General features: G+C 36.4%; 1 protein-coding gene across 9 annotated transcripts; it reads right to left on the reverse strand.

Annotated features, from left to right (window-relative positions):
* Window positions 1-6,338: 6,338 nt before the first annotated feature.
* Window positions 6,339-227,299, reverse strand: MPDZ (multiple PDZ domain crumbs cell polarity complex component). 9 transcript variants are annotated; one of them, XM_043979442.1, is made up of 50 exons: window positions 227,081-227,299; window positions 194,066-194,138; window positions 190,474-190,640; window positions 165,896-166,105; window positions 165,189-165,328; window positions 164,138-164,354; window positions 158,578-158,706; window positions 153,290-153,499; window positions 149,294-149,408; window positions 148,332-148,420; window positions 141,132-141,333; window positions 138,543-138,632; window positions 131,774-131,877; window positions 130,211-130,357; window positions 128,415-128,579; window positions 126,936-127,124; window positions 123,837-124,046; window positions 120,388-120,504; window positions 114,733-114,894; window positions 101,109-101,390; window positions 100,574-100,697; window positions 82,472-82,670; window positions 79,163-79,204; window positions 73,477-73,581; window positions 70,396-70,491; window positions 68,006-68,183; window positions 65,276-65,386; window positions 64,619-64,702; window positions 59,125-59,223; window positions 58,247-58,318; window positions 54,201-54,363; window positions 52,959-53,155; window positions 51,997-52,088; window positions 51,647-51,737; window positions 49,717-49,797; window positions 39,976-40,068; window positions 39,784-39,858; window positions 39,079-39,253; window positions 36,837-36,982; window positions 35,692-35,775; window positions 35,358-35,551; window positions 30,460-30,607; window positions 26,945-27,046; window positions 22,443-22,533; window positions 19,562-19,605; window positions 17,435-17,557; window positions 14,924-15,028; window positions 13,966-14,078; window positions 12,398-12,521; window positions 6,339-7,835 (listed from the first exon to the last, which is right to left on the reverse strand). In XM_043979442.1, exons 2-50 carry the CDS (start codon window positions 194,079-194,081, stop codon window positions 7,689-7,691), a joined length of 6,459 nt encoding a protein of 2,152 aa, XP_043835377.1. In that variant the 5' UTR covers window positions 194,082-194,138; window positions 227,081-227,299; the 3' UTR covers window positions 6,339-7,688. The 9 variants fall into 9 exon arrangements, with proteins under 9 accessions (XP_043835377.1, XP_043835376.1, XP_043835384.1 ...); XM_043979441.1 differs by having other exon boundaries at window positions 26,945-27,031; window positions 126,891-127,124; XM_043979449.1 differs by lacking the exons at window positions 58,247-58,318; window positions 64,619-64,702 and having other exon boundaries at window positions 26,945-27,031; window positions 227,081-227,298.
* Window positions 227,300-267,904: the final 40,605 nt, after the last annotated feature.

Genomic DNA, 267,904 nt, shown 5'->3' on the forward strand with positions numbered 1-267,904 from the left:
AGTAGACAGAGTGCTCCACTTGTAATCAAAAGACCTGAGAGTGATGTTCTAACATCTCTGTGCAAATCAATGCACCTCCATGCCCTTCAGATTCCTAATTTGTCAAAGGGACATATTTATAGTGCCTACCTCATGGAGTGACTTTGAGGAAAGCTCTATAAAAACCTGAAAGTGTCATCAAAGTATAAATGATTACATATTGTGAGAAAATAATGAGGTTCTATGAGACCCAGAGAGCCTCATCAGACCTTTCTTAAGGCCAGTCCAGAGTCAGGAAATTTCAAAGGAAACGTGATTGGACCTTGGACTGTGAATAGGGATTAAAACCACACTTACCTGAAGGCTTTTTCCCCTCTGAGGGCTCCATACTCTAACATCAGCACTCACTGGGCCAAACCACCCTCAAATCCAGTAAACCAATAGGTTTGAAGGATACTAGCCAATTAGCTTTGAGCAATGTGTAAGGGTGGGCTCTCCTCTGGCCAGCAGGAAGCTTACAATGTCACATGCTCTCTTGGCCCTGGAACTTGGAAGGGGAGACGCAGCCCACTATGGCTCCTCACTATCTCTCCTTCTTAATTTTCTGAGCCATGTACTCTCTTTACTAATATTTAATATGATTTAATAAATGCTTAATGCCCCCAAACTGCTGCAGTAGACTCTAATAGGATGATCCCATATAATTTTAATCGCCACAATATCACATGATATTGTAGCCTTGCCTTTGCATTCTCAGTGCCTACCACATGCAATAAGAGGCATTTGATAAATGCTTATTAAGAAAGGAATTTAAGACACCCTTGAAGGACCAATCTGTGTCAATTGATACAGATTTTTTTTTTATATCCGTAAGGCAAAGAAAACAGAGATAGTGTGATGAAATTATTTTGCATGCTGTGACTGGTCATTCTTCATATCAAGGTTAAGTGTTTAAGAAATTCTTGTTAAATCAACTGGGAGAGGAGCAGCTAGGTGGCGCAGTGGATAGAGCACCGGCCCTGGAGTCTGGAGTACCTGAGTTCAAATGCAGCCTCAGACACTTAACACTTACTTGCTGTGTGACCCTGGGCAAGTCACTTAACCCCAATTTCCTCACTAAAAACCAACCAAACAAAAAAACCCCCCAAATCAACTGGGAGAACATAGATGATAAGATAATGACTATCTTTGGTACCTATCTTCTAGGGCATTTGCTTAATTTTGTATGGAAATCTTGCTGTTGTCCTTACACTAGGCATTATCTTATTGTATATGATTCCCTTATTCTTTCATAAGATCTACCTTTTTCTTCCTTCTTCTGGGTACTGTATCTGACTCATTCCTAAAGCTTACTTTTGGCAAAGGTCCTTAAAGCCATTTTTAAGTACACAAAGGTGAAGACCTTAAACCTTTAAGCTCTTAAACAAAGGAGCGGAAACAGCACTCAGACTAATAAACATTCATGGAGTTCTGAATGTGGAATGCTATGAGGTGAGTGTGGGTGTGAAACCAAGTCATCACATATCAATCAACAATGAGAAGAACCAGAAAGAAGGCACACCTGAAGTTCAAGGTAACAGCGTTTGCATCTAAAAATGTTGGGGGAGGAGGAAAGGGAGGTAAGAAGTTCATGAAGTGAGATTGTGTATGTCACACCCTTCACAAAGAAGTTCAAAGTTATGTAGACAAGTTAGAGCTGCCTCTGAGTGTCTGCCTTAGGCAGTGTCTTGACAGTAGTAACTTTGGAAACTTTCAAGTGGTACCTACGGTGAGGCAATTCCAAGGTCATTCATTCTAAAAATAATAACACATTTCTATGGTGATTTATGTCCTCCAAAGCACTTATTACTTCAGTCCCTTGAGAGAGGTAATGAAAATATTATACCCATGATGAACCAGGTTTACAAAGGTTAAGTGACTCAATGATGGTCACACAGCTAGGAAATATTGGAGTGGGGATTCCAACATAGCCCCATTCCTTCCAAACCTAAGTGTTCTTTCATTCCGCCTCCTTTAGTTCCTTTCCTGTCCAGCCTTCCTTATCATGGCCTGCCAATACAATATTTGATTCTGAAGCAAATAGCAGGCTGCCTGAGTGTTGCACTGGCATTCTCAAATATGGATAGAACCAGAGGAAGTCAACACAATATTGGAGAGATCCATTGTGGAAAATTTATAAAAATCAGACAAGAATTCCATAGGTTTTGATGTGTTGCCATCTGTAACCATGAAGGTAAAGTTGAGAAGTTGATAAGACACTGATGAAATCGTGGATCCATCAAAAAATACAGATCTTCTGATGATGACAGATATCCAAGGAAATATCTTTTCTAATTTACTTTGAAATGGCATTACGTGAAAAGGAATTTTTTTGAAAATCACTATATTCAGAGGCAAAACCAGGTCATCTATATATCTACAGAAATGCATTTTATGAAATGGGGAAACTAAAGTTCAGCAGGACTCCTATAGCTTGTCAAAGGTCACAGAGCATATTAGTGCAGGGTTGAAAGTGAACACAGCTCTCCCAACTCCTAGACTCTTCCTACTACCCTACTGCCTCTAGCTTTAAGTGAAATTCTTTTCACAGCAATCAAGCTTTCCTGTTGAGTGATTAAGAGCTCAACAACTAGGTCCTTTTTTGAAAAAAAAAAGTAAAGTTAAATATTACTTCCAAGTAAACAAAGTTGAAGTGCATCTTTGCAAGAAAATCAGATGCATTCTAGGATGACTGAGCTAGTCACACGCTGTCAGTGACTTGAAAAAGCAGACCCCAGGCCTGTTGAAAGCAGGTGGGGATAGTTTTGACATTCCCACACCTAGGAAAAGAATGATCTGTTTACTCTCACCTCCCTTCAGGCAGCCTTTCAACATCTCAATGCAATCTGACTGAAATCTGAAGAGCAGCACTAAATCACTCTATGGAATTTTGTGGACCCTCAACCTAGCAGAGAATGTCAGGCAATTACCTGTAGGCATCAATATACTACCATAAGTCATTTAGGTGTCAAGGTGTGTGTGTATGTGGGGGGGGAAGGGGATTCCTTCTGCCCCTTTGGGATCTTCAGTCTATCAAATTCTCATCTTTTTCAGAGGCCCCTTTCTCATTCTTCCCCCTACTTGCCTCATGTCTGTGATCTTTCCCATCCTTTTATTAAATACAGTCTTAATTTCTCTGTCACTATTACTATTATATTTCAGTCCTTCTTCAGTTGAATTTCTTAGGGTTTTAAAAAAAATACGATGTTGTAGCTATTCATCTTCTTTTGTAGTTATCAGCAGCTCCAACACCAACACTCATTGAATCACATTTATTTCAGATTTGGGAACAACCCCAGAGGTCATCGAGTGGAATCTGTTATGGGGAAAATGGGTGGGAGTTTGGGGTAGGGGTTCTTAGGAATTCCTCTTTAAAGAATTATACCCTCTTACACACAAATCCAATTAGAATAAAATAATAGTTTATTTAGGCACTAGGGAAAGGAAACCAAGAAAGAAATCCTTGGACTTCTCTTGGGGAGAAGGCAGAGCACAGAGGCATGGCTCTCTGAGATAGCTTTCTCCTCAAGCAGTAGACAGGGAAATCCTTTTATAGAAGACTGATGGAAGTGATCATCTGAATGTGGAAAGTTCCCTTATTGGGGGAGAACCATTCTCCACTCGTGGTGGCTGGGGGAAGTTGGGTGAGAGATGGCTCTGATCTCGCAAGCCATCTCTGTCCTCATGCCACAAAGGCAGCAGTCACTCCTAATCTTATCTCCCGGAAGGGTTGGGGAGACTGGAATGAAGGGTGGTGGTCTGGGAGCTAGCTCAGTCCCAGTCCTATGCCACTTATCTCTTTAGGCATGTCTGTCCTTTGGTTTAGTTCCTCAAGGAGAAGGATTTTGATTTACCCCAAAAAACTTCTGAGACACTCCAGCCCATAACAAATCCATTTATAGATTCCCATCTACAAATCTTCAAGAAGCAGGCATACAGTCTTTAGCTGAAGACTTCCAATGATGACCAACCCATAACCTTCTCAGGCAGCCGATTGATTTCACCAAAGAACAATTCTAATTGTTAGGACATTTTTTCTTGACATCAAGCCAAAATTTATCTTTTTTGTTACTTCTACCCATAGCTTTTTGTTCTGCCTTTTGGAGTGAAATGGAACCTTTCCCCAGACACTCCTTCAGATATTCCGAAGGCAGCTATCAAATGTCTACTCAAGGATCTCCCAGATTCTTCAAGGAATCCTCACATGGCATAAACCTTTCAAGACCATTCACCATCTTTGTTGCCCTCTTCTGGATGCTTTCTAGTTTATAGATCATCTCTCCAAAATGTTAACTCTGCACAAAATTTAATATGATCTGGATGTTTAAGAAATAATCAAGCTTTTCCTTCTCCAACCAAATTTTCCCAACTTTCTCCCTTTGCTTCTGCTTTATTTCTGTTCTCATTCCCAATTTTTACTTGGTCAATTCACACATAAGAGAAATCTTATAAACATTTTCAATCAAAGTGGAATTCTGTCCTCTACAGTAAACACTGTAGAATGGAATAAGTACCTGAGTGGGTTTTCCTTTTCCTTCACCTCCCAGTGTAATAGTTCTGAAAAATCACTGTTAACTCCCTTTCTCTAGAGAAAGTGTAGATCAAATGTCTGTAGCCTGGGGTTAATTGGTGCTCCAATAATAGAGATGAAGAATCTCTAGCTTTTACTGAGCTTGAATTGCTAGTCTGAAGCCCCTTTCTCCTCTGTATGTTTGGAAAGGGAAGTGAAGGTAGAGAAAGAAGGGGAGGGGAGTCACCGTAGAGGATGGGTTTTACAGGTCATGCTGCTCTCTGGTGGGACTTCTAAAAGTGTGAGACAAAGTACTTTGTGGCTGACTCACTCTCAGTCTTCCAAGTTCAGTTGCAGTGCAGCCAGAAGAAAGGGAGAAAGCTGGGTGGGGGAAAGGCTGTGGGAAGAGGAGCTTCTTGAGGTCGACCAATTTGAAGAAGCCCATCAGGACTAGGGTGTAATCTCTATATATATGATAGTGGTTGAGTTAGTTCCCCCTTCCTCTTTTTTTGGTTTAAGATTAAGAATGTAGGGGCAGCTAGGTGGCACAGTGGATAGAGCACGGGCCCTGGAGTCAGGAGGACCTGAGTTCAAATACAGTCTCAGACACTTGACACTTACTAGCTGAGTGACCCTGGGCAAGTCACTTAACCCCAACTGTCTCACAAAAAAAACAAAAACAACAACAAAAAAAGAATGTATAGTAGTGCTTCTCCACAAAAATTCTTCCTGTTCCCCACTACTTGAACAAAGATGAAAGAATAAATAGAACACAGGAAAGGATAGAGGGGATTAACATTTTAGATTCTACCACAGTGGGAATAAAACAGCAAGTTAGTAATTTCACTTTAATAACTGCATTCTGTCTATTTATTCAATGAGGTTTTTGGAGATATGCTGAGAAGAAAAGCAAAATTTAGGCTCCAAAGGGATGGGAGTGCACAGGCCAAAAGAGGTATGAGTTATTCTGGTGAATTAATCTATGACACAAGATAGCAAGTGATGCCCAGAGGCACTAAATAAAGACCAAGGAGACACTAGAAGGTTATCTGTTGATGCTCAGGGGGTGGGACTAGCAGATGCATTTGGATAAGCTGACCACAAGTTTACAAGTGTTACAAAAATAATATCCCAAGACACATTCTCTTGTGGAGAAATATCATCCATGTGGGACCCAAACTGTGGTAGGGGTTGGGGTAGGGAGCATACATGTGTTTCGGTACAGAATGGGGCTTCCATGTGACTGTTGAGCTGCTGGTGGGGTCATTGAGAAACTCAGTAAGACAAAAGACTGCAGATGTTGCCCTTTGCTGGGTACCTAAAACCACATTTCTTTGTTATGAGACTGTTTGGAGAGGGTTGCAATGGGTAAGTTTTGTTCATTAGTTTGTATAAACATATGAATTATTAATAATTTGTACAGAGGGTATACCCACTCCAGATTCCTGAGAAGCATTAAAAAAACAAATGCTATGTTTCCACTTCATTAGTTTTTCTGGTGTGCATATGCATGGGCACGTGTGTGTGTGTGTGTGTGTGTGTGTGTGTGTGTGTGTGTGTGTGTGTGTGTGTGTGTACATCCACAGCACTCTTCTCTCCCTAAAACGTTCTCTACCTTTCTTCACTCCATCAGGACTCCATTACAGCCCTATTTTTGAGTCATTAATGGAAGTGAACAATGTTGAGTTTTCCATAATAATGATATCCTAGGATTTGTGGATTATAACGAAAGACATCATGTGTCCAATTAGACATGATAAAAACATAATTTAAAATCTTAAATCTTAAACAACAGAATGAAAAAGGCATCTTCCCATTAAAACAAAACATACATCTGTTTCTTTATTTGTACACCAGTGAGACAGCCTCATATTTATTCACTTCAGTTCTGCATTTGCACAAGAATGCAGTAATAAAATATCTGTACACTACTTCTGTTACAAATATAGATAATATTTAAAGTGACTTTACATATTCTAATGTAGGAGTTTCACGCTCTAAAATGGGAAAGAACACATGATAATGCCTCACCAGTTGTCTCAATAAACAGTCCCATCTGTTTTCCTTGGTCTGAGGCTATTGTACTATAAGATGTTAATAGGAAGTAATGAAATGAAGTTATGTTAATCCCCTTAATTTTTCTATGAATTTACTAATGGCTTATCACCAAAATAATTACTAACACACTGTTGTTTTCAGACATTAAAATTAATACTAATTGTTAAGCCAATCACCCAGATCATTAACACATTTTTAGTGTTGCCTTGGTAGTTAAAACTAGCACTTGAAATATTTCAGGTTTTCTATATGCCACTCCATTTTTAGCCTGGCTGCTTCCTGCAGAAAAATATATATTGCAGAGTAGTGGAAGCAAATGCCTACAGCAATGGGAATCTATCCTAGAATAGGTCATTAGTGAACAGGAAAATTCCTAAGAGCTGTAAAACATTTTTTCTTCAAAAACATTTAGAGATGCTGTTTTATATCCTGACTGTCCCCAACCTAAGTTTAGAAAGCCTGATTCAGCAGTAATGGATAGAGGGCAAAGAGAAATCCTCATCCAAATTGTGCAATACTTAAGCTAAGGGCATTACTGAAAAAATTCATTGCAGCTTTGCACACCAGAGAACAATTTGTATATGTGTTTGCAGTAGGAGATGGAATGTTTGCCAGATCAGACACAACTTTTTAAAAACCTACATTTCCTTTTTTACCCTGAATTCTACCAACACTTACCCCTCAAAAAGTCCATATATTTTTATGTCTCTAGGAACTATTTTACCACATAATATTTCTGCTTTATCCTTTACAAAATTTCATATATCTTTGCAGAGACACTATGGGGTTACTTACATATTTCCTCCTTGGGGATTAAAAACAATAACTAGGGGGTGAAAAGGGGAATAACAGGGGATAATGGCCAAGTAAACATATTCAATACTAGGTCCACAAAGACACCACAGGAATTGACTATATGACAAATATTTTTAAAATGAGGAAAAAGTGTATCATTGAATGTCACTGTCCTCTGGCACAACTGGAGAGTTAAGTAAAGATGAGGTGGAAAAAAAGTAACAGAAAAAAACCAAAACTATTCTCTTTACTAAGTAGAAGGAATATTCAACGTGGTGTTCTGATGACCCAACTAGGACAGCTCAGGTCAGGAGAGAATGGTCAGAGTGACAGTGCCTTTTGTCCTCTTCAGGATGGCAACTGCTTCCTCATGGGTCACCCCTTCCAAGCTCTGCCCATTGACAGCAATTATCTGATCACCCCTTTTCAAACGCCCATCTTCAGCGGCAGCTCCCTGCAATGACAAAGAGGGTTATTTGTCTCCAGAAAACCCTGCCTTTCCACTATTGGACTCCTAAGGAAGTTCAAAGGCCCAATCTATGTCAATAAATTTGTACTAGCACACTTTATGATAGTAAAAGAACCAAAAACTAAATGGATGTTCATGGATTCCATAATGGCTGAATACTATTATGGAATGGGAAATGAATACGAGTAATCCATAGAAACGGGAAGATTTGTATAGACTGATACAAAATGAAATAAGCAGAAACCAAAGGTTAATCAACACAATGACAAACAATGTAAATGAAAAGATCACTATAAAGAACTGGAACTCTAAATAAAGGAAAAACCACTGATAGTCCTAAAGACTAGAGAATGAAACATAACTACCTTCTTAAGATAGTAAGGGAGAGAAACTACTTGGGGCAGAATAGTGCATACACCACGAGATGCTATCAAGTGTTTTAGATAATTACATTTTGTTAAAAGGTGAGGTCAGTCAGGAGAGAGGAGGGGTTTGTGTATACTGAAAGTTGCTTTCCCTCAAGATTGTGATGAAAAGACATCATGTATTAAACCAAAAACCATTGCATTGCCTTGTAGTTGCACAACAGTGAAGACCTAAACCAGGGTGTAACTTTATTACATTATATCCACATTATTCTCACTGGACCATGGACACTTGATCTGATAGTGATATATGTGCTAATAGAAGGGGAAAAACCCCTTTACTTTAGATTAAAGCTGAGATATCAATGTGAGCTAAAACTTAGTGGTTTTACTATGGGATAGAGAGAACATCTGGTCCAATCTCCATTTAACAGATCAGGAACCTGAGGCCCTGGGAAATGGAGTGATTTGCCCAAGGTTACGCGGTCATACAGATATTACAAAGACTTAAACTGAAGGAAGCCTTCCAGCTCCAAGTCCAATGCTCCTTCCACTTTACCTTATAATACCTTAGCATGACTCTTCATAGAAATTCACAGGAATTCCTTTTGATAAAAATGAACACCACTGTAGGATAAGAGGCTGACAATTCTACAGCTGGAAGGGACCTCAGAGGCCATTTAGTCTGGTCCATTCATTTTACAAATGAGAAAACTGTGGGGCAGGGTGGTTTACCCTGAATAAAGGATTAATCATGGGGCACCTAGGTGGCACAGTAGATAGAGCACCGGCCCTGGAGTCAGGAGGACCTGAGTTCAAATCCAGCCTCAGACACTTAACACTTACTAGCTGAGTGACCCTGGGCAAGTCATTTAACCCCAATTGCCTCACTTTAAAAAAAAAAAAAGATTAATCATACCAAGATTCCACAACCTGTATCAGAATCTACAAAAAGGATAGAAAGAATTGGGTAGGAGACTTTTAGCAATGCTAAAGCAAAAATTCTTTCCTGTCTAACCCTGTCTTTACTGCAAACTTCTGAATAAACATAAAGCAATAAGAAGCTCACTTTTGTGGAAAGTTAGCTAAGAAAGACTGGGCAGAAATCTTAACTCTAAATTTAGAGCTGATTTCAAGTCTTTGGGTGGTTTTGAACTGACCTTGAGTCACCACTTCCCTGGAGTCTATAGGTGACTATGTGTAGTGGAAAGACTTGTGCCCTTGATGGTATTCAGGAGTTCAGGAAGAAGGGAGGGGGTTTGGGGGTGGGGAAATAGTGAGTTAAGTTTTGGACAAGTTGAATTAAAGAGCCTATTGAGGCATGTTCATGGTAAGAGCTGTGCAACTGTGAACAAGATCTTTAAAAACCTAGAAAACTTATGATTAAACCATAATTTAAAAACACTTTAATGTATACTCTAGCCACCTTGTCTTAAATAAATCTTGCCTAAGCTAAAGAAACACACTGAATTTTTTTCATCTATAACTATATGGTTTGTATTTTTGGAGGAAGGGATAGATAGCTTAAATATATTTGGATAATTACACCTGAAGCTAGCATGCTTTCAGGTAGGGAACGTGAAGTCAGTGAAAACAATGGTGATTTCTAACACAACAGAAATTAACTTCCATATGCATGCAGGCACTGCAGCATACTCTTTGGAAATCTCATGTTAAATTTTGTTAACAGATCTGACATCAGCCTCCTGGGCTGTAAGGTTGTGGAATTCTAATTTGTTTTTTTCTATATAGGAAATTCTGTCCAGGTGTCTGTCAAAAAAATATTTTCCCCATAGATTGGGTGGTTTATTCTCCAAACACTGAGACCTTGGGCTTTAGCCTTTTATCCTTTCCTTCCTTCTCATGACCCTTTCCACTAGTGGATCATTAAGACAGTACACATTCAATTGAATGGTTAGAGGGTATGATATCAGGGCATTCTGAGACACAAAAATGAAAATATTTTAATAGTTTCACTTCCTATTTCTATTCACACTTATGTCTATTCCTAGTCCATGCTTAGTGGTCTTATTTGTTTCTTAGGCTTACCAGACACTGTAATAACAATAATAGAATACAGCACAAGAATCTTTCAAGAATCAGATATGCTTTAAGCCAAAGGACAACAGAGAAACACTTTGTAGTGGTCAGGGGGCATATAAAGGGGGGCACATGACTACAACATAGTAATGTAAAGGACATTATCAAGGAAATATATGATCATAAAAGGAGTTGAAAGTCCGTTATGTATCAAGATGGAGAGAGGAAGGATGGACAATCCAAAAGCAATTAGTACCCATAGATCATTTTTTTAAAGGCATAGGATTGGTGCTCTTTATGTGAACTTGTTTGTTTCTTTTTAAAAAAAGGGGGGTTTTGATAACTATATTTCAATATAATTCATTTCTTTTATAATGCTATATTTTTTATTTTATGTATTAAAAAAACATTGCTCTGAAAAGGGGTCTGTAAGTTTCAGACTGCCAAAGGTATCCCTCAAAAAACAAAACAAAACAAATCAAAAGCTCCTGACTTCGAGGAGGGACTGTAATATACATTGGGGAGTTTCTGTATGGAGAGAATGCAGACAAGATTCAAGATTTGTACAGTCTAAGAAAGTATGGATATGTTGTGATTTGCACTGATGGAAGGACTACTCCCATTATGATATCACAAGTCCCCTGACATTTATAAGTAAAAAGTCCAAAGATCCATTGGGTAAGAAGCCTTAAAAATGCATTATTACTAATTGCAACTGTAGCCACTCATTCTATGATGTGGCTTCTACATGGGAAGGTTCTATGATGGGAATGTTATAAACAAAGGCATGAGAAAGTGTATGGTGTGTATTTCAGACTGCCAGTGAAAGTGATAAAATGTAGCAGAAAGAGTGCAGGGAGTGGGGGGATCAGAAATGAAGAGTGATGGGGTCTAGTCCAAGGTCTATCAGTAACTATGACCTTGGACAAGCCACGACTGCTTGCTGTGCTTCAGTTTTCTCCACTTTAAAATAAGGAAGTTGGTCCAGATGTCCTCCGAGGTTCTTTGCAGGGACTAAAATTCTAATTTGATATTTTATTCTATGAACTTGGAACTGGAAGCCTCCCTCATTTTAGTGCAGGCAGGATTCTTGATTCTCAAAAACTATTTTAATAAAGCATGAACTATGGAAGGTCCTACCAAACTGGTTTGGCAAGAGATTGTGTATCTCTCATACAGGGACCAGCTTAGATAAGTTTGAAGAAAAACATCATCAAGGGTTGGATGTCTGGTGATGAAATTAGGTTAGGGTTGGTTTTTGGTGTTGTTTTTGTCACAGAAACTCACTGAAACTGTCTACTGAAGAAAAGATAGAATACAAATTGGGATTACTGAAGAGAGAACTCATAGCAATGAAATAATGGGCCTCATTGAGTACAACAATGATATGATGATGACAAAAATATTTTTATGTTTCAGGGTTTAGCTTATTAATGCTATTTTGTTATTTATTTTCAATAACTTAGGACAGAACCTGGCCTATAGTAAAAACTTACTGTGTGTTGACTGATTGCCTGAAAGGATAGGGTATCCTTATAATAGCAGACATTTATATAGCACTTACTATGTGACAGACACTATGTATGCTAAGTGCTTCACAATTATTATCTCATTTTATTCTAATAACAAACTAAGGAGAAAGGGGCTATTTATAGAGCCAGGAAATATCTGGCCCCAAATTTGAACTCAAGTCTTCCTGACTCCAGGCCTGAAGCTCTATGACAGTTTTTTTTCTGGGGTTTACCTGTGTATAATAAAATATTTAAACTACTAAAGCTGAAAACTTTAATAAGACTTTAATGACTTCTTTTAGACTTGAAGGATACCATGTACAATTATGTTCTGTTTTCAATGATAAAAGGAGAGGTCCCAATGAGTGAATGAATTTTAATGACATTTCTATAGAGTATTTCCATAGCATTATATGCAATTTCAATTTAGGCTCATTTCCCTTTAAATGTAACTAGGCATCAAATTGGACAAAAATATTTAACAGCTCGTTCCTATAGGGAGTTCCCAAAGAAAATGATCAACTGCTGGCCATTTGGCATTTACCTCAGGCCATAAACTAATAAGCCAGCTGCTGACCACTAATAATGAATGTTTAGGGGAGAAGGAGACGGTTAAAATGTGTATTCTTACCTTTGCAAATACTGTCTTAACATAAATGGGTAAGTCTCCATGAGGGCTGCCATATCCTCCCACTATACTGAAGCCCAGACCATCTGGTCCTCGGTCTAGAGTAATACTCTTATATTGAGGAGGGCTAAAGTAGAGGGAGAAAAAAAAGGGATTTTTAGTATGTGGGTGTGGATTTGATATATATGGAATCATCTGACAAGAAAGTTAGTTAGTCTGCCCATTGCTGGCAGCAGGTATATTATGAGTTGTTTTTAACTTGCTAATGTTTGCTATGCTAGAAATTCTAAATTTGCATAATCTAATGAAATCCCACTTAACACCTTAAATCTATTACTCATCTACAGTTCCCTTATACACTAAGATATTCACAGCATGTTCTCACTCAGCCCAGAAGTTTATTTGTTCTCTACTTTAGAGAGAGAGTACTGCAATTTAGTGGACTATTCAAGTAATGTGATTTATATGAGCATCCTACTGTGCAGAGACAAGAACTGAGCATAAAAGAAAATAAAGGCCACAATAGCATCGAGTCACTTACAAACACACCTCATTTATTTGTGCCATCATTTATTGTGTGGTTCCAGGCTTTTGCATTCATGAAAAAGGAGATTATGTAATTGTCAATTTCAGGGCTTACTTCTAATAGGCTAGAGGACAAAGACACAATTTGATAGGTCATGTAGTGGTCCAGACCTCACCAGCTTTGTCTAGCCCACCAAGCCAGGCCTGATGTGAGTGAATATGAGATGGAATGCTCCATGTGGAGATGGTCTTAATCCATTCTGCACTGATAAAGGGATAGGGGCGTGACCTACAATTTCACTAATGTAGGAAATTCCCAGGGGCAGCTAGATGGCACAGTGGATAGAGCACAGGATCTGGAGTCAGGAAGACTCATCTTGAGTCCTAATCTGGCCTCATATAACTAGCTATGTGACCCTGTACAAGTCACTTAGCCCTGTTTGCCTTAGTTTCCTCATCTGTAAAATGAGCTGGAGAATGAAATGGCAAACCACTCTAGTATATTTGCTAAGAAAACCCCAAATGGGGTCACAAATAGTTGGATGTGACTGAAAACCATTAATCAACAAGAATAAAGAAGTTCCCCGTTAAAGAAATCCCTTCAATCTTCAGCACTTTCTCTGCAATTTAGTCTTAGAGAGTTGCCTAGAGAACTGAAAGTTTAAGTGACTTGTCCAGGATCACACAGTATAGATGGGTCAAAGGGAAAATTTGAACCAAGATCTTCCTAGTTCACAGGCCAGCTGTCTATCCACCACACCACACTTAAGCTACAGTATATAGTTTTTCATTCCAGTATACTTTTTAACAAGGCAGAAGAATTTATGGAACTTTGGCCCACTTTATTATGATTATTTTTCATCTATACATCAGTGTTGCAGGGAATTGGGATGGTTACGGTATTAAGAGCAGAGAATGAGTGGTTGGTATTATAGGAAATAAGAGTTAAGCCATCCTTGCTTCTTTCTCAATTACTCTTCACAACTCCCTGCTTCAAGTGCTGAATACCCATAAATTTTACATCAAACAAAAATATATGAGCTCACCCCAAATCATCCTGAAAAATACTGTTTGATGTCAAGCCTGTAAAGGAAAGACTAGAGCCGGCTGGTTCCTGTTGTGAGCTGGTGACAACACTAACATCTCCTCCAGCAACCACCTGTATGCAAAAGAGAGGCACAAAAAGACTCCCTGAGATCATGTGACTGATCCTGATCTGAACATTGATCTTTTTTGTCAATATATTTTTAAAAAAGTCATAAAATTAAAGAGAATTTCCTATGGGGCAGAGGATCCTCAAAATATTATTATACTTTTTGAAATTAAATTTTATTTTTTCAATTTATGAGAATTTACATTCTCTGCCTTCCTCCCTTACCCCAACTGAAAAAGAATGAAAAACAAACCCCTTGCAACTAATACATATAGTCCAGCAAAAGAAATTCCCATATTGGTCATGTCAAAAAAAAAAGTCTCAGTCTATAAACAGAGACCATCACCTCTTCCTGAGAGGTGGATGGCACCTTTCATCTTGAGTCCTCTGAAATCATGCTTAGTCACTGCTTGATCAGAGTTGTTAAGTTTTCAAGGTTTGTCTCTACAATTTTGTTGTTATTGTTATATACAATGTTTCTACAAATTCAAAGGTCCTTTTATTTTACTTAAATGACATCTTGTAATTCCTCTTTAGAATATTCTTTGGAAATCTTGGCCTGTCACTCATTCAGAAGCCTAATAATAATCAAAAGTAGTCTTTTAATTTTTTCCTCAAAAGTATACAATATGATATTTATCATGCAAGAGGAAAAAATGTTGAAGTAACTCTTTAGTTCTTGACTAGAACCCTTAAATTTATACATTTAAGAAGGAAATGATAAACGTGAAAATAACAGCATTAAGGGTTTAATAGTTTCGGGGGTTTTGTTTTTGTTTTGTTTTAACATCTAAGTTCACTTGTCCTCAAGTTACCTACATCCTGAAAAGCTCTTTAAAGAAAACTCTTACCTGTACTTCAATGGAGCCAGAAGCATTTTTCAGTAAGCTTACTGCTTGGGAATGAGTCATACCCTCAGTTGAAGTTCCACTGATACTCACAATCCTATCCCCAACCTTGGCAAGGGGAAATAGAAAACAAACCATTATTACAACAACTAAGACAGCATGGGTATTCCAGAAAATTCAGGTATCTGGACCTTAGAGGTCCTAAGACTAATTTTTTCTCTACTTCATTATAAATCATAATTCCCCATTAGCAAATTTTAAAAAATACTAGAAGTTGGGAGGCATAAAGAAGCAACTAGGAAAGAGGTATCTGATGAGTAAGAATTTTGAATTTTTAAAAAAGTCTTCCCTTCCGGGAAGAAGGACTTCCTTAACAACAGAAATCATAGAACAAGGACTGTGAGTGCTGAAAGGGACCTCGGGGATATTTTTGTCTATCCTCTTTCTAGATATTTATGATATTTTATAACATTACTTACAAAGTAGAGTTTTGGGGAAAATTTTTATTTAATATTTGAGATGTAACTCATTACATGTGCACAATTAATTTTTTATTGTTCTAAGGCATTTAATGAAAAATTAACAAAGCAGGCTTTCTAATACAGCACTCTGTATTGGAAGAAAGCAGCTTGCATTGAGATCTCACATTATTCTCCCTTATCATTCATTATTCTAGCCAAACAGGCTAACTCACATGTACAAGACCATTTATTTCTCATCTCCATTCCTTTACAATGACTGTCCACTGCTCCTGCAATGTTCTCATTTCTCAATTCTTAGAACCTCTAGCAACCTTCAAGCCTTATCTCAAGTCTAAGTTCCCTTAAGAAGCTTTTGTGGTTTCCTCCAGTTGCAAGTTCTCTCTGACTTTTGAAGTTATTCTGTATTTATTTTTAATATAATTCCGTATTTGCTTATCTGCGTACATATTTTTCCTTGGTAGTAGAATGTGTATTCCTGGTAACTGGCACACAGTTAGTGCATAATAAATGCATATAGAATTTAATTGCTTTAAATTGATACAGTTGGTGAATTTGAAGGCTGTTTCTTTCTTCATCCTTAATAGTGTATTCATCTAAAGAGTCTGCATTGTTATCTGGGATGCACATAAGATTTTAGAGGCAGGATTTGTCAGGCTGAACCCCTTGGGACCTGCATTTCAGTCCAAGCTAGGACATAGTTTCAATATAATTGGAACATCCCTATAGAATACTTTTTATTATGTGGACCCATTTGTGGCAGCTAACTGTTGGCAGCTTTTCACAGAGGCATATTGTTAGAGCCTGGATAATTTCATACATAATCTACCTTTAAGAAAAAAAAAAGATACAATTTTTAGCCTGCATATCGGTCAAAATGAACAAGAGATCTCACAAACAGAAAGCAATTCATAGATGATTCACTGAGGCCTATTAGAGTCAATAGGTCAACAGGTATTCAAAATAAATTATAATGTTGTGATATTACAATGATCTTGATTAAAAATCATAATTTTAAACAAATTGTATCCAATTATTACTTAAATAATTTGGGAGGCCAAAGAGGCTTTCAAACCAACTATATGTTTAAAGTACCACTTACTTGTTGCTTAAAAAATCATTATAATTTAATTCACTTCAACTCAAAATAAAATGTAGCACTTAGTGTGCTACATTTCATCCTGCTATAGTTTTAATAAAACAAAAAATGATAGAAATATATAGAGACCACTGCCTGCTTCTTGTTTGCAAATTTGGAATTATCAAATACTTTTCTTCTTTCATTACAAGAATTCTACTTTTTTTTTAAACCAAAAATGCCCCTGCCTGTAAAGAATTAATTGTTATTTGAGGTTTTTATGCCTCGGTGTGCACTGGCCTGGGGCTCTGCAAACCTCATGGTGCTCTACCCACTGGTTGTAGCCATTGCCATGACGCTGGTACCTCACGTCATCACCACTCGCTGATGCCTACATGGGCCTGGCAAAATTATAATGATTGGAAGCCTAGTGAGGGTAGCCATGTGACTGTCAGAGCGGCCAGACAATTGGTTGGGGGCTGTGTGGGGTTTTGGAAAATAGGGAAAAGTCACCATTCTAACTGGAAGCTGGAAGGTGACAGGAGCTCTGCTGTGTATTCTCAGCTGATTCCTAGGCAGTGGTATTTCTTCAGGTTTTATAATTTCCCTTTCCCCATTTTATTTCCTTTCCCTTGATCCTACTGATCGTGTGTGTGTGTGTGTGTGTGTGTGTGTGTGTGTGCGCTTTTAAAGTTCGTTCTTGTTAAAATAAATCCTGTTCTGTTTTGAGGGAGGCTGCCGGTCTCCTTGCTTGCCCCAATATTGTGATAAGCCGCTTAGCTAACACTCCCCAATTAAAAATTGGTCCCCACATGCCCTAACTTTGATAAGTATGATTGGTTCAGTATTGGAGTTGCAGAGGTTTGGATTTGCAATGCAGCAATGATGGTCTGAGAGAAATTTTGCACCAAATTCTCCCACTAGAAGTATGTCTGATGACTTATACAGTTAAATTACTCTGAGTTTCTGGGTCTGTGCAGCTACTCCATTCGGATGCATCATGGCAATGAATATTGGGACATCACCAAGTGGACTGCCTACGCCTCCAGCAATGCTGATTCCCAGTGAGTCAGCAGGACCCTGCCAAGAGAAGAAAAATAAAATTTTCATTTAAAAAATCATGCTTCATTTGAATTCTGCTGCATAATATTTCATAAGTGTATTCCTATCTTATGGTAAGGCATGAGGAGTAGAGAGCCAGAATTAAGATATTTATATCATCTTTATATCTGGTAGAAGCCATGATCTGTTTATTGATATTATTATTGTTGTTGTTGTTACTATTGATAACTACTAATGTTTACTTTAAGAACAGCAAAGTAATTTACAAATACTATCTCATTTTTATCCTCCCAACAACCTTGGGAAGTAGGTAGATTAGACTGTTTTGTTCCATAAAATCCTCATCCCTGGAATCAAAGAAATGCTGGGACCATAAGATTCCTGTGCAGAGAGGAGCAAGACACTTCATCCTGGTCCTTAAAATGTCAGTAAGTTAAAGGGGTGCCACAGAAGGTAAGAAAAAAAGATAAAATTGCAGGTTCCTAAACTAATGGACCATAGGAAGAATATAGTACCTGGATGAAAAACTAGGTTCAAATGCGCTATGGCAGAATAACAGAAAGGTTCTGAGTTCCATTTAGAATTCACACAGTTTGTAGCACTCAGTTTCATATATGCATGCATGTTTTATACCCATCTGCCTCTGAGCTTCCTTTAAATGAACTGCAGCTGGCCTACAACAGCATTATTTACTCTCTAAGAATGGTCCTATCAAGTAGGGGAAATTAATAAAAATTAAACATTTAATATACTCAGGTTTTCATAAGCAAATTAGGAGAGCTGTGTAACAGTTTATCTGTCATATCTATGGATAAGGAAAGAATTTAAGACCAAACAATACAGAGAGAATTACAAAACATAAAATGGATCATTTTGAGTTTATAAAATGAAAAAGGGTTTGTAGAAACAAAACCAATGCAACTAAAATTAAAAGGGAAATAGGAAACTGGGGGAAATTTTTACACCAGGAATCTCTGATAAAGGTCTCATTTTTCAAATATTTAGAGAAGTGAGTCAAATTTATAGGAATACAAATCAGTCCCCAATTGATAAATGGTCAAAGGATATCAACAGTCAGTCGGTTTTCAGATGAAGTGATCAAAGCTATCTATAGCCATATGAGAAAAAAAGCTTTAAATCACTACTGATTGGAGAAATGTAAATTAAAACAGTTCTGAAATACTACCTCACATCTATTAGATTGGCTAATAGGTCAGAAAAGGAAAATGGCCAATGTTGGAGGAGATATAGGAAAATTGAGACACTAATGTACTGTTGAAGGGGTTATAAACTGACCTAACCATTCTGGAGAGTAATTTAGAACTATGCACAAAAGACCATATAGCTGTGCATAGCCTATGATCCAGCAATACCACGAATAAATAGGTCTGTATCCCTAAGATTTTTTTTAAAAGAAAAAAAACTCATTTGTACAAAATGATGGCTAAGAATTATAAATTTATTGGATGCCCATCAACTGCAGAATGGCTGAATAAGTTGTGGTATATGGTTGTGATGAAATATTATTGTGCTATAACAAATTACAAGCAAACTGGCTCAAAGACGGAATAACATATACACTCAATTAGGTATAGAAATCTGTCTTACCCTACAGGAAAATTGGAAGGGAAGAGAATAAAAGAAGGGGGTGGTGATAGAAGGGAGAGAAGAGTGGAGGAAGAAGATTCGATTTTTGCAAACAAAATGAAATGTGTGGACTTAACAATTTTGTAAAGCACAAATTAAAAGTTTCTCTTATATATATCTTATCACTGAAAACAAAAAGGCCTTTACACTTATATTGACTGTGAATGGGTATTTTACAATATTTAATAGTTACTTTCCACAGGGAATTTTGCAATCTCTGCTTTCTACTTCTGCACCATAAAACCAGGCCATATTGCACTAAACAAACATGTTTTCCCCACTGGGTATCTTAAAATGGCAAGACAGCTATCCAGAAAATGGATCTCCCCATGTCTCTCGAATGAATAGTTTATATGGCTTTCTGGTCCAATTTACCTTTTTTATTTCAACTGTTCTTAATCCTTGTATTTCCAAAGCCACTGTAAAATGAAAAATGATGAGATAAAGTTATTACAGCGATAATGTCAATAAAATTGGCTAGCCCAGTCAAATAAAGTACAAATAGTGCCTGACATGGGGTGGGTTCCCACTTATTTGTTTGGAAAGACTACTCCTAAACCACTACCTGCTATCAATCCACCCTTTTTTATATACTTTTCTATTTTAAAAGTTAGAACTAACCTTACACTCCCCCTACTTTCTTTATTCTCACTTTATATGCTGACTAACTATATAATCCACTCTGAATGAGTCAAGAGAAAAATTCAGTCTCTTTACAAAGCCATAAATGCATAGCCTCAGGGATTATAGTTATGACTTCATATAAAACAATCTAAGGATCCAAGTATTTTACTTTTGTTAATATTAAACATGTTTTAAGCTGAATAATTCACTAAAGTCCAACTCTAATGCCTTTTGGGGCACAGAAATAGACCTAGGTTTTTGGGTGCTGTGAGGTTAACAGTCTTAGATAATCCCATCCTTTCAATAACAGAGTATTTGAATATAGACCCAAGAACATATTAAGCATTTATCAGGTGAGGAACAATCTGGTTAAGTCACCAGAGTTTTGGCCACTAGGTGTTATATTTTTCAACAATTAATGAAATACAGAAAAGTTGCAATTTGAGCCAGTAGAAGTACCTATACAAGTGAAATCCTGGACCCCTGAAGTATTGAAAAAATGAAAACTGAGACCACCATATGGTTCATTTCACAAATTTGGGCAAGCCTCAACCAATACACATGGCCAAAATTCCTCTGATGCAATTTTCACATAATTTACACATGAGAAGGAAAGCATGAGTTCTCAGTTTAAAAATAAAGTAATTATGGAAAAATCAGTGTTTACTGTGAGAGCACCTGATACACACACACACACACACACACACACACACACACACACACACACACACACACACACATATATATGTAGGATTTACTTAATGTGCATAGATAAAGAGTATTTTAAAATGCCAAACTGCTTAATAAGAAAATAGAATCCCAATTTAATAACAGTAATGATAACAATACAAGAAAAGCAAGAAAAAGCATTGCAGTGCAAGAAAACTGGGCTTAGAGTCAAGAAAATCTGAATTCAAATTCCAATTCTGACACTTACTAACAGGGTGACTCTAGGCAAGCCTCTTAATTTCTATGTTCCTAAAGTAACTCCCTAGGATTTAACTATTTAAATCAAAGCCTATTTCCATTTACTAAATTCATACACCATCCAAGTCCATCTTATTCAATCCTATTTGTGCATTAATAATAAGCCATAACCCTTGGCTAGAATAACTCTCTCTTCCATTTCCATCTATTAAAGTTCCTTTCTTCAAGGCCCCACTCAGATGCCTCTTCTGTAAAGCCTTTCTTGATCATTCCATTTCTGTCTTCACTACATATTCCTTCACATACACACACACACACACACACACACACACACACACACACACCACACACACACCCCTGGGTGAATGTCTTACCCAGGTTTAAAACCTAAGGGTCATCATATAATTGTCATTCTATCTTAACCCCCATATCAGATCAGTTGCCAAGTCCTATGGATTCTACATTCACATTTACAGCATATGGCCCTGTCTCTTCTGACACTACAATTGCCCTGGTGAAGGGTGCCATCACCTCATGTCCAGACTGCTGCAATAAGCCTTCAGGTTGGTCTCCCTGCCTTAAGTCTTGCCCCTTGCCAATACATCTTCCATTGAGCTACCAATTTAATAGTCTTAAATTGCAGATCTGACCATTTCACCCTGGTATTCAACAAACTTCAATGGCTCCCTATTGCCAAAAGGATCAAACATAAAATCCTTTTTGATTTTTTTTTTGTTTTTTTTGTTCTTGTTTTTTTAGTGAAGCAATTGGGGTTAATTGACTTGCCCAGGGTCACACAGCTAGTAAGTGTTAAGTATCTGACGCCGCATTTGAACTCGGGTACTGCTGACTCCAGGGCCGGTGCTCTATCCATTGCGCCACCTAGTTGCCCCTCCTTTTCGATTTTTAAAACACTTCATAACCTGACCCTTCCTAACTTTTCAATATTCTTACACCTTACTCCCCTCCCCATATTCCACCCCTTGTACTCTTCAATCCAGTAACACTGGCATCCTTTCTGTTCCTCAACCAAGACACCCCATCTTGTAATTATATATGCTCTGTATCATAGTTACTTATGTGCTTTCCTCTATCAAGGTGACTGTAAGATCCTTGAGAACATATGGGTCACATACATATGTCTTTGTATATTTAGAAAATGAAAAGTTGACAAAGTGCAATCTTCACAACAATCCTGTGAGCAGATAGTCCAAATACTACTGTCTCCAATTTATCAGTTTATAGATGAGTAAACTGATGATGTTCAGGGAGTTGACTTGACTTACCCAAGGTCCCACATCTAAGAAACATCAGAACCAGGATTTAAAACCAGTTGCCTGATCAGCACTTTACCCACTAGAACCCTAGATCTTTACTTTTAAAGTACAGACTCCAATGGACATAACTTCAGGATACAGTTTCAGAACAGAATAGAACACATAGAAACTTTCCACATTAAGATACTTTAGGGCAGCTAGGTGGCACAGTGGATAAGACATCAGTCCTGGAATCAGGAGTACCTGAGTTCAAATCCAGCCTCAGACACTTGGCACTAGCTGTGTGACCCTGGGCAAGTCACTTAACCTTCATTGCCCCACACAAAAGAAAAGAAAAAGATGCTTTAGAGGAAAATACTGTAGTTCATCTAGTGGAAGAAAATTCCCCTTTAATACACAATTTAATTCAAATATGAAGTTAATCTTACAAGCATTCTTCTTTGAAACACCATCAAATGCCTCTGATGTGTTGGATCCAGAAAGAGGGAAAGTGAAGGATGACAGGCTTCCTTCACTCATCTAGAAAAAAAAAATAAGATCTTAGTTATTCTTTCTAGTTTAGAAAGTAGAAATAAGAAGATTCCTTAATGCTAAAATCCATTTCTTTGGTTTCTTTCCATGTAAAATTAAAAAAAAATAAGGATCACACTGATAATGTGCTGTTTTGAAAGTGGACTATGCCTTTTCTTATGCCATTTCATTTCTGTTGACATTTTTGTTGACTTTATTTGCCAAATTACAAAGCTTATAGATCTAAGGTAAATCAGGGATAATTTCAACAAGGCTTTGAGAGATTTTAAAGACATTATTCTTATCAAAGTGGGAAAATTACATTTTAAGTTATGATACTTTTGGGTGATGAAGTCATTATTAAAGGTGTATGCCCAAAGATTTTCTGTTTTCACTCATTATCAGCCAGGAGGGGCATGTCAAAATACATAAGTTTGCTAAATAAATAAACAGACACAAATATATTGGCTACTCTGTGCAAGGGATCACTGTAAAAGCCATTAAAGTATAAGATCATTCACTTGGATATCGCCATTTAAACTTGAGAGGGGAAGTTAATATCAGAGGAAAACAAGTCCAAATTAAGATAGCCCTGAGAGCCTGAGATATTGACGAGATGGAAAGAAAACCTATTTTCCATGTATTGGGTTTAAAAAAAAGGATTGGATCTGTTCTCTTAGATATGTAAGGATAGGGCCAACAGTCTGATGTAAGAGAGGCAGATTTCAACACAACACAAAGGAAAACCTTCCCAATAATTGAACCAAAGACAAATGATTAAAAAAAAAAGAATTGGGTGATACCTCTGGCAAAGTGAGCTTTTTAGAAATTGGAGGTGTTTGGGGTGAGGCTGGGTCACCTCTTTTTTCCAAGGAAGTTGTTGATGGGATTCATGATTTAGATAGAAATCAAACCAGAGCTCTGAGTCCTTTTCAAAGGGTATGATACTATAATTCTATGAGTTTAAGGATGGCAAAGGCAGGCGGATTCATTTAGAAAACAAAAGTCAATCTTACCAATAAAATTTGAGGGAAAATTGATTTTATACATGAATACAAGCAAAGACCTGAGAATAATATTGAGCTAGTTACAAATTCCATCTAGACTTCAGCATTGTTTTGTTCTCATCATTGTCACTTCCTCTAGTTCCGGGATTATGTACTTTTTTACGTACAAACTTTTAAAAATTTATGTACATACTTTTTTTATTATTATTAAGTGAGGCAATTGGGGTTAAGTGACTTGCCCAGGGTCATACAGCTAGTAAGTGTCAAGTGTTTGAGGCTGGATTTGAACTCAGGTCCTCTTGAATCCAGGGCCGGTGCTCTATCCAACTGCGCCACCTAGCTGCCCCTGTACATACTTTTAAGAGGATTGGAAGCAAAGGATGAAAAGATGTTAGGTGAGGGGCTATGGGTACGGAATAATCCATTTACTGACAATATTGATGAACTACTTTTTGTTCTTTGTTTTTGTTATAAGGGATAGCTTAAGGGCAGGGAAGGTTGGATGACTGATGAAAAACAAACAAAAAAGAACAATAACAATTTTTAAAAAGAAAATGATAAATGGAAACCCTGGTGAAATGGTATTTAGTCTCTAGAAAAAAAAAGAAATTTTAACCATCTTGAAATACTGGATGAAGATTCAGCCTGTGATTTTATTAGTATAAGAAATTCCCAGGTGAAGAACTCCCTCTACTAGTGCAAGTTGCCATCTTTTATGCCATTTACAGCCTCAGACTTGCCCAAGGGTAAACAGCCAGAAGGTGTCAGAGGCAGTTTTTGAGCCCTAATCATTTTGGCTTCAAGACATGATCTCTATCCATGTCACTAAACTGCCTCTATTAACTTCTTGATCTTAAAGTATATAATGGGATAATGTATGTGTGATGATCTATGTGTTGTTCATTTACACAAAGGAAATGAACTTAAATTAGAGGAGGAGGAAATTAAACTGGATTATTAAGAATTTTCTGCTTTAAGGCTACTAACATTAGAATGTACAATCAGGGAAGATTTTAAAGTAATAGTAGCTAGGTTTCTTTCCAAGATAGTTTTGGTGGACTCCTACTTACAAAGACAACAGATTTTTGCAAGGATATTTAAATTTTCCTAGTGTTATAAGCCCACGTTTCAAAGGGAAAGGGAGGTGTTTTCCAGAAAACAAAAACAAAAAAACAATTCATATTAGATAATCATTTCTTCTTTCACATATTTCATTTTTTTTTTGTTGTCTCCACTAGGGCTCAGTGACAGGGATAACTATAAACTAGCTAACTAGTTTCCACATACAAACACATCCCAGTGGTTCCCTACTACCACTAGATTAAAATATGAACCCCTTAGCCTTACATTTAAGTCTGCCAAATCCATCTCCAGCCAACCTTTTCAGCTTTATTTCACAGCATTTCAGCCAAACAAGATTATAAGCTCTTCCTCAATTTCATCCTCCCTTCTCCCTCTTCCATACATTTGAATAAGCCATATTCCACATGTATAACATGCCCTTTCCTCACCTCCTTTTGAAATATTTTCCTTCATTTAAGACCCAGCTCAAGTAGTATCTCATTCATGCTGCCTTTCCCACCCTCTTCCAGGTACCATGATCCCTCTACTTAAATATTTGGCCTGGATTTGCCTTTCCTCCTTCCTTCTACCTTGGATCATACTAACTTGTATGTACATTCTATCTTTCTTTAATTATACTACAAACAACTTGAAATTTTTGTTTTAATTTTGTTACTTTATTATCATCTAGCACAATCATGTTTTTATGAAGTAGCTATGCAACAAATGATTGACGAATTGAATTGCCTGATGACTTGGGAAGTTGCAAATATCAAAGATGAATCTTGGTTTCTGTAGTTTTCACTTTAACTACAGGTGTTAAGCCTCACTACAATTCACATCAATTTCAAATACAAACGAAGATGGCCCCTGAGTTTGCTGTGGTAAGGTTTTCCAGAGATAGAGGCTTTTCTCAGTAATAATAAGAAAATGTCGCTAGTCAGCGATTGAAGCAGCTGTTTAATAACTAGAGTATTTATAACTTGCCCTGACCACAGGCATGCATGCACAGACTGAAACTTTTAAATCTTCATTAGGATAGGTATGAGTAAAAATTTTCTAAATGTAACTATTATAGTAATTTCATTGTTAAAAATTTTATTTTTCAAACAATATTATGGCAAATGAGGATGCAAACTGAGTTTAGTCAGTAATTTAGACAAATAACCTGTGTTTTATTAACACAGTTCTTAAATAGAAATGAAAATTTCTTGAGAAAATTCAGTTTTTTAATCTCAAGTAAAAACTTTCATAACTCTGACCCAGTTTACTAAAGTTATTGAACTTATCTTAACTGAAGGGAAAAATTAAAATCAATCTTCTACTGTGTGCATGTGTATGTGTACACATACGTACACATACATACATGTATACAAAGTGCACATAACATATAACACATATACATGCATACAGACATTTATGGAGTTAAGGCTGGGGACAGGGAGATTCTAACACTAACACCACTGGCATCAATTTTCAACATGCTCTTAGATCTTCTCTTTTTAGGTTAAGAACTATTTTGAGTGGGTATATCTTTTAGAAGAAAATACTGTGTAAGTTAATGTGGGAAATTAAAAAAAAAAACTCCTCAAAAATGTTTCCCAAAGCAGTTACTCCTCAATAAGGCAACAGCTGAACCAGCAGTCATACAAGAATATAATGGAAGATTATTGCACTGTAAGAAATGATGAATATGAAGAATTCAGATAAGAATGGGCAGATTTATATCAACTGATACAAATTGAAATAAACAGAAAAAGGAAAACAATGTAAAGAAATACTATAGCAAGGAAAATACCAAGAATGGCAACAAATAAAAACAAACTGTGTATTTTAATGATTGAGTGTGACCCGGAAGAGAATATTTACCGCCCCCTGCCCCCTGCTGAAATGGGGTATAGAATACTTGACTCCGTTGATGTGTTGCTTAGCTTTACTGAACTGATCTCCTCCTTCCCTCCACACCCCCTCATTTTTTCCTTGCTTTCTTCCTTCCTTTCGTCATTTCTTTCTATCTTCCTATTCTTTATCAGATGGGATGGCTCTTTGGGGAGGAGGGTAGGGAGAGATCTATGTATAAATGAAGGTGATGTAAAAGCAAAAGCTGTCAATATGTGTTTTTTTTTTTTACAAAAGCTAAAAATAGTTTTGGCTATAAGGTAATAAACTGATTTAAATCCAGCCTCCTTGCCTCAAAGAAAAAAAAATAAAGTTTCCATATTCTTCACTTGCCCTTCCCTAATGACCATTTGATTTAGGGCTATGTGACCCTAATGGTCTTACAACACATTTAATTTATTTGTGGTATAGGGAGACAGAATTCTGCTCTTTGGAATGTCACAATTACCAACCTGGCTACTTTGGGATGTCCTCCTCTCTGAATGGAATGGACCTGTTTTGATTCTTCCAACTTCCAGTCTTACTGTACCTAGAGAACACTGAAGAACAGAACACTGAAGAATTGTTAATTTTTATTGAAGCATTCCATAAAATGCTACTTTCAGATTGTATGCTACTTTATGTTTCCACAGGCTGATTTTTTGAAAAGGTTGCTCCTTTTAGAATACCTTGAAAGCAATTAGCTCATTGGGCAATAGAGCAGACATAGATTGTATCTATCAAGGCAAAGGGAATGGAGAGTTGGGTAATTATCTGGTGAAACTCATTGATCTAGACAGACAATATAAATTGAATTAAATAACTGTGTGTTTTTTTAATCCACCTTTCTTCCCCCTCAACAGCAAAGTTATTCAGATAATTGCCCTAATTCTCCATTTCATTTCACCTGAATAGTACAGTCACAAAAGGCTGCCTCATGGGTACAAAAACATAAACAGAAATTTTGGCTTAAAAGGCCATATTGTTAAAAGCAAAAGTAAAGCATTATAGATAAGAAATAATTTATCTTTCAGATAAGAAATACTGTAATGGACCAGAAAAAATAATTCATATAGTCCAGTATTTCACCTTTGACTATGAAGTCAATGCCTATTTTGCAGACATGTATAATAACTGCTACTTAAAACTTCACCTTCAAAAGACTTGAAGAAGGGGAATATGGGATATGACTACAATTTCTAGAACCAATGGACCAAAAGAGGATAACAATTATGTCAGAAAAGCTTATAACATTTGTGGTGTTTTCTAAAAAGTTAGACAAATGTATCAATAATTTTTATCACAAATATAATCTCATGCTAGATTCCTATCTTGCCTACAAACATGACAAAGAAATTATTTTGGAAAACTATTTATACTGCTGAGTGGCAATATTGTTACTAGTCATACCTGGTTTGTTTTTGTTTAATATGGGCAATAAGTCACACAAGCAACAACTTGAATCACAGTAAAAGATTGAAGATGAAGGTAGTATTTGGGACCATGTGACTAAATCTGGGAGATTCTCTTCCATTCAAAATAGGGCTAGTTCATTCTGGTTCCCCTGGTCTGTCTCAACACACAGTTTCAAACCTCAAAAAAATCTGACATAGAATGAAAAGTATGTAGTCTCACTCCTAAAGCTTAAAGAGAAGGCAAACAACTACCACAGAGACCAGGGCTCATAGGAAAGTTACTCTATGGAATGTGTGAGACCATAATATGTAGAGAATAGCACAAAACATAGACTGGATTTAGGCCTAGTTGTTCAGGCTAGAGAATAAACATACTTTAAATTATCTTCCTTTCTCTCTATTGCCTCTACTTGAGGCAGCTGGTAGGGCTGTGGACAGAATTCTGGGGCTGGAGTGCAGGAGACCTGAGTTCAAATAAGACCTTAAACACTAGTCATGTGACTCTGGGCAAGTCATTTAACCTCTGCCTCAATTTGCTCTATTTTTTAAAAATTAATTAATTAATTTTTGCGGGGCAATGGGGGTTAAGTGACTTGCCCAGGGTCACACAGCTAGTAAGTGTCAAGTGTCTGAGGCTGGATTTGAACTCAGGAACTCCTGAATCCAGGGTTGGTGCTTTATCTACTGGGCCACCTAGCTGCTCCCAATTTGCTCTATTGTAAAAAAAAAAAAAAAAAGGAATAATAATAGCACCTCAGGATCAGGATCAAACAAGGTAATATTTGTAAAAGTGTTAAGCACATAGTAGATGATATATAAAAGCTTATTCCTTTCCTTTCCTCCCTCTTCCATTAGTCTAAGTGGGAGGCACCATTTCTTCATTCTCTCTTCCTTCACAGGCAACAAGCTAAATTAATATATTTGTGTTTTTATTTATCTTCCATCCTTGAAGAAAGAAGCAATGCCATTGAACCAACCAGGAAGGTTGACTCTCTTGCTCTGCTGGTTTCTCATTCTTCATTCCTTCTTCCTCACTTCTCTACCAGCATAGGGAGATAGTACAGATGACTGGTAGGTTTAGGAAGGCAGGAGACTTCAAGGAGTATCCCAGCTTCTCTTTAAGGTTGGGCATGCTTACAGCCAGCTCATAAAAGCAGAAAGACCTTTACTGTGATCCCTTGGAAGCTGGCTCTAATCACGCTGCCCCTAGAGAACGCTATAATGCTTAGAAAAGGAGAAAGGCAACAGGGCAGCCTCACTGCAGCATAGCACTATGGCAACAGGACTTGGTGGCTGCTAGATATTTTCTCCTCTATTTTGGAACATGTTTCTCCAATGCTAAAAAAAAAAAAGGATTGTTCCTATAGGTTTCCCTTAATCCTTATGCTTCCGTCCTTAGATTATCTTTATCTGTTACATATCTTGCTTGACATTGTTGCTTACATGTGTGGTGCCCCCCCCACACTATACTGCAAACTTCTGAAAGATGGGACTGTTTTTGCCTTTTTCTGTATGCCCAACACTTATTGCTATATCCCGCATGTAGCACAGACTTAAATGCTTGTTGGCCTCACTTGACACTTGTAGGCTACACTGCTAGGGTGAATGAGGTTAGGGGAACAAAGAATTTCAAATGACTCAGTTGTGATGATTAAATCCAAAGGTCCCAAAATGGAAGGATTTTTTGAGCCTTTCCTTCTTCCTTAGGGCATGATGAAAGTGGAGTTTAAGAGATTCTACGTGGCCATGGCTGAGAGACCCTTATAATCTATAAAGTTTCTCTATCTCTTTCTCTCTTTTATTAATTCTACCTCTTCTGTAGTGACCAGGTGATTGGGCCAAGAGTCAGTTAAGTAGAATGGGATATTATAAAAAGTTTGCTATTCATAATCTAACCTCATTGTCTTTGTATAAATCTGCATGTATTTAAATTTTGGAGTTTGATTTTTAAAAATAAAGAGATTTCCCCATCCATTCAGTATATCATCTTGATAAATCTGTAAGTCTGTTTTAAGAAAAAATTCCCCTGAAAGAATTAGCATTCATTTTAGCTCTGTATCTTCTAAAAATAGCACCTGCTTTTCAAAGAGCTATGTGTCTATGTACGCGTATGTGTGCATATGTGTGCGTGCATGTGTGTGTGTGTGTGTGTGTGTGTGTGTGTGTGTGTGTGTGTGTGTGTGTGTGTGTTAGTGGTGGTGTGTTTACCAAGGTAGATTAGTCTATTGAAAATGTTCTATTGCCAGTCATCTAAGCTGTAGAAAGGAAGATTGGCCCTTGGCCAAACTCTCCCCCTCCAAGAAGTTTCTTTAACAGATCTTGAGGAGGAAGATTTTATTTACATCATTAACAGTCCATTTATAATACTTCCTATTACCCAATAAAATGTATACCAACATTATAGATAATTGCACCTAATATTACCATTTAAAAACTATCAGTGAATTAAAGGATCTTGTTTATTAAAGTGTGATGGGATCAGTAATTGTTAATTGCCACAGCTCAATTTTAAGTTATTTGCTTTTCCCACGGTACTATGCAGCAATATTATTATTAACTTTAAAAATTATTACCTTTAGCAATGCCGCAACAGCTTCCTGAGTGGCATTACGAACATCCTCCCCATTCACCATTAATATCTGGTCTCCTTGCATCAATCTTCCATCCATATCTGCAATTCCTCCTTTCACAATGTCTGACACAAATACTCCAGTATCATTTCTGCAAATGCAATTTTTATTTTCAATCATTTCATTTTTATTAAATTCCTACAAGGAAAAAAATGAAACATGGCATACCTGCAAGGCATTTTTTTTTCCCTTGGGGATAAAATATGGGGGGTGGGATGGGTAGATTCAACATACAGACCAAGAAATTAATACAAAAGATTTTGAGCAAGGAGAGAAGACTAACAACTGAGGGAATTAGGAAAGGCCTCTGTGGGAGGATAGCAACTATGATATCATTTTTTCCTAGCTACAATGCAATGGTTATATAATGAATGAAGCTTCACTTCAACAAATGACATTTTTATTGCTTACAGCTAAAGTTAGTTCTAGTACTGTGATTTTAGGATATAATTATAGTTAAGACTGATCTTGAGGAAGCATTGTTAATATTAAAATAGACTTAAGGAATATTTTAAACTAATCAATAACAGGATCTCATATGAAGAGCTAGAAGGAACCTTCAAGATCATGTAGTCCAGCACCTCATTCATTTTACAGATGAGTAACTGAGTACTCGCTAGGTCGTTCTAGGCTGTACAGGGAATGACAGAGACAAGATTCAATCCTGGTCCCTTCCACTCCAAAACTCATGTTTTGTTTTGCTTTTTTCTCATTGTTCCATTCTGCCTCTTAATCTATATGTAAATATTTATTAAGATCAAATGCATGGTACCCATCTTCTCAATAATGAAAAAAACTCAAGATATTTAAAATTAGTTGGGCTAACTTTATTGTTTGGAAAATTTAATTTATCTATAACACAAAATACAAGTCTGAAGTTAAGCATCACATCACTTCCATTTTGGGGTTTTAATCACTAGTCTAGTTGATTTGGAGACAGCTAAGTAGCTCAGTAGATAGAGTGCTGAGCCTGGAGTCAGGAAGACCTCAGTTTAAATCTGACCTAAGATGCTCACTAGCTGTGCTACCCTGGACAAGACACTTAAACTCTGTTTGCTTTAATCCACTGGAGAAGGGAATGACAAACCACTAGTATCTTTGTCAAGAAAATTCTGTATAGAGTCACAAAGAATTGGACATGACTAAACAATAACACAGTTGATGTACACATAGAAAACTCCTACTAAACCAGCTTGGCCCCTCACAATCGCTATTTTTCCCATAAGGAATAGGAATAAAATTATAAATCCCTGTATGTGAATGTTTTTATACTCAAACATATCAGTATTTATTAGTTATTATGTGAGTAGGATATAATGTAAAGACCAGTACCTAGGTCCTGTGCTTTAGCCTTAGATCTATCACTAACTCACTTTTGTTGGAGAAACCAGGTCTTTTCTAGTGTTAAGGGCTAAAATTCTAGCTAGTCTGTCTAAAATATTTAATGAGTGGTCGCCAATAAATTATAAGCTTTAGCAAGAGTTAGACTTTTAAGCATTTATTAAGGAGAATAAGAATTTGGTAAAGAGAAAGGCCTAGATTCCTATCTATTAAAGGGAGAGCACATTTCTAGCTCCGCTCTCCACCTGAGTCCAGAGGAAAGAGCCCCAGTCTCCTCCTTCCTCCTCCCACTAGTCCGCGTCACTTCCTGATACCAAAGAAAAGACTCCTGGTCTTGCCCTCAAAGACCTTCGCTTCATGGGCAGAACTCTTCTACTGTAAGTATCCAGCAGGTGGCGTTATTCCAATCGTTACACTAGGTCTCACTTTCCTTGTAAAATGCGTCGAGGTGGAGTAAAAGAACAGTATAGAGAAGGATGTACTTGCTAAAAAGTCAAAGGATGCAAGCCAAATCCTGACTCTGTTAGCTTACTGTGGCCTTCAGTAAATCATTTTATCTCTCTAAGCCTCAGTTTTCTCACCTGCAAACTAAGGGATTTGGACTAGATGGATTCTGATTCCTTCAATAAAAATAGCATATGATGATAATAATGTGTCCTGTAGGAAACTGAAATAATAGTTTGGTGGTACAATGAAAAGAGTACCTAACCTGGAGTCGGGAAGATCTAAGTTCAAATCTAGCCTCTAACCCTAATTAGCTATGTGACCCTGGGCAAGTGACTTAACCTCTGTTTGTCTCAGTTTCCTCATCTGTAAAACCTCGAAGGGTTGAGAGGATCAAATGGCCTAATAACTGTACTTAGCACTGTGCCTGGCACACAGTAACTGCTATGTATATGTTGGCTATTATTAACCATTATTAATCAGTATGGGATATAACATTATCACTAAAATAATCATCACTGACCCACTTGAGTCAGTATGGTACAACAAAACTGGAATCCATTAGAATAAGTGGAAACTCTTAGATAATGGGGATTGGTTTTTTTTTTTTTAAATCCTTACTGCCTAGCACAGTGCCTGGCAAATAGTAGGCATTTAATAAATGCTAACTGAAAGACTGCATGAATTCTGTCAAAGGACTCAGATTCAAATGCTAGCAATGCCACTTTCTACCTGGGTCCTAGTTTGCTCATCTGTGAAATGAAGGGGCCTAGACTTAAAATGACTGTTAAGGTTCTTTTTGTTCCTCATTAAAACTAACTCTAAGGTAAGATCATTCACAAGTGAATCCATTAGGAAACTTTGTGATGAACATGCAGATGTGTTTCACTCGTTTTGGCTGGTTTTACAAGTATTGGGGCTGCAATATAAAAAAAGAAATCAGAAAGTCTCTTTGGGATCACAAGGATCTGAGGTCTGGAGGAAAGGCCAGAGGGTTAAGAATTTAAGAGCCAGGATAGACACCCTATAACCCCTGAAAGGGCAAGCTATCAACTGGAAAGCTTTTCTTCCGTCTTCTCTGATGGAAAATGGGAAGACAATATCTACTCAGCAGGGCTTTTCGATTTTTCTCCTTCAGATTAATTAAGCATTTCATGAAAATGAACTGCCCAGGAAAGGCAATTTAATTTTACAAATGCTCATTACCTTACAGGGAACCTGTGTAAAAAAAAAAAAAAGCCCTGGTTAATTATGACCAAGGGGAGCAACACAGGAGACTGGAGGAATTATGAGGTGGTCAAGGGAAGTTGTTAGCATTCCTTCCTTGGAGGACAATAAAGCGAGCAACGAGTAACCATCCCGGTCATAGCTTGAGTTCTAGTTCCTCTTCCAAGCAGAGAGCTGAACTGGACAAATTCTCAAGGTCCTATCCAAAAATATTGATTTCACCATTGATAAAGCATTGTAGCAAATAGATATTTGCCTAATGCACACATATTTTTACTGAGGTGGAATACATGAGTGAATGTTAATTTCATTTTATTGAACTATCTGGCTGCCTCTTATGGATAAAATGGGCTTTTAAAAGATCTGGGAAAAGGCAGATTTTGTAACCTCTCTCACCTCATTGAATTAATGCAAAATATTTTAGAATATTTAAAAGGAACCTTTAAGTTGCTAGACCAAAGTGGTTAAAGAACAAAGTAACAACCTATTAACTAGGCGGCACAGGGATAGAGTGCCAGGCCTAGAGTCAGGAAGACCTATGTTCAAATCTGGTCTCAGATACCAGCTGTGTGAGCCTGGACAAGTCATGTAACCCTGTTTGCCTCTATAAAGTCAGCTGGAGAAGGAAATGGCAAACAATTCTATTATCTTTTCTAAGAAAACCTCAGATGGGGTCACAAAGAGTCAGACACAACTGAAATGACAGAACAACAAAAAACTTAGCCCATTATCGATTTCCATTAGCATTTATGTCAATTATAACAGAAAAATATAATTATAACATGAGTTGCTTAGAGGTTTCCAAATTCTGTTTGGTCATACTCTGGGATCTTGCAGGAATCCACTAGGAAACTGTGGAGTATTTTTAAAGTTGTTTTACACTTCTGACAATTGTGAAATTTTGTTTGAAATGTACATTTGATGGATTGTATATTATTTTTTAATCTAATTCCCTTTCCTTTCAACTTCAAAGTACACTGTCATTTTAGAAAAGTACTTTATAATCTTTAAAGTACCATACAAAATGAGTGTTTTACTATCATTATTTAAGTATTGGCACATTTGTCAATTAATACATTCAGTGACTCTATCTAGTAGGAAACAAACAGTATAAGCTCTACCATCAATTTCAGTCAGTGAACATTTCTTAAGGGCCTGATATGTGCAATAAATAAAAATTTACATTTATATAGTGCTTTAAAGTTTTCAATGTTTTCCTTTCCTTTTTTTTTTTTTTGCAGGGTAATGAGGGTTAAGTGACTTGTCCAGGGTCACACAAGCTAGTAAGTGTCAAGTGCCTGAAGCCAGATTTGAACTCAGGTCCTCCTGAATCCAGGGCCAGTGTTTTATCTACTGTACCACCTGGCTGCCCCTCAATATGTTTTCCTTAAAACAACTATACAAGGTTGATGGGTGCAAGTATTATTGTCATCCTCATTTGTAAAATGAGGAAACTGAGGGAAATTGTCAAATGCTTTGCTAAAGCTTACACAATAAAAGTCAGAACTGGGTTTCAAACCCAGGTTTCCTTTAATTCTAAGTCTCCCACTACTATTTCCTACCTTACTATTTTAATATTTGTATCTTTACTTTTCATATTTATTATTTCAGAATCCCACAAAGTATATAGAACATAAATGTTGCTTTCATCAATTTGCTTTTTATATTTTATCAGAATGTCATAACTTATTCCAAGTTTTGTGATTCTCTGCAATAACAGTATGTTTTAAATTGATTCTATGAAATATATATTTGCACAAGTCCATGAATGTTCTTAGATTTTGACTGAAAGCCTCCCTGATGTAGAGAACAAATTTGCTTTTTCATACCTTTTCCCAACAATACTCAATCCAAGCCCTTTTCCAGGCTTCTTTTGCAGCTCTACATTGAACATATCATACATGTCCTCCTCTTTATACTGGGCTTCATCTCTGTAGATAGTCAGACGCACTTTCTGAGGCGTCTGCCTCAGTACGTTGATGGCTTCATCATGAGTAGCATTCCTGAGGTCAATCCCATTCACCTGAACCAGAATCAGACGGGGACTGTGAGAAGCTGGGCTAGTGAAAAAGAAGTAAAAACCAAGCCAAACCAAAACCAAACCACTTACTTTTTCATAAGCAAGAAAGTCTAACATGAATTCTCTAAATTCTAAATCCGTACCTCTAAAATCTGATCCCCAGCCCAAAGTCTTCCATCTTTACATGCAGCTCCTTCCTCATAAACTTCATGGATAATAATAGCGCCCTGTGGAGTGAGGAGACAACTGTTGTTTTCTGTGTTACACCCGCTCCAGTAGAGAAAAAAGACACAGCCTAAATTCGTTGAGTTGCATGGGCTGAAGTATTACTGAATAAGATAAAAACATGTATGTGAGAGCACAACTTTTACAAAATAATATACAAATTATTGTGACACAGTGAATGGGGTGGTCAATTTATGAGTCAGAAGACTTGGGTTCACATCCCAGCTGAAAACTTCTTATCTGTGTAACCACTCCCAAATCACTTCCCCTTTCTGTACCTTGGGTCCTTCACCTATAAAATAGGAATCATAACAGCTGTATAGCATTTCTTACAAGAATGTCATGATGAAACTGCTTTGCATAAAAAACAAATAAACAAACAACAACAACTACAAACCACGCCTATATACAAGTATTTGTTATTAATTGAATGTACAAATTCAAAACATACTTTTCAAACTGAACCCATTAAGGCACAACAGACATCTCTGGGGCTCAAAAAATATTTAAGATTAATTTACAGCTATCTAAACTTTAAAAAAAATCCTCATAGACTATATCTATGTTACCTCAAAGGTTATGAATATGGAAAATTTAAATGAGTTGTGAATGACAAGAAACCTTACTAATTCAAATTTTTTTTAAATGAGCAAATGAAGCCACTGTCTAATCCAGAGAAGAGTAGATGCTCTATTACTCCTTAAGTAGTGATAAAATGATATGGATCATAGATTTAAAGTGGGAAGCAAGGGTGCACTTGGGCTTGTTCATACCAGATCATGAAAGCTAACTGTTAAATTTTCAGTATGAAGAAATCACAGATCCAGTCTTTATCTCTTTATCATCTATAGCCTATGTCAACTCTGTGAATAAGGCACTACACCATATAGGTATTCTTTATCCACACTCTGCAGAGGAAGAAATGGAGGCTCATAAATGTTAAATGATTTTTTCACAGTTATATAGTGAGTATTTGAACCCAGGTCCTTCTGACTCGAGGTCCTATACTCTATCTACTCTTCATGACTCTTATCCTGAGGTATTTATCACCTTAAGTGCTCACCAGCAAAGTATCTGCTCCTCCAACAATGCTCAATCCAAGCCCAGTTCGTCCTTTGGAAATGTCAATTGTTGTTTCACAGCCAGGGATAATTGGACAGGTTGCTGGGTCAGAAGGGAAAGTAGCTGGGGTGGAGGACCTGCTTGTGCCTTAAAAGAGAGAAGATAAGCTTGACTCTGCCTAGAGGAACAGAAACTGAGTTAAAGTTGGAAGGATCCACAGACATGTTTGGTCCCTGGCAAAACCTCCCTCCAAGTTATGTGATGCATTGTCCATTAAATAAAAAGAGTTGAATAATCTCAAACTGAAGGGCAAAAAAAACACCTTCGGAAATCTTTGGTTCAAGATGCCACCATTATTTTTACTTTCTTTCTCTTCAATACTATTAATATACCTCTATGGTATAATGATTACTTGTCTATAGCATTTTCAGGATTACAAAGTACTTTTCTAACTGAATATTCCCTAGGAAATAAGTGCAGCATTAATAACATCATTTTAAAGGTGAGAAGGCAGAGGCCCTCAAAGGAAGCACTACACCACATGAGCTGGTGATCTTGGGCACTGAATCTCTCCAGACATCAAGTTTCCTCATTTACAACATGAGGGGTTGGATGACATGACCTCAAAGAATTGTTCTTGTTCCAAATCTATGCTAGTAGTATTCAAAATCATTTGCACAAAATCACACTAAGCCATGTCAAGAGTAGGGACTTGAAGCCAGGTCCGCTTTCCTTAGACCTGGTGATTGATTTAATAAGGTATTAAGAGAAAGTCTCAAAATCATAATGATTCTTCCCCTTTATGTTCAACATGTAGATTAAAATCACATATTTAATTTTATAACATTCTTCATTTAATGTTACCCAAGAACTGGTTTAAAGAAAGCAGAGCAATAATAGCTTAAGTTTGAGATAAAATGTTCTCTTTTTAGGAATTACAGGGAGATAGGCTATTTCCTTGGTTCTAAAATGGTAAAAACAGGTGTAAAGCATTTTCTTGCCTTATGCTATTTTTACATGTATAATTTCAAATTATTTGGGGACTGTTATTCTGGGAACAGCAGAAAACTTAGTGAAAGGGGAAATTTTCTAGAAAATGTTCAAACATTTTAATGAATTGGCAAATGTTCTCTATATAAAGTATTTCTTTCATCAGATACATACTATTTTGCTTTGAGATACTGTTTTGAACTATTTTTTGAATGTTTTGAACTACTGTTTCCCTAAAAAGCATTCCAAAAAATGTGAATGTTTCAGGTTTTTTTATGCCAAAACAGATGAATCCTTTGGGGTTGTTAACATAACCAAATGGCTTTCCTACATTTCACAGTCAAGAACATAAAACAGTTTTTTAAAGTTAAGATGGTACAAATGCTTTAAAATGTGTTTCTGCATGAATGAGAGGTTTTTCTACAAGAAAAAGTTTTCCTAAATAGATGCACCAACATGTGAAGTAATATTAGTAACCTATGTTTACTGCACTTTAATACAAAGCACTTCTCTCAAAACCACATTTGCCTAATCTCAGTTGTGTAGCACAAATATTATTATCCCCATTTCACAGGTAAGAAAATTGAGGCTGAAAAACTAAGTAATCTTGAATTAGGTAGGCTATTTAGTATCTTATTGGAGATTCAAACCCATGCCTCTTAATTGCAAGTCCATCACTTTTTCTACTATGCCAAGGTGTCCTCATGATGCACAGGTCATGGGATCTTGGTATAATTTAGACCATGCTATAAAAGAGACTTCCTGGCATTTTCATTAAACCCCCATAACATATTCTACCAACATAGACCTTTGTTTTATACCATATTCCACAATACTATTGGTCATGACATAATAATATTCTGATACGAAATGGTATTATCTGAAGCATAAGGGAACAAAATGATCCTGGTTTTCTACCCTGTGGATAAGAGAACTAGCTAGGCTCGCACAGACTATATGAGATTTTCTTTCCCTAATAGAGAGAAAAACATGTACAGGCCACCCAACATTTTCCTTTGAGATCACATTCCCAAAGGGAGTGAAACAAGTCTATGTAGGAACCCCTTCATTACCTACAATGCGAAGGACATCCAATACAAAAATTTTGAATAGGGGTTGTCACTCACAGCATGCTTTTAGAAGCACTTGGTAGGCTACTGGCTTCTTTACAGTAGTTATCTGATTGCATTTGGATTCCTATATACATACAGACTCTAATATCTGAAATTTGAGGCTTGCAGTCCTAGCCTTACTTCTGATAGGTTCCGGTTCTGGAGATCCAGAAGGGGGCATCACTGGAGCTTGTGAGATGTTCTTTTTGTCTGCAATGGATGCACTGAGGGTTGACTGGACAGGCTGGACTTCTGGATCCTCTGCATTAATAGTAAGTTTCACTGTGTTCTTTGCAGTCTTCAAAAGATTTATAAACTGGTTAAATAAAACAAAATTAATGAGTAAATTATTAAGCTAATGGAATCAGGACATTGATATCCCCAGAGGCTTATGCTTTCTAGTACTTTGAGAAGAAATAAATATATTTAACATCCAATTTCCTCATCTAAAATGTAAATATTGAACTAGATGATTTCCAAGATTCCTTTTAAGCTCTAAATATCCAGAGTCCCTCTATGAGACTACGTGTATCTGGGAACAATCAGATCTGTGAATATATTAATAAAAATGTTACTTTGGTTAAGACTGAGAGAGGATCTTATTAGGATCCAAGGAAGTTTAATTATTTTCAAGGAAAAGTAAGTCATTCGCTCAATCAGTGACTAACACACACATACTATACATAAATACACATATACATGGAATATCACACATGTACATATACTTATAATTATACATTCACACATACCAATCACACATATATATTCATTAGTACACAAGCAGACATACACACTCATGTACCTGTTGATAATCATTTTATAAGTCTCCTAATTTCATAAAGGTACCTTTTCCACAGGATAGCCTACAACAACTTCATCATCTACTGCCAAGATCTGATCTCCAACTTTGATACGTCCATCCTAGGAAGAAAGAGGAAAGTTTCTGATACTTTTTTTTTTTTCTTGGGAACAATATTCTACCTCTTCCACACACATCCACTACACTCTCCAACAGCCAGGATGCTAGGAAAATCTCACCTTTGCTGCTACTCCATGATCAGTTAGACTCTTTATGACAACTCCATTAAGGGTATCTTCTTCACTGATGGCAATGCCTAAACCCCCTTGATCCTAGAGAAATAAAGACCAGAGAACTCAGGAAATTTTAAACAAGGAATTTTAATTTCCCCAAAAAGAAATGTATGCAAATGTAATTTCTTCTGCTTGCCATATTCAACCCTTGATAACAGAGAAGTATTTGAAAACTTATTTAAAGCCCATTGTTTAAAGAATTTATGATCTTTACTCTTCCCTTAAGGCTTTACAATTTCCTTCTTAAAATATGATGCATGTTCCACCTAACCCCCCTTTGCAATTGAAGGAGAAATATCTAGTTAAGTTTAAGTAAAGACTCAGCTACCCAAAGACCAGCTGGGCCAATATGAAAGAGGTTTATTTCCAATTGGTTGTACACTGGGTGGTGGGTTTATTTGGGGGCCACAGAAAATAATATCCTAAATCATGGAGGTGTTGTGCTGTACATAAGTGGAAGAAACATCTACAATGATGAAATCATGTATTCTTACAAAGCACTGAAACAAGTATGTTAAGCAGCTAATAAATATGCATTTTTTTCAATCTAACCAATACTATGTCTATAGAACTTGGAAATGCTATCTGAGACATATGCCTGATCTTCCTGTGTCTCTGGTATGCCTTTTAGAAAATACAACCTTTTATTTCACTACTCTCCTTCCCTGTCCTATTCTTTTCTTTCTGGTCTTTCCCCTTGAAATAAGAGCTGATCCAAATGCAGTCATTAATCTTTTCTTCCCCATGCTAGCAAGAGCTTAGTATCCAGAGCCTGTTTCCATGGATACTTGAGTTTTGAGATTGCAGGGCAGGGGTGTCCCAAACTCTCAAGCATAAAAAGTCTCACTGAAAATCTGCCCAAGCCTGAGAGTTGAACTTCTTTTATGTATAGTCTTCACATTTTCTTTTATCAGAACCAAATGCTTAATAATATCAGCCTGTGATTCTCTTTACTATTAGGTTTAACAACATTAAAATAGTTTTTTTGGAGTCTATCTCCATCTGACCAAAGCCAACAATACTTTTCTTTGTAATTTCTGCCCAGAAAACAGACAAAAAAATAAAAGGAAAGAATTGAGACTGTTTTCTTTGCTGATTTGGAAAATAAAATTCTATTAAACATCCAAAAAAAAAGAAAAAGAAAGAAAAAAGAAAATGTATGCACATCCTTCCATGCTTCTTTGCAGAGGTGACAGGCAATGGGTGTGGAAAGTTGCACACACTTGGTTGATATGCTGGTTAGTTTTGCTGAATTGTTTTCTTTTGCCTCTCTTTATTCTCTAATGATAAAGGTTGACTCTCTGGGAAGCAGAGGTCATATTTGAAAAAGAAAGTGATGTAAAAGCAAAAAGATACTAATAAAAATCTTTTTAAAGTATATATTGATTCTTTCCCTACTTTTGAAGAAAAATTCTTCTTCAAAAATGGCAAAGGAGTGCCTGACTCTCCTGTGAGAATTATTACATTTATTCATTTTCTAAGATTGATTGTTTATTCCTTAACTGATTGTTATTGGCTATTGATTCATAAGATCTCAGAAGTGGAATGATCTTGGGATCAGAGACTTAGAGCTGGAAGGAAAATTAGAGATCATTGAATTTAATCCCTTTATTTCAAAGATGAGACTTAAAGAAATTAAATTACTTTCCTGGAGGCACAAAGATAGCAAGTCTCTGAGGTGGAATTCAAACTCATGTCTTCATGACCATAAGCCCAATACTTCATTCTCTGTGCCTGAGCTTCTTGAACTGTGGGCTGCAATCCTATATGGGGTCATGTAACTAAATATGGGGGTTATGAAAAATTTGACAACAATAAAAGGTTATATATACCTATATACTGGGGGGTCACATAAAAATTTCTTGGGCAAAAAAGGGTCACAAATGGAAAAAGTTTAAGAAGCCCTGCTCTATGCAATACTGCCTCTCCGCTAAGAATTCACCTAGTCCAATCTGCATCTGAGAAAAAATCCTTACCTAACTCTAAACATAACATCCCCTACTCCACGTAGATGCTAACACCAAGATGCCAATGAGCACTCAAGACCCAACAGAAGTAAGACATATCGGTCCCTTCTCCTTCAGTCATGCCAGACCCTATTGAACAAGTGCTGGATTCTCTCTTCTGGTTTAATTCTAACCTCTCACACCCTAGTTCAACCCACCTCTTCCTGAAGTAAACAAAATCCTGACTCCACTGTAGCCCTCTCACTGGCCCCACTCTTTTCTGTAGTCATTGTTCAGGTACCATATCTCCTTCCTTTTCAATTGCACTGCTGTCCTCCAGATCCCTAGATATTGCTATCTGATCTGCTACTGAACCTAAGGTCTTCTGGCTTATCACCCTAAGGATGATGTAGCCTTTATAAGTATACTGAATCTGAAACTCTTTATGTGTGTTATGTCCCCTATAATTAGGATATCTTGAGAGTTGGGACCATGTAAGATGGTCAATTTATATGCCCAACATGAAGCATAATGCTTGACACAGTATAAGCACTTAAAAATTCTTTACAATCCCATCCTCTTCTGTCTACAACATCCATGAAAAACTATCATAGAGTCTATAATAAAGGATCTTAGTTTATAGGGAACCCAGTCATGGATAACCCATTTCACTTTTGGACAGCTAACATTGTAAGTTATTCTAGATACTGAGCCATGTCCACCTGTCTTCGATTTCCACCACTGTTCATGGTTATGCTCTTCAGAGCCTCGCAAAACAAATCGCAGCTCTCTTTCTTCTACATAACAATCTTTCAGACATAGGAAAACAACTATCCAGCTTCCCTAAGTTTTCTCTTCTCTAGGCTAAACATCACCAGTTTCTACCAAAAAATGTTCCTATTGGTCATGGTTTCAATTCGCGTCATTCTGATCCCATTCCTATAGATACACTTTGTCAATGTGCCTCTTTAAAATGAGGCACCTAGAATTAAAGTCAACATTCTATATTCTATATTATTCTCTGACCAGCAAAGAGTAAAGGAGCCAGTCTTCCTGGTTCTTCACATTATGCTTTTATTTTAATGAAGCTTGAAAGCTTTTTCCACTGCCATGTCACATTGTTGATTTATACTAAGCTGTAGTCCATTAAGCTTCTCAAGTCCTTCCTTACCACATGTACTTTTATCTAACTACATCTTCCCAATTTTCTATTTGCATAATTGGTTCCTGAACTCAAGGAAAGGATTTGACATATATCCTATGAAGCTGCTCATAATTAGATTTGGTCTATAATTCTCACCCATGGAGATGTTTTGGGGATTCTGTCATGTAACATAGTAGTTTCATGTCATACATACATTTCATAAACATACCACTTATGCCTGTAACCAAGTCATTAATTTAAAATGTTGACCAGAAAAGGCCAAAAGATGAGGCAACCCATAAGAGATATACTATCAGGTTAAAATTCATTCATTAATTTTTTGTTGAGTCTTTCAACCAGTTCCTAAGGTATCTAACTATACAAGAAACATTCCAGCCCATATCTATTCATCTTGTCCATGAGGATGACATAGAGACTTTGCCATATTCCTTGTTAAAACTCAATTATAATATTATGACATGCATATGACCTACCAGGTTAATAATGCTGTTTAAAAAAAAGAAAATGAGATTAATCTTCCATAATCTGTTTTCAATAAATGTATGATTGCTAATAGTGATCACTCTACATATTTGTAAACTACCTTAGTACTTATAAAACTTAGAACTTGTAAACTACATTCATATCAGGAAGTGGTACTTCAGAATAAGTAACTAATAATTTCTCCTAGGCAGCTAGGTGGCTCAGCGAATAGAGCAATCGGTCTAGAGTCAGGAAGACTTCATTTCAAATCGAGCCTCAGATACATACTAGCTGTGTGACCTTGGGCAAGCTATTTAATTGCTTTTTTCCTCAGTTTCCTCAACTGTATTGGGATAATAATAACACCTTCCTCACAGGATTGTTCTAAGGAGCAAATGAGATGATATTTGTAAAGTGCTTAGCACTATGCCTGACACACAGTAGGTGTTATGTAAAAGTTAGTATTTTTTTCTTTCTTTTTTTTTTTTTTAGTGAGGCAATTGGGGTTAAGTGACTTGCCCAGGGTCACAAAGCTAGTCTGAGGCTGGATTTGAACTCAGATACTCCTGACTCCAGGGCTGGTGCTCTATCCACTGCACCACCTAGCTACCCCTAAAAGTTAGTATTGCTGTTGTTGGTTTTACATTTTTCCATTTCTATTGGGCACAATAAGCGAACCACCCAGAGTTCTGAAGAAAAGAGAATCTGCTCTCTATTGCTTATAGAGAAAAACTCTCATTTTCCCAATTTAGAGAGTTAATAACTAGTTAAATTATTTTCTAGGAGTCAGAAGAACAGACTACCTAATTCTCACCTTAGGGAAAAAAAAATAGGAAGGTAAATTTGCTTAAGACACTACCTAACAAAAACTAAAGTCAAATAGGTTTCTTATTTTCCACACCACTGTCCTTTTCTATTTGAACAAATAATAGTGAATAAATGTAAATATGTTCACATATTGTCAGCAAAACTAAGCATGAAATTATCAAGGTCCGTCATTTCTAGGCAAAAGACTGAAAATGTATGTGTTTGGTGGGGGGAGGGGGGTGGTTAGTATTAAGAAAGAGAAAGGAATCCTGAATCACAATGAAGTCATCTTCACTCTCCTTATCCCTTAAACCTCATAAATCTCTTACACATCCTATCATATATAAGTATTGTTTCCAGCTCCTCAAAAAAATTTTTGTACCTTGCCCCTCCTTTCTACTTTCACTGCCACCAACATAGTTTGTGCCTAGACCTAATGATATCCTTCCTGCCTCCAATCTATTCTTTCTTCCTTATGTGCTGCCATCATCATGTCACTTCTCTTCTCAAAAACTTTCAGTTTCTCACAACTTACCTAGCCCTGATATTCAAGGCTTTCCACAACTGGATTTGACATCCGTCCAACCTCATCATTCCTTTATATAATCTTTATTCCCGGTAAACTAAATTACTTTCTGTCCTGCCTTATCTTATTTTCATAACTTTGCCTATACTATTTCCAACGCTTGGATACTCTCTCACATCTATCTGTTAAAGTTCCTCTATTACTTCAAGGGTCAATTCAGAGAACAAGAAGCCTTCTCTACTGACCCCCCGCCCCCAACCCCATAGCTAAATGTGGTCTATCAGATTCTTCTGATTTTTAAGAGTGCCCTGTCCAGTTCTCAGCTTTCCCCAATCACAAGCTACCTAGTATCATAGTTATTTGTGTAAGTTTCTTAAAGATAAGGCAAACACTACGTCTCTTTTCATCTTTGTATCCCCAGTGCCTAGGTTAAAGTTTTGTAGAAATACAGCAGGCACTTAGTCAAGGCATATTAAAAACTACATTTTTAGGTTTTCTAGATATATTAAGAAATAATAATTCTCTCAAAAGGCATTTCTAGACTTTTGAGAAAAGTCTCTTAGAAAGGTAGTTGGGAAGCAAGAAGTAGGGCTCAAAAGACCTTTTTGTAGGCAACTAGATTAAGGGTAGGGTGCCAAACCACATAAGAAAGAATAACTCTCCTCTTTCTTCTATCTTTGCTTTTTCTATCCCTAAAGTGATTTGGTTATTGATTCATCTGAAGGGAAATCTCTTCCTTATTAGTTCACCTAAGGAGATTCAAAGACTAGCATGCTTTCTTTCATGGGATAGTTAGTGGCTCAGTGGATAGAGAACTGGGTTGGGAATCAGTAAGACTCATCTTCCTAAGTTCAAATATGGCCTCAAAGATTAGCTGTGTGACCCTGGACAAGTCATTTAATCCTGCTTGCTTCAATTTCTCATCTGTAAAATGAGCTGGAGAAGGAAAGGACTATATCAGAATAAATAAGAAATAATTAACAGAGGAGAGGCCCTAGAAATAAGAAGGATTTTGGAAAGGTTTCCACATGCTGAGGGGTTTTTTGTTGTTGTTGTTGTTTTTGCTGGAGAAGGAAACAACAACCATTTCAAGTAGGGCAAACTGAAACTAATGAACAACAACAACCAAAAACACCCAATCTTTTCAGTTCAGAAAGGATTAAGATATGAACCAAAAGGAAAAAGTTCCTTTGTTTAACTCTAGGAGTTAATCAGTCATTCATTAAGCTTTTTTTTTTAACCTGAAACTAAAAATCTATTATGACAACTTGCTATTCCTTTTAAATAATAAAGTTATCATGTAACCTTTTTTTCCCTTTTTTTCTTCCCTCTCATCTACCTGCCCTAGAGATGTCTACCATTAGTACAAATATGTGTACGTTTCTAAGTAAGTATGTATGTATGTGTGTATGTGTGTATGTGTGTATAGAAAAACATAGATAGACTTGTGAGAAATAATGAAGAACAAAATGAGCTCTAGAACCAAGAGAACATCGTATATAGTAACAACAATATTGTTTTAAGAATGACTTTGAATGACTAACTCATACTAAGAACTAACTATGTATCAATTACAGTACTAAGCCAGGGAGTGGTGGGGCGAGTTAACAAAGAGTCAAAAGACAGTCCCTGTCTTCAAGGAGCTCAGTCTAACAGGGGAGAACAAAAAGCAAACAAATATGCACAAACAAGCTATATACAGGATAAATAGGAAATAATTAACAGAGGGATGACCCTAGAATTAAGAGAGATTTAGAAAAGCTTTTTTAGAAGGTGGAATTTTAGCTGGGTAGCTAATTTAGCCAGTAGGTGAGGATAAGGGGGGATAGTATTCCAGGCATGAGGATGATCCAGAGAAAATGCTCGGGGGTGAGAGACGGAATGTCTTGCTCATGGAAGAACAAGGAGGCCAGGGTTACTGATTAAAATATTACATAGGGGAGGGGAGTGTAAGGTGTAGGAAGACTGGGGATGTAGAGTCTAGGAGTTAGGTTATGAAGGGCTTTGAATGCCAAACAGAAGATTTTGTGCTTGACTCTAGAGGTAATAGGGAATCATTGGAGTTTACTGAATATGGGGTAGTCATGCTCAGACCAGCACTTTGGGAAAATTACTTTGGTGGCTAATTGGAAAATGGACTGGGGTAGGGAAAGATTTCTGTCAGGCAGACTCCCCCCCACCCCCACCCCCAGCAGCTTATTGCAATAGTTCTGTTCTTGTGAATTAATAAGGGTCTACACCAAGGTGCTGGCAGTATCAGAGGAGAGAAGGGGGTGGTGTATTTGAGAGATTATACAAAGGAGAAACTGACAGGCTTTGGCAAAAGGATGAGCGGGTTTGGGGGAACAGTTAAGCTTTGGACATGTTGAGTATAAGGTATCTACTCTACATCCAGTTATGGATGTCTGAAAGGCAGTGGGAGATGAGAGACTAGAGATCAACAGAGAGGTTAGGGCAGGAAAGGTTGATCAGAGAAACATAAGCATAGAGATGATCATTAAATCCATAGGAGTTGATGAGATCACCAAGTGAGGTAGTATAGAGAGAGAAGAGAAGAGGACTCAGGATAGAGCCCTGTGGGACACCCATGGTTAATGGGTATGATTTGGATGAGGATCCAGAAAGGATTTGACGAGCAGTCAGATAAGTAAGAAAAGGACCAGGAGATAACGGTGAACCAAAGCGTTAAAGAGAAGGGCATATCAAGGAGAAGAGGGTATCAGTGTTAAAGGCTGCAGAAAAGTCAAGGAGAATGAGGACTGAGAAAAGGTAACTGGATCTGGCAATAAGATCACTCATAACTTTGGAGAGAGCAGTTTTAACAGAATGTTGAAGTCAGAAACCAGATTGTAGGGGTTTAAGAAGGGAATGAGACATGTATAACCCATATCAAATTGCTAACTATCTCAGGAAGGGAAGAAGAGAGGGATGGAAAGAATCTGGAACTCAAAATAAAAAAAACAAATGTTTAAAAATTGTTTTTTACATGAAATTGGGGAAAGAGAAAATATTATTTAAAAAAGAGAGAGGGGAGAGGAAGTAGAGGCATCTAATTCCAGGAGTTTTACCAGAAAGGGCAGAAAAGATAAAGGATGTTAATAGTTATTGGGTTTGGAAGGACCAAGGATGTTTTGGGGATTTTTGTTTTTGTTTTTGTTCTTTTGAGGCTGGGGAAAACTTGAACATGTTTATAAGTAGTTGAGAAGGAGCCAGTAGATGGAAAAAGATTGAAGAGAAGTGATAGAATGGGAAAGTCAGAGGGGGCAATATGTTATAGAACTTGAGAGGGAATGGGATCACTTTTGTCCTAGTATGAAGGCAGAAGTTGAGGAGAGAAAGATTGTATGTACTCCAGGTACTGAACTCCTTGAGAAAGAAAGTGGGGTGTCCTGGTAATTTTTTTTTGTCCAATATTGTAATAAATGTTACCTGGAAGCCTGGGGCAGACTCATGTCAGAAGGAATGGAAGACCATTCCAGTTTGAATATATCTCTTTCCAAGCTAGAAATGGCTTGGATATAGATTAATGATGAGTCATATTATTTCTGGCATGCTAGTTAGTGTCCAAACACAGAATGCAGTATTAGTATTACTTTTCTTTGAGAACTTTATATTTGTTAAAGTAAACAGATGGAGAAGATGTTAGTCTTATCTACTTAATGTGGAAGGCATAAAAATCTGAAAAATTGGAGGGTCTAAATTACTCAGAATGGCAGTCTATAGAAATTAATAATTCCCCACTTCACTTCTGTCAGGGTGGATACCAGTGAGTAGCAAGAACAGATCTGTGGAAAAAAACCAAGTCTATGACAGATCACTCCAAAAAAATACAAAGCAAACATGTAAGGAGGTAAAGCTAAGATGTCTAAGTTTAAGGTTTTTTATGCTATAAAACAATGAGCAAAGAAGATAGGGATATATATGTACACAAAGTTGTTCTTGTCTTTGGGGCAGAATCAGAAATGAGAAACTCAGTAATAATCTGTTGACTGTTATTTGGCTGAAATATTTGTCTGAGGAACTGGAAAAGGAAAATTCTATGCGCTTCAATGAGCTGGTACTTTTCAATAGTGCAGGATGTGCTAATAATAATTCTGACTAAAACATATGATTTACATGCTAATAATATCTGATATTTTTTAAATATTTAAATACCAAATTGAAAAAAGCTAGTCTGAGGGATTCCCTGTTTTTAAAAAGATTTAAGTTTCTAGATATCTTCCCTTCATAAGAATATATTACTTTTATATAGAATTTAGAGTTATAAAATAATATATACACATATACATACACACATATACACACACACATACACACATACATACACAGGGGTGTGCTGGAGACACTTCTAATTACCTGGAAGAAAGGACTGTTATATTTTCAGTTAGCATTTATACCTCAGTAAGTGTCAATCTCAGTAAATCAGGGATTGATGTATTGTTTTGTTGATTGTCTAGACTTAAGAAGTGTTAATAATGCAGATTAAACTTAAATGTGTGCCATACATACACAGACTTATCTATGTTTTCTTGTCTCCTCTATTGGGCTTTAAATTCCATATAAGTAGGGATTATTCTATTTAATATATGTTTTGCCAGCACCTAAGTCAATGCCTGGAACATTATAGGTCCTTAATAGAAGCTTGATTATATGTATTGGGACTCCTTTTTGGTGGCCACTAATAAATGCTTTCTCAATAAAGTCATTTCTCTTTTAAGCTATTACTTAGAAATTGTTTTGGAAAGACAAATAAACTTCATGGCTGTTTAAAGTAGATTTACCTTTGGAAGTTCCAGATGACGAACATTTTTAAAAGAACTGAAGTCTATCGCTGTAACAGAACTGGTAATACTCAATTCAGCCTGTAGGAGAAAAACATAAATTCAAGTATATTTTCAAACAAATAGATCCATTTTAATCAAAACCATTCAATGGAGTATTTATTATTATCATTATTTAGCACTTAATGAAATTTCTAAACATATTATCTTCCAATAAGAGCTACATTTTTATATATTAACTTCAAAGTTAAATTATTTTCCAAGGTTGCCTAGAATTTCTATGATGAAACTGTATAGAAAGTCTATAAAGAACAGTTTCTTAACACACCTCTCTTTATATAATACATATATATATGTGTGTGTGTATACACACACATGTGCGTGCACGCACATATATAAAATACATTTTAAACCCTATTTTGAGACAGCTATAACACAAAGTTAAAAATCCCTGTTTTAAAAATTCATATGCCCTAAAAGAGCAGTCCCTGCCTCAGCATCCATCAACCATTTATTTACAATTTTCTCCTCTAAATGAAATATTATCATTTAAATGTCAGTTTGAAAATTGTAGACATGCTTCATTATTTTCTATAGTAATAATAATTCTCATTAATAAAGTGCTTTTTCACACTAACATTATTTGTTTGTATCTATACTATTTTGTACCTATGTTATAGTTAGAAACATTTGTACACTTTAAACCATAATAGATACAAATAATATATTACATCATGTTATACAGTGTTATGATAAAATTATAGCAATTTGTATATAACTTCCCCCTCCTAGACTATTAGCTCTATGATGGCAAGTCAATCTCCAGCACCTAAAGCAATTTTTTTTTATATTTAAAACTTTTTTTTGAATCAAATAGAAATGAATTGAGGACTGTGGATGGCAAAAATTGGCTCAATAGTACATTCTGGTATAACAAATAAAAGGATTCTTTAATTCACTTTAACAGTTGCATGAACCAAAGTTTATGGATTAATTTAGAGAATTTTGAATAAAATATTTTGAATTAATACCAAAATTTGTAGTGCAGCGGTGTGCATATTATGTAGGCAAGCAATTTGGTATCATTTTGTGACAGCGATTACATGTATATGCATATGTGTGTGTGTTTCTGCTACCCCCAGGATGATCCAGAACTTCTGACTGATCAAACAAAACTGAATTCAGCTGATTTTCCCAACTTAACTTAGTTTTCTGTCAGCTGTCTGCTACATTTTGCACCACACACGTTTCATTGCTTTCTTGCTGTGTTTTAATTCTGCAGCATTTAAGAAACATGCAAGACCTTTAGTTCTCACAAAGTATCTCTCAATGATGGAAACCCAAGGAATATAATTAAGGCTAGACTTGGAAAAACTGACAGTAAATGGTGCATTTAGGATGATAAAAACTGTTGTTTCATGATTAAAAATTAGTCATTGTAACAGCTAACACATATGTAATCCTTTAAAGTTTGCGAAGTACTTTGCAGTTTTTATCTTCACATTCCTCCTGGGAAGTAGGTGGTATTAATATCCCATTTTACAGATGAGGAAACTGAGGCAGAGTACTCTCTGTGACTTGTCCAGGGTCACACAAATAAATAGTACGAATATGAGGCCCAATCTGAACTCAGGTCTTCCTGACTCCAGACTCCAGTGTTTTATCCATTGTGCCACCTGGATGCCTCATGCATTAAGAATTAAAGAACACATGGCACATGCCTGAAAATTCGATGCTAAATCATGAAAACCAAGTCACTCAAGCAAAAGAAGACATATTACATATTAAAAGATATTTAAATATATAAAACATTAAGGTACTATATCAATTAACTTGATTATTTTATTCTGTCCATATTAATTTAAGCACCACTATACAGAGCACTTAATAAAATCCTTTCACAAAGAAATAAAATGTATAACTAAGATACCTCCTGATTCTGAAGAGCCTCTATGGTAGAAGGTAAACCTTCCAGTCCTTTACCAGGACAAACAGCCATCTGATTCACTGCATCTTTGTTTCTAAAAAAAAAAAACAAAACCACAAAGTATAATCATACTAAATGTAATTTAAATAATAAATTCACCTATGGTAACGGGTGGCAGCCAAGCCCTGCAATCCAAATCTGGGATATTAATTTTTAAAATTTACATTTTGTTTTTCATCCATGCTTTGAACACAGTAGACATCTAATTTGTATTTGTAGAATAAACAGAAAAAAATTTACAGTCGACTTGCTAGCTTAAGCATTTGGAAAACAAGTAGGAAAATGAGGCTTACCTGATAAAAATGATTTTAACTTTTGATGGGGCACATTTAATTATTGATGAGGCATTCTGATGACTTCTTCCATATAAAATCTGTCCATTTATCTGTATAAAACAAATACAGACTGACCTTGAAATTTAGATTTCTTTAATTCATAAAATACCACCTAACAAAAGTATAATGTGTTGTCACTTCTGATCATTCTGATGAAATAAGTGTGTTAACATTACACACACACACACACACCAATCTCTGGGGATATAAATAAAAAATCATTTCCCTCTCTCCCTCTCTGTTTCTCCTTCTGTATCTCTGTCTGTCTTCTCCCATAACACACACACACACACACACACACACCCCACACACACACACAGAGTTTAATGACCATGCAGTGTCTAAGATTAGTCACCATGTGCTCTAGTAGTCTAAGGCATCTGTCAGGCAAGCAGGAAGTCACTGGAGCTTGCCGTCTTCTATTAGCTCCAGTCACTTGCGATCTGGCTCTCTCATCAATTAACAGGCTACTCAAATTATTCAGAGGATCTTCCTGCTGTGACTGCTGCCAGTTTCCCAGTACCAAACAGGAATCTCAGTGGTCAGAGTCCCAAATGAGTCTCTGTTTGACTCATGGGCAATAGAAGTTCTAGCATGTGCTTATGTCTTATACTATAATTTATAGTGCTTTATTTTTACAAAGTGCCTTCCTTACCACTTGTCTTGTGAGATTTGTAATGTAGGTATTATAATTTTCATTTTATAGATTAGCAAATAAGAATTCTGAGAGGTTAGGTGACTTACCTATGGTCATTTAGGTAAGGTCAACCCGACCTTCAATCATCAATGATACCCTATTTCTTTTTTTACACTACAATGACAGAAATGAAGTACTGCTGCATTGCACATTGGTAATTCTATCTTTCGCTAGAATTTTCTTGTCTTCAGAGACATTGGGTAGTACGTAACAGGAAACTCACCTCTAGAAGTTCATCTCCAATCTGCAGTCGCCCATCTTTCCCAGCTGCACCATTTGGGTCGATTCCAACTATAAAGACACTCATTCTTGATCGATCTTTGTTTCCAGCAAGACTCAGGCCCAAACCAGTTCGACCTTTTTCCAATTCAATCATGAAGAGTTCACCTGATAGGGTTCCATAGCGCTGAAGGATATTTTCTATATAAAATAGAAAGAGAGCAGGTTTCAGGAGCTAATTATATCTAAGAATTTTGGCCATAATTACTTAGTTTCAACCTCCAAATGCCATTGACTACTTTGTATCATATACTTTATACTATTTGTTCTGTTTCCTATGTCATTTTTTGAAAGAAACAAATATTTTTTTAAAAAAAGGAAAAAAACAATGCTCTCGTTTGTAACAACTTTGGCAAAATTTTGCCTTTTGGAATGACTAATTTCCTTAGAAGATAACATTTTTTTGAGCTACAAAGTAATTTGGATATAATTTATATCAAAATCTTTACTATGCAAATAAGTCAACTGACACATAGGAATATTAACTTGATTTGCTCAAGGTATTGGAACTAGTTAGTGGTGGAACCAGGGATAAAACCCAAGTTGCTTGAATTATCTACAGGGAAGCTTACCTGGTGATAAATTTTGCCTTTCCCTGAGGAAAGACTGCTTTTGTGCTAGTGTACTTCTCATGAACACAGCAAAATAAATATTACTGAGGTTGTAATCCTGAAAACATGATTGTAAATAGGAGTAGCTCTTGGAATTCCCTTTTATCAATAAATAAAGTAAAAATGAAATTTGTGAGATTCTCACATTTCTAAAAGTGAAAAAAGGATTTAGCTTTCAGGTCCAGTTTCCTGTTCATTCAGGCTATCTCTATTTTGAGTTCAAAAGACCACAAGGATTAGACTATCTACTAATTATATATGCATACCAACTATAATTAATTACAAACAATTTAATCATCAAAGAGCTCATTTATTCTTACTTTCATGGAAGTGTCTTTGTAGTAAACACTATAAATGGGAAAGTCTGTATAAAGAGGATTTTAAAAAGAAAGAAAAACATGATTTGTTGCCTCAGAAATGTGTGTTTTATTCAAGCAAAACCATGAGTAATTTTTTTTTCAGATTATTCAGTTTAGGGAAACTAAACAGTCGTTCACCTGGACCCAAACCTTGACTAATCTATCTCTGTTTTAACAACACAACTTTCTAAACACCACCCCAACGGAACAACTTACTCCAGCTGTAGCCAAATTCATCTTCTTTGTCTCCATCTTCTGAGACTTTGCTGGAACATGACTCTTCAGCATCACTGCTCATTCCAGAAAATGTTGAAGGAGGGGGCAGAGACAAGCTGGGGAATGAAGTCTTTTCAGGCTCTGAATCCAACTGACTGGATGCCTGTGGAGAACAAGAAGAATGCAGTAAATATGTGCAGTCTAAGAACCAGAAAACTTCACAGAATGAAAAAAAAAAGTAGGAAACAAGAACAGCTACGACTTTAATGTTTCAAACAATATAGTAGTAAGATCGTATGAAAGATGTAGGGGAGGGAAGTGATTGCATTCGATCACATGTATGCAATGATAGACAAGATTCAGTTAAAGTCTAAACCTACTTAACACAGAAAATATTCAAAGCCCAATTTAACATACTGTTCTGTGTTATTTTTAAAGTCAAGAATCATTCAATTTGAAGACTGAAATGACTATCATAGGAAATCAGCAAAAACTTCCCTTTTTAAAAATCCCTCATTCAAATTTTTTCATAAATATGTAGATGGAGTAGGTGAGGCTTGAGGGGGGTTTGGCAGGCTCTTCCAAGAAATTAAAAGGAAGCTAACTGAGACATCCTACTTTGAGACAGTTGCTCAACTGAAATGTATACAAAATATACACCTTAGATTTATACTGAATTTTTGCATGCATTTTTCATATACCCTTCTTGTGAAGGAAATGAGCTTTGAACTCAGAATTCTCAACTCTGTGAATGAGAGGGCATACATAAAGCACTCTGCAAACTAATATATACATGCATATATAATATTGTTATATATTATGTATAATATATAATAATGGTGCGTGTGTGTATATATATGTGTGTATGTATGTATGTGTGTGTGTGTATATATATATATACATATATATATATATTTACATGTACTATCATTATTATTATTATGTCCTGATTCCTCTTTGTGGAATCCGAGAATCTTAGAATAAGATGGGACCTTGGAAGGTCATCTAGTTTAATCAATCAGGTTACAGACCTATTTTTGCATGGAAATTCATAGTATTAGAAAAATGAATCTACACTGGTACCTTCAGAGGAAGGGCAAATATGAAAGTATTTGCTCTAACTATAAATAGATGCAAAGGGATTTATATACATACACATATATGTGTGTACATATGCATATATATAAATATGTTAATATATAACTTTGGATACATGTATGTATGTGTATGTATAGTTATCCAGCAGACAAGCAATCACTAAAGCATTATTAAAGTAAGCAAAATGTGTGGGTACACATACATACCTACATCTATCTATCTATAGATATAGATATAGATATATAGATATAGATATATAGATATAGATATATGCCACATTTTAATACTGACTTCCAAAGAGTGGAAAGAACCCCAGAAATGCAAGTACCATGAGCTTTCAGCTAAAGTTCTGCCTTGCTCATGAAGCCTTCCCTAGTGTCTCTAAAATTACACTGATCATTTTCCCTTTTCTTCCTCCTATTATACTATGTCTATATTTCATCTCTCTTCATTCTTATATGCATATATGTATATACACATATGTCTTATTTGTATATATGTGTATATATATGTATGTGCACATGTATGTGTATACATATGTAAATATATGTACAGACACATATACAGACACACACATATGTATATATGCCTAGGCAGGGACTAAAATTTATTTCTTTAGTAACCAACTTCTTGTAGTTTCTGGCTATATAATATTAGGTACATACAGGTACTTACTGATTTTTGATCAGTTCTTCAAAAAAAAAAAATAGAGACATGATAGAACAGTGATAACAACTTGAACTGGGATTTCATTAATATAGGGACTTCCTGCATAAGGAAACTCCCTCTATGAAGGCAAACCAAAACCTTCTCTGCAATTTAGTCTTAGAGAACTTCCCTAGTGACATGGTGTCAAAGTTGGGGGTCACTAAACTATACAAAAGAATTCTTGTGCGCTGCATATTGACTTAGAAAACCATATATCAATATTGTATGTTGTATTCTTTTTATTTATTTTGTTAACTATTTCCAATTATTTTTTAATCCAATTTGGTTGGCACTCAGGAAAGGTGGGCCCACATGAAGCCAGTCACTGTGTTTGAACTCACTGGCTTAGAGCAGTGAAATTAAGTGACTTGGTCTGGGTCACACAGGCCTGTATATAATTCTCAATCAGGACTTAAATCCAAGTCTTCCTGGCTAGAAGGATAGCTCTCTATCTACTATACTAAATTGTCTTTCATGACAGTATGTTAAAAGAAAAACTATATTGAGGAATTATATATTTCATAGCTCATAGGATCAAAAATCTAGAAATAGAAGGGGATTTAGAGGTAATCTATCTTCACATTTTAGAGATGAAGAAACTGATATCCAGAAAGAGGTTAAGTGATTTGCCTTAGATTACACAAGTAGTATTTCAAAGTGATCCAGGATTTGAACTCAGTTCCAGGATTCCAAAGTTCAATGCTCCAACTTTCAGTCCTTTTTTTCAGGATACCATGAACATGATCCAGAAAAGGACATCAGAATTTCAAAGTATCAAGGGGTTATTACTATGCATATTAACTGCCCCGTCAAAACAAAGAAGTGCTGATGACATGATGGTTTTGATTAACAAAGATTGCTGGATAACAAAGCTTGCTATATAATGATTTTTTTTTCTATTAACAAAATTTGTTTAACCAGCCTGCATAATGGTATAAAAAATGAAGCTTTTGCAATCATAAAAAAACATGAAGCTGTTCCAAACCTCACTCAGGATGAGCTTTGTATTAATTTCACATGGCTCATTTGATTCAGTCAAGTTTTATTAATAATAAATTGTAGAAATTTCTCTGAAATTTTTCAGTTATAAAAAAGGGATGGCAATTTCTTTTTTTTAATGGTAAGTAGAAATGATGGAAAAGTAAGAATTAGGAAAATTTTACCAAATGAAACAATGAGCAAACTTAAGACATAAGCTTCCTAAAACCCTAAGAGAATTTTGGCAAATCTAGAAATGCAGATTGTGTGGCTCCCAACCAAATTCTGGTATGAAATCTTTCCTCCGCCATCTTGGCTCTGCCCCCTCTGGTATAAAATCTTGTATCAATGAATTCTGTTTAGGCTAGAATGTAGTTAGCAAAGTTCTTTGCCTGGCATTCTAGGTTCTTCCCCCTGGCATTCTTGCTTCACTCTCCCTCATGCAATATCTGTTACAGCTAAAAATAGACCATATTTTCACTTACCCTCTACCCAACAACCAAGCTTTTAAAACATTTGTGTCTTAGCTCACAATATGTCTTATATGTGGAATTCCCCTTCCTCTATCCATGTGGAATTCCTAACAATCCTTTCAAGGCCTATTCATGACAACTCCATCAAATCTCATCCCTCATCCCTAGGTCAGAAATTACTTTTCTACCTTGAACTTGACTTTGCTTTACAACTCTGATACATTGCAGTGTGATGTTTATTTTAATTACTTCTTTGTGTATCTTATGTCCCACAGAGTCTATGCCTTATCTAAACTTCCTATATCCCCTGGTGACTATGACAACTGTCTGAGCATAGCAGCAACTTAATGTGTATTTGCTGAACGGTATCTTCCTTTAAGACTCCAGACTGTTAAAAATACTCCTTGAACTAAAGTAAAATGTCTCAAATAAGTAAACTTAAATGTTGCTTTAGCAAAACTCATGAACTCTTTAAGAATACTCCTGTTCCCCACTGGAAGACTGAATGGAGTTTAACCATTTCATTAATGGTTAAACTGACACACTGACCAATTAAGTGTATATAATTAGCTCATTGTTGGCACTTTACACATTCCTTGATGGCAATGATAATCCCTTAACATGCATAATGTATAGTTTTCCAGACAGAAGGGAAGATAGAAAAACATAAGATATTCTGAAAATGTTACATGCCATGTAAATACACATACATGAATCACAAATACCAATCACAGCACACTAAGTGCAACATACACAATTATTCATGTAAAATTACACATGGAGACGAACCTTAAATGGTGTGGGAGCAAAAGGGTTAGTTGGGGAACAACGGAAGGTAACTCTACCTGGATTCTGTATTCCCTACAGTAATAGAAAATAATATTCCACATATTATGGATTATTATAATCAACTTAGATTATGCACATTCCTATAGCATATACTCCCTTGTACTTTAAAGATGGATAAAAATCTGCTATAGTTCATGAAAAGCTTCCTCACAGACATGAATGGCAAATTCAATCCTTTTCATAATCAAATTCCAGCATACAGTTTTTTATTAAAATGCCTGCTAAATTTTTCTAGAATTTTACCAGAAATTTTTCCAGAAATTTACCAGAATAATAATTTTCATATAAAGTCTACAGAAGAAAGACTGGGTATGTTTTTTCTTGGTCGAGACATTTGTCATCAGAACATTTTATGAATATAAACAGATTCACATATCCACTATTACATAAGAAGGGCACATGTAGACACATTATTCTGTTACTACTCTGAACAAATCTGTGAATGCTGTAGTTTTAAAACTTTTGTAATTAGTGCAAAGTTTTCATAAATAACTGTTTTCATAAACCAAATAGAAAAAATGATTCATTTACAAACAACATTAATATAAAAAACCCAAAATGGCACAATAAAGACAGACACTTAAAAATCACCCTTGCTGTTCAAAAGGGCCATTGAATTTCAGTTGCAAAAATGAACTAGATCTAGTAAAAGGTATTTATAGAAAATTTGCTTAATAGAATATTTTCATGCCTACTAATAACAAGATTTTTTTTTCACACATCAAATTTGGTACTATAATTTAAGAACACACTAAAGCAATAACAAAGCACAAAGATCTTTTAGAAAGAGCAATTGCAAGCCAATGGCATTATCCAACCTTGTCAGTGTTGAGCTGCAGAGAATCAGCAAAGGGGTTAGTGCTGCTGAAACTGTACTTAGTATGAAGGTTGTACGGCAGGGAAGGCAAGGGGGGTTTCTAAAAGGAAACAGAAGAGGACCTATGAAGAAAAGCAGTTCTCAAATATAACTTCAGAGCTAAAATGGAACATATTCTGTTATGTCATATATGTGTGTAATTATATTTAGCTTATACATTTAGCTATTAATATAATTAGAATACATAATTAGTCTGAAATTTAGTGTTTTACCTAAAAACTAAATAATTGAGGTTCCTTTCAAAATGTCAAGAAATGAAAATGAGTTCAATATAGGTCAAAGCCCGCTCATAAATTTAAATGTGGGAACTGATTTGTCTGATGACCCTACCCCGAAAGAATGCCTTTGTATTAGTCACTGTTATTGCATGGACAAATACATAAACACACAAACATATATGTTGACCTACAGATACCTCCCCCTATATTTTAAAGTATTTTATTGAATACACTTGTTTCCTCATTTATTTCAGAAAATAGAAATAATTTTATATTTTACTGTGTATGCATATATTCAAATATAAAACAAAACATTATAGTGTGCTAGTTGAAAAATCTCCACAGCTATGCCCTCTTTTCTGTTTTACATTGTACTATTATTACTTTTATTAGCTGTTAAAGTTACTTCTGATTATTTTATGCTTAAAAACTAAAGCAAAAGGTAAAGAAAACAAATAGCTAAAGAAATAAATTTTGTCAATTTCTGCTTTCCTCTTCTTTTTGCTGTGGATGGAGGGGATGAGAAACAAGGAAGTTGGAGGTGAAAGCCAAAGAAGGAGAAGATGGGACACAGGGGAATTGATTTGAAAAAAACTTCCCTGAAAGGAAGTGAAAGACCTCAGGAATATGGTATAAAAGCTCCTTGTAGAGTCTCTATTTTTTAACTTGTCTATAATGATCTATGAACCAATATTTCTAGAGATTAACAAATTGAAGGGAACAATGATTGCCCACTATAATCCAGCATTTCTATAATTTTCTGCTTTGTTTTGTTTTGTTTGGGGGGAGGTATTTCCTTAGTGTTAGAATGCCCCCACCCCTACTTTTCAAATTCTCTTATTCTTTTATTTCATGTATCTTCTAAGAGAATAATTGCATACACTTAATTGCATATATTTAGGCTCCAGTTAAATGATTTTGATATTTCTCCCCATAAAAGCCTTGTTGGCAGGCATCGAGTGTAGGCTGTGGTAAAGTCATGTGCCACAGCACTGCACTCTGGCATGATTGTATTCTAGTGAAACATTCAGACACAAATTTCTAGTAAAGCTTATGCCAGTCTTCCTCTCTGCTGTTCTCTTAGTGTCTTCCTATAAAAGGAGGAGATAGACAAAAAAATGGGCAGACTGATGCTTTTGCTCCTCTCAGATTCTACTAGGCTTTTCAATAAGTTTTCAACTTAAATTCTTCATTTTATCGAGTGGAAAGCATTGGATTTAGGGCTCATTGAAGACAGAGATTGTCACTTTTCAGCTTTGTATTACTGTCATCTAGTACAGTGCCTTGTATGTGTTGTGTTATTCGATAATACTTGTTACATTAAAATACCATTGTTAGGGGGCAGCTAGGTAGCGCAGTGGATAAAGCACTGGCCCTGGATTCAGGAAGACCTGAGTTCAAATCCCATCTCAGGCACTTGACACTTACAAGCTGTGTGACCCTGGGCAAGTCACTTAACCTTCATTGCCCCGTGCAAAAAACAAAACAAAACAAAACAAAAAACCCATGCTTAATGTGATAATTTGAAAAAAGTGATAAGGGAGAGGTGGAAAAAACATCCCAGGTCCAATGGTTTAATCCTTTGTAGGGAAGAAGGCAGTAAGTATTCTTTTAACATTTTAGCGAAAGGAAATGTTGAGGTGGTTCCCAATGTTTTGTTGTTGTTCTTGGACAAATTCCTTCCAATAACAATAATAACAACAATGAAAATGTGTTGTGAACCCCCAAAGCAATTTAACATACTACTTACAATATCATACAATTATTTACTGAATAAGACACCATTAAGGAATTGCTACTTGGAATTCCTCAGAATATTGTCACAAACCCCCAAGGGGTTCATGAACCAATAAATGGGAATGACTGCTTTGAAGGAACAGATGAGAGGTAATATGTTACAGTAACAAGAATGCTGGACCTGGATTAGAGAGAGAATTGGATTGGAATCCCACTTCTAGCACTTCTTAGGAGACTATGGGCAAGTTCCTTACCCCACAGAGCCTTGATTTCCTTAACTGTAAAACGGGTGCAGTAATACCTATAGATTATCTACCTCAAAGGGCCATTGTGAAGATTAAAAGACATGTAACATATGATATATATATCAGTCTAGACCATAACTTTTTTTGTGTGTGTGAGGCAATTGGGGTTAAGTGACTTGCCCAGGGTCACACAGCTAGTAAGTGTTAAGTGTCTGAGGCTGGATTTGAACTCGGGTCCTCGTGACTCCAGGGCCGGTGCTCTATCCACTGTGCCACCTAGCTGCCCCCTAGACCATAACTTCTTAAACTATGGGTCACAAGCCCATACTGGGTTACATAACTGAATGTGGGGGTTGTGAAAAATTTGGCAACAGTAAAAGGTTTTTAAATATGTTTATATGTATGTAGTATATATGATGTATGTATGTATGTATGTATGTATAAAGGGCTCACAAGTGGAAAAAGTTTATGAAGCCCTTGTCTAGACCTATTGTTTCATTTGTTTAAGGAACTCCTGATATAGAAACTTCCTCCACTGATGTAAACAGTCAAATCATCTGTAAGAGAGCTGCCTGGGGTAGTAAGAAGGGAAATGATCTGGCCATAACTGCATATGCCTGTACTCTACATCACCCTGATTTTCCTACGAATCTTCACTTTGCCCATGTAATATTATGGAAACCTTCAGAAATCATAAAAATCCAGGAAATGGCTATGTTTATCACTAATCAAATTTCTTAAATTACTTTTTATTTGTAGGTTATTTGGGATTGGAACTTGGCCCTGACATTAGAGTATAAGAGAACAGTATGCACACAGATGGAATGGTAGATCATCTAAAAACTCTTATCATTATTACCCAAAGATTTACAGAAAAGGAACAGAATTCATATTGAACAATCAATGACTGCCATTTATGCTTATATCCTCAAGGGCCATTGAAAGCAAGATGGAAGATTATTAGCTGGAAAAAAATGATTGGGTTGCAATAGAGGAAAGAAGAAGAGAGAAATTTGGCTCTTTTTGCACTGACTGAACCCACTTCAAATGGGAGACTGGTTCAGTATACTCACTAGTCCGTTATGCACCATTCTGTTGTGTGTAAGGCTGTAAAATAGAGATAAAGACCCTGCCAGATTCACCCGGAAGCATGACTTTTAGGATGATTTACAAGCAAACTTATCTTATACCTATAACAGGCAGGTACTTACTGTGGAAAAACATGTGCTAGTGAAACTCAAGTACATTCTCCCATAGAGTTATTAGGAAAAGGAATATAAATAATAGGAAGAAGAAATGTAAAAAAAAAAAAAAAGGTAAACTTCACTATAAACACACCATAAATTCTGATTAAATCAATTTGGGTGACAGCTATCTTCAAAGCTTGCAAGAGTATGATGCACTGAGGACCAAGTAGGTACCCCTAAGATGTCAAGACCAAAGAGAAATAGTACATCATGTAAAGTGGGTCACATATGGAGGGTTTACCCAAAAACATAGTCAAAAATATCATTAGAAGGTGTGGAAGGCTTTTGTTCAGCTGAAGAGAGAGGAGGATATCTTTCATCTGTGGTAGAGAGATGTCTGTTCTTAAAACATTAAGAAGTTATGATTGGCACTGAGAAAAATGTTTATGAAGCTCTAATGGTAATTCTGTGAATTACTAATCAGCAGTTTATCTTATTGTCTCAAATGTAGAAGTTGGGAACTAAAAAAAAAGCTTTAACATCACTTAAACTAGCTTTGCCAATGTTATCTTGCTGTATCTATGTTTAACACAACAAATGGAAGCATGAATGTATCAAGATTTATAATTATTTAAACAAGCTGAAAAGTATTTATATGGAATGCATTATGATGCTACCCTACCATTTGGTAGATTTTCTCAATTGAACAGATACTTATTATCTAACAATAAACAACTGGATAATTATGAATTGCAGATGTGAAGATAGCTACTTAGAGTTGGAACTACTAAATTAATTTCTCACAGTCAACCCACCCCAGAGCTACACCTGTCCTGACAACAAAAGAAAGAATTAGTAAGAGAAATCTAGGATTTTGTTTGTCACTTAGGCCTCTGAATATTAACAATTTAGTTTTCCTGATCACGTTGCACAACGTATTTTGGGGGGTTTCTTTATGAAGCTAACCAATAAGCCCAATGTTCAGGAAATGCCAGAGAAAGTGCTCAAATCCCTTTTTATCACATAATTAGATTGGAACAATTTTGCAATTTAAGTGCCTTGATAAAGATACTTAAAATAAACTTATTTTAAAGTGTGTATGATGTTCCTGAGAGAAATGACTATTCTTTCTTATATTAATAACCAATTAATATAAAGGGAAGGTGTATTCAGTTTTTTTTTTTTCCTTTTCCACTGCCTCCTTCAAAGTCCAGACTCTCCAAGGCATCTGTGACCTTGCCCAAAGAATTCACCCCAACAGAACCATCTTATCTAGGTGGAATTCTTATCTGACCATGGTTCACAGTTCATTGACCGGGTAGAGGATAGATCCCTTTATCTAGATCGCCTGAGGCAGGGGTGTTCTAGGTGTAGAAATAGCTTCTTTTTTTTTTTTTTTTGTAATCACATGCAGTTCTTTATTGTACATTGTTTTAGAAAATAAAACCAAGGGTTTGTGGACATGGGTGGTGGGAGAGTGGGTAGTCAACATTAATATTAAGACAAACAAGGAATGGAGAAGTATATACATGGTAACAATTTAAAAGTAAATTATATATATCCTTCAAAGTCATAGAAATAGCTTCTTTGTCCAAGAGTGACATGATTAAAGTTACTGTCCCCAGCCTCTCATTAAAATAAATCCACCTCTCATTGTAATATTCAGAGTTGATTTCTGTCCATTCAGGAACACCCCCTCTTCCAAGAGTGTATCAGCTTTGAGTGGCCTCCATGATTCATATTTGGTTTATAAGATAAAACCAAATGACCATCATTTTATTAATTATCTGCTAGCTATAATTAATAAAATTGATGATTAATTACCCAGAAATTATTTCTCTCATACTTTTCAATATGTCACATCCTTAACTGAAGCCAGCTATGAGAAAATTTCACAAAGAAATTAAACCTAAAATAAACATGTGCTATCATAAACTGCTGGCCTAATGCTCACTCTTAGTACTCATTATAAAGTTTATAATGCTTAAAGATAGCATTTCTGTCCCCCAAACAACTCATTAAAAATTTTTTTTTTTAAATCACTTTACCTGAGATGACTGATGATAAAATGGGTTAGTAGGTTTCTGCCCAGAGAGAGCAGATGCTGATGAAGGGCTAGACACAGACTCTGGCTGGGAAACAAAAGTTATGAAACCACTAGTAAATAGACATGCACTTTACACAGAATCCATAACGAGGAAGTTTAGTTTTAAGTGGTGCACACAGATACAGAAAGGCTCATTCACATGTGATCATAAGTTTTGATTAGCACAGAAGTTTGTTTAGAGAATAGATTTATGAAAGTACAGTGTTCTCTATTGCTTGTTAAGATATTATCTTTGGTAATCACTGAATGTTCCATTTATATTCCAACTATACTGCATTTCCCTTTAATGTGTTTTCCCTGAATCCTTTGTGACCATAATAGATTCACAAAAAAGACTGAATTAAACCTTTAGGGCCACACCAATACAACTTGTTGATAGGCTTTTTCAATAGGACTTTTCAAGGTTCTATAAATCAAATTAGAGATGATTTCCACATGGATTCTGCATTGAAAATTTTAAAAACAAAAACTTGGAACAAGTTTCTTGGAGATTTCAAAAATCGCTATCTTTGTGTTTGCATAGACAACTGGATTCTTCATTATACTCTAAATCAAATAGGATTTTCATATGCTTCCTCTCCACTTTGCAGATGCTTACCCTCGTTCTGTTTATAATGCTCTGTACCATAAAAAGTACAGGGTTGCCTGCTTTCCGTATGGCTTCCACAGCTTGTTCATGGCTTGCATCTCTGAGATCCATTCCATCCACCTGCAATGGAAGGCCTCAGCTTAACATTATAAGAAGCTAACGTGAAATGGAGCGATTTGTAGGTCTCAGGAATGAGAATCATTTACCGGGAGGGCATCAGGAATATCTGTTCAAAGCTTTGAAAGAATTTTTGTATTTTGGCAAATTCTAAAGTCAGCTTTGGTGAGAATGTGGCTGGATCCGTGTATTTGCCATAAGAACATTCAGGACTTCCAATAAACCTGATTGACAAAAAAGGAACTGAGAATTTTTTTATTTTTCTTAGTATTGCTAAGTTGTTTTTTAAATAATGAACAGATTAGTATCATTTAAGAAATGATGCAAAGAAATTCAACAGTTATATAAATTTTGTTGTGAAAATCTTTTAAATTATTTCTTTCTTTGCCACATAAAGATGGCTAAATATACTACTTCCTGTGGAGTAATGAAGATTATTTCCACTTCTTTTTCCAGTCATTCTCTTTTTCTTATTCAATGTATAGTTCTTCTGATAAAGGAAAACCTATTCTGGTGCCCAGGAATACTCAATATTATATATTAAGGTTAGTTTTGCAAAAAGAGGTTTTTTACAATAGACATGATAGGTGCTGGAAGCCAAGGAAGGTGCTTATTTGTTAGTAATTTTTACACAAATAGCCTTAAAATAAAAGTTAAAGTTATGTTTTGTCTAATATAATGTCTTGTCTGAATCATAACCAAATGACAGAAAACAGAGAAAGGAAAAAGAAAGTCCAAAGGCCAAATGCTAATCCTGGTGGGAAAATAAAGAGAATTGTAATCATGGTTTTATCATTTCCAGTTATTACAGTTGTGGTATATACTAATTCCAAATAGCAAAGTCAAGATCAACAGGGGCAATTCTGGAAAGAAAAAATATGAGCTATATGCATAGAATATCTGTCATTAGAATGTGAATCATCTCCATTTACACTAGAAAATCTCTGCTAGTAAAATGGTCTGATTACTTAATTATGCATCTTTCAGTGAACATTAACAAGCCTTTAACCTTCTTATAGAACTCCCATTCTTTTTGGGGGGGGGCGGGGCAATTGGGGTTAAGTGACTTGCCCAGGGTCACACAGCTAGTAAGTGTTAAGTGTCTGAGGCCGCATTTGAACTCAGGTCCTCTTGAATCCAGGGCCAGTGCTCTATCCACTGCGCCACCTAGCTGCCCCAAACTTCCACTCTTAATAGATCAGGATTTCTTAATAGAGATATGCCACTGACTGTCACCTTTAAGCCTATGAACATACCTTATTCTCTAACTGAAAGGGGCTAATGTGATTCCCTGTTTAATGGAAAATGTCCATTCAGACAATATTGTGCAAAAATGGAGGACTTCTCACCTCTGAGGGAGAAGTTTTCAATACACTGTCCTTCCAGATTGGGTCAGGGAGCTTTACTATAAAGGACACATGGAAGAACTTGTTTTGTGATAGTGTAAGACTCCTATGACTTTTTTGAAAGGTTATCAATAGGCTTTCTAATAACAGGTAGGTGACTATGAGTTATGGAGAAGGGAAGTATCATCAAAGAGAAAAGCCCATCATTCTCCAATCTTTATGATCACAAAATTTAAAAAGAAAAGGGAGTTATTTATCCTTTCTTCCAGATAGAGGATCACAGAATTAGTGCCTTACATAAGGTCAAACAACCAGGATGTTTGGAAATGGGTCTGACTCTGAGGTTGATTTTCTATCAATCACAGTAGCCTGCCTATCTCAACTTAGGGTTTTAAGAGTTTGCTTTAGTACTGAGAGGTCATATATTTGCCCAGGATCATGCAGTCATTATATGTCATAGATATAACTTGAATTTGGGTTGTCCTGACATTGATGTTACCCGATTTTCTCGCTTTGGGATAATTTAAGTTTATTTCTATATGTACAATACACTTATTTATTAAAGGTAATGTGACAGTGGATAGAATTATGGACTTGGAGTCAGAAAGATACACATACAATATCTTGCCACTAACCCTTATTATCCAAGTGACTGGAGACAAGTCATACTAACCTCTCAGTTCTTAAAGCAACTCTGTAGGGCTTATGGAGTAAGTAAAAGGCTCTTAGACCAGTTCTTACTCTGGGAGTTGTCCATACTGACAAAATCACACATTTAAGTATGCACATTTATATATTTTTAAAACAGAGAAACGTATGCATATGTTAAGTTGAAACTTTTGGCAACTATGTAAAACATGGATGATGGAAAATTTTTCTTCTGGGGTACAAGAGGAATTAAAGATGTCATAGGAATGATCCACTAAGAAAAGCAAAAAAATAATCAAATTAACCTGCAAGAGAAAAGTGATAATAAAATGTTCCATGCTTTATACAAAAAAGTTTGTCAATTCAAAATCAACTAATTTATAGTTTTGTTTGTAAAGAACTTTGTAAGAAAAATCACTATTTTTTTCCTACAGAAAGTGCATGAATGGGTCGCCCATGAATAAAAACATTGTCATCAAACGTGTATATACATTTTTTAAGGTATAGAGGAAATTTTCTCATTGACTCAGAGTGGCCTCCACTATAATGCTTGAAAAATAGTGAATATTCTTTTTCCTTAGAAAACAAAATAAAACCTTCAGTGCAGGAAAAGGACATTATAGGATACCTCTACTATTCTATCTCCAGTTTTTAAGGTTCCATTTTTGCCAGCTGGACTATCTTCTAGAACATGCTTGATGAAGATTCCCCTCATTACTTCACCATTGCTTAGGCGACTTCCCATTCCACGTCCACCAACAATGCTGATGCCCAGGGATTTGTTTGGTTCTCTCCACAGTTCAACCCTACCAAAAACAAAAACAAGCAAAGTTTTTGTATTCATGTTAGTTTTGCAATAGTCATTTGTCCAATTTCTTGAAACAACCATTTATATGTATTGAGTGGGAAAAAAATTATATTTTTCTTTCTTTTCCTAAATATTTATTCTCTATGTCTGGCAAATATTCTGAACTTGTTTACAAAGATTTGCAAATGTATACAAAGAACATATTTGTTTCCACTAAAGTTTTACCCTAGTACCACAGTGGAGTATGGCAGGGAGCCCTGGTTTCTCAAAAGTTATATCGGCAAAGCATAATTTTGAGCAGTTCCTAACAGGTCAAAAAGACTTTGAATGTAGATTTGGTAAAGAGTTGTATGTCTTTCATCCAAGAACCAGCCCAGTGAAGTCAGCAGAATCTCATTATGAGGTTAATGTTGAGGGAGACAAAGTTCTCAACCAAAGCAGCTAGCTCTCTAAGGTGTAGAAAGTCAATGGCTGTATTTATAAAAGGAATATCGATATCTATCAGTACAACACTGTTTGCACTCCATTTTTTTTAGCATGTCTTCCAGTTCTTTCCTCCCAAATCCCATCTCCCAAGTTTTGTTCATTAGAGTACCCCTGTTGAAGCCAAGAAATAAAGCTATCATGAGTAAAGTAAACATTATTTCACACATTACCAAGAATAGGTTTTTAATCAGCATAATATAACAACTAAATCTTTCAGTTAACATATTTATTCAGGAGATATAACCTAACCAGGCCTAGTTACAAAAGGACTACACTTGGAATTAGAACAACCTGAGTTCATTTAAGTTCTGCCTTGGACACATACTGAACTCAATATATTTTCCCCAAATTCTCCCTTCTTTCTAATTTCCATATTACTTTTGAGGGTACCACCAGCCCATCAACTACCCAGACTCACAAACTAGCTGTCATCCTTGACTCTTCCACTCTTTCTAACCCCCAATATCCTATCTGTTGTTAAGACCTGTCAATTTTACTTGGTAGCATCTCTCACATACACTCCCTTCTCTCCTCTGACACTGTCACCACTCTAGTGCAGGCCCTCATTACTCCACAACTGGACTATTGCAATAGCCTGTGGACCCATCTGCTTGTTTCAAGTCTCCACTCCACTCTTAGCTAGCAAAGTGATTTTCCTTTTTTTTTTCCAGAGTGATTTTCTTAAAGCATAAGTCTAATCATGTCTACTCTACTCAATAAACTCCAAAGGCTTGCTATTATCTTGGGGATCAAATATGAAATCTTCTATTTGGCATTGTGTTTCATAACCTAGCCTCCCGTCCTATTTCATTCTGCTTATACTTTACTACCCCCACATAATCTGTCATCCAGTGACACTAGCCTCCTTGTGGTTTCTTGAATAAGATTCTCCATATTGAGACTCTAAGCATTTTCACTTGTCCTCCATGCCTGGAAAATTCTTCCTCTTCATCCCCACTTCCTGGCTCCATTCAAATCCCAGCTAAAACCCCACCTTTTATTAGAACCTTGTGCCAATCCTCCTTAATCTTAATGCCTTCCTTCTGTACATAGTTGTGTTTGTATGTCCCCCCCCCTCTTATATTATGAACTCCTCAATGGAAGGGACTGTCTTTTGCTTTTTAGGTGGGGATACCTAGTGCTTAGAGTAGTGCCTGGAACATAGTAGGTAGGTGCATAATGAATGTTTATTTATTGATGACTCAATCTTTATTAGGACTATTTGTTTTTTATCTCTTATTGACTCTATAAAGACAGGTACTAGGTATTGTTTAAACTTAGGGGTTCCTCCAGTACCAAGCACAGTGCTCTACCAGGCCTATAATACTACATATATATATATATATGAGTGTGTGTGTGTACATACACACATGCACACACATACATACACGGAAAGAGACAGAGAGAGAGGAAGATGAATGAATAAAAGAATAACTACATCTTTGTGGCACATTGTTACATATTTAATGTGCTTTTCTATACAAAGTTGTGTCAGCTAAACCACTGGACATCATAGTATGTGTATGAGAAAACACCATCACATTTGAATCTGAAATAACACAAGGGAACCACCCTCCCTCCCTCCCTCCCTTCCTTCCTTTCCTTCCTTCTGAAATGAGGGCATTTTCTATTGTGAAGAAACCTAACAGGCATGATATCCAGATGCTAGAATATACACCCCAAGATCCCTACAAAGACTTTTCTCAACCAGAAACAATACTCACCTCCTTGGCTGACTCCAGTTACTACTGTAGGCTGCATTCTGAAGCTCACTCTCTTCTCCTTCTCCTTCCTCACGTTCTGGGAGTTCTGGAATTTCTCTGTGAAAGAGCAACGCACCGAGTACTTTAAAATACTTGTAAAAACACCCACAGTCTTCTTACCACTGCCGCATTTGTTTTGGTGTGAGCATAAAGCCTAGAGAACAACTGTTTGTTTTAGCACCATGAAGCTCCTACTCACTAAACTCCTCTGCTACATGACTGCAGTCAAAAGCAAGAGATGATGATAAAAAGAATTTGCCATTAGCTTGGTCAAAAGATACAGAATAAATCTCTAAAACCATAGTTCTTATTCTAGGTCTGAACATTTGTTCATTGGCTTTAAAATTTTTTTAATAACTGTATTTCAATAAATTCAGTTGCTTTTATTCTGTGTAAAATTTTTATTCTGAAAAAGGGTCCAGGGGGCAGCTAGGTGGCACAGTGGATAAAGCACTGGCCCTGGATTCAGGAGGACCAGAGTTCAAATCCGACCTCAGACATTTGATACTTACTAGCTATGTTTCCCTGGGCAAGTCACTTTAACCCTCACTGCCTCGCAAAAAAAAGGGTGTGTGTGTGTGGGGGGGGGTCCATAGCTTTCACTACAGCAAAGGCATTCATTATGCAACAAAAGTTAAAAACCCCTGGCTCTAAGAAGAAAAAAAATGTGGATCCTACAAAAATTTGTTTCTCTCCTACTGCAATAGGAAAATATCACCTGTGTTTTAAAGGAAAAATGATTTAATTCCTTCATTTATTTGGCAAATATTTACTTATGGCTTACTTAGAAAAAAGCACAGTACTTGGTACTCTGGGAGGTAGGTACAGAAAAATATGCAAAGCATGCTTCCTGTCTTCGAGGAGCTTACCATCTTTAAATGAATAGTTTTAAGCTAATCTTACCCATGGGTTGGTTTGATCAACAAAAGCTTTTTTGGGGGGAAAAACCCAAGAGATTTAAAAGCAAGTGTTTTTCCTTTAACTATAAGAGAAAAAAAAAAAGACGCTTATGGCACAGCTGTGGCCCATCTGGAATTACCAGACACATGCTACACTTCCTTACATAGGAAATTTATTAGAAGACAGGCTGTGTTTGGATTTCCCCCCTTTCTATATCTGCTGCAATTGTGCTTTTACCAAATGCTGACTATATAACAAAACATATCTGGATCTCTGATCGGCAGCAAGTAGAATAGATATCAGCAAGGGAACACTTTTTTTTTTTCCTAAAGAGAAAACATAGCCTATGTAATTTTAAAATTACACTTAAAGCCTACTGAAATGCAGTATGCCAGAGGATTGTTTACAGTAGCTGGAAATCTGCTGAAAAAAACAGTACAGACTCAAACTGGACCCATTTCTGTAGGTGCACTGAGCTTTCCCATACTCTGATGCTCAACTGGGACAATGCAGAGAAGCTGCAGCAATAAGATGCTCTCATGGAAATAACACTGGACTGAATATCAGAAAATTCAGCTCTACCATACAGTACTGGTCAATTAGGCAAGTCACTTAGAGTCTCTTCATCTATAAAAAGAACAGGTCAGACAGGAGTTATTAATTTGGGGTCTGTATTAAATGATATATATTTTGATAACTATATTTCCACATGAGAGGATTCCTTTATAAGCCTCTCTATTTTACTCAAGGCATTTAAAGATTTCTCCAGACTACCTATGAGGTCTATAACACAAAAAAGTTAAAAATAATCTCTGGTCTGTGTGGTTTTAAGTACCTCTCAAACTCTTTTATTCTTTGAGTCTATAAAGGGACATAATCAGAATCAATCATTTAAATAACTAGTTATACTCAAATAGTACACAACTATATCTTAAGATTTTTATAAAGAAAACAAAAGTAGCCAGTGCTATGAAATATAGAAGAAAAAAAAAGTTTTACAAAAGCAAAAAGTTGCCTAAACTATTCTGGAATGTTAATCTTTCAAATAGTATGTATTTGGGTTTTCTTTTTGTTTAACAGAGAGTACTGCAAAGTTTCAGTGTAATAATTTATTTCCAGATTTGGAATTTGGGAAATAGTTGTAGAAGTGTTTTTGATTCTTTTAGATGTCTCATAACATGAAATTTTTTTGTATGCTAAAGTATAAAGAAAATTTAAACAAGATTATTTTCAATTTGAAAATTCTGCATAGTTCAAATTGATCTGTTAAAGTTGGTATTTTTCTAAAAATATTATTTAATAAAAAGAATTATTCCCAGACATAAAAAAAGAAATAGTATATTAAATAGGAGCCTCATCAAGCATTCTATTTTACTAGGAGATGATTATGTTATGGAACAATACATTATCTTTTTATTTCTGGCATTCTTTGGATTCATACTATATTTTCCATGTTTTTCTATGTTTGCTAGAATAAACATTTTTCTAAATATTGAGATCCTTGAAAAGAATGATCCTAATGCTGCTTGGAGGCCTCTAGTCAATAAGATTGTGCAAGTTTTATTGTTCAGTTGTTTCCAACTCTTCATGGCTCTGTTTAGGATTTTCTTGGCAAAGATACTGGAGTGGTTTGCCATTTCCTTCTCTAGCTCATTTTACCGATGAAGAAACAGAGGCAAATAAGATTAAGTGACTTGCCCAGGGCCACAAGAGCTTGTCAGTGTCAGAAGCTGTATTTGAATTCAGGTAGATAAGTCTTCCGGACTCCAGGCCTAGTATTTTTTTCACTGTGCTGCCTAGCTGCCCATCCAAAAGTTTCCAGAGCTTGAATAACCTTTGAGACTACAGAAGCAAATTTTAGAATAGCTGTTCACATTTGGGAAATATGAAGGAGCTCATGCTTTTTCTGTCCCTTAGACATAGCTGAGCTCCAGAACTTGAATGCTAGCTGAGAACAGCTCAGCACAGATATGAGCGGAAATCAACATGTTCTATCCCTCCCTGCCTCTTCTTTCCAGTCCATGATTCCTCCTCACAATCCTATTTTTGCTATTTTATAAACAAAAAGTTGAGCTCAACCATAGTCTTTCAGTTTTAACAGACTCTTTTTGGTGCATTTACTAGAAGGAGTATTTCAGTTACCTGGCAGTATAAGATGAAAACATATCGAGTGACATTGCTTCCTCAGATTGGTGTCCTAAATTTACTCTGTACTCTTCCAAAAGTTCTGCAGGCACATAGGTAACCCTAGAGAATAAGAGATTACATTAAAGTAAAGAGATATATCAAAAATTAGCAGAATGGTGAGGGAAAAATAAGAAAACCCCCCAAAAGGGCAAAAGTACAATGTTACTCTTTATTAGTCATGTTCTTAGAAAAGTTAGCCATCCTTCTGAGCACATTATGCTAAAAAAGTGAAATATACTAAAACAAACCAAATTAGGAAGTTAAACAAAGCCTCTGAAAACCTGTGTTACTTGTAATTGAACATTTTTTTTTAAAAGGCTGTTCCCTCATGTCTTAAGTGTGTCTTTCCTCATTCCTGCCTATTAGAAACTATTCCTTGATCTCTCCTAGTAAGTCTTTATTGAGTAATTTCGCCCTCCTCAAAATTACCTACTGCATTTTGTCTGGATCTTCTCTTGTTTATATGACATTCTACACTGTATGAGAGAGGGAGAGAGAGGGAGAGAGAGGGAGAGAGAGGGAGAGAGAGAGAGAGAGAGAGAGAGAGAGAGAGAGAGAGAGAGAGAGAGAGAGAGAGAAATGTAATTTATGTAATATAAATGTAGTGGATTATACTCCAGTTAGACTGCAAACTAATGGAAAGCACTTATCATTATTATTATTTCATCTTTGGTATCTCCAGTATGGAGCAGAACTGGTACATACAAGTACTTTAAAAAAAATGTGTGTTGAACAGAACTGAATTGGTAGCATGGGCACATGAAATAGCATCCCAGAAAAAGCTACTTACTGTCATGGCTTCCAAGAGGAGGCAATTGCCAACCTTATAAAATTTGGCTTGGGTTCTCATCATTCAATGCTAAATGATTTATCCAATAACCTCTTAGCTGACAAATATGATGGGCTTTTATCATTCCTTATATTTCTTAATATTTTGTCATCAGTTGACAAGGTTGACCACTCACTACTCCCAGTTTTCTCCTTATTTGTGATTTGATTTTACTGCTCTCTCTTAGTTTTCCTATCTGTCTGACTATACCTCAGTTTCCTTTCATGACTTACCATCCATATCATATAGTGGTTATACTCCAGTGCTCTTTCCTTGGCCTCCTTGTATTCTCGTTCAACACTCTATAATTTGGTAACCTCATCAGCTCCCAAGGATTTAATGATTATCTGTGCAAATGCCTCCCAGATCTATACAGACATCCCTAGACTTTCTCTTAAGCTATAGTCTTTCATCACCAACCATCCACTGAACACTTTTAGTTGGATATCCTATAGATATCTCAAATTCATCAATCCAAAGGAGCATTCATTTTCTTTTCTCCAAAATTCACTATTCTCCCAAACATCTTTATTTCTATCAATGGTGTCACCTAAATTTGTATCCACAGAATGCTCCCTGACCTCACTTTTCCTCATACCACATATCTAATCAGTCCCCAAATCTTACTGTTTTTACCTTTACGACATTTCTGCAGCATATCCCCTTCTCTCCATTGCTACATCCACCACCCTAGTTCAAGTCCTCAAAACTTCCCATCTGGACTATGTCCTCCTAATTTAGTCTTTCTGTCTCATCTTGCCCTTCTCTATCCATCTTCTACACAGACACCAAAGTGATTTTCCTAAAGTACAGGTCTGACCATTTTATTCCCTTTTCAAAAATTTTTGTTTATTTTATTTTCAATTTATGAAACAAAACAAGCATTTCCATTACAGAGTATAATTAAAAAGATGATTGCACATGAAACTGCAAATCTTTCTTAATAAATTCCAGTGATTCTCTATAAGATCAAATATCAACTTCTCTGTTTGACATTTAAAGCCATTCCCAATCGGCCCCAACCTCCATTTCTCTTTGTTTTTTTGTTTTGTTTTTTTGTTTTTTGCGGGGCAGTGGGGGTTAAGTGACTTGCCCAGGGTCACACAGCTAGTAAGTGTCAAGTGTCTGAGGCAGGATTTGAACTCAGGTACTCCTGAATCCAGGGCCAGTGCTCTATCCACTGCACCACCTAGCTGCCCCCCCAACCTCCATTTCTAGCCTTTATCACCTATTACTCTCCTTCATTGTACCTTAAGTTCTAGTTCAACTGTCCTTACTGTTTCAAATAGCCCTCTCCATTTCTTTTGCATAGCCTCTCTGACATACCTCAAATGTCCTTTCAATTTCATATAATCCTTAGAATAATTCAAGACTGGGGCAGCTAGGTGGCTCAGTGGATAAAGCACAGGCTCTAGATTCAGGAGGACCTGAGTTCAAATCCAACCTCAGACACTTGACATTTACTAGCTGTGTGACCCTGAGAAAGTCACTTAACCCTCATTGCCCCACCAAAAAAAAAAAAAAAAAAAAGAATAATTCAAGACTTTGCTCTAGCACCACTTTCTACCAAGAGGCCTTTCTTGATCTACCCAATTGCTAGTGTCTTCCTGGCCTAAAATAACATATCTAATTTGTATATAGCTATCTATACTTATGTCATATTTCTGATTGGATATAAGCTCCTTAAGGGCAGGGCTTACTTCACCTGTGTTTCTGTATCCCCAGCACTTAGCACAATGCATAGCACAGGGGAGATGCTTCATAAATGACTGTTGATTGGATGCCATTTAGGTAGCATTAGTACTTATCTTGTGTTGTAGGGACATAAACAATCAAATCTTTCCATTGAAAGTTCAAAGGAAACCATAATAGTTGTACTTGATTAATAATTGTTGAAATTTATAGAGGCTCCCAAATGATAATAAGGCTTATGATGATTTCTTAGTATTACAGATACGAAATGCCATGTAAAGCATCAAACTCCTCTGAACTTCTCCAGGTTCCAGGATACATTAAATTTAGCAGCTCACTGCACTGGCCTTGCCTATCCAGGGCTACTTTAACTACTTTTAGATATCAAAACTAGTCCCTTCAATTAGCAAGTACTATAAAGAACCCCATAAAAGCCCTCATCAAGTGGTGAGCCTCAAACTCTGAAACATGACATCAAATTGTTTAAATTTTATCAAACATATCTTTCTCCTTCACAAGCTTCCTCTAATGATATTTAGAAAAAGTTAACTTGCCATTTAAAATACAAGCATTCATTTGTTCATTCACTAAATGCTCCTAGAGTAACTACTGTACTGTGCTAGATATTGTCTCCAGTTGCTGTGTGGATTGCTCAGTATCCCACTGTGGGCAAAGTATTTGGCTTTTGCCCCATTAGGCTACTTAGTGCACCATACTTTGGTCTCCCCAGTTGGAACTTGAGCTACAGATCAATGAGTAATGGGGCAAGTTAAATATATTAAATGAGATCAAGTCTGTGTATTCATGTAACTAAAGTGTACTTATGGATCAACAACTGCATAATATAGAGATTATAAATAATGTGAAAAATACCTACAAAATCAACAGGAGAGTGATATTTACATGAAAATTCAGTATTTTCTGGCAGGACTGAGGATTATCTTTTTATGCTACATAAAATGAAAACCACATTAGTGACATTATTTATCAGTTGAAGAAGTTACACAGTTTTATGTGGGGGACTCTATTCCCTTTCACCCTTCAATGCCCATTACTAGGTCCTGTTAATTAGCATTCTATCTAAAAGCACTAATGTACTATGTAGGCATGCTCTTACACTAAGATACATCAACCCTATGGAACCACTTACTTTGAATATAATTTTGCTAGGTGACATACATTAGCCAATGAAGGAGGAAACAGAATTTATTAGATTTATCTTCAACCTGGAATTCAGGAGACCTAAAATTTCTGGACCCACATTTGATAACTGTTTAACCTTGGGCATGGCAATAAATTGTTTTATGGTGCTTTAAGAAGGTATGCCATATGTGAGACAAATTAACACAAGGAGAGAGCAGTATACTCATGAGGTCTGAATATGTAGCCCAACAAGTGTAAATATAAGGCCAGCGTATGTTAGTACCAAAGTATACTCAGGTTGATAAAATGCAAGGGACTAAGATGAATGGGGTTGTCATTATAGAGGTAGGGATTGAAGTAGGGAAGTAAAGGTACAATAGGGAAGAAAAGGGGGAATGCTGGATTATTTCTCTACCTCAACCTAACTTCTTATAGTTTTAGTCTTTTATGGAGGTTCAGGATCCCATACTTCAATGACCTGTCTGTGTGTACTTGGGCTGTGTTTTCTTTTGCTCTGCCTGACTAGCAAGGCCATTATAATATTAAACTCTACATTCATCTAATCTTCAAAATAGTAATGAAGAGATAGGCATTTGCCTTGTAAAGATGTTTTATGAAGCAATAAGGAAGCACTAGAACTCTTCAGAAGAAATATTAAAAATATGAATTGTAAGCCCCATGAAGGCAAAGTCTGTTTAGTTTACCACCATCTCCCCAAAAATCTTGCACACTATATTGCATATTCCCCACCCCATCAAACCCCTACCCTCTCGTCCAACCTTTGGTGGGGGAAAGAGGACAGGCGGTTCAGACAAGTGATTGCATAAGTTTTAGGAACTCCCAATAAGAAAATGTTAATTTGTAACTTAGGGTCTAAGAGATCTACCTAGGTCCTCAAGAGTTTAGGTGATTTACCCATAGCCACATGGCTAGTAGATCAGAGGCAGTCTCTACCCCTCATTCCATCATATTGCCTCTCATGGTTTTTGTGTTAAATAAACAAGTAAGTGAATAAGTGAATGCCAGGAGAGTTCTCGATGCTAAATATGGGGGAAAGGAATACTTTAACTAAAGGCCTAAAGAGTCTATATGACATAGGTGACAGTTCCAAAAATGTTGTCAATTATAGTAAAGAAATCGTCAAGAAAAAACTAGGAAAGTAATGAGGAAAGAATATGAGAACCCAACGGAGAGAAAACACCACCCACTCAAACATTTTCAATTTATATATGAGATGGTAAGGGTCCATACAAGTGTTGTATAAAGAACATTTGTTCTAGATCCTTTCCTCATTTTCCTCCTTTGACCAATAAAAGCTCTCTACAGATGCCTACCAGACGGAAACACAAGAGGAAAAAGATAGTTTCATAAGTAGTTATGCAAGTAAAGAGAGGAGAACCACCAACACCAACATCCCATAACATAAGGGTGCACTCAGTGCACCATACAGTCACACAAAACAACCTCTAAACCACCAGAGAAAACTGAAACTGTGTTATATACCACATATGAAACACACTGAAGACAACTTATTTGATGGCCAGTGTTAAAATATATATACACTTAAAAATAAACTAATCTTCAGTTATACACGAAGGGGCAGGGAAAAAAAAACAACGATACCACCACACCAGTAACAACATTAGTGCCGTAGAAAATGTGACATGGAGATTAATCCAGATACTGTGCTAGAACTCTTGGGCAGGATTAGCCTCTTAGAAACAAGCTTGAAAGCTCAACATTTAGAAAATACAGTTTTTCAAATGGCTAAGAATCATCAATCTGAAAATGCAGCAACCATTTTCCAGCTCTGCTGGAATTTATGCTTAAATTTGAATGAGTAAAAAAGCTGAAATGTATATGCTGAATCTATATCTGGATGCATCCCTGCTTTTGGATGTTATAAAAGCATGAAATGGTTTCACAGACAAATTGCAACATATAGCAATAATGAGCTTTTGAATCGCCAATACTCACACATAAAAGGGGGCCTGATCATCAGCAGGTGCTGGAGAAGATCTAGAATGTGAAGCATACGATGCAGCATCTTTTTACAATGGTGTTAACAAATGTCAGTGTCTTGTGCTGAATGTGAGATGCATACATATGTAGTTAAAAGTGTGTGCTCCTGTTCCTCCCCCCGTCTTTCTACCTCCCTCCCATCTACACCTCCCCCGGAAAGCATCTGCTCTTTACTGGTGTCTATAGCAGTGATTATTAACAAGCATGGAAAAATGTAACTGCAATCAATCTTTTATTCCTTGATCAGGAATTCATCCCACACTTTAGGTTAAGGCAGGTGAATTCTGATTCAGCTCAGTAATTATCTGGCAGATGTTACTAGCAGCTGCTGCTAAGCACAAAACCTTGGCTATTATTACAGAAATATAAGGGCTCCTGGCAAGGTGGAGTGAGAAGTGAAACAGAATGCATGCTGGTGATTCTACACATCTGGTTTTCCCCTGAAAATAATGAAACCTGGAACTTAAACTGGCTGTTCTTGAACTCTCAAGACTCAAATTCTATACACACATACACACATGCACACACACACACACGTACACACAGACACACACACACACATGGTTTGCCATGTATTGTGACTTTCAAGAATACCCAAGCATTTTCTCAATAAACATAGCATTTCCTAAAACCAATCAACTTTATATTTCATTTTGAGGAGTGCATTTTTTCTTTCAGATCTCCTCTAAACAAGTTATCCATAATCCAAAAAAAATATCCCACCCTCCTCCTCAAATTTTTTTCCTCCGTCATAGAAGAAAGCTAGTCTCAGCTCTCAACAGAGGTTGAAACCTTAAACCAAAGTTGAAAACTCAGTGGTCCAGAGGTAAGGCTTCTGCTGCTGTGTGGTAGAATACAAGGGATCTATGTTCCCTTTGGCAGGATCAAATGGGATCCAAAGGAAATCAGGCCCTGGCTTAATGCAAGGCATGAATGTCTCCTCTTCCCAACAATTGTGATAGCTGATTAAAGTGGTTGAATGTTGGCTTTTTAATTTTTTTTTTTTTTGCTTAGCATCCATTTTAGTGTGGGCTATAAATCTATATATCCTTCCTGCGGTATATTCTTCGCCCAGTGAGCGAAACTTTACAAGCCATCTGAAATAATACTTGGTGGTAATGTTTGTATGCTTTCTCCTGTAAGATGAACACATTTGTTCCTTATTTTGGCACTTACTTGCCAGACTCCTCCCTAGGTACTCCCAATTGTCAGAATAAAGCTATCTTTGACATGAAATTAACAAATTCTGGTGAGGAACTGAAGCAAGAGGCAACAGGGAAGACCAACAGTTTCAGTTGTGGAGAAGGGATGGAATTCACCTCAATGCTTTTAAATTGCCAGTAGGAGATGACTAAGGCATGTCTTATTCCAAATGATAGTCCCAATGGCCCTATTCACACAAAAGTTCATGAATACTGCAAAGTACTAGAACACTAAGGATAGCAGGTACTGAGCTCCAATTCAGGCACCTCAGGAAAAGGGAAAGTGATCTGTATTAGATCCAATGACAAAAAACTTAAAAGTCATAATACAGCAAAAGAAGAGAGTCTATCATAAAATTATCTATATATCATGCCACAAATAAATTATACAAATTAATATTTTCCAATAAGCAGCTTTTATCCCTTCAGGTCCCATTTATCAATTGAAGAAAAATAAGCGATAGCTTTAAAAACACTTGAAAAGATTATTTTTTTCATTAGTGCATATTTAGATAACATTTATAATTTCACTTGTACTTAAATTGTGGGTAAGATTATTAAAGTTACATGACCTGATTTTTAAATTAAGGATTAATTAATTCATGCAAATATTGAAAGACCATTAATAAAATTGGGGAAAGGGACTGGGTTGTATAATAATAATACCTCTTTTGTATATAACCAGCAAAGTCAACCAGAAAAAAATGTCATAAGATATATTTCTGCTTTTTATTGAAAGGAGAATGAAAACCAGATTGCAATTGTGGCTTTTCTTTATGAAAATTCAACATACTTTCTTTGTAGGAGAACCAGTAATATAAAATGCATGTCAGTAAAATAATGTGCAGTGCACAAAACCAGTTACACAAAGTAATCCTAACTCCAGTTCCAGATGAACATCATGCTTGGGTGCTTATGAACATCAGATCTGGCACTATTATATTCCCTGTACTGGAATGGAAAATGTTCTCAGTTTCTAGGATCACAGGATTCTCAGCTATAAGGATGAGGAATAACCAAGATCTAGAAAAAGGTGACTTGAAAGAGGTAGTAAGGAAAAGAAATGGGATTCATATTCAGATCCTTTGACTCCATGGCCCGTTGTTTATCACAACTAAACAAGGCTACCTTCAATGAAAGAAAACAAACTATTGCCCTTAGAAATTGTGACTCTAAAACAATAAGGCTGATTTTGTATGTGGCTTAATGAATCATGCTCAGTATTTAGAGATACATCCTTGACAGGTTTAGTGAAGCAAAAAATGTTAACATTTTGTCATCCCCTAAGAGCAGTTATTGTTTCGGAATACAGATCCAGAGCTAGAAAGTACATCCTCACTTATCTAATCTAACCCCTTTATTTTACAGAGAAGGAAAGTAAGGCATGGAAATTTTTTGTTTGCTTCATTCTGTTTAACATGACCTACCTTAGTCACACAGGAAATGGCATAGCCAATACATGATCAGGTCCCTGGACAAAGGTAGACTAGAGAACCTACATTGAGGGATAGGGAGATTCTTCCAGGCCTATTTTGGAGACTTTCTGGTCAAGCTGTTTAGCTCTGAAACTTCTTTCTGTATTCTACAAACCATGGGTGTCCTAATCCTCAGTCCAGTTTTTCCTCTTAGTGGGCCTCTCACTTCTGGAACTTCTGAGGACCAAGAGTGTCACCAACCCCTCCAAGGGCTTTCACAGTGACAGGCTTAGAGGCAAAAGGCTCATAAACAACATATCCCCAAGCTATAGCTAACATTAAAGGAAAAACAGCAGTAGCAAGAGAGAGCAATAATACAAGGAATGGGATAATTGACAAGGATTTTTTAATGTTTTTCTTTGTTACATGGGGTGATTAAGGAGAAATGACTGTAAAAATATGACAAGACATTTAATGTATACAACTTATTAAGTTGTTAATGTGCAATATTATATTGATTTGAAAGATCTATAATTCAAAGAAAATTGAAAAGTGCACATTTTAATCATTTTTAAATCTCATTTTTCAGGTCCTACCAGCCTTAGTGTTTTTAATTTTCTCAAAACTATTTTCCAACTATTACTTACTTTATGTCAGGTCCAATGAGAGAATGTCTCCTTAACATGGCTCTTGCCTGGGCGCTAGTTAGATTGGTGGTAGATTCTTCATTAATGGATAAGATACAATCCCCCACACCAATCCGGCCATCACGACTAATAGCTCCACCATGGATGATACTTCGAACGATCATTCCTAAGCCATCTTTGTTGGAACTTACCGTCATCCCTATGAAGAAACAGAAAGAAAGAATTTTGTTGTATACATAAGTTTTCAATATTTCTTAGTTAAATGGGGACTACAGATGACAGAACAAACTGGCTTTTGTTAGGTTATTTAAAGCCAATTGGGAGAAAAAAAAGTCACCCAACTACCAGGGGAAGGAATTAATTTAATTTTTTTGAAAATTAAATTACTTTTAAATTAATTTAATTCCAAATTAAATTTATTCTAATTTAATTTTAAGTGAAGTTTACTGAAGATAAAATGTTCAATATTCACAATTTAAAAAAACTAAATGGGTCTGTATCACAGAATGGATCAGTTAATGAAACATGCAGTCCTCTTACTATCAAATCAAGAAGATAACACTATTCAAACAACATCCCTTAGGTTGTTTTTCTGGCTATGCTGAGAAATTTTCACTGATCCAACTATACTATGACCAAAAGCAGTTATCCAAGTTCAGTTGCAGTGATAGCTCCTATAGCAAGCATTTCTAACTGGTTGACAAGAGTTCTCTCATAACTCAAATATCTGGTATTTACTTCTCTCTTTTTATTTTGAATCCTACCAGTGGAATACCACAAATTTCTCAAAGGCAAAGGCTGCTTCTGTTTTTGTCTTAGCATACCTCTCATCTAATACAGTGTTTTACATATAGAAGTTGCTTAATAAATGACTGAATTTGATCGAATTGAAATGTGCAACACAGAGCTAATTGAGCTTATAGATTCAATGATAACTCACATGCATGTAACCATTCAAGATTTACAACACACTTTCTCAAAATAACACAGATGCATCCATCAGTAATGTATTTCCATTTTACAAAAAAAAAAAAAAAGGAAAGGAAAGGAAAGAAAAGGGAAAAGAAAAGAAGAAACCAACACTTGAAAGGGTTACCGTGACTGGCCCAAGGTCATTCTACCAAAATTTGGGAGAACCAGACTTCAAACCTGAGTGTCCAGCACTCTTTCTCAACTCTAGTATATACAACTGCTCTCCTAACTAGATAAGAGATCCATGGCTAGAGCCATGCAAAAGGCCAAAGCCAGCTGACCTACATAGGTTTTGGACTAGAGATAGCAATAAATCAATGAACAATTTATTAAGCACTTGTTTTATACCAGGCATCCTGCTAAATTCTGGAGATACAATATAGCCCAAGACAGTCCCTTTGCTCACTGGGCTTATGATATAATGGGGAAGACAACATGCAAATAAGTGGGTACATGTAAGACACATACCAATTAGAAGGAAGGTAACCATATTGGGGAAGCCTCTATCAGCTGAGGGAAGCAGGAAAGGCCTCCTTGCTATAAACATTGTGGGATTTGGGGAGGGGGGACGGGGGATGTTTTGTTTTGATGAGTCTTGAAAGAAGCTAGGGATTCCATGTGGAGGAGAGGAGAGGGAGCACACTAGGCATGGTGCAGTGTAGTGACATTCCATGCAAGGAAGAGAAAGAGAGCCCAGTAAGTTGGATTCTAGAGTATGTGGTGGGGAGGAAAGATAGGAGGTTGGAAAGAACTTTGAAGGGAAAACAAAGGAATTTATATTTGATCCTACAGGTAACAAGGAGCCACTGGAGTTTACTGAGTAGGCTCAATGACATGGTCAGACCCATGCTTCAGGAAAATAGCTCTAACAGCTAGATGGAAGATGGACTGGAGATGGGGGGAGAGAGGCTGGAGGTTGGGACATTAATGATAAACCCAGCCAACTCAGACCCAGCATGTCTGAGTTATCCTAAGCAAGCATCTGGAATTCAGTTTCTATGACATTTTCAAACCCTGGCTCTAACTTAGCTGCTCACGAGGCTGTTGCGACACGGCAGCCCTACGCATGATGGTCAATCTTTGTTTTATCTAAGCCTTAATTCTCTTCCTCACTCCAGGCCATTCCACAGATGACTGCCAAAGTAATTTTTCTTAAAAACAGATCTGACCCTGTGACTCTTCCTAATTTTCCAACTCTAGTAACTCCCTATTGCCTCTCAGATAAATATTTAAACTCCTCTGTTGAGTTGTTAAAAATCCTACACTTTCTGGCTCCAGCATATCCTTCTAGCTTTAATAGATGTCACTCCCACTCTAACAATCTCTGATCCAGCCAAACTGGTCTCTCTATTCCTCACACATGATAGTCTACATCCCACCTCCATGCCTTTGTGCTGGCTATTCCCCATGCCCAGGATGTTCTCCCTTCTCATCTCTCCCTCCTCCCTTCCCTGGCTTCCTACAAGTCCTAGCTAAAATCCCACCTTCTCTGAGAAGCCTTTCCTAATCCACCTTAATTCTGGTACCTTCCATCTATTAACTATTTCCAATTTATCCTATAAATATCTTGTTTGTACATAGTTGTTTGCATGTTGCCTGCCCCATTAGAATGTGAGGGCTTTGAAACCAGGGACTGTCATTTGCTTTATTTGTATCATCAGTGCTTAGAAAAGTGCCTGGTACCTAGTAGGTGCTTAATAACAGATTTACTGACTAAATGGAAAAAAATCTCTTTCATTAACCCCTAATCCCTTCCATCTACCATCAGATTTTTTCAAAAGCATAGTCTGTACTAATTACCTGGACTTCTTCACCATTGAATCCTTCATAACTTGCCTTTCACTATTTCTCTGGATCTCCTCTGTTGAAGGTGACATCCATTCAATGACCTTTTCTCCCCATTCCTCCTGTGTAGGTACCCAGGCTCAAAATCTCTGTAAACTTTTGACCCCTATACAGTATATCTTTCTTTCTCTATTCTCACCAGCACAGAATAACCATTAAGTCACTAAGATCTGTTGATAATCTCTGGAATTTTTCTCAAACACAAATGTTCATTAATATTTAGGTTCTTATTATTTTTCTTAGACTATTGCAACACCTTTCTAACTAATCTCTAGATTACAGTCTCTATACCTTTCTTTCCCTTCTAAATCATAATGAATTTGACTGCTGGGAAATTTTAATTTCATGAAAACACTGCTCTCATTAAAAGTACTTTGCACATAGTAGGTATTTGATAAATAGCTGTTAAATTAATGAATGATTTCATTATCCTTCCTCAAAACATTTAATGACTGCTCAGTCAAATAAAATCTAAATTCTTTAGCTTGGCTTTTAGTGTCTTATACACAATAGCCCAATTTACCAATTGGCCTTATCTCACATTTCCCAAACAGACCTGACATTTTTCAGATTTTGTGCCTTTGTTCATGCCATTCTCTCTGACTAGAATTCCCTCTCTTTCTCCTATTCCCACCCCAACTTTGCCCTATGTTTATGGAAATAATACCTTTTCTTCAGAGATCAGCTAAAACTTCACCATGAAATATTCCTATACATAATAATAGTAACTAATATTTATATAGAGCTAACCATGTACTAGACACTATGCTAAGCTCTTTTTAAGTATTATCTCATTTGATCTTCAACAACCCTGGAAGGTAAGTGCTACTATTATCCTCATCTTTATAGATGATGAAACAGGCAGAGGTTAGTTAAGTGACTTGTGAGGGCCACCTAGCCAGTGTCTGAAATTAGATTTGAACTCAGATCTTTCTGATTCCAGGTTCAGCACTCCATCAACTGTGCCACCCAGCTGTTCTTAACCATCCACAAGTGATTTCCTTCATCTTATTCATCCATGCCACTCTCCCATAGTCTTGTATAGTGCCAGTAGAATAAATGAACAATGAACAGAAATAGATAAATTCAACAAAATTACTGCCATCAACAAACACAGGGTCAGCACAAACTTTTTCTAAAATTATTTAGCTTAAAATACTAATGAACCTTTTTTTTACAATTTAGAACTGTGATTTCAGAATTGAGGGGGAACCCTTGATGTGAAAATTCACTCCACTGATGCAGATTTGATGCAGATGAGCAACTTGTCTGAAATTTACAGTCTTGGACAATGACACAGGGCAATGGCAAATTAGAGGCTTTGCCACATTATCACATAGCTACCATGTATCAAGAATAGGTCTCAAACCCAGGTCTTTCTGTCTCTAGGGCTGGCTCATTATAATCCTATCTATTGTTCATTTCAAATGAGAGTTGGAAAGTAAAAAGGGGTGGGGGAGAGAATAAACAAATAGCCAAACAAGATATAGGAATATCTTGAAACATTGTTTCCTAATTGAAGCAATTTCTCTATAGTGAAAGAATTTAAATAGGATATATATCAAACATGTACATTTCTTTGACCATTTTACTTGCAATAATTTTGTAACTATTTGCTTTTCAGAAAAGCATGATTTTTTTTACAAAAGAAACCAATTATATCAAAATACAGTTATAAAAATATATTTTTTTAAAGTTCATAAGGGGCAGCTAGATGGAGCAGTGGATAGAGCACCGGCCCTGGATTCAGGAGTACCTGGGTTCAAATCCGGCCTCAGACACTAGATACTTACTAGCTGTGTGACCCTGGGCAAGTCACTTAACCCCCATTGCCTCACTAAAAAAAAAAAAAAAAAAAAGTTCATGAGACTCAGGTTTAGAGGTCCTGGGATAGATTATCTCTAAAGTATCTGCCAGCTTTGACATCCTATGTTCTCCCTTCCAGCTCAGTCATACTAACATTCTCTGTCCTAAGGCCCCTTTCAGCTGTAATACTATACATATTCTAAGTTCATATAACCCATAACTCTGAATTTGTAGGAATCATATTCAATCAGGGATGGGCTAAGAAGTATCACTCTAAAACTTCTCTTATTGAATCATACTTTTACCCAGGATCTTCCCTGGGAAGAGATGTCTAATTCTCTATAGAAAAGATAAAAAGGTCCTTAGTTACAATGCAAGCATTTAGGCTAACACAATATCAAAGAAAGGACAGTTTTTATCTAATGCAAGATACGTCACAAAACAGAAAAGACTCATACAAAGCCTGTGAGAAGGAGTCAACTGGGGTCATTAGAGAGTTGACTCTTTTTTTCTCTGGAATGTACATTCTGCATAATTCACAGAACTAATGGAGATCAAGGCCTGGGTTTGTTTCTCCATGTAATGACTCTATACCATGCTACTCATCAGCTCCATTTCCTGCTTGGTTTGTGAACTTCCTCTCCTTGGTCTCTAAACATGGCATTGTCTGGGAACCCCTCCTCTTCTCTTCAGGAGAGTTGATCTGGAATTTCAGGTACAGTCCAGGAAACCTTCCTTTTAGATTCTCCAGGTGTATCTAGGAGGCCTGGTCCTGAAATTTCTTCATTTGTCCAGAAACTCATTGCTATTCTACTGCTGCTGGCTCAAATTCCTTCAGCTCCTGGACTGACTGAGGAATTCCGCTATACTATCTGTTATTGTCTCCAGTCACTGCTGTCTCTGGGCCCCTGTGACTCCCTGGAAGGTCTCAGTGTCTTCAACATTTGCTTTCATATTAGAAAAGCATGATTTCTAATTAGTTTTTTTTCTAAATAACTGGGAAATGCTCTAAACGGAGCATGCCACTCAGGCTTTGTCTGTTATTATAAAGAGACTACTGTCATTCTCATGAGGTTCTAGTTAATCAAACTATTAAGGAGGACAAAGCCCTGGAAATATCACACACCTCTTAGAGAAGCAGTGTATAGAAATCACTACAACAGGATTCAGGAGACTTCACTTCCTGTTTTGGCTCTACCATTTATTAGCTGACTGACCTTCAGTTGAGTTCCTTAGCTTCTCTGGGCCTCAGTTTCCTCACTTGTAAAATGACAGAATACAGCCAGATGATCTTAGTGGTCCCTTCTTGAACATCCTACGAATGTTGTCTTTATTTGCAGCATGCATTTCCACAGTTCCGAATCACTTTTCTTCCTTCCTTCCTTCCCCTTCCTTCCCCTTCCTTCCCCTTCCTTCCCCTTCCTTCCCCTTCCTTTTCCTTCCTTTTCCTTCCTTTTCCTTCCTTCTCCTTCCTTCTCCTTCCTTCTCCTTCCTTCTCCTTCCTTCTCCTTCCTTCTCCTTCCTTCTCCTTCCTTCTCCTTCCTTCTCCTTCCTTCTCCTTCCTTCTCCTTCCTTCTCCTTCCTTCCTTCCTTTTTTCCTTCCTTCTCCTTCCTTCCTTTTCCTTCCTTCTCCTTCCTTCCTTCCTTCCTTCCTTCCTTCCTTCCTTCCTTCCTTCCTTCCTTCCTTCCTTCCTTCCTTCCTTCCTTCCTTCCTTCCTTCCTTCCTTCCTTCCTTCCTTCCATGAGGGTTAAGAGTCACACAACTAGTAAGTGTCAAGTGTTTCAGGCTGGATTGGAACTCGGGTCTTCCTGAATCCAAGGCTGGTTCTTTATCCACTGTGCCACCTAGCTGCCCCTCCAATCACTTTTCAATTCCCTGAAATTGTGCTTCCGACTCTACTACTCATCTGAAACTGTTTTCTCCAAGATGGAGAATGATCTCATAACTGGCTAAATCCAATGGCTCTTCCTCCCCCGTCACCCCGCTCCACCAGAGTCCTCATCATTTTTTACCTGTCTACAACTTTTGATACTGTTGACCATTCCCTTTTCTTGCACAATCTTTTCCTTTGGTTTCTGGGACACTACTTTATCTTGCTTTTCCTCCTACCTGTCTAATTACTCCTTCTTAGGCTCCAAGCTATCATCCTCTTTCCATACAATAATTACAGTCATCCCTCATGGTTCTGTCCTGAGCTGTCTTCTCCTTTCTCTGCACTCTTTTCTTTGGGGAGCTAATCAGTTCCCATGGTTTAAGTGATCATTTTCTTTGCAGATGACTTCAAAGCCTATACCCAGGCCCTAATCTCTCTCCTGAACTTCATTCCTATATAACCAACTGATTGCTGGAATTCTCCACTTGGATGTCTTCAAAGCACCTCAAACATAATTCCAAAGAATAACTCAATGTATTTTCCCCAAACCCATTCCATTTTTGAACTTTCTCATTTCTATTCATAGCAACCCCATCTTTCCAGTCACCCAGGTTGTCAGTCTTAAGACCAAAATGACTTTAGCCATTCTCCCTCCAATCTTCATCTGGTTTCTAGTCTTACTGATCCTGCTTCTACATCAATCATATACAACTCCTTTTCACTACACAGAAAACCTCAATCCTACTTCAGGTCCCTATTTCTCACCTGTACTCTAACGCCTCTCCTAATTGGTTTTCCTGATATTATTCTCTTTCCTTTCCAATCCATCTTTCACAGAGATGCCAAAAGGATATTCCTAAATCATGGAACAGACCATGTTACTCTCCATTCTATTTTTTTTGGGGGGAGGGGTGTTCAGGGCAATGAGGGTTAAGTGACTTGCCCAAGGTCACACAGTTAAGTAAGCATCAAGTGTCTGAGGCTGGATTTGAACCCAGGTCCTCCTGAATTCAGGGCCAGTGCTTTATCCACTGCACCACCTAGCTGTCCCCCATATTACTCTCCAAATCCCAAGGCCTGCACCAATTGCACCTCAAAAATCACCAACAGATCCCTATTCTAATACACAGTCCTCAGCCTAGCATATGAAGCATTCTACAATATGACTCCCACTTACCTTTCCAGTATTACTTCATATCATTCCCTGTAAGGAATCCTCCATTGTAGTCAAATTGCTACCTGTTCCCCACAGATAACATTCTATATCCTGCCTGTACCAGGGGTTCTCCACCTCCAGCCCTTTCTCTTCACCTATGCCTCATTGAATACCTAGCTTCCTTCAGAGTACAGTTCACCTTTGGTATAAAGCCATTTCTTTCATCTTCCCAGTTATCAGCCCTGTCTTCATCTTCATCCTTTTTTATTTATTTGTATATGTGCATGTTGTACCTGCCATCCAAATGTAAGACCACTGAGGGCAGATACTATTTAGTTTTATCCTTACATCTGTAGCAGCTAGCACAAAGTATCATATATAGTAGGTACTTAATAAATATTTGTTGAATTACTGAATTTTGATTGAATTTAATAAACTAATGGCTAACATAACAGAAAAAATGAAAATGAAAATTTCAAGTGGTGGGCACCTCAAAAACAAACTATAGTTTAGTCATGGATGAATAAGGAGTGAAAAGAGTTTATTCTTAGCAGGAAAAATAAAACATCACCTTTTTCTTTGATATTTAACAATAAAACTACTGATGTTTCAAAGGCTTCCCCTACATTAAGAAAAGCAATGACATTTTTACCTTTTACTGTTTTCCAAGTGCTTAATCATCTTGGTATAGATTATTTAATCAAAAGTGAAAGCTAACAATGTCATGGTTTGGGTTTAAAGTGCTACTTCAAGTCACAGTTGATGACATTAAAAGGAACACAATGCCAAATCTAAAATGAATTTGTTGGCACAGCTGCGGCTTTCAACAGTATTAAACCTTACCTGATTTAGCTTTTACTTAAAATTAAAAGCAGCTAAGCTCTGTGTGCAAAGTTGTGGTCATATTAGTGAAACAGTCTCAAAATTGAAAGAGTTCTAATGAAAAAAGGAAAAATATATTAAAACACAAAACAAAATGACTTGTTGCTGCTGGAGGCTAACACTCCTGAAGTGGGCATGACCAAAGGTGATTGATGAAGGCCCTAGCAGAGAGTCAGGCAAACAGTAGATAGCTCAGTTAGAACTCATTCATCTTGTCACTGCCAGATTATCTGCTCCATGTGGTGTGCCCCTTTTCCCAATCTTCAGATTGCTTCCCTCCTGCCCCATCACAATAAAGCAAATACTACTGCCACAAGAAAATCCCTGGTAAATACACACAGAAGAACCACTGCATGTCTTCTCAAGTCAAGAGGTATTGCAAGTCAACAAGGAGAACTTGAAAAGGAAAAAAAGAATACAAGTAAGGGAAGGGCCATCACCATGATATCAACTTTTCTTTCAATGTCACTGCCCCTTTTAATGCTGATAATTTAGACGATTTCAATGATTTCTCACCACCAAAGCCCCTCCCTCCCCTTAAATGGGCTGTATGTGCTGCCCACCCTAAATAGGCATAGATACACAAGTATCTCTTCCTGAAGCATGACTTCACTTTCAGGACACCAAAGATGTTTCTACTCTCTTGTGATGATTGTAACTTCCAAGTGAAGTCTTTACATTTACTATGCATAAAATGAAAATTAAATAAGGTGACATTCAAGTTCTTATGAATGGGACTTTATGTTTTAGGAGACCCATGAAGGCCAATGCTCTGATCCAGGCATTAAGATGAATATAATTGTTAATTGTGGTTCTGTTGTAAAAAAAATTATTATTTTTATTCATTAGCATAAATGAGATGCTATGCTTTAAATTCAGGTCTGAATATAACAAAGTAGGGACTGAGTAGGTCTCTTATGACATACAGAAAGCCTTCTTTGAGATGGCAAAAGGAGAGAAATGCCAAATGCTGGAGGGGCTTCAGAAAAATAGGCACACTGCTGGCAGAGCTGTGAATTGGTCCAATCTTTCTGGAGAGCAATTGAGAACAGTGTTCCACAAGTTACTAATGTATGTACATCTGGTCCTGCTATAACACTAATAAGGGAAAAGGAACTATAATTGATATACACACATATAGATAAAATATGTGTAGGTAGGTATTTGTTTATAGCAGCTATCTTCATAAAAACCAAAAATTAGGACCTAAGGGGCTGCCCTCCTATTGGGAAATGCCTAAACAAATTGTTGTAATAAAAGATTATTATTCCATTTTTTAAATGACTGAATAGAAAATTTCAGAGGAAACTGGGAAAATCTTTATGAACTGCTTCAGAGAGAAATGAGCAGAACTAGAACAAGATATATGATGACAACATAATAGAAAAAAAAATTTTGAAAAACTTTAGGGTGTTAACAAATACAATAACAAATCATGATTCCAAGGGACAGAATATAAAACATGTCACCCATTGCCTACCAAAGAGGTGATGAATTTAAAATGCATAATAAGAATGAGATATACATTTCTGGACATATATTTATAATGAGTTTTCTCTTTTTTTTTGGTTGTTCAATTGGGAGATGGTATTTGTAGTGGGGAGAGATAATTTAAAAAATGAAACAAAAATACATTTTTAAAAGAAGAAATGCCCTCTTTGCACTATGAAAGGATGCTTCATAGATATATGACGTAAGAAATTGAAACATCATCATTTGCTAATAGAAATGAATACTATTTATGAAAGCTAAATAGTTTATTTAAATTGCCTAATTTGGATTATCTAATACAGAGGATCTAGAAATCCAGGATTCATTGGTTTTTTTAAACAATTTGATAACTGTATTTAAATATATTTTGTTTCCTTTGTAATTCTGTGTATTTTATTTTTATTAATTTACATTAATCTGAGAAGAGGTCCATAATGTAAGAGAATCAATTATTTTGTAAATTATAATTACATGGAAAACACTGGCTTGCATTTAGTTTTTAGTGATGAACTACGTCCTTAACATTCCTAAAATAAAATCTGAAACTTTTAGGGAAATATTTTCTTTAAAAATGACCACTTTTATCCAAAAGATGTTTAGAAGCTTAAATTCAAATGTTTATAGATCTAGATCTTGAAGAGGCCTTAAAAGGTCATTTATACTAACTCCCTCATTTTTACAGATGAGAAAAATAAGTCACAGAAAGTTGAAATAATTTGTTTACGCTCACACAAGAAGTAAATGGCAAAGCTAGGGTTTGAACACCCAGGTCCTCTGACTCCAAGTCCAGCGTGTTTTCCACTATACCTTGCTACCTCTGTGTATTTGAAAATGAAGTTGTTAATTCCTATTAGAAAGCATTTTATAATGGGAAGTATAAGGTTGTACCTTGTTACAAAAAAGTTTAGTTTTAGAATGGTTCAGAGGCCCAAGTATTCTGGGCTCTTCCCTTTCATCAATTCAAATAGGTAAATGTTGCTGAGGGAAAATTTTGCATTATGTTTGAGTTATTTAAACAATGCCCTTCCCAAATACTTGACATATTTAAAGTACTTACCTATAAATTCATTCATTTGACAAGCAATAATTAAGCACCTACTTTTGCCCAGCACAGTGCTATGACACAGGCACTATTAAAACATTTATTCAATAAAGTGCTTTATGAAGACAAGAGCCAATGATTTGGTGGTTTCCAAGAAAAGATACTCAGTAAATGTTCCTTGAATTAAATTGCTTACTTTCCCTTGTGCAATCCCCATACTGCAAAGGAGGATAACCCTCCCCCTGGTCCCAGTTTTGGGGTATAATCATTGATTCAGCAGCCTGCAAAATTTTACACAAGTACACAAAATGCCACAGAGTTGGCATTCCCATACCCTACACACCCTCTACCATGTATTCCACATCCTCCACAGGTTACAATGTGGGAACAAGAACACAGAAATAAGCTTGATTCCCACAAAGATAAGACTGAGGTACACATGAATTCACAGGGTTACTTGAGTCTGGGTTGGATTTTATAAGAGGAAAATAAATAAAGGCTGGATTCTTTTAGCCACAAATATTGTGCTTAGAGATATTTTGATGCAATGAACTTAATGCAACAGATTTTCACAACACATTTTAAGGAAAAATTCCATGGCAACTTAATTTTCTCAGTATAGGTCATTGTCTCTTATTTCACAATTAAATGTACAAAGTTTCATTTAATATAAATTAGGGAACATAGGTGAGAGATACTATGTTTTATTTCCTCTGATAAAATATGTGGTCCCTGAACATGTTTAATAAATGGTTGACTAAATTCTTAGGCTTCTAGATCTCTTTTGAACATCTAAGGACTTTAACACCAACTATTTCTTTTCTTCCTTTTTTTAGTTTTAATTTTAAGTTTTTTGTTTTTGCAGGGCAATGAGGGTTAAGTGACTTGCCCAAGGTCACACAGCTAGTTAGTGTCAAGTGTCTGAGGTTGGGTTTGAACTCAGGTCCTCCTGAATCCAGGGCTAGTGCTTTATCCACTGCGCCACCTAGCTGCCCCCTACACCAGCTATTTCTAATACACACTATTCTCTACCCATGACTTATCCTCTAGGCAATAGGCATAACTCCCTATTGCCTACTGAATAAATCTAACTTCTTAATCAAACATTTGAAGCTTTCTACCAATTAGCCATCACTATTTACCAACCTTCTTTCTCAGCACTTTTTTATGAAAAATTTCTACTCCAAGAAAAGTTTCATTTCATACTGTTCAAATCAATAAATATTAAGTACTGACTATCTGAAAGAAGCTTGGGTATAAAATTTAAAACAACAGCAACAATAATTCTTTACCCCAAAGAACTTGTTGGGGGTATAAAATAATAATAATTCCTTCCCCTAAAGAAGTTGTTCATAAGGGAACAAAACATATTCACAGATAAAAATATGCAGGGTACTTTGAAGAAGAGAAAGGTTACTAACAACTAAGATCAGGCTCTCTAGAGGACATGTCACTTTAGCTGAGCAAAAAACAACATTACAGAATTTTTAAGGTGGAGTTGAGGAGAAACCATCCAAGTTCATGAACTGTGGAAGTTCACTGAGGTGGAGAGTAGAATGTGAGTTCAGGGGAAAAAAAAAGCTAGTAACAAAGATACCTGTTGAGCTTGAACACAGAATGATGAATGACAGTTATATGAAATAAATCTGATAGTATTGGTGAGGAGACATTTTTGAGAGCCTTTAATGTAAGACTGGAAACACTGTATGTAATTCTAGAAGCAAGAAAGAACTGATGAGTAGAACAACATAGAACAATGCCTTAGGAAAATCATTTTTGCAGATGTTTGGACAATGGATTGAAAATTGAAGAGACTGAAAGAAGGGGACCAATTAGGAGGCTATGTAAATAGTCTAGCCAAGGGGTGATAAGAGCCTGAACTAGAATGCTGGTTCTGTGAACAAAGAGAAAACAGTGACACAAAAGGTACCTGTTGTCTAGACTAAGACATAGCTGGTTTAAGAGCCTGTTGAGTTACGAAAAGTTTGTATTTGCATTACCCATACCTAGCATAGTGCCTGGGGGCATATTAGTAGCTTAATAAATATCTCTGATTGATTGAACGATCCAATTGTCAATAGGTTCTTCTAATGTGATGTTTTCAGTTTTGCTTTAATTCATCTATGATCTAAATACAGACACAGAGAGCTGATTCTGATTTGATTCCTCTATTAGTAACAAACCATGTCCTGTTTGTTAAGATATATTCAGCCAAAATTTATGACTTTTTTAAAGCTCTTCCAACATGGCAGAACGTGTAATGACTTTTACCCTACTGGCATAGCCTTCAAAAACCCAGGGTCACTAGCAGCATTAAAATAGGATTTCACAGGACACACAGTAGACTCAATAAATTTTCATTCATTTTAACTGAAATCTAATATGTATGCTTTTCCCTAAATATATAATATTCATTCCCATCTCTATGACTTTGCATAGATGATTTTTCTTATTGTCTCCCCTTCTCTCCACTTGGCGCTTGTACTTTCTAACTATTGCCAATGATCTTTGGAAGATAATGGGGGGCAGCTAGGTGGCGCAGTGGATAAAGCACCAGTCCTGGATTCAGGAGGTCCTGAGTTCAAATCCGACCTCAAACACTTGACACTTACTAGCTGTGTGACCCTGGGCAAATCATTTAACCTTCATTGCCCTGCAAAAACAAACAAACAAACAAACAAACAAAAAAGACACACAGAGAAAGAAAGATAATGGAAGGCAAGACAAGTATTGTAAAATGGAGAAAAAGCATAGGTTCCAATTTTTTTAAAAAGGCAACTTAAATAGAATCTGTAAACTATAAGCCAGAAATCATGACTTCTACTTCTGGAAAAAATTCTAGCTTTTATTTATACAGAGATGGCTAATGAATATCTAGAAAAGGAAGCAGTGATCACAAAGAAAATTTAGGAATTTTGTTCCTGTTCAGTTGTTTCAGCTATGCCTGTTTCTTTATGACTCCATTTGGGGTCTTCTTGGCAAAAATGCTGAATGGTTTGCCATTTCCTTCTCCAACACACTTTACAGATGAGAAAACTGAGGCAGATAGGGTTAAGTGACTTGCTCAGGATCACACAGCTAATAAGTACCTGAGGCTGGATTTGAACTCAGGAAGATGTCTTGCTGACTCCACTATGCCACCTAGCTGCAATATATCTATATATGACCTTTTCTTTAGGAATAGGTCATATCAAAATGTTATGGTATATGATTATGATGGCTTATTATTGTGCCATAAGAAATGATGAGGAGAATGGTTTCAGAAAAACCTGGAAGACTTATGTGAACTGATACAAAATGAAGTGAGCAGAATCAGAAGAACATTGTACACAGTAACAACAGTATTGTAAGGATGATCAACTGTTAAAGACTTAGCTACTCTGATCAAGACAGTGATCCAAGACAATTCCAAAGGACCCATGATGAAAAATGCTCTCCACCTCCAGAGAAAGAACTGATTAACTGTGAGTATAAGTTGAAACATTTTTAACTGTCTTTATTTTTTTTGGTATTTTTATGTGTTTTCTTTTGCAACATGACTAATATGCAAATATGATTTACAGGACTTCACATGTATAATTGATATCCTATTGATTGCCTTCTTAAGGAGTAAAGGAAGGGGGAGAAGGAGAAAATTTAGTACTCAAAATTTTAAAAACTGAATGTTAAATTTTTCACATGTAATTGGGAACTATTTAATGAAATAAACAGAAATATATATTTTTTAAAGTAATGGGTCATATAAGTTTAAAATTTTATTTCCTCTTTGGGCAGAATTACTAGACTGGTTGAGCTAGGGAATATAATAGACATATTGCAACTAAATTTCGGCAAAGTATTTGACAAAGTCTTTAATCTTATTTTAATAGATACAGCTATGTAGGCTAAATAGTACAGTTAAATGTACTTGGACCTGATTGAATGTCCAAATCCAAAGAAATGTCAATAATGGTTTGATGTTATGTTGAAAGATAAGACTGGCACCATTTAATATTTTTATCAAGGAAGGACTTGAATATATATATATATATATGTATATATACACGATATATCTATCTATCTATCTATATATATATATATCATGCTTGTCAAACCTGAAGATGACAAGAAACTGAAGACAGCTGACATTCTGGATTACAAGGTTAGGAGTCAAAAAGTCCTTGAGATATTAGAACATTGTGTAGAACTGACTACACAATTTAATGAGATTTAATAGTGATAAATGTATTATCACTTGGATTAAAAAATCAACTTCACTAGTAGAAGGCAAACATGAAGAATTTGTAGGCAGCAGTTTATCTGAAAATGATATAGGAGCATTGGCAAATAAATGAGTCAGTATTGTAACATGGTGGTAAAGAAAGATCTCAGGAACTTAGGTTACATTAGGAGCAGCATAGTGCCCAAGATCAGTGAAGTGACAGTCCTGTTCTACTCTGCCTTGATTAGTGCCGGGTACTGTATTTTAAGAAGGTCATTGATAAATAAACTGGAGAACATGCAGAGGAGTACAATCAGGATGGCAAAAGGCATCAAATTTCTACCATATGCAAAATGATTTAAGGAAATAGGGAAGGGAGAATAGTCTGAAGAAGAGAATACTTAGGAAATACATGAAAAAGGTCTTCAATTATTTGACACAATAGCGTATGATTGTGGAATTATATTGCTTCTGCTTAGCTAACCAGGGAAAAATTAGGAGCAATGGATAGAAAGATCAGGGGCAAATTCAGACTTGATATAGGGGAAACAAACATCTTAACAGTGAGAAGCTCTGCCAAAGTGGAATGGGCTACCTTAGTGGGGAAAGTTCTTTTTGAGCGGAGACTTATTTCCAGCAAAAGCTGAACAGCCATTTGTTGGGTAGCTTCCAGACAGAATTCTTGTTTAGGTAGAGGTTGAACTGGCAAGCCACAGAGGTTTCTTAAAATATAGAGTTTCAGTGATTTTTGATCTAGGTTTTCTTCAAAACATAGCTCAAAATTACTTCTCCATGAATTTTATACAATTGGCCTTCCTTCCCCAACCATTTACTTCTGCATCCTTATTCATATTTTCATTTCACACTATATAATGGGTACTTTGTTATATGATAATCCATTCAAATGTTTATCATTTCATTTTGAGCTCTGTGTGTGTGTTTGTGTGAGTGAGAGAGTGAGAGAGAGAGAGAGAGAGAGAGAGAGAGAGAGAGAGAGAGAGAAGGAGAGAGAAACAGACAGACACAGAGACAGAGAGCACAAAGGTCATATCTTCTTTTGTAAACCCCCATGGCACCTAATACAGTGCACTGAACATGATACATAATCAGTAAATTCTTTTGATTGATATAAATATCAGAAACAGATGCTAAAATGTAAGATAAGGCAGACAGTCTCAAAGGTTTGTTCAGACTAAGTGATTATAATGTGATCTATTTAGCTTCAAAGCACAACTTAAATTCTGGCACACAGAAGAGAAAGGTCCTACTTTCGGGAGGCTGATCTAAAAAATAAATAAAAGAGTGGATTTTGAGGGTGTCATGGGGGTTTAAACCCTAAAACAGTCTGCACGATAAGGAAACTGATCATGAGAAAAGTACACATGTGAATTCTAAATGTATCAGTGGCAAAAAAAAATTTAACACAATTGCATATTTATTCCATCATTAAGGAACAAGGGAAGATTTGAAACTACCCATCTTACAAACCTGCCATCACTAGAGCAGAGTATAAAGCAAGATATATTTTGAGACTTGAAGTAATTCTCAATGTTCATACTTAGCATCATATCATACTAGTAGTTCACATTTGTAGAGTGATATTTTAGTACATGATATATAGCTTGCTTCAGAGCTTCAGTTAGGGATCCTGTTTTTAAGAACTCTGCCCCCAAAATGAGGCAGGAAACTTTCATGAAAGGACTATTTGGGACTTGGTAGCTTAACCAATATCTCAAAACCCAACCCAGTCAGTCCTGTACCATGTCTCCCTCCCTAAGAAAACTAAAATTTACTAGGTAATTGTATCCCGTCCTTTACATATGCCTATTGGAAACCCTTGCATGAATGCTCTCAAAGGGTCAAGAAGGAGAAAAGGACAAAAACATCTTAGGTTGCCTAAAAATAAAGGGCTTCAGAAGACTTGAGAGTCACTTTTTAACACTAGCTCATGCTGAGCTACCCCATGGTCTGGCAGCCATTCATACTTCTAACTCTGGGCTCTTCATTCTTCACCTTTCTTGCTACCCTTTAACACCACCAAATCCACTCTCTCTGATTATACTGTTACTGCTTGAGCTCTCTTTTCTGTAAGAAGCTGGTTTATGAAGGAAAAGAAGAACAAAGAGAAAAATTGGATCATATTCCTTATTTTAACCATTACCTTCTTTTGCCAAATGAAAGTATTCTTTGTATGAATCCTTTTACTCTTTACCTCAATTTGAAGGATTGGTATGCTTACATATTGTAGCAAGTTATAATGCCTTATGGATAGTGATGGAATGCAAAGTGACCAGGTAATTGATATTTGATTTTGCCTGTAGAATATCCAGTTGCCATTTTAAATGCTATTTCAATAAATAAAATAAGTTAAATATTAAGAAGGACTCTTCTACCAAGCAATTTACATACAACTGGAAACATTTAAGGAAACTAATAATTTAGTTTCCTAAGTAATCTGGAACTCTAAATTACTAACTTCATTTTCTATAAATTCCATTACTGATATAATTTTTACTTGCATAAAAATGAATACCTTTAAATAATTAAGAGAAATATGCACAATTACTACTATTAAATAAAGTCTTCGAACAATATAGTTAATCATCTAGGGAGAAAATATAAACATGAATGAAACAGTTTGACCAGGATTTATACAGAAAAAGTACTAATCATCCATTTTCCAAGTTTTAGAAAAGAAATTGTACACCTTTCTGTGAGCCTAACAGTACTGGCAGAAATCCATAAAATGCAAGCAAAGAAAACTTTGCCTAAGATTCACTGTGCACATATAAAACACATACACACATAGACATAGAGAATGACTAGCACTTACCTAGGCTAGAATTGCCTTTTGCTATAATAATAGTCTTCTCAAATGACTCTTTGGATATATTGTGGAATGTAGCACATTCATCAGAGGAATCCAGGGAATCTTTTGCCATTATGGATTCTGGTTTCTGGCCAGAAGAAAAACAAGGCATGTGAAAACAAAAAGAGAACTTGGAAATATAATTTAAGCATCAGTGAGGCTCTCCAATTTGTTCAAGCTAAATTCACCAAGACTAACTAAAATAGGCTATTTTCTAAAACTTGGTGAGTCAGTAAAGTGATACTTAATCTGTAAAGACTACTGGATTTAGAGTCAGAGAATCTAATTCAAATCTCGCCCCTACTCTTTGTTGTAGATCACTTACTTTTACTAGGCTTCAGTTTCTGTCTGCATTTGTAAAATGAGAGAGATAGACTACAGCATCTATTTATCTCTAAGTGTATGATCCCATAACCCTGGGTATGCAAAATTAAAAAAAAAAAAGCTTAGTAACCCCTCCCCCCTACTACAACATAAAATTTGCAGCAAAGGCCTTTACTTGTCTAGAAGAATCAGGGAGCATAAACGAAGCAAGATGTGCACTGGATAATACTTCATTTGCTAGTTGAGATTCAGTCCATATCTCTGCATTTTCACATTCAGATAGGTTCCCAAAAGCTGATGCAGGCAGGAGATCTGTGCTGGTAAAGCTAGAAGGTTCCATTCTCAAATCCACTGATGATATATTTTCATTTTGTCTTTGAATCAGATCCTTATTATACAGATCTTCATTGGACATTTGAAAATCAAGTAGCAGATCTGAAGAATTTTCACCACTATCCTAATTGAAATTAAAAAAAAAAAACAAGAACCATGACCATAAATCAATTGTTTACATCAGCTCTGTAGTAGAGTATGATTTTAAAAACTACAATTTTGAAATAATTAGACTGAGGTAATATGACACAATCATTAAGTATGCAAAAAGTATCACCTAACATGCAGTCCCTCTTTGAAGCCTTCTGATAATCAAACACTATTCTTTTCTGAAACTCTTCTGAATACTATATTTTTTGAAAAGCATATGTTCTAGAGAGTGGATCTTATATCATGTGCTATTTGAAAGACCACCTAAATACTAGTACTCTTCTGGAACAATCCTCAATATATAGAACCTCAGGGTATCTATACAGTTTTACCCAAGGATAAAATTATTCTATAGGGAGCATTCCATGAGGTTTTTTTTTTAAAGAAAAGTAGCTAATTTATATTCCTAAATATCATTGCATTAATATATTTAAATATGGAAAATAAATCAATATGATGGTGACATTAGCTTCCTGAAGGCAATAATTCTTTAATTTTTGTCTTAGCAATTTTGGGATCTAGTCTAGTACCCTATACATATTAGGTGTTTAATATGTTTCTTGAGTAGAATTGAATTAAACACAGTACATTTTAACTGACTGAGACTTCCCTAAGTCAGAGAAAGAAAGAATTAGTTTGTCAAAATCTTTTTCAGGTCTAATGGGGAAAAAAGCATTGGCCAGTGAGTCAGGAAATCTGGATTCTATTTCTGGAACTGCTTTGAACTAGTTTTGTGACCCTAGGCAAATCCATAACCTAATATTATAAGACCTCAAACTAGATAATCTTTAAGGTCTCTTCCATTCTTACATGTATGTATGTATATGCATTCTGATATGAATAATACATGTGTGCGATTCCATGATCTTTGATGGGAGGAAAACATTGCATCTTTACTTCGACACAATTAATTTCCTTTGTAATCTTATTTTTTTCATTTATGCATTTAAAAACAGTATTCTAGGAAAGGGTCAAGATTTATGCCATACCACGCCATGCCAGAGGGGTCCATGACACAAATCAGGTTAAGAACTCCTAACAAAGGCTATTAATAACTTCCGGATAGTTTGAGATCCCGTATTAGCTCTTGACTTAAATCTTCTTCATTCAATTAAAAATGGCCCCAATACAAGAAATGATAAAAAGTATAAAAAGTACAAAGTATAAAACAGGGATTATCTGGAGGAATGTGACTGGTCTCAAACTCAAAGCCTTTAGAAACTTTAGAAACTCCACATAATCACTGGTCTCCTTTCTGTTCTTTGCACACCTGTCACCTTCCAACTCGAATATTCCTCTATCGCTGGAAAGCTCTCCCTCTTACCTCCACCTCTTGGCTTTTTTCAAGTCTCAACTTTCTGTAAAAATACTTCTCCATACCTCAATATCCCTGAGATTAAGTCCAGTTAATCCTGTGTACATCTTGCTTCTACATAGTAGTTTAGATGTTGTCCCCACATTAAACTATGAGCTTTTTGAGAACAGGGACTATTTTTTGTCTTTCTTTGTATCACCAGTAGCATAGTATAGACACTGAGTAAATGCTTACTGACAAATTGACTGACTGGAGACAGAGGCAGGGTGATACAGTGGATAGAAGGCAAGATTTGGAAGAAATGGGTTCAAATCTTGCCTCAGACCATGTCACCATGGACAGATCACTCTGAGTCCTCATTTATAAAATGGAGGTAATAGTTTAACACCTACAGGATCCATTTTACTGGACTATCTTGATGATAAGATCAAGTAAGATGATATATATAAAGCACTTTCAACATTTTAAAGCTCTATGCGAATATCATTTGGTTACTCGTTTTGACATCTGCTAGCTCAATTAAATTTGGGTTTCAATTTCATCCTCTGTAAAAAGGAGATGATAATATTTGTACAAGTGCCCTCACATGGTTTTGTGAGGTATTTTTATAAGTAAATCATAGTGTTAATATGTAAATGCTAGCCAACTATTGCTATAGTTCTCTAACTCCTAAAGCTCTTATGAACTATTATATAAATCATGGAGGAAAAGAATAAATGATATTGTAATACACGATGAAATTCTTATAAAATAACTTTAATTACTTTAAATTATTTAATTTTACATCTGTGATAAAAAATAGACTTATTAAAGCTAATTGACTTAACATAGCTAATACCACTGAGTGACTTTCAAATTATGTAAAAGTCATTTAAAAACATACCCTCAAAAAGAAAGACACTAAAATTTGTAGTCAGAAAAACATTAAAGAAAGCCCTACCCAGGCTGACTTTACTCTAGATCACATGCTTCCAAGGCATGATCAGGAAAGAGTTAATATACAGAGAAAAGAAAAAGCTAGTCAACACAGCAGACAACACACGCCTACTTCAGAAATGTTCAGGCTGCTCAAATGCCAAATCAGTTTTATTTTTGAGTCTTATGAGCTAAAAGAAAGACAATTTTTATAAGAGCTTCAAAAATAACCCTACAATCCTCTAACACAAATTGATCTCTAAATTAATTTCTTTCAAAAATCTGTGTTTATGTGTATGCTCAAGTGAGACATTCTTATATTCCCCCAAATGGGTAAAGTAGAATAAAAAGAAATAGAAATGTTCAACGAATGCCCCCTAAATTCTCTACATTTTAAAAGTGGTATACGTAAATTATGACTACCCCAAAACATAACTTAATAGTGCTCCCTGAGTACTGGTGACTAGGTCCAATCCTCCCCTCCCCACGATTACCTACCTCAAAACAACAACAAATTGGTCAACTGTAAATGTTTTTCAGTGAAAATAAAACAGGAGAAATAAGTTGAATACTCGTGAGGAAAAACAATTTTCTTGGGGAAAACTAATAGAAATACTAAAAAAAGAAAAAGAACTAATAGAATAAATAAATACAATATAATAAAGGAGGAGAAGAAATAACCAGAAGAAAAAAAGATTTCTGCAACAAGAGGACCCACAGAAGGAAGAATAGAATCATTACCCTAAATCTTTAAACTCAAGAAGAGACATATAAGATGATCTTCCATGTATTATTATGAAAATAAGATCAATCAAAGAAGAATACAAGAAAAATAGTGTAACAGTTTAAAAACAGTGGAAATCTATGGCCTGGAAATGCATAGGTGAAACACTACTATTCAGGGATAGCAGAATAACAGGCAAAAACAAACAAACAGTATAACTGCAAAGACTTTAGTTTTCCTCAAAATATAACAATGAAGGTAAAATACAGGGTTTAGAAAGACAATCTGAGAATTATTGGTCTTCAAAAAAAAATCCAAAACCATATTCCAGGAAATCATGTAATACATTTTCAGGGTATTTTTGGAAACAGACAGCAGAGTACAAATTGATAGAATCTAGAGGATCTTAATAGAGAGAATCTAGAGGATCTTAAGTTTAGCTCACTTAGAAATGTAGCTGCCAAAAAAAAAAATCAGAGTTTCAATATAAAACTAAAATCTTGCTACCAGCCTGAAGGAATCAATTCACATATCAAGAAGCAGCAAGGCAAATCACACAATATTATAAAGCAAGGATAAAAAGCTCATTTCAACAGATATTTATTAAGCATCTACTATATACAAGGCCCTGTGCTGGGTAATATGGGAAATGAGGGATCAAAGACAAACACTGTCTACCTTCCAAGATTTTTCATTCTACTGGAAAGATAAAATATGTACAAGGTAAATATGACATAATTTTAAGGGAGAAAAAGCACTAACAACATTTAAGGGGTGTCATCTGAGCTAAGCCTTAAAGAAAGGTAGGCATTTTAACAAGCAGAGTTGAAGTGAGAAGGTATTCTAGACATGTAGAAAGTAATGCTAAATTTGGAGAAAAACTATTAGAAAATTGGTTAGAATATAACATATTGTGATTGAGAGAAACATGAAATTTGCATGGGGAGCTATGTGGGCATCATATTTTGATGGAGTTTAAATGTCAGGCTAAAGAACTTTTATTTTATCTTATTTGCAACCAAGTACCAAAGAAGATTACTGAGCAGGGCAATGACATGATTAGATCTCTATCTCAGAAATATTAATTTGGCAGTTGTGTGAAGAATAGTGAACAAGAAGAACAAGAATATTGGAAGCATGAAAACTAAGTAGACCAGAGTAAGAGGTAATAAGGAAGGAAGGAAATGAGCATTTATTTAGTACCTTAGGCCTTGTGCTAAGTACTTTATACACATTTTACAGTTGAAGAAATTGAGCTGAGAAGAGGGTAAGTGACTTGATCAAAGTCACAAGGCTAGTAAGTGTCTAAGGCCAAATTTTAACCCGGATATTCCTGATGAGGCACAGAGCTTGAACCACTGTACTGACTAGCTGCCTCAATGGAAAAAGGAATAGTTTCATGATACCTGGTGGAAGTAAAATCAACAAGAGTTGGCACTTGCTTGTGAATGAGAGTGTAAGAGAGGGAAAAGTCAAGAATCATTCCAATGATGGGAAGCTGCATGAGTGGAGCATGGTGATGCCCTGTTTTGGAAGAGAAGTGGATTTAGAGGGGAGTATAATGAGTTGCACTTTGTACAGATGTTTGGGGTTTGAAATACAGAAGAGACATCCAGGTATAAATACCCAGTGAGCAGCTGGCAATATGGGCATGTAGTTCAAGGGAAAAATAAAGACTGGGTAATAAATTTTGATTTTATCTGAACCTTTGCTAATGAAATAATAAAAATATTGAATGTGGATGCATCAAATTGTATAGTAACCAAGTACTCAAAGGAGTAGGTAACAGAAATGTCAAAAGATCTGAGTCGTAAAGCATTAATTCATGGGATCACAGAATCATTTTTAAAGTTGCAAGGGACCTCTGAGTTCATCCATTCCAACCTTATTTTACAGATGAGAAAATGGAACCTGAATTGGTTCAATGGAATGTCCAGGGGTGCCTATTATCTGGAGGTGGGGGCACATTCCCCTTTCAGAGCTTAGTAAATCTAACATAAACATAAGAAAGAGAAAATTAGAGACCCAAACGGAAAGCTGGAAAAACTAGATTTGACAGAACTATGAAGATTACTGGAAGGAGATTATTTATACAGACTATAACTATTTCTCAGACCAAAAATATCAAATATCAAAAAATAATGAACCAAAATAAAAATAATTAACATAACCTAAGAAAGACTGATTGAAAAAGTCATAAATGAACTCCCATTGAAAAAATTTTCAGAATCAGATATATTTAGAAATGAATTTTATCATATTTTAATAGAGAATTATCTTACAGGTGAGTCACTGAAACTTGTGGAACTATCAAACTTTCTTTTAAAATTCTTGAGACAAGATAGATACCATACTGCCTTTCTTCCAGGTTGGGTCACATAGAAGATAAAGTGCTAGAATTGGACTTAAATGGACCTGAGCTCAATTTTGTCTCAGATCCGTACAAACTGTGTAACCCTGGGCAAGTGACTTAATCTCTCTCAGTAAAATGGGGTTTATACTATCATTTTCCTCATAGGGTGGTTGTGAAGATCATATGAGAAAATATATGTAAATTGCTTTGCTAACCTTAAAGCATCATATGAATTTTAACTATTATTGTTAACATCTAATATACTTCACAATACTTCTTTTGCACTTTTTGTTGAATAGTTTTGCTATTATGAGTAAACACAGCTGTTCCAACTTTCTATTTTTAATTTCTCCTCTTCTATTATATTTCCTCCAATTTTAATGAGCTATAGTATAGAACTATCCTATGCATTTATTCCTTTTCCATAGACTAGACTGTCTGAATTAAAGAATGACTTTTTTACCTTTGCAAATTAGTGGTGGTATAACTGATATATAAACATTAATTTCCATTATTATGATGACAATATAAATAAATTTGGGAAGGTAGATAAAGACAGGAATGTTAGTTCTTTATTAGAGGAAGAGCATAGTATAGCAGAAAAATAATGAAAATGGAATAAAAAAACTATCTTGTAATCCTAACTCCTACTAATTAACAGTGACCTGGGGTACATCTCTGAGTAATTTCAAGAGTTTAAAAAATGACTGATATTCTCAAACATTATTATACTGTATCTTCCTTTCAAATTTATCACTCATACACAATGAGAATGAAAGTCTCAATATTAGGAAATATCTTAAAGTTCATGGAAAAGTAATCAATTCTAATTTTGGACATTTTGAATTTGATGTCCCATAGACATCGCAAATTCAACATTTCCCAAACTAAGGTCATTACCTTTCCCTCAAAACCTTCCTCTTTTCCAAACCTTTCTATTATGGAGGGCATCACCATTCTCCCAGGCATCAAGGCTCATAACTTTGGCATCATCCTTGACTACTCACTTGTGCACATCCCTAACATATCTGAGTTTTATCCTTTATTTTTATTTTATTTTATTTTTTTGAGGGGCAATGGGGATTAAGTGACTTGCTCAGCGTCACACAGCTAGTAAGTGTCAAGTGTCTGAGGCTGGATTTGAACTCAGGTCTTCCTGAATCCACGGTTGGTGCTTTATCTACTGCGCCACCTAGCTGCCCCCAGTTTTATCTTTTATACCTTCACAACCACTCTCTTGTATATCCCCTTATCTCCACTCGTAAGGCCGCTACCCTGGTACAGGCTTGAACTATTTCAACAGCATTATTTTTAGTCTCCCTGCCTCAAGTCTCTCCCCACTCCAGTCTATGATGCATTCAGCTACCAAAGAGATATCCCTAAACTGTAGGTCTGACCATGTCATTCCCCTACTATTTGACTTTTAATTTTTTTGACTTCACGATCTGGCTCTTTCCTATTTTTCTAGTTCTCCAACACTTTACACCTTACCTACTCTATGATCCAGGGACAATAGGCTTCTTGCTGAACTACCCACAAGGTGACATTCCCTATGATCTCTGAATTAGGAAAGATTAAAAAATGTTTAACATTTAGTTGAAATCTAGGATAAATGAGGTGGTGAAAACAGAACAACATATTGCTCTCAATAAGCTCAAGTAATCAGGCCCAGAATAACATCCTATGGTAGTAAAACAAGGAAACAACCCCAACTCTGCCATATCCAATGTCGAAGCTCCACTATTTCCTCCTTTACCCTAGTCATTGAAGATGTGGCCTATATCTTCAACAAGGACAAATCTACAAAATGTTTCATCCTATTCTTCCTATTGAATGTTATCCAAACTACTATCCCCACAATCTACATTCTCTCCCTTTTTAATAGTTCTCCTCTGCTGTCTACAAATATGCTTGTCTCCCCCATCTTTTTTTTTATGAGATATTTTATTTTTTCCGTTACATGTAAAGATAGTTCTCAACTTTTGTTTATACATGCTTTACAATTTCAGATTTTTCTCCCTCCCTCCCCTCCCTCCCCCCTCCCCTAGACAGCAGGTAATCTGATATAGGTTATATCTATATATCTCTATACATAAACATATAGATATATATATATATACACACAATAACATTAATCCTATTTCTGCATTAATCCTGTTACAAGAGAAAGAATCAGAGCAGTGGTGCAAAACCTCAAAATAGAAAAAAAAAACAACAGCACCCAAAACAAAAGAAATAATATGGTTCAATCAGCATCTATACTCCACAGTTCTTTCTTTCTTTTTTTTTCTTGGATTTGGAGATCCTCTTCTCTCATGAGTTCCCTGGAACTCTTCTGTACCATTGCATTGGTGAGAAGAATATAGTCCATCACAGTAGGTCAACACTCAATGTTGATGATACTGTGTACAGTGTTCTTCTGGTTCTGCTCATCTCACTCATCATCAGCTCACGTAAGACCCTCTAGGTTTCTCTGAACTCTTCCTGCTCATCATTTCTTACAGCACAATAGTATTCCATTGTATTCATATACCACAACTTGTCCAGCCATTCCCCAATTGATGGGCACTCCCTCAACTTCCAATTCCTTGCTACCACGTAAAGAGCCACTATAAATATTTTTGTACATGTGGGTCCCTTTCCCCCTTCCATGATTTCTTTGGGCAAAAGACCTAAAAGTTGTCTCCCCCATCTTTAAAAGACCCTCACCAGATTCCTCTATTCCTGAAATAGTTCTTTTTACCTCTCCCTCCTTTCTCAGGTAAACTTATTGAAAAGGCCTTCTGCACTCAGCACCCCTACTTCCTCTCCTCTCACTCCTCTAAACTGTCTGTTATCTGGCTTCTGCCCTAATAATTCCATTGAAAATGCTCTCTCCAAATCTACCAAGAAGTAAATAGCCTTTTCTTCAATACTCATGTTTTGATTCTCTGAAACATTTGACATTATTCATCACTCTCTACTCCTGAGTTCTGGGACAATGTATGTGCTTGCTTGATTTTCCTCCTAAAGATCTAAAACTTTCTTCCCGGTCTCCTTGGAGTTTTCATAATGTATGTCCTGCCCACAAACAGGATCTGCCTTCTCCCTCTTCGATTTTCTTTCTATACTCTGTCACTAGGTATCCTCTTCAGCTCCTATGGGCTCAATTACCATTTCTATGTTGATAACTCTAAGATCTACTTAGTTCCTTTCCTGAGCTGTAGTATTCCTTCAAGAACTGCCTAGTTGACTGCTCCTGAGCTCTGATATTCCTTCAAGAACATTAGAACAGGATGTTCCATAGAGATTTCAAACTCATCAGGACAAAAACAGAACTCATTGTGTTTTACCCCAAATCCATCCCTCTTCTAAATTTCCCCAACTCTATTGGGAGCACCGCCTTCTAGTCTCCCACATTTATAACCTTAGTGTCAAACACTCATCACTCTCACACACTCTATACATCCAATCAGTTACCAAATATTTTGTTATTTTTATTGCTACTTCTCTTGAATACTTCACCTTTTTCTCCAAACACATATCTATCACCCTAGTTCAGTCCTCCATCACCTCTTACCTGGATTATTCTAATAGCCAACTCTTTGGTCTCCCTGTCTGAAACCTGACTGATTAAGCACTGTCAGCAAACTCTAAAAATTATGGAGAGAAAGAGAGAGACAGAGACAGAGAGACAGAGACAGAAGGAAGGGAGGAAAGAGCATGCAAAGGACTCAAAAAGGAGCACATGTTCTAATTATTTTAAGTGGGTAAAGCCTTTAACTATAAGTCAATGAGCATGACTGAACCATGACAAAATTCTAGAATATAGGGGCATCTAGGTGGCACAGTGGATAGAGCACCAGCCCTGGAGTCAGGAGTACCTGGGTTCAAATCTGGCCTCAGACACTTAACACTTATTAGCTGTGTGACCCTGGGCAAGTCACTTAACCCCAATTGCCTCACTAAAAAAATTCTAGAATATTTTATTTAAGTTATAATTTTTGAATTCAGAGAAAATAAACTAAGTGATCATTAAGAACCTGCCTCAAAAGTAGGTCATAACATATTACTACTATTTGAGGTTTTTATGGGGTTATTAGACAGATTAGGAGAATTCCATAAGCATATCCAGATTTTAGCAAGGTTTTTGAGAATCTCTCATCTTACCCTTAAAGATAAAAAAGGGAGTGGTAGATGGATTCATCTAGTAAAAAAATAATTATTTAAGACAATAACAATTTGGACAGATGTTTAGGGGAGTGATCCAGTGTGTTATTCAACATTGTTATAAAAAATTTGGATGAATACAAAGATAAGATCTTTATTAAATCTGTAAATGATGTTGAAATAATAAGATAAAAGTATGAGGGATAGCTAACACAATGAACTATCGTATCATGATTCAAAAAGGTCTTGAGATGCTAGATTACGGGATGAATATAATGAGATGAAAACTATTAGGGATAAAGTTCTACTCGATAAAAAACAAATGTCTAAGTACAAGATGGGGAAATCATGACTAGACAATTTATGTTAAAAACATGTAAAGTTTTGAGCAGACAGACTGATATGAGAAAAGTGACATGGTACCCAATAAAATCTTAGGTATCAACAAAAGCATTTTGTTTAAATGGAAGGAAGTTGTTACTCATCCTTCATTTTCGAAGAGGATGAAGGACATTATGGGGAGATGCCTTGCCTCACATGTGAATTTGATTTAAGACCCACTCTCTCTTTGGGAGTCACCGAGGTCCAATGGCAAAACAAAAGTCAAGATGACTGGTTATGGTCTGGGATGCAGTGGATGACCTTGGTGTCTTTGATGTGTGACCCAGCTCTAAGTGCTCCACAGAGCCTGCTTCAGCTGCCTTCAAGGACACTGGGACAAATTGTACTCCTCTGCCCATTCTGCGGGGGAAAGGCTTGGGCTACACATCCACCTAACTCACCAATATGTTTAATGTCTATCAGTTGCCCGCAGCCTGGTTTAACCTGTCTGCTGCGATTTCCATGAGTGTGGTCATCACCCGTGCTACCACTTCTAGGAACCACAGGTGAGACTTCGGTCACAGGTAGACATTAAAGATGGATGAGGAGCCCTGAAAAAGGCTCAGGAAGCCCTCTCAGAAGAGATGGAAGTCCTGCCTGAACACCCCTACAGTCTTTAAGTGCTCTATCACAGTCAGATTATATTTAAAGTATTCTGTAGAATACTTTATAATGGCCTACTGAAAAAAATCTACAGGAAATACAAAAAAGTATAATCAAAATGTTGAAGAAACTGGAGACCATTCCATACAAAGGTTGTTTGAAGGAGATAAGCATTTTTTGCCTATACAAGGGAAGACTTAGGGAGAACATCATAATACTCTTCAAATATCTAAAGGGCTATAGGATATCAAACAGAATAAGAATTGATCTTGGCATAGGAAGGCAAAACTCAATGCAATATTTGAAAGTTGCAGAATGGCAAATTTAGATACAATATTAAAAAAAAAAGTCCTTAATGAGACTTCATAGCACCTTTTGCAGGAGCAAAGAACTGAAAACAAAGTACATAGATGCCCACTGACTGACAACAAATAGCTAAACACACTGTGATACATTGATGTCATAGAACATTACTAAATCATAAGAAATTATGAATTTGAAGAATACAGAAAAATATGGGAAGCTTTATGTATATTGTTGCAAAGTTAAGTAAGTAGAACTAGGGAAGTAATATATAGAACATGAAAACAGCAACGGAAATGGAAAGATCAATAAATAAAAACAAAATGAAATAATGGTCATGGTTGGCCCTAAAGTAGAGAGGAAAAAATGCCACTCCCTCACTTCTTTGCAGGGATGGGAGACTACAGTTACAGGACACTGAATGTCAACTGTGTGTTAAACTCAAATGATATTGGCTAGGTTTCCTAAACGGGTTTTTCCCCCATCTCTGCATTTCTTTTTTTTTTATTTATTGTTACAAAGGATGACTCTCCTGTGAAGAGTAGAGGAAGAATGTTTCTAAATGAAGATGATATAAAAACAAAATATAGCAATAACTTAAAAAAAACAACCAAAAATAGAAGGGGAAGGTTTCGGCGATAGTGACCTTCTCTGCCATCCACTGGAGAACTTCAAAATAGAGACTAAACAGTCACTTATTAGTGATGCTATTGAAGTGATTACTCCTTAAATTAAATGACCTTTGAATTCCTTCACAACTATGATACCTTCTTATCTATGATCAAAAAGTTAGGGATATTTTTCCATTTATAAAAACAAATTTTAGCCCAAACCCAAATATAATACAATTGCAAAGATCACTATGGTTCATGAACTGTTCTAGTCTCAAGAAATAATTAAATTGAATACTGGCAGAAATTTCTCATTGTGTTTTTAAATAGTCTCATTAATATATTCTTTGCTGTTTTCTTATTTACTTATTTCAGCTGATAGGCAAGCTTGCCAAATTCCATTGCAACAAAGGAGTAAACTGCTCAGAAAGAGAAGGAAAAAAGAGGGAGAGAGATGAAAACAGAAGACTTTGGTAAGCCAATATGTTGTACTACATACTGCCAGCATGTCCTGTAAAATATATGCTTCTCAGTATGCAGATAGTGTAATCCCTTTAAGTAACAATTACTAAGTTAAACAATGCAATCTGTCCCACTGGCATGAAGAAGTGTGTTGTGTTGTGGATTAGGAGATTCCATTAGGAGATGAACTCAGATTCAAGCCCTAAGGCCAGTAAAGGCTGAACCTATTCCAGGAAGGAAACAACCAGACAGACAGTCTCAGGTGTGGTGATACAGGAGCAGCTGCTCCATTCAAGATGAGACCTTGCAAACCAATCCAAGGAAATTGCCCAGCATCATTTGCAATGATAACAGGTGCAGCCTGAACATGGGGGAAAAATCTTTGGGAAGGTTCTGGCCAAAAATTAATGAACAACTAAAAAGGAAAAATGTTGATACCCACACAAAATCTATGCCCCAATTTATATACACATATAAATACTCACATATGCACACCAAAGAGAATATCAATGAGCTATTTTGTGAGGGTCTATATAATATTTTAAAGTCTTACTTTCTTGGTATTTTAATAACATACTCAGAGACTTATATTTCCATATAGCATCATCAGATTTAGTTTAGAGGGACCAACCTCAGAGTTAAACAAGCCTAGTTCTTTCATGTTGTATAAGAAGATATTGAGGAACAGGCAGATCAAATGATTTGCCTAGAGACAAAAATGTTACTGCAGAACTAGGGATCAAGATTCAGCCCTTTGGTTTGAAATCTATTGCTTTTCCCATTATTATACTACCTTCCATGGTGTGTAATGTTATCAATTAAACTCAACAAATAATGACTGTTTGCTGAATTGAGTCAGAAGAAAAAAGATTCAGGGTCTACAATGCCATCTGCCTACACAGGGCCAATTAGGTAAATAAGGTCTTTGTTCTTGCTTTCCACCTTGCCTATAGATTCAAAACCATTTCATTTTTGAAACTCACTGGAGTCTAAAGGTCAAACAACTGTAACCATCATTTTTCCTGAAAAACATTTTGATTGACTACATGTCATACCACACATGGTATGGCATACTACACGAATATAAAAATACAAGAAATGTATTTAGTACTTGTTAAGAAATCAATTTTACAGCCATTTATTTGTGAAATGAGTGTTCCATTATGTCTTCAGAAGTATGGAAAGGCAAATGGAATTTTTCAAATTGTCTTCCAATATTTTATCCTTCTGGGTTGTGAAAAAAAATCATAGCTTTGAACCCTTGTGTGCCTGTCACACTGTCTCACAGATATTAGATATAAACAGTGTGTTACTGATCTGAGAGGTATCCAATCAACGCTCCCTAATGAAATTGTGCTTTAATCTGATAATGAAGCCATGAGCAGATGGAACTGCAGAAACAGAAAGCCTCTATGTTGAATTCAGCAGCCAGACATAAACACTGACCTTCAGATAATTATAATAAAGGTTTTCCCCATCAATAAAAGTGCATTTTTTTACCTTAGGAGGAGATGATGGAATAGAGAGGCTATAGTTCAGGCCACTGCTGCAGGCGCTGCCATGGAGAGCTAACACTGAGGCTTGGAAGGCGTCCTCATCCTCAGGAGAGTACTGAGACTCGAAGGTGGATTCATCTGCTAAGTCTGCCTCATTTGCGTCCACCTAGCAATAAATATAATTGCATCAGTCTGAATATCTGTCTTATCACATATGTTCCCAACATTTGCCAGCTCAAGGCTAAAATGCATCCTGTTACTATTCTCATTTTTCATCTTTGTTATGCACAGAATCTCTGATACATCAAGGATTGGCTAATGCAACAGAACAGGAAAAAGCTGGCAACCAGGAGTAGAGGGTGCTGACATTAAGTGTCACAACTGTATGACTTCATTCCATTAATAACAGAGCCAATGCATTCTTTTTTCCACTAACAACAATTAGCGAAAGGCTTGGATGCCACTTCTAAGTTTGAAGTAGTCGTATAAATTAAGCATAATTTGTTTTACAATTCATATTTTTTTAAAAGCACCATCACCTCCTGAGATTATAATGAAATATAAATTGAGTCTCATTTTTAAAACCTTTAGTCTTAATAATTTGCAGAATTGTATTAAAGCAACAATTTTCAAAGCTGTTAAAAAGCACATTTTAAAATAGACTGGAGTCTAGAAACCATTACATGATCAGGATGGTGATCAAATTTGGTGTCTCTAAGAACCCACAGAGGGGATTAATGCTAACACCACAATACCATGCCTTGAATATAGTTCCTAATCCAGGCATAGTAAAGCAAGATTATGGAGGAAGGACAGGGAATAGAAAGCAAGGGGTAAGAACTCTCCACATGGTAGAGGAACTCTCCACTTTCCAACTGCAGCTCTGCTTGGTTTGAACTCCAAGGTACAAGATGTCCCCACACTGGGTACCCCCTGATAGCTACTCCTTTCCAGCTTCCTTTTATATGTTATTTTCCCCATTAGATTGTAAGTTCTTTGAGGGCAGGGACTTGTCTGTATCCCCAGTGCTTAGCACAGTCCCTGACACATAATAGGTACTTTATAAATGTTTATTGAATTACAATGAATGAGACTATGATGAATGAGAGAGAGAATTAACTTTTCTGTGGTTGGGGGAAGGAGAAAAGTTAGTTGGTGATGATGCTGAGAAGCGATGAGGAATGAAAGAAGGGACCCTAGTCCAGCCCCCTTATTTTTCCATGTGAGGAAATTACAATGAGGAAGTTCATAGCAGTTGTTATAAATGAACTTAGAGGAATAATTAACAAGGTCATTTGCTAGTAGTGAGGACGTCACAGATATGATGGGGAGCACAGCTTGTAACAAGCTTCCCCCTCAAACCTCATAAAGTATTTCACAAGATCCTAATCCACTTAACGTTAGATATTGTTGTTATCTGTATTGGCAACTTATATCCCTGTTAGCGTGAGCTCCTTGAAGGTCAGGGCTATTATACATATGTGTGTATGTATATATAATTATATATAAAATCCCCCCCCCATTTCCTATCATGATGCTCTTCACAGAGTAGGTCTATAACAAATGATGCCATTACCATAGGTCAGAAATGGCTACCTAACATTTCACACGCATAGTGTGAGGTAGAGTTTATTTAGTGAAAAAACTATTGCTGCTCCCAGGGAACAAAGAACCTGAAGTCCCTAGGAATATTATTTCAGAATTTTTCAGTATTTCATTCACAAACATACCATAGGATTTCAGAAGAAGCCGAGTGCATTGTTTTAAAAGTATATTTGGTTATCTCTTTCAAACTCTACTTATATTTCACATTTGCTTTGGTGGTGCTGATAGGGTAGCACTTTTTCCTCTGCTAAGGAAATCTTGAATTTCTACATACAAACAGGCCTGGCCTGATTCCATGTAATTGGTTCCAAGAAAACACATTAGGTGAAACAACATTACAGAGAATTATGTTGTTATTTAGTTAAGTTAGTTCCATAGGAAAGAGCAGAGATGTAAGTTTTTGTTTCTGTTTTTTTTTTGTCAGGGGGGGGGGGGAAGAGAAGCATTGTGAATGGAATAGTTTAGTTACAAGTACACAGTAAGCTAGGAGTATCCTAGGAGGATGAAACTAAGAACGTTATAGGCAGGATATGTGATGTTTCCATGGGATTTGTTTATGTAGGGACAGGAACTGGACCCATGATTTCATTGGTATAGAGAATTCCAGAGGAAGAAAACTTCCCTTCTCAATGCTAGTCAACACCTCCTCTACAACCTTTAGTCTCAAAGAATTTCCTATAGCAGTAAAAAGTTAAATAACTAGTCCAAGATCACATTGAATGTATATGTCAAAGGCAGGAATTAAAGTCAGGTCTTTTGGGGCTCAAGTCAACTCTCTATATCCTATGCAATACTACTTCTTATTTTAATGGTGTTATTGGAGCATAATAGTGGCAGAAGGAAGATGATTTACTGTATGCCTGTTATTTCTTCCTGAAAATCTGCTGTTTTAGATACGATATTTCATTCAATTACATAAATATTTATTGTGTCTCTATGTGTAAGGCACTATGTTGGCTGCCTAACACAAGTCCCATAGGAAGCAGTCCTCAGCGTTTATTCTACTGAGGTGACATAACACATATACAGATAATGCAAGTATGAGTTTAGTAACAAATGGAAAAAAAAAACAAGGGAAAGAGAAATATAATCTAGGAAAATTTAAGGAAGTTGTCAGAACCGAAAATTGCGAGGTTTGAGGAAGGCATCAAGAAGAGTGTGGCTAAGTCTTGAGGAGAGGAAAGGATTCTGAAAGGCTGAGATAAGAAGGGAGCACTTTTCAACCGGTAGGGCCATTTGCAGAACTAGGTGGTCATGTGAAATGTAACAAAATGTTTTAGGAATATCTTGTAATCTATCTTGGCTAGAATGCATAGCAGCACAGGAGAACGGTATGAAATCAGGCAGGAAGGCTATATGGGAGTCAGAGTGGGGATTCACCTTAAGTAGCAGAAGTTTATATTTTATCACAGAAATAATAAAGATCCATTGAAGGTAAGTTAGGGGCAAGTCACTCCAGATTATAATGGAATGAGTATATAGTTATCTTTGGGTAAAAATGCTTGAAAAATAAAGTCACTTTCTGTTGAAGTCAACTAATTTTTAAAGTTTGCAAAGATCAATAAATTTATAAATGGATTTATTGAAATAAGAAAATATATATCATAAGTACCCAATAGATGGTAGGGTATACACATAATAGATGTCTTTTGAATTGGATTAAACTGAAGCTACCACAGGTATATGAATACCAAACTGCTTATGAAAAACCATTTTAAAGGTTACTTAAATATTACCATGGTATAATTTATTCTTGAGAAATTCCCCTGGTCCATAATAATTTCTATACTTAGAACATTTTCCTTCTTATTTCCTTTTAACGTTTTTAGGGATGCAGAACCAGGAACAAAGAATTTAGGAACATCCATTTCCCACCCCCTGTCTATCTTCCAAGGTCCAATCCTGGGTTCTCTCTTCCTTCTATGTTCTCTTCCTTAGTGAGTTCATCAGCTCCTATGGGTTAATGACCATATATACCCCAATACCTCTTCTGAACTCATGCAGTATCACCAAATGCCTCCTGAACATCTCTGCCTGTGTTTTCCAAAATCATCTCAAATTCTACATGTTCAAATTATCTTCTCCCCTAAATTTTCACCTCTTCCAAGATTCTTTTTTTCTATTGCAGACACTAGCATACTGCTAATCAAGCAGGTATAATCAATCCTTGACTGTTTCTTTTCCCTTAATCTCTCTTAATTTAGCCAGTCAATTGCCAAACCTTTTTTATTCTAACTCCATAATACTGATCTAATCTATCCCCTTCTCTCTGCTTAAACACCTCCTCCTCAAGATCAGGCTTTCATTGTCTCTCCTCTACCGTATTTTAATAGCCTTCTACTTGGTTTCCCCAATTTTTCTCTTCTCCAATTCATCCTTATCAAAAGCATCATCCGAATGTAGAGATCTATGTTGCTCTTCCACTCGAAAATATTTACAACAGAGGTAACCTTTTTCTATGTGTCAAGGACACCTTTAGCATTCTGGGAACACCTATAGGCCCATTCTAAAAATAAATTAAATGGGAAAAAATAAAATATAAAGGATTACAGAGAAAACCAATTACATTGAAACACAGTTGTTCATTTTTTTTTAGCAAGTTCATGGACCTTAGGTTAAAATTCCTGACTCAGAGACTTCCCAAGGTCTCTGTAATTAAATACAAACTCTTCAGTCTCAGCATTACATTTAAAGTCATCCACAGTCTGACAACAAAGTACCACCTTTCAAGAATGATCCCAGATTCCACCTCTTTAAGTACTCTATATTCTAGCCAAGCTGAACTATTCAAGGGAATTCCAATATTCCCTGAATACAACTTTCCACTTTCTATCTTTCACACAATCATTTCTCTTAAAATGAGCATTAGCACAGATACATATAGCTGAAGAATCTAGGACTATATTTATTTATGCTCTTACTTAAAGCAAGAAATGTAGATGGCCAACAGTTTGTTAGAAAAATATGAAGTATTTAATGTATTCGAAAGTTGATACCAAAAATATGTCTATCACATATGAATGGTTTAAAAAAAAGATATTCAACCACAATACAGTACAAGACATTGGACCAAATCTCCATAAGTTTAGAAAATGTATGCCAAAAATTTAGGCAGGAAGACAATCTTGGGCCTTAGTGCTAAGAGTACTGTCAAATTTATCTATTTATTATCTTTATACATATCCTTTCTCCAAGGTCATAACAAACAGCAAGTCTTCTACCTTAATTTTTTGGGGGGTAGGGGCAGGGCAATGAGGGTTAAGTGACTTGCCCAGGATCACACAGCTAGTAAGTGTCAAGTGTCTGAGGCCAGATATGAACTCAGGTCCTCCTGAACCCAGGGCCAGTGCTTTATCCACTACTCCATCTAGCTGCCTCCTACCTTAATTTTTAAACCAAAGCATCAAAACTTACTTTGGTAACTATGCAAAGCATTAAATTTACTGCCCCCCCCCATACCTTTTTTGGCAGTCTCCTTGTCAATAATAAAAAATAGAGCCAAATATATATGATTTGAGCATGTCATATCACATGATAAATAACTTGTTCTTCTCTTATGATAGAGTTTTAGTGATTAATATATACTGAATTGTAAATATCATGACACCAATAAGAAAATATAGGGAGTGGCCCTTTAAGGAAACTGACAGTGATACATAAAGGAAAAAGAAAAGAAGAAATTTAAAGAAAATCAAATTAGGAAAATTTGACAGTGAAGTGAGTTACATTATAACTTAATGTTATTAATTACATTTCCCCCCTCAAATTTCAGCAAATTAATTTTCCACATCTCACACATACGTATACATACAAACATGTACACACTTATGTATTATATATATGTATACATATACATATATATTTTCCTACTTCATCTTTGAGAACTTTATGGCAGGGGTAGGATGAATTGGCCAAGCTTCAAGTTTTTTTAAATCAAGTTAGCAAAGAATCAGTAATAAGCCTATTACACTAATCTATTACTATGCTCAGCAAAGCAATCATTTAAGCCAAGAAAGGACTCCAAAAGAAGGCTTGGTAAACTTGGGGCACTGACCAGAGCTACCTCAGCATGGAAGAGGGCTACATCAGTCGGCCCCTCCTCCTCAAATGAGTATGCTGTGTAGAAAAAGGGATCTTCCTTAGCAGAAACATAACCTTCTTCTGGTGAAAGCTGCAGAAAGAATGAAGCTCAGAGTTGGATGAATAGTCATTGAAAAGAACATGCAAAGAGAGATATGTTGGGGAGATTTTCCTTTTGAAAAAAATAAATAAATTTTCTTTTTATACTTATGACTTTGACAAACATCAACAAATATAAACATTCTCATATACAAATAACATAAAAGATGATTACATATGGGAAAAGCTATATTATTTCTTAGGTTTTTTTAGTATAAGTTAAATTTAATGTAGTAATTTCACCAGTCTTGGTTGTCTATGGCCCCTTCTAAACTTTGCTCTGCTTTCTTCTATGTCTGAGAGACTTCATTTTTCTTTTCTTCTTTTTTAAAAGTCACTATCACTATTCCCTTTCATCCTCAGAATTCTCCCTTCTCAAAACAAATATTCACCCCCATTCTGACTTCTAGCAAAGAAGAATACTCAAGAAAAAACAAATCAACACCTTGGCTATATCTGAAAACCTCTCATTCTGTACACCCAGTGTTTACAGAGATTCTGAACAACAGAAGGAAAAAAAAAACCCAAGTTTAGAAAGAAATTATTCAATAAATAATTAGAAATAATGAATTTTATAAATGTCATCTTTCACTTGTTATTTAATGAATTTATGATCACAGATTATTCACCTCTAACATAATACAACATTCTTATTTTATCAGTTTTTAAATTTTAATTCCCCCATAAGTGATTATCTTTTAAAAGTTATATGAAATTAATTTAGTCACCAATTTTATCTATTAACCCATCTGAATAAAGAAACAATAATTATTAAAATGGAAAAAACAATTTTTATGAAATAAGATACTTCAGCACAGTGCAGAAGAACTTTAGAAATCATGAAATAAGTCTGTTAAGCACAGTGCTTTGCACACAGTAGGTTTACCAGAAATGTTTGTTGAACTGATAGTTTTTTTCCTTTCATTATTCAAGAAGGTTAACAAAATGTCATTTATTTGACTTGATTGTGTTGCCATAAGAGACAACAGATTGGGCCAACCTGGGAAATATAATTTAACTTCTCGTAGTAATAATAATGGTTTGCATTTATATAGCACTTTAAGGTTTTCAAAGTGGTTTTACACATATTATTTTATTTGAGCTTCAAAACCACCCTGTGAGGCAGATGCTATTATTATCCTCTTTTTACACATTAGAAAACTGAGGTACAAAGAGGTTTAATGACTTGCTCAAAGTTACATTGCTAGTAAGTGTCTGAATGGGATCCGAGGCTGCCTCCAAATCTTACCAGCTATCCCATTATAGTAATGCTTGCCTCTTTCTATCCCTTAGTAATTCTCTAAGACTGTAAGTTACCAGAGGAGTTTTCGATCTGCATTGTGTCAGGTGCAATTTCCATTTCTGGTTTTCTTACTACAATAATACCACAGATCCACACCAAACACACTCACTCTCTCTCTCTCTCTCTCTCTCTCTCTCTCTCTCACACTCACACACACACACACACACACACACACACACAGCTGTGTGTCCTATCAACTCTCTTTAATTTAAAATGTGTGTGTGTGTGTGTGTGTATATATATATGTATATACACACACACACACACACCCCAATATTACTAAAATAAAAGGCTTAATTCTAGTGTACCTTGGTTATTGTTGGTAGGGAAAACTGACAAAATTAATTTTTGTCAGTCACAGGAATATTGGAATCAATTTTCTAAATAAATACCTCAGTGATTTCTTTGGAACATTTTTGCTGTACCATAATTAACTAATAACCTGTTCATAAGCAACTTCTGAATAATATGCATTATCTGCCACCTAAGGGGCAGTTTTATAAGTATCCCTTTATTAATACAGCAGCATCTCTGTTTATAGATAGTTGTTTATCCTTTATACTTTATAATTATAATGTTTTATTAATTATTCTATTTAAATGACACAGCAGCATTATGAAGAAATAGATAAAAAGCTGGCACAGAGCCATGAAGACTTAAGTTCAAGTTCTACGTTTGGTAAACACTTCCTGTGTGTCCTTCACAAGCCATACTGCCCCTCAAAACAGGAGCAACTCTCCAAGACCGTGGGTTGCAAAGAAGGTGCCAGTACACATTAGTAGGAGGAGTTTCCTCTTTTGACATTTTCCTATATCAATGAAATCATCACAGGTCTAGCGCCTATCTTCTATTAAGTGTGTGTATATATATGTATGTATATATAAATTCTACATATAGGAATATTCTCTTTCCTCTTACATGCAGAACACATTGGAGGTATACCTCACTGTAGGCAAATATAAAATTTAAATATTGCTTATTTTTCAAAAAAAGTAAAATTTGAGGGTTCAAATTCATCTTACTAGACAACTTTATACTTTATAAAACAATTCTTTAAATTAGCAACCTCTTTTTCTTTCACTACTTTAAAGATTCATTATTTCACTGGTCCCTACACATGTATATATAGATGCCTGGGTTATAGATGCCTGGGTACACACACACACACACACACACACACACACACACACACACACACACACACACCACCACCACCACCACCACCACCACCACCAAATCACCACGACGATGCAAATTGCAAACTTTCCACCTTCTCTGTAACAATCTTTCTTATGATGAGCCTATTTGACATTAACTTCCCCAGAATATTTTAAATATGGTTCGATTTTCAAAACCAAAATACACATATAACTTTGCAGGAAGATGTCTAATGAAAAAAAGTGTGGCATATTCACTTTTTTTTCTTTTTTGGCGGGGCAATGAGGGTTAAGTGACTTCCCCAAGGTCATACAGCTAGTGTCAAGTGTCTGAGCTGGATTTGAACTCAGGTCCTCCTGAATGCAGGGCCAGTGCTCTATCCACTGCACCACCTAGCTGCCCTGACATATTCACTTTTCAAGCATAGTAGCAACCACACCATTCAGTTGAGTCAAGGACCACTAGGTGATAGGCATTTCTGTCACTGGAAATGAAGCAGATCCCAAGAACTCTGGGGAAGATTATTAATATTTTTTCTGGGATTCACTATAGTGTTCCCCAACATTAGTTTGTACTAATTAGTATACACTAATCATTAGTCAGAAGATTTATTTAGGGGTTTCTATTAGTACCTATCATTAGCAAATTTTTATGTATGTTTTTATACACACACACACATACATATATATATATATAAAATACTCACGAGTGGGTGAGTTTTTGTCTGTTATTGATGGAAATTATTATATAAATTGTTGCACATAAAGGATAAATTTTCATTGTTCAAGATAACATCTTAACATCCAAGTGGCCCATTTCCACTGGAAAAGAGACAACAAAATCAAGATAACCAAAACTCTTACAGGGAGAGGTTTAGTAACTCCAATTCTCACGGTTCCTGAGGGTGCTCCTTTCAGGGCTTGCACTGCTTCTTCAAGACTGCCATTTTCCAAGTTAACATCATTGACAAACATAAGCCGGTCCCCGGGAAGGAGTCTTCCATCCTGTTCGGCAACACCACCAGGCACTAATGAGCGAATTACAATGACTGTGCGAGCAGGGTCAACTGGATCCTGATGCAAACAGAAAAAAACAATGAGGAAGATGAAGAAAATAGTTTCTTTAGGAAAACCCCAAATTTTAAGTAATAATATCTAGGTAATTATTATAAATATTTCACATTTAAAATAAAAAAACATTAATTAATATATGCTTTACTATATGGAATAAAGTTACTATAACTGTGCTGCAAATTATTCTTGGCTCTTTCTTAGACCGTATGCCTTATATTTACATGTTACTCAAAGGATCTCTGATTTCCTCCTAAATAGGAAAGGTCCTCATAGGATCATAAATGTATAACTAAATAGGACATTGGAGGTTATTATATCCAATTCTTTTATCTTACAGATGAAGAGACAGAATACTGATAAGGGTAAGTAAATTGCCCAAGATCACAAAAATTATAGAAATCAGAGGCAGGACTGGAATTCAGGTCTTCCTGAATCCAAAACCCAGTGCTATATCCACTATGTTACCTGGATGCCCAACTAACAGACTGAAACTTCATTATCTTCTCCTGGTTTCTCTGGCTTTCTTCCAGACTCTGCTTAAATCACACCATCTGCTAGAGGCCTTTTCCAGTCCCTTCTATTGTCACTGTGTTCTCTTTGAGATTACCTTCCTTTATGTGCATATATTACATATGCATTTTTTGGTTGTTGCCTCCCTTATTAGAATGTGGGACCCTGGAGTGCAGGGACTGTGTTTTTACTTTTCTTTGTATCCCAGAACTTAGCACATAGTTGCCATTTAATAAATGCTTATGGATTGACTTGATAAGATTCAGGGAACTGCTTGCATCATATATTGATTAGCAAAGTGACTTGCTAGGGGTCAAAGTGCAAGTAAGTGTCTGAGGCAAAAACATGAAACCAATTCTTTCAGAATTCAAGTTCAGCACTCTATCCATTAGACTATCTCCCCTTGAACATAACAAAGGTTAAATAATAAGTGTTTGCAACAAACAAGAAATAAGAACAGCAAGGCTATACTAATATCATTTGTGTTAGGTCATAGGAACACATACATATTATTATATAAACAGCACAGTAAAATCAAAATATCTAAAATACCCAAAGGCTGTACAACTTCCCTATACCTCACGCTGCTGAGGTATCAATTGTAGGAAAGAAACAATGTGCCCATGGAAGAAGTCTGGTGGAATTCAGAGCTAAGTGATCAGGGATGGATTAGCAAAGTGAGAACAGAAAGGTCTGGTAGGTGCAAGTAGGGAATAAATTAAATATGTCCAAGTAAGTGGAATGGGATTAGCTAGGTCAGAGAAGGGTGGAGAAGGCCTAAGGTCAATAATCAAAGAGGGAGGCACAGAGGGAACAAGAGAAAAAGCAGCATGGAATCCAGGTATATTTGGACCACAAGTGATCTGTGAATCACAGAAGTGGCAGATTACTTTGTTCCAAAGAGGATAAATTTTCATTTTAAATTCTGTGACAATTAGCAAAGCAAATGCTCTAATATGCACATTAGAACTGTTGAATTCAGCTAAAAATGAAAGTCTTCCATCCATGGGAAACAGACATACAAAAGAACTGTTTTCCTTCTCCCCATCCCAGGAAAATAGCATGAGGCAGAGAACTCTGGGGAATAAGCAAAAACTCTGACCACCTTGAAAATATTTATTAGATGCTCAAACTGAAATGCAGTCCAAAAGACACACAACTTCAGTGATTTCTAGATCTGAGAACTGATGAACTTCTCCTCTGCTCTTAGACTGAGGTACACTAGGCCATATGTTTTATCAGAAGAGCTGCTTTGCCTAGGATGATACTTTAAACCCATCACTACAACTACTAAGTGAAAGTAATAATTCAGTTTTGTTTTGTTTTTTGCAGGGCAATGAGGGTTAAATGACTTGCCCAGATTAACACAGCTAGTAAGTGTCAAGTGTCTGAGGCCAAATTTGAACTCAGGTCCTCCTGAATCCAGGGCCAGTGCTTTATCCACTACGCCACCTAGCTGCCCCCAATAATTTGGTTTTGGGGGGGGGGTTTGTTTGTTTTTTTCAGTTTTGTTTTTAAAAGTATTTGCATATCTAAAGCTGAAAAAGAAAGGTGAAAAGAAACCACAAAATAATAACTAGCAATGCACTGACAGTGTAAACTCTTGCTGGAAGCAGGACTTAGAAAGTAGGCAGCATCAAAGGACCTTGCATCTTATATGACTTTATAGTGCCATCTAAGCTGGCTTTGTTGTTTGGCATTAATTAATAAATAGCTACAGTTGCAGTCTATCAGATAGACTTTCCCATTCAGGCAATTTAATTGAAGAATACAAGAAATAGCTCATATGATACTCGACCATTTTAAAGTACATTCAGAGATACACTCAAATTTATGAAACTAACAATACATATATATCTATGTGGATGCAGATATATAGATATGTTATACCAAGTGCCAAACATGTAACTCATGCAGAAAAAAGACTAAATAATAGATTAATAGTTCAATTTTCAAATACAAACATAGACTGGAGCACAGTACAGAGAACTCAAAATTTTACATAAATTAATTTAAGTGCACTCTACAAAATACATATTGATAAAGTAAATATAATTTCTGATAATCCTATAAATACAAACTATATTCTTCCCTCATTTTATCAAGAGTTAAATAATAAAATAAATGCTTATTATGTTAATGTGCTCTCTCACCTGTTTAAGAAAAATTCTTTTACAAAACAATATTACTAGTGAATAATAATAATAATAATAATACTATTTGGAAATATTCACAGAAAGAAAACAAAACTGCTGCTGTCTATAGAACATTACGAAATAATATAATTTTAGCTTTTCTTTGCTCTCAAAGGTATAATTTGATCATGGAAATTACCTTCAAAAAAAGCAGACTGATTCTGTTGAAATGAGTATATGTTACCTGATAGTCTAATATGCTAAAACCAAGTCCTACGCTCCCCTTTTCCAGCTCAATATGTTGAATGTTGGTTTCCCACATTGCCAAAGATGATCCTTGCACCTCTTCTGTACTCTGACCCACATCAGTCATGTCGAAAGCAGTATCCTCTGTCTCTGATGAGCCAATGAATTCACCGAGGTCTACATGAGGCTGGAAGAAAAGAACAGAAGGCTCTTATTTCAGAAACACAAGATCAAGAGATATATTGTACCCAAAGGAAAAGGAAAAATCCAAGTCTTAGGAGATAGAAAAAATACCTCAAGGAAAAATCACCAATGGGTCAACTAATATTTTGAATCATGAGGGCAATTAATAAAATATCATTCAACATTTTTTAGAGGAATAGAAATTTGAACTATTAAGTATTAAAGATATAAAGAGTTCAATGACATTTTACGGCACAAGTATGAAATAATTTGGGAGAAATTGGATTGTTACATAAGACAAAAAGTATATAGAAATTAATATTTATATATTATTTTGTATTTGGGGGCATCATTTTACCAAATACAGAGTAAAATGATGTTTTTTTAATTAATAATATTAGTTCAGTATTTCAGTACTATTATGGATCTATGATCTCTTTGAAGTGGCTATTATTCCTTCCTTTGGTTAACATATCCATACATAGCAATCCTATGTGATTCTTGTCTATATTCTCCCTTAGAGACTCTACAAAGAATTGACCTAAAGTGCAAGAAGCCTTCCTCTACGTGGATGCCACTGCAGTTCTCAAATAAAGAATCACAGCTATAAAGTTGAATTGGATGTTAGCCATTATCTAGTCAAACCACCTCATTTTACTGATGAGGAAACTGAGAATTGGAGAGATTAATTGGCTTCTCCATGCTCACACAGGTAAGTGACAAAATCTAGTCCTCTGACCAGTAGCAAACTGACCCTTTATTTTCAAAATGTTTAATGCAACTTCAGTATTACTGCATAGATAAAAGAAATGATCTTCTGTTCCTTTTTGATGGAACACTCTTCAAAATTTTCTATATAATCTCAATAGGATGAGTATCTAAGATACGTTCTTTCCTGTTGGATACTATTTGGAGGAGGAGCAAATTTGACATATATCAACTTTAAAAATTGCTTCAGCTACTCCTCCAAAGAATAGATGGTCTCTATTTTCTTTCATTTTTTTCTAATGGAGTAGAATGTATATAAAGGAAAATAGCATAATGCATAATATATAAATTTGTTAATATAATAATGGCTTGAGTTCATTTTTTATATTTTAAAGATATAAATTCTGTAGTATAAGATATATTATGGGGACAGAACTCACATGCATATATAACAAACTAGTCAAAACCCAAACCACACAATCAAGAATTCAATTCAAAAAACATTTATTAAGTGTTTACTATGTGCCCTGTTAGACTTTGATTCATGTGAAGTAGCTATTAGCCAAACGAGAGTAAGTAGGAATACCTTTTCTGTTAAATGGATATCAGAAAGATTCAACCTATCCAACTCATCCTGGTTAATGGGTAAAGCAAGTGGACGACAGCAAACCATTGTCACTTGTATAGGAAGCTCTTTTAAAATATTCACCACGTCTTTGTGATTTTCACCAAGCAAAGTTATTCCATTCACCTGTTGTAATGGAGAAAAAAAGATATATAGATATAGATATAGATATAGATATAGATATAGATATAGATATAGATATAGATATAGATATAGATATAGATATAGATATAGATATAGATATAGATATAGATATGTCACAATGACCCATGGAAAAACATGTTTTAACATCAAATAAAGTATATTATTTCACAAATTAAGCATTACTCCTGATTTTACATATATACCCTATATCAGATTGCTTGCTATCTTGGGGAGGGAGGGAAAAAATTTTTGGAATTCAAAATCTTACAAAAGAGAATGTTGAAAACCATCTTTATATATAATTGATAAAATACTATTAAGAAACAAATAAATCAAGTGTTACTTTCTTTTTTTTTTTTTTTAGTGAGGCAACTGGGGTTAAGTGACTTGCCCAGGGTCACAGAGGTAGTAAGTGTTAAGTGTCTGAGGCTGGATTTGAACTCAGGTACTCCTGATTCCAGGGCTGGTGCTCTATCCACTATGCCATCTAGCTGCCCCCAAGTGTTACTTTCTTGTATCTTATATACAGCATATACACAAATGATTTCATATTTGTCCAAGATCTATAATGATTAGAAATGGTCCACAACTGTTTTCCACCTCTCAGCTAGAGCTTAGGTTACTTTGGTCAAGGAGTGGTACACTGCAGTCTAATTCTAATTCAGACATAAAAGAGTGTTAGGAGATTCTTTGGTTGATTTAAACTTCTGACAGTTCACCTGTCATCACAGTACAAAAAGTCAAAGGAAAAAACTATATTATACAATCATCAACTCTTAACCTCCACTTTATCCCCATTTCTTCTGCCAGATTAAGAATCTCAGAACCAAAATGAGAAATATAGATATTATCACAAGATTTGATGTTGAAAGGAATCTTAGCAATCATTTGGTCCAGTCCCCTCATTGCACTTATAAAAAAATTGAGGCTCAGAGGGCTGAAATTATTTACCCAAGGTCAGGTACACAACAGTTAGTGAAAAGACTACACAGATACTCTCTAAATTAAATTATGTTTATGAAGGAAAGGCAAAGGTTGGGAGGTAGAAAGAAAAGGGGACTTAGGGATGGAAGGCCAATAAAGAATAGAGGCAGAAAAAGTTTATTAAATTTTCTTGAACATAAAATGTTGGGACTTAGTTCAGAATATGAGTATATACATGATCTAGATTTTTTTGTAAGCTTAGGGTTTTTGTACTTTGGTCCTTAATGTGCTCTTTAAGGTAATACCTAAGTCTTGAAGAATCAGAAATTTTGAGAATCTCAGAGTTGGAAGGAATCCTAAAGTTCATCCTGGAGATAATTAAGTGGCACAATGGATAGGACACTAGACTCGGACTCAAGGAAAACCTGTTTCAGACAGAAAATTCTGTCTCAGACGATGACTAATAATATGCAATACTGGGCAAATCAATTAACCTTTCTCAGTATGTTCCTAAGGATCAGTATGTTGTAAAGATCAAATAAAATGATATTTGTATAGCATTCTAAAAATCATCATACTGATGATGATGATGATTACTCTGTTCAATACATATCTGAAAAGGAATTCTTTACTGCTTTTTTTTTTTTCAGAAACTTACTTAAAGGAAAGAAACAGAAACAATTTCTTACTTCCAGTAGCTCATCACCACTGAAGAGTTTCCCACTGTGTCCAACAGGCCCTTCAGGCAGAACAGATCTGATGAAATGATGTCCCACAGTTGCTTCTAAGCTTATTCCCAACCCACTGCTCTCACTGAACTTGTTCATGTGGGCAACCTAAAAGAATGGAAATCATATATAATTTTATTTCGCCATTATAAATAACTGCGATATAAAAGCAAAAGGTATAAACTGAATTTTTCACATAACTGATTAATGAATAATAAAATTATATACACACACACACACATATCTGTGTGTGTGTGTGCGTGTGTGTGTGTGTGTGTGTGTGTGTGTGTGTGTGTGTGTAGAGGATAGAGGGAGGGAGGGAAAGAAACAGACTGACCGACAGAGAGTCATCAGAATGCTGCAGAAATTGTAACGTTCCTATTGGAAAGATTACTGATGTCCATAAATTTCTAGAATTAACCTTAGTTCTAAGTTTCAATATCAGTGGCAGTCAAGAGTAGCCAAGTTTCTCGAATTAAATATGGAAGAGCCCAATTCACAGCATCCATTCTTCATTACAGGGAGATTCCCTTCTTACTAGAGATATACTTTTTTAATTAACAAAAGTTAATGCATTTTAAAATTCTTTCCCTAGTGACACATAATCAGAAATTAAAGCACTACTTATAAAGCTCAAGGACTCTACAACAGGAAGAGACCTTAGAGAGCAATGAGTCCAATAACCTTATTTTACAGATGAGGAAAATGAGACTCAAGAAGTCAAGTAGACTGAACAAGTTTGTACCAATTAGAAATTGAGGTCTAATAATGCCAAATCCAATGTTCTTTCCACTGAATCCCACTACCTTAATAGGGCTTGTTTTTGTCTCTATAACTACTATGAGAGTCTCAGAGAAAGAACTTGAAAGTGCTTTGTAATTATGTGCCATATAATTAGGGTTGTGTTTGCCATTACGATCCATTTTCTCTATAATCCATAGGAATTCAGACCCTACCAAGAGTATCATCTTACCCAACACCTGATTGTTCTTGCCAAACCCTGAGGATGGTACAGTTATGCAAAGGCAAATTTAAAAAAAAAAATCTTCATGTCACTATGGCATAGGAAGAGTAAGAAAAAGTAATTCATGGTTCTAACCATTTATTTTTGGAACATGCCCTTTATACTAATCAAAGTTTGGAAAGTTGATGAATTATGTGAATTTAGAAACTTCAGCTTTAGATTCACTACATCCTTACTTTGTACTCTCCATTTATTTTATTTTCTCGTTTTTAATCAGCCTTTTTAAAAAGAAATTGACTCCAGAGCTCAGATCAGCACTACAACGTTGTCTTCCCCAAAGGCCAGACATTTACCGTTGGACTGGGACCAAATTAAAAAGGATAATAATGGATTATTATTGTTAATATAAAAAATTCCATATTGCTTAAATAATTCTTCAGCCCTTTGCATTTTTATGTGAAACTGCAATATTAGATATCTATTAGAACAGTAAGTATAATAGTAAAATTTACCAGATTACTCAAAAATAATACTAAAATCAGAATATAAAGTTAACATACCACAATTTCATAATTAAGGCCCATAATCTTTTGCCATTTATTCTGCAATTTTGCTTCTTGATGCTGTCCTTCATCAACTTCTACTTCTTCTGGTAGCTGATGGTCTAAAATCATTAAAGCCATTACTTAATTGACTACAACATTTTTCACATCTTGAAATTTGGCACAAAGTGAATTCATTGACCAAAATGTCCCTCATTAAGTTAGTCTCATGATAACCCTATTTGTAATCCTATTTGTATGTCTGGTTATACCTTTTCCCATGCTGTTTCCCATAATGTACTTTTACTTTCTTCCTAGCAACTTAGCAACCTTCCTAGCAACCCATTTCATCCTGAAACCCAGTTCAAGTTTCCCATTTCTTGGAGAAACCTTTTTCGACCCAGTAGAACATAACCTTCTTGAAGGCAGGAGCTAAGTCACTTTCGTAACTGAATCTTCAATGTCTAAGACAGTGCCTGGCTGATAGAGAAGTGCTTGATAGTGCCTAGTGATTGACTGCTCGACAAACTTAACATATTCCTAATGATCACTCCACTTCCCTTGGATTCCTGTAGTAGGTACACACTGACACAGCCTGAATTTGAAAACTGGTCTACTAGAAAGACTACCTGCAAACTGCTCCTTACTTCTATACCCTTCATTGTGCCCTCTAATTTCAGAGAAACCTTTAAGGCCATTCGTGGCCATTAAAACTATTAGAAGCATTGGCTTTGGCTTCAAAAAAGCAATATAAATAAACCCATGCCCATGGGGAAACTAATTTTCTTATCTTTCTCTGCCAACCTAACTCATCAAAGCCAAGTTCTCAGAGCCTGAATGTCTTACCAATACTTACTATTGGATTCCATTTTTTGCTTATTGTTTTCACTGTAGATGTAGGTATTTTCACATTTGTATTACTCATAATCCTCTTTCAAAAATAGTGATACATTAGAAACAGGTGGGGACAGTCCCTACTTTCCCCCCCTCCAGCATCCCCTCAATTTGAGCCAATCTGGTCCCTAATTAGACAGGTGCATCTCTCTGAACACAGGTCAGTTGCTGTGTAAGTATGTGTATATTTATATTACAACCAAATACAGGCTTTATTCTGAAACCACTTTTAAGTTTGGCAAAAGATCCTGAGCTTAATAATAAGTGTTACTTGATTTACACAACAGATGAGTCTCCAATGATTTGAGTATATAACATATGTTTGTAAATCAAATTTTATTTTCATTTCATAGGTGAGTTGGCTATCGAAAAGGCTATGAGGGGGCAGCTAGGTGGTGGAGTGGATAAAGCACCAGCCCTGCATTCAGGAGAACCAGAGTTCAAATCCAGCATCAAACACTTGACACTTACTAGCTATGTGACCCTGGGCAAGTCACATAACCCTCATTGCCAGAAAGAAAGAAAGAAAGGAAAGAAAGGAAAGAAAGGAAAGAAAGGAAAGAAAGGAAAGAAAGAAAGGAAAGAAAGGAAAGAAAGAAAGAAAGGAAAGAAAGGAAAGAAAGAAAGGAAAGAAAGGAAAGAAAGGAAAGAAAGGAAAGAAAGGAAAGAAAGGAAGGAAAGAAAGGAAGGAAAGAAAGGAAGGAAAGAAAGGAAAGAAAGAAAGGAAAGAAAGGAAAGAAAGAAAGGAAAGAAAGGAAAGAAAGGAAAGAAAGGAAGGAAAGAAAGGAAAGAAAGAAAGAAAGGAAGGAAGGAAGGAAAGGAAAGAAGGAAGGAAGGAAGGAAGGAAGGAAGGAAGGAAGGAAGGAAGGAAGGAAGGAAGGAAGGAAGGAAGGAAGGAAGGAAGGAAGGAAGGAAGGAAGGAAGGAAGGAAGGAAGGAAGGAAGGAAGGAAGGAAGGAAGGAAGAAAGGAAGAAAGGAAGAAAGGAAGAAAGGAAGAAAGGAAGAAAGGAAGAAAGGAAGAAAGAAGAAAGAAAGAAAGAAAGAAAGAAAGAAAGAAAGAAAGAAAGAAAGAAAGAAAGAAAGAAAGAAAGAAAGAAAGAAAGAAAGAAAGAAAGAAAGAAGAGAAAAGAAAAGAAAGACTATGAGGTAAAGTCCATTTTTATAAAATAAATCATCATGAACTGATTTATCTTTTACAAGTTTGGATTTTTGTATATTGGGTTTTCTTAAAGCAAGAGCAAGACTCACTTTTGACTAAATGTTTCCTATGGTAGAACTATACCCAAAGGTATGAAATAACTGTCAAATCTATAGGTACCACTTAATTACTTCCCAAAATGAGTATCTGTTGTTATTTTAATGTATTTACAGGGTTAACAAGTCCAAATAACTGAAATGAAAATCTTTCCCAAGGCTTCAGTTTATAATGCAAATAAGCAAAGCCAAGTTTGGGTTTGTTTTTCTTCTTACTATATCCTTATTGCTCTGTAAAACATGGTCCTTGGGTTAATAACTCTCCCCGAAGGGGAGTTTTACTGTTCAACAAAAAAATGTTCTTTATTGACAAATGTTTTTCTTGCTGAACTACCAACTGCTGACTCCATAAAGTCTATTCAGTCTCTGTTTTTCCCTAAGCCAAACAGCCTCATTAATTTAAGTTGGGATAATAAGAATTCAGGACACCTCATTTTGCAACTTATATTATTTCTAATTTGGTAATTCTAAATACACTATTTCAAAAAATTTCAGAGACACTGGGTTAGAGTCTAGGGAAAAGGCAGAATTTCTTAAGCACATAGATGATTTCTTATCTATCTCTGCCTCTTCCCCAGCCCCCAGCCCAGTGCTTTGCAAATAGTCAACTTCTTTGAATTATAAATGAACTTGGTCACGGTTGGCTCTGAAGTTTTTTGAAATACCATATTTGGTTCCGGTAAGGAAGAAACATACAAATTGTCTGAAGAGAAAAATGAGGATGCACAAGGAATTCACAATAAACTTAGATTTTTTCAAAACATTTGTACAGGAGATAGAAGCAAGGGCAGGTGAGAGAAGATAAATACTAGATCATAGTACTAAAAGTATAAAAAATGGTAAAGCTCAGGATAAGCTGAGGCTGTCAAGGGAAGTCAAGGTCAACAAAATGTAATATTTTTGCTATTTTAGGTGGAAAGAGGAAACTACAAAAAGGAATGGAACTTCTGCTTTGGATGGATAAGACAATGGTAACTGACAACAAAGAAAAGGCAAAGCTACTTTCTGTGGTATCAAAGAATTGGAAATTGAGGGGATGCCCATCAACTGGGGAATGGCTAAACAAGTTGTGGTATGTGAATGTAATGGGATATTATTGTACTCTAAGAAATGATAAGCTGGCGGATTTCAGAAAAACCTGAAATTGATGCTGAGTGAAATGAGAAGAACCAAGAGAACATTGTACACAATATCAACAATATTGTGTAATAATCAACTGTGATAGACTTAGCTCTTCTCAGCAGTACAATTATCCAAGACAATTCCAAAAGACTCATGAAGGAAAATGCTCTTGACAAACAGAAAAAAAAAAAGAATTAAGGAGTCTGACCACAGAATGAAGCATATTATTTTCACTTTTGTTGTTGCTTTTTTTTTTGCTGTTTCTTCTCTCTTGTGTTTTATTCCTTTTGTTCTCTTCTCTTACGACATGACTAATGTGGAAATATGTTTAACATGAGTCTTATGTATAACCTATATCAGATTGCTAGCTGGTCTTGAGAGGGGGGAGGGAAAGGAGGGTGGGAGAAAAATTTGGAACTCAAAATCTTACAAAAGTAAATGTTGAAAACTATCTTTACATTAACTTCAAAAAAAAGGTCTGGTAAAATAAAAAAAGCAGAGCTACTAAATTATTATTTTGTTTCTGTTCTGAGTACCAAGGAGAATGCATTTTTACCCTGGAAATGACAGAACAAAAATATCTGTTAGGGAGTTGAAATCCAAGATCAAGAAGAAGATAGTAAGACAACACCTAGTTGCCCTGGCTCTGTTTGAATCATCTGGCCCAAATGAACTACATTCCTTGGCTCCTGAAAGAAGTGGCAGATGTGACTGCTAAGCCACTATCACTGATATATAAATAATCATGGAAAACAGGAAAGGTGTCACAAAATTGAAAAAGGGCAAATACAGCACCAGTTTTTGTTTTGTTTTGTTTTGAAAGGAAGGGGATAGATCGCACAAACTATAACTCTCAGTAAATCTGAATTCTACTGTTGCTTCATCAAGGATAGGTCACACCAAAGTAAATGTTCTCTTTTTTGACAGAGATTCTAACCTAGCAGATTAGAGTAATGGCAAAGAACAGGGGTTTTTAGCCTGGTATCTGTAAATTTGTTTTTTAAATATTTTAAACTGTATTTTAAAATAATTGGTTTCCTTTGTAATCTTGTGGGTTTTTGTTTAATTTTGTTCTTTTAAATATACTACTCTGAGAAGGGGTCCACAGATGCTACCAGTGTCAGAAGAATTCAGGACACAAAAATGGCTAAGAACTACTGAAATCGATAATGTTTATCTAGATTTTAGCAAAACCTTTTCCATCATACTATTCTTGTGGAAAACGTAAGAGAATTATGGGTTCTATGATAACACAATTAATGGGATTCAGAATTAGTAGAGTAGTCAGACTTAATGAGTAGTTGCTCATGGCAGGAGGTTGCCAGTGTAGTGAGATATCTGTAAAGTGACCAGCACAATGCATGGCACAGTAGGCACCATATACATATTTATTGTCTTCAAATTCCTTACCCTTCCCTATTGCCCCAGATGTCTGTGCTTGGCCCTATCCTATTTTAAAATTTTATCAATGATGTGGATAGAAGCATAATTGGCATACTCACTGAAACAACAGATGACACAAAGCTGAGGGGGAGAGCTACTCAAAGACAGGATCTAAAAAAAACCTCTTAGCCTAAGAAGATGAAATTCAACAGGGCTAAATGTAAGGCCTTACATCTGAGTACAAAAGAAATGCTACAAGTTGAGCATGTGGACAGCATGGTTAGACAGTCATTTGTCTGCAATTGGGGGTTTTAGTGAACTGCCAAAAAAAAAAACCCATTAATGCAATATTGGGCTATGATACAGGCACATTTTCTATGAATAAAGAAATGACAGTCCCTCTGTATTCACCCCTGGAGATACTCTGCCTGCAGAAATATTTTCAGTTCTAAAGTGCCATTGTTTTAATGACATGAAGATCTTTAGCCAGGAGAAGAAGACTCAAGGGAGATATGATCACTATCTCTAAATATATTAAGGGTTGTCATATAAAAGAAGAATTAAACTTATTCTAATTGGCTCCAGAAGACTAGAAATAGGAGTGGTGGGTAGAAGCTGAAAGAGGTAAATTTAGGAATGGTATCAGGAAAATTTCCCTAAGAACTGGAGCTGTCCAAAGGTAGGATGGATTATATGGGAAGACCTCGTGGAAGAGCTTCAAGCAGAGGATATGAACCATTTGCATGCATGTTACAGTAGATATTCCCTTTGGTATGGGCTGAACTAAATAGACTCTCAGGTCTCTTCCAAGTTTAGAACTTTTGTGATTTTGTGGACTGGCTAATCCCAGGGCCAAACCACATGAAAGTAGCCAGAATAGGTGCAACAGACTAGAAGATTAAAGAGAAGAACAAGGATCTCAAAGAGGCTAATGAGCTGATCCAAAAGTCAGAGTGGGCAGAGCAAGAGAATTACAAGCATATTCTATCTTTCATCAATTTTTTTTCTTTTTTTTTGCGGGGCAATGGGGGTTAAGTGACTTGCCCGGGGTCACACAGCTAGTAAGTGTCAAGTTTCTGAGGCTGGATTTGAATTCAGGTACTCCTGAATCCAGGGCCAGTGCTTTATCCACTATGCCACCTAGCTGCCCCATCAATTTTCTTTAGATTGCTGTCCATATCTCTCCTTTACTGGGATGCCCAACCAGCTGTGCTTCTAAATTCCTTGTTTCTGATATTATAGAGAACCATAAGCAATCTAAAACTTCCCAGAGAGACACAGTTCACCATCAAATATGAACTTAGATGGTCCCACAACTAGGATATGAACAGAGTCATTTAATCTACTCTAGAACCAGCCTGGATTGTTCTAGGTCATTGCCAGAGACTGTCATATGATAAAGCAACCCATCCACAATCTCAGGGATGCAAATCCACTAAAATATGTATTCATGCATGCATGCACCTACCCATGTGTGCATACATGTGTGTATACATATACTTGTGTGTATATATATGTAAATGTATGTGTATGTATCACATTATCATGAAACCCACTATTTCGAAATATGTAAAACTATTTTTAAAAGTTTCATTGATTCAAGAAAGCTGCTCCCTAGGAAAAAAGTTATGCTTTTTACTCATTTTTATACAATACAGAAAACAGAGCCAATACAGAATAAACTCCTGATAACAGATCACCAAAAGAACATTGGGCTGTGGATACAGAGACCTATGTACTAGTTTTAGCAAACCAGGTAGTTTAATTGTGATGGGACTTTTGACACAAAGTTTCTCTAGAGTTTATCTGGACATTGTTCAGGATATCTCTTATATTTGCTCACCCTATTCTCTGCCAAAATGTCAGCAAGGGATTGAAGCAGGGTTTTGCTCAGAGCAGGTCCTTAACTAAGTGTTTACTGATTTAAAAGATCATTCTTCAAGTGTCAAAATAATTGCCTGAAACCCAAAGAGTTTCTTGTGCACGCTGATCTATGAGGACAAAAAGTTAACAACCCAGAAAGAAAGGACAAAATCAACTGTGTATTCATGCCCTGTATCCATTACTTATATTTGTGTTTAAAATAAATGAAAAGTATTTCTTTTCTTAAAAATCACACACAACATCTACTAACCTGGTTCTGGATGCTTTTCAGCTTCTCCAATTTGCAACATGCTGGTATTTGTGTCCACTGTTGGCGAAATATCATCCTTATCACAGTTTTCTAAAAACAGAACATGGTTAGGATCATTTGGGGTTTTTTTTAAATACAATCATGATACATGCAATCTCAATAGCAAAGTCAATTCAGCAAACATGAATTAACAATTCTGTGCAAATTACTTTGCTAGGTGCTAGGGATACAGAAATGACAATGCCAGCCTTTTCCCAGCTTAATTTCTACTAGATGAAACTGTATGTATGCATGTATGTTTACATACGTAAATACATATGTGTATGCATATATGCATAGAGGCTTATGTATGTACATAAATACATTATATATACACATGTGTTAAAATACATGCAATACAAAGAATTATATGGTACAAAGAAGAGAATAAACAAGAAAAATTTCTAAGATTAAGTTGGGGGAAGATTAAATAAATCTTCCAAAGAACAACTTAGCTGTTTCTTCAAGAAGGAGGAGGATTTCAACAAGAAGAGAGAAAAGTGGTACACATTCTAGATCTGTTGGATGGATGGCATAATATACGGAGCTGAGAGGGCAGAGTGAGATATCGAAGAACAGTATATGAATGGGTATATTTTTAAAAGGCTGAAAACACAGGCTGTGCTCTCCTCATCCTATGAGAACAGTCACATCTAAAACATGAGGCACTAGAGAATTTTACTGTAGGACATAAATAAATAAAACTTCAAAAATGGAAGTCATCAGAGATCTGTCTTGTAGAAAATGTCATGCGACTACATCACTATGTTTCAAGGTATACCTGCTTTAACAATACTTTTTAAAAACTACACTAATTATTATAACATACATTTACATAATAATAGATAACATTTATCTAGTGCTTCACTTCCCCCTGGTTGCTCATCTGTACTTCACCACTGTTTGCAGAAAAAATCATCTTCCTAAAAGATCATGTCAGTTCTGAAACTCATACCATCTAGGTACCCTCTACCCCTTATACCTCTCCTTCCCTCCAACTACCAGGGGTGGAGAGTGAACATCAGAGAGCTCCTCTCACATATTCTATTAACTGAGGAAGCCCAAGCACTTCATAATTTCCTACCTGGCTAAAGGATTTCAAGCATCTATGTTGGATCCCCTACCTCCCATTGTTTGGTTTCCTACCCTCTCCCTTTTTCAGCTCTTTTTTTAAAGTGTGTTATCTTCCCCCATTAGATGTGAGCTCTTTGAAGGTAGGGACTTTATTTTGCCTTTCTTTGTATCCCCAGTGCTTAGCACATTGTAGGTGCTTAATAAATGTTGGTGACACAGTGGATAGAACACTGGGCTGAGCAGGAAGACATCTTCCCGAGTTCAAATCCAGACTCAGACCCTTAATAACTGGGTGACTCTAGGATCACTTAATCCTGTTTGCCTCAGTTCCTCATCTGTAAAATGAGCTGGACAAGAAAATGGCAAACCACTCTAGCATCTTTGCCAAGAAAACCCCAAATGGGGTCATGAAGAATTGGACACAACTGAAAAATGACTGAAAAATCAAAAACAAACAACAACAAATTACTTTAAGGTGGTAAAACTGTTAACATATATTATCTAATTTGGTCTTCTACACAATATTGTGAGGTAGAAGTATATTATTCTATTTTACAGATGGGGGCAGCTAGGTGGTGCAGTGGATAGAGCACTGGCCCTGGATTCAGGAGGACCTGAGTTTAAATTCAGCCTTAGACACTTGACACTTATTAGCTGTGTGACTCTGGGCAAGTCACATAACCCCAGTAGCCTCACCAAAAAAAAGGGAGGGAAGGAGGGAAGGAGGGAAGGAGGGAAGGAGGGAAGGAGGGAAGGAGGGAAGGAGGGAAGGAGGGAGGGAAGGAGGGAAGGAAGGAAGGAAGGAAGGAAGGAAGGAAGGAAGGAAGGAAGGAAGGAAGGAAGGAAGGAAGGAAGGAAGGAAGGAAGGAAGGAAGGAAGGAAGGAAGGAAGGAACACAGGCAGAAGAAAGTTAAGTAACTTTTTCCAGGATCTTCTAACTCCAAATTTACCATTCTAATCCCCATGCCATACTGCCTGTTGTCCAAAGTCACAAAGATGATATGTCAAAGGTGGAGACTGATCACAGATCTCTCAAATAAGTTATCCCATATTGCTTCTCAAATCCTTGATCCTCTATGTGGGAAAAGTGGGCCTCAAAAGTTATGTGTTTTCATCCATATAAATTATCTCTTCCCTAACAGAGACCAGTAAACTTCATATACTGTTATGGATGGATTCATGAGCTGCTACAGTTAAAAAATTCATCCTTGGTGGCTTCTAATAATGTACCTCTCTATTCTTAGGTTAATAGTCTTTAGTTGGCAATTTTGTTACCAGGGGTATTCTAAAAACATTTCTTACTACCTTTTAACTACCAAGGTTTGTGAACTTTTACCTTTGAAAGCCCATGATCACCTCCATACCATACTAAAGTATCATAACAGGATTTGAGTGGACAAAAGAAGGCATGGGAGATTTAATTTTTATTTTGTTTAAGCCTAGTCTTGGAATGAAATTATAATAATGTGGGTTTACCTTTGCTTAAATTAATGCCTGAAGTAGACAAAGCAATGTCCTTTGTAACAGTAACAGGAGTGCCAAAGTCCTCATCAGACCTAGCCTGGATTTCTGGTTTGGTTGTTTTTCTCATCAATGCCAGTCGAACAGTTTGTCCCGTGTTTCGTAAAAGCTCTACTGCTTGTTGGTTTGTAAAGCCCTGCAAATCTGTGCCATCCACCTTAGAGAAAAAGGAGGTCAGATGAAGCATAAACACATGTCTCTGGATTCAACAAATATGCTGCTAGGCAGTATGAAAGATACAATTATTTATTTATATTTATATTTATATATATATATATATATATATATAGTATATGCCAAGATATATACTGTCTATATGCAATAATACTCTGTGTGATATGCTGTATTTATACAATATACAAATATACAGAATATATATAATAATATAGACAGTATAAGGAGATAGCTGCTTGTAAAGCTAACATTTTAGCAGGGGAGACAACATTTTAAGAAGTCCTAAAAGGCAGACAATTTTTTTTGGCATCTGAATATTCAGCACCTACCACAGTTCCTGGCACATAATATACCCTAAATAAATGCTTGTTGATTGATTAGATGATAACATATACACAGATAATAATATAAGGGCATAATTTACTATATAGTGGAAAATGAGTTATTCTAGGAGATCAAAGAAATGTAAACCCATGCTTGTAATTGGCGTTTGTTTGTTTTATCTAAAACTAAGTCTATAGTGGTTAGAACAAAAAAGTAAATGCAATTACCTTCCTTTTTTAATCCATAGTTAAAGCCCTGCCCCCAACAAAACAAATTCCAAAATGAAAAAAAAAAAAAACTGTAGGAGATGGTGATTATATGTGGTCTATAATCACTATCTCATGCTTTTAAAAAAATTTGAAATTATTTTATGCACTATAATACTGTGAGCTATTTTTATATCTTCTGCAATACTTAAGCCATTTTAAATTAGTCAAACACAAAACAGATATAAACATATGTAGAAAAGGCTTTACATTTTCATGCCACAAGCCTGAAAACCTATGTGATTATAAAGCATAGTCAATGCCATGCATAAACTCATACTGGGACATAAAACACCCGCACTTATAACACACATTCTTATTCAATATTTCAAGGACCCATAATATAACCTCTGAAGGTACTCCCTATACAGGCAAAGACTGAAGCCCTTCTCTCCTTGCTAGATTATCTATATGATAGGTTGTGGCCAAAAAATTCACTACCCAGAAGCCATCCTTCTGGAATAAAATTACTCTGAAGCTAGCTGGCATGATCCTTCCACAACAGACCAATAGTGTATTGTTGGTTCTATACCTAACAGGAACTAAAAGAGAACACACACATACACACACACACACACAACTTGCACGTTTGCCAAATTAAAAAAAGTCACAGTAGAAATAGAACTAGATTTGCAGCAAGAGGACCCAAATTGAAATCATGGTTCTGCTACTCGCTACCTATATAACTCTAGGCAAATCACTAAACCAGTCAGGACCTGAGTGTCCTCATGTGAAAAATGAAGGTGTCATACTAGATGATATGTAGGGTTACTCCCAAGTCAAGATCCATGATCCTACTTCAACACTTGTTGAGACTCATGATTTCCTTGACAAGGGTTCTCTCTCCACCAATGTAGATCACCATCAACGATTCTGTGAACTCCTTAATGAGTTATGGTAAGACCTATTTCAGAACCTGGTAAGAAACCATCAGCCTCTCCACACTCAGTGAGACAAAAAATACCTTGCTGGCCCCATATGTGAAGCTCTTGCTGCTTTAGAAAAATTGACTATGATAGCTTTTGAGAACCCAAAGCCAACTCCATATACCAATGAAGGGATTAGCTTCAAGATTAACATAAATCCCTTGAAATTATGTTTATAAAAAGGATCTGGCAAAAATCCAATACTAAATATATATATTTTTTCATGATTACACAGAATTTCTTAAAATACCAAAGAATTTTAAGCTGAGGATTTGCCTTTTCATTTTGAGTTTCACAATTCCATACTTTCTCTCATAGCACAGCTGCATATCAAAATAGACTGTATGCCCACTTATCCATTTAACTTCAATAATTAAAATTCATCAAATAGTCTAAAGAAAATAAAACATGTACTTTCTTCTCAATTCTTAGAACCCACAGCTTATACTTAAAACATATAATCTTCTCTCTCCCTTTCCCTTCCCCTCCTCCACATACAAAAAGGAAAGAATTTTTAAAATTAACAGGCAGGAAAGCATCCCCAACTATTCAAGGATGCAGTTTCTACCTGGTAAATATCTTTGATGCTGCTAGGTAGTACAGCAGATAGTGCTGGTCCTAGGGACAGAAACACCTCGATTCATGACTTTATATACTTAATAGCTGTGTGACCCTAGGCAAGTCACCTCATCTGTTTGCCTCAGTTTCTTCAACTGTAAAATGGGAATAGTAATAGTAGCTACCTCTCAGGGTTGTTGTGTGGATCAAATGAAGTATTTGTAAAACACTTAGCATAGTGGCTGGCACACAGTAGGTACTTAATAAATCCTTCCTGTTTTCCTTTCTTAGGTAAATGCCAAGTAGAAGCAAGGCTGATGAGCCCTGATCAGCTCTGGCTCCTTTATTTCCATATGCACCAGGATATATTGAAGTATAGACTTGGCTATGGTATCTAAATCACTGAGACATTAAGATACAAATTATTTGATGGAAAATGGAGCACAAAAGATAGATTTATCCTATTGAGCAATACCATAAACGGCTGCCAAGATACAGTTCTTCACTAACAATAACTTGGGAGTTTTCCTAGTGGGTAAAACTATGTTGGTAAAGTTCAAAGAATTACTCCTACCTCCCCACCACAACAAAGATGGCATCAAACTAGTAACACATACTTCCAAGGCCTTCAAAATGATTTCACAAATCCTATTAGGCAGCATTTAACTTCAACCTTAATAGAATAATATTCTGATGTCCTTTTTTTGATGTCTATAGGAAAGTTGATAGTAATTTTCTCAAGCAAAGGTAATTCTCATTTTTAACAAAGATTATTACAGTCAAAAAGAATGTTATTAACTTAATAATTCCATAATTATAGAGTAATTTAAGGTTGACAATTCTTTTTTTTTTCCATCACAACCTTATGTTATATGAAGTAGATAGTTGCTTTTATTTAAAGCAGACAGTTCCTTTTTTACCAATGAGGAAACTAAAGCTTGGTGAGGTTAAATGACTTGATTGGAGTTGATATATTGATATAGGCAGTTTTAATTTAACTTTTTTTTTAGTGAGGCAATTGGGGTTAAGTGACTTGCCCAGGGTCACACAGCTAGTAAGTATTAAGTGTCTGAGGCCGGATTTGAACTCAGGTACTCCTGACTCCAGGGCCGGTGTTCTATCCACTGCACCATCTAGCTGCCCCGATATAGGCAGTTTTGAAGCCGAGATTCAAACATATCTTCCAGTCCAAGTATTTTTCTACTAAACTATCTGATTCTATCTAACACTAATTAAATAAAACAAATCATCTTACTGTTCCAAAAAAGAAAGTGCTAAAAATGGTAAAAATAATTAAAAGTTATTTATTTTAGCTCTACAAATAAAAAAATTAAGACAGTGAAATGTTTATTACCTGGCACCCAAAACTCCAATGGTCTGAAGAGGCTGGCATTACAGCAACTCTGACATTTAATGATCAGTCAAGTAGAAGAAACTCCAATTATGTCTATAGTCATGAAAATGCAACCTGAGCCGAGTACCTTTTAATGGCATGTTTTAAATTATCCACAGGGTGCTAATGTTCCCCTTCAAATTGATGTAAATGTGAAAATTTGGATTGGAACTAAAATAGGTTTTACTTTTTAAATAAAAGGGATTAAAACTATCTAGGACGTTAAAATCATGATTACCGATGAAAATGGACTATTTTGAATTTTGCTAAAGACCAAAGAACTTTGATGAAGATATTATGGTAATTATTTTAAATACAGTACGAAAACAACTTTGACCTTTGGATCAATAATTTACATTTCACTTAAATAGTCATGTTACTCTCCCTGACATGTTACATAGCCTTCTATCTCAATGAGAAAGAGGCATATGACAAGTGTAGGCAAATATGTAGTACTGTAACTCAAAATATTTTAATTTGTACTTTTATATTTCCATGTATGCACAAGTATATCTCCTACTTATAGAAAATTACTCTAAGTTCCTTGAGGGCAGGGATATCTTCATTTGTGTCTTTGTATTGAAAGTGTTAGGACATAGCAGGCATTTAATCAAAGCTCACTGATTGATTGATTTCTACTTCACTTCTTTGTCTGTTAACTGATTCAAAGTACAGTGCTGCTAAACCAGACTAGTGTGTATAAATGTTTTTGTAGAAAAAAGGAAAGGGAAGAGAGAAAGAAAACAAGCAGGTAAAGAAGGAAGTAAATAAGTTTGTGGAGACTAAGCTTAGACAAGCATTAAAAAGCAGCATGCTAACAGGATCAGAGGGATATCTTAGTATTTGCCAACAGTTTACTAATAGGTACAGAAAGTTGGGTGAGAAAAGAGAAAGTGAATCAGCCATATTTCCAGATTGAGGTTTATTTGTTATACAGAACAGAAATATTAAAGAAAGCTATTTGTATTCTATAGACAAATTAGGTGAAGGCCACCCAATCAGCACAATCAGGGTGCAGTAGCTAGTAAAGAATCTTGGAGTCATGAAGAAGAATTCCATGGAGAAGGTAGATGGTAACAGAGCAGAAAGCAAAAGTCGGAGTAGGAGTAGGAGTACTAGTAGCAATAAGCAGGAGCAGCAGGAGCAGCATCCCCATCATCTTGTCTGTACCTGGAGTTGTCCCAAGATGCTTTCAATGAGTTTGCTGAAGGTGAACTCACATCCCGATACCTTTATTCAGTTACAAAATCCTGCCATCTTATCCACCTCCATAGTAGCCCACAGAACATTAAATACAAAAGAATAACAATAGATAGTGAGCTGCCCCCAGGAATGTTTCTGTCTGAACTCCATCAACAAAAAATATAAGGAAATAAAAACAATTCTTATTTTAAGAATCTCTGATTTTTATTAAGTGTGGGTGCTCCAGCAATGAACAAAGAATAATTCCTCCATACCTTATTGAGTATTCTTGAGAGTCTGTGACCAAAAGAATTTATCATGTTGTACCTTACATTCTACTGATGAGCCTTTCTGCAATGAACTAGACTATTTATTGGACAAAAGATATAATTCATTGCCAATTCTGTACTAGAAGCCTTTCCAGTTTTGTTGTATCTACCAGGGTCTGCACATTCCTGACCTAGCCTTCAAAGCCATGAGCCAACTCTCTGCCATGCATGGTAAAGCACTGGAGAAGAACATTAGAAAAGTAACAACAACAACAAAACAATAACAATACCTAATATTTACATGTCATTTTTAATTAAATTCAATTCAACAAGCATTTAAGTATTTACTACATACCAACCACTGAAATACAAAGACAAAAAAAAGGAAATGGTCCCTGCCCCCAAGTAGCTTACATTCTATTGCATAAACATGTTTACAGTGTACAGATAAATACAAAATACATACAGAGAAAATATAAAGTTATTACCAGTGGGAGGGGGGAAGAATACAACCAAGAGACATCTGGAAAAGACTATTACAGTAGGTAGGATGTGAACTGGACCTTGAAAGGAGCAAAATGAAGTGTTCTGAGCACTTTATTATTTATAAATTACTTAGTATATATTTTCTCATTTGATTCTTACACAAGTACTGTGAGCTAGGCAATATATATATATATATATATAATATGAATATTATTCCAATTTTACAGATGAATTAACTTCATCTCCAGCAGGTTAAGTGACTTGTCTGAGATAATAAAGGTAGTAAGGACCAGAACCAAGTCTCCAAATCCATTGTTTACTGACCTGCAGAATCTGGTCATTTGTTACTATTTTTATGTCTTTGAAAGAACACTAGAAGTTTAGTACAGAGAAAGCACTAAATTGGATTAAGGTCTCTCTACTGACCCTGGAAGGCTTCTTTTGAAAACTGCTCTCAACATCTGTATCCCAAAAGTTCTCTGATAAGTATCATGTATAAGGTTACTTGTTAGCCAAAAAGAGACTGATTTGATCAAAAGAAAATGGGTCTACATATTCTAAAAAATCTCAATAAATACCCACAATTAAAAGATACCCTGGTTATGTCCAAAACTACATACCCAAACAGTCCAGGAGAAAAAAACCATGAGTGTCACCAAGTGGTCCAACTGAGTAACTACATGTATTTAGTTTTCTATCTACATCATATATAAAGACAATGATTCCCAATTTGATGTCATGGACCACATAGAGTCATAGGGTTAATGCAAAGGGTACCTAGTCAGTATATTTCCTCAATTAACTAAGATAATTGTACAATTTTTATTATGTGCAGACACCCCAAATTTTTCATATTAAATATCATAAAAGTGTAGGACCGACTTAACTCTTTTGCTTTCTGGGATTAACTACTCTAAAACACAAGCCCAATGTATAAATAAAATATTATAGTAATAACAAAAATATAAAACAGACACCAAGAACTTATTCAAGAAACTTCATTCCAGAGTAAAAACTGAAATCAGTACAGATTTAATCTCATTTCCAGTCTACAGAATAATATAACTGAAAAGATCGATGTCTCAAAATCTTCAAGATATGGTTGTTATTATTTTTAAATAGTTAAACTTCAATTATCCTGAAGATTCAGTAATTGGGAACTTCATTCACCAATATAGCAGAATAACTAAAGTGTTGTTATAGGCAATAGACTTAAATATCATTAGAGATGGAAAGGTCCTTAAAAATAATTTAGTTCACAAAAACATAAATTTAACTGTAATGACCAATATTCTCCCTACTGCTAGCACAGAAGACTGCGTACTATATTAGACACATAGATGTATATATCTATATAGACATAGAGATATGTCTATATAGATATATGTATATATGTTTTGAAATTATATTTGAACTGTTTTTTGCTTATTAACCTAATTTTCTCCTCACAAGGTAAATGTCTCAAAGACTAAAAGCATCAATCAATAAAGCTTTTAAAATAATATTTAAAATGTCAAGTTTTTACAAAAGAATTCTAATCTATCCCCATCATTTTAAAGATGAGGAAAGTGACTTACTGCTATGATTTGATCACCAACACGGATCCTTCCATCATGTTCAACAGCACTGCTTTTTGTAATGCTCTTTACAAATATACCTGAAGATTCTGAGAATTGTTTAAAAAAAAAAACAAAAATTATTATTCTGTTACTGTTCTTTAAAGCAATCTAAGCATGCCCATAGAAGTATCTAAATTAAAGATACTGCGAACATAATAGATGTTTCCCAGTTCCATATCTAAACCTATAATTTTATATGATTCTGCCAGCCACCATTTTAGATAAGCAGCATAGTGGAATCCTAGTGGCCAGCTATTCAAAGAGAAGAAACAAGAAACTGTTTAAACTAATGCTAATAGACACAACTACCTCCCTTCCCTCCAAGATACTGGGCATATTATTAAAGAGATTAAAGTAGATTTTATTTGACCTTCGATTTTTCTGCCATCACCTCCACGATCCAGTCACTATTTCAATAGCATGATGAAATAGAAATACTGATTATTTGGATAAAATGATTACATATTCTAGAACAGGGTTTCTTAAATTTTATCCCCTTTTCACCTGAGAAATTTTTACATGACCCTGGGTATACAGGTATATAAAATAGGTATATATAACCTTTTGCTGATGCCAAATTTTTCTCAAACCCACATTCATTTACATCACCACATATGCAGTTGTGCCCCACAGTTTAAGAAGCTATGTTCTATAGGGTATTCCTATGTTCTCCTTAATGATTACATTTCCTTGGATTAAGGACACTGTCTCAAATGTCCCTTCATCAAGATTGGTATTTCCACACTTATTTCACCTAAGTTTCCCTGTTTCTAAAGTTGTTTTTCAAAAGCATACAGTGTGAGGATATTAAATGAAGGTTTACTGTTTATATGGCTATCTGAAAAATCAATGTTTCATAAAGCAAAGACCAAAGGAAGCAATAGAACACAGGTTTAAAACATTTTATTTTAAACAACTACCTGATTTTTTATCTCCAATGTATCCAGCAATGGTTATTCCTAATCCTTGGATATTTTTGGTGAGCTCTACATCAAATGTTTCAATCTCTCCATTTTTCTGCATAGGCATTTCCACCTAAATTAAAATTTAAAAAGATCAAATAAAAAAGAGAGACTTCAGCTCAGTTCAAGAAAATACAATTCTTATATATGACTGATTTAGACTCCACAGAAAGCTAAGAAAGCTATTTTCTATATTGAGAACTTCTAGTGATGTGGCCTGCTTCTTTTACTAATCTAACATAGTTAAAAAGATATAATGGTCAAAAGCAAAATTCCTTTACTAAAAAGATGTTCCAGAAAAAAATCTGTGTAAAAACCAGATTTTAAAAACCAAATCCTGCTTTGTCCTTTACTTCAATTACTTTGGGAGGTGATCCTTCTTTACAGATAGAAGTTCAACTGGATCCTCTCAATCAACAAGCCTTTAGGGATGCAAAAATAATCCTTGCCCTCAAGGAATTTACATATTATAATAGAGAAGAAAACATAAATAGCTAGAGCCCAACATTTGAATTTAAAGATTTTCTGCACCTATACCCTACATCCACCATCCCAAGCCATTTTTTTCATATTTTTATGTAATATTTATGTAATGCTTTGAGATTTCCAAAATACACTCCCCAATAAGAATCCTGCAAGGTGGATGATGTAAGCATCGCTATCCTCACTTTACAGATGAAAAAATTGAGGCTCAGGCAGGTCAAGTCACTTGCATACAATTATACAAGTCAGAACTCAAATCCAGGTTTCCATCCAGTATTCTTTCCATCGCAACGATATTATGTTTTCCTCAATCAATAAACTATAAATAGACATTGAAGTGCACAAGGAATCCTGTAGCCCGCTGGTGGGTTGGCATGCCTGAAGTCTCTCTAACCTCTAATCCATGAGGCCCCCAAGTGATTTTCTTAAAGTGTAGGTCGAACAATGTCACCTTCCTACTTAATAAATACCAGCTGTTTCCTACCTACTCCAGGATCAAATACAAAATTCTCTTTTTTGGCATTTAAAGCACTTCATAACTTACCCTTCTACTCCCCACCCCACCCCCAAACACACCTACCTTTCCAGTCTTACACCCTACTCCCTAGCATGTAAGCTTCTATCTAGTAACACTGGCCTCCTAGCTGTTCCACAAACAAGCCATTCTATCTTTCTACTCCTGCATTTTCTCTGGCTATCTCCCATTCCTAAAATTGTGTCTCTCCTTTATTCTGATTATTGGTTTTCCTGGCTTCCTTCAAGACCCAAGTAAAACCCCACCTTCTATAGGAAGCCTTTCCTGCTTCCTTCTGTTATTTTTTTTTCTATTTACCCTATATATCCTATTTATCCTGTGTTTGTACAGTATAGGCATACATATGTAAAAATCCTTGTTTGTACATATTTGTTTGTGCATCTCTCCCCATTAGACTGTAAGCAACTAAAGAACAATGACTGTTTTTTGCTTCTTTTTATAGTCCCAGTGATCAGCTCCTGATACATAATAGGCACTTAATAAATAGGTGCTTATGACTGGCAAAGTCTTTTGTAAAATAAATAATTCTTTCATAATATATAAAATTATCTCCTACTGTTTAAGAAGCTTGATTTAGTGGGCAGTCTCAAAGTCGGGAATACTTGGGTTCAAGTCCCATCTCTGACACAAACAGGCTTTGTGACCCTAGCCAAATCAAGTCTCAATGCCCTAAGCAATTAGTTTCTAAGATGAGTTAACCCCCAGGTTCTAGTCTACTGAGGTAGAAGGAATTTCTTTACTAGGTGTTCCCTATACTACCAAAGAAATCACAGATCCAGTAGAAAACTAAACTCTATGTTGTATTTTTTTATTGTGAGTTTTGTATACTGGGCTTTTAAAAATAAGAATGCATTTTAGTATACACAAATAACCTTCCCTCTTAGAATGCCAAATATGATCTAGATTTCATAAATGTGCCAACACTCTCCAATCTGTGAAATTGTGCCGCCAATGAATGGTGAGGCATTAATGAGCTGGTCATTAGCTGACTAGTGAAATAATTTAAATCACTAATACACGATGAATCATGAGGCATCAGTAGACTGGATTGAGTTACCAACACAAGCCATTCTTACTATAAAATGACAATACCCCCGTCTCTGATCTTCGGCCAAATGGGGTCTAAAGCTGGGTATTCTTCTGGACCTCTTCTAATCCTAACTACATCTCATTGGCATTCCACCTAAATGAGATATAATGCTATACTGAAGTTTGATTTCATTTTTCCCTTACACATAATTATCTGTGCAAACTTAGCAAAAGTTTAGAATTTAGATAATTACCAGAAAATGACAGGATGAAATCTGCTTCAATGGAAACAAATGTGTTTTCTATTTTTAATAAGACTTATGCGAGTGCTATTTTAGAGGGTGGCAATTTGACTATCAGATGATTTTAAAAGGGGCACAAGCTCCAGAAATGAGGATATGCACAGAATAGAGTTTTTTAAGCATTCAATTACATCAAGTGGTTTTGGTACTGCATTCATTTATGTATTGCTGAATAAAATCTTTTGTTTATCACAAAAGAATGCCATTTAAATGCTTTCCCAAACAAGATTTCTCTTCCTTTTTTACGTTACTAAAAAATAACATCCAAACCTACACTAAAAACAACAGAATAATGGAAAATTTTAGTTATTTGCTGAAAAAATTTCAAACATTTTCTAAGGAGTTCAAGATTCCCTTCCTATCCCTATCCCATCCCCCAAGAATTAATAATCAACCACTCAGAATAATGCCAATTTGATTTTTTAAAAAAATGGGAACATAATATATATTTACAATTATAATAATTATCTCTGAATTTTTCTTACTACTATTCTCTTTTTTGTAGTTTTATTTTGTAGTATTTAGTGCAGTCCTTTGTTTAGCATTTTATTTTTCCCCCAACTACATGTAAAAACAATTTTTAACATCCTGTTTAAAAATTTTGAGTTCCAAATTCTCTCCCTTCTTCCCACCCCCCTCCCCACCCCTTTGAAATGGCAAGCAATTCAATAAGGTTATACATGCATGGTAATGTAAAACATTTCCATATTAGTCATGTTGTGGAACTGCTATTCTTTAAGAACTAAGTACTGGGAATACAAATATCTTTGGAGTCAAAGTCTTATCATTGGTAAATACTCTTTAAGGGCATGAAGCAAAAAAAATTTTTTTTGAAATAAGACCCCATTCCACAAATTTTCATGTGAATTTTCAGAATGTTCTTTCAAAGACAAGTATGATATTCCTATGAATAATGCTTTGATCATTAGCAATGGACAGCAAGCTCCACATGTGAACCATATACTAAATACTACTTTTTGCTCAAGTATATAATCAGAATAAAAGGAAGGACCCTTTTCCACAAACCTTTTGTCCTCAATTTGGCAGCAGGTACAAGATGGCTATCTATTCTACCCATACAAAAAAAATCTTTTCTCTAATTGTTTTATGTTAAAAACTTGTCAGTTTTTACCAACAACATTTTTTTTTAATTACTGAAAGGGTGTTTTCTAGCTGCTCAGCTCACAAAAGGCCTTTAAAGATCCTTCTAGTTAGGCAAACAAGGAGGGAAAAGATTAAAAGAATTTAATATGTTAAGACTAAAGGCTGGTCTTTCAAAATTGCTTTCATCAGAGCACCGTATCTCAGCACTCTCTGAAATCATAAATGGATGATTCATTACAGAATAACTTTTTTAAAAATTATTTTCTACTCCTAAAAAAGCAACTTTTTTATTTCCCTCATAAATTTGAAGCTATTATTCATCTATAGAAAAATAGTCTTCTTAACAGATTGCCCAGTTTTCAGCAAATTTCTCTTTAATGTATTTGTTTGTTAATTAAAACTAAAATATGACACAATTTTGCCCATTACTCCAGGTTCTGTATAGAACAACTTTACACCACAAGTATTGCTATCTAATTTAGTTGAATTGTGTACACTCACCGTTTTTTCTGACATGGAAGACATTGAGGAGGATAATGTGATGCCTGAAGAGACTGTTACCATGGGTTCTTCTACCACACCTCTTGCAATCACCAGCTTGACTCTATTCCCACACTGTCTGAGCACTTGTGCTACTTGCTCACTGCTCATACCAGCCAGGTCTGTCTCCCCAATTTTCAAGATATGGTCTCCGCTACATAATCGCCCATGCTAAATGAGATAATGAATGATTAATGACCCAAATTTTGTCGTACAATGGAACTACTGACCTAAAAATATTATTTTTTTAAAATCACATCATATTGGTAAAGTCAAATGTAGGAAGAAATTAGTTTTGTGAAGTGCCAATGAAAGATGGGCATACTTTACTTGTGAATTTGATAGCCATTTATTTCAGAATAAATGAGGCATTTCCAAATGAGATTCTAGTCAGATCAAGCAAAAGATATTTATTGATATATTCTATGTGCAAAAATAAAAACACGCACATAGAAAATTATCAAATGAATGGGTAGAGATATAGAGGAAGGTCGGTTCATGGCACTGGAGGTATCTCGGTTGAGTTGGATTTGAATAAGTGAAGTTAAGAAAAAAAGGGATAGAAAGGAAAAATCTCAGAGGCAGCTTAGGGTAGTGGCTAAAATGGTGGTCTTGGAATCAGAAGACAGTTTCAGAGCTCACATCTTCTACTGCCTGCTATGTGACCACAGGTAAATCACTTAAACTCTCTAAGCCTCAGTTTCCTTGGCTATAAAATAGTAATAATAATTTATATCTGTGCCACTTACCTTCCAGACATGTAGTGAGAATCAGTTGCTATATTTGTAAAGTCCTTAGCACAGTGCTTAGACATAGTAGGCTCTATGTAAATGTCAGCAATTATTATTATTACTTATTTTTATTAAATTGTACATAAATGCCTGCTATTTATAGAAAAAAAATAAAAAGTGAGCAAAAGCCTAGACAGGGAAGCATAGAAGTACTCAAGGAACAAAATAGCAGGCAAGGCTGGTGGGAAGTGAATGATTCACAAAGAGAATAGATGCTGATACAATTACAAAGGTAAAGATAATCCCAAATTGTAGAGAGCCTGTGGAGATTGTAGAGGAGTAAGTATTAATTCAATAATTAATAAAGTACCCATCCTATATCTTTTCTAAAAGGCTGCCACAATCACATTCCAAAAGCACTGGTCCAGCCTTGTTACTTTCCTGCTGGAAATTCTTTAGTTGTTCCCTATTGCTTCTAGGATAAACTATGAACATTTAAATCAATCCACAATCGGACTCCAGCCTAACATTCCGGATTGATTTCCTGTCAAGTGCCCTTTCACTAACTCTGGGTTCCAGGCCAATTAGCCTAGCTGGTATTTCTCAAACTCAGCATTCCATCTCTTTGCTTCCAAATCTTAGTAGTGATTGTCGCCCACCCTGATCACCTCTACTTTTTACAATCATTAGTTTCCTTCACGGCTTGGTTCAGGTACTACATCCTCTTTGAAGCCTTCTTGATCTCTCCAGTCGGTGGTGCTTGCTCTCTGTCTCTCTCCTCAAATAATTATGCATTTGTGCATTTTCTGATCAATGTATACTGTATTCCACAGTAGAATGTAATCTCCTTGAGGGGGTTCTAGTACAATGTCTTTGTTAAGAGTAAGACCTTGTTAAATATTTGTTGAATAGGTTTAAATTGCTCCATTAAATAGCTTTGGCCAGTAAGATAATCATGACAGTGATGGAAGAAAGTCGTCTAGTTGAGTATACCAAACATATTAGAGAACGGAGAGTCAGGAAGTAGTTTAGAGGGCTAATGTACTACTCCAGTCATCCTTCAGAGGAAAAGAGCCTATGAACTAGAGGAAGAGAAGTAGGAAAAGGAAGGAATAAAGGAACAAATATCAAGAGGCATTTGGAAGGAAAAGTAGATAGTTGTCTTGGCTAGATAGGATTTAGTCAAAGATGATAAACATAATTGAATTATATATAGAGAGAAAAATTAGATGATGATGATGTCAACTATTTCTTATACCATTGTTGTTGTTCAGTCATCTCAGTCATGTCTGACTTGGCAAAGATACTGGAGTGGTTTGCCATTTCCTTCTCAATCTCATTTTACAGATGAGGAAATTAAGGGAAACTAACTTCAAGTCTGGCACTCTATCCACTGTGTCACCTAGTTGCTCCTTATACCAGTATAACACCATCCAAGTTGAAAATATGTAAATGAATTAATTTACAAATTTATATAAGATATTTAATAGTAGATCTTAATCGTTCCCTCATCTTTAACTTTATACATAGCTGCTTAATAAATGTATATGTACACATTTCTATACAGATATATATGTATCTACATATACACACATCTACATAAGTTTATACAAATTTATTAAGCACCTATTTAGCAAGAACTGTGCTAAGCGCTGCGGATACAAAAAGAAACAAAAGATAGTACCTACTATCAAGGAGCTTAGGATCTAATGGAGGAAATGACAGGCAAACAAGTAGGTACAAATCAAACTATATACAGGATACATAGGAAATAATTAACAGAAGGAAGATGCTAGAATTAAGAGTGGTTGAGGAAGACTTTCTGTAAAAGATAGGGTTTTAGTTGGAACTTAAAGGAAGACAAGAAAATCAGCAGACAAGTTGGAGGAGAGAGAATTTTCCAGGCATGGAAGATAGCCACAAAATTCCTAGAGGGGAAAGATAGATTGTCTTATTAGTGGAAAAGCCTGAAGACCAGTGTCACTAGATCAAAAAGTACATGGCAGAAAGTAAGGCATGGAAAGACTGGAAAGGTAGAAGGGGTTATGAGTGGCTTTAAATGCCAAACAAATGATTTTATATTTGTTTCTGGATTCAATGGGGAGTGAATAAATTATGCTAAGTAAGAGTGTGTGGTGTAATATGAATGGACCTGTGCTTTAGAAAAATCACTTTGGTAGGTGAATGGAGGGTAGACTGGAGTGGAGACTTGAGGAAGGCTGATCCACCTGCAGGTTATTGAAAGATAGATAGATGGACAGACAGACAAATAAACGATAGAGAGATAGAGAGATAGACAAGACAGATATAGAAAGACATGTAGACATACAGATAAATCTAGATCTAACTATATGTAAGGCAAGCTTTCTGAATAATGTCTGCAATCTTTATGTCTTTTTGATAGAAGGTTAAAAGGAAATGCCTGTCTCTGCAAAGATAAGAAGGATATCTACTGTACAAACATGCATGAATTTATATTATGGTGCTGTAGATCACAAAAGAACAAAGTGATTCTTCCGTGAAACTATTTCCCTCTTAAATTAGCCTCCAGAGATGATAACTTAGGTCCTTACTTCAAAAAGGATTTAAAAAGAGAGGAGTTAGAGTACCCTGGTTATGTTCTCTGCTTAGTGAAGATGCACAGCAAGAGCTTTCAAAGAAAGCCAACTACTTATGTTACATCCAATTGCTGCCCAATGTTACCAGCAAAAAAGGGGGCAAAATCTATTTATTCCTCAACTATAAGGCTAATTTTTTCATAATGCTTTCTTCTTTGATTCTCATCATGAACATAGGAAATATATGTTGAGCATAGCTCACTGGTATGAAAGTCAAATCGTGAAATTCAAATATGCCTATGAAATATGGTTCCATTTATAAATGACTATAATCAAGGGTGAACCCTTCACAAAATAATTAACTTTATCAACTATGGAAACATACTTTTAAATCATTTTCAGTTTCTCTATAAAGATTAAGAAAAAAATTTTCCCCTTAAAGTGCTTTCCAGATTCCTGGGGAAAGGCCCTTAGGGAATAGGTTGAGGAAAAAAGACCTTTCATTAAGTGAATATATTTAAAGCTTATCTCCTCAATCCCTTGAAGGGATTAGATTATGTTCCATTTTATGGATGTACCCTTTCATAAAAATGGGGTGGGGGCACTCTCATGGCCCCTTATTTAATTTCAGTTTCCTTAAGGGGAGTGGTCCAAGAGAAATGGGATAGTGACTAGGTTGCTCATTTCTGAAATGTTAGCCCAGAGACTGTATTTAAGTTGTCTTTTCCCATTTCAAGATTCCTATAAATATTACCTGAAATTCTCTTGGGGCAGAGAGTCATGTTGCATGGACATCTTTTTCACCAAGCTGGAAATGGCTTGGATATTAATGATAAATTAAATAAAACTTTTTGTTAGGCCAGTATGCAAGCAGAGTACAGTATTAATATTAATATTATTTTCCTCAACACAACAAATGTGTGAGGAGTGAATCATAACAATTAATGAATTTGTCAATTATTCTTCTGTTACTTGTACACTCCAATAAAATCTTACTGTGATCTGTCATCATGACATTAAGGTTGCCTTGGCAACTCTTGGCTTTCAAAAGTTACATACCATGGTAGCATAAGCTCTGGAAGATATACTATCAAGCTCAAGAGGACAGGCATGGGAGTATACATGTGTCATCCAAGAACTAACCCAGCTAAATTTGGAGGCTCACCACTAGGTGATAAATTTTGGGGATCACAAGCAACTTATGAAGACTGTCTTCAAACACTTGCAAGGGCCACAATCTGCATTTCTGGAAGAGATCAACACACCAATGAAATCATGTATTATTTGAAACTGTAAAGAAATATGTGTATTACCCAGTGTTCTACCATGTAACACATATTAAAGACATGCTATGCTATGCTGTGCTTCCTACACAAAAATGACACTAATGACCCAAGATTAGGATATGAGTTTTGAGGGTGAGGGGAGATTTTTTCCTCAATAGCTGGTTGAGCTCTTCCCAAATTCTCCTAGTAACAAATGATAATGCATGAGTAAGAGAGCTAACTGAGTTTAGGAATGTTGTCTTTTTGTATCTATCAAACACAATGAAGATAAAGCACAGACACAGTGATGGAATCCAAAGCCTTGAGCTCATTATGTAGTTCTTACAGAGAATCTATCCAATAACCAGTACAAAAATTTAGGACTAAACTCAGTTCTCAGATGATTTTCTTTCCTGAGACTAAAAGAAAAAAACTGACCAGTAAAACCTACAGTTGGTTTACTTTTATATTACTTAAGTCATCCATTTAACAAGCATTTATTAGATGCCTACTATGAACAAAAGCACATTTCCAGGTACTGGAAATAAAAAGACAAAACTAAAATAGCTTCTGGCATCCAGGAGCATACTCTACTAGGATGCAGTCCAAAGGTTTTGCTTTTAGATTCTAATAAATGATATATGATACTACCTTATGGTAATCATGAACAAAATATGTCCATTAAATGAGATTACCTGATCAGCCACTCCTCCAGGTAAAATGGTTTTTACTATTACTCCAGTTGATTTTCCTCCTACTATACCAAATCCTAGACCTGATCCATCATTAACCAATTCAATGGTCTCCACATGTTGCCACTGGACCTAAATAAAAATAATAAAAGCTTGTATTACAATAGCACTTTTCAACTTACAAAGGACTTTCCTCACAACAATACTGTGAGGTAGATAGGGCAAGTACAGTCAGTTCTGCTGTGACACAAGTTTTGAAAACTCAAATTTGTCCCAACTCGACTGATACATTAGGGAACATTTATGGTTTATGCTGAACTTCTTATGGAGAAAACTGTAACACTTCACCATAACTCACAAGTTGCAACCCTTCCCACACCCACTTTCATAAGCACACTTCAGGTCTTTTTCAAGGTAAATTGCTCTATATATTGTATATATTCAGGTTCAGTAAGAGCTGTGAGCAGAGAAGGTCTGGCTCATACTCCCCCTAGCCCCCACCCCCAAATCCCATGGCCTTCTGCCCTATCTAGAGTTAAACAGAAGCCTTGGACTTGACCACTATTTATGGTACTATTTATGTATTTATTTATTTATTTTTAGTGAGGCAATTGGGGTTAAGTGACTTGCCCAGGGTCACACAGTTAGTAAGTGTTAAGTGTCTGAGGCTGGATTTGAACTCGGGTACTCCTGACTCCAGAGCCAGTGCTCTATCCACTGCACCACCTAGCTGCCCCTATTTATGTATTTCTTAACCATATAACTGGTTTTTTTTTTAAGTTCCTGATTTTTGTTACTGATGAAGATTTTGGGAGTAGTGCCCCTAAAACCATTTCCCCCACAAGCTCTAGGGTTTTTATTTATGATTTTCCATAGTGCAGTGCTTTTGGGGAACACATATCAATTTATTGCAGAATGTACTATTATCCCTATTTCAAAAAATGGAGCTTGGGGAGGTAAAGAAAATTGTCCAAATTGACATAGATAGCGTCAAAGCCTATCCTGAAACCCAAATTTCCTGGTTCCAAGTCTTCCTTCTGCCCTCCTCCTCTCCTTTCAAGTATAACTTTACCTAAATTTGAAAAGAGCCAGAAAAAAAATTAAATTCTCTTGTAGATAATGTTACTATGATTTGTTTTTGTGATTCAGTTATTCAGTTGCGTCATAACACTCCAGGCCCTTCAATCCTCTACTATCTCCTAAAGTCTGTCCAAGTTCATGTTCATTGTTCCCATGACACTATCTATCCATCTCATCCTCTGCCATCCCCTTTTGTCTAAAATCTTTCCCAACATCAGGATTTTTTCCAATGAATCCTGCCTTCTCATTATGTGGCCAGAGTATTTCAGCTTCAGCCTCAGCTTCAGCATTGGACCTTCCAATGAATAATTTGAATTCATTTCTTTATCGACTGATCTGATCTTGCTGTGCAAGAGACTCTCAAAAGTCTTCTCCAGCATGACAATTAAAAAGTGTCGATTATAGGGGCAGCTAGGTGGCGCAGTGGATAGAGCACCGGCCCTGGAGTCTGGAGTACCTGAGTTCAAATCCAGCCTCAGACACTTAACACTTACTAGCTGTGTGACCCTGGGCAAGTCACTTAACCCCAATTGCCTCACTAAAAAAAAAAAAAAAAAAAGTGTCGATTATCGTCCAACTGTCATAGCCATACATTGCTACTGGAAAAACCATAGCTTTGACTATATAGACCTTTGTAAGCAAGGTGATATATCTGCCTTTTAGTATGCTGTTCAGATTTGCCACAGGTTTCCTTTTAAGGAGCAAACTTTTTTTTTTTTAATTTCATGGCCACAATCACTGTTTGTAGTGATCTTTGACCCCAAGAATATAAAATCTGGCACTGCTTCCATTTCTTCTCCCTTTATTTGCCAGAAAATGATGGGACCAGTTGCCAGTATCTTGGGTTTTTTTTAAATATTCAACTTTAATCCAGATTTTAGACTCTGATCTTTCACCTTCATCAAGAGGATTCTTAATTCTTCATTTTCTGCCATCAGAGTGGTATCATCTGCATATCCCAGCAACCTTAATTCCAGATTTTGTTTCATCCAGCCTAGCACTTTGCATGATGTACTCTTCATATAAGTTAAATAAATGACCTAACAATTTATAGCCTTGTCATACTCTTTTTCCAATCTTGAATAAATCAGTTATTCCAGGTTTGGTTCACAAATTCCTCAGAAACAAGATAATCTGGTACTCCCATGTCTTTGAGGACTTGGCACATTTGTTGTAAAGTCAAAGGCTTCAGTGTAGTTAATGGAGCAGAAGCAAATGTTTGTTTCTTGTTTTTTTTCCTAAAACATCTTTGCTTTCTCCATAAGCCAGAGAATGATGGCAATTTGGGCTCTAGTTCCTCTGGCTCTTTGAAAAACAGCCTGCTCTTCTGATAATTCTTGCATCATATATTGCTGAAGCTTAACTTTCAGAATCTTAAACATAACCCTGATGGCATGTGAAATAAGAGCAAATGTTCAGTTATTATGATTACCTTTATTTTTAATAATATTTCTTTCCAATTACATGTTAAAACAATGTTTAAACTTTTTTTTTTTAGTTTTGATTTCCAAATTCTATCTCTTCTTCCCTCCCTCATGTTCCTGAGATGGTAAACAATCTGATATAGGTTATACATGTGCAATCATGCAAAACATTTCCATATCAGTCATTTTGTATAAGAAGACTCAAAAAAGAAATATGAAAGAGAAAGAAAAAAGAAAATAGAAAGAAAGAAAGTATGCTTCAGTCTGTACTCAGACCATATCAGTTCTTCTCTGAAGGTAGATGGAATGCTTCATCATGAATCCTTTGGAATTGTCTTGGATTACTGTACTGCTGAGAATAGCTAAGTCATTCACAGTTCTTCATCATGTAATAGTGCTGCTATGTGTACAACATTCTCCTGATTCTGCTCCCTTAACTTTACATAAGTTCATGTAAGTTTTTCCAGGTTTTTCTGATATCATCCTGCTTGTCATTTCTTAGAGCACAATAATACTCTATCAATCATATACCACAGCTTGTTTAGCCATTTCCCAATTGATGGACATCCCTTCAGCTTCCAATTCTTAGCCACCACAAAAAGAATTCAGCCATCACAAAAAGAACTATCTATCTAGCCAAATCTAATGGCTGCTTCTTGATCCTCATTCCTTCTTTAGCTCTCTGCAATCTGTCATTGTTGATCACCCTTTTCATCTAGATGCTCTCTTACTATCATAAACCACAGCTTATTCAGCCATTCCCCAACTGATGGGCATCCCTTTGATTTCTAATTCCTAGCCACCACAAAAATGAACTGCTATAAATATTTTTGTACAAATAGTCCTTTTTCCCCCTTTTTATCTCTTTGGGATACAGACCTAGTAGTAGTATTGCTGGATTAAAGTGTATGCACAGTTTTATAATCCTTTGGACATAGTTCCAAATTGTTCTCCAGAATGGTTAAATCAGTTCACAACTACACCAACAGTGCATTAGAGTCCCCGTTTTCCCACATCCCCTCCAATATACATAATTTTCCTTTTCTGTCATGTTAGCCAATCTGATAGGTATGAGGTGGTACCTCAGAATTATTTTAATTTGCATTTCTCTAATCAATTATAATTTAGGGCATTTTATATGACTATAGATAACTTTGATTTCTTCATCAGAAAATTGCCTTGGGGGGCAGCTAGGTGGCACAATGGATAGAGCACCAGCCCTGAAGTCAGGAGAACCCGAGTTCAAATCCAGCCTCAGACACTTGACACTTACTAGCTGTGTGACCCTGGGCAAGTCACTTAACCCCAACTGCCTCACCAAAAAAAAAAAAAAGAAAAAAAAAGAAAAGAAAAGAAAAGATAATTGCCTGTTCATATCCTTTGACCTTGTATTCTTCTAAATTTGACTCAATTCTCTATATAGTTGAGAAATGAAGCCTTTAACAGAGATTCTTGTTGCAAAAAATTTTCCCCAGTTTTCTGCTTTCCTTTTAATTTGTGTTACAATGGTTTTGTCTGTACAAAAACTTTTTAATTTTATGTAATCAAAATTATCTATTTTATATTTTGTAATTCTCTCTATATCTTGTCCTAAATTGTTCCTTTATCCATAGATCTGACAGTTAAATTATTCCATGCTTTCCTAATTTGCTTAACGTATCACCCTTTATATGTAAATCAAGAACCTATTTTGACCATATCTTCATATTAAGGTATGAGATGTTGGTCTATACCTAGTTTCTGCCATAGTGTTTTCCAGTTTTCCCAGCAGTTTTTGCCAAATAATGTTTTTGTTCCAAAACCTTGTATCTTTGGGTTTATCATATAATAATAACTATGATCATTTACTATAATGTATTATATACCTAATCTTTTCCACTGGTCTACCATTGTATTTCTTATCCAGTACTAGATTATTTTGAAAATTACAGCTTTATAATTACTGTTTAAGATCTGGTATGGCTAGACCACTTTCCTTTATTTTTTAAATTGATTCCCTTGTTATCCTTGACCTTTTGTTCTTCCAGATGTACTTTGTTATTTTTTCTAGTTCTAAAAAATAATTTTTGGTAGTTTGATTGGTATGGCACTGAATAAAAAGATTAAGTTAGGTATAATTGACATTTTTATGATATTGGTTTAGCCTACCCATAAGCAAATAATAATTTCTTACATCTGAGTTTATTTATGTGAAAAGTATTTTGTGATTGTGTTCAAATAATTCCAGTGTTTGTCTTGGCAGGTAGACTCCCAACTATTTTATGTTGTCTACAGCTATTTTAAATGGAATTTCTCCATATATATGATTCCCTTTAAATAATCAAATTTAGATTTATATTCATAAGCCCTAAACATGGAAGTGTCAGTGTCTTTATTTAGCAATCAAGAGAGATGATATGAAATAAATCTGTCTATAGATGTTTCATAAATTTAACAGAAATGTCATTTAACATTTACTTTACTGTTTATTCTTTAATATCAGTTAAAATTAAATCTGGGACATCTTGTGTGAGAGGTTTTGTTTTGTTTTGTTTTTAATTAGGAAACATTCATCGGCTTAACATGGTTTAACCTAAGAGCAGAAAGTTTAATCAGATGATTCCTTAAGGGTAATCAAAAACATTTAAGTACACTTCCCATGTGCCAAACACTGTGCTAGGTTCTGGTGATACAAAAATAGACATATATCCAAAATGCAAAATTTACACAAAATAAAGTTGGGTTTTTTTTTTTTTGAGGAGAGGATTATAGAAGATCTGGGAACTCAGGAGACAGAATATGTAGTATGTGACCAAAAGCAAGGAGAGTTTGAGTAGACAATGGAGTGTGGGAGAATGGAAGAGAAAATGGAAGGAAAGAATGAAGGAAGGAACAGAAGGAGGGAGGGAAGAGAGGGAGAGAAGGAGACAAACAAGTGGTGAAATAATTTGCCAAGTGTCACTCAAGCTAATAAGTGTCTCAGGCCTCAAGTTTCCCTGACTCCACAGAACCATCTAGCTACAACCCCATGACAGGGATCACATGTCCATGATTTGGAAAAAAAAAAATTATATACTCACCACTGGATTAGAGTGAGCTGAAACTGTGCTAGCAGCAGATGGAGAACGGGAAACTATAGGGCTCATAAGCGGAGGCAATGAGCCTCTGGCAACAATGAGCTGGACATTATCTTTGGCCTTCTGAAGAAGGCTGATAGCCTGTTGGTGTGTTATTGTCTGATCAAGTGCATATCCATTGATTGCCAGGATTTGATCGGCTTCTTTCAGTCTTCCATCTCTGTCAAAGAGGAGTAAGAGGAGGAAAAAAAATTATGACAGCTGTCGCTGAAATTACCAGTGCTTCTGGACAGATTTCTTGTGTTTTTATTATCCTATTTTCTCTTTTCCACACTTTGTAATCTTTCTCCTGCAGTTCTTTGGAAGGAAGTTATTTGGGCCCTCTGGTGATTAGCTAGTTCTCTTTGAAGCTAATCCCACTGCCACTTCAGGACAGCACAGACCCTATAGCTATCTCCTCCCCTTCAATGGCCTCTTCACATTGGTACCTATCGCAAGCAAAACATGCTCCCATTTAGATGCTCCCAGCTCAGTTCCTCACAGTCAAAGCCCCGTGTTTATTTTTGACTATGAGATTTAGAGTTGAAAGGACACAATCAATCACTATGCCAGCACTAAATTAAGAAACTAGACTACAATCGTATTTTTATGAAGAAATGAGGTTAGGGTTCTATAGAAATAGAACTCACCTATACTTTCTTTTTTTTAATTTCATTTTTGAGGCAATTGGGGTTAAGTGACTTGCCCAGGGTCACACAGCTAGTTAAGTGTTAATTGTCTGAGGCCGGATTTGAACTCAGGTGCTCCTGAATCCAGGGCCGGTGCTCTATCCACTCACCTGTACTTTCTAAAGACTTGACTCTGTACTAGAAAATAAGTAAACATAAACTTGAGAACTATGTAGTAAGTTTTTCAGATCAATTTTTTTTGTGTGAAAAATCCTTTTAAGACTGACCTCTGAGGGAGATCTCTTAATGCTCTAAATGTATGCCATAATGAGAAAGAAAGAGAAGAATTCAGTGTACTCATGAGAGGATGTGAGGAATAGTCTCACCTTTGTGCCACACTCCCCTCTTGAATCTCTTGCACAAATATTCCCAGTTCACCTCTGTTTTCACTCTTCAGTCCCACAACACTAAACCCGAGGCCACCACTTGAAGGCTTAACAAGCTCAAAAATTTCTATAGGGCGACCCTGTTCAAGAAACCAACCAGACAAAAACAATGAATAAGAGAAACAAACCTCTTCAATGTAATAATATATTATATGTATGTCTTCATCAATTATAATATGTTTTAAATATATTAGGGTTTTTTATACAACCCTTTATGACCCCCCACTTTTTAGATGAACAAAAGGAGGTTCTAGGTATTGAATTACTTATCTGAGGTCACCCAGATAGTTAAGCAACAGAGCCAGCTAAGCATCTTAGCAGATATTTCACTCACCCTTAATAATATCTAACAGAACATATGAAAGGCTACAAAAATACCCAAAGGCAAATACTGCAGTTTAAAATCAGACGCTCACTAAATAAATCATAGTGAAATAATTGCTTTCCATTGATAGCAATTGCATTTAAATTCCATCTCCCTACCATCTAAAAATTCCCACAAAATATGTTCTTTCATCAATAAAATGACTCAGACATTTTTTACTTCACAATATTTAACTGAGAAAGGCCTTAATTATCTGAGGGCAACATTTTCTTAAACACAAGCAAATGCTAATCATTGTGAACAACAAGAATTCATTTCTCACCTGTGCCATATTTTTGATCAGCTGATCAAATTCATCACCTGAAGGTTTCCCATTGATTTGAGGAGTACTGGATCCCATATGTGATTCAAAATCGCCATTATTTTGACCCAATAAATAAGATTCATTATATGAAGTAGGGTGCCCACTAGATGCAAAATGTGGAAGTTGTGAGAACTCACCAGTTGAAGATATAGATGGTGTAACATTTACCTGAGGATGACAAAGGGACTAGTATGAACTTTCAGCCTTGGATAACTGATTAGTTAAATACATCCAAAAATGTTGGAATGCCCTTTTAAATACTTACATCAAAGGTGTGTGATTTCATTTGTGTGGGCTTGTCCTCAATCCCTCCATACCTTTGTGTGGGCTAGTCCTCAATCCCTCCATACCTTAGCAAACAGTATCCTAGTGTCAATGTAGCCAAAAAGGAATTACCATGCAACTATTGATGATATTCTTGAATTTATATTGGCTGGTCCTTGTTTGACAGACATGAATACAACCTATTTTGAGACCTTCACTTGAAGACTTTCGATTTTGGTGGAATACATCAGAACCAGGGCTCTGCTTACATAGCATTCAGGGTGATTATCACAATGATAGGACAAATAGGGGAAACTCAGAAGCCATAGAGAGCAGCCCCTTCATTTTACAGATGAAAAAACTGAGGTTAAATGACTTGCCCAAAGTCACACATAGTCATCATCAGAAGTAGGATTTGAACTCAGATCCTTTGACTTTGGCAGAAAACTCTTTTAAAAATGTAAAATAGGGGGGCAGCTAGGTGGCGCAGTGGTAAAGCACTGGCCCTGGACTCAGGAGTACCTGAGTTCAGATTCAGCCTCAGACACTTGACACTAGCTGTGTGACCCTGGGCAAGTCACTTAACCCCCATTGCCCCGCAAAAAAACAAAACAAAAAACAAAAAAAAACAAACCCAAACAAAAAAAAAATGTAAAATAAATCTTATAGGAAGATCACATGAATAGAGCGAATTTATTTTCTGAATCAATTTCCCTCATTTGTTAAAATATGACTCACTGGATTCCAGGACTGATACAGTTGTAGATATGTAGCATAGAACAGGGACTTTAGAGATCACCAAGTCCAAACCTTTCATATTACAAATTAGGAAACTGAGACTTGGAGAAATCAAGTGACTTGTGCAAAGTCACGCAGATATTTAGTGTCCGAGGCAGCATTAGAACCTAGATTTTCCTTACTCTAAGTTCAGTGTTCTATCCCCTATACTAGATTCAACATTTAATTTGAACATTTGATATTTTGGATATGGATAGATATCTAATCTTAGACTATATTTTAGCCAATGTATCTTTTTTGTTTGTTTGTTTGTTTATTTATTGGTGAGGCGATTGGAGTTAAGTGACTTGCCCAGGGTCACACAGCTAGCGTCAAGTGTATGAGGCTGGATTTGAACTCGGGTCCTCCTGAATCCGGGGCCAGTGCTCTATCTACTGCGCCACCTAGCTGCCACACCAATGTATCTTTAAATAATTTTTTTCTACAAATATTTGCAAAGGGAAATAATGTTTTGTCTATGACATTACTAGAAAAACATCAGGATTAGAACCCAAATGATTGAACGAACCCAAAGTTTTATCCAGATAACCAAAATAACTATGCTTCATTATAGTCCTATTAGGTTATAGAATCAGAGAATTATAGACTCAGAATTGACCTAGAAACTACCTACTTCAACCTGTAACTGGTCAAGAATCCCCTCAAATGCCCTTACTGGGAGAGAGAGTGGATGAAATGCTCGCTAGTCCCCTACAGATGGTTTGGGAGCACCAAACCAGAATGTCTTGGTTTCTGATGGAATCTATCATCTATCCTTTCTTCTCCACCACTGACTGCTCTTCTCCCAGTTGAACGTACCCAGTTCCTTCAATAAAATGAGCGTATAACTTGCAGTTGACTTCAGATCCTAAATCCCATCAGGGAGAGCTCCACATGGTCTGGGAAGCTCTATGGAGATCAGGTTTTCTTCTGAAAAATGAGGCTAGATTTTCTTTGCTTTTTCTTTTCTCTGCTGCCTTCAGTGAGGGGAAGGTCATTTCAAACTTCAATATAGACCAACACTAAGCACTAAATAAACAAGCGGTAATCTTAGGTAAAATGTTCTTTGTTTGTTGAATCTTCGGAACTGCATTCAGGAGAAAAGCTGATTTTTTTTCCCCTCTATATGTAGGACTGTATATGACCTGTGTCACTTTGTCTTGAGACTCTTCTTTATTGCACTTTAGGAAGCAAAGAGAAAAGACACTGTTTACTCTTGTCCAAGGAGCAGGGTGAATTTTCAGATTTGGAAACTTGGACAAGGTGTTTAAAAAACATACAAGACAACTTGTCCAGAATGGCAAAAGTAAAAGGGCAGGGTAGAGGATGTAAACCTTATACTCAGGGAATGCTCAATATTTTCAGCCTACGTGGAAGAAGGTGGGAACCTGCCTCTAGAAAACCCCAAGGGCATGAAATGAGAAGTCCCTGCTGCCCAAATAAGAGTTTTCCTATGTATTCTGCCTGTTTCTAGTGTGATTAAAACATGAAGAAGATATGATGCTGAGCCATAACTCAGTTGTAATTTCTTACCTGCAACAGACATGTGGCCCACAAATATAGTGCACTGTTCTTTGCCTCTTTCCATTTTTTTCTTTCCTGCTTTTGAGAAAAGGAGTTTTGCAGACAGCTATGATCTTATGAGCTTTGAAAAGTCAGAATGGCAAACCTCCAGGAGCCAAAGTTTATGCCAAATTTTGTAGCTAACTGAGATAAGAAATGAGCTATCCAGCAACCTGCTCAGGAGCTGTAGTAATTTATCCACAGGCTATGCCAAATTTGAAAGTGAACTGGGGTGGAGTGAGAGCAGAAGGGTAAACTCTCGCAGAAACGATGTTAAGTTTGAGCCCACTTTCCCCAGGGACTGAGGATGTACATGGGAGAGTATGATTCCAGGTATTTGAAGAAAACATTCTCATTATATGTTCTTAGTAAATAAACCTTTGTGAGAGCTTAAAAAATTTGAAACAAGTATGCATCCAACCTTTCCCTGAAGATCTGAACTGAGGGGAAGGCTACTAATTCTCAAGACAACCCATTCCACTTGTAGGTTGCTCTAGTTACTGTATTCTGAAGCTTGTATATATCAAACCTAAATGTGCAACTTCAATACATTGTTCTTAATTCTGTTTTTTCAGGAGAAGAAGAATAACTTGATCTCATCTTCCACGACACAACCTTCTAAGTAACTGATGGAAGCTATCATCATCCCCTCTCCTCCGCCCCCAACTACTCTTCACCAAATTAAACAACCCCAGTTTCCTTCAACAAATCCTCTTTATGGTATAATCTCAAGGTCCTTCCCCATCCTGATCAACTTCCTTTAGGGGTTCTTCAGTTTATTCATGGACTTCTCAGACCCAGCACTGAACACAATACTCTAGGTGGGCTTTGAACAGAGTAGAGAACAGTCAGACTCACAACTCCCTTGTTCTGGACATGCTCTCTCATTAGCTCTCATTTTCTGCCCTATCACACACACATTACACATCACACATAGGCATAATAATGACTCACATTGTATCTGTAGCACATTTGAAGCCACCTCATTATTTTTAGTCAAACTACTATCTAGTTAAAACTCCTCCATGTTGTATCTGTGAATAAGGTTGGTTTGTTTAGAATGTAGAACTTATTACTGAATTCTACCTTATTGATTTAGCCTAAGGGTCTAACCTGTGTTGCGATCATTTAGAGCCAAACTTTTCAAAGTGCTTTGTGGGAAATCCATTTCTTCTGGATTCACACAGATGTGAATGTCACAATATAAAATCATGTAAGTATCAGAGGGTACTCAAGAAACAGAAACGAGAACTAGGAAGAGAAGCCTGTCCATCAATAAGCATTTGTTAAGTGCCTAAAGTGTGCCAGATATTGTGCTAAGTAAGCACTGAGGACATCAAAAAAGGCAAAGATCATCCCTGCTCTCAAGGAAGTTACAATCTAAAAGGGAAACAATGCAAAGAGCTATGTACAAACAAAATTTAGACAAAATAAAATGGATATAATCTGAGGGAATGTTTGTTGACTGACTGAAGCCCCCACCCCATGCCACCTCCACAGCAGAATAAAGCAGAATCATGTCAATAGAAATATTTGAACCCACGTCTTCCTGACTCCAGGCTAAGCATGCTGTCCACTTTTCCTTGTTTCTTTTTTGTGTTGTAAGAAGAAACTCTGTAACCCTAATGGTTTATACAAATGTCAATTATTACTCCCACTCTCTTTCTTAGAGGCAGGGTCATAATCCAAAAACCTTTCTCTCTAAGAGTTGTCTGGAAGAAACAATATCACTTTCTCATCTTAGCATTCTCTTTTTTTTTCTGGCAGGCCGAGTACAGTCTAAGTCAAAGCTCTTCCCCTCTCTATTTTTCTGGCTCCCTACACTCACAGCAAGACCAGAGGCCATGTGGTTCTCTTTGTTTCTGGGTTTTGGCCAAGCTGAAAACAGCTTTCCCCCTTTACTTGGTTTGGAGAATGAATGACCTCATGTCAGATAAGCCAACCCAGTGGGGCCCAAAAGAGGTGCTGATTTATAGTCTAATCCCAACCTATTAAAAAAGAATATTTCTTCCTGTCTTTAAAGTTGCCATTATGAATGTCATGCTCAAGTTATAGATATCATGTTTTTACAAATTTACATGTTTGTATTGAGCTACAGATTTACCCACAAGTCTATATGCTTACAAATATTCACAAAATAAATATATTTCTTATTACTTCATTAGGTGTTATTGATAATATAATTTCTTATTGAGAATAAAGTGAAAATCAGTCCATCTGATTCTCAATTGGCCTCTTGATAAAATATATTAACTGCACATAAGCAAAATGCGCAATTTATGTGCATAACAGAGAAAATGTGCATAATACACATATCAGAGAAAAATGCGCATACACAAGCAAAATGTGCACCTAGTTTTGAATCAAGTCAATAGTTCATTCTAAGCTAGTCTCACCACTTTATATAGTGCTTTAAGAAATGCAAAATGCTGAATATACAGTATCTGAGACTCAACAAGTTAGGGAGATATCATTCTCATTTTACAGATGAGGAAACTGAGGGTCAGAGAGATTGTCACCCGGGCAGTCAAATAACTAGCAAGTGTGAAAGAAAGGATTTGAACTCTCTGACCCTTGTGATTTCAAGTCCAACACTCTATCTAGCAGGGTATGCTGCCTCTGAAGTGTGAGGAAACTGACAACCTATATTCTAACCTGTATTAAGATGTTAATAAGGAGGGGGAGCTAGGTGTTGAAGTAGATAAAGCACGGGGGCCCTGGATTCAGGAGGACCCGAGTTCTAATCCGGCATCAGATTCTTGACACTTACTAGCTGTGTGACCCTGGCCAAGTCACTTAACCCTCATAGCCCTGCCCCCCAAAAAAACCAAACAAATGAAAAAATGAAGATGTTAATAAGGATCCAGTAACCGCCTTAAATGTCAGTGATCTTTGTCATCAAACATCTTCATTTGGTAAAGAATTCAAGATCAATAAATTACTTCATTCCCTAAGATATATGAAAAAATAGGCTTATTATACATTAACTCTTTCTTTTTTAATGTTTTTATTAGTTTTAGATATATCAAATTCAGAACAGTAAGGCAGCAGAATCTACACTAGGTAATATGACATAGTAGATAAAGCAAAGAACTAAGAATTAGAAGAACAAGGCACAAATCCTCCATCTGCCTCTTGCTAACTTGCTTGCACAAGTCAGTATTCAGGCTCTCTGTACATCAGTTTATCTGCAAAACAGGGGTAACAAAGAGTGCCCAACCTAATACCAAAGGCTATTGTGAGATTCAAATTGGGGGAGGAGGGAGACACTTCATAAACTACAACAGGTGTTGGGTTGCACAGATGGTGTCTGGGCCTATGATTTAATCAGTGCAGGAAACTTTCAGTGTGGAAGTTTATTCCACCTAATGAAGATCTACAGATTAGAAACCTACAATTCATCAGGAGTTAGTCTTAAAAAAGTGACTGGAACATTGAGGTTAAACAACCTACCCACGGTCTCACATCCAGTATTTGTCTGAGATATGACTTGAATTAGGCCTTCCTGATCCTTGGTGGCTCTATTACACCATTCTGCCTCTAAATGTACTTATACAAATATAATCATTAGTTTATTATTACTCTCATTAATGTTATTTCTCCATTCCAACTCTTCCAACTATTGTAACACAGCTCAACTCCTACTGCCCTGGATTTCTCTTCCACCTCAGCAGCCTTCTCATGCTAGAGAAGCTGTTTCCTCTGTAGCCTTCTCCTCTGATTGGTGAGTTCATCCTTACAACCCCTACTTTGGGAAGTACCCATGCTATGCAAACTCACTTCCAACCTGGCTCTGCTTTTGACTCTCTATACCACTTTCCACCTTGCCCTCATGTGGGTACTTTCCCCACATATCAAGCACTTAAGAAACACTCACTCTATCATCTCATTGTGGCACATATTGTGACCATGGGTTCTCAAAGACTATAAAAGTGGCACAAAGCCCTATCCTGCCACAGTGGAAAAGCGTCAAGTTCAGGTTAGATAACCAACTATATACCTTCCAAATAGCCTTATCATAGTGCCTAGCACACAGCGGGCACTAAATAAATGCTTGTTGATTATCATAAAATGATTGGCCACCAAGTAATGAATATTTTCAACTGTAAAAACTCATTAAAATAATCCATTTTCTAAGTCATCAATCTGTGTGGGTGTAAGAATCACTTAGCATACCACTGAAATCACAATACCTTAAAGTGGTAAATCATTATTATTGTTACTGCTACTGTTATTCCTATGAATAAGGAATTTTTCATGGACTTTTCTTCTTTTTCTGTAACCCATCGCACTAACTATTCAAAATGATGCATTGTTATATATAACTATTTTAAAATGCACTACAGTCTATAAGACCCAAAGACAGCTTTCAGCTTACCAATGATTTGATGATTTTATCAACTGTTTTCAACTACCAGGGAAGAGGCAGTGCCAAAGCTTGAAAGCATTTAGTAATTCTTTAAATGATTATTTTAAAGCATCTGAGCTCAATTAACATATATACCTGTACCTACATACAGGTATATTTTATATATATCATATATACATGTATATATGTATATGTGTGTGTGTGTATATATATATATATATATATATATATATATATATTTAAAATTTTTAAAACAGCCTTGTTATGCCAAGCCTGGTTTTTTATCCTGAGCCATGGCAACTTCAAAAAAGTCTGCCAGCAGACTCTACACATCTCAGGTTGAAGCAGATGGCATGATGAAAGCTGCGACAGGCTGAGGATCCCACACACAAGGTCCTAACGCCTATGGTGTGTTTGCATAGAGAAAAAAATATTTGGACTTATGCTATGGTGAGCCAGGATGAACAAACTATATACTAGGAACAAAGTAATGAGTCCTTCAAAGGTACATTAAGAGATTAATTCTCATTCCAAGGGAGAACACTCTCAGAATACAGCTTGCTTAGTCTGGCTCAACTAATTACAGTATTAAGAAACCTATGGGAAAAAAAAAGTTCATATTAATAAAGTAGGTTTGGTGTTTGTTTTTTTAGTTTGTTTAAATCAATTGAAAAGCCATTCAATTCATGCCTGAAAAAAAAATCCAAAGTCGGATCTACAAACTAAAAAAAAAAAATAGGTCTTTAAAAAAAAAATAGCTGTATTATTCTACCCACCAAAAGTCTTTTTAAAAATGTTTTTAATCTACATCTCAAAGCACAAAATTAGGCATTTCCTTTTTAATGTATTTGCGAAAGTTGTTACTGATAAGTCCAGTTTAGTGGATCCACTTGAGGACCCAGTTTAGAGAAAACTAGTTTTTTCTACCTTGAACCTTGTAACACTTAAATTTTTCATTAACAAACCAATAAGCATCTATTAAGCACCTAGGATATGCCAGGCTGTACTCTACACTCAGAGGATCACAGGATCACAAATTTAGGACTGGAATGAACCACAAAAGTCATGGAATCCATCTCTCTCATTTTATTCAACATATAATCTTTTATACCATAGTTCTCTGTGTACATATGTCTTAGTCCCCTTATAGACAGACTGTAGATTATCAAATAACAGGGAATCAGTACTATTTAAAATTTCCTAGCTCCCTGGTGCTTTACATACAACACTTAATAAATGTTTGTTTAAATGAATTGCTGAGCAGAGATGACTTTAAAGTGTTTTTGAAGCATAAGAAAGAAAAGAACTAGATTTATTCATTATAATTACCATTAATACTCAAAACATATCTGAAGTCTTAAAAAGTTGTCTTTTTAGGTTATATGGCAGCAAACTGATTATACAGTTTATGTGTCTGCATATGGAAAGATTTTGTTTTAATTCTCTCTGCTACATTTAAGAGTATTATGATGCAAAAGGTTAAGGGATGCTTAAGCCCTAAAGGTACAATTCCACTGGTCTGGGAAAACTCCAAGAGTTCTCAGATTCAAATACCCTAAGTCTGTTCTTCATAAAAAGAAAGGTCTAAAAGCCTCTTTTTTCAAGCTGCACTTTCTCTGACTACCTAACTCAATATACAACTGTTTTGATTTTCCCCACCGAAGCAACTTAACTACAAAACAAAATTATTCTTGATTTTTCTGGATATACAGGAGAATAACACCAAGTCAAGTACAGAGAAACTCTACCTTGGGAAGGCTAGGCACACTAATGCACTGTTGATGTTACTGTGGCTCGGTCTACCCATTCTGAAAAAAACAATCTGGACCTCTACCCCCAACGTCACATATACCCCCTTTGATCCAGGAGTAACACCACCACTAGGCATATATTTCAAAGAGGTATTGTTGTTGTTTGTCCTTCACACTCAAAGAGGACCATGACATCAGGGTAATTGGATTTAAGTGAGGGAGGGCTATGCAAGGTCACCAACTTCACTTTCTCCTCCAGAGCCATCTGGGTCCAGTGACAAAATATATAATCAGGAAAACTGGAGACAGCCCCAGATGTTTAAGGCAATTGAGATTAATGATTTATCCAGAGTCCCACAGCTAGTAGGAGTCTGAAGTGAAATTTGAATTCAGGTCCTCTTGACTCCAGGGCCAGCATTCTATCTACTATGCCACCTAGCTGCCCCATTTCAAAGAGGTAACAGAGAGAGGAAAGGTCCCACATGTACAAAAATATTCACAGCAAAACATTTTGTTATAATAAGGAACTAGGGAGGAAAGTGAGCACCCATCAACTTAGAGAACGGATAAACAAATGTTGTTATACAAATGTAATAGGATATTATTGTGCCATAAGGGATTATAAATAAAAATAACTGAGAGAAACCTGGGAAAACTTGTATGAACTTATGTAGAATGAAATTAGCATAATCAAGGGAACATCTACATGATATCCTGATGACAATAATGTAAAGGAAGCTATGTGGAAGTGTGGAAAGGATACTGAACCTGGAGTCAAGAAGACCCGAGTTCAAATCTAGTCTAGCTGTGACACCCTGAACAAGTCACTTCACCTCATCTGCCTCAGTTTCTACTCACAGGTAAAATGGGGATGATGGCAGTATTTACCTCTCAAAGCTGTGAGAACAAGATGAGATTGATTATATTTGTAAACTATTTAGCAAATCTTAACGCACTTATATAAATGCTATTAATCGTTATTAAAGAAAACAACTTTGAAAGACATCAGGCTTCTGAAATGCAGTGACCACACATACCTCCAAAAAAAAAAAAATGACGATAAAGCGTGCCTCCTTCCTCTTGGCAGGGAACTGATGGATTAGGGAAGGTTAAAAACAACCTGGTGTCAATGAACTTGGTTGTTTAAAAATATTTTGAGAACTATATTCCAATGTATTTGTTTTCTTTGTATCTGGTTTATTTTATACATTTAAACTGTTATTCAGAAAAGTGCTCCTATCTATAGGTTTCACCAGACTGCCAAAGGACTCTAGGACTAACAAAGGAGGGTCTAGAACCCCAGCCCAGAGGTACATAATGAGAAATCTTCATGCCCTAATTTATTTTGCTCAATACACTTATTTGTTACAAAGGAATTTGGGGCGGGGGTGGAAAAGTGGAGTGGTAGAGGTAGAATTAGTAGATAATAATAGAAATGCAGAAAAATAAGAGGATCTAAAAAACATTAAAAATAAAAATAAGTCCAGGGGGCAGCTAGGTGGCACAGTGGATAAAGCACCGGCCCTGGAGTCAGGAAGACATGAGTTCAAATCCGGCCTCAGACACTTATTAGCTGCGTGACCCTGGGCAAGTCACTTAACCCCAATTGCCTCACCAAAAAAAAAAAAAAAAAAGTCCAGAAGGAGGCATAAATAGGATGATTTTATTGCTACCTTCTAAAATTTAACATACACTTAAAAAAAAAAGCTCACCCTTCCATATACAATTTTTAGTTTTCCTTTGTACAATGAAATGTTTGTATTGTTTGGTGATTGTTAAGTGCATAATAAAATATAAATTTTTATTAAATTACTGGATAAAAGAGACATTGAGAGAGTTTAAGGTCTTCGAGAACCTCTCCTTTAACCTTCTCTTGAAAGTTTCCATGGCTTTCCATATGCTTTTTCTTAGTCATGTTGGCTCCCTCCTTTATTCCCATTTTCACAATAGATACAAAAGATGATCTGCCCCTAATATAGCAATAAAAGCTTTTAAATTTCAGAATGCTTATAAAAGATCATCATCAAAAATATTTATTACCTAATTGTACATGGTGCTCAGAACCTGCACATTATCCTCAAGTCCACACTATCTCTCACACAGCACCAAACCCAATCTTGTTGCCAAGCCCTATCAGGGAAGCTAGGTGACTCAGGGGATAGAGTGCCCAACCTAAAATCAGCAAGACATCTTCCTCCATTCAAATCTGGCCTTGGACACTTTCTGGCTGTCTATTTCCTCATCTAAAAAATGAGCTGGAGAAGGAAATGGCAAACTACTCCAGAATCTTTGCCAAGAAAACCTAAAAATGGGATCATGAAGAGTCGGACATGACTGAAAACAACTAAACAACAACAATCTATTTCATCTTTGCGACTCTTTACACGGCTACTACCCTAGTGTAGGCTCTCATCACCTCACTGTAGACTACTGCAACAGTCTGATAATGGGTCTGCCTGCTTCAATTTTCTCCCCAATACAGGCCTCCCTCCACTCAGCTGCCAAAGTGATCTTCCTAAATCTCAAGTCTGATCAATTTAATTTCCTAGTCACTGGTTCCCTATTGCCTCTGAAAAATCTTTTCAGCATACAAAGTCCTTCATAACCTGAACACCCCCCCCCAACCACACACACACACCTTTCCAGTCTTGTTACATCTTATTCTCTGCTACATCCTCTTTGATCCTGTGACAATGATCTCCTAGCTGTTCCTCAAACAAGACATTCTATTTCTCCTCTCTAGGTATTTTCTCTGACTGGCCTCCATTCCTAGAATGATTTCTATCCTCAACTCTGTCTACTAGCTTCCCTAACTTCCTTCATGTCCCAAGTAAAAACCTACCTTCCACAGGAAACCTTTCCCAACCTGTCTTTATTGCAGTGCCTCCCCTCTATTAATCCTGTTTATACCTTCTTTGTACCCATTTGTTTGCTTGTTGCCTCCCCGTTTTATCATGAACTCCTCTCTTTTGCCTCTTTTTGTAACCTCAGTGATTGGCAAAGTGCATGACACATACTGGGCACTTATTAAATGCTTACTGACTGTCCTAGATTCAGTCTATGGAATGAGAGAAGACTGCCCAAACTACAATCTGTTCTAAATCATTTTGCCTCTGCATCTGTCAAATTTCAAACTTACAATCTACATCCTTAAAAAAGGAAAGAAAACTGCACCTCTAGAGTCTGTAGCCATCCTTAGATCTATGAGAATCTGATGCTTTAAAAAAAACAACAGGAAATATAATCAAAAGTATGGATTCATTTTGTTCAAGATGTTAAATATATGAAGATACAGAACTCTATATTTCATCTATCTCCTTCTGTTTTTCATGGAGGGGGTTAATGCTATTAGCTAGCTGTTCTTTTATTGGCCAGTCATCAGTCCTTCCAAAAATACTTAGTTTAATTATGTTGCCTTATGAAAATATCAAACTGAATTTCCTCTAGCATTTTGGGCAGATTATCATGTATACTCTTGGTTGTTGCTTTTTCTAAACTTATTTTGAATTCACAATACGCAGTAGGAAGAAAATCTCACTTTTGCTGATGTGTATTCAATGGATACTATGCATATCGAATGAAGAAAGCAAAAACACAAGCAAACCACAAGAACTCTAGAATATTCAAACACTTTGTGGGCTTAAGTTTTAATATCTTATCCCATATTAAAGCTGTTGACTTTGCAGAAGTTCCCAAGAATAAGTTGTTTGTATCAAGATGACAAATTGAAATTGCTTCTTCAAAATGGATGGATCTATTCTTTTGTTAATATACGTATTCCCTCTATCAGTGCATGCTGTAACCCCTCTCTAACTGAAAAGATGGCCCTCAAGACCTGCTGAGGCTGAAGAATCCCTTACCCTATGGTCAGCCTTTTGATGTGACCCTCTGCACTTACCGTAGAAAACTGTCAGGCAAGAGGCACAGAATCCATTACCAGGCCTGATACTAAAAGCCTTTCAAAGAAGACCCGAAACTACCTATCTAGAGTTTAGGTTCTGTTAGCATAGCCTTTGAGAGCTCAGTATCACCTCCAGGCCCCGAGGAAGAATCAGAGGTGTTTAGAGAAGATTTCTATTTAAGTTGCTCTATTTCTTCTTATTTTTGGCTTTAACGGTATAAGAAATAAAAAAGTGAAGCATGCTTGGGAAAATTTGTTGTGACAGGTGGACCTCTGACAAATGTGGGTTTTTTTTTAAATCTGCACCTTGTCTTTTCTTGCAAAGGCAAGAAATTTGATTATTTTGTTGTGAATTTACACAAATGCTGTAACCAACTATTTGGAATTGGTCCCAAGTATGAAATGAAAAGACGAATGAATTGATCAAACGCTGAGAGCATTCACTAAAATACAGCACCAAAAATGGTAGTAATCACAGAAATTTTTTCATACATAATAGGCACATGTTTCAAGTTTCAGACCTAGGGAAGCCTCCTTTTCCATAAATCTTTCAGTAAAATACTGATTAGAGCACAGCTCTGATGCATTATTGAACAGCCAAACTCTTGCACAGTAATTGATGGTGGCACTCTGATTTAATGATCCTTATTTTTAAAGCTAATTAAAGAAATTGAGTTGCATGTTCAAAGGGGATTAGCTTAATGTGACGAGACTATTTTGGACATAAAATGGCTCCTGGCTCCTGAATTAAATGATAGACAAAATGGAACAGAAAGCCTTTGGAAAATAAATACATTTATTTTCAGGTGCAGTAGGAATCACTGTGTATGTTCCTTCATCCTTCCAAAAAGAAGTTTGATAAGAAATAATTATAAGATACTAAGATATCCTAGAAGGTCATTTTATAACTCTCCAACACAGCCATCTGGACAGTTCTGTCATTTGAAAGCAATTTTTTTTTTTTATCAAAGCCACAGTTTAACAAAACATGTTAAATTACTTTTGACTAACTTTGACCATCATCAGGGAAAGGATCATTGGGTGGTTTCCTGGTTATCTTTTGATAATAATTCCTTACCACAGGAAAAATGAAGGTGAGGTATCATTTTGAAGAATGTATGCTGTCAATGGCTCTGAATTGGTACCTCTACCTCTATGAATGCAGGTGCATTACACTGAGTGGATGTGTGGATGTATTTTGTTGTTTGAGAGGATCGACTCTCACCTGAGCAACTCAAGGTGGAGGGAAAATAAGTCTGCACTTAATCCTTCTCCTTGATGCTTAATATTATTATAGGTAGACAGACCGTCATATCCTCAATATTAAAAATGTTTAATTTGACTTTTTGGTTTTTATTTGGTTTTGAAGGCGGAGACAGAGTTTGGATGTGAAATCAGAAGTGCATGGTTGGGGTCCTGACTATGATACTTGATAACTTGTGTGTCCTTGAGTACAATTATTGACCCTCTCCAAGCTTCAGTTTATTCATTTGTAAAATAGGAAAACTAATATTTGTGCTAGTGAAATCAATGCAACAAACCTGTACTGACCTCCTACTACACTTTGATGGATGAGTAGATAAAGAACTGCTCTTGCCATTAAGAATACCCAGGTTAAAGTCTCACCTTGAATACATACTCGCTGTATGGCTTTAAGCACACTGAACCTCTCAGGCTCTACATGCAACTATCTAAGATTATACAGTAAGTTGAAGATATTCATTCTTAGGTGGTTTCCTCACCTGGAAGTAACCTGTCCTGATCAAATAACAGATGCTGACCCCAAAACAAAACAAAGCACTAAAGATATAAAGACAATTTTTTACTTCAAGGAATTTACATTTTACTAGGGAGCAGGGATATGACATGCATGCAGATAAGTAAAAATTTGAAGAGAAAGAGACCTTTGACAATGGGAAGAGACAAGAAATATTCTGCGAAGCAAAGGTGGGATATGGGATGGCACCTACACAAGCATACAGATGAGACTGAATGTTGAGTTTGGAATAATTCTAGGAGGAAAAGAATATGAAAGAGAGAAATATTAATTAAATCAGGTAAAGTAGGGTCCTAAGACCACAGATTTGGAGGTAGAAGGACTTAGTCCAACCATTTCATTTATAGATGAAGAAACTGAGGTCCAGAGTATTAACGTGACTTGCCCCAGATCTCACAGGTAGATAGTTTAAAAAGCAGGGTTTGAACCCCAGTTCTCTGATTCAAAAACCAAGTACTCTTTCCACTTGAGGAGAATATTGCATAAATAGTAAAGCACTACATAAATGTGAGCCAGTGTTCCACAAAATGCTATGAACTTAAGCTAGTGGTCAACCTTGCAGGATTAGATGAATGATGTAAAGGATGGCCTGTATATATTCCCTCCTAAGAAGGCTCTTTCCATCTTCATTCACTGGACCAAGTTTCCCTAAAGTGCTTGACCTTTCTTAAATATACCTTTCAAAGATCTATTTCCATGAAACAATTAGGCAACACATATTTTATTAAACATCATTAGTCAGGGCAAAAATGCATTAAGACAGTAGAAATGGACCCACAAAATTTTCATGCTGAAGGATAAAAGGGAAAAGACGATTATGCGATCACTGTTTCTCATTCTAGAAATGTAGAAAATAAAGCCAAAAATTAATATATATTTTAATGCCCTAAAATAAATAGGGGATACAAAATAATTGATAACATTAGATTTGGGATTTGGGGGAGGGACTAAAATTGGAAGAAATTAACTATTTCTTTAAAAGGAAAGGGATGGAGCATATGATTGATTTCTAAGAACCCTTCCAGGTCTAATCCTATTACCTTGATTAATGCAGTGTCTCTACAAATGAAATAAGTGGCTTGTGATATGTTTGGCCTTCTTATTATAGCCATTTTAGTGGCCAAATCTGAAAACTTCATAATCAATCAGATTAATGCTTATGAAAAATGACTACAGCTAAGTATGCTGAATTAGTTACAATCACATTGCATCTAATTCAAAGATCATAAATAGTCATAGGTAAGTTAAATATTGCTGAAATTAGCTTGGGTCATGGTCATGAATTAAGAAGTGGGTTGCACAGTGTCGAGTATTGAACCTGGAGTCAGGACCTTAATCCAAATCTATCCTCAGATAAATGCTACCTATGACTCTGGGCAAATCACTTAAATTTTGTCTGCCTGTTTCCTTCTCTGTAAAATGACAATAATATCTACTTCCAAGGTTGGTGGGAGAATAAAGTTGGTAAAATACTTTACAAACCTTAAATTGCTATACAAACTAGCTATCACTATTACCTTGATCAGGCCAACCTTAGTGATGCTATCTGGGTGACTGGTTGTTTTACTTATTTTCTTTTCATTTCATTTTCTGTGTAAATATTTTAGTCTCAATAAAAACACTCAGTTCATGGCAAGGTAAATAAAACATTAAGATTTTACTTTGTAAGAGATCTTTTGTGAGAATCAGGTAAATAAAAAGGTTCCTTAGCTACAAAAACAGAGCCCAAGAACTTAATGGGACTGGCCATTGCTCAAAAACTATTTGTTCTTGCTATAATTGTATCATTATAAAAATTTTAATAATTTAATTATAATTTATTATACACAGGGTATCTCAAAAGTCTTATATAGCATTCATAAGCTCATTTGCTATCACATGATTACATATTATATTACTTATAATCACAATTTAATTTTAAATTTTACTAACATATTTTATATGTTTGTATATATATATGTGTATATGTCTGTATATATGTGTGTGTACACATACATGCATGCATACAAATTCTACAATTTCTGGCCCCACTATAAATTAGAAGCAGAAAATCTGGGAGGAGAGATATGAGAAGCTACTCTATACAGCAAGTATATAGTTTAATAAGAAGTAAAATAACTTACCCAAGGTCACAAAAGTGATAAAGGAACCCAGGTTTTAGTATGTGTTTTGGGATTTTTTTTTCTCTACCAGTTCCATAGTTTCAACTACTGCTCCTATTTGGGGAAGAATTTGCAAACTAGCATTTAATAAGTAATTCAGTGACATATATTTCTTTCGTTTATAGAACCTCATCAATACTTTTTGTCATTCTATGACTCCTAGTACTTATGGCCATACCTATCTCATTAAGTAGCCAATTCAAATCTAGGTCTTCTTGCTAGAAATCCCATCATTCTGTCAATTTCTTCATATTCATGATCTATGACCTCATGGCATAGCTCATAGCTCCATGAATAAACAAATCAGTCGCCAAAGACTTTCTTTCAAACTAGTAGAGTCAAAATGAGGTCAGTAGCAAATTTAGGCTCTCATCCTAAATCTGAAAGGTCATTTAACTTTGTCACTAAAATTCCACCCAGCACCATTTGCTGTTTTAGACATGCATGCACAAACACACATACTGCCCTAAAATAGCAAGATGGTGTTGCATTTTAATCCAGTGCTACATAAAAAGCTTGCCGAGGAAAAAACAAGAATTTTAGTCCCTTCTTTCAAGTACTCTATATTTACATACTTTTAGTTAAAGGAACAAACATTCAAAAGCTGTTATTGAACCAAAAATAAAGTACTCAAAATTCCTACAGTAAATAAACTTCATGGTAAATGTAAAAACATATAAGTGATTCTCTTTCATTATCTGAGGGTGCTTTTTAAATTCCTCCTAGATAAGGGATAAGAAACTATGCACTTTCTTCATTGGTCATTGCTTTTCTTCAATTACTTTTTAAAATACTGAACATGTTGGTATAAGGAATACCTGGTATAGAAATTTTATCCACAAATGCAGATGGACAATTTGTTACCTTAGCATTTTTAAAAATTACCCAGGGTGCTGAAAATGAAATGATGTCATTGAGGTACCAGGAATTCCTGTAGTCAGAGTTCTCTCTCTATCCAGTGTTCCTCCACTGCCTTTTGTAATTCTCATATCACTGCCTTGTGGCAGTAAAATCTTTGGAGTGCTCAGGAATATTGTTAATATTCAAAAGATATATGAATCATTCCATTTGGGGAGGATGATTTTTAATGGGATAAAGATATATTTCACTTCTTTATGTTATCTTCCCACCAACAGCAAGTCATAATTCCATCTACACATTTGGAGAAGAGTGAAGTAATTTCCCCTTCAGGGAGAGAAGGTTTACAAATGAATAAACTCCATTCCAAACTCAAACTAAGTTTGGGATGTATCTACATTTGGTGTAATATTTCTGTCCAACCCCTCATAAATTAAAATCCACTTAGTTTAAGTGGTCAAAAAATCTGAACAGTTCTCAAAAGAAGAATTATAAATATTAATGGCCATTTGAAAGATATCTTTATACCACTAATGGGAAAAGAAATGCAAATTAAGCAACTGAAGTGACATCTTATACCCAGTTAAGAAGCAAAAATGATTAAAAATAGGAAATCAATGGTTGATGGGCTATCCACTAACAAGTAAACTGCTGATAGAGTTTTGAATTGTTTCAAACATTCTATAAAGTTTTATGGAATTATGTTAAGAAAGAGAGGAAAATGTCCACATCCTTTAACCTAGAGATCCCCTTCTGTCAAAGACAAAAAGGAAGATTCCAAAATATGAGAATATCACTTCTTGTAATTTTATTTGGAGAATTTCCTCGCACCCATGGAAATAACTGTAGGAGGCATCAATATCACAAACCAGTGTTGGGTGGTTTTCAATTATTCTCTTTGTTGCACACAGTATGTGCTCACTGAATATACAATCTCTCAATCATTAGCCTGATTTTTGTGTAGACACAACTCAAATGACAGGACATATCTATAAGTCTTCTGAATACAAAGAGATGGTAGAGTCCTAAGCTACTACTTTTCATTTTAACAAACATAAAGTACCTACTATATGCAAGAAATTATAGTAGGTGCAGGAAGTGCTGGGAGATACAAAGACCAAAAAAAAAAATCCCTACCCTCAAGGAGTTTACATTTTATTGGAGGTTAGACATATAATATAAATGGGTACCTGAATAAGAAACATTTTGAGAAGAAATTCCTAAAAACTGGAATTGGGAAAATATTCTCAATCCTTAAGTACTGTGATATGCAGGCTGAACTTTCCAAGAAGCTGGAAAAACCAAGAGGCTGGGTAGGGAAGCTGTGTATCCCTTCCAGCCAGGCATGGGGGACAATTTATGCATTGGCAAAAAGGAAGCAAGAGAGAAGAGTGATAATTTTAGAGAATGGTAAGAAGGCCAGTTTGGCTGAGATGTAGAGAATATGAAAGAAGTCATATGAAATAATTTCTGAAAAGACAGGCTAAGGCCAGATTGTGTTGGGCCTTCCTTAAGTGACTAATTAACTGCCAAGTTTATGTTTTGATTTTTTTTTAATCCTCTAAACAATAGAGAGCTACTGGGGATTTCTGCTTAAGGAAGTGGCACAGACCTATAAATATCAGCCTATTTTATATTACTTTTAGAAATCAGAAAGACAATGTTTTATGTGGAAAGGAAATACATTAAAACTATCATCTTTAAACATTTAAGGAATTTTAATCTTGCCCCCATTGGCCTTTTTTATTGATGTCTCTTAGTTATACATCACATTGATTTCTAAATACGTAAGTCTTTCTCCTCTCCTAACAATTTAGTCTTTCCTTGTAACAAAGACTCAAAAGAAAAAGACAAAACAAACAACAACAACAAAATAACAACTAGGTGATCAAAGGTAACCAACTCATCAACAAATGACAGCACATGTAATATCCCACATCCATAGCTCTCTACCTCTGCAACAAGGGAAAGAACACATTTTCTGGGCACAATCAGTTTTACTATTTGTATGATTGCAGTTATTGCATATATAGTTTAACTGGTTCTGCTAACTGTCCTCTACATTAGTTCCTATAAGTTTTCCCGTCACATCCATGTACCATAGCTTATACATACTATTCATATAAATAGGTTATGCAACAATCTGTTAAGTTTGGGGGTGGGGGAGAGAGGACAGAAACCTCACAAAATCAAGCACACAATGAGGTGTTACAACTCAAAAAAATTGAATTTCAATTACACACACATACACACACACACACACACACACACACACACACACACACACACACACACACACACCATCATTCCAGATAACCAGGACAAAAAAGACCAATGTCATTCACACAGTCCTGGCTTTTTGCCTAAATTATTTTCATTTTATCATCTACCCACTTTGCTTGTATAGACATAGACAAGAGTCTTCTGAAAACTTTTTAAGCCTGAATATAGAAACACTTATGATAACCGTAAACTGTAGTTTGTTCACAAACAATTTAAGAAACAACATGGCATAGTAGAGAAAATGCTGGATATGAAGTCTTCTGATATCAAATCCTATCTCTGCCACTTACCTTTGGGGTCTTACACCCCTCATGTTACAAGTCTTCAGGCCTATTTCCACAACCACAATCTAAAGGCACTGTAATGGATGATTTCAAAGGTCCCTTCCAACTCTCAATCTAAGATCTTATGGACTTAAGCCAAAAGAAAAATGTATGTATTTCTCTTGTATTCCCTGGTCATTTCATCTGACAAGGCAATGAATTTCTGAGGAAACTAGTCTATACTGGGTCTGAGAAATTCCACAGGCTGCACAGGCAAAATACAATATCCTTATGGCTCGCAAGTTTCTATGATTAAACCATTAACATGTTTATTCCTACTCCCCCATCCCCCACAATAGCTGGATTTTGGTCATGAATAAGCACTAAGCCCTGGGGTGATTAGCTATAATAATGATTCAGTGACAGTAGGTCTACTGCTTGAAAATGTGCATTTGACAGATCATTGACACACAGTCAGAGTCCTTTTCACTTAAATGGGAATTGTGCAATAGGGCAATGAATTGAGACCGTTAGAGATTATCTGGGTTTAACAGCACGTCCTTTTAGCTGGCAGTTATAACAATATACCAAGTAGCAGCATTAAACAGAGGCATCAATTATACCCCCTGACCTGTTAGTATTTTTGACAATATTTAAATAGCACATCCCTTTAGGGCATGGCTTTTATGCCCTCTTCATTACACACCTGTCAAGTATTTAATTTGCCAAAGGAAACAGTTTGATTTCCAAGGGCAATCTTAATATTGAAGTAGCAAATTGGGAAAATTGAACCTTATTGAATAGAAGTAATGAGAAGAATCTGAGAAAAAAAAATAGTAGGCTTAATTCAATGTGGCATGCGCGCATCTGTCATTGACACAACAATGCGATCAAGTTCCCCAATATGTTGCATATACCTCAGGCTTATAAATTATTCACTTTCTTCTCTTCTCAGGGACATAGAAGCATGCTAAAGAAGGCTGATCTAGGGGCTCAAATTTCTAGCTCTAAGGACTGTTATAAAGATTATGCTAAGAAAAACTCACCTGTTGTGATAAGAGAAGATAAAAACAAATGCTTGATCACTGCTGTTAGTGCGTAGTACAGAACTTCCTTATTTTAATATTAATATAATACATTTTTAAATTATAGCAGCTAGGTGACATAGGATAGAATGCTGGATCTGGAATAAGGAAAACCTTAGTTGAAATCTGGCCTCAAACACATACTAACTCTGTGGCTCTGGGTAAGTAGTTTAACCACTACTTGCCTCAATTTCCTCAAATGTAAAATGGGGGTAATTATAGCACCTACCTCCAAGGGTTGTTGTGAAGATAAAATGAGATATTCTTAAAGTGCTCTGCAAACCTTAAAGCAAAATATAAATGCTAACTATTCATATAATTACTAAATTATCATAAGATGATAAAATTTGGGGTCAAAATACACCTGAAACATCATTTAATCCAACTCCTCATTTTCCAAATAAAGAAACTGAGTTACAAAGAGGAGGTATGACTTGACCAAAATCACAGAGGTAAATATGTAGCAGAGCAGGGATTAAACGCCTCTGAGGCCTAAATCCAATGTCCTTTCTGCAATAACCTAAATAGGAAGTCAAAGAAGAAACAAGACCCTCCCTTTCTTTTTGGTAAACTGTGCAATAATGAGACCCAGGATATTTTTTTTAAATGAATTAGAACAAATAAATAGAGTAACACAAATGATTCAATTAGGGAAGCGCTTAATGTTTCCCATACAGATAAAGACAAGACTATGGTGAAATGTGACTGAACATGAACCGTTCCAGAGGCACAGAGGATGAATTCCTCCTGCTTCTCTTCTGTCTCTTGGTAAGTGCTGTATATGAGAAAAGTATTTAAGGTACATGGTTTAAATGTAAAGAAAAATTAAATGTGGATGTTAATTCTTCTCTCTTGACACTGAAGGGCTAGTAGATGACTACTTTTTTTTTCCATTTTTAATAGTATTTTTTCCAATTACATGTAGATAGTTTACAACATTTATTTTTGTAAGATTTTGAGTTCCAAATTTTTCTCCCTCTCTTCATTCTCTCCCTCCTCCCTAAGATAGAAAGCAATCTGATATATGTTATACATTACAATTATGTTAAACATATTTCCGCATTAGTCATATTGTGAAAGAAAAATCAGAACAAAAGAGAAAAACCACAAGAAAGAAGAAAAAAGTGAAACACGGTATACTTCAGTCTGTATTCAGACTCCATAGTTCTTTTCCTGGATGTGGAGAACATTTTCCATTATGAGTCTTGGAATTGGATAAGACTACTTTCAAAAGTATACCTGAGACACTTTCATAAAATGTACCTTCACAATTTACCCCTGTTCTATGTACATAGTGGCTGGGATACCTTCAGATAAGTTATAGCTGAATCTTGCAGAAATGGAAAAGACCAACAATTACCACTAGAGTCTAAAGCAGAAGGACTTAACCTTTTTTGTGTTATCAGACCTGGCATTCTGGTGAAGCCCATGGACCCATCCTCAAAATGTTTTCAAATGCTCAAAATAAAATGCAAAGAAAATAATTATACTGAAATAAAGATATAATTTCAGCATCCAAGTCCCCTTGAAGTATTATCAGTGGACTCCAGGATGAGAAACCATGGTCTAAAGTAATTTTTTTAAACCATTCCATCCATGGTATTTTTTTTAAGATATATTTTAAAACTATACTTCAGACATTGGCTCCCTATCTTTGCTTCTCAATGAATTTCCCTTCCCCCATTAAATTGGCTAAAAGTTAAGTCAAATTAACAAGCACTATTAAGCATCTACTATGTGCCAAGCATGTGCTAAGCAATAGAAGAGGAATTTCTTGAGTAATGGGATAAGAAATATGAAAGAACTTCAGAAAAGGCAAAGACCAGGCCTCTTATTTACTGTTTATGTTTATTACTACTTTTTTGGATGTTCCTTTAGTTTTAATTTTAAAATGGTTTTCCATATTATTTCTTCTCATTTTCTTTATGGTCGTCTAACAAAAAAAAAAACGAACTAAAACTAAAACAATAAAAACTCCACATAAGCAGGATATTTCTATCTTGGACCTTAATACTTCTTAAAGCTTGTCAAGTCATTGTACAAACTGGTTTCTTAAACAAATTATTTTAATTATTTTCCTAGGGAACAAACATAACCTCATCATAGTCTACCTAAATATAACCAAAACACCAATCAAAGGTCTTTCACGAATCCAAGATTTACTGAGAAGAAATTATTCTGTAAGCCTTCCTCAATCTGGTACTCATAATTTCTAGATTCAGAGACTGATTACATGCTTCACTTAGGGCTTCTCCTCTCACCTCTGCTCAGACCCTAAACCATAAACCTTTTGTAGAGTATTTGGCTGAAACTGTTCCTCCTTTTATTTATTTATTTTTTAGTGAGGCAATTGGGATTAAGTGACTTGCCCAGGGTCACACAGCTAGTAAGTGTTAAGTGTCTGAGGCCAGATTTGAACTCAGGTACTCCTGACTCCAGGGCCGGTGCTCTATCCACTGTGCCATCTAGCTGCCCCTGAAGCTGTTCCTCCTTAAATCACTGAATCTTCAAACTATTTTGTCACTTTAAGAAATGTTTGTGCTATCTCACTCATTAAAGTGGCAAACTAAAGTTTGTCAATAATGCTCAATAATATCATAAAAAGCACTGTAACAATGCCAAAATTGATTATAACTATTTTTAAACTGACTTAAAAGCCTGTATAGGCAAAATAACAATAATTTGTGGTCAAAATAGTGACCTGGATAGGTCAAAATATCTGGGAAAATTAATAATAGAAATTGAAATGTAGCTAATTTAATTGAGTTCAGAGCATGCACACCCTCGGGTTCCATATGGTCAATGTGATATATTTCCATTCTAATTTAAATGCTTGAAAGTTTCTTTTCTATAAAAATTCCAAATAAAAATTGTGAACATAAAAAAATAGAATGCTGTGTTACATTTGGAAGTTCGAATGTTTATCACCATCTGACGCTGTCATGGGAAGCAATTGCTCCTTACACTCCTTTAAGAAGTGAGAATTTGCAACGCCACCAACTGATGACAATGTAATTATCCCTCATACTGTCAAAACAGAGGTGCTTTCCCTTCCTCACATACATGATTACACATGCAAATCCAAGCTTATCAGAAATGGTGTAAGGAAGGGGATCAAGTGGTTGGATGGGAATGAGCAACATCACATGAACAATGAACCCTAGTGATGGAGACCACATCTACATACAGCTCTCTATCTTAAACATATTTGTATCATTCCCTTCTTCTGTAGGAATTCATTCTTTGGCATCCAGACAGCTTTCAACAGAATGTCATATCATCCACAATATACAGCAATAACCATGGCAAAAAATAACTAGGGAAAGAAAAACGCCACAGTGAATCTGAATGTCTCATTTTAGGCTTAAATGATTTAATTAACTATTCATTAACACTGCAGACAAAACTCAGTCTTTCAGAAAAATAAAAGGGATAGTGGCCAAGCAATTTCCAGAATGGGTGCTTAGATGGGTGATGTCCTACCTGGTCTTTCAGCTGCTGAACTGACGTCTGAAGGTTCAGAATCTGACTGAAGAGAGGACTCTGCAGGACTGATTTTAGGAGACTCAGTTTGTCTTCATTTGCTATATCACCACGTTCCCGCAGTTTAGCTTGCAAACGCTCTGCTGCTTGTAAGGCTCGGCTCGTGTCTACACCAAAATGGATTAGTAGTCAATAAAAAGTTTTTAAAAAGAGATTCATATCATAATAAATTTATGTTGATTGATAGCAAGACAACCATATTTTTCAATGAAACAATGAAACTATATTCATTCTCACCAAAATAATGATAGTTCGGGTTTATATAGGGCCTTTATAAATTGTTACACTTATATTTTATTCTTATATCAACTCTATGAAGTGGTTTTAAAAAGTATTATTTTCCATATTATAGATTGGTAAACTAAGGTACAGAAGAGGTAAGTGCTTTGCCAAAAGTCACATGGATAGTTAATAACAAAGCCAGAACTTGAACCCTCACAATCTGACTTCAAAACCAGTGTTTGGTTGTTTTTTTGTTCCCACCATACCATAATGCCTCTCACAAAAACTTCACAGGAGAACCTTAAGAAGTGGAGAGAGAACTTTGCTAATAAAAAATATACTCACTCAAGTCTGCCATGACTAATGCGGAAAAAAAAAGGGGAAGAGAAAAGAAAGGAAAAGAAAAGAGAAGAGAAAAAGAAAGAAAAAAGGAAAGGAAAGGAAAGGAAAGAAAAGAAAAAAGAAAAATTGTTTGACAGATAACTTTTTGTAGAAAAAACTGGAAACAAAGTAGATGCCCATTAACTGGAGAATAAATAAATTATGGTACATGAATATAAGGGACAGTAATAAACAACAAACATGATGAATACAGAGAAACACGAAAGGATTTAAGTAAACTAATGTAAAATTAAGTAAGCAGAACTAGGTAAATAACATACACAAGATTATAGTGATGAAAATGGAAAGAACAACCATTACAATAAAAAATGTTACAAAATTCTAAGGAACAAGCATGACCCCAAGGAAAGGATAGGACTAGACACCCAACCTTATTCCTTTAAAGAGGTATATGGGAGGGGTAGGGAAGAGAAAAAGGAAGTGGTTCACAGGTATAGGATATTGCATATAATATCAGGTATTTTTGATGTCTTGATCAGTTTTGCTGGATTTTTCCTCTTCCTCTTTTTTTTTAAGGTTTTTATTTGTTTTCATAAAGAGTGGGGAGAAGGATACAAGAGGAAATCTGGGTGATATAAAACAAATTACGACAATAAAAATCTATTTTTAAAAGATATTTGAAAACATGGATAACATTTAGCCTATTTGATGTAATATTTAATTCCATCTTCCTCTCTCTCCTTTTTAAATTTAGTAAAAAACTATTTTACTTAGACTTTATGTGAATTTAAACACCATCTATTTCTACTTTCACATACAAATATCTGCTCAATCAGAATGAATTTTATTACTCTGACATTTTCTTATTTCTTGACTATAAAAAGAAAAAAGAGGCACTCATTATTAAATGAATACAAATACACTGTAGGTCAAACTATCAGCACTAAAACAGAACTAACCTATAAAGTAGCCATTGGTTTTATCCACTCATTACAAGGATCATAGACCTAGAGAGCTTGAATAGATTTCAAAGATATTGTAGTCCAATTGCCTCAATTTTATAGACAAGAAAATTGAAGCTCATGTAAACTAAGTGAGTCTCCAAAGGTCACAGAAATAGTATTAGGGATGAGACTGAACCTAGGTCCTTGGACTCCACAACTAGTTTCCTACAAGTGATAGGTCAGATGAACCATATAAAACAGACTATTCTGAACTGCTTCAAGAGTCTTCAAGAAATGAAACGAGTAAGACAAACATGCCTCTAAAGAAACAGACAAAAAAAAAAATCTTGGCAACTAGTCCCATCACTTCCTGAAAAATAAAGGGAGAATGACACTTGCTAGCTGTGTGACCCTGGGCAAGTCACTTAACCCTCATTGCCCCACAATAAAATAAAATAAACGGAGAAGAAATGGAAGCATTTTATATCAGATTTTATATTCTTGGCCTCAAAGATCACTGCAAACAGTGACTGTAGCCATGAATTTTTTTTTTTAAAGTTTGCTCCTTCAAAGGAAGGCTACAGAAAATCTGGACAGCATACTAAAGCAGAGACATCACCTTGCTGACAAAGGTCCATGTAGTCAAAGCTATGGTTTTTTCAATAGTAATGTATGGCTGTAAGAGTTGAATTATAAGGAAAGCTGAGCTCAGCAGAACTGGCACTTTCAAGTTGTGGTGCTGGAGAAGACTTTTGAGAGTCCCTTGAACAGCAAGGATATCAAATAGGTCAATAAAGAAATTAATTCAGACGATTTACTGGAAAGTCAAATACTGAACATGAAGTTTAAATACTATGGACACATAATGAGAAGACTGGATTCAATGGGAAAGACTGAAGGCAAAAGGAAAAGGGGATGGCAGAGGATGTGATAGTAGTATCACAGTATCATAGAAGCAACAAACATGAGCCTGGACAAACTTCAGGAGATAATGGAGGATAAAAAGTCCAGCCTGACATGATACAGTCCATGGGATCATGAAGAGTCCAACAGCATTGTATGTTGCTTTTAAAGGAAAACATTTTGTATGGGTTTTCATAATCCTAATAGCCCAAGTATTTGCGTAAGAAAAAGCAGTAAGTAATTTTTCTACCAAAAACATTAGGGATGAGGATAAGAGTAAAGGGGTGGGGGGGGCAGCTAGGTGACAAAGTGGATAAAGCACTGGCCCTGGATTCAGGAGGACCTGAGTTCAAATCCAGCCTCAGACACTTGATACTTACTAGCTGTGTGACCCTGGGCAAGTCACTTAGCCCTCACTGCTTCACCAAAAAGAGTAAAGGGAAATCCAGTTTTAGCAAAGAGGTACTTAATCACAAAACAATATTTTCAAAATAAAAAGAAAACAAGAGAGATAGATACTATAGACATGCATCATATATCATATGTATCTAGGCAATTTTAATCATTCAAACTGAAAATATCAATTCAGAGGATACTGAGATTTGAAGCAGGAGGAGACCTGAGAGATGATCTAGGCCTAGATTAACCTTTTCAATATCTATTTTAAGATATCTTTAATCTTCATTAAAGTTTATCTGTATTAACCTAAACTATCCAAATTCTGTTAATCTCCATTCCCTGGGGCGGTTATATGTCAGAATTCTAAGGCAGGTCAATTATGACATGGAGAAAACAAACTTAAGATCTGGGTCCTCATCTTCATTCAGTGTTATCCATTTGATAACAATGACCTATGCTAAAAAACAAACAAATTAAAAAAAAACACACCGAGAACTGGGTTTATTCTAAACTTACTCAAGTCCATTGTTGCTAGAATAATTAAGGTTTTTTTAAAGTTTAAATTATTATTTTAGAATAAATGATTCAGGTAAAGGAAAAAAATCACATTTATTGGATAAACCATATTACTGAAGAGAGAAGTTTGTTTGGGTCAGTGTTTTAAAGGCTAAAATTCCAATTTCATTTTTTGGCAAAAGTGAACAAGAAAGAATCAGTCTTACCTATAGTTTCCAACATGTTTTTTAGAAGTTCAGTTTCTCTTTCAAATGACTAATGCTGTCTGTTACTACAATCCTGTGAGTGGAAAAAAGAAAAAAGAAAAGAAAATGAAATGCTCATTTGACAGAACTTTTAAATTTTACTCTAAAACTAAGCACCCTCAAACAGATTTTGATACACTTACATTCATTTCATATTTAAAATGCAGCTGATTACACTCTAAGGTAACCTTTTCATAGGACGCAAAAAAGGGTGTGTTAATTTGGGGACTTATTAAAAGTGATCTAACATCTGCATAATTATATTATTTGCATAATGAAGTATAGGTTTATAGTCTATTTTAATCAAGGTCTCATGAGTTTAGTTTCCAAAATATTTCTTTCAGAAATTTCTATCCAGATCTAACCAGGCTTATATTCACATATCTGTTACCAAGTTAAAAGACTAAACATTTATTTGTTGTAGTAAATGGGGGGACAGGGAATCTATATACCCTGGACAATCACAAAAGCCTTCTAATTGGCCTCCTTTTCTCCAATCTCTCCCTTTTCAACCAATCCGCCACAGAGTAACCAAAATATAGCTCTAACCATGTCACCCCTCCTTTTTTCCTCCAGTTAATAAACACCTGTGGCTCCCTAATATGTCCAGTATAAACTATAAAATTCTCTAGAAGCTGTGCCCTTCCCACATTTCCTGTTTCCTCACATTATATTCCTGTTCATAAAATCTATGGGCTATTAATACCATCCTACTAGCTGTCTCTTGCACACCGTAATTCATCTCCCAGTCCATGACTTTGCAACGGAGGTTGCCTATGCCTAGGATGCTTTCCCTTGTCACAGCCACCTCTTGATATTCCTAGTGTGAAGACTCTGTTTAAGTGCCACTTCTTTCAATTATTATTTTCTTTATCTGTTATTTCTTTATTATTCCACAATAAACTTTAAATGGATACATGCCCTGAATATTAAAGATCATGGCATAAAAAATTAGAAGCAGATCATGTACCTTGCACAGCTATGAGTAGGAGAACTATTCTTAATGAAATAATGGATGGAAGTAATTACAAAAGATCATTTAAATAATTTTGATTACATTAAATTGAAAAGCTTCTGCAGAGACAAAATTAATGCCTCTAAGAAGGAAAGTGGTCAAACAGGAAAAGCAAATCTTAGTATCAAATTTCTTTTATAACAGTTTGGTATCTAAGATACATAGGTAACTAATATATACACACATATTATATTATATTATATACACACATGTGTAACTATAAGTATGTATGCCAAATGCCATTCCCCAGTAGATAAGTGGTCCAAGGATATGAGTAGTTCTCAAAAGAATTACCAAATATTAATACCCACATGAAAAATGCTCTGTCATTAATAATAAGAGAAAAGCATATCAAAACAACTCCATTTCCCCTAATATCAAAGTGGCAATGATGACAAAAGATGAGAATAATGAATATGGGAAGATAGGTAAACTAAAGTACTGTTGGTAGAGCTGTAAATCGATACAATTATTTTGGAAATGAATATATAGTTATGTAAATAGGGTAACTAAAATGTCCATGCTCTTTGACCCAGAGATTCTACTATTATTTATCTACTTCAAGGAGGTCATTGTTAAAAAGAAAGTCTTCCTATAGATAACAAAATGACTGCAAACATAGCAGATACACATCAGTTTAGAGAATTGCTAAACAAACTGGTACATGAATGTAATAGGATATTACTGTGCTATTAAAAAATGAAGATTATGATGAATATAGAAAACCATGAGAAAACTTAACAGGAATGGATTGGAAAGTGAAATTACCAGAGCCAAGAAAAGAATATACACCAATGTTCCACTGGTATATACTCTTACATATATTTTCACATTTTTTGATGTACTGATCATTTTGCTGATTGCTTCTCTTTTTTAAAAAAACATTATTTGTTTTATGAAATGGAGGGGGAAGCATACAGGAGGAAATTTAGGTAATGTTAAAAAAAGATAAGAACTACATATACAGAGAGAGAGGGAGACAAAAAAGTACACATAAATGTAAATAAATACTTACACACATATACAAGAGGGGAAAAGGGAAAAAGATAACTTTTCTCTAGGCTAATCTTCATATGGTATGATCTCAAGGTCCCTAAGTTCAAGTATAGTAGGCTTCCACCAGTTGTGGATGACCATGGATCAGCGCCTTGAAGAGCCACAGGCCACAGTGGCTGTGCAGTCCAATACAGGAGCCGCAGGTCCCGCCACAACGAGGACATCGGAAAACCGCGCTCTCTGTTGCCCATCGGTTCCTGCGTCTCATTCGTTTTTCTTCCTCCCGAGCTTGAAGGCCCATCTCAGCTGCGCAAGCCACTCCTGAGTACTGAACTCCATCGGGGGTGGTCCTTAGCCATCTCCTCCCAGCTGCTGATGTCTATTCCCAGAGCCCTCAAGTCTCACTTGCATACATCTCTGTAGCGTCCAGCAGGTCTTTGGCCTGAGGTTAACTTGCCATAGAGTAGGTCTTTAGGAATGCGCCCATCTTGCATGCGGTGCACATGACCAAGCCAGCGCAACCATCTTTGTTTCAGTAGCGTGTAGATGCTCAGAAGTTGCTCGAGTTGGAGCACTTCTGTGTTGGTGATTCTATCTGACCAAGATATGCCAAGGATGCGCTGAAGGCAGCGCATGTGGGAGCTATTAAGCTTCTTCTCTTGTCTAGTATACGTAGTCCGTGTTTTGCTGCTATACAGTAAGGTACTCAGTCCTTCGAAAAAAGAACTGGACTTCAAGTCAGGACATGGGTTCAAACCCCAGATATGATGTGTGTTCTACTTGTCTGATTGTGGATAAGCCAATTCATCTCTCTGTACCTCAGTTTCCTTATCTGTGAAAGGAGGAGGCTGAATTCAATGCTGAATTCCTGTTCTAGCTCCATGATTCTAGAATTCCTTCATCATCCAGGTTGTCCTCTTCTGGATACTCTCTAGCTTACTAAGGTCCCTACTAAAATGTGGCTCCCAGAAATGAGCAAAATACTCCAAATGCAGTCTCAAAAGGGTAGAATACAGTGTGACTATCATTTCCTAAATCCTAGAGAGTCTCATTAGCTTCTTTTAGTTGCAAAATCCCACTATTGTCCTGTATAGAGTATGCAATTCATTGAAATATTTGTCTTTTTAGATGAATTGCTAACTAGCAATACCTCCCCTATCTTGTACATGTGAAATTCATTTTGAATGTATGTGCAAGACTCTCTCTACATTTATCCCCATTAAATTTAATCTCCAATTCAGCTCAACCAACATCCGTGCCTGTCAAGATTTGTATGTATTCAATATTTTTTGACATACTGTCTCTTCCAGCTTTGTGTCATCTGCAAATCTGATAAGCATCCTATCTATGCCATTATACAAGTCATTGAAAGAGACTTGATTTCTTACTGTTCCTCCCCAGCCTCTATTTATTCAAAGCTTACAATCAATAAGACATTTTGATATTCATACATTACCTGTCCTTGTTTCCATCTTAATGGGTATATCTTTTAAAAAATCTAAGTCAGTTGGTGAATTTCTTATTTATACATGGTCTGTTAAGATAAATCCTCTTTTGCTTCTTCTTCAGAACTGCTTTATATTTAAATATATTTAAATACCTTTAGAATGTAGATTTCTATCCTGTTTGGGCTGACTTCTCCTGTGGAATTTTAGCCCATGGTATCCTACCTATCCTTTCATTAAATTAAACACTTTCAAAATTAGATTTCCCAAAAACATCTAAGGTGAATGTTAGATTATGCCTAGCTTTCCCCTCCTCTGTAGTAAATTCCAAAGTGGAAGTCACTTCTCCCTGGATAAACAGTGAACAGATTCAAAATAGTAGCTCTTTTTGTTGAGTCTTCTCCTTTATAAAGGATAAAAGTTTTCTGTTTGTTTTGTTTTTGTTTTTTTGGTTTTTTTGTGGGGCAATGAGGGTTAAGTGATTTACCCAGGATCACCCAGCTAGTATGGGTCAAGTATCTGAGGCCACATTTGAAATCAGGTCCTCCTGAAACCAGGGCTGGTGCTTTATCCACTGTACCACCTAGCTGCCCCACAAAAGTATCTTTAAGATAAGCTAAAGAATGATTAGCTTCTCTGCTTTTAGCTGAATTCTAGATGTTTAGATAACTGAAAATTCCTATCTTTACTCATCTTGTGATCTCTTTTCTGCACTATACTTTGGCTGCTGAAGTCAAAGAATGAGTGGTGGTAACAAGGATAGAAGCTCTTAAGTTATCCTCCTGAAGGAACTGATGCCTTAGGTACTCATTAAGAGTTTCAGGACACTGAAATATGGCCACCCTTTGTGAAATGTAGAATAAAAAAAGAATTTATTAAGTACTTACCACGTACAAGAGTGAAAAGGATATTCAGTCCCTTCCTTCAAGGACCTCCCATTCTAATGTGGGAAACTGAGTCCAAATCCCTCATGCTACAAATGAGAAAAATCAGGCTCAGAGATATTAAATAATTTGCTCAGGGTCACTTATCTCTTAAGTGTCTGAAGCAGGATTTGAATTTGGGTCTTACTGACACCAAATGTTATCCACCACACCAGACTATCAAAAGCTTGCCAATGTCTTCCCAATTAAGTTTAATGACCTGATCCTATCATTTAAGGTCTTCCACAATCTGCTTTAACCTACCTGTCCAGTCTTATCTCTAACCACTCCCCTTTTCATTACATGTTTCAGCTGATCTGTAATTTTTCCTAGTATCTGTTCTCTTCTAACTTGGAAGGAGAAGATAACAGAAATATATTCAGTGCTTACTATGTGCCAGTCACTGTGTCAAGAGCTTTAAAAATATCATCTCATGTGAGCCTCACAAGAATCCTGGGAGATAGGTACTATTATTATTTTCATTTTACAGTTGAACATACCAAGTGTCTGAGGTCAGATTTAAACTCAAGTCATCCTAACTCCAGGTGCAGCACTCTGCCCACTGTCCCACCTGGGTGCCTCCAGACATGCAGAGGCATGGGTTCTTTCTATTGATGTCCCTTCATCCCTAAATGTCCTGACAAATAGGGACACTATCTCCTCTTAAAAGCTTTTATTAGGCTCATCACCACCCTAATAGACGTGATTTCTCCTTTCTCAAATTTCCAAGAGTATTTTACCTTGACTTTCTTTGCCCCTATTACATCTTACTTTGTAATAATCATACTTAGCATTGATATAGAGCTTTAAGGCTTGCAGAGAACTTGATAAATATTATCTCATATTATCATTACTAGAACCCTGGGAATTAGGTGTTATTAGTATACCCATTTTCCAGATGTGGAAATAGGACCAATGGAGGTTAAATAACTTGCCATGGGTAGCATAGCTAGTAGTAAGTGTATGAGGCAGGTATAGGAATACAATGAAATATAATTGTCACGATAAATTGTCACGGGTTTTAGAGAAAATATGGGGAGACTTGTCTAACATGATATACAATGAGGCAACAAATTATATGTATACAAACATACACATATACCCAGAATGAGTACAACAATGGAAATTAAAACATACCTCAGGCAAAGGAGAATAGACAACATTGGTATCAAATGACTTAAAATTAAAACATCCTTCTTTTCTGTTAACAATTAGTGAACTAAAAGAAGCAGAAAGCGATATGCACAATGACAATCATCTCATTAGAGGTTTTTGTTTTGTTTAACTGTTCTTGGCTAAAATACTTCATGTAGAAGTTTATTCCAAGGTTTGCTCCGCAGTATCTACAATTTCAAAACCAAATGTATAAATAAGGATAATTTAAAATATATTTGTAAAAGCCAGTACTTGCAAACTATTATTTCAATAATGTATTTTTATAAATTAGGAATTAAAGTTAACCTCAATAGAGTACAATTTGAAGACAACAATCTCTTCTCTTTCAGGAAAAGCAAAGTAAAAACTTAATAAATGCTTCATGCCTGACAGACTCCCTATCTCAGTACTGCCTCATGGTACGGTAGGTAATAATAAATCATTTTCAATGAATTTTCAATGTTTTTATCTTTGCTCAGTTTGGGATGACACTGTACAATGACAGCCTCAGGGAAAATAATTAATAACTAAAAAGTATTGTCAAGATAATCAATATTTTAAAAACAATGAGCAAAAGTGTAGCACCTACATATGAAATTTGAAAACCATTTCTAGAAAAATGTAATTCATCAAGACAATATACAAATTCATTCATTCAGCAAATATATATTAAATGCCTATTAGGAGTAAGACAGTATACCAGAAGATGAAGATGCAAAGGAAGGGAAGGGAATAAGCATTTATATAGTGCCCATTATGTACCAGACAATGCCAAGTGCTTTTCAAATATCTCATCAACTGTGAGCCTTAACTCTTCTCAGCAAGACAATGATTCAAGATAATTCCAGAGGATTCATGATGGAAAATTCTACCCACATCCAGAAAAAGAAACTGTGGAATCTGGATGCAGATTGAACCATACTGTTTCTACTTTTTTTCTTTTTCTTTTTTTCTTTTTTGAGGTTTTTCCCTTTTGTTCTGATTCTTCTTTCATAGCATGACTAATGCAGACATATGTTTAATGTGATTGTACGTATATAACCTATATCAGATTGATTGCTGTCTTGGCAAGGGTGGGGAGGGAGGAAGAAAAATTTAGAACTAGAAATCTTATAGAAACAAATGTTGAGAACTATCTCTACATGTAACTGGAAAATAATAAAATGCTTTTATGATAAAAACACATAACTCATTTCATCCTCACAACAACTATATGAGAATGTATTATTATTTCCATTTTAATATTGAGAAAACTGAGGCAAACAGAGCTTACGTGACTTCACCAGGTTCACAGCAGCTAGAAAGTATCTGAGGCTAGATGTGAACTTCCTGAGTTCTATCCAATGCACCACCTAGATGCCTCTGGTTGAAAAATAAAAACAAAATAGTCTCTACCCTCAAAGAGCTTACATTTTACTAGAGAAATACAATATAAATGACTTTTTATATACAAAATATAAAGAAAGTAAAATTTGGAGGTAAGGAAGGGGTGTTAACAGTGAGTGAGATCAGGAATAACCTCATGATAATAGTGGTATTCAAGTCGTGCCTGCATGGGAGCTAGAGATTTCATGATGTAGAAATGAGGATGGGGTACATATTCCATGGGTAGGGAGCAAAGTCATGGGGAGAGGAAGCAAAATGCCAAGTATTGGGAATGACAAGTAAGCCAGTTTGGAAAGAATCTAGAGTTGTGAGGGGGGAGTAATGTGAAATAAGCTTGGAAAGGAAGACTGAAGCCGGATTTAAATGAGAGTTTGTATTTTAGGGGCAGCTAGGTAGCACACTGGATAGAGCACCAGCCCTGGAGTCAGGAGGACCCAAGTTCAAATCCAGCCTCAGACACTTGACACTTACTAGCTGTGTGACCCTGGGCAAGTCACTTTACCCCAATTGCCTCAAACCAAAAAAAAAAAAAAAAAGAGTTTGTATTTTATCCTTGAGGCAATTTGAGTAGGGAAATGACAGGGTCAGACTTAAATCTTTGGCAGCTGTGGGAAGGATGGATTAGAGAAGACTGATGAAGTGGGATGACCACTTATGAAGTTGTTACAATAGTTCAGGCAAGAGGTGACAAGGATCTACTAGAGTGGTTTTGGTGTGAAATCTGAAGAATCTTATTGAGATAGGATATATAGGATTGGTTAAGGGAGGAGAAAAAGTCAAGGATGACACAGAGACTTAAAACTTGGGTATCTGGAAAATTGGTGGTATCCTTCTCAAAAGAGGGAAGTTATGAAGAATAGTAGGTCTGGGAGAAAGAGAATAAATTCCATTGTGGATATGCTGAATTGGAGAGACCTATGGAACATCTAAATGGATTGTTACAGCTGACTTTTAGTGATATGGGAGCACAGTTTAAGAAAGAAATTTGAGCAGGATATACAGATTTGGGAATCATCTACAGAGAGATGGCAATTGAAAACATGGGATCTAATAAGACCATGAAAAAGAAAGTATAAAAAAAGAGATGATGGCCCACAAGAGAGCCATATGGCATATGTAAGCTGCAAGGACAGGACATAGATGATGATCTTGCAAAGAAGACTGTGAAGGCGTAGTAAAACAGGTAGAAAGACAAGCAAAAGAAAGAATTATAATCCCCTATAATCAGAAAAATGAGAGGATCCTGAAGGATAAGATAATCAGCAGTCTTAAACAGGACAAAGAAGTCAAGAAGGATTTGTAGTGAGAATAAATCACTGGCTTTAGAAATTAAGAACCTGTCGGTACCCTTGAAGAAAACAGTTTCATTCAGAAGACAACAAAGCTTGAAAAATAAGTGGAAAATGAAAAAGTAGAGATATTGAGGACAGTCTCCCCACTCCAGGGCTGTGGCCAGAAATCAAAAGAAAGAGAATAGGATGATGATAGTCTGAGGGGATGGCATGGTAAAATAAAGGCATTTGATTTGGGGGTTGTTTTTGGATAGGGGGACATCTGGGCAAATTTGTAGACCAGATAAGGAGACAATGGCTAAAGAGAGATTGAAGTTTAGAGAGAAGGGAGAGGTGATCAAAGGGACAGACTCAAAAAGGAAACAGTGAGGAATCTGTAAAAAGAAACAAATGGTGGAAAAGTTGACCTAGACAAAGAAAAGGGAAACCTCTTCCTTAGAAACTGGCATCAAAGGGCAGATGGGGACGATGTTGCATGAATTAGAGGTGTCAAATTGGAAATAAGGCCATCACAAAAGATGGCTTTTAAGATCTACACAAAGTATGAGGATAAGTGTATTAAGAAGTAAGGGCAGGCAGCAGCTAGGTGGAGCAGTGCATAGAGCACCGGCTCTGGAATCAGGAGGACCCAAGTTCAAATCTGGCCTCAGACACTAAACACTTACTGGCTGTGTGACCCTGGGCAAGTCACTTAACCCCAATTGCCTCACTAAGAAAGAAAGAAAGAGAGAAAGAGAAAAAGAGAGAGAGAGAGAAAGAGAGAGAGAAAGAGAGAGAGAGAGAAAGAGAGAGAGAGAGAGAAAGAGAGAGAGAGAAAGAAAGAGGCATACATATAAAAAAATGCTCTAAATCACTACTGATTAGAGAAATGCAAATTAAAACAACTCTGGGGTATCACCTGACACCTATCAGATTGGCTAATATGACAAAAAAGGAAAATAGTAAATGTTGGAGAAGCTGTGGAAAAATTGGAATACTAACGCATTGTTAGTGGAGCTGTGAACTGATCCAACCATTCTGGAGAGCAATTTGGAACTATACCCAAAGGGCTATGGGACTGTTCATATCCTTTGACCCAGTGGTACCACTGCTAGGTCTGTATCCCAAAGAGACCATAGAAAAGGGGAAAGGACCCACATGTAGAAAAATATTTATAGCACCTCTCTTTGTGGTGGCAAAGAACTGGAAATCGAGGGAATGCCCATCAACAGAGGAATGGCTAAACAAGTTGTGGTATATGAATGTAATGGAATACTATCGTGCTGTAAGAAACTATGAGCAGGAGAATTTCTGAGAAACCTGGAGGGACCTGCATGAACTGATGCTGACTGAGAGGAGCAGAACCAGGAGAACATTGTACACAATAACAGAAACATTGTGTGATGAACAATAGGGATAGACTTGGCTCTTCTCAGCAGTGCAATGATCCAAAATAGTTTCAAAGAACTCATGATAGAAAATATTCTCAATATCCAGAAAAAAAGAACTGTGAATTATGAATGCAGATTGAACCATACTGTTTCTACTTTTGGACTATTTTTTCCTTCTTTTTTTGAGGTTTTTTCTTTGTGCTTTGATTCTTCTTTCACAAGATGACTAATGCAGAAATATGTTTAATGTGATTGTACATATACAACCTATACCAGACTGCTTTCCGTCTTGGGGAGGAGGGAGGGAAGGAAGGGTGGGAGAAAAATTCGGCACTAAAAATTCTGTGAAAACAAATGTTGAAAACTATCCTTACATCAGACCCCAACCCTTTCTGCAAGATGAAAGTTTCTAAGGCTGAGGCTGCCACTCAACCCTGCTGTCCCCAGGGCTTGATGTTTATTGATTCTGCAGAAACAGCCTGGAGATGTTTGCACTTCAGTCAGGCCATACCTCTGCCCCTGGAGGTCAGCTCTTTCCTGGTATCTTCTCAAATTGTTTTAGGAGGACAACTGCTTTTATCATGTGTGTTTATTTCTGATGCACTGAGATGATGTTCTGCCTTTTTTTTGTGGAGGAAATTTTGAGAGCTGAAAGTTTTCTGACCATCTCTACCAACTTCCCAGAATCCTCTCTCACCACAATTTTTTGTCAAAAAAGTCCCACCTGGCTTTGTGCCAAAGATTTTATTCTTTCTTGATTGACTTTGTATTGTAGTTTCTCAGTCCTTTTCTAAAACTTTTCTCCTTTCATTAAGCCACCTACACTTCTTCTTTATACCCTTACTTTTTAAAAAGTATTTTATTATTTTTCCAATTACATATGGTGGAGGAGGAGAAAGCTGAAACACCTTCCACAGTCCAGGGATACCAAGCACAGCTATGCTAAACAGACACATCCTGGGCTGTGACTGTGGAGAGGAGGAGCTAGCATGTATGTTGAATGCAGTAGTGAGGGCTGGGGACCTTGTTGGCTGTGGGCACCTCCAGAAGAGAATCCCTGCTTTCTGTTCCATGGCAGAGAGGACACCTATAGTTCACAGTCACTGGAGTGACCACAGGAAGCAAGATGATTTGTGGGACAGTGTGGCTGGGGACCCTAGCCAAGGAGGGTCTAACACTGGGCCCCAAAACACACCTCTGAAAATAACAGCTAAAAACAAAATAAAACAAAAATAAATAAATAAAGATGACTAAGCGAAGGAGAAAGAACCCAACCATAAATAGTGACTATGGGGATAGAAAAGTTCTGAGTCCATATTCAGAGAAAGATAATGGAGGTAAAAAAGCCATTCCTTTTTCAATGAGAAATATCAAATGGTCCCAAGCAGAAAAAGAGTTCCTTTCTGTTTCAGTTTCCTCTCCTATAAAATGAACTGAAGAAGGAAATGCCCAACCCCTCCAGTAGGTTTGACAAGAAATCACCAAATGGGGTCAGAGATTCAGACATGACTGAAATGAACCCCACCACATAAAGGGAAACTGGAAAATATGTGATGAGGGAAGGAAGCCCCATGCTGTGCAGATGGCCAAAAGTATAGGCAAGTCAAGGTGAACGTTTACTTCTCAGAGGTCAGCACCCCAGGTACAAAATCTAGAACCTATGAGCTATGATGATGGTGGTGGTGACGGTGACAAGAACAAATGGAAACAGCATAGTGACTTAGCTAAAAGGCAGATGCTACAGCATCTATTGACCTGGAGAATCATTTGTAGCCAATAAAGGTCCTCATCCTCTGCTGCACACAGGACCACCCATAAGACTCTTAAAATAGTAATAGATTTACCTAAGATTTGATGAATTTCCTAGTAACTTAAGTCTATACAAATCACAAAGAATAGGTTGGTTCTATCAATTCCAGAACAGACATGTCAGTTGAATTGATTACTTGACACCATGTAGAAAAAGTTGATGGTTCTTTAATTGAATTTTTACCTTTTTCAAGTAGTATTAAAGAGTGTGGCTTTCTTTTTAATTTTTTAAATCAGTAAACAAGCACTTATTAAATGCCTAATATGTCCCTGTAATTATATTAGAGGGTCTATGCTGGAAGTACAAATGATTCCAATAAATATGATGTATGAAGACTTTACTAACACGTAAATATATTTATAGAAAAAATAACATTTCAAAGTGGTGTGGCACCTGCCTATAATGTCTGCTACTTGGAAGGCTAAGGATAGTGAATTCCTTCAGTTGTAGTAGGGCTAACATCAAATGTGTAATTTTAAAAATTTTATATATAGAAGACTCCCTCTTTCTTCAAAAATTATACTACTGTATAAAAGAGCTGTACTTAATTTATCTATACCACAAAGGTAATAAAGTACTTAATATTAAATATGTCCTCAACCTTAACACTAAATGTATATGGTTACAGATGTACCCATTATATCCAACACCAATACGATGAGCCTCTAAGAGGGGTTGGAGGAATGGGCCACTGGGATGCCTAAGGAGGTACCAACTAGCCCAAGTCAGAAAAGGAATTAGGTCAAAGCTTCCATATCCATCAGCAGTAGAATTACACCAAAATGGCCTTTTTCCGTCTATCCTGAATGAAACAGGTAGCTTTTAATCTCAAAAATAATAATAATTAATTGTAAACAATAGCAATTAAGAGAAAATAGAATAAAAATATAAAAGTTTCCAATTATCTTAAATCTAGTATAAAAGAAAAATCACACTTGAAGATTCAACTGTGAATTAGCTGCTCTTCAAAATCTCATAGCTACTCTATTTCAATTTAGTAAGCAGAGAAATAAAAACCTGTTCTTTTGTAAGTAGTATATCACAAATTCAGTTGGGCATGACAATACTCAATAATGTCTTTTCAGTAATAATTCATGTTCCAGGATACCAGCATTGGTACCTTATTCAGAAATTACAGAAACTACTACTATGTAACTGTCATTTTAAATATCTAGCTTTTTTCTTAGTTTCATTTCTTATGAACTCCACTTTCAAAAACTTGATCCAAAAATAAACTTCTGGTCAAATGTGTAATTTTTAAAATTTTATACATAGAAGACTCCCTCTTCCTTCAAAAATTATACTACTGTATAAAAGAGCTGTACTTAATTTATCTATACCACAAAGGTAATAAAGTACTTAATATTAAATATGTCCTCAACCTTAACACTAAATGTATATGGTTACAAATATCCTTCCAGAAAGCTGGTTTTATTAGTTTCTTAGTAACTACCAAAAAAAGATTTCAATGTCATAAAATGAAATCAGAACAGAGATATCAAACTCACAGGATCCCAAAACTTCCTCCCTGAAACAAGAGTAAAATATAATTGGAAAATGCTTAATTAAAGTACAATAAAACATAAATTAGTCAATTTGTGGTATTCTAAGTTAATATCCAGCTACTACACAGGATTTGATATCAGTGATATAGACTACCACAAATGGTCAATTCTACAATTGAAGAATATCTACTAACTTGCATCTTCAGTGTCCCTTTCGAATCTCTTCTTTTGTATACATAGCAAATTACTATCTATAGTATCATCAATGCAATCATCATCACTGATGTAGCCAAAATCCATACCCTCCCTTAATAAGATGGAGTGGTAAGTCAATAAACTTATGCCAGAGAAAACAATTCACAACTGAATTCTCAGTTCACTTCTCTGAGGAGAACAATCAAATGGGGACACTGACTGAAAGGACATTCAGAGAAGAGTCACCATGACTGGAAAAGGCATAAAGACAATACCATATGAGCATCAGCTGAAGGAACTAGAGATGTTTAGCCTGCAAAAGAAATAAGAAATCTAAGCACAGAGTCCTAACCAGAGGCCCACAGACCTCCTAAAGGTCTATAGATAGTTTTCAGGGGGGTCCATGAATATTGAAAATTATTTTGCTAATTGTATTTTCAATACAGTTGCATTCCCTTACAATCCTGTATATTTTATCTTATCCATTTAAAAACACTATCCTGAGAAGAGATCCACCGGCTTCATTAAATTGCCAGAGAGGTCCACAACACAAAAAAAAAGGTTAAAAAGAACCCTTGACCTAAGGGGAGGGGTGCATGGTAGATGCCCAGGTAGCTGAAGGGTGGTCACGTGAAAGATTGACTAAGACTGATTTTCTTGATCCTGGGGGGCAGAAGAAGAAATAATAGGAAATCACAGAGATGCATATTTTGACTCAACAAGAGAGAAAAACTTCCTAACAATTAGAGGTGTCCCAAAGTGAAATGAATTCTCTACCTCCAAAAGCAGTGATCTCATTTCTCAATGTAGGTTCTTTAGTTAGAGACTGAATGAGCACCTGTCAGGCATATTTTGGAGCAGACTTGTTCTGGTATGCATTGGGCTAGATAACCTTTGAGGACACTTAGAACATTGAGATTCCACGATTCTATCTAGCTCTAAATCCTATGAGCTATTGAAATGCAGATTATTTTCAATTTTAATAGAATCTTCTTGCTTCACATTTTATGTATATTAAAATGATAGTTGTATAAGTTATATACTCAAACAATAAATGGGAGCTAATAATGAAATGGGTGTCATATTAAAATGCCTATATAAATACACAAATAAACCAAGGTCATACTCTTTTTGATTTACAGACTAACTTTTATTCTTTTCTTTTTTTTTTGGTGAGGCAATTGGGGTTAAGTGACTTGCCCAGGGTCACACAGCTAGTACGTGTTAAGTGTCTGAGGCTGGATTTGAACTCAGGTCCTCCTGACTCCAAGGCCAGTACTCTATCCACTGTGCCACCTAGCTGCCCCTACAGACTAACTTTTGACCATGACCCATAAATTCCAAAGAACTGGGTCAAAATAGAATAGTATTCTACTACCTTCTCTATATATTTCCTACTATTAAAATTTTAATTGAAATTTAAAACATATACATGTAATACCATTTTATGCATAATGGATACTTTTTTTCTCATAAAATACAATCATTTAAACCAATAAACACATATAGTCATTAAATTAAGTGACTTGGTCTCAAGAGTCTTGACTGTGTATTAGTTCCTTTTATATTAAAAAAAAAGTTGAAGTCAAATTTTTTTCTGCTTAATAAATTATATACTTTTTTGCTGAAGAGCATATCTCCTTAAGCAAATACCTATATATAAATTTTGTACTGTTCAAAATTTTGCTGGATCCCTACCTCCTCCCAAATGACTTGTGAAATGTTTTTTTAAAAATATCATTTATAATTTACCCCCAAATAAAGTATTATTCATCGAAATATTATATCATCTTTTAGGCCAAAAAATTTCAAAGTATATTTTTTCTCTGAAAAAGTAAGTCTCTAATTGTAATGGCCCATGTCCCTAACTTGAAAGCTTAGCAAAATGACCCACAAGCTTTTTGATACAAATGGGAGTGATTTAGGCCCTTCTTGCTTCTCTCTCCCTAAGCATTTTTACAGTTATTTAGGTTTTCGAAGTTGAGTATTTGATGATAACCAAGATTTTGCCTTTGATGCAATTCATAAAGCATATTTTTTATAACAGAATCAGTCATCAGCTTTCTACATGGACCAGCTGGACATGACTCTCCTAAAGTGTTACAATCTCTTTGAGGGGCTCCTGGGGCCACTATTCCCCAAAGAAACCTCCCATCCTAACCACAGGCTACAATGGTATATATTTCAAAGTGCAAAATCTTGTATGCAGAGAATGCTAGAGACTCAGCTTTGCAACCTAGAATTCGCAAGGGCTTATCTACAAAAGCAGTTAACTCTCCAGAGAAATTTATTCTGGCTGCAACCTTAGCTGCTCCTGCCATTGCTGTTTTGCCTGCCAATGATGAGGCCATTTTTCCATTGGGGCCCTGCAGATGAGGCTTTAGTATTTATAAAAAGCATAAGTACTCCCAAGATTTCCCCTGGCACTCAAAGCACGGCCAGAAGCTTCTGAAGGAAATGACAGAGCAGACTTTGCTCAGGACTCTTATGGCTCTCTGATGACCATGCTTTTCTTTTAGTTTGTGAAACCCTAATAACAGTGTTGGTGCAGAAGAACACTTAGCTTTTGTCTATTATCCCTCAGTAGTGATTCCTTTGGGAGCCGATCTGAGGGAAAGTGAAAGAATCTTACTCTCTGGGGGAAAAATGCAGAAAATTTAGAAAATGTTGCCCATCCTCATAGACTTCACCACCACTACCACCTATCAATTTCAAAGGGGAAAAAAAAAACTTTTCCCATTAGTTATTTTCTAGTGCTTTTTCCTATTACTGTTCAAAAATAATGGAGTTTCTACCATTTTTCTCTTACTGTTAAGACATTTTCCTCTGGTTCTGTAAGGCTTGCACCATTTATATTCTTGCATAAGTCAATCATATTTTACTCTCCTTACCACTTGGCTTAATCATATAGAATTGGACTTTTGTTTCTCTTCCCATCTATCAGTTCCTCCTAAATTAATTTGGAGACTTCTCTGACTTTCCTTTGGTGAATCTAGTTAGGCATAAATATGAAAAGTTCACAAAGGCAGTCTGAAGTTTCTGACAGTAAACCCTCTGAAGAAATATCTCTCTCTCTCTCTCTCTCTCTCTCTCTCTCATGCATATGTAGGTATATATGTGTGTATGTTTAAGTGTATATGATATTTTAATGTAACTATTTAAGTTTTAGGATTGACCAGTAGTTACTAATATTGTGGCTATGTTGAAAAGTATTTTCCCCCCCAAAAAAGTATTTCTCTTTGTACTAAAACTCTCACATAACCTGCAAAGCACTGCTACTTTTTTTTTAAATTATGTACACTATGCTTAACAAATAAGCTCACTGCTCACAAATCCATGAAGCATCAGAGATCATGGCTTAAGAAACTGAAGATTTATGAAACTTTTATAAAAGCCAAAATCTGAGCCACTCTATAATTATCAAATCCTCACAGCCAAGTGAAGTGAATGAGGCTGGGGAAATCCTCTGGAATGAAACTGTGGCAATTATCCAGATAATGAAGGACAAATATAACCCAACCTTGCTACTAGGTAAGGCAACATAGTTAGAACAGGTTGTTGAGGATCCACTTAACTAAACTGAATTGCTACAATGATTAAATTTACTCTTGAACTCTCTTTCTGTGGTTCTCAAAGCATGAAGTCCCCAAGACACTTTTAAGAGGTGCACAAGGTCAAAACTATTTTCATAATAATAATAAGACATTTTCTAATATTTTTCTAATAAATTTCTAATATGGCAAATGTGGATCTATATAACCTCCATAAACAAAAACTCTGGAGAGGTCCTCTATTTTAAGATTGCAAACAAGTTCTAGGACCAAAAAAGTTTAAGAATCCCTGCTCTACTTCATTCTACCTTAAAAAAAACAAAAACAAAAACAAAACAAACAAACAAAAAACTTTTTCCCAGGGCAGGCAAGTTCTCTCTCAAAGAGACAAAAGTTCCTATATGTAAGTCAAGTATAATTAATATACTCAAAAAACTTCTGAAGGCAAAGATTTATCCTTACTGAAAATATTGTCAATAATCTGTTCCTTATTTTCCAGGTTAGGTGGTCATTATTTTAAAAGCTATACAATTGGGGCAGCTAGCTGGTGCAGTGGATAGAGCACTGGCCCTGGATTCAGGAGGACCTGAGTTCAAATTTGACCTCAGACGCTTGACACTTACTAGCTGTGTGACCCTTAAATTAACAAGGGGTAGATGGTAACCTGTACAGATCTATCTTCAGTACTAAAAACTAAGGAAACCTTAGCTTGAATTACATTTTCCACATATGTAAATTTCACATTTAACTGAAACTTTGAAAAAGCTCTTTAATCACTGAAACTTTTGTTATTTTAACCAGTTATGGCAACAACCTTTCAAAATGAGATAAACATGTCAAGTGCTATGTAACCTTTAAAGCATGGGCAGCTAGGTGGCACAGTGGATAAAGTGCTGGGCCTGAAGTCAGGAAGATTCATCTTCCCGAGTTCAAACCTGGCCTCAGACACTTACTGTAAGCTGTGTGACCCTGTGTGACACTTAACCATGTTTGCTTCAGTGCCTTGTCTGTAAAATGATCTAGAGAAGGAAACGGCAAACCACTCCGGTATCTTTGGCAAGAAAAATCCAGGGGCAGCTAGGTGGCACGGTGGATAAAGCACCAGCCCTGGATTCAGGAGGACCCGAGTTCAAATCTGGCCTCAGATTTGAGCCTGGGCTGTGTGACCCTGGGCAAGTCACTTAACCCCCATTGCCCCACCAAAACAAAACAAAACAAAAAAAACTCGACAGGGTCACAAGTTGTCAGACACAACTGGAACGGCTAAACAACGCAAGGCACCAGAGAAAGACTTTAGTGAAGAAACCAAACTTAACCAATACAATTGAACCTTATGTGGAACACACAGAGTTAGGAACAAACATCAGATTCTGTGGTATACCAGTTATAGTACTGTGATACCTAAGTAGCCCACTAAATTGAGCTCTCCAAGATGACCTATAATCTCTTAACTGTTTCATCAACTAGCCTTGTCGAAGGCCTCATTCTACTTGACTTTGCTAAAGCTTTGAACACCGTTGTCCTCATCCTACACAATTTGCTCCCTTGGCTTCTGAGCTTTTTTTATCGATTCTCCTCCTACTTGTCAGAACTCTCCTTCTAAGACATCTTTGATTGATTATCATCCTTCTTCTGCATACTAAATATAGTGTGACCTCCCTTTTTCCCATACTTCCTCTCCCCCCCCCCCGTTCTTTTTCTTTTCTTACTATACTCTCTCCCTTGCTAATCTCTTCAGTTCCCACACATTCAATTATTATCTCTATGCAGATGACTTCCAAAATCTGTATCCATAGTTTCCAGAATTTTTTGATCATGCTGTTCTACCATTAAAAAAATTGAGGGACATACTCTATAAATATGATATATATTACACATGTACTACTGTACTACTAATTACTTACATTATAAAAACATCCACAAAAATAGAAATGCAAGAAATACAATAAAGATGAAATAACACTTGATCTTAGTGTCAAAGAGGTGCCATTGAAGTTTTCCAAGTTGGAAAGTGACAAGGCCAGGCCTGAGTTAAAGAAAAATAATTCTGGCAACTATGGGGATTGGAGAGACTTAAGTCAGGGAGACCAAGTACAGTGTTATTGAAATAGTTCAGTCAAAAGGTTATGAGGGACTAAATTAAGGTGACAGCTGTCTAAGTAGAAAGAAAGGTGCATGGGAAAGATATCAAGTAGCATAATGGATAAAGTGCTGAACTTGGAAGATCTAAATTTAAATCCTACCTAAGTTTAGCAATGTGAAACTGCGCAAGCCAACGGACCTCAGCTTTCTCATCTATAAAATAGGGATAATAATCATTGTACTCTTCTCAAGATTTGGCAACTTATTGGCTGTGTTGGGTAAGGGAGAGAAAAGAATTGAAGATGATAATACCCAGGTGCTAACTGGAAAGATAATGGCATCCTCTACATCAAGAGAGAAGTTTAAAAGAGACACAGGTTTGGGGATGAAAATAATGAAGTCCGCATTAAATCTCTCAAACTATTCATACCTGCTTATCCTGAGTGACTCATTCTGACCGTTTCCCCCCCCCAAACAAAAACAACAAGAACAACAAAAAAAAATCCAAAAGGGGAAAGGCAGGATTCTTACTGGATACAAACCCTTGGTTCAGAGCCACACTTCTACAGGTATCTACCAAGCAACAGAGTAATAGGAAAAAGGAGAGAGGGAATTTTCCCAGTATCTTCTAGCCAGATACTAATCTGGGTGTCCAGGTAGCACTTGAACACTTTCCCAAGGGGTGGAAGTCTACTTCAGAAAGGGAAGGGTTTAGTGCTTTCACAGCAGTGTAGTTCACAGAGTGAAGGAGTATTGGGGAATAGAGTAAGGGCTAGGTATGACTCCTGGTAACAAACCCCACTTTGGCAAGAGCAGGAAGGTGTGATAAGATTCACCTTCCTACACTTTGATTTGTTGATCATACATCACTTGAGGTCAGACCATGGACCAACACTTTGAAGTACACTGATGTATATAACAAGCCTTAATCTTTTTCCTACAGTGCAGGGCTCAAGAATAAATGACCCTACTATATCTGGTCAGCCCCAAGCCAAACCTAAACAAGAATGCCTTCTTAATGTATACAACAGAAGACATTCCAGTTTTGCTTGAAGACTTCTAGTGAATAACATCCCAGTACCTCTTGAGGCATTTAATTCCACTTCTGGATAGCTTTAATCATTAAGAAGCTTTCTTAAATCAAGCCTCAGTTTGCCTCTTTGCAGCTTCTAACCATTTTTCCTACTTCTGCCTCTCTAAGGCCAATGAGGATAAAGCTAATCTCTTCCACATGACAGCCCTTCAAATATTTAAACATAGCCATCAGTTATCCTCTCTTCTGTGTTTTCTTTTCTCCAGGCTAAGTATCTTGACTTTCTTGAATCCCCAAATCTTCAAATAGCATGGACTAAGGTCACAAACCATCCTCTAGATGTTTTTGAACTTATCACTGTCCTTCCTGAAGCATGGTGTCCAAAACTGAACAAAGTACTTAGACTCCAGATAGTCTGCTCAAGGCAAAGTACAATGGGGGCTATCACCTCCATAATTCAACACACTAAACCCACCTCAACACAACACAATCGAATTAACTTCCTTGGAGTTCACTAAACCCCCCCCCCCCCCCGCAAATCTTTTTTTCAGAACAGCAATTGAGAAATGTTCCTCCCATTTTGAACTTCTGAAATTTATTTTTTAAACCCAAGAATCAGATTTTACATAAAGCCTTATTAAAATTTATCTTCTTAGATTTGGGCCTAGTAATATAGCTTGTAAAAATCTTTTTTAATCCCAACTATATCATCCATGGAATTATTTATGCTCCCCTGCTTAATGTCATCAGTTGATAAGTGTACCATATATTCCTTTAACCAAGACACCAATAAGAATGTTAAACAATCCAAGGCCAAGCACCAGATCCCTGGGGCATTCCCTGGGAGTTGCCTCTTCAAGGTAATATACACCATTAATAACTTTCCTTGGGTCCAGCTATACAAACAGCTCTCATTCCAGCTAATTGTAATAATTTCTCAACCACATCATGGCATCTATTTCAGAAGAATTAACAAGAGAAACTTTTTTCCAAATGCTTTCCTAAAATGTAGTTAAACTAGATTAACAACATTCCTCTGATCTACCAATCTTTTAACTGTGTCAAAAAAGGAAATAAGGTGAGTTTGTAAAAGTCAGTAAGTCTAAGAAATTCCTTATAATAACTTTAAAATATTTTAGAAAATTATTTTCTGATACTATAAACTGATAAACAGTAGAAAATCAAGAATAAAAAATTACAAATGTAATGAATATTCTTCTGAATCTATTTGATGTGAAAGTATACTTTTTACAAGATGAAGCTTGGGTAGAGTATTTTGGGCTATGCTATTACTATTTAGTCCATACTATCCTATGTGCTGGTAGGAAAAAAAATTACATATGGGAATTTTGGAAAAATCTAAGTAATTAAACAAATATGAAACCTAAATTGCCTTTAAAAGACAATGGAAAACAATGGGATCTTCCTATCAACCAATGATATAGTACACAGAATCACAGCATTACTGTAGGCATTTAATATGTTTGCTGGTGAGTTCCAAATTTCCTTACTAAAGTGCTATGTGAACATAGGGCTATATTCATCAATGGCATATCCAAGAAGTGTTTTAAAAACAATAAAATGGGGGGCAACTAGGTAGCCCAGTGGATAAAGCACAGGCCCTGGATTCAGGAGGACCTAAGTTCAAATCTGGCCTCAGACAATTGACACTTACTAGCTGTGTGATCCTGGGCAAGTCACTTAACTGTCATTGCCCCACAAAAAAAATAAAATAAAATAAAATGATTGAAAAAGTGTAAATGGGCAAAATAATCTAAACTGTAGCTCTATTGCCAAAGTTAAATTCAAAGTCATCATCGTTTCTAGTATCAATTAATCGATAAGCCTTTATTAGTTATTTTATTATCTTATATATTGTTGCTTTGTTATTGCATTATATCTATATAGCGATATACTTGTATATCATTATTTATTATATATTATTATTTATTAAGTGCTTATTATGTACCAGGGCTGTAGTGGGCAATAATGATACAATATAAATCTCTAGTATATGTAAATCAAGTTAATAATATAAGTCAAGTTAATAGCTCAGAACATGTCATTGATAATAACAAAAATTTATGCATCATTTTTGTCTTCTGTGAATTTCAAGAGCACACACACTGGAGTTGTGAACTGATCCAACCATTCTGGAGAAAAATTTGGAGCTATTCCCAGAGTGCTATAAAACTGTCCATATCCTTTGATCCAACAATACCACTGCTAGGTTTATGTTTCAAAGACATTCCAAAAAAGAGAAAAACACCTATTTGTACAAAAATATTTGTATCAGCTCTTTTTGTGGTGGCTAATAATTGGAAATCAAAGGAATGCCCATCAATTGGGGAATGTCTAAACAAACTGTGGTATATGATTGTAATGGAATATTATTGTGATATAAGAAATAACAAGTGGGATGATTTCAGGAAAAAAAAAAAAACCTGGAAAGACTTTCATGAACTGATGCATAGTAAAGTGGACAGAACCAGGAGAATGAAAAATATTGTTGTTACTGTGTAAAACAATTAAGAACTGTGAAAGACTTAGATATTTTCAGCAATACAATGATGCAAGACAATCCCAAAGGATTCATGATGAAGCATACTATCCACCTCCAAAAAACAACTGATAGTGACAATAATATAGACTGAAGCATGCTATTTTTTTTTACTTTCCTTCTTTTTTTTAATTCATCATCTTGTACAAAATGACTAACATGGAAATGTTTTACATAATTGCACATGTATAATCTATATCTAATTGCTTACTTCCTCAGAGATGGAGTAAGGGAGGGAAGGAGGGAGAGATAGAATTTGAAGTTCAAAACTTTATATAAAATGTTTTTAAAAAATAAAAGTAAAAAAAAATCACACCTAAAAAAAAGAACACACACCCAATAGAAAAATAAATTTTGTCAAATTAAATGACAATTTAAAATTTTTTGATATCGTGATCCTAGGCAGGCTTTCTCTGAAGGTCATAAGAAATACTTATTACCTGCTGCTGACCATGTAGGTCAGCAGTAGTATGAGAATTCATGAAAGTTAGCAGGCTAGATTGCAAATATAAAGCAGGAAGTAGTCAGAATTCATCTAGTCTGACTCCCCGCCTTTTTTTTTTTTGTAGAGGAGGAAACTGAGGCCCAGAGAGATTAAAAGACTTCCCAAGATTGTACAAACAGTGTCAGAAGCAAGGCTTATACTCAGGTCCTCTGCCTCACTCCACTATAACAGTTTACATCTCAATGGTATGATTCACAATAGTCCTAATAAGAAAAAACTTGAGAAAAATACCAAAATGGATATGAAGCTCTCCAAATAGGTTGATGATACTAAAAGGAAAGTATAAGATCAAGAATTATCAGATATTTAAATCCCCATAAATATGAATGTATGTATACTATAACAATTAACATGAATTCATGCATCACATATATGTAGATATGCATATACATACACACAGACATATCACTGTCATTTGTATTTTTATAGTGTTAGTCAAAGCCATCCAAATGGTAGACTCTCACAGAAATATTTAAAAGGGTTTCATTGTCTTTCAATAAACTTGACTATTTGATTCTTAATTAACTCATCTACTGTTTAACTACATTCATTAAGTCTATTTCATTACCATACTCAAAGGAACAAATGCAAATATTAAGGTTATAAAGCAACTTTTATTATGACAATAATCCACTGGCAAATGATTTTTGCCTGAGCTATTCAGAAGATTATTTCATTTTGCCATCTCATTTAGAGCTAGTGAATCTCCACTCACACCTCCATCTTGATAGTTCAGGCCCTCATCATCCCCAGACTAGATAATAAGGGCCTAACTAGTTTCCCAGAATCCAGTTTCTTAACTCTTAAAAGCTTATTTCCCATCAAATCAATCTTCTTTAAATAGCTTAAGTCAACCTCAGTGACTTTTAACTCCCTGTAGGACAAAATATAAATTCCTTAACCTGGCATTTGAGACCCTCAACGATTGGCCTCCAATCTCGCTTTCTAGCCATATTTCCCCATCACATCCTTTCAAATACTCTTCTAGCCATATTAGACTACTAGCTATTCATTAACCTTGTCCTGAAGCCTCTGGCTTCCTTGCAATATTATATGCCTGCAATGTATTCTCTCCACATCTCTACCTGTTAAATTCTTCCCTTCCTTCAATGCCCAACTCAAATATTTCCTTCATAAAGCCTTTCCTGATCACTGCCAGATGTGCCGGCTTTTTCCATCCTCAAATTTTCTTAAAGTATGTTGCATATCTCTCCCATGTCCCTCATATTCTACTATATAGTATACTTATTTGTATATATAACATATCCTCCCCATTAGATTATAAACTCTTCAAAGGTAGACCTATGTCTTTTTTTTTTTTTAGTGAGGCAATTGGGGTTAAGTGACTTGCCCAGGGTCACACAGCTAGTAAGAGTGTGTTAAGTGTCTGAGGCCAGATTTGAACTCAGGTACTCCTGACTCCAGGGCTGGTGCTCTATCCACTGCACCACCTAGCTGCCCTGGCCTATGTCATTTTAAATCAATGACTATCCAGTCCCAACACAGCCAAGTATTTAATGTTTGTTGAACTGAACAATTTTAAGAGGTGACAAATGTAAATAGAAGTCCATTAAGAATTCATAATACAATTCATTCTCCTTAATAGTAGTCATAGCATTTATTATCTTGGATTATCTCGCCTAGTTCTAAGCATGTGATAATCATTGTCTTCACTACAGTACTCAATTCAAGCTCTCCTTTAAAAAAAATTCAGATGGGATCAATATTCCTAATCCTAATCAGGCAATATTTGAGTTCAGCCTCCATAAATACTTATTGCTTATTGATGTAGCTAAGGTTAGCATAGGGCAGCAAAGAAAGGTGGTGTATATATGAGGAGCAACATTAAAAACATGCAAGGTAGTGAAGTGGATTTAGAGTCCAGAGGGTGGAGGTCTAAATTCTATCAGCTAAGCTACTAATTTCCCGAGTAACCTTGAACATTTGTGGCTCCAAAAAGCTGTAGCATGCACAGCACTCATACCTGATAAAACTGTCTCAGGAGGCAGACTAAACCAGGTTGAGAGTAACTAACAGGCCTCAAATCCATTGGTAAATTAGGGGAAAATCTACCCCAAGCATTTGAAGACTTCTCCACAGCAAAACAGACAGACAAGAACAATCTGTGACAAAAGCTTCATGAAGGTAGCTGAAGCAGGTATTGTACAACATGGAGATTAATCAACCATCAAAGATGCCCAAGGTCATCCACTGTATCCCAGGCCAATGCCAGTCATCTTAACTTTTGTTTTGTCACTGGACTTCAATGACCTTGGAAGAAAGAGCAAGGCTGATGACTTTGTGCAACTTTGTCTCACTTTAATTCAATTCACACATAAATCAAACCATCACCCCATGATGTCAGTGGTCCTCTTCCAGAAATGAAGGACAATTTCCTGTTTGACCTTGAACAAGCAGCCTGTGTCTCAGTTTTCCTCATCTGTAAAATAAAGGGATTAAACTAGTTGTTCTCTAATGTCTTTTCCAGCTCTAACCTCTACAATTGAATGGAAGGTATGAGGCAAAGAAAAATGTAAACCTACTTTATTGATTTGTGTGAAAAATGGAATGTATACAAGTTATTCCCTAAATAAGAATGTTTCATCTTTTTATGCCTCGTGGATCCCTTTGCCAGTCCAGTTAAAGCCTTCACAGAACATTCTCAGAATGCTTCCTGCCCATAGAATTGAAGGAAATGACAAATTTCAGTGAGAGGTTAACAAAAATAAGAATTTTATTTTTTTCCTATTCAAGTTCATGCACCCCCTAAAATCTATCCAGAGAATCCTCCATAAATACCAGGATAAGAAGCTGAGCCCTAAAGGCAAGACAGAAGCAGGAGTGAGCTCAGAGGCTCAGAATAAATGCAGGGCATTAACAAGGGGAAAGGAAAAGAAAATAGCTGCTGCTCATTTTGGTCCAGAGCTACAGCTGTTATCTCATCCTAGCTGGCCACTTCACCAGGAAGTAAAGCAAAGAAGCAGCACCAGAGGAGAGAGCAGCAAGAGGAAGCAGGCTTTGAATAAGAAAAAAAAAAAAAAAGGTCCTGGAGAGATACAGTAATGACCAGCAGCATTGTGAAGAAGAGCTCCAAGAATCATGGTGGCTTAAACCATGGGGTCCAGAAGGAAACTCAAAATGCCCGTCTCGAGCCATAGAATAGAGAAGCCAATTCCATACTAAAAGAGTATCAGTGTGCAATTTGGAATCACTTCATAGTAATCAAAAATAAAAAGAATCAAATAATTATGAAATCAGAGTTGGAAGGAACCTCAAAGATCTAGACCAACCTCAACCAACTTAAATTATTAATCTCATCTACAAAATCTCCAATAAATTGCCATCCAGCATTTCAAGGTCTACAGTGACAGGAAACTCACTATGACCCTAAAGCTTCCTTTTCCACTTTGGATGGCTCCACTTGGGCAGTGTTTCTTCTAAGCTGAAATCTGCCTCCCAATAACTTCCAGCAGCAGGAAGAACAACTCTAATCTGGCTGCCATGTGATATCCCTTCAAATAATAAATGTTGACTGATTAAGTCAAGACTACTATCATGTTCTCTTGAAGCCTTTTGTTATTTAGGCTAATATTCTCCATTTCTTCCATCAATACTCACAAACAGGATTTATAATCTCTTCACCTGCCTGGTCTCACTGCCTTCCTTTCTATGTCCCTACCACTATGTATTCTAGCTTGTCAGTGTCTCTTCTAAAGTGTTAACAGACAGAATTGAATATAATGTTCTAGATGTGGTCTGGATGGAGTAGGGTGCAACAGAGAAAATTACCTCTCTCTTTGTACAGCTCAATGGACTTAGATCATAGCATAGTTATATTTCAAGTTAGAAGGGAAATCAGAGATCATCTAAAGCAAACTTCTCAGGAATCTGAGCCTCTGAGAAGTTCCATGACTTGTTAGAGAACATACAACTAGTAAATTGCACAACTCAGACTTGGATTCCTAATACAAATTTCTTTCTATAGTTCCCTCTTATCATAACAAATGCTGTCCATCTTGTTCATTATAAGAAGATTTTACTCGTTTTTTTGACTGCTTGGAAGGCGAAAGAGCTTCCAAGAGGTTAAATCACCATTTTTTTCCAAGAAAAGGCTCAACACAACGTTTTAATAGGAACAAACTCTATTAAAACCAAAAAAAGAAAAAATCCTGAAGTGGGCATGTAGTGAAGACTCAATTTCATTAAAAACAAAAATAAACAAACTAATAAAACAACCCAAAGGCAAGGCCTAATTCTTCCTAGAACTGAGAAGGCTCACTGTGAAAGCCATGAGAAACAGGAAAAGATACCAAGTGATTCATAAGAATTAAGAAAAGTCTAGCTCTGCTGATGGAACTCAGTGGTTTGATACCAATATCTTAAACACTAGAACAGGATGACTGAAACAAGCTGCTCGATTCTTTTGATTCTACTTTCTCTGCCAAGAAGAATGACTTCAGCCCTTGAACTGGCAGGTTCATGACCAAGATAAGTCAGAAGATGAGAGCACATAGCTGTACCTGTAGAATTTATGTCACCTGGCTCACAAGAATGAGTCATCTTGGTACTCAGAAAATTAGTAGATGTGAATGCTATATCAGGGCAACTTAAATGTGATAGGTGCCACAACATTGGGAAAAGATAAATATTGTCCTAATTTTTAAAGAAAAAGCTGGGTGGAATGGAAGTATAGTCTGCACACTATAGATCAGTAAGCTTAATTTTGATTCCTGGAAAAATTCTAGACCATCATTAAAGATATGATTGGCAGATATCAAGAAAGGAAAGATATCAAGGAGCCAGCATGGCTTTGGCCAGGAAAAATGGACTTCAGATGCACGATGTGACACATTCATAGATAAGTTCAATGGTGGATCTTTTGTTTGGCCATACTAACTGGTTACAAGAAAAGTTGTGTTGTTGGGATTGGTTTGTTTTTTGGTTTTTTGGTTTTTTGAATGAGGAATGGGCTACTGATGGTGATAGAGGCTAGAATACAGAGAAAGAGAAAAGGAAAGTAGGAAAGAAGAAAGGAGGAGGGGAGGGAGGGAGGGAAGGAGGGAAGGAGGAAGGAAGGAAATAAGGAAGGAAGATAATGCAGAAATTATGCAGAAAATAAAAGATAGTGAGAAAGAAACAAACAAGGCAGGTCTGAAACATTTTGTATTATATACTCTGTAAAAACACCAAGCTGTACAGAATGAATTCACAATTTTGCATACAATCTTCTTTTTCTACTTTTTATATAAAAAAGTTTATCAAGTTAAAAATAATTGTACACAGATAACATATAAAATGTATTCTATATAATGCATATGAAAACAAATAAACAGTGAGGCTAAACCTCATTTCCTTTGTCTGACACGATCACTCAATTAATAGATGAAGAGAATGCTATGGATATAGTGTATCTAGATTTTATCTAAGGTTTTGATGAAGGATCTCGTCCTACACCTGTAGGGAAGATGGAGAGCTATGGAAGAAACATTGATGGATATAGAACTCAAAGAGTACTTGTAAATAGTTCAAGGTCATCATAGCAGAAGATGTAGAGTGCCTCAGGTGTCTGTGCTTGCCTCCATGTGCTATTTAACACATAACAACGACTTAGATAAAGACATAGAAAGCATTCTCATCAAATGTGTAGATACCCAGATGGGAAGAAGAGCTAAAACAATGGATAACAGAATCAAGATCTAAGGACATCTTGTTAGGAAATAGATATAAATGTCAAGTTTTACACCTGGGTACAAAAAAAAATTCAGCTTTATGAGATGATGGAGTAATGGTTAGACAACAATTATTCTAAAAAAGACCTGGGGTTTTAGATGGACTGCAAGCTCCAAATGAACCAGTTGTGTGATGTAGCACCAGAAAAGTTAATGTGGCCTTGAGCTACTTTAAAAGAAACATTGCTTCCAGGAGTTGATAGTCCCACAGTACTTTGCCCTGATCAGACCACATCTTCAGTGTGTTCAGTTCTAGAAACTATAAATGACGTTGATAAACTGGAGTATCCAAAAGCAGGCAACCAAGATGCCAAAAGGCCCTGAATTCATGTCACGTCATGTCATGTGAGAATTGGCTGAAGGAAACGAGCATCTTTAAGTTGAGGGAAAAAAAGCCTTAGGTGTGTGAGGGCAAGGGTGGATGTGTGTGTGTGTGGGGGGGGGTGGAGGGTGTTAGGGATGTTTAAATAACTGAAGGGCTGTCATATGGAAGAGGGATTAGACCATTCTGTTTGATCCCAGAAGGATGGGACCAAAAACAATGGGTGAAAGTTACAAAAAGGCAAATTCATGCTTGAAGTAAAAAAAAAAACTTCCTAATAATTGGAGCTGTCCAAAAGGGCAGTGGGCTGCCCTGAATGGTGGCGAGTTCCTGCTCCTTGGAAGAATTTAAACTGAAGCTGGCTGACCATTTGCCTTGAATGTGATAGCTGGAATTCCTTTAATGTACTCATTGGACTAAATGACTGCTGAGGTCCCTTCGGACTTACAATTCTGTGAATCTGTGAAGATCCAAAAGGATAGCCTTCAACCAGAAAAAAAGGGGGGACAGAGAAGGAAATGAGAGTGAGGAAATGTGCACAGAAGATGGAGATTGGCTGCAAATAGCGATATTACTTTGTAATATTCCCCTGTCATTTGTTTTCATACTCTGTGGAATATCTTAACTCCATATACTAATTTATAATAAATGACTTTTAAAAACTTAAAAGTAATTTCCTGCTTGGAGAAGCAGGAATATGGGAAATGAACAATCTCTCTTGCAGTCCAATAAGAGAACCATAAAAGCCAGTACAAAAAGGGAGGTTGGGGGCAGACAGATAAAGTGAATCAGTAGGCCAAGTGAGGTCACATACAGTAGAAGTCCTCAAAGAAAAACAATTGCCACATCCAATTCACAGCTACTCCATTCTTAAAAAGCACAACTGGGAATCTGAATTAAACAGACAACTTAACCACATAAAGTGCATTTTATGCAAAGCCCATTTATGGATGGAATCCATATGCAGAAATTGGTAAAAATCCAACCATCTCTGCACAGAAATATATATATTTAGAAAATGCTTGTAAATACAGTAGGATATCAGGCACAGTAGGAGAGTGGAAAACAGACTAAATTTGGAGTTAGATGTCCTAGGTTCAAATACTAACTCTGCTACTTATTTTTTTTCATGACTTCATACTTATCACTTTACCACTTTGGTCTTCAGATTCCTTATCTGAGTTGGACAAGACAACTTTTAATGACTCTTCCAGTTCTAAACCCTATAACATCTGATATCAGCATAGTTTTGTTGGGCCAGGAATGTAGAATGCTGAAATACAAACATTAATGCCCCAGAACAAACTCAGATGGAAAACATACAACTGGCTATCCCAGAGTCTAACTTCCCAGGGGTGCCTTTGCACCTAGCAGGCTCTGAATAAATGTTTCTCAGGCTGAAATGAATTAATGGTGCCACCACCTGAGGAATCTATATTTATGAACTCATGGAAACAAACAAAAGAGGGAAGAGAACTCAGGTGATCCACAGGGAAGTTTATTAAAACAGGATCAAAGGATTATGGATTTTGTGCTGGAAGGGACCCTAAAGGTCTTCTAGTCAAGCCCTCCAAATTTAGCATCGTTACTACTAAACTACAGTGACTTCTATAGGCTCCTCAGTGGGATGGGGGCAATTCTTGAAATACAAACTAAACTCCTTAACTACTTCTCCAAATGAATTCAACAATTCCCCACCCCCTAACTTCTACCACCTCTTTCTCTCTGTCTAGATCTCTGGAGCAAGTCCATTTTGGAAACCAATCCCCGGTGGCAGCTGTATGCTACAGCTAATCACCCAGGTCTTTCTGTGCCCAAATCTGCACCCAAGGAATTCTTATGGTTCTCTTGGAACATCTCCAGGTTGTAAAGATGTTGCATACAACCATTCTGGGGGAAGCCCAAAATCACCCCTCAGTGATTATAAAACACAGTGGGGCTTTAGCTACAAATAAAGTAGGACCTTGCATACAATGGAATTTGAAAGACAATGAAAACAATTCTACCTAGTGAATGAGCAACTACCCCTACCCCCTCTCCAAAGCTATCCAATGATGTGGCCTTCCAGATTATAAGGGTAATAATAGAGTGGCTAAAGGCAAGGGGGAGAAGGGAGGTTACTATTAATTTTGTTGTTGTTGTTAACAATAGTAACAACAATAATAACAGCTAACTATATAATGCTTAAAGGTTTGTAAAGTACTTTACCTGCATTCTCTCATTTGATCCTCACAATCCTGTGAGGCAAATATTAACAGGTGTTATCATCCCCCCTTTATAGACGAAGAGTCTGAGGCATAGAGAAGATGACTTGCCCTTGTTCATACAGGTAATAAACAGTCGAAGTAGAACTGAAATCCTGGTCTTTCCAAATCCAATTATAGCAAACTAACCCAAGAAGAGGGAGGGAAAAGAGGAAAAAGAATCTAAGAGAAAAGTCAAAAAGAAAGAGACAGGTGTGTGTTTGCTATACTAAATACCCATCAATAAAATTAGAATGTTAATAAGACCATAATAAAGCCTTTTCTTCATTAATTTTTCCTAACACTGAGGAGAGGGAAGGGGTTATCAAAAACACATGTTACCTACTTCATCATTTTGCTTAAGGCTGGCTCCAAGAAGCCTATGACTACCTTAACTAAATTAAACAATGAACCCATTATAGTGTATTTGTGAGACATCTGGTTTGCAGAACTTTAAATGGCCTTAATTGGTCCTCTTTACTTGGGCAGGACCCATCTGGCTATCCTGAATAAATTGCTGTCTGTAAATAGGTTCAATACATGGGCCTAGCCATACCCAGAGACCTGGTATACCAGCATTACCACTCATAATGTTTCATACTAAAATAGTCTTAGTTCAATTTAAGAAATTCAAATGTTGGTGCAGTTATAATTACTCAGTTATACAGCACTTTAAGGTTTACAGGACTCTCATTTATTCCAAGGTGCAGTTGCCATGCTAAATGTTACTCTTTGTAACTAAACATTGGCCAAATTAATTAACGCTAATGGTTGTGTAACCTTTAAAACCCTAACACATCTTTCCTCCATTAACTGCTGCCAAAAATCTTCATCACCATCATCATCATCATCATCATTGTGGTTGTATATGTAGCACTTAAAGATTTACAAAGCACTTTCTTCACTATGAGGTAGTGATCAGTCCAGTGATTGGCCCATAGTAAGGAAAGTAGAAAACAGCATTAGAATCTGGATTCAAATCCAGTTCCTTTGAGTCCAAAGTGAACTTTCTTTGCATTATACCACTCATGTTTAGATTGCCACAAAAACGGATAAGAAAGACCATGTCAAGGAACTATAGAAACCAAATGGTTATGGGGAGACAAAAAGGAACACAATAAATAGGACTGACCACCAAATATGATTTATAGGCAGGACTGACTGCTTTTCAGGTTTCTTATGACTCTCCATAAGAAGAGGAGTTTCCTTCATAGCTGGTGAATGTGTGTCTCCATTATCTCATAAGCAGGAAAAAAATCACCACCCAAGAAGGACATTCCATTTTCCAGCTGCTTTTACTAGGCACAGTAGTCAGCAGTCCTGGAAGGGATGGGTAGAAAGATAAGATGTTTCACGGTATTGTGTCTGCATACATTTGTATCCTGTATGTTCTGCAATCACCCAACTGCGCATGTAGCACATTCCCATCCCCCTCTCCCCCCACCAGTTCCTCCTCCTCCAGCAGTCCAAACTTGAAATTTCATGTGGGCTGTTATAAAGGATAGCCCAGCCATTGTGCTGCAGTAAAGACAATAAGCTAAAATATCTCTCTACTCTATCCTCATCCCCCACCCCCGCCTAAACACACACACACACACACACACACACACACACACACACCCCACCCCACACATACACACACCAAGGAGACATTTCCAAAATAAGGCTGCATTCAAAGATCTGCTTTCTAATGCAGAGACCACAAACAAAGGAGTCAAATCTAGGCGGAGGCGGCAGGAGAAAGGGGGCCTGAACCGAGGAAATGAAAAGACGGCGACAGCTAAATGCTCACAACTGCAACCAGCCCGCAGATGCAAGGGCAGAAACGCCACTGGTGTGTGCACTATTCTGCCTCCTACCAATTATGCAGCTCTGATCCGGGTCCCCAGCCACGGCTGCCACAGTCGCCGTCGCTCGCCGCCGCCTCCTCCTCCTCCTCTGCCGCTGCTGTTACTCTGATTCCCAAGAGCCAAGCAGCCGTCTACAGAGCAGCATCCCTACCCTTTGGCCTTCCTGGAGCGACCTAACAGCCAGCCACCAGTACCATCTCTGAAGTAGCCCCTACTGCAGCCCGAGCGCTGAAATCACAACGGATACGGCAACATAGAGAAAGCAACAGGCTCCCAACCCCCCCACCCCCCAAAAAAAGTCTGGCGCACACGCACACACACACACCCCTCCATTTCCCCTCTTGCATGTCCAGGCCTGGTGTTATCCCCCCCACTACTCCCCCCAACGTTCCTAACAACCCTCCATCCAAAGAGTTAAAAAACAAAAAAACAAAAACACAAAAAAACTTTTACACCACGTTTAGCAGAGGGGGAAGACTTCAAGGAGTGGGGATGGAATCCGCCAAAGGAAACTTCCAAACCCCATCCTTTTAAAGAGGCAAGAGAGGAGTGGGGTTTTTGTAAAGAAAGCCACAGGCGCATTTTAGGGCTGGGGCCAACGCACCCCGTATTCCCACCCCGCACTCGCACGCAAACTAAACACGCAGAATCACGAGATTCCAATGGTACATTCTCGGGGAACAGAGGGCTGGGCTGGGGGCGGGGGGAGTATTCCTTACTCCCCCCCCCTCACCCCACCGCGCCTCCACCGCCCCTTAGGACAGTTTCCAAGCTCCAACTCCTTACCCAGCTTGTTCCTGCAGCCCTCCCCAGCTTGGTGGGATTTGCCTCGGGCGGGGACTAAGAAAGGAGAGGAGACGAGAGGAGAGGAGAGGAGAGGAGAGGAGGCGGGGGTGGGGGGGGCGGGAAGTGGGGAGAGGGTCGTTTGTGGTTCTGGTTTTCTCGCCTGGCCAACCGCTCTCTTCTGAAATAACGGCCCAGAGAGGAGCTACAGGATAAACACACACACACACACGCACACACTACCATGAAACTTAATCCTCCTCAGCCATCCAGCGGCCAGACGCCAGCCTTCTCCGCCACAACCCCCTCCTCCCCCTGCCGCTACTTAGAGACGCTCTTGCGCCAAGCCAGGCAGCCGCCGCTGCAAAAGGAGAGGGGCCGTGAGAGGCGATGAAGACTACACCACTCAGCCCCGAAGCCTTTGCGGTCCTGGGGCTGCCTCGGAGCCCAACTGGACTTTGAAATAAAGCTTTCTGACTAGACAGGCTCCTTTCTTAAGCAGACTTTTAAGCCTGTGGGGGTGTTTCATTTAAATACCTAGCAGTGGATGAGGAAAAACTTGGGTGATCCTGCTGAGGCTGGGTAGGGCCACTTTCCCTTTAAGGAGACAGGGCTTAGCTCTCTACTGTGCGCAATTAGGGCCAAGGTTTCCAATTTGAAAAAGAAGCTCCCTGGGTGAATGGATCACAGCTGGGCCCGGACAGGGCTGAAAAGAAAATGGAGGCATTCTGCTGTTTTGGCTCCTGGGGTAAAAACTAGTCCATGATGACTCACATTGAGGGAGATTAAGTGTACCATTTTAGGAGTTATCTTTCTGTAACACTGAATCTGAGAGGCCAAAGAATTCTTCCAGAGAAATGAACATTGTGTCCTTATGCTATGCTGTTCAGTAAACATTTGGGAAGGGCCTACTATGTGCAAATCACGGTACGGTGAGAACATCCCACACATATGCCTGAGAATAGGAAGCACTGTGGAGGACCAGGTTAGTCTTATAGGCGAGAGAGCAAATAATTTGTCTAAAAAAAAAAGAAAATAATTTCTGCTGGATTTTGGAACACAATATATCATCTTACTGGAGAATAGATTTACCCTCTAAACAGCTGTTACTTATTACAATTAGATTGCACTTATCAAATGTTTGAGGCCTGAGGAAAAAAGAAACCTCAAGCATGTTTTTTGATAAACATTAAGTGCAGAGGTGCTAAGCACTGGGAATACTGAAAAAAAGAGGAACAAAAGCCCCTGTCCTCAAGTAGCTCAGAATCTAATGGAGGAAACAAGTAAATATATACAGATAAGCTACATAAAGGATAAATAGGAGATTATTATCTTAGAGGGAAAGCACTAGAATGAAGAGAGTGGGGTGACTTTCTGTAGAAGATGAGATTTTACTTGCGATTTAAAGAAAGCCAAGGGAGCCAGTAGGCAGAAATGAAGAGCAAGAGTATCACAGGCATGAGGGACAGCCAAGAAAATGTCCAGACCTAAGGGAGGAGAGATGGAATATCTTGTTCCTGAAACAATAAAGGAGGTCATTGTCACTGGATTGAAGAGTATGTGGGAAAAGACTGAAAAAGCGAGAGGGGAATAAGTTATGAAGGGCTTTGAATGCCAAACAACATTGTCTGTTTGATACTTGAGGTCATAAGGAGCCACCCACTTTTATTGAGTAGGGTTGGAAGGCAGGTTTCATGGTCAGACCTTCAATTTAGAAAAATAACTTTGTTGGCTGAATGGAGGGTGAATTGGAGTGGAGAGACAAGGCAACAATCCTATCAGCAGTCTAATACAATAATTGCACAAGCATGGGGTGATGAGCACCTGCACAGAGTAAAGGCATTGTCATAGGAGAGAAGGTAGTGTATTCAAGAAATGTTCTTATTATTTTATTAAAATGTTCTTTATTCATTTACCTACTCATTTATTTATTTCCGTTTATTTATTTGTTTCTTTGCTTATTTATTTGTTTGGGTTTTTTGGTTGGTTTGCTTGTTTAACAAGAATAGCAAGTTGTATATAATAGATTTGCAGTTTCATGTGCAATCATCTTTTTTATTCTCCTATGTTATAGAAATGTTTGTGTTATTTCATAAATTAAAAATAACAATGTTTAAAAAGCTGAGGTAGAGAGTTTGTAAGTGACTTTCTCAGGGTTACACAGCTGGTAATTTATTTTTTTGGCAGGCAATGGGGGTCAAGTGACTTGCCTAGGGTCACACAGCTAGTAAGTGTCAAGTGTCTGAGGCCGGATTTGAACTCAGGTACTCCTGAATCCAGGGCTGGGGCTTTAACCACTGTGCCATCTAGCTGCCCCTGGTAATTGTTTTTTGAACCTAGATCTTTCTAACTTGAAGGCCAGTGCTCAATTTACTACACCAACAGTATCAAATTCAAGTAGAAATGAATCCTTGCTAAACTCACATTGATGTAGAAAACCACAAAATATCATCATGTATGCTGTATTGTGTTTTTATTTATTTTGTTAAACATTTCCTAATTACATTTTAATCTGGTTCCCACACTGGGACCTTGATTCACTTGCTGCTGGAAAGAGTTTGACACCTCTGAACTATACAATGTTTGTATATCACTTTGTTAATGATTCTGTGAAATGAAAAGTAATGAAGGTAAAAAAAATATGAAGATGAAATTGGCAGGCCTTGGCAACAGATTGAATATTGAAGGAGATGAGGGTGGTAAGAGATAGTGAGGAATCCAAGATGATATGTAGGTTGTGAGCCCTGGAAACTGGAGGATGGTTATTCCCTCAACAATAATAGAGAAAGTAGGAAGGGGAGGGGAGGGATTGGGGGAAAGACTGAGTCTGGTTTTGGACATGTTGATTTGAAGCATGTCTGCTGAATATCCAGTATGATATATAGATATAGATAGATAGATCGATAGATATAGATATATGAAAGGCAGTTGGAGATATGTGAGACTGGAGGTCTGCTGAGAGTTTGTGTGGGGAGAAGTATATTTGAGAAGCATCAACATAGAGATGGTAATTAAATGTGTATCGCCCAGTAGTATAGAGGGAAAAAAGAAAGGACCTAGGATACAAACCTGGGGAACACTTAGTTAGAGAGTAACTCTGGATAACTTTTAGAGTGAGACTTTTAGAAAGTTCGGGAGACATTGGCCAATTCATCATTTTATTAATAAGGCTAGCATGTTATTAATAAAAGAAGTAATTGGCACTATCAAATGCCAAAGACCCTCATGGGGGTGGACTCAAGGCTTATATGGCCTTGGAAAAGTGAGTGTTCTAGAGGATGGCCATCAACTCTGTTTGGTTAACAAGTAATAAGCGAATATTACAATAAGGGGCTAGACCTATTCCAATGAACTTTGATGATGTCATTTACTTCTAAATTACCCCAGACGTTGGGCAAGGAGAACATTGTGCACAGTAACAGCAATATTGTTTGATTAAGAACTGTGAATGACAACTATTCTCAGCAATGCAACCATCCAAGACAATCACAAAGGATTAATGATAAAGCAGACATCCACCTCCAGAGAAACAACTGATATTGATTAAACACAGACTGAAGCATGCTATTTTCTTTTTGTTTGTTTGTTTGTTTTTTTTAGTGAGGCAATTGGGGTTAAGTGACTTGCCCAGGGTCACACAGCTAGTAAGTGTTAAGTGTCTGAGGCCGGATTTGAACTCAGGTACTCCTGACTCCAGGGCCAGTGCTCTATCCACTGCGCCATCTAGCTGCCCCTATTTTCTTTTTTTTAAGTTTCTTTTTTATTATTGCTATTTTCACGTTCTTTCATTTTTCCTTTTATTTGAGTCTTCTTATACAAAATAACTAATATGGTAATGTTTTATATAATTGCACATGCATAATCTATATCTGATTGCTTACCATTTTAGGAAGGGAGAAGGGAAGGTAAAAGGGGAGAGAGAGAATTTGGAACTCAAAACTTTCAATAAGTTTTATTTGAATAGATATTAGCACAAGTGAGTGGTAGATTCAGTCAGTCAAGTCAACAATCATTTATTAACGCTTACTATGTGCCACACCTAGCTGGGGAAACAAAGAAAGACAAAGAACATTTGATGAGTTTCCCAGCCTGATAGATTACAGAGGCTTTTTTTTTTTAAAGAAGTGTCAAATGCCCACTTTTATCTAGGTAGGAGGACACTGGGAAGTGATACCTGGCTGGTTAGAACTGAAGTAGATATTTGTCTAAAGAGCTTTTCCTCTACATGTTTTATAAAAGAGAGCTGATGATTAAGTACCCCAAATCTTTCTCTTTATGAACTCCCTCTCCCTTGAGACTTTGTGCCAGAGGATATCAAATTTGAGGGGCGGTAGGAGAGTGTACCCCTAGGAACAATAATAACTCTTGCTGAAGGAGCACATTACTGTTGTATTGGATTAAAATAATGTGCTTAGTATTTTAAAACTGCATATGTTAAAATCTCTGCAGCTAACTGAAAAAATTCAAGTTTGAGAAAACAAAATTCTGCCTTCTAAGTACACTAATCACTGGAACAACTTTATTTTGTCAAAAGGCCTAATCTTAAAGAATGAGTGGATGGGGGGGGGGGCAGCTAGGTGTCATAGTGGATAAAGCACCAGTGGTGGATTCAGGAGGACCTGAGTTCAAATCCGGCCTTAGACGCTTGACACTTACTAGCTGTGTGACCCTGGACAAGTCACTTAACCTTCATTGCCTCACACACACACACACACACACACAAAAACAGTGGATTAAACAACAAATCATAGAAACAATAATATCATTAAAGAGAATGAAATTAATGAGACACTATCAAAACCTATGGAATATAGCAAAAACAGTTATTGGGGAAAAATTAGTTCTTGAAATGTTTATACCTATAAAATAGAGAGAGCAGAAAGGAGACAGAATGAGAGAGAGAGAGAGAGAGAGATCTAATTAACACATCAACCAATGAGCATTTATTAACTTCCTACTATGTGCCAAGTGCTATGCTAAACAATAGTAATACGAAGATAAAAAGGAAACATTCCCTGCCCTCAAGGAGCTGACATTTTAATAAAGGAAACAATATGTGCATATGTAAGTATACACACATTTATATAAAATACAAAATATCTTTATGAAGGAGAGAATTAACAGCTAAGGTGATAAGGAAATGCCTCGAGTGGGTATCACTTGTACAGTCTTAAAGGAACCCATCAAGCAAGACTGACAGCATGTGCTGAACTCCACCTCCATAGTACCTTCCCTCTACAAAGAAGGAGTAGAATTATATTCTCATATCTCTTCTTAAGTGCTACACTCAGACATTACAATTACAGAACATTGTGTTCCAATTTTTGTTGAGTTTTTGTCCCATTTACTTTATTCCAGTCATTGTGTATATTGTTTTCCTGTTTCTGAGTATTTCCCCTTGTATCAGTTCATGTGTCTTCCCATGATCCCCTGTAATTATTATTATTCATTGTTTCTTATGTTGTAGTAATATTTCATTCTATTAGTGTAGCAAAATTTGTCTAGGTATTACCCAATTTATGGAAATTTACATTGTTTCTAGGTCTTTGTTATTACAAAGAGAACCGCTATAACTGTTGGTATATTTGACTCTTCTATCTTTTGCTTCCTAGGGATATATGCCCAGCAGTGGGATCTCTAGATCAAAGGGCATGAATATTTTAATCACTTCCTTGGCATAATTCCAGTTGCTTTCTAGAATGAATAGACATATTAACAGCTCCACCAACAATGTATTAATGTGCCTGTCTTACACACTCTCTAAAATAGACTATTCCCATTTTTCATCATCTTTGAAAATTTTCTGGGTATAATTTGAAAACTCAGTTGTTTTGATTTATATTTCTTACTACAATATGTTAAAAAGACTTCATATATTAACATTCTTCTTTTCAGAACTTTTTCCCCTTATCCTTTGAACATATATTGATTTAGGATTTTTGTTATTATATGTTTTGCTGTTGTAAAATTAATTTAGTTCCCTCTATATCTTGGATATCAGACCCTCATTGGAAGTATTTAATACAAATGAAAATTTTTCTTCTTATTCTAGTTGCATTGGTTTTTGTTAAAAAAATTTTTTAATTTAATGTCATCTAAATTCTTTAATTTATCTTTATGATCCTTGTAATAGTCTGTGACATTTCCCTCTCTCTCATCCCTGATATCTAATCAATAACAAAATCCTACGTATTCTATCTTATGTCTGTCTTCTTTTCTCTCTTCTGACTACCAATGCCCCAAAGCAGGTCCTCCTTACCAACCACCTAGCCAGTTGGTCTAGACTTCATTCTTCCCCTTATGAAATGAATATTCCAAACAGATGTTGGAGTTATAATTATTAATAAATCTGATTATCCCTCTCCTTTATTGAAAATCCTTCAATAGTTCCCTATTGCCCACTTAATAAAATTCAAACTCCTTTGTAGGATACTCAAAAGTATTCCTAATTGGCATCACAAAACCTTTAATAGGGGCAGCTAGGTGGTGCAGTGGATAAAGGACTGGCCCTGGAGTCAGGAGGACCTGAGTTTACATCCAACCTCAGACACTTCACACTTACTAGCTGTGTGACTTTGGGCAAGTCACTTAACCCTCCTTGCCCAGCCCCCCAAAACAAACAAAAACCCCAAACCTTTAATAACATTATTTCCTACTAACTGGCTTCCATATGTAAGGATTTTTCTCTTGTCCTCTTACAATACCACGTCATGAGGACATCAATCTCTACCTCAATGAAGCATGCTTATTCATGTAACATGGGAACTTTTCTGATGTAAGAATTTTCCAAATGGGAACTGGAAAGAAGACAAGAGGAAGGGAAGGAGATGGACAGAGGAACAGACTTCCCAGACATCCCACTGAGGTTGCAGACACTAAGCTTTCCTTCCCTCCTCCAACATTTTATAGACATTGAGCCCTGTCCCCGTGCTTGGCAAAGAGAGAGTTGATGTGGGAGCCCCTATGCCTGGCCTATAGAGTCCTCGTACCATCTTCAATAGAACAGCAACTGCAGTGATAATAGATTCCAGATCTCTCAATGTTCCAATGGCAAGAAGAAATGTTCCACTCATCAGTTTCTTCATGCTGATCTGAAAGCTATGCCTGGTATCTTAGTATGGGTACCAGTAACACAGGGCAGAGACCAAGGCTGCACCATGGATCCTGACCCAGCTGCACTTTTAGTTTTCCATCTCTATATATTATAAAGTGGTTTCATTTAGGCCATAGGTGTTGAAAGGTAATCTATTAATATGTTTTCCTGTCTGTGCAGCGCAGCCAGGAGACCAGCGGAGCAGGAAAAAAGGCCCCACTTCCGTTCTCTCCTTGCCTTTTAAGCTCGCACCCCGGAAGTCGAGTGCTCATCAGGCAATCTGGCGTGCATCGCAGGCGGACTGGTGTGCGTAGCTCATGCTGTTGGTCTCCTCCCCAAAAGGGTGGTCCTAAAAAAAACTGGCGTCTCTCCATTATCTAACTGACTGTTAAAACTTTTTACCACATTCCCCCCTTTTGTTCCTCAAGAAACAAAATATTTCCTTGACAGAACTGTAATTCCTGTATATAGGAGGCAACAGAAGTATCACCTCCCACCAGTGTTGTATAAACTGGGGAAAAAGTTTTAGCTTGGATAGGAGGGTGACCAAAAAGCATTTCGTAAGGAGATATATGAAGTTCTCCTCTTGGTCTACTGTGTAGATAGAATAATGCCAATGGTAGAACATCAGGCCATTTCAAATGGGTTTCAGTACATAATTTGCCAATCATACTCTTAAGCTCTTTATTCATATGTTCAACTTGGCCTGAACTTTGTGGATGGTAGGGCGTGTGGAATTTTGGAGTCACTCCCAAGAAAGAGTAGATTTGGGATAAAATCGAATCAGTGAAATGTGTGCCTTTGTCAGAATCGATGCGGGCTGGTGGGCCAAAACGAGGTACTATCTCTTTAAGAAGAATTTTGGCAACAAAGGCAGCTGTGGCTGGGGGCTGGGAAAGGCCTCCACCCACTGAGTGAGCTGATCAACTATAACAAGGCAAAATTTATAATGTCCTGCTTTTGGCATAGTAATATAATCAATCTGTAAGTGCTCAAAAGGTGTATATGCTAGAGGACGCCCTCCATAAGCTTTGGCCTTAAAAGCATACTGATTATAAGATTGACATCCCAAGAAAGAGTAGATTTGGGATAAAATCGAATCATGTGGTAAAATGTGGCACACCAGTCCGCCTGCGACGCACTCCAGATTGCCTGCTGAGCACTCGACTTCCGGGCTGCGAGCTTAAAAGGCAAGGAGAGAATGGAAGTGGGGCCTTTTTTCCTGCTCTGCTGGTCTCCTGGCTGCGCTGCACAGACAGACTTGGACTGGAGTTTGACTCGGCCCGGCTCTCGGTTAATAGCAGGCGCTTGACTCGGTCTCTCGCCCCAAAGGTGGCCTTCCGCTTTTGGTGAGTTTTATACTGAATATAGACTAAGCCTAGACTTAAGACGATTTGTATTGTATTTCTACTTTCCTATCCTTCTAATCAACATCACCTTGTGACTACCATACAATAAAAGGTCTATCTAGAAAACCAGAAGCTTCTTCCATTTACTAGTCTGGGAGATAAATTAAGGGAAAGGTTAAGTAGGGTAGATTTATGATCTAATATCCAATTTTGATCTCACACCCCAATATTGTGGCGAGTCGCCTAGCTAACACTCCCCAATTAAAAATTGGTCCCTACAATGTCATGTAATGACTTGACCTTTTGAGAAAGACTTTCAGAGGGACTGGTAGCTTTTTAGCATTAATTTGAATGGGTTGATGCTGGAATATCCTTTAAAAGCTCCAATGTACTAATATAGGATGACATGTATTCTCTATATCCAAAGCTGGACTGGCTACCTGCCATCTACTGTATGCTGTGCATTCTCTTCTCCATAACTTTGTTCAAGGTGTTGGCAATATTTGGATTATGTTTTTCTTCCCTCTACCTCCATCATTTGAATTTTTTCCATACTTTAAAACCCAAATAATATACCACCTCCTCCAGGATAGTCCAGATAAAAATTGATATTTACCCAGTAAGTAATTCTTCCTCAGGGCAGCTAGGTAGAGAAGTAGATAGAGTGCTAGGCTTGGAATCAGGAAGATCTGAGTTCAAATCAGGCCTCAGACACTAACTGTGATGCTGGGCAAGTCACTTAACCCTGTTTGCCTCAGTTTTGTCATGTATAAAATGAGCTGGAGAAGGAAATAGCAAAACATTTCAGTGTTTTTGCCAAGAAAAACCCAAATTCGGTCACAGAGTCAGACAATGAATGACCGAACAACAAATTCTTCACTCCCTCTAACCTCATATACTAATTACCTAGCACTTTTGTTTGCATGCATCACTTGTTTTATATAATCTTATTTATGTATCATGTCACCCTACTAGACTGAGAGGAACTATGTCTTATCTAAACTTGATATGTACTGAAGTACACTATGCTACACATAATAGGTATGATAGAATTATACTGTTTCTAATTCGAAATCTTCCCTCAGATTAGATAGGGAATTACCTCATTGAATGTCCAGAGACTGGCATGCTACCTCAGTGTTTCTGTAGTTTATTCCTTTTAGACAAGAAAGCACTTGAGCAAATTAACTGAGCCCATCAAAAATATAAGGGTTTTTTTGTTGTTTTGTTTTTGGTGTGTGTGTGTGGGTGTGTGTGTGTGTGTGTGAGGGGCAACAAGGGTTAAGTGCCTTGCCTAGGGTCACACAGCTAGTAAGTGTCAAGTGTCTGAGGTCGAATTTGAACTCAGGTCCTCCTGAATCCAGGGCTGGTGCTTTATCCACTGCGCCACCTAGCTGCCCCCAAAGATATAAGCTTAAAGGAGACACTACCCACCTCAGAATTCAGTGATACTGAAGTTCCAGCACATTCCCTGTTGCCCTTGCACCAAAAGCCATTACTTTTTCCTCTTCCAGATATATGACATTTGGGAAAACCAATGTTCCTCAGAGCTTATGTGCTCACTAAATGGAGTTACAAATAATACAGTAGTAACAGTGAGGTATGTAAGTATAATTGTATGTCAGTCATCCAAGGACTAGAAAATTCAATTTGGAGAGACTCATCACCATGTTGGCTATGAGGTAATGCACTTTTCAGTTACAAGAGCTTTCAGACTGTCTATTCATTTGTAGGGATTTGTGATTACTTTGGTGGAGGGAGTATCCATACCATACAGATTCAAAATGAAGGGCTAGGATAAAATGTATTATGTCAGTTGAATTTTTAAAAGACAGCACTTAGAATCAGAATTTCAGATAAAGCAAAAACAAACATTGGTATTATTTAGAGAAACAGCGAAATATATTGATTAAAGGCACCATAGATAATAAAATAATGCACTTGCTAAAATATATATACCAATTGGCATAAGAAATAATTTCTTAAAGAAAATCAAACTGAAATGAGGGGAAAGACCCTAAAAAAAAGTGTAGGTGATCTTAATATTCCTTGATGATGACTTGATAAGTGTGAAAGAAAATTAAATAAGAAGGCAATTACAAATGAAATGTTGGAAAAACTGAATTTGATAGACCTATGAGAGATGCTTCTCAATGATAATCTTTAGAGAAAATATGTATTTTTCAGGTGCTTGTGAGTCTTAAAAAAACCCACTAAGGCCTAAGCAACTCAAATGCAGAAAGTTAGAAATCATAAACACATCCTTTGTGTATACAATGCAATAAAACGGCTATGATAAAGGAAATGTGAAACAAAATGCAAAACCAAATGGAAAGGAAGAAATCATGTTCACAATGGTTAATGAATCATAGAAATAATTTTAAAATATATTAAACAGAATATCAGAATATATGTAATATGGCTAAAGCAGTCCTTAGTAGAAAGTTTATATATATGAACATTTACATTAACTATTAACGAAAATAGAAAAAGAGAAGACTGTTTCCAATTTAAAAAAAGAAAACTTAGATAAGCAACAATTTAACATTCTCAAAACAATCAAAAGGAGATTGCTAGGAAAAAAAGAATTGAAAATACTTTTAAAAAATAATTGATAAAGCATTGGCCCTGGATTAAAGCATTGGCCCTGGATTCAGGAGTACCTGAGTTCAAATCTGGCCTCAGACACTTGACACTTACTAGCTGTGTGACCTCTGGGCGGGTCACTTAACCCCCATTGCCCTGCAAAAAAAAAAAAAAAGAACCAAAAAAAAAAATAATTGAACTAAAAACAAATGAACTAATTTGGGGGGGGGCAGGGCAATGAGAGTTAAGTGACTTGCTAGTAAGTGCCAAGGGTCTGAGGTCAGATTTGAACTCAGGTCCTCCTGAATCCAGGGCCAGTGCTTTATTCACTGTGCGACCTAGCTGCCCCCTGAACTAATTTTTTAAAAGGACATGAACTCCAGCACTCCACAACTTCAATGGACATTGACCTTATCAGTATAGACATTTTTTCTAATAATGCAGCTCACAACCTACCTACAAGAGGGGGAACCTTCTGTTTCCCATCTTTGCCTGTATCTTCCTATAAATTCTCCACAGGGTATCAATACAAAGGGATGAGGGCCTTCCTTCACATTTTGTTTGTTACAATGTACACCATTGTCCCCTTTTCACTTTCAAACAAAGTTATCTCTATTGTAATATTGCTTCAAGGAATCATATTATTTTGGAAATTTGCATGGGAAACATCTTGTTGGAGGAAAACCTTTAAGGAGAGCTTGCTGCTTGTAGTTCTTAGGGAAATACTTTCTTCCTCTGGGTTTAACCCTTGGGCATCTCAACCTGCAATATTTATTTATAGCATTTGATATCTTCTTATATTTATTCATATCTCTGACTTCAGTTCCAGATTTGAGTTTTACTGCCATTGTTACTAGGCTGGCACATGAAGGGAATGCTGTGGATGTTGTTTATCTAGATTTTTGCAAGGTATCTGACAATCCTTCATGCTATCTCTGTGGACAATATTGGCCAGACACTAATAAGTTAAGTGGATAATGAGCCAGGTTCCGTCATACCCTTGGATATGGTGATCAATCCCTATTTGGTTGTGATTTCAATTTTATGGGTTCCTGCAGCTGAAGGCCATCTCCCTTAATGTGGAGGGAATGGATGGTGAACTCCGAATGTTGGATGGCTTCAATTTCTCCAGTTAGATCTCTGTGGTTAGATGGTCCTGGTCAGGGTACTGCTCCAGGCTTCTTTACCCCCAGGAAACCCCTAGTCCCTGCATCATGGTGGGTTACTGGCCTGTTCACCTGAGCTCCTGCTAGTTTTTCTTCAGTGGCTCTTCCAGTGCTTATGGGTGACTTATGGGGCAGTCTAAGGGAAGTTTACTGATGTTTCTCTTTGGGTCTATTGATCTAGTGCTTTTTGGGGTTGTTGCTAGAGTATATGTGGGAAAGCTGGGTTTTTTATGACCTTTTCCATTGCCATCTTTACTGGAAGTCTAAAAGAAGAAGTGTTGTTTTTTTTTTACTTCCTATTGTGAAAGCATAAAAATTGCAACCCTACTCTTTATTCTCTCTCTCTCTCTCTCTCTCTCTCTCTCTCTCTCTCTCTCTCTCTCTCTCTCTCTCTCTCTCCCTCCCTCCTTCCCTCCCTCCCTCCCTCTCTCTCTCTCTCTTTTTGCAGGGCAATGAGGGTTAAGTAACTTGCCCAGGGTCACACAGCTAGTAAGTGTCAAGTGTCTGAGGCCAGATTTGAACTCAGGTCCTCCTGAATCCAGGGCTGGTGCTTTATCCACTGTGCCACCTAGCTGCCCTGCTTTATTCTCTCTTTAGGAAAAAGAAATAATATTATTTCTGTCTGCAGTTCTTTTGGACTTAATTGAATGAAATGAACCTTGTCTATCCTTAATCAGTGTCTCAAACTGAGATCCTTTTGTAGCCTACCAATTTCTAAAGACAAATTAAGTCAAAGTTCAGGGAGAAACTCTGACCTCTCAAAATTAAGAATTATGCTGTTGATTGAATAAGATTTGGAGCCCTGTTGATTGTTAATCCAATTAAGAGAAATGCTTCTTTTATTTTTACCCTAGGCCAAATTGAATGGTATCATTCATTGCCCAAGGGGCACTGAAAGTTAAGTTATTATTGTTCTGTGTGATGAATCAAAAACTGTTATCTAAACTTTCTTCCATTACTTAATTTTCCTGGATGCAATAAAGTGTAAGAAGAAAATACATCTGAGAGGTATCTTCAAAAGCAGGACAGAACTCAACCAACCATTTTATTGGCTATTTCTTTCTGTCTCTGTCTTTCTCAGCAGATATGGATTCTAGGCTTTCGATCATTCATTAATTTGTCTTTAATATATTCATTCCAGAAGTGTAGAGTATGAAATTTTTCTTCTACATGGTCTATTGTCTGAATAAGACCTGTGTATTTATTGAGGTTAAAAGTTTCAATGAAGACAGTCACATACTAAATGTCTACTTTCGTTTTTTCCTGTTGTCCTCAATCAAAGACATTTGTGAATCTTTTATGTTTTTCAGTTTGTTCAACGATAATAAAGCCATAACATTCACACTTTTTTCTCAGCTGAATATTGTGCACTCTAGAGACAGGGAGAGGGAGGTGGAAGGAAGAAGAAGAAGAAGAAGAAGAAGAAGAAGAAGAAGAAGAAGAAGAAGAAGAAGAAGAAGAAGAAGAAGAAGAAGAAGAAGAAGAAGAAGAAGAGGAAGAAGAAGAAGAAGAGGAAGAAGAAGAAGAAGAGGAAGAAGAAGAAGAAGAGGAAGAAGAAGAGGAAGAAGAAGAAGAAGAAGAGAGAGCAAGCGAGAGCACTCTGGGTACTATAAATAACTTCAGAAGAGATATGGACCAGTTGTCCTCAGAGATCCCTTCCAGCTCTAAATCTATGATCCTATGTATAATTCTTATTCATGTAGTGAGGATTGGTCAGAGGACCCCTGATTAATTAAGTTCCCTGAATCCACTTTACAGGATTATGGAAATTAAGAGCTAGGTAGTAAGGACTATGATATATAAAGATCTAGCCCTTTCAGACTTTGGTTTGATTTGTACTTTGTAAAGAGTGTACCACCGTTAAAACTATGGTAGCCAATTTGTAAAGGGAAAGACTTTGATCCTATGAAAAGAGCAAGACAGAGCAAAGATAATGGACCTTCCCTGGTGCCCTGTTCTCCAAAGACTTCATGATGCAGGAAAATGGGAGGACAAAGAATTTTAAGTTGTTTAATTGAATTCAAATCTGACTTTTTACATTAATGTATACCCTGACAGTGATTTATTTTTCTTATTCATATTCACAGGCTTGCTCTGATCATACTAACCCTGATATTTAAAGAGGATTGGGAGGGGGAGGGGCACAAAAAGCAAAAAAAAGAATGGAATTATATTTCTGTTTTGCATCGATTGACAAAACATCTGGTTTGTTAGGAAAAGCCCAATATATAATTTCTATCAATTAGCAAAATTAATTGCCTGGATTTCACATATGTGTACAACTTTCACAGCTATAACATTTCATAACAAGGACCCAACCTTTCAATTTTTTTTTTTTTAGTGAGGCAATTGGGGTTAAGTGACTTGCCCAGGGTCACACAGCTAGCAAGTGTTAAGTGTCTGAGGCCGGACCTGAACTCAGGTACTCCTGACTCCAGGGCCGGTGCTCTATCCACTGCGCCATCTAGCTGCCCCCCAACCTTTCAATTTTGATGTAGGCATTGCTTTTGTAACACTACCACAGCCACAACTTAAACACTTCTCCAACTCACTGAATTGTGGTTCCCATATTAAAGCTGATGACTTCTTCCCTCAGGGTTCCAGGGATAACCCTGAAGGGTTGAGGTTTCTAGTAATTTCACTCACAAACTATTGCCTAGTGTTCCTCCCAGTGAAAATCAGCTAGATTTAATTAGACTCTTTAAAAGGTATTTTACCCAAGTGATCTATAAGGACATGAGGTATGAAAGTATTCCTCCAAACTATGGCTCACTCTTCCTATATGCATAGGTCCTTAAGGAGAGTACAATGGTAGTGAGGTACATGTGTTGACAACATGTGTAATAAAAGAGTAAACTTGCAACTCTTGATTACTTAAAGTCCCATTTATCACTTGTGGAATCTTCATGCAGTTCCTCTTTAGGGTGATTATTTTCTCCTTTCCATTGTTTCCTTGGCACCCCCATTTTAAGGTTGCTACTTGGTCACCTGGTTCTTGTGGCAACTTCTGCCAGCTCCCTGATGGGACCTTTGTTGGGTCTGAGAATCTCCTGAACTGAAACAGTTGCAGGGAGTTTGGGAGAAATGGAGGTGGGGGGAGGAGGAGGCTGGGGAGAGAGAGGGAGAGGGGGAGAGAGAGAGAGAGACAGACAGAGAGAGAGACACAGAAAGAGAGAGAGAGAGAGAGAGAGAGAGAGAGAGAGAGAGAGAGAGAGAGAGAGAGAATTTGGATGAATTGGCTTATTGTGTTATCTATATAGGCCCAGAGGTGTGTATGATTTAGTCAATCAGAAAATATTTCATCTGTCTTTAATACAATGATCAAAGCACTAATTCCACTTAAGTTAATTAAGGACTTGTTTGCATCTAGTTTACACTTTTGATCATTTCAATGAGCTGTCTGGGTCTTCTGTGATTTCATTAATTGCTGTGGAGGACTCACAAACTTCAAATAATCTATTGATTTAAATAAGAAATGAGCTTTATCCATAAAAGGCAGATGCACAAATATACATGTATGTCTTATATAAACAACTAAATGTTATGTGCATAATCTCCATGTATGGAGACAACCAGTTTTTAGTGAATAGAATACTTAGAATGCTAGGCTTAAAGTCAGGTGGACCAGAGTTCAAATCCTGCCTTTGACTTTGATCTGTTCTATTATCATGGTTAGGCAAGTCATTTACTTTCTCTGTGTCTGAAGAAATACCTGAAGACATCTCTACCAAGTCATCAATGGTTGACCATTTGATTAATGGAGGGAGTTGTCAAACTAGGGACGTCATTGAATGCTACAATGATCCTTTTATAGATGTAGTTTTAAACTAGAATTTTGTTAAATATGTTAATTAGTCTTTTGCTCTTTGATTTTTTTTTCATTTTTAGTTCAATTAAAAAAATATTTATTAAACCCCAGGTACTATGTTCCTTCTACCATGTATAAGACACTGCTCTAGTTTGTATGGGATACAAAAATTAAAAACCAAAACACCCTCACAGTACAGGAGGAGAATACATTCTATTTTCTTTGAAAGAGATATCTTCAAAACATTCAGAGAAAGATATTTCTGTTTTCCACATAAAAATGATCATGTCATTTTCTTATAGTTTACTTACCAAACTGAAGATTCCATTTACATCTTATGTCCCAATGCAAAAACCATTTTCTAACTAGCTCCCTACTTCACCTTCATTTTGCCATTGTGCTAAGTTTTCATTTCACTATTAATCTTCAATATGAAACTTTGCCAAAGGCGTCTTGAAAATCCAAATGCACATCTGTTAGACTTCCTTATTTATTGGACAGGGAGATTCCCAGAGTACTCCTGAAGAACATTTAAACCTCATTTCCTTTGCCTGTATATTTGTTGGCTTTCCCTAATCAAACTACTTTCCCAGACATTCTTTTAATTCTGCATTTATAAATGGTTTCCAAGATTTTACCATTTTGGATGTTAAATGTATTACTCTGTGAATATGGGGTTTATCTTTGGGTTATTGTGTTTGCATTATAGGATTCAATGATTTCATGTTGAAATAATAAAGCAGGTTGTATAGATAATCATAATAGTACTTGCTTTATGAATAGGTAGAATAGACAAATTTCCATAAGACTCATTTTCAGGGGTCCCTTTCTGAAATATATCTTCCTTCAGATTTTTCCTGATGTTTGAAATTATATCATTACAGATTCATTTCTTTGGGTTTAGAGATATTAAAAATGCAAAATGTCATTGCACAAGGCCAACTCTGATTTTGTCATCACAATTAATACTGCTGGTGCTGGTGCTACTGCCACTACTACTATTACTACTTCTATTGCTTCTTCATCCTTTTTTTCTACTGCTGCTGCTGCTACTGCTACTACTACTGCTATTACTTCTACTACCACCACCACCACCACCACCACCACCACCACTACCATTAGAACTACTATTAACATTGTTGGTGAGGAATATAACTCACATTTCTATAGCCTTTTCAAGTTCACAAAGTTATTTCCTCAATACAATGATGTGAATTGGGGAGTTTAAACTATTATTCATCTGTGATAGGAGCATGGTGTGTGTGTGTGTGTGTGTGTGTGTGTGTGTGTGTGTGTGTGTGTGTGTGTGTGTGCTGCAAGGAGGCAGGATTACATACCTCTACTACTGGTGTCAAACTCAAATAAAAAAAAAAGGACCGCTAAACCATACACAAGAATGGAACACATACTGACTTAGAAAGCTATGCATTAACATTACATATCTTCTATTATATTTTTATTTTGTTAAGTATCTCTCAGTATCATTTTAATTTTGGTTCAGTAGCACTTGGGAATGTTGAGGGTGTTGTGTTTAATGCCTCTTGTCTAGGGGATATAACTTTAACCTAAATGCCTGATCACTATTTGTTAATGAGGAAAGGGGAACCCTGCGCTTCATATCCAAGGCTTGACTCCCTTTCCACCAGATACCAGTTCTGCAGTGAATACACACATAGAAAATAATAAAGACACCCAATTATCCAAGTTAATAGCAAAGCAGAAATCAGAGAATGTATACATATGAAATCATATACTAGACAATTCAGATTGAAGGAGCTTTCTCATTGGGAGAGAGCTATCCCAGCTTAACCAAGAGAGTTCCAGACTTCAACCAAAAAAGAAAATTCCCTGAAGTTTCTAGTGTAGCAAACAGAATAAATTCATGATCAACGTTGTACAAGTTTCCTTCTTCCCAGAGTTTTTCTACCTTCATGGAACTGAAGAAAGGTTGGAAACCAGAACGATTTCTCTCTCAATGCAGGAAGCCAATAGAACTGAAGAAACTAAAGAGAGCATATCTCTCTTCTCTGCTACTCTCACCAACTCTACTCTGCCCCTGTTGGAGACACAAAGTATTGAACTCCACTGAGGAGAAAGTCCCATAATAATGGGCTTTAATCCTCTTTTGTGTATATGGAAATGTTTATTTTATTTGGTGATACATTCAGAATAAAAGAGGAAACCAGACAAAAAAAGGAGAATAAAGATGGACTGATAATTTGAAAGAAAGCATTGTGCCACCTCCCTGAAAAATGGTTCAGGCATCTATTTCATATTCTAGTAGGGCTGATTGAAGGGCCTATAGTATTTAGAAAAAACAGGGCAGGGAATACATTATAGGTGCCTTCAAACATTCCAGAATTATCATGTGAGAAAGGAACAGACTTCTATTTGACCCAGAGGGAAAAACTAGAAGCAAAGGCCAGATTCACCAAGAGACAAATATAATTTTGATGCAAATGAAAAATTCTTAACAGTTAGAGCTATCCAAAAGTAGAATAGTTTCTTTAAACTCCAAAAGAATGCAAGGAGTACTGGCAGAGGATCTGTTAATTAACTAGTATTCATTTAGTGCCTGTTATGTGTCAGGCAATAGGTTAAGTGGCGGGATACAAAGAAATGCAAAAGACAAACTCTGCTTTGAAGGATCTCACAGTCTAATGGGGAAGACAAAGCACAATTATTTACAAACAAGATATATGCAAGATAAATTGGAAATAATCTACAGAGGAAAGGTATTAGAATTAATGAGGATCTGAAAAGACTCCCTGCAGAAGATGGGTTATTATCTGAGACTTGAAGGAAGTCAGGAGGTAGAGATGAGGAGGGAGAGAATTCCAAGCATGGGAGATAGTGAAAATGCACAGATTCAGGAGATTTTCTATTCGGTCTTGGAAGTGATAGGGAGCCACTAGAGTTTGTTTAGTAGCAGAGCGACAGGGTGAGACCTGCCCTTTGGGAAGATCACTTTGGAGGATGGACTGAAGTGGGAAGAAATTTGTGGCAGGGAGATGAACCAGCAGACTGTTGCAATAGAGATGGATGTAAACTGTGACAAGGCAATGTATGCTAACAGGAAATTGGAAAGGATGACCTACTTGTAAGGTAAAATAGGATATTGTTGCTCTACCCACAGCTGAATCTTATATTTATGGCTTGGAACCATGGGATCTGTTGTATGAAAGATATTCTAAAAATGAAGCACCCTGGTCCCAAGGAGCTTTTAAGTTACATAGTCCCTTGACCAAGAACAGAAGCTCTGGAGTACTTTTCTTCAATGAATGGATCTTGATAGAGAGTTGGGAAAGGGAAAAGTTGTTATCAACTGTGAAGTGAGAAGAGCTGCCTTTTGGGAGATGGAGGATGAGAAACTCCCTACACAGAAGATGCCTGGTGCTATTTGCTGAGCACTACAAAAAGTGGAATAACACTGAACTACAAAAGTGAATTATAAGAATTTGTAGGAAGAGCTGCAAAAAAACAGTCCCGTAAAGAGAGATGGAGGAGGAGGAGGAGGAGGAGCAATCATCCTGCTGCAGCAGGGTGTTCTGGAAATGACTGAGACATTATTAGTCTCTGCTAGTGGGAACTGTTAACTTTTATGGACACAGACATCAACCTTATTTGTTTCCCTTAATCTGGAAATAAGCCTACTTATGAGCTTTATAAACGTATGTGATTAAAAAGGTGACTACACCTAGAGTGAAGGTGTCAATTTCCCATACCAACTGAGTATGAAGAATAAATTAGAAAGGTGAGATGGCTACCAAATTATACCTGGGTCACTTTGTCAGAAAGTAGCCTCTGACACAAGATTATACCATTATTTGAAGTGGAAACTTTTCCCATGCCTAGATGTACAGGTCATTTTAATGCAAGAAAAAAAAAGGGGAGGGGAGTGTATCACAAGTGCCTAAAGTTTTGTATTCATGGATTTGTCCTCTAACTAAATATAAAATATTTTTTGTTCAAGTCTCAAATCTACTAAGGTTATTGTTGATAAAAAGTGGGCCCACAATGTAAAAACAGGCATGTTAATGCCTTGTTGGTGAGATTGCAGGCTGGGAATGAAACTATTTTTGGAAATCATAAAGGCAATGTATTACAAGTCATAAAAATTGATCAGATCTTTCAACCCTGTGGTTCCACTAATCGGTCACTAACCCCCAAACATACATAGTAAGATCATTCATTTCAATCTAGAAGGGACTTTAATCTATATCTAGTCCATCACCCCTAATTTTTCAGCTGAAGAAAATGAACTCCAGAGAGATTAAGTGATTTGTCCAAGGCCATACAATTACTAAGTAAAAGAGCAAAGATTTGAAATCAGGACCTCTGACCCTAAATCCATTCCTCTTTCACTATATCATGATCTACTTAGAATAGTAAGAAATTGGAAACAACTTCTGTACCTGACAATTGGAGAGACATGCTAAATAAATTAGGTGATATTCAGGTAATATTATATTGTGAGAAATTAAAAATATTCAGCATTTAAGAACATATGAAAGAACCTATAGTAGTTGATGCACAGTGAAATAAGTAAAACCACAACTATATATTTACAGACCAGGATTATATATAAAAGGAGTTAAGGAAAGAAGGAAGAAGGCAGGGAGGTGTGAGAAAAAAATGATTAATAATGAAATTTCTTGGGGGGGGACTCAGAGATCAGTTTATCCTTTCTCCCTCCCACTCCAGAAAGTCCAGTTCTTGAGGAAGTTCAAATCTTATCTGGGACAAGCCCAAGGGAACAAGAGAAATGGAGACTGATTCTTTTGTTTAGCTCAGTGAACTGATGGTATTAAACTACAATTAGATACTGGACTTCACCTTTGACCTTAAGCAAGAGTTTCTTCCCCCTTATGTCCTGTAGAGTTCATTTTAATTTGGACCATACTCATCACATCAACCAATGGAATCGAATGATGCTAACCAATTAAATTATCAAAAGAGGATAAAACCCTTGACCACGCCAGGCTTCCTTTCTGTTGGCTCCCTTGACCCTCTCCCTTGGCTCAGAATTCTGTCTCTTGGGTCTCCCTCTTAGGATTATATAGGTATGAAGGCCTGAGACTACGAGAAGTTAGGGAGACACGAGATCAATACTTTACTGATATTTTACTGATATATATTCATTAATAATAAATGCTCACTGCCAAAACAGGTACAATAGCATTTGATATATAAATAGTAATTAATTTATAAAATGCAGTAACCACAATAATTTTCAAAAACACAGAGGGGAAAGTAGAACTAAGAGTGATAGAACTTTTTTTTTCTTTTTGGTGAGGCAATTAGGGTTAAGTGACTTGCCCAGGGTCACACAGCTAGTAAGTATCAAGTGTCTGAGGTCGAATTAAGGGCTAGTGCTTTATCCGCTGCGCCACCTAGCTGCCCCTAAGAGTGATAGACCTTTAATGAGACCTAGAAGGATACACAGAAGCAGAACTTTTTTTTTTACTTGTTTGCTATTTGCGAGAATTTTTTTTTCTTTTTTACCTTGTCAGAAATCCAAGAATTTAGAGTAAAATATGCCATTTGTCTTACAGTTTTATTTATATATTTATTGAAGAGAGCGAGATAGTTCATTGGATAGGACATTGAATATAGAATAAGGAAAACTTGAATTCAAATCTGACTTCAGACACTTAATACCTATATCTCAGGTGGTATAGTGGATAGAGTACTGGGCCTGGAGGCAGGAAGACCTGAATTCAAATGTGGCTTCAGACACTACCTGTGTGACCCTGGGCAAATCATTTAACACCATTTGCCTCAGTTTCTTTATCTGTAAAATGAGCTGGAGAAGGAAATAGCAAACAATTTTAGTATCTTTGCCAAGAAAACCCCAAAAGGGGCCATGAGGAGTCAGACATAACTGAAAATCATTAAACAATAACTAACTACAACAACAAAAAGGGGATAATTATAGCTCCTACCTCCCAAGGGCTGTGTGAGGATAAATAAAAATAAGATAACATATGTAAGGCATATTGCAAACCTTAAAGCACTGTATAAATGCTAACTTTTATTACTGATAGTTATTAAGTTTGTAATATATAGTTTCAAATTATCCAATGGTGTTTATCTTAACCTGACTTGCTATTATAAGAGAACAAAAATTCTTACATCTCTATAACATTTCAAGTTTTGTAAAATACTTTCCTTACAACCATTAAATACCATGAATATCATTACTATTTTGCAGATAAGAAAACTTATATTACTTGTCCATGCTGTTTTAACTAGTGAGCTGTTATAGTGGAAAGAACACTGTATTTAGGACCTATAAGATTTGCTTTCATATCATGGCTCTGCTACTTATTACCTATATAACTTTTGATATCACTTAATCACATTGACTTTTGGTTTCCTCATTTATACAGTAAGGGACTTGGACTAGGAGCTGCCTAAGTTTCCTACTATCCTAAATTAATCCTAAGAAGGGAAGATCTTCACATTCCAAGTCCAGGAAATGTTTTTACTCTACCCTGTTACTTGTCTAGTTTCAGTTATTTTGTGGGCCAAATCAAACCCTTCCAAACATACAATTATATAAAGTAAAAAGAAACCTGATTAATATTACATATAAGTTGGATCTAGTTATTATTCCCAAATACTAAGAATTAAAAAGGATTCTACTATATCTCAAATTAGAAAACAAATATTCTAGATTAATTCATTCTTGCAATGTCACCCATGTTATTGTATGAACTTGAAATTAGGAACCTTTATCTTAAGTTTAGTGCTTGAATTTTATTTGATATTTTTAATTGTATTTGCAAGAACAGAAAATTAGTTTTAGTTGTGATAAAATATACTTTGGCAACAGTGTTGCACAGATTTCCATTTATACGTTATCTTAAATGGTTATATTCTTCCCAGAGTACACATTTTCAACTACCTATTATTACTATTATATGTTATACATTAGTGTCTTGGGGGGAAATATGTCCCTTAATGTCAAACTTGGGATTACAATATTATCATTTTGCTTTTTTTTACAGCTACTGAGAGAACCCTGCAATTATAACATATTAAAATACTTTTACTGATTTACTTACAAAAATGCTTACAACAAACAACTCAGTTTATAGCATTTTTGGATAAGGCCAAGTATGTGAATTAATTTTTTTTTCACTTATATCTTATAAGGATTATGCTTTTCTTCTTTTTTTGTTTCCCATGGAGGGATGTGTTTGGGAGAGGAGTTAAACACTAATCCTCCCTCCCCCCCCCCAAAAAAAAAAGGTAAGAAGGGACTGTGAAGTGTTTTTAAAATGAACAGAAGATCTAGCTGTGTGACCCTGGGCAAGTCACTTAATCCTTATTGCTCAACAAACAAACAAATAAATAAATGACAAAAATGAAATGTACAGAAGAAAATAGAAGAAAGTGCAGAAAGAAACACAGATATGTGGTACAACCTTGAAAGCATCATGTAGAATTTTTTACATACTGTTTAAGTGAAATATAGCCTAGGATTAATGGAAGATTAATCAAACATAAACAGACAATTCCATCTAAAATTCTGCTGAAGAATGCTTTGTTGAAACAAAAAAAAGGTTGCACTTTTTTAAAGTGTTCAAATATTGAAATTCACTTATAATTGCATCTAATTCAGTCATGTCAGCAAATGCAGTAGAGAAGGTAAGCCAGCAACATTGTTAAAGAAAAGCACAGTACCTTTATATAGTTGAATGTCTAGACTGGTAGTCACATAATTAAAGCAGCAAAGCACTATTTGAATTCAAATTGTATACTGGAATCTGCATAGGTCTTCAGAAAGTGTGAAATCTAGATGCCATTGGAGGGGAAGTAGAAATGGGTTAGAAATAGAATTAGGCCGGGTCTCAGTACTGAAAACAATAGACCCTATTATTTGACTCATTTAACGAAAGGCCATGTGTGGCTTAAGTGGAAAGACATTGAAGAGGGCATAAAGGAAGTGGCAGAAGCAATGATGATAGAGCATTATGGTAGCATCCATCTCCCACTCCGAGGCAGCAGCCCGTACTGTGGGGTGGGGGTGGGGTCAGGACCAATCCAATGCATCCAAAGCAGGGAAGTAGCAGGAAAGGCCTTAGGCTTGACAGTTGTCAGCCTGACCAGGTGATGGGAGTCTGAGGGAGGATTCACCATGATCTTATAAAAGGCTGCTGCCAATACTTGGCACCTTGAGCGGTATCATCATTACCTCCTCACTGGGGTTTTTGGGTCCATCTTCACTCCATATGTATGTTCAAATGTTTTCTAGGGAAGGATGAGATCCCACTTGCACGAGTCTCTTTATTTGCCCACTCTGAGGCCATAGGCACAGAGGTGCCAATCGTCAAGGAAACTTAAAGTTTCTAGTCTAAAAGTTTTCAAGTCTAGAAGATTAGAAATATAAGGTGTTTGTGAAAAGTAGTGGGTCGGGGGGAGAAAGTAGCCAGCAAGAGAAGGGGAACTGGCTGTTGAAAAGACAAGTTATGGGTAAACAAAAACTAGACCAGAAATTCTGGACTACAACATAGACCTTCCTCAAGTTTTTAACAATAACCATAGCTAATATTGATATAGCACTTTAAAGTTTGCAAAATGCATTGCATATGTCATATATGTAACATCTAATAAGAAGCTTCTTAATTTAGAATCCACAGACCACCAAATGCTCCAAGGATAGATCTCAAGAGTACTAAACTTGGTAGGAGGGAATCTATTTTCACTAGCCTCTAACTGAAATCGAGCATTTCTTTCAATTATTTAAAAATATTATGCCAAGGAGCACTCCACAGACTTCCAAAGGTGCCTGTGACACATTCTATTCTTATCAGAACTGGAGTATCAAAAAACAAAAACAATAACAACAAGAACAAAACAAAACTGGAGTATCTTTTCCCCCAAGTTATCTGGAAGTGGCTAACTAGTTTTTTACTCCAGGTGCGTGCACACACACACACACACACACACACACACACACACACACACATTTCCAAACTATTAGAAAATAAACAAGATGCCTCAAAAGAGCCAAGGAATCCCTTGAAAAATACTTCCTCCCTTGTGATAATGGATGGAAAAGGAGAAGGGAAAAAATTTCTCAAAAACTTCATAAAAGAGGGTGAGGTCTTTATGGTGCTGAAAAGTAATATATTGGGATATAGTAGGGTGGAAAATAGTGAACATGGAATTAGGAGACCTAAGGTTCAATTTTGATATATAAAAATTATGAGTGGTGTGACTATGGGCAAGTCCTCTAATCTCACTGATCCTCAGTTTCCTCAGAGGTAGGAGAAATGAAAGGCAACTTGGTGTAGTAATTAGAAAGCTAGCTTTGAAATCAGGAAGACATGGGCTCCAGTTCTGCCTCTGACATTGTTAGTATATGATTATGGATAGGTCATTTAACCTTTTAGTGTACTAGTCAACTTTTTAAAACTCTAAGTTAAAGGCCAGTTGCTTATCTGAATGGATTTTCCATGTTGGGAGTTTCCTATACTTATGAAATCACTGGTCCAAACAGCAAGTAAGATTTACCTATAGAAATAAAACAACTTTTGTGATATACAGTACAGACTACATAAACATATAAGGGAGAAAAATGGGGAAAGCAAGGTAGCATGGGCACTCCACAGTGAAAGAATAGGTGCAACCTGTTTTCAATTCCTAATTTTGACTGACATAAACTGTATATTTGGGGTGGGATGTTTATCAGGAAATCGGTATAATAATACTTGCATCATATATCTCACAGGATTTTGTGAGGAAATCACTTTGTACAGGATAAAGTACTATGTAAACACTATGGATTATTAGTAAAGGGATGATTAAAATGAGAGTGAAGGGTCAACTATTAAAGCCTTCTTGGAAGAAATGGGTTTGGTATTAGGTTTGGAAAGATACATGACTATGGAATGTCAGACAAGAGTAAGGGAGGTTATTACATTTCTCTTATCCACCACCCCAATATTTAAACTTTGACATAGGTTGTGAGGAGGTAGTTAACCTTAGTCAGAAGCCCACATTCCTCTGTGTCTACAATAGGACATAATGAGAAAAGAGAGGTGATATTCCCAAGAAGCTATGAGATGGGGGGGGGAAGAAGAGTTTTAGGAGTTCCCATTACATGGTTTCAATATTTTCAGTGAAGACTGTAATCTTTTAAACATCTTGGGGGCAGGAGCATGGGGAGGGGGAACAAAAGAAGAAAAGAAAGCAGTTGCTGTGGTGAGAGAAATTACTAAAGGTGGAGTGAGCTTATTAAAAATTTATAAAAGATGTATTTTGGGGGGGGTTGAGGTAGGGGGCATAACTTTCTCTAGCTATGCTTAGAAACTCAGGAGCAAAGGAGACAGATATTGTCTAGATGAAGTGTTAACATGTTGTTAACCTTGGAAGGTCTTAGAACAAAGGATTCTCAGGTTGTGACTGGTGGATCATATAAATAGTATTCCATGGGACTAAATGTAGATATGATGATAAGTGAACCTGTAGTGGGAGAAATGGAGCAGGGAATTAGCAATAGTTAAAGAAACAGAGGTCACAGCAAGGGCAAAGAGCACATTTAGTATGTGAGAGAGCAGAAGAGGTGGAAGGATAGGAAGTTATTGGTGGAGAGTGAAATTTCAAAGTTAAGAATTTTGGTGATGGTTAGGTCTCTGGAGTGGCCATGTGGTTGAACTCAAGATAATGTATTTGTTGGCATTGAGAAGGTTGAGGGTTCCTATAGTCAGGGTGTTAAAAGGGTCATCAGCATTATATTGAATGCCCTGAGCATTTTGGCAGGAGATTATAGGTGGACTGAAGACTGTGAGCCAAATGTTTATGCATGTCATTAAGGAAATTGCAGGAATGAACCGGAGGTTGGCAGATGACAGCAACAAGTATGGGGGAAAAGTTGCATAAACAGATTGCATTAACTTCAAAGGGGAAAAGGTTACAAAAATTAGTAAGTTCACTTAAAGTTTAACTTTATGAACTAGCCAGAAAATACTGGTATTTCTTGAGAACCCATGAGAATTTATGAAGAGGTATTTTACTAAACATTACCAGCTGTCACTGGGGAAAATGCTAAAGTAACTCGAGAGACCATAGCCAGCTCCAAGTTCAAGCTTCAGAGATGTGTACAACTGAGAGTCAGCAGAGAGAAGGGAGCAAAGGGTAAAAGAGAGGGTGTTCAGTATAATATGATGAGAGCCTCACAAAACTCAGACATCTGTAGCACATCTGTAGCACTGTTCTAAATTAGAATCACAACAGTTAAAACCCCTGAGTATACATGCCTAAAGTATACACTTTTAAAGACAGTAAGACTGTTACAGCCACAAGTATTCTAAGGCAGTGTGATGACATGAAGCAATCACAAGTGATTTCAAAATTCTTTAAAATGTCAATTTACATTTTAGTTTAAATGTGAGAGTTGTTTTAGGAGAGATTGGCAACACATTTGAAGAAGTGTACTAGAGACTGAGGATGAATTTTTTTTTCCTCAGGAAGAACAAAACCCAGCAGTTGTCATTGAACAACTGGGAGGAAAAAAAAGGGGACTAGGAACTGACACTTTGTTTTGGAGGATGCAAAAGATAGAATTGATGGATTATTAGGAATAAGAAAAGCAAGTCCATACGGTTAGGTGTCTCTTAATAGAAGTCTACACTCAAAGAGAAGGTAGTAGTAGTGTGGTTGTAATGGGGCAACTGTGGATCTTGAGACAAAGAACCTAAAAGCAAATGTTGACTTTTATGTATGTGGCAGTTGTGTGACCTTAGGCCAGTCATTTCTACTCCTCTAGGCTTCGGTTGATTCCTCAGTGGGACTAGATGATCTCTAATTTTATATCCATGTGTGTGCTCAATTTTGTAAAACTATTTTAGTTATATGTGTATATAAGTCTAAGTATTTGCATGTCCATCCATCCATATACACATATATCTTTTCTGAATTCTTGCTTTGATGTTTCACTGGGGCATGGAATTAATGATGGATTTTCAAAGGCTATGTCAGCAGTTTGTTAGCTCTGGGAGGTCCTATAAAGCTGGAAATACTTTGAGTATGAGCCTGGTGGTAGACTCTTTGTCTTTTATCTTAGCACTAGTCTAGTTGAGAGAGAATTATCATTGTAGGTTTATCATGCAGCAACTTCAAAGACCATCTTTTAAGTTGCAAAAGGATTTTGAGTTGTGTTGGTGAGTGTACACGCTAATGAAATCACAACCATGAAGTGAGGAAGAATATGAGTGTGTGCATGTATTTACATATATGTATAAATATACATCATATATTCATATATCTATGTATACAAATATATGTATATGTGTATATTCAAAGGAATTTTTTCAGAGGAAATCATGGCTAACTTTACCTAACTTGGTATTAGAAAATTGTGGCTATATTTTAATTTCCTGTAACTTATTATAAATTTGCTTCCTTCTATTAATGATAGTAGCTATATAGTCTGGGGAATGATACAATCTGGAGTAAGGCCAGGAATTACCATAATGAATGCTTTTTATTTGTGTGGGAATATAATTATGCAAATGAAAGCTTAGAGTTACTCATGCCCTAGTGCTGAATGGATTGTAAGCAGAGAGCTTTTGGAAATTTGGAATTCAGTTTTTAAGAGTTTAATGTTACACCTGTGTCATCAAGAAGGGTCTTGAAATAAAGACTGTGGAAATTAGGAACGGGCTTTTGGTTCCTGAAAGAGATGCTGACAATCCTCTTTAAAAGAATCATACAAGTGTTGCGTTTGCATGCCTTTCTGGTTATAGACTATAGGTAAGAGATGAAGTTGAAAGAGAAAATACATTCCCTCCTTTATCTGCCCCCTTCCTTGAGGATGTGGGCATTGCTGGCCATTTTCAGACATACTTTTTCTCCTTCTACCAGGTAGTTGTTATTCCCTGATCTCCACAATTGACTCCACCCCTTCAGAGGGTTTATTTGGTTTACACATGGAGAGAAAGGCCAATAAGTAATGAGGCCTTATGTCCTGTAACAATTGGAATGACGCCACCTGCTGGAGACTTACTGTAGAAGAGTTCCGCCCATGAAGCGAAGGTCTTTGAGGGCAAGACCAGGAGTCTTTTCTTTGGTGTGAGGAAGTGACACGGGCGAGTGGGAGGAGGAAGAAAGAGACTGGCGCTCAGTCTCGCGCTCTTTCCTGAGGACGCTGGTGGAGCGGGGAGCTAGAAATGTGCTCTCCCTTTAATTGATAGGAATCTAGGCCTTTTCTTCTCTCTTTACCAAACTCTTATTCTCCTTAATAAATGCTTAAAAGTCTAACTCTTGCTAAAGCTTATAATTTACTGGCGACCACTCATTGGATATTTTAGACAGACTAGCTAGGATTTTAGCCCTAAACAGTCCTGAGAGCCCAATCTTGCCCTAGACAGAAAAAATGGTACTCTGACTAATCTTTAACTTAGGGCAAAAGAGGAAAACCCTGAATCTAGTTCAGTTCTGTCCTTTAGGACATTTATTTTAAAATGACCAATAAATCAAAACCACAAGAACCTTTCTTTCAATCTGTTTCAGGCCTAAGCCAAGAGAAAACCTGGTGCTTTTGAAACAGAACTAGAATTCTGGGTTTTTTTGTATCTTTGTAAATTTACAAAATGTTTCTCTTTGCTATAGCTTCCCTTTTCACAAATAATGCAACACAGAGATTAATAGCATTTAGATCAATCAGACTAGCCAGCAAAAGAAATTCAAACTACTTAAAAAGAAATTAGAAAGGTATCTTAAAGAATAGAATGCACTTTGGAATCAACTTCTACCTACTCAGGAAGGAGAAAAAAGGAAGTACATAATTCATTCACAGTACCTTATCTCTCTTTCTATATGAAGCTACTACCATTTCATCCTGGCTGATAAGTGGAGGTCGCTTCAATCCCTGGGTGATGTAGGATGGTAATCCCATTGAGTGCTCTACCTCAATGGTCATTTCTGCAGGTTGCTTTGCCTTCGTGCTGTTTCCTAGTCTCTAGTCTCCCCTTTGGCTACCATTCCATGTCTTCACTCATTCAAAAATGTATGACTGTTACCACAACTAACCATTTTTGCCACTACTGTATACTCATTTCAAGAAATTTCAGGTTACTGACCCTCCTGCCACTGAGTCCCCACATAGCCTGGCTCTGAACATGTCTCCCTGCTTGCAAGTGTTCATTTTGAAAGTCAGTTATAGGGCAGCTAGGTGGTGCAGTGGATAAAACACTGGCCCTGGATTCAGGAGAACCTGAGTTCAAATTTGGCCTCAGATACCTGACACTTACTAGCTGTGTGACCCTGGGCAAGTCACTTAACCCTCATTTCCCTGAACAAAAAAAGAAAAAAGAAAGAAAGAAAGGGGGAAAAAGCCAGTTACACTGGTCACATGGAATTTTTGTAAGAACTCAAGTTCTCTAGCTATAGCAGGAGTCTGAATACTGAATTGCAAGGGAAAATAGCTTCACTATTATGTTACAAGATATGAAATTTTATATGTGTATAAAAACTTAGAATGGAACTAAGTGGCACGATGGGAGGGAGTGGAGGGGAGGGATGTGTGTGTGTGGAGGGGCCAGAGTCAGAAAGACCTGAGTTCAAATCCAGTCTCAGACACTTACTAGCTATGTGAACTAGGGAAAGTCACTAACCCTGTTTACCTGAATTTTCTCATCTGTAAAATGAGCTAGAGAAGAAAATGGTAAACAACTCTAGTATCTTTGCCAAGAAAATCCCAAATGGAGTAATGAAGAGTCAGGCATGACTGAAACAACTGATCAACAACACCATGAATTTAGAGTATCTTTAATGTTAGAAGTATGCAGCTCCAGGATTCTTCAGTCTTCACTTGGTTCAAGTTAACAAGATCCTAGCTTCTTAAACTGTGGGTTATGACCCCATATGGGGTCATGTAACAATGTGAGTGTCATTAAAAATTTGGTAACAGTAAAAGGTTATGTATACTTGGGGTCGTGTAGAAATTTCTCAGATGAAAAAGGGTCCCAAATGAAAAAAGTTTAGGAAGCCCTGAACAGTAGGGGCTGTGAATGAAAATCTTAATTCCTTGTGCTTAATCATTGTGTTCTCTAGATCAATGGTTTCCAAACTATTTTGATTGTGTTTCCTTTTCAGGTAATTTTTTTGAACATACCCCTAATATATGTGTGTGTATATTTATACATCTTATATGGGCTATGGTTCTAAATTTGGTTTATTTCAACACTTAATGAATGTCATAACTGAAAAAGATGCCTCACAAGTACACCTAGCTTCAAAAAGAAGTCCATCATTGACTGTGCTTACTAAATCATGATAGTCATTTTTCAATTCTTTCCATCAATTATGAAATAGTTTATGTTGAATTTAGCTAGTAAATTTCCATTTTTACTAATGTAAAACAGTTGTTTTCACAAATGAGGCTAGATGTGTTACATTTTTATATTTTAAACAAATGGGTTAAAAACTGAGTGAAATTCTTAATTTGGAAAATTTTTAAGCATTAGCAATTCTATTTCCAAGTTTCTTAAGTATGCAGTTATAAGGGGTTTCCTTTTCATTTTTTAAATTCTAAACTTAATACCAAGCAAAGCAGGCATTTCCATATATAAAAACAGAGAGGACTATACATAAAATTGTGAATCTCTATTGTGAAAGCTTGCTTTTGCTTTTAAGTATATAAAAAATTGAACACTTAATTTTCAAGACTACCTTGCGTGTCTGACTCCTTTTGATCTTTACTTCCATGCTTTAAAAAATGCTCCAAAAACCACCTTCCTTCCTTCCTTCCTTCCTTCCAGAAATCCTATCATTAGCTCCTTTACCCCTGCCCCATTGGAGAAAGAAGAAAAACAAAATTCTTAGATCTCTTTGGAATATAGGCCTAGTAGAGAAGATATGTTTTTTAATAGGTACACTTACATCATTTTTGGCAACAAAATCACATAATAATGGAAACATTCGCCAATGTCAGTTTTCAAATTACTCTCTCCAAAACATGATTTTCTTTCACAAAGCAGTTACTTTCTCATTCACTGCTAAAGCATCACCTTGTTTTGATTTCCAAAATATACATAGGGAGCTAATACCAATGTATAAACAAAAAGCTATTCCCCACTGGATATGTGTCAAATGATATAAACATTTCTCAAAAAGAGAAGTACAAAATATTAACTACACATTAACTATTAGAGGAGATTCCTCCAAATAACTAATTAAAAGAGAATTATAAATCAAAAGAACCCTTAGGTTTCACTTCACACACAGCAAAGTGGCAAAACTTATCAAAGATGGGAATAGTCATTGTTGGAGAGGCTGTGGGAAAACAGGCACAGTAATACCATGTGGAAGAGCTGTGTATTGGTTTAACCATTCTGGAAAGAAATGTGTATTTCTGCTAAGCTGGTGATTAAAATATTCAAAACCTTTAATTCAGAGATTCCATAGCTAGGCATTTACTCCAAAGAGGTTAATGACAAAAAATAAAAAATAAAAAATCCCCTATTTCTCAAAATATTTATAGTAGTGTTTTATGGTAGCAAAGAAATATGGGGAAATCTATCTATTGAAGGGAAAATTGTTAAATAGGTTATAATATGTAATGTGATGGAATATTATTGGTTCTAAAGAAAGCAGTATGAAGGAAGACTACAAAGAATCATGGGAAGATAGTGCAAAATGAAGTAAGCAGAACCAGGAAAAACAATACACATTAATTAAAACAATATCAGTGGAAAGAACAGCCACCACCAAACTGAATCTCAAACCATGTAACTATAATGACCAAACTTGGCTTCGTATAAGAGAGAGAGAATGAACCTCCCTCCATTCTTTTCAGAAGTGGGTAATTATAGATATAGAACATTGTCTATATTGTTGGACTTGATTGATATATTGGTTATTTTGCTGAACTGCTCCCCCCCCCTTTCTTTTTTTTGTTATTGACTCCATGAGTAAGGCACTTATTGGGAAATTAAGGTGACATAAAAATTATTTAAATAAAAGTTTTGATATAATGTCATCTTTACTTCAGTGGAATAGATTATATGTGTTTTTGTTCTTTGAAAACTGCCTTCTAAGTTGTTGTTCTTGTTTGTCCTTTGTTCTCAAAGAGGACATTGGGGTGATGTCATGACTTGCAGTAAATTGGATTTAAGTGAGGAAGGGCTGTATGAGAGGTCACCAACCTCACTCTCTCTTCCAGAGTCATCTGGGTTCCAGTGGCAAGATATGCATCAGGACAACTAGAGATGGCCCTGGATGTTTGAGACAATTGGAATTAAGTAACTTGCCCAGGATCACAGCTAGTAAGTGTCTTGAGTGACATTTGAACTCAGGTCTTTTCAATTTCAGGGCCAGTGCTCTATCCACTGCACCACCTAGCTGTCTACCTTCTACATAGTAAGCTACTAACAGAGCCACTTATCACAGAAAAGGTCAGCAAATTTGGGATGCTTGTTTTTTTTGTAAAATAAAAATGCAAAAACATATTTCAATTCAGCAATTCTTTTAAATACTTTGCCAGGAGATAATCAGAAAATTTAGGGATGGAAAAAATATTGACATATAAACTTTTTGAGATAAAAGTTGTTGCAGGGCTTTGGCTCCCCTTTTTGGTAGCACTTTCCAAACAAATACTTTGTGGAGAAATATTTGCATATTCTCTAATACTTGAATCTAGAAATCTGCAAATATTTTAGCAATATATTGTGTATCTCTTCTGATAACTTTTTCCAGATATATGTTTTATTCTTTCTTTAGACCATTGTGGAAATTTATTTTGATTTGGGGACCCTGCCTTTAGACTGAGATTAGAAAGCCTTAGGCCCTCAGGGTCTCTCCCCCTCCTCCTCAGCTTCAGCTGAGCGGAAAAAGCCCCGTGGGCTATACAAGACGCCAGGTCAGATAGCTGGGGGGGAAAAAAAGCCCCCAGCTCCCTCCGACCTGAGCGGAGGTATCTGAAGGATCCCAGATGACCTGTGCTGAGGCATGAGGCTCGAGAGCACCTCCCCCCCCACCAGCTGCAGCTCTGGCTGGCGGATTAGCTTGGTCCATGGCGGGGAAGGAAGCCCTGAGATTTGAGTGGAGAGAAGAAAAGGTATATATAGACCTGGGAGTGAGACAGGAGAGGGGAGACAGACTAGAGGACGGGCTAGATGGACAAGACTCAGGGGTTCGGAGGGACAAGAAGAGGTCAAGAGGCGGCTGAGGAGACAGCAAAGATTGGAGACTAGAGACGGGGCTCCAAGGACGCAGGAGAAGACGAGAAGGACTAGGAGCAGGCAAAAGAGAGGCCGAAGGGCAAACTGACAGAACAGACAGAAGGTTACAGGCCTTAATACAAACCACAGGAAGTGTAACGTGCCCTGAGGCCGGAGGCGGCTAAGGCCCTGATTGTATTCAAGAAGTTCAAAGCACAGGAGGTGGGAAAGAGATGCAGTGGAAAGAGACCGCAGGAAAGCAGTCAGGTTGTACACTTTATTTCCCTGTATTCCTAATTTGAAATAGTATCTCATAAATAAACTCCGCTTTGATTATTTAGTTAAGAGGCTTCTTAATATTTTGCTTATCAATTTGGGAGTGGAGCAGTGTGGTGGAACTTTATAAACGGCCCACATTAAATTAACGAAGTCAGATAGCCAAATAGTCAAAAGTCCCCAGATTAGTCCTCCAGTCAACTTTAGTCCCCCCAAATTAGGCTAGTCAATTTAAAAATATTTAAAAATTTAAAAATATTCTAACACCATTTAATTTGGAGAGTAAACTAAATTTGTGGATATCCTTCATTTTGCTTGAATGCTCAGTACCCCTAAAATTGGGCCCTCTGACTGGAGTGTAGGACCATGGACTTCAAGGCTGCTGTTTAAAGAGGGGTCTCAGCACCGCTTTTCTCTCCATTTCTCCCTGGCTACACTGCTTTTGAACTTCTTTGGAACTCCATTATCCCCCAATGCTGAGTGCCTTCTTCCCTACCATTTCTTATTCCATTTGTTATCTTACCCTATTAGATTGTAAGTTCCTTGAGGGTAGGGACTCTTTGTTTTGATTCGTTTTTGTATCTGTAGTGCTTAGCATAATGCTTGACACATAGTAGGCACTACTTACTGATCTCCTGAACATAAAAGCACATGCCAGCAATCAATCAACAAGTATTTATTCAGCACTTAGTTTGTGCCAGATACTGGAAATACAAAGACAAAAATGAAATATCCCTGCCTCCTAGGATCTTACATTCTAATGAGGGGAATAAATACATAAATAAATAGATACAGAATACTTAAAACATAAATACAAAGTAATTTTGAGAGAGGAAGGGAAGGGGAAACCATATAAGCATTTATGTAGTACCTAAGATGTACTAGACCTCATGCTAAATGCTTTTTTACAAATGTTATCTCATTTGATCCTTACAACAACCTTGAAAGATAGTTGTTATTATTGTCTCCATTTTTCAGCTGAGGAAATTGAGGCAAACAGAGGTTTTACTAACTTGCCCAGGATCACATTGATAGTAAGTATTTGAGGCTGGATTTGAACTCATGTCTTCCTGCCTCCACACCAAGCACTCTATTCACTATTCCACCAACAGTGGGCACTAGCAAGATTTCATGTAAACTTGCTGCCTCCACACCAAGCACTCTATTCACTATACCACCAACAGTGGGCACTAGCAAGATTTCATGTAAAAAGTGGTATTGGTATAGATTCTTAAAGGTGTTAAAGAAAAGAAAAATCCACTTACAAAGTATATTATGAAAAGGAATAAAGAAATCTGAGGCTGAAATTCAGACTTAGATTTCTCTCCTCAAAGGATATATGTCCCACAGAGGTTTTCATATATCCAGACAGATATGAAAGGGTTATCAGTTTTAGAACAATTTAGGGCTTGCAGAGGTGCCAACAACAGGGCATCTTCAAAGAAAATGAACATCAAAGTAGGTGCAGATGTGCTGACTTCCTTGAATTATTTTCAGTCTTGTTATCAGCAAAACACAGTAGGACAAACAGTCTCTTAAGCTTGAGATAACATTTTGGGTTCCTGAAAGCAACTGCTGACTCTCTAAGTAAAGCTTATGTCACAAGGAAGAAGCCAGGCTTTTATATCTTTATCAAAGGAAGAGGCAAAGTGAAAAGGGAGTTCAAAATAGATGTGGAAGGCAGCCAGTGCAAAGGTATAGAGGTGGGAGATGGACTTCCTATTTAAAGAAAGTAGGAAGGCCAGTCAGTTGGATTGTGAAATGCGAGCAAAAGAATAATTTATAATATTGTTGGGAAAATAGGTTGAACCCAGGTTAAGAAACATTTTAAATGTAAAAAAGAGTTTCTATTTCATCTTAGATGCAAAAGGGAGCCATTTGTTTATATGAAGTAGGGGAATGACATGGTTAGATATTTTCATTAGGAAAATCACTTTGTCAGCATTGTGGAGAATAGACTGGAGAGGGACGCACTTGAAGTGGGGAGATCAATTGAGAAGCTATTGCAATAGTCCAGGTAGAGTTTGTTGAGGACCTGAACTAGGGTGGTGGCTTTGTGAATTAAAAAAGGGGGACAAATATAATAGCTATGGAGAAAGAGAAACAAGAGGATGTTGTAACCGACTGGATATATAGGAATATTCTTGTTATGGGATTGTATCCAAAAACAGATCTTGATTATTTGGATAGAGATAGTTATGAAACCTCATCTTGGGATAAATCATAAGCAAGGACAAAAGCAGAACAACAGTGGATGTAGATTCAAAATCCTGGTTCTTGCAACTCACCTTTGTGACCTCAGGTGAATGAGTTTTCTCTGAGTTTGGGTCATTGGGAGAAAAATACAAAGTTTGGCCTATGAGACTGAAAAACTACAATCCCACTGAGATTGATAGGTTCTGAAAATATTTTGAAAGGTTCCTGACTTTCTTAGCCAATTAGTTATATAAAATTAAAAAGCCTTTGTACAAACAAAATCAATGCATAGTAGAAAAATATCTTTGTATCAAATATCATATATTAGAGCCTTACATACAAGATATTTAGGGAATTAATATATATAAAGACCAAGCATCATTCTCCAATAGATAAATAGATATTAACATAATAAGGATATGTGTCTAATTTTAAAAATAATTACAGGTTATCAATGACCATATGACTACATGTTCCAAATTGCTAATGATAAAAGAAATATACATTAAAACAACTCAGAGGTTTCACTCCACAAAAAAGCAAACTGACAAAAATGGAAACCCTTACTGGTAGAGGAATATTGGAAAGACAAACACAAAAGCATTAAGGGGAGCTCTTAAATTGATCCAACTGTTCTGGAAAACAATTTGGAATTATGTTTGAAAAGTAAATATGTTGACCATATACTTTGACCCAGTGGTCCCACTCTAGACCATATAGCCCAAGTCGGTCAAAGTCAGAAAGAAAGGTTCTATTTATGCTAAAACTTTCATAGCAGTGCATTTTTTGACAGCAAAGAATTAGACAGAAAATACGTAACCATTAGTTGGGGAATGACTGAACTAACCACAGCACGTGAATGTACTTGAATGTTATTGTGTAATAAAAAAGTAAAGACAAGGAATTCTGAGGAATATTGGAAGATTTGTATCAACCAACAGAAGCATGGTGAAATAATCACAACTGTAAGACTGACAATAATACAAAAGAAAAGAAAATCTCAAAGGACTTCAACTCTGAGTATTTATAATACCCAATGGTGGACTATCAGAACAGGATGTAAAATTATAATATAGTGGAAAGAGCTCTGTATTGGGGTTGGGGTCACAGAACTTGGGTCTTAATTCTGCCTTTGCCACTTACTACCTTCCCCCTTTTTTTTATCCTGAACAAATCACTTTACCTCTCTATGGCTGGTGTTTTTAATCTGTAAAATTAGAGGGCTGGTCTAGATCAAGTGTTCTTACCCATGATCCATGAACATTTTTCCCTTAATATTTTGATCACTGTATTTCTATATAATTGTTTTCCTTGGTAATTCTATTTATTTTATGCTTTTAAACACATTATTCTGAGGAAGGAATCATAGACTTTACTAGGCTGTGTAAAAATAATTATTGACTGCTTCTTAATCTGTAAACTATAACTGTTTTCTCCAATTTATTTATTTATTGGTTGGTTTGGTTTTTTTTTTTTTTTGCGGGGCAATGGGGGTTAAGTGACTTGCCCAGGGTCACACAGCTAGTAAGTGTCAAGTGTCTGAGGCTGGATTTGAACTCAGGTACTCCTGAATCCAGGGCCAGTGCTTTATCCACTGCGCCACCTAGCTGCCCCCTATAACTGTTTTCTAATCTGTAAATTTATAACTATAAACTATCTGAAAAATTATAACTGGCCCGTAAGTCCTGCCATGGTCGCCATTCTATAGCACAAATTAGCTGGCTTGGCATCTGACTGCTATTAATTTAATATGGGAAGAGCCAATTGGGAGGCTCCCCCTCCTCCACTGCTTCTCCCAGCCTGATAGAAAGGAGATTAGGAAGCTTTCAATACTCTCAAACAAAAGCCCATTTTTTTAACTCCAGTGTTTTCCTGGTATGTTTATCCGGCTGCAAATTATAGAGCACTCTGATCTTAGAAAGTGCAAAATTATAGATAACCTAAAGGGCAACAGAAAGACACACAGTGGGCATAAAGTATATAGAATTTACTATTGATGACCTATACTAATGGAGTAAAAGATATCACAGAGTCTAGTCAAGTCAACAAACATTTATTAAGTGCACCAGTAATTAATTGTGCTTCTGGGAATACTAATAAAACCAAACTGAAAGACAGGTTCTTGCCTTTAAGGAGTTTATATTCTAACGGGGGAAGATAACACATAAAAGGAAGCGGAAAAGCTGGTGGGGATGAGGAAAGGGGAGGAGAGGAAGGTTCCCCCTTGAGGGAATAGTGGAGAAGTTCAGAAAGTCAGGAGCAGAGGCAGTGGAGAGAGGAGTTGTCTGAGTGGCAGTAGAACTGATCTGGGCATTTCTTTAATATGTAGGTTACAGGAGGAACTAACTAATCAGAGAAGGGTCAGGATGAGTGGGCTCATTGAGGTTGAGAAGGCTTCTGGGACATGGTAGAGAAGTCTGGAGAGTCAGATGAAGACTTGGCACAGAGTGAAGAAATAATAGAAATCGTGAAGTATACAGGTAATATGGAGTTAGAGAAAGAGAACTAACCTCAAAGTCAAGGAATCCTGTGTTAGTCTTGCCTCTGACGCATAATGACTGTGTGATGTCTCTCATTCACCCTAAAGCAACTGTCTATGTTAATAGAGCTGGAGCTGATATGCACTGGTAGAGGGAGTCTTCTCATTGGCACTTCCCTGCACTATCTTCCCCTTAAAAAAAAGTTAAGAAAAATTGGTCAGCTAGTCACATAGTAATAATTATGAGAGACAAATAAATGAACTAAGGCCTCTGGAAATGGGCAACTTTCCTAAGAAGCATTTATTTAAATCAATGGAAAAGAAACACATGGGATGAGAGGATGAGAAGGTATGACAAGCATTAATGGAAGGAATATTTACATAGAAAAGAACATGGGTAAATCAAAGTACCAAATTATATTCCAAAGAGCACCTGGAAGAGAGTGTAAGAGCAGGTTGCAAAATGCAAACAAAATAGGTAATCATGATTACTAAAGGGCTGAACATCACTGACCTAAATCCTTAAATTGTGAGTATTAGTTTCTTTTCAAGGAGACAATAAGTGAACTAGGAAACTACTGAAGTAAATTATCCAATGCTTTCAAATACTATCAAATGTGATCTGTACATCTTCTCCTCTTCTCCAATATTTAAAAGCCTGCTCACTGGATGGTATCTCCTCTTTGACTTATATTTAGTTATAGCTTCCTTGGAACTCCATTGGAAAGAATAAACTATTTATGCCCACTCAACACAAAATGAAAATCATTGCCAACTAAATGTTGAGAAGTAGGTTTTGATATGGACAAGGAACTCCAAGGACTATGAGACATTGTTGTGTGCTGCAAAGAGTGTTGGACTTGATGCTAAAATATCTATTTGAGTCTCAGAACCACCACTCCAATTCAATTTAGTGCATCAGTG

Source organism: Dromiciops gliroides, chromosome 1 (assembly GCF_019393635.1).
Source record: "Dromiciops gliroides isolate mDroGli1 chromosome 1, mDroGli1.pri, whole genome shotgun sequence".
In the NCBI taxonomy this organism is placed as follows: Eukaryota; Metazoa; Chordata; class Mammalia; order Microbiotheria; family Microbiotheriidae; genus Dromiciops; species Dromiciops gliroides.

What these genes read in the sequence shown, in the direction of transcription:
- MPDZ (XM_043979441.1), bottom strand. An exon ending in CATTGGAGATAAAAAATCAG is followed by an intron (nt 148,421 to 149,293) that starts GTAGTTGTTTAA and finishes AACAATTCTCAG; the next exon opens with AATCTTCAGGTATATTTGTA. An exon ending in TTTTCATCTTATACTGCCAG is followed by an intron (nt 70,492 to 73,476) that starts GTAACTGAAATA and finishes GCTCTTTCACAG; the next exon opens with AGAAATTCCAGAACTCCCAG.